The sequence below is a fragment of the Lycorma delicatula genome, chromosome 12 (assembly GCF_047948215.1).
Source record: "Lycorma delicatula isolate Av1 chromosome 12, ASM4794821v1, whole genome shotgun sequence".
Taxonomy (NCBI): Eukaryota; Metazoa; Arthropoda; class Insecta; order Hemiptera; family Fulgoridae; genus Lycorma; species Lycorma delicatula.
Window position 1 is genome coordinate 69,419,094 of NC_134466.1, and position 288,358 is coordinate 69,707,451.

Sequence of the window (288,358 nt, forward strand, 5' to 3'; positions counted from 1 at the left end):
TAGTGTTACATATCAAGAAATGCCAGTATCTGGTCAATGCCTAATTTGTCTCTGATAAATATTTTATTTGAAATATAAACCACCAAAACACAGTAATTAGATAAGTTACACTTGCCATATTAATTTCCACAGACTGTTTTTTTGCAGTACCCTGCATCTCCAGTATGTATTAAATTCTATTTTTATTACATTAAAACTTATTTGTTTTAATGATATCTATTTTTTATGATAAATTATGTTATCTTTTGTGAAATTTTAAATGATATTACAAACATAATTAGGGTATACAACATACCCTATTGTACAGGTACAACATATACCAAAATGAAACGACTAGCACTAAATAGGGAATCTTAAAGAGCCGCATCAAAAACCAGTCAAATGACCTAAGACAAAAAAATGAACATAAATGTACTTGTGAAAATTTATAATTTATAATTATTTAATTAAATAAAATATTTATAATTTACACAAAAATAATACAAATAAATTAAAAAGAATAAGATAGAATATAATAGCAAGTGAAGGTGTAAGATACTGCACAAACCGGTTATTGGAACATAAGTATAAATAATCTAATTACTGTGTTTAGGTGATTTAAATTTCATATAATGTTAAATTTTATATATATATATATATATATATATATATGTATATACAAATTTTTATGAATTTTGTTACAGCAATGAAACTTAATAACTTATTATGTACATTTCTTGGCTTACAATATTTCAAGAATATTTTGAGTATTTATCAGTTAACAACTGTACATCATTTGATTTTTTTTCATCATTGTTAATAAAATTGAAATGCAACATGTACTTATAATTTAACTCGATTATTCTTTTTGTAGAAGACAATTATTCTATTATAATGTAAAGAATAGCCATGAAAAGCAACTGATTTTGTTTGATTTCATGTGTAAAATAAATGAAATAAGAATCAAATTATTGTCGTGACAGTCTTTTCACTTAGATACCTCCTTAATTATAATAAAAATGAATTTTATATATGTTTACAGATAGAGAATGGGTTTTGATAGATGAAACAAAGCAATATCTTCATTTAACGTATTATTTTAATAGAAAATATACTGTGTAAAAATTTAGAAGTGATTTCACAAGTTTTTTTGTTTTTGATAATGGAAATTCTGTTTAGTCCTTTATTGTTTTAATTGCTTTGACAATGAATCTCTTGACAAGAGATTCATTGTCAAAATATTACATAAATATTTCATGAATTTTAAATACCAGAGCAATCAAAGCAAGTGGAAACCTATATAAAATTGTAAAAAATAATAAGAAAATAAATGATGCATTTCATTCTATAAAAATATTAAATATGATTTAAAAAAAATAATATAAAAATTAGTAAAAGGATCAGGTGGTATACCGATATCCTGTATCGATTTTTGTTACTATTAAACATTATTCTTAGCTGAAAATTTTAGCTCGGCCAAGTAGGTTCATATAACACACATTCCTGGATGCGATATAGATTTGTTACCATCTACATCAGTGAACCTTAATTCAGAATAATTTTTTTGCATTTATTCTTGGTAAAGCGCTCTGATCTTGTACGAGAGGAATCCTTGCTGCCTTAAAAGGGGCTTAGAATTTTTTTGAGCGAGTTGTCTTGTTTAGCAATCTTCCTTTCTCACCTTCTAACTTCAACTTTTTTCCTTTATTTTCTTCTACCTTGATCTATTAAAAGGGTGTTTTTCAATGATTTCTCAATGGATATCTACCCGATGCGGGGTCCGTAAAAAATTCAGTGTTCTTTGTATCTATCTAGTCTGGAAGAAGGTATAGCTTTTCTTGTGTACTTACCTAGCTAGTGATTCTATTTCTGTAAAAAATGTCTATATAAATACTTGTACCTCAGGTTAAATATTTAAGAAGTAAAAATGGACCACCTAATCATTCCTAATAAATATTTTTGTTAGAAAAAGTTAAGTGCTATCATACATGAAATGAATTAAATAACTAAAACAAAACTATTTAATTTCACAACCGCTAATTGAATTTGTCTTATTTTCTTTTGTTTCAGGTAACTCAACGGTTCATTTAATATTCTAAGGGAGCGCTGCCATGTAAGTGGCCCTCCTTACATTGTGGTACTCCCTTTTATTGTAGGATAATTTTCTACTAAAGGTACTTACTTTTGTTATTATTGTTTAATATTATAAATTTTCATGTTAAAAATAAGTTGTGTAGTTTTTAAGTTGATAGTATAATATTCTTATAAAATCGCGGTAGGTGCCTAGTCCCAGTAGGGTCCCCTGATAGGAACTTTCCTTTAGGAAATTTTTATGTCTATTTTTGTGTATGTTCTGTTTCAGGTTCAACGTAAATTTTACATTAAAATTACTTAGATAAGCAGTGTAAATTAAGTTTTATGAAAATAGATATAAATTTTGTATATGCTGTGTATGTTTTTTCAGGTACAATATAGATATTATTTTATTATTAGTTAAGTCGCGTCCGCGATCCCAATGCCAAGTCCCAGTAGGGTCCCCTGATAGGAACTTTCCTGTAGGAAATTTTTATGTCTATTTTTGTGTATGTTTCTGTTTCAGGTTCAACGTAAATTTTACATTAAAATTACTTAGATAAGCAGTGTAAATTAAGTTTTATGAAAATAGATTTAAATTTTGTATATGCTGTGTATTTTTTTTCAGGTACAACGTAGATATTATTTTATTATTAGTTAGTTAAGTCGCGTCCACGATCCCAATCCCTAATAGGGTCCTCGTCCCTAAGGGGGAGGTTTTTAGTCGGTGAGAGCCCGACACTACCGTCTGTTGCGGGCGCAGACGGTGGCTGGTAGAGCTTTTCCTCCTCCTACGCAAAACAAAAAAAAAAAAAAAAAAAATTAACAGTTCATATTAAATGCATTACTAATCTTTTTGCCAAGTGATTTTGAGTTGTAGGTGCTGTACTGGGAGTACTTTTAAATTCATGGAAGCTGCGACAAAAAAAAAATGGTTACTGATTCTCAAATATAATATTGAAAGCGGAAAATGGTTATGGAAGATAAAAGAAAATTTTAGTTAAAGTGACTATCAACCGTAGTTTCAAATCTGGATTGAATAAAACGTAAGTACTGTAAATGTCTAATAGAATTTTTAAAACGCAGCAAAATATAAAAATCACATCTAGAATTGGGCATGGTATTTTAACAAATATTGGGTGCTGAATTCAAAACTTAAAAAAATTTGTGTAATACATTGCATTTTTAGATACATACGATTTATTTACCAATAAATGCATAATCAGTGTCATACCAATATTTCAAAAAAGTTATTATTTTTATGTATTCATTTATAATTTGTTCAAATCAGCTAAGTTTTTGTTATTCAAATACAGATGAATTGAAATATATTCAATAGAGTTTTTAAACGATTAAATCATTGGAACTAACTTTTTAAAATAAGTTTACAAATGTTTTCTCGCTTATACGATGTTTTATCAGTTTCTCTAAATAAAAACCAACAGCAGTCATCAATCATTCTAGCGTCCCATCTTCCTTGGTAGTGATGCTGACGGAAACGGTCTCCTTGCTCATCACTGACAGAGCACAAATTTTCAGGAAAAAAGTCTAGGTGAGACTGTAGGAAATGAATTTTTAATGACATCCTACGTACTAAATATTTGTAGTTTTTTAACAGCTTATTAACCATAAATATAGTTTTCATCTTTTCTGTTGCCTAAAAAACACCAACAATGTCTCTGAAGGACTTCCATGCAGCTAATGCATGATAAATAACAGGGCTCGTCGTTTCCTGTTGAACTGAGCATCATATAAAAATAACACCTTTACTAGGACTTGAACGCTGGAACTCTCGACTTCCAAATCAGCTGGTTTTGCGAAGACGCGTTCACCACTAGATCAACCTGGTGGGTTTAGCTACTCCGGTCCATCTACCCTAAAGCGAAATTTGTTCTAACATTAGTTTAGTTAGTGCCGACCGTCGCCGCTAGTACCGCCACACCCGCGCGAATTAAATATGTTTTGCGTACTTTTTTTGTTTCCCCTACTTTTTTTGTTTCTTGACTTATGTTGCAATTAGTGTATACTGAATATTTATTTAATTCTGTTAGCTATTTTACCTAATTTACATTTGTAGCTGTTAACTGATACGGGTTTCTATATTAACTGCATTTGACAAAGACTGTGATCTTATTATTTCTAATATGTGTTAGTTTGATATGCTGTAATTGTATCAATAACAGTGGATTTTCTGATTTTAAAGTGTATTTATGGATTACTTTAGATATATTAAGATCTATATTACTTTGTATATATTTGAACTTTGGAGATTACTATGAACTTGGGGAATTCATTAGTTGAATTGTATGAGTTTTGCTTAAGAATGTGATATTCCAACATTGTGGTGCTGATGTAAACTTAATCTCTTTTAAATGGACTGGTTTTGATAATTACTTTTTATGAGTAGAGGCAACTACCTCTACAATGTATGAGAGGAACTCTGTGTCCTTTGTAATTTTTTCCAGATTAAGTGTAGGATTTTTAAATGAAAAATTACATTGTCTACATAGATTATTTGAAGATATTTTCCATTTTTTCATCATCTTCATTGCTTAAAATTAGATTATTAGAGATTAATGAGGAGCATTCAGATATCAAATATTTTCAAACAGAAATTCAGGAAAACTAATCAGTAAATTTATAGTATAAAAATAATGCATACCTGCTTATTCCAAGGTGTCTTAGCTCACTCTAAATTGTTTTTCTACATTTATTCACATTTCTTTTTATCAAAGATCCAGATTACTTTCTTTTAGAAGTGTTTTTTTCACACGGGGAACATTTATAGGCTTATTTAATTAAAATAAAATAACTAAAAATTTCAAATCTGATAAACATAAAAAAACATCATCACATCATCATAAAAAATGCACTAAAAATATATATCTGTTAAATTTTTCATTAAATTTAAAATTTTGCAAGTCAGCTTTAAACAAGGAGTTAGTAGTAAGTTTTTATGATTATTTATTTTTAATTTAGTGTGAGCTTATCAAAAGAAGAAATTAAAAAAAAATTGAAATAGGAATAGTTTTATTGTTTTTGTGCACAGTACAACTTCTGCATAAAAGTTTTATTTTATCATTTATTTTGAATTATAGCCCTTATTTTTTATTGCTATTTTACCTTTTAGTAATCTCACCACAACTGATCCAGTTTTTTTAAAGCTTTCCTTTTTGAATATGTAATATATTATTATACTTTTGAACATAAACATATAATGGTTGTAAACTGCTAAAAATCCAGTACAAAAAAAAATATATATATATTTTTTCTTTTTGTATAAAATGATGCATTATTTACATATATGTGAATTAAAATATTGGTTCACTGATCTCCATGGAGAAGTTGTAGCATCTCAGTCTTTCATTCAGAAGGTCCTAGGTTTGAATCCCCTGGTCAGGCGTGGTATTTTTCATACACTAAAAAATTTCTATTCCATACTCTCACGTACAAAGTTTGAGGTTTAGTGGTGAATTATTTTTTTTTACAATATTTTTAACCACGTAAATTAGATGAAAAAAAGATTAAACAGCAGTTATAGTATTTTAAATTGACTAATATCAGTAGTTTTTTTTTTAATATTAACCTTTTGAACTATCAGTATGATAATAATATATAATTATAAATGTATAAAATAACAGTAGTTATGTTACAAATATTTGAGTACTAGTTCTAATTTAATTATTGTAATTCAGGTTTGCTTTATTACTAGTTATTATTTGATTATATTTTACTTAATATTCGTTTTAATTTTCTGAATTAAATATTATCTAATTTAATAAAGTGGGTGATTTTTATTTAAAAAAATGCTAAACAATATGACAAACAAAATAAATTTTAAACAATTACGATTACATTCTGTTTTATATAATAAAAATGTAATTAATAGGAGTGTATTATTTAAAAGTCTTGGCATTAATAGAACATTTTCTAATTGTATGAAATTTTATAGTAGATCGAAACTTGATGAATTGATACCAAAATCTGAAGGATTTCCATCTAGACATATTGGACCAAGAGAACAAGATCAGACTTCTATGCTTGATTCATTAGGTTTTAGAGTAAGTTGATTATTTTCTTGTATTGTTATTTTACATACTGGATAATTATATTACATAAAAATTTAATCTTCTTATATGTAACTCATAATTTAAATTTTCTTATATGCAACTCATAATTTAAATCTTATTTTATCTAACAGAAGAAAACAGTTTTCAAATTTCTCCTCATACGTAACATTCACTGTAGTTTCTAATCTTTCTTTTTATAATTTCTCTATTGTTAGTATTAATTGTCATAATATAGTATACAATAAATATATTTAAGAATTTCTTTCTAATAACAGTATTTGTATTTTGATGCTGGAAAATTTCTTCTTTTGTGTTTAAGCTCTCCTAATATATTCCAGGCTGCTTTTGATATTTTATTTGTTATCCAACCTTACATCTGAAAAAAAGATTGTGTTCCCCTATCTTAATATTTGATTTCTCATTGTTTTAGTTACTTTTAATGATAGTTTAATAAAACTTATTTTTCATTTGCCTTTCTCTAATGATTTCGAGTCATTCATTTCTTTTAACTCATTCTAAACTTCAGACAAAGTGACTTAGTACAGTGAATTTTTAGTCTCTGTCTATTGATAAGAGTTAAGGGTCTGTCTCCAAGAAAAATTCTTTTAATGGTTCTTCCATATAAAAATTAAAAAGTAAATAAAATAGGGTTCATTTATGACTCATTCCTTACTTTACCTTTTCTACTTTTATTATAATTATTGGATTCTTATACAACTTATATAACTGTTTATATTTCATATTTTAATCCCATCATTCTTGAACATTCTATTTCATTTTAAATAATTTTTTTTAAGATTATAAATGTCACATTCAGATTTATACAAGCTAACCTTCTAAAATTAATCGGTAGACTAAATTTGCATTTTGTTCCCGTGCTTTTCCAGAAACCAATTCGGGTTCATCTTTCTTTTGTTCTAATCTTCTATAAATTAAAAAGTTTACTGCAGAGATATTAAACTTACATTCAGATTGTTTACCTGTTTCTGCTTACTTTGGTATCTTAAAAAATAGATCATTTGTTAAAATCTGAGAGAACTTCTCAAATCTAATAAATTGCACTTTTTATACTTTTTGCTTACACACTTATTACGTATAAAAACAATTTGTTTGGTTTGTTGGAAAGATTAATATTTTGTTAGAAATTAATAAAAGTTATTTTTAAAATACTGAAAATATTTCTTCGAAAGGTCCTTTCAGAGCAAAATAGTAGCATCATCTTCACTGGAGATAATGCTGATGTTTATAATGTTGCTCATTTAAAAACTCAGGATACTTCTTAAGTTCATAGTTAAGTCTAAAGAAGTATGAGTACCAGTGCACATTCATATTTATCAGATGACTTGGCAGCTTTTATAAGATCTGGTTGATTTTTCCCATAATTATAACATTCAACACAGGTTTTGTTGAAGTAATACAGACAAATTAGCAAGTTTTAAACTGTTTCACTGAAAGGCCGTTGGCTCATTAGTCCACTGAGATGACATCACTGAAAAAATTCTCTCCACGTTTGCATGTGAGCTGGTATTAAAAATAAGTATTGGAACATTTTCAACAAGTGAGAATACTGATGCTTATCCATACTCTCAAAGCACCTAATCTACTTTTCACTTGAGTTTAAATTTTCCCATTTAGGCTCTCCTTCGTCGTGCTGTTTGTCCATTAAAACTGTAACCGTGCTCTTTAGGCAAAGAAACTGATCATAAACCTCACTTTTTGGGAAAGAAATGTTTTTGAGGTAAAATATGTCTGATTTTTTTCTATTTGATCCCAATTAGGGATTGGCTTTAGCATTATCCAGTTAAAGGTGGATAAGTGCTGAAGGGACTCACTCCACTTATCCAATTAACCATAAGCTGTCTGGAAAAATTCCTTACATTCCCTATTAAACATCTTATCACTTTCTTTCTCTTTAACAATTATTTGCTTAATTTTAAACGCAATAAAGAGAGATTCTTTTTGTTCTTTAAGAGCCTTCAAAGTTTTGTCGAGAATTGATTTAACCTCAATAATTGAATATTTGAAGATTCAATTGTTTTTATTTTTTTTTATGAAATAAAGACAGCTGCTTGTAGAGAAATCACATATAAGCCTCGCTTAGTGTGGTTGAGAAAAAGTCCATGCGTATTTTAGGGGATTTTTCCTGATTGAGGAACTACACCTTCAAAGCTTCCTGTAAACTTAAAATTCATTCAACTGCAGGCGTAAGAGATACCCATCTTGTTCTTGAGTGGTAAAGCAACTGTTTGTAAGTTATATCAACAAACTCACAGAAACTTCAGTTCTGCTTGTGTAGAGAAGTAGTTGAACAGTTTGACAGCTACTTTGTCAAAATCCATTGCAAGGACATCAGCTGCACAAGAAACTGTATTGTGCAATGTGTGTGCAGGGCACCCAATCCCCTCTATGTCTTTCCGCAAATTACCTTGCAGTTTGTGGAAAATGTTGTTTACCCCTTTGTGGTTCGCACCTCCAAAATTAGCCTTTGTGTTATCACCACAAAATGACGAATATTTATCTAAAGGGAGGTTTACTTCAGCTAGGCTTGCTTGTTAAGCAGTAGATGGTTATGGTATCTGAACTGTTATCTTTCAGTGATGAAACCTTTATTATTTTACTGGTAATATAATCATCTTCTTTAAAATATTGAACAACAACAGGAAATATTTTTCTGCTTTATGGTCACTAGCATCAGTTGAAACTTCATACTATGGAATTTCTTCTAATTCTGAAACCCAAGTACTAACTGAATGTGAAGAAAGCATGTAACTGATAAATGAGTAGCTTTAGTGCGTGCTGTTTATTGTTTTACTGCAACCTTAGAGTCGGGATAAATATTCGGATTTAACTTATTTGTATAATCAACTGATTTAAAAGAGCGATGCTATTTTACAACATGGTACCTGCTGTAAGATCAGCAGTAGCTATGATTATTTTTTCTTTCCAATCCTTTTTCACAAAAAAATTCGCCAATCATCTTAGAAGAATTCACACCGTGCATGCTATTTTTATGTTTGTTTTTAAATGGTTTAACAGATCAGCTCTAATGCGGTGACTTACTGAGATGAACTTGTTGCAGAAAAAACAATATGCTTCTTCTTCATTCTTCTCCTTTTTAATAAAAGTTCACCTTAGAATATTGTTCTCTGAAATGACATTTTCATTTTGGCATTGTACATGCAAACGCTACACTAACATGCAGCAACTTAAATATGTGCACAAAGAAATAGCCTAAACTCCAAAATAACAGTAATGACACAGACTGTCTATGAGCAGTGAAGTGACTAACCTTGATTTGGCTTTTGTTTTGGTTTGACATCTGCTGTCTGCAGGCAGGCGCGCAGGTCAGAAGTTGTCAACCCTCAACGCATAAAATTTCCCTAAATTAGAGTGAAATTTGTCTTCCGAAAAATAATGTTTACATTATTTACCAAACCGGGATAATTTAATATCCTGAAAATCCTTCTCGGGACACCAGGACGTTGAGGATAAAACAAGTGACAGTCTCAAAAAATCAGGACGTACAGCAACTCTATTCATGCAGTATGGAGCCAGACCACTCACAGCTAATGTTGGTTTAGACTTTTTGCATGAAACTTTTAACACAAATGTCATTTCAAACCGATTTCGTAATCGTTTTGTGTGCGAATAGAACTGCCCCCGAACAGTCCTGATTTGAATCCGTGTGATTATTTTCTTTGGGGATTAAAGAAGGAAAAAAATTTTCCTAAACATCCTTGTACAGTGATGGAACTATGGGTCCCGATCATCGAGGCGTGCAATGAGATAACTGAGGATATTTGTCGTCGAGTTACTAACAATGTAGGAGTTCATGTTGATGAATTTGCTAGATGTGATGGTGGTCATATTGAACATATGATAAGCAGAACAGAATCTCCAGGTATATACTAAACACATTGTATTTTACTTTTCTGTATCGCGATTCAAATAAATATTTTTTAACAAAACCAAATGTTAGATAATTTCGTGCACCACTCTGTATACATACTCGTATATATTAAAAATAACGGCAAAATATTAAAAAAAAAAAAAAAAAAAATAGATTAACAAAAATTATTAGGTAATGACTGCAAATAGAGTTTCTCAGTATTAAAGTCATATTCTTAATGTCTGTCTATTTTGTCTGTATAGTAATATATGGCTAAAATATGACTGTTTCATTAACTGATAAACATTTTATCCAAATTCATCCTTGCAAAAAGATGAATTAAATTAACTTAAAATCACATATTTGGTCATTTCTTTTATCTTTTTATTTATGTTAGGGCTTTTATTGTATGTACTACTTTTCAATAGCATACTAATATAATGGTGTTCATTACTTTGGTAATGATGTTTTCTTGATCATGTTGTTGCATTCTCCTGGTGGTTTTCTGTAAATTCCTAACTGAAGTTTCTTTTCAATTTTTTTTTGATGTTCATATCCAAAATTATTTTCTATTTCCTTTGTGTGTACTAAATTTTTATGACAGATATTGAGTCTATATCAGTCTGAATTAATTTAGTTTATAATTTAAACTTTATGAATAAATTGCACTATGAAATAGAATATATTGATTTGTGGTTTATTATTTTTTAGTCATTGGATGAATTAAGCAGTAAGGCGGTTCCTGATAATATAAATCTGAGAAGACCATTACATTTGGATGAGCCTTTAAGTAACACATTTTTAATGGCTTTATGTATTTTTTAAGAATTTTATTTAAATCCTTTTGACAACACAAATGTTTTCAGCAAAAGTGCTGCTGTCATTGTTGCACTATGATTTCAATTAAAATTATTAGTGGTAATTTTTTTTTAAAACCACGTAAATAAGATGTCATCACACACACACACACACACACACACACACACACACACACACACACACACACACACACACACACACACACACACGCACGCATGCATGCATGCATGCATACATTCAATCATACATATATATATATATAATAATGTTATTTTTAAACAAATAACATTAATTTAGTTGACAAACAGATCTGGTTCAAAGATAATTTGGATGACAACTTATTTTCATATCATTTTCATGTCATATATATATATATATATATATATATAAAAGAGATATTCCAATTAACATTTTATTGTAAAATGTATCTGTTTCATTTTTAGTTAATCATAAAATGATATGAAAATTCTTTATTGGGCTTTATGTTTTAGAGACCTAACAAAATATAATAAGCATTAGTATTGCAATTAGTCAAAATTTTGGGGATCTAACTTCTTTAATTTCTGATTGTTTTGAGGTAAAAAAAAAAAAGGGTAAAATTCTGTAGGTGTGTATTTATTTGGGTGTTGGCATTTATCTACCATAATGTGTCTAACATACATTCATGAAATTTCATATGATAACCTGCATATACGTAATATCGATGATGTTAAATTTTAATGAAAATTGAACAAGGTGGTGGAATTAATTACAGCTAAGAAAGTTTTGTAACCGTACTTTCAATTAAAAAGAATTGTAAAACAAAATATAAAAGCACAAACAAACAAAACCAAATAAAAATTTCACCAACACCGATCAGGACTTTTAACATAAATGTGCAGAGCTGATTTAGTGTAAAAGATTTCAAGCCATCAGTTACTGCTATTACTTTGCTTTGTGATCTTGCTACTACTATAGATATTATTAAAATATTTTAAAGTTATAAAATTGTGAAAATCTTGCAGTTTATTTGAATTTTATCCCATCGTATTTTTGTTTGTTTTTTGATGAATCAAATATTTTTTATACTTCTGTTGATGCAACACATAATGTCTCTGGAACTCAAAACTTGTTCCACTAGTGCAATGTGTGAATTGAGATATACAGAATGTTGAGGGGATATCTTGAGATATAGCAGGTTGCAGTTCATATCTGAATAATGTCTTAAATTTTGTGACATAAATGAAATGCCTCACTAAAATCCTACATCCTCCCAGGATAAGTAGGGTATCCTGAGAATGTCTTAAAATTCAAGTAAATATAGAAAATCCCTGAACATTTTTAAATTTATCTTTTTAATTTATCAATAATAAAATGAATATTATGAAATTTAAGTTTACAGAATCCCTTTGATTCTTTGAACTCCCATTCTCACAGAATTTATGTAGCATAATTTAATTATAGGGAACAGAACTGGTTAACGGGCTATCAATGTTATTATATTGTTATATGCGACTAACCTTGAATATGTTGTCATCTAACAAACAGAATAACATAAATTTTACCCTTGATCGTGTAAATTTGAGGTGACCATTACTATTTTCTACCCAGCACATTAAATCGAAAATTCCTAATCCAAATTGAAAACAGTTTGTTGGTCTTTTCTTATAGTTAAGGACTCTTTGTAATACTTGAATAACTCCCAAATAAAAGTTCATAATGCTTAAACAGTTAGTTTAATTCTTTTCTTTGTAGAGAGGGGCAATTCCTGCAATACCCTGATTGCAGTATCAGGATGTTGGAAAGTTTTGTAGATTACTTCTTGATTGACACTTAGTACTGATGAACTAATTCTTGTTTTAAATGTGTGATTTATTTTATCTATTTGTATATCTTATGTATTGTGGCATTTGCAATGTGAAATATATATTACGCGATGAATTGAAATAATTGTTTATAAAGTATTGTAAAAGAATAATTAATAAAGTGCAACTTTCAAATATATAAAATACTTGTTAGAAAACAACTGACCTTGAAATGGTTCTGACCAATCAGCAGAGATGGATTGGATGCATATAGGTGGTTTATATCTTAAAAATTAATTATATTTAATCTGCAAATGAATTAATTCATTTGCAGATTAATTCGATTTAGGGAGGTGCACAAAGAGCATTTATTGGGGATGGATATAAAGTGCTTTGTACTTAACTTTATGGGATTAATTTAAAAATTATTATTCATATTTAAATTTACAGGTGAATATGAACTTATAAAAAAAAAAATTGCAGAACTTAACCAAGTATGGTGGTCATATATTGGTATGGGATACCATAATTGTTGCGTCCCGCATACTATAATGAGAAATATTTTTGAAAATCCAGGCTGGTAAGTCAATTTATCTCTGTATTAAATGTTCATGGTTTTCTTATTTTTTTAATCACTACTTGTTATTTTTCTTTTATTACAAACCTATATAATGTAACATTATAGTAGAAATCTTTTTTCAACGTATAGAACAAAAATAACTTCTTACAAAAAATATGGCCGTAAAATAATTTCCTGAAACATATAAGTCAATGATCCCTAAGATAACACGAAGCATTGTGAATTACTATTAAAATACTTTAAGAAAATGCCACAAATTAAACTTTAAAGATAATAAAAAATAATTTTGACCTTACCTAACAAAAGAATAAACAAAAACATACTTTCAGAATACACCAAGAACAATAGATAATTAACATGCTCATTCACAACATCTTAAGTAATCAGCCTCATAAACTATCTGCTTAAGTATAATCTACTCATGTCCCCTAAAGAGCACATGAGGACTCTTCACTACAGAATGTCTAACACCCAGATTCTCATTCTGTGTAACAGCACACTCATCGATAGTCTTATACAAAATTAATAAAAATACTAAAAAAGGTAAGCGAAACAAAAAATACATCATATTAATATATATAAAACATAAAGAATCGGAGAAAATAGCTTATAAATTAAAAAAATCTGGATGCAGTGTGGCTTTTCAAACATTGATCAGACAAAATAAACAATTTTACACAGAAAAGAAACAACCTGGAATATTTCACTATTCTGTAGTATGTAAACTGAATTGTTCAAACCACACAATTTTCTACATCAGTCAAACAGGGTACAATTTCATTCTAAGATATAATGAATATTATAAAAGCTTTCCACATCAACGTAGAACCAATATTTGCCAGTAATCTTGTTGACACAATAAGCATGTCGACCAACATTAATAATAAACTTGATATTCTTAATTTTCAGAAAAGAATTGCTTATTAACATACTCAAACGTTATGAAATAGAAGAAAATTTCATTCATAACTGCATTGCTGGGACTTGAAGATTAAAATGTTTTATTTTAAATAATGAAAAAGACAAACAAATGTTTTAAGACTGAGAGGTGTTTCTATCATCAACCATATCACATATAAAAATGTAATAATTTTAAGAAGTGAAATAAACAAAGGTCAGGGATAGGGGCAATTACTTTTATACGGAGATTTTGAATACTAGATTTTGGATATCGGTACTCTTTGGGAGTTAGGTTTCATCTCAGAAATGGTTGATCTGAGATTGTACAAGACTACATTTCATTTACATTCATACATATCATCCTCATTCATCTTCTGAAGTAATACCTTGTGGTGATTCCGGAGACTAAACAGAAAAGAAAAAAGGGATAATGGCGGCAATAATGATCAGATGAGGAAGCGGTTATAATGTTACCAGTTGTAAATAATTACAACCATTGAACACAGTAAGACAGGTAAACAAAAAGAGAAGAGACTTAAGAAGCAAGAAATTCATTTCCTGAAACCAGAGTTAATGAAGCCCAGTACACTGGAAAAAGATGAAGAAGAAACATTGATAAAATCCAGTTTCTCTTCTTCATCTCAGTCTGTATACAAGAAAGGTGACTGCCTCAGCATTTCTTTGCAACTCACTTAAAGAGAGTGTGTTATCCCCTTCATAAACTAAGGCCCCATCAGGTGCATCCCTGCTAGACCAAAAGATACTGCCAAGGCCTTCAGAGAACAGAGGAAGAAAGGATGCAAAAATTTAGCAATTCTCCCAAGGATAACCGTAGTCAAAATTTTCAAAGTTACACAATCTAATAAGATCAGAACGCAATACAAAATTCCATCCAGTTTAAAAACAAATAATTTTTATATATACCTGTTATTAAAATTAACTACATGCCAACTAATTAGAAAGAAACAGCAGCAAGGGATAGAAGTCCAGGGCCTGCAACAAATATGAGGGTAAAACATCTTCCGACATACTTGTGCTCCGTTCCATATTACCTTACAAAAACAGAAAACCAAGGGGTTAGTATTGCTGTTATATTAGTGATTCAGATGTAGTTGCTTTTACTGTAGTGGTTTCTTTTAACTATGAAAAAGTTAAAAGACATGATTATTGTTGAACAGGATAGTTGTAGGAGAAGTAAGAGTAGAGAGTTTTGAAATTCATGATCTGAAGTAGTTTAACCAAAATATATTTTACTAGATAGATCTAGGAAGAGGTTTCTCCAACATCTTCACCCTTGACTGGAAAAATGCTATTTTCAGCATAAGTTTTCTGATATAGATGTTACTAATCAATATTCCTACATTGTATTCATTTTTTTTTATTTGTAAAGATAAAGAAGAAAAAAATGTACGCGAATTCTGTATGTTTTTGAAATGTATGAAATTAAATTATTATATGAAAATCTTTTTATTTATCCCAGTGACTAATTTATTCAAGTCTTATTATTTACTCTGATAAGAGTTTTAAATTTGACTGACTTAAATCCTGTCAGTTTTATAATAGAATTATTTCAAAAAACAATGTAGTACACTTTATTTAAAAATTTAAGACTTGCTGCCTCTTAAAACAGGTAAAAAATAAAGATATTATGTTTATTAGCTAAATTTAAAAAACCTAGATTGATCAAACTTCTCACAAAACCAGTTTTCAGTTGAATCAACAATTATGAAATAGGAATTGCATTGTGTAGTTCAGTAACAAATTAACCACACATGCAATAACCATTAACACATTAACCACAATAACCACATTAACTGCGTGTTAGTAATGACTGATTAAATATTTAAAAAATTATTGGGACTACATCACATTATGCCACTTGATGTCAGTCATCTCAAAAAAAACCTACATTAGAGCTTGAAAATTTTGTTCATTTTATCATTAAAAAAGAAAATCATTAATTTAAAAAAAAACTTTAAGAAAATAGAATGAAAAATGTTTTTCTGAATGCAGAAACAAACCTACTTTTTGATCCTTTATTCTTATGTCTTTTATTTCACGATAGTTATTAATATTATGATATTTTCAAGTTCACTGAAAGTGAAAGTTACTTTAGAGAATTTCAGATAATTGAAGAGTTACTGTAGGTTGCTGTTGAGCCAAAATGAAATTCTTTGTTATTTTATTTGAACTATCTGTAATATGTGTAATATTTTATTTGAAATATCTGTAAGGTGTTTAATAGTTTTTTTTTTTTAGGACAACACAGTATACACCATATCAACCAGAAGTTGCACAAGGAAGATTAGAAGGTCTTTTGAATTATCAAACAATGGTTTGTGAGTTAACTGGTATGGAAGTAGCTAATGCTTCTTTGTTAGATGAAAGTACAGCTGCTGCAGAAGCTATGGGATTATCTCATAGGTAATAATTTTATTAAACATAAATTTTAAGAAGTAAAACAATATACCCATAATGTAAGCAATAATTTAATATACCTTTGTGCAAATCAATTGAAAGAAGTACAACATTTTTATATTTCACGGTTAGTCAACCTGTTTTCAATGGTTTTCCACCAAATATTAGCTGAGTAATATTTACAAAGTTATGAGTCTCAAAACTTTGTTCAGTAAATACTCTGTTCTTTCTTTCTTGTTTCTTTATCATATTGTTAGTTTTTTCTATATTTTTTAATATTTATTATGCGAGTAGAAGATTTATAATATTGGATGAAATATTTATAAAAAGGGATGCTATAATTATTTTGTATAAACATGCTCTTCCTTTTTTTTAAGAGGTGGAGGAACCCCATTTGCAGGTGCCTAGGCAGTGTCGGGCTCGCTAACAGGTTCCGCAAGGTGTTATTAGGTGTATATGTATACTTGCACACTACCATTAAACCTCCACTCCTGGCTACCCACCTCCTGGTATTGCTAATGAAGCATTTCATCAGGAGGGAAGTAATATGCCCTCACAGACAGTCATACACCAGTTATGCACAGAGAACAGGAACACAGTAGATCATACAAATCTCACCACATACACCGCACAACATCACATCCGATCAATCATTTCTCACACACACATGCACACAAATCATACACACTACTTACCCGAGGCCGCCATTGAGTACACAGGTGAAACACACTTCCTTTACTCAATGAGATATATCTGCCAGATATAAAGTTGAGTTTAAATATAGTTGAAAAAATAATTGAAATGAATAATTAAACTGGTCTATCCAGTTTCCCAGCAGTATCCCTTCATGAGATACTGCTTTTTTGATTAAAAAAAAAAAATTTACCTTTAAAAAGATCTTGTAGAAGCTGGAGTCAAAGTATATTTCTCAGTGATTCTGTCATGTTTTGGAAAGATCAAATTTTTTCAGGACAAAGAGATAAAGTACTTGTTAGCCTAGGAATTCACCAGATATGACTTGATTGAAAACCTGCGGTCCATTTGTAAAACTAAACTCAGGAAAATGGGCTGCACAATAAAAGAGCATATGATTTTATTACTTATAGTTTCATAAACCAAAAGATTTGTAACCAAAAGTGTAAATTTTTGGTAAAATCAATGTTTAATAGGATTAAAATGTTAATTAAACATAAAGGAGATTGTACTAACTATAAAAATAACTTTAATACAAGTTATTTTATTTGCTTTGTCACTAAAAATAAATAAAGTCATTATATTACAAAATTAATTTTGTTTTAATTAATTTGCACGAGTGTAATTATAGATATTAAAAATATAAATTAATAATTTTTTTTTGTTTTGGATTAACAAAGATGTTTTGCTCACATATTGAGCTTTTTCATTGTTCTACTAATTGTAAACTTAGTTTTAAAATGGCTGCAGTCAGATGGGAGTACTCTAGATGAAAATAGAATATTGTAATTAGTGAAAAAACATTCAAATTTTTTGATTCAATAATAGCCAATGAGAATTTGAGATTTGAAGAATGTGGTCACTAAAAATATCACTTGGCTCCGTACAGATATCTTTTGTGTATTTCAAATCATTCTTAAGTTTTAAATTATTAAATATTAAAGTCCAGTGAGGTCGTGTTTGTTTAAATATTTTTGTGCGTTAACAGATTTTTTAATTGTGGATTTTAAATACAAATGTATACATTTTTCCTGATGTAACAGTTTTGGTTACTGTTCTCATTGCAGTTTTTGTTTTTTCTTATGTTTGAATTATTTGAGCATAAAATTATGGTAATTTCAATGTGTAATGTAATTTAATGTGTTAAACTCACTTCTGAAGTAATTCTTGGTCACAGAATGGTAATTAAACAATGTAGAAAATAAATGAAAAGTGATAATTTTGTATGATGTAAGATGATTTGATGCATTACAACATATTTTGTAGTATACATCTGATATATTTAAAAAATTTGTGTTCTATTTTTGTGGTTGTTTATCAAAGGAAGTTTAGTTTATTGTTTTTATTTAGTTTCTATATGAACTGTAGTCAAGAATGAACATTTTAGTTGAAGTATGCAGTATTAAAATAACTGTGATTACTTTAACAAAATGCAAATGCAAAAAATAAAAAGCTATGTCATTGGCACATGTGATAGTCATCCCATTTGTCCAGTATATGTCCCAAGGAATCAAGGAGGGTATTCTTAAAATGAAATTGCTTTTTATGAAGTAAGCAGAGATGTATATGAAATATTTTTTTATCTCACATCATTAGTTATGGAGGGTCAGTTAAATCGGTGGGTCATTTACAGAAGTTGATTAATGGGAGGCTTCTGTAGTAAAGTAGGAAGTTATGACTATTACTAGGATAATATGAATATTATATTAAACTTGTTTAATTTTATTTTCAGACACAATAAACGACGTAAACTAGTTTTGTCAAAAACATTACATCCCCAAACAATAAGTGTAGTAAAAACAAGAGCTGATTCATTAGGTTTAACTGTTGAGGCCGGAAATATACATGAAGTTGATTTTTCAAATCGTGATATTGCTGGAGCATTATTTCAATATCCTGATACTGAAGGAAATATTGAAGATATAACAAAAGTTATAGAACACGCTCATTCTCATGGTGTAAGTATTTACATTCTTATTTCTAGAATTTAAGTTATTTTTTAAACAATTTAATATAAAAAATTAATGACAGCTTCTCTCAAATTACATGAAAATTATTCTCCAGAAGATCTTTTTAGGAGCTAACCTTTTAGCTCCATTGTCAGTGGAGTTAACGGCAGAATCAGATCATTTTGTCATTATTATAGGTTGTCTATCTGCTTGGAAGTTCTGTTGGTTAGTGTTGAAGGAACCCTGCTCTTCACCTCTCACTGGTTCAGTGCAACCTGTTTGCCCAACTCTACTAATTGCACTACTAACTCATTTATACTGACAGAATATAGTAAACTCACATTACCTTTATACATTCATTAATTATTGATTTATTTATTGTTTTACTAATTTTATATTTCTTATCACCACACCTATATAATATTTATGGCCTGACTGCTTTTTTCATTTGTTTCATTGGTGAAGCCATGGTTATTTTTGTAAAATTACAAGAGCAAATCAATCTTTTGTTTGTTGTTTTATTAAGTTTTATGAAATTATGTGTCTAAATTATTGAAAATATTTCTTAAATGTAGCATTTTTAAATATAATAATTTTTATTATTTGTTAGTGGACCTCATAGGTCGATGCTTAAAATTATTTTATTAGTTATTTGTATAGATCGATTTTAGGGAGGGATATGCGTAGTACATAATTAACAAATGCTTTATCATACTTTTTACTGAACAGTTATTGTGCAAATAAAACTTTCTTTCATAGTATTCTGAAAAAAAATGTCTAACTAGGGAAAAGTATCACTGAGCAGGCAGCCTAAGGAATTGATGAAAAATGTAATCGGTTATGACCGAGGAAGCAAGGAATGGGATATCTCTGATAAATACAAAAAAGTCTTAGAATTTGTTTCAAAAGTCACAAAAGTGTTAGAAAAGAATAGCGATGTGAAAAAAACAAGGCAACTCATCTTAATTTAGTTAAAACTTAACTTATCAAAAAAAGGAATTTTTGTAGATTATTTTTAAAAGGAGCTATTAGACAGATGGTTCTCAGGTTTTACATAACTGAAGGATGAATTCCTATACTTTGGTAGTGTTTTTGAGACTTAAGAAGAAAAAATTACTTTCAATTGGAAACGACAACTTAATCAAAATTTTAAGATTTGAAGGATTTAAGTGGCAAAAATGTAAACAGGTTGGTTCTTGTAGAAGAGTATCACATACAGCAGGTGTCTGCAACATGGCGCCTGCAGGTGCCATGGCGCTCTCGATGGGATATTTATATACCCTCACTATATTACACACCTACTAAGCCCAGTAACTGTATCGGTGTCATGTGTATGTAAGACAATATATTGCACAAGCTCAGTGTCAGAAAATAGCAATTAAGGTCATACACTGACATACTTGCTACTTAGCACGTAGGAATATTCTCGCTTCTGATAAATTTGGTAGTATGTTACCGTTACCGTATTCTGATACTATGTATTTTAAGTGTTATTGATTATATTTTATTTTAACAAAACTTGTATTCACAGCCGCCATACTCAGTATAAGTTGATCGTATAAAGTAAGCAGTTTGGAAGAAATTAAATTTCTTTATTAAAAAAAGTAGATTTGAAATACTTCATGCAGGAGGTATGTAACCTTACCCTGCTGCAATCACCGTACATAGCAGACAATGAATCATTAGTTTGCTAGTGAGTGACTAATGATGAAGACCTGACCCTTAGCCTTGGACCACTAGCTACACAGATTAGTATCCGGTTCTGGTCAAGGAAGAAGTAAAACAGATGCTATCATCCATGTAGTCGGATTGAAACATGACCCAGGGATGCAATCTTCCTCCATGCCCTAAGCTCTAGTGGCCACCATTGCCTCCATAAGTTTAACTCCTGTTGCTTAACACAATGAATGTTTTAACAACACCAATCACTGGGGGCTAGCAACCACCTGGTACCAGAAATTTATCAGTTTTTATACACAGGTTAAAAGCTGAGTAGTGTACTCAATTTCAGTCTCAAATGTAGGACTAGGCTTTGGGTAGATCCAGTATCATGTAAGACATACATCTATAACTCAATTATAACATAAAGTACATTACAGCTAGGCTTACTATATTTTGTTTGGGTCCAACCCAGGACTTTTTTTGAAAATTAATGATCAAAAATGTTTAGAAAAGTTACTTCACACATGAAATCAACATAAACACATTGCCCCTGTTGTGTTGTCAAATAACTAAGTAAAAAGTTGTGGCAAGATCGGTAGCCACGCCTCTGTCAAAATCGATGTCAGCACTTGCTCCAAGGTCGGCTGAGAGATGCACGGTGGTCGTAAGAAACTGTTTAAAAACTTGATGTCAAACATATAGGTCTAAAATTAAAAAAACCCTCCCAATCATATAATTCTCAAACCCCAGACATTACCCCTGACAGCACTAAAAAACCAGGACTGTCCTGGACATATGGTAAACCTAATTACAGCAACATTGTTATTTACAGCTGTTCCATGTCAGCTCCAACCAAATTAGTTATAATGATGAAATATTTTGATTAAAAGTACATTTATACTGTTTTTCCTTCATTTTTTTTAGAATTAGCAAGTTAATGGAAACTTGATGAAATCTGAATTTCTGCTTATATGTTTTTCTGTAAAAACAATCGTTATTAGAAATTTAAAAAAACTGCATTTACACTCCTGCAAGAGAATTCACAAATTTTTTTTGAAAATGGTGCTCTGTTATACTATTTGTCACCTATTATAATAACTCCAAAAACTTTAATTTAGTAAAATTCCCATTCTTAATTTTTATGAACTGCAATGTAAACTACTTAATTTTTTTAATTGTAAATGAAATTATTTACATATTATTATTATTATTTTATAGACACTAATGGTTTGTGCAACTGATCTTCTTGCACTATGTCTCATTCGTCCACCAAGTGAATTGGAATTTGACATCGTTGTCGGAAGTTCACAAAGATTTGGGGTACCATTAGGGTATGGTGGTCCACATGCTGGTTTTTTTGCTTCTCGTCAATCATTAGTACGTCTTATGCCTGGAAGAATGATTGGTATTACACGGTAATATAGTTTGTTATTTCTTTTATAAAAAATGAATTCGATTGAGATAAAAATAAATTATAAAATTTGTTATGTGCTATTTATTCAGTAACTATAGAGTAATACCAATTACAACTACTCATTGTTTTTGCGATTACAGAAAGAAATTACTTTTTGTAACATCTGATCCATGAACATTCAAATGAAAGACATAAATACTACTATGGCCGGACTAGACCGATTAATGCCTTAACATATAATGATTATACATAACATATAAACGATTAATGCAATTATCATATAAACAGCTTTTGGAATAAGATTTGAAGAATTAATTGATCATCCAAAAAATCTGTCTCATCCAATGCTTTTTGAAGCTTGCTTGTTAAAAAAATCTTTCTAGCTCCTGGTATCACTGACTATTGCATAGAATAAGTCGATCGTAGGGCTGTTATCTTCCTGCTTCAAAACCTGCAAGTTTTCTTCACATATGTGAGTTGTGATGTAATGAAGAAGGAAGATATGGAGGTAGTCTGTAGGGTAAGCATTTGCCCAGGGGTTTATGGTTTTGAAAATAAGATCTTTTAGAAAAAGTTTTAGAGTGTATGTTGTTCAGAATGTATGACATGATGGCAATTAACTTTTGTTATGTACATTGCTTCGGTGACGTTTAGTAAAAATAATCATCAGTAAAATTGAATATTGTTTTAGGACTCCTAATCTATACTAACCATATAAAGAGGAAGAGGGTTTTTGCTTGTTTATGATAAACAAAAAAACTACTCGATCAATTGCAACCAAATTTTTACCTACGTTTCTTGGCATAAGTGAGAAGGTTTTGTAGTAGTGGAAATTTGCCAGTTGAAGCACAAAACTTAATGAACTGTGAACTGTGAGTCTGTATCACTGTGTGAGCTAGGTTTGAACTGAATGATCTGACTCAATCACTGTATATTATAAAAATAATAGAATTAAATTTATGGTAAAAAAAATTAAAAAAATTCTGTTTAACAATAATGTGCTTCCCATGGGGCCTGTGTTTGAAGCTAGAGTGGTGAGGTACACAAGGACTTCATGGGAAACTATAACAATCATCACCATCAACTGGTAACAAACACGTTGCCCCTGGGGCACTGGAGTGTTCTTAATATAATATCTCTACAAACAATTATCCAATTTTCAAAATTCAAATTAGGCGTTTGTTAGTAGGATAAAGGCCAACGTCTTCATACATCAGGTACACTACTCTAGATATAACAGATGCTTATTTGGAAATATTTATCTGTTTGTTTATTATCGCATCACGCAAGAACCAATCGACCGATTATGTTCAAATTTGCAGAATACATTCGTGTTATCCCAGGAAAGCTATTAAGCCATCGACAGGGACCTTGCTCCCTTGAAGGTTAAGCTAGTAAAAATATTCATTGTTTCTTCGCCCCAAGGAGGATGAAGTTGTGAATTAAAAATATTCATTAAGGAAAAGATAGATTAATCCTTTTACTTTATTATTATATTTCTGCCAGCATAGCAAAGAAATAAGTTATGGATTTTTTGTGTCAAAGGTGTGTGCACTTTAGTTACCTTAGTTACTATTATTCTAACCCACCGGGTTGGTCTAGTGGTGAAGGCGTCTTCCCAAATCAGCTGATTTGGAAGTCGAGAGTTTAAGGATTCAAGTTCTAGTAAAGGCAGTTACTTTTATATGGATTGAATACTAGATTGTAGATACCGGTGTTCTTTGGTAGTTGGGTTTCAATTAATCACACATCTTTGGAATGGTCGATCTGAGACTGTACAAGACTACACTTCATTTATACTCATACATACCATCCTCATTCATCCTCTGAAGTAATAATACCTGAATAAGTCCTGGCTAAACAGGAAAAAAAGAAAGAAAAGCTACTATTATTCTATCTTTTGTAATTTAGTTTCTTTTTTAGGTTTGTGTAAAACCTTAATACTATAGTTATAATTTATCAATATTATTCTCACAACCATGAGGCTAACGTACAGCATGAGAGTCCAGAGATTGGAGCCCCCTGGTAGATGGGAATGGCGACCAAAGCAAGTTCTGGAGGTGAAGCAACCACTACTGGTCCCCCTGGAAAATTGGGAATGATGAGTAAAGTGAGCTCTGCAGCCATGGGGTAGGCCCCAGGAGGCCTCGAGGAGCCTCTGAGTTGGTCCCGGGATTTGCCTGAGCTGATCTGAGTGCTGAGTAGGTTCTGGATAGACAGGCCGTCTAGTAGATATATATATATATATATATTTACATGACAAATGAGTAAAAAATTTTCTCGTTAAGATTAAAAACGTAATTTGTTTATGTTGCATTTGAAAAATATTATCTATATTTTAAAAAAATCTCATTTTTGTAAAAATAATAGAACACTAAGTTATACGTTAGGAAAATATTTTCAAATATATTAATTTTTATTTTAATTATATTTTTATGGATATCATTTTATAGTGATGCTAACGGACATGATGCTTATCGTTTAGCCCTCCAGACTCGTGAACAACATATCAGAAGAGATAAAGCAACAAGTAACATTTGTACAGCACAAGCATTACTTGCAAATATGTCTGCTATGTTTGCTGTTTATCATGGACCTAAAGGATTAAAAGATATTGCCACAAAAGTTCATAATTTTGCATTATTACTTTCACAAGGTATATGTTAATTATTAATTAAGGTATATGTTTTTTATAAGATTTTATTACAAGTTAGGTCTCTTTTTTTGTCAAATTTTAAAAAGCCTTCTAAACTTTTACTACTCTTTTGGTTTACATTTTAAATACACTATTCTTTGCATTTCTGATTTTAGTATTGTCATATTTTGTTGTTGAATAAAGCACAGTTAAAGTTTATGAAGCGAACTTAGGCGGAACAACTTGGATAGAAAAAATTGGATACAGAGCATATATAACACCTGATGAATGAATGTAAAACGTATAAGAATGCTAGTGATGAAGATGGTAAAAGGAACTATCGACAATTAAGAAATACTATAAACAGGAAGTGCAAATTAGTGAATGAAAAGTGGATTAAAGAAAAGTGTTCAGAAGTGGAAAGACAAATGATCATTGGTAAAATAGGTGGGGGCATACAGGAAAGTTAAGGAGAATTTTGTGATACATAAGTTAAAATCTAACAGTGTGTTAAATAAAGATGGTAAACAGATTTATAATATGAAAGAAAAGGCTGATGAGTGGGTGGAATATATTGAAGAGTTATACGGAGCAAATTTAACTGGTGTTATAGAGGAAGAAGAAGAAGTTGAAGAGGATTAAAAGGGAGATACAGTACTAAGATCTGAATTTAATAGAGCATTAAAGGATTTGATTGGCAGAAAGGTTCCTCGAATAGATGGGATACCTGTAGAATAAATACATTTTAAAATAATAATTTAATTAAGTATGTTAGAAATGATACTGTATGCCTGATTTTGGACATCTCATAAAATTTTTGTTTTCCATAGAAAAATATTAGTAAGAATCCTTTAGGTATTATTGACCTATTGATTTTTATTTGCACTGTTTTTTCAGGTTTAAAAGATTCAGGGAATATTATCTGTCATAAACATTTCTTTGATACACTGCATGTTAAACCATTAATGGATCTGAATGATATTCTTGAAAGAGCTTCATCAAAAAAAATTAATCTTCGATATTTCAATGACGGTTCTGTAAGTAAACTGTAACTCTAATTGTTTTTCATAGTTTATAACACACGGGTCGATGTAGTTTTATGTACTTATCCTACCTAATTCTTTTTGCTTTTGGTCTTAATATTTCAGATAAAACATGTCAACTCTGAATACACAAGCTTTCAGATATGTAGAGATAAACTAAGAACTCAATTAGGTTGATGAAGAATAAATGGCATCCCCTGCATTCAATACAAATATCAACCGATTTCTCTTTCATCTCTTTTTTTAAGTTTCTGTTGACAATTGTTAATAATGTAGGTTTTACAATCTAAAAACTATATGTATGGATCTAAAAGAAAAAACCTTTTAATAATTCCAGCATTTTGTAAAGCGGTTAAAATTCATTGGTTTGACTAAATTATGTTGGATTGGATAATTTGATAAGATATTTGTACTATGCAATTTTGTTTGATTTTTAATTTTTCATGAAATTACCAAAAGATTAATATTACACCTGCAAGTTTGAAACAAACTTCATTGTTTACTCACAAAAATTTTGTGACTAATTTGTCATTGTCATTAATAGTAAGTCATTTTTTTTAGTAAAAGTAATTCACTTTGCTTAAAGGAATAACTAATAATTTAATAATTTCCAAATATAATATTTTATAACTTTATATGTACAACATATTTATGTTGTTGGATTATGCTGTTGTTTTATTTATTTATTTTTTATTTTGACTTTATTACCATTTCCATTATATTCTACAATAAGTTTTGTTTATATACCAGCTCAAATATAATACTGAATTTTACTAAAAACAATCAGCAATTAGTAAAAATATGGAAAAAAACTATTACAAATTTTAAAACTACGAGTAATGAAATAAAACATCCAAATAATGATTTTTATAATTTGTTTAATTTAAATTGTTTGAAAATTATTGATGTACAATATATTTGACATGCTAAGAAAAGTTCTATGAGTTTAAGGTACCACCCAAGAAAAAAATTTGTAAACAATATTACTTGTAGGCTGAATTATTAAGAGAGCTAGTCTGAGCATGTGCACTTCTTACTACTACACATCTACATGTTTGTAAATGTTTACAAAAAAATAATACTTACAAATTATTGTAGAATAATGCAGTTCTAAGATGCAAAACCAATCCATTTTAGGTAAATTTCTTAGAAATCTACTTGTTGTAACGAATACCATGATTCAATTTCCAGAAAATTTCATTATTTGTATATATATATATATATATTTCACTTTCTTGTGGACACGATAACTGCCATAATCTTGTGCCAGTCACTTTCAAATTGACACAAAGTATAATGACACAAAATTTTGGTCGAGTTCCTAAATGGATAAAATCAAACCATGGGGGGGAAGCTTTTTCAAAAAAACAAAATATCTCTGTAACTTTCTTATTAAGTAAAATATCAAATTAATTTAAAGTTCCTACTATTCTTTGGATAAGGGCCTAAACCTTATCTAAGTAAAGTTTTTTGATATCACCAACCATTGGCCCAGGGGGTGGGAAGAATGGAGTTTCGAAGACAAAAAAAAATCATACCTCCCTTAGTAGATACAGTATCAAATCGGTTGAAAGTGGTCTTCAGTCCTCTAAACATTACTTAAAATATTTGTCTGAAACAATGACCAACCCTTATGACAAGGGATGACCAAAATTTTGCTGGAATTGTAAGATGACGAGGGGGGCTTGTCATATGCTAAACATGTGAAACCTTTTTCACGTGCAACCATTGTCATATTGAGTAAATTTGTAGTTTTTCTTAACTTTAAGGTGGAAATCGTTTTTATCTCTTACTTAGCACCGGTGAAATATACCTCCGCCTTTCAGCATGTCGAAAGGAATTTTTTATAACCGACTCAGCGTAATCTTGACAGATTTTTGATATGTTTATTTCAGTTGTTAATAGTTATGAAGTACGTATAACTTATTTATTTTTTCCTATCGATATAAATTTGATAGAATACAGAAAAAAATTAGTTTTTATTTAAAAGTGATCTAATCGCATTGCTACAAGCCTTGTAGCAATATGTTTAATCTGCTCAGAAGACCAGTTTTCTCATTATGTAATTAAGATGTAAAAGCTGTAAAAATATACCTTTCAAATAGTGTTGGTGGTTTTCAGTAAGGTTTATAAATACAGATGGTTAATGGCTAAATGCAGATGGTGGGAATAAGTTAATAATGAGTTAATGAAGAAGTTGATGAATGACGTATCATGAACTGGTTTGAACCGTCAAGAGTATTTACATTATAAATGGTTAAATGTGTTTGTCTCCTACCATAGCAGTTCATAATATTAATAATAATAATCAAATTTTATATCAATTTTGCCATAATATTGATCATCTTAAAATATATTTTTTGATACATTGTTTATATATAACTTTTTAAATAAAAAGTTTATCCTATAAAAGTTTTGTTTTATTTTGAGTTAATATTGCTTAAAATGACTTTTTATCTGTGTTTTTTAGGTTGGTATTTCACTTGATGAAACTGTATCGCATGATGATGTAAGCGATTTGCTTTGGATCTTTGGATGTGAAACATCGTTAGAAGAGGTATAGTATATATTTTTAAACTACATAAACAATATTTGAATTCATTTACTATTATTTTGAAAAAGTGTAAATTTTAATGTAATTTCATAAACATTTTAGTACATTTTATGAATATTTTTTAATGCATTAATCTATAATTCTTATGTTCACACTGAAATTGTTAATGAGTTAACACTTTCAGCCGTACATCTTGCTCTAGTAATATGTTAAAGTAAATATGAATGACAAATTTAGTTCTAAAACTGTGTCAGTGACCATATTTCTTTCTTTCCAGCCAGGAGGGCTGGCTTTACCATTAGTTTGGCTTGTTGTGCAATCCCTTCATAGGAAACAAGAGTCCTTGAATAATTCTTCAGGCAAGGTCTTACTGATACCAATCTGTAGATAGCATAGTACATAGCATGGAACATAGTACATAGCATGTAGCATAGTACATAGATGGAACCAGGGCAGCTGACCGTAATACTTACCTAAGTTCCTAAGTAAGAAGGATAAGGATAACAAAAGGGTAGGGAACAGGCAAGGAACAATCAACCGATTGGTCCTGATTTGGTTAGTTTACTGTCTTCTCAGGAATGATAGTTTCTTTTTTTACTATTATAATAAAAATCTTGCAGTAGGGGGCTGCATATGTTGAGAATTTTAAGTGAAGGGGATTTACACAAAATCAGATAGCAAATACGATTGTCATTTTGTGTACGATGTGTGTGCATACGTTAGTACTGTTTAAGATATAAATAAATATTGTTACAAGAAATGTCAAGCAATTTACCTGTTTGTTTCCTTGCTCTACCTTCAATTAATGCTTTTTCCTTCTGGTATACTCTGATCATCCTCTCTATTCCGTACTCTACCCATTAAATAATAATCTATTCAAAAGCATTCAAAATCGTGTTTTATGAAACATAAATAAAGTTCAGACATTGTATAGATAATGTTATGTTTTACTTGTTAAATCTTTGTAGGGTTGTATTTTTAAATAGGTGTTCCAATTTTTTGTTTCTTTTATATAGAAAGAGAGATTGTAAGATTTGTAGATCGTTACCTAACCCAAAATTTAGTTATATTTAACACCTATCTAAATAATTTTTTTCATGACTGAACACTAGGAATTGTAATAAATATTTAAAAATTTTTCAGTATTTGGAACCTTCTAAAAAGAATCCATTCCTCACAAAAGCACTATTTCCTCTTCATGCTTGGACCACAAAAAAATGTAAGATTTTATTTGTTAACAGGAAAATAAATTGATTATTGAGATAACCTATGTCTGAAATTTTTTCAAATCGCCAGAAAAATTATATACACTTAACCTAATTCTTGTAGGGATTAGAATCCTACAATTTTTAAGAAAACCTTTTTTTAGAAAATTCCTTTTATTATTCATTAGTGTTATTTAGAGAAATAAGGGGACATTCATTATGAAAGTACTTTTTTTTAAATTTTAATATGCTCAAAAGAAATTAGAATAGGAAATTTTAAAAAACTTGATTTTTTAACATAAAGGTTGAAATATTCAAAATTAATAAAATATGCAAATTACTTTAATTAGGTTTCTTAAAAATGTAGTGAAATCCATAGAAGAAATTGGTTACAAAAAAGTAAAAACTGATTGTTGCAATTTTAAACATTATATAATAAGAACATATAATAAACAAGAACTTACTGATCCCTGTCTTTAACCAAATGTGATACACTCCTATTTTGTGGAGCCACATGATCTGACAAATATGTGCTATTAAGTAAACATCAAAATCCTTTTGTAACATATTTTTTATTTAATTGTAGGAATTGTTTATATTAAATAGCGTGTAAATAAAACTATACAAAGTATTCTAAAAAGTTAAAAATATCTTTGAAAATAATTTATTAGGTGTAACAGAGAAGAATCTTTAAAACACAAAGTCTGGTTATATTAAACATATAACCATAAACAAGAAGTAAGATAAACAGTTTCATTTCTAATTATCAAATAAAATTATAAACTAGGTGAAATTAATAAAAAAAAAATTTAATTGCAGTTAAATAAACTATTTTAAAATTCATCTCGTAAATATTACATAATGTTATGAATGATTTGAATAGTATAGTGTACTGCCTAGAAAATCAGGTATATAAAGGAACATATTTACCAACAATATAGGCTATAAGAAAAACTAAAGATTTCTTTCTATAAAGGTTCAGTGTAATTAAAGAAACACATCTGTAACTGAGTAGAGCTGCCCTGGAATTACACCAATCATTCATATTAAACAACATTTTTCTAATTTCCATTTGTTTTTTTTTTTTTTACAAAGATATAGTTATTATGCCATACTCTATGTGCTTAGTAAAGGATGTTTTTTTATCTTGTATGTAAAAAGAATTTTCCTTTTATTTCTTGATACCTGAAGTTTTTTCTGAATATCAGATCATTTTGGTAAAATGCCTCGTTCTTTAAGACAAGTCAGATCAAAGATTAGATACATGCTAAATACAATAAACAGTTTCAATTTGAAACCAAACTCTTTGTATATGGTGTGTGTGTGTGTGTGTGTGTGTTTTGGTGAAATCTGTTCAAAAAGTATCATACCTATCTTTTTCTTGAAAATTACTTGAATGTGATCAGTAAAGTTTGGTAAAAGTTCAGGACTATGTTCCACGTGTATTTTTTGTAATTGCATAGAGGATGTCATTTGTTATTCAGCAGCTATTGCATGCATGAGTTTTGCAGGGCTTGTTGCAGTTTTATTTTGTGCATAATGATGATATACACTAAACATTATTATATCAAGTTCTGCCAAAAGCTTAGTGAAACACAAAGAAAAACGATTAAGAAGATTAAGCAGACTTTTGGGAGTGAAGCTACAGGGGTAATAAATATTACAGAATGGAATAATAATTTTCAAAATAGTGACACTTCAGTTGAGAGTGAACACACCAATAGGATATTAACAAGCCGAACTCCAAATATCATTAACAATATATGCAATTTGACATGGAAAATCATCTGCTGACTAAGAAATTACAAAGGACATTGGGATTAGTGATGAGTTCACCTGATTTTAAAGGATGAATTGAGCTTGTAGACACAGACCATGAAATTTGTGCCAAAGTTGCTTTACTTGAGCAGAAAAAGATTTGTTTTGATGTTGCATAGTAGGATCACCAATGTGATCCTAAATCTCTTAAGACCATGTTGTCGATGAATCTTGGGTATATGGATATAACCCAGAAACGAAAGCTCAGTTGACAGTTATCAGGATTTCCATGCACACTGGAAAACCTGGAATTTGAAAAATCTTTAAGTTCTGGAAATTTCTTGGAATTTGAGCTTATTTGTCATAAAATATTTATTACTGATGTAGAAATTTTGCAAAATTTTACTTATTTTTCCATACTATTATTTTAACCAAGTTCATTTTTTAGTAGAATATATTCTGAAAATAAGGGAGGTTGAAAGATATCTAATTTTATTATTTCTATCATTAGTTTTATTATCTTTGTCAATCAAAAAAAAATAATTATGACAAATAAAAAAAGTATGAGTTTCATAAAATACCTTGAAATTTTTATCTATGTCTCCACATACAACAAACAATTTTTCCACATTCACTAAATGTGTTTCACTGACTCTACTAAATTGAAGTTGTAGAAAAAAATTGATGATCAATATCATTGATGCTTTTTTTATGCTTAACAGATGTTGTGTAGGATTTTGAGTGTAATTTTTTAGCTGTTACTGATCTTTTTAATGCCTAAATAAATCACCATCATTTCCAAGGCCAAAGAAAGCAAGACAAGTGAAAATGAAGCTGACTGTTTTTTTTTTTAATTTCCTCAGAGTTGTGCAACCCAAGTATGCCCCAGAATTCTAAACTATCAAGAAACAGAACTCTCTAAAGGATCTCCATTACCTTTGTCATGCAGTTTGGTGCAAGAGATTGGATCTATGGAAATTACATAAATGTCAGTTGCATCATAACACACACGCCTATTTGTCACATGTAATCCAGAACTTAAAATACAGAAAGTATTTATTCTGTATAGTCAAATACAGAAATCCTCAGTTCACTAGAACCTAAGACATTTTTTTGAAATCACTACTCACCAGATATGGCTCCTTGTAATTTCTGGTAACTTCAAATGCTTCTGAAAGTGTTCTGATGTCACAGCTGGGAGATATAATGATGAATGTGATAGCACAACTTGTAGAAATATCAAAAGAGATGTACAAAAAATATTTTCAGTATTATGATAAGAGGCTATTTTGTAGGAAACGAAGATTTATAGCCACTTGGTCAATGGTCAGACAGATTTTGAACAAACCTTGTATTTATGTTTTATTTTATAAAGTTTAGTAATAATTATTAATTTTCTGTTTTTAGATTGCTGAAAACAGTGATATATTAAGCAACAGTATTTTGAAGACAGAATTCAAAAGAATGTCACAGTATGACTCATCCTATTTTTAACACTTATCATTCTGAAACAAGAATTGTAAGATATATGAAGTCACTAGAAAACAAAGATATTTCTTTAGTTCATTCTATGATTCCACTGGTTTGTATTTTCTGATTTGTTTAAATAAACTTAGAATAGTTAAAAAATTGTTCTATGCAGTTAGGCTCTAGGAAGTGTTTTTTTCATTTTTTCCAGGAATAAAAATATTAACCCACCGGCTTGGTCTAGTGGTGAACGCGTATTCCCAAATCGGCTGATTTGTAAGTCGAGAGTTCGAGCAAACTCGAGAGCCCTAGTAAAGTCTAGAGTCCTAGTAATGTCAGTTATTTTTACACGGATTTGAATAATAGATTGTGGATACCAGTGTTCTTTGGTGGTTGGTTTCAATTAACCACTCATCTCAGGAATAGTTGAACTGAGATTGTACAAGACTACACTTCATTTACCCTCATACATATCATCCTCATTCATCCTCTGAAGTATTATCTGAAAGGTAATTACCGGAAGCTAAACAGGAAAAGAAAGGAATAAAAATTTAAAAAAAGTGAACAGAATTAAAATAAAGTTTAGTGCTGTCTCTAACATTATTTTTATCCTCTGTTCAAGATTTTATCTATGTTGGGTCATCTGAAATACTTCTAATTTTTGTCCTGCACTATCTTTCACCTGCTGCTGCACATTTGCAGTGTTCTTTTTTGCAAGTTCTTACATCTTCCACTGCTATCATAAACCATCTTATTGCTCTAACTGTACTTCTCATTGCTTACAGTCTCATTTTTACTCCATCCTTTTTCTCTTCTCTTAAACTGATTTGGCAACCTCTGCATTACTTTTCTTTTCATTATTCAATATCAATTACTTTTATTATATTTCATTCTAGCCCTGCTAAATGAACCTGTTAGGTTTTCACAATATTTTGTATTTCCTCTAGATTATCATAATTGATTTGGCTGTTATTTTCTGCTTTTCCTAGCATTGTTATTCTACCCGTTCGTATTTGGCAAATAACAAAGTATCGCCATTCTCAAAACTACTTTTAGCAATCACTTAATGCCAAAAGTAGTTTTTAGAATGGAGGTACTCCATAACGCATCGACTACAAATGTTAGAGTGACAGTGCTAGAAAGGGCAAAAAACAATATTCAAATTGACCTGTCAGGTTCATTTTACCTTGTATTTTCTCCGCATAAAAGGACTAATTCTAGCTGAGATTTGTCACCAATAAATTAGTGATTACGGTACGGTAAAGATATTACGAGTAGACAAAGCATGGAAGATCAGTTCATTTAAAGAAAGAACAATGGATGTTAATGATGAACAAAATTCACTGATGAGCTAATAAAGACAATTTCAGTGATAGACATTCAGTAATTAATCGGTATACTTCTTGAGCAGGGCTTGGTAGAATTAAGAACTGTTCTTTATTAGATCTCGACTAAAATTGTAGGCTATTAGAAATATTATGTAGAGTGTACCCAAAAATTTTGCTGACATTTATCTACAAGTTTTTTGTTTTTGTTTTTTTTTTGCTACGGAAAACAAAGAAAGCTTTCTAAACTTTACAGTAATAGCAGATGAAACAAAGACTATTTTACCTATAAATAAACTATTTAAACATCTTGGCAATTTGACACTTCCTGGCAATTTTTAAACAAATATATTAGGGAATTTGATAAATGTTACAGCTTACAATGAACTAAATAATTTTGATGTATGATTAAAAACATGTAGTAAGGAATTTTGGTTTAAGGTTAGCCTCCAATTTCATACTCTTATTTACTATACAAAGTTGTTGGAGACCATCAAGTGAGAAATTTTAGACAATTCCTCTAATAGATGTAATCTTATACAAATAACTGTATGTATATACGTGACATAATCTTAGTGTCAAGGTGCAAAAATGAGATATCCAGTCTAAAAAATACTAGGAAGATTAACAGTATATTATGAAAAACAAATCACTTAGATTCAAATCCTGGGAACACCTCATTTTGACCTACATTTTTGTAACAGAGAACACGTCTTAATATAAGTAGATAAATGACATTTAAACACCAAAGTATACGGGTGTTATGATGGACTTGACCCTATTTGTTATGCATCATTGTCTAAGTCCAAGGTAAATTAGTGGGAAAAATTGAATTATTTGTTAAATTAATAGAGGGGAAGTATAATCAGAAGTCCTTTGCTTGATGACCTTAGTGCTTTGTTTTGCAGCAGGTGGTTATCCAACATCCAAACAGCAAGTGTCTGCATATATCATGCATTTGTTTGGTACTGAATAAATACATTTGAATAATTAGTAGGTGCTTGAGATTGATACAAATTCAGAAAAAATTATTTTTTGGTCAGGGTAGCACTTCTATACTTCAATTACCAATTACAGAATTACTAGCAAAGAATAAGATGAGAGATTTAAGACTTGCATTCTACAATCATTTCATTTCTACCGCTCCTTGTTGGCTGGCCTAAGAGTGATTTTTTTCTTTGAATGAATATCATTCATCGGATCAATGAGGCTCATGGTTCTGAAAGGCTTATCGTATTAAGGCTCTCATGTTGTTATATGGAGAAACTGTTCTGTAGGGTTTGAACTGATGGTTGTAGGGTTATGAATGGATAATGGTACCTTTTATAAAACTCTTCTTTTTTACCTATTACTATTCCTTGGGCAGTAGTGGGCTCCAAGAGAAAATCAGAGTGAATTCCTCCCTGTATTTCTTCTGCCATCTTTGTGTGGATAATTCTGACCGACATCTTTGACATCAAAGCTGTTGGTCTGTAGCATAGTTATCATGATGCCAAGTTCTCTCGGGCATGCTTTACTGTGCTGCAAGAACTGGACACTTGAAAACCATGTGTTCTGTGTTATCCTCTCTTCTGCAATAATTACACTTGGCTGAGGGATTCAATGCTTGTGTAAACAAGTATGCTTTAAAGTAACTGACCGATCAGGAACTGAGTTTTCCATGCTTTGTGGTCCAGCCATCTCCGTAGATCCAGTATTAGTCTCTGTCTATCTTTTTTTCTTTTTTATTTGCTTCCAGGACTGTCGTTAGATATTGATGTCCAGCTATCTTTTTTGTCACCTTATCCTATACCGTAAACAATGTCTGGACAGCATTAATTAACTAAGAGCAGACAATTCTGAATGCAGAAACAATATGGTAGAGTGTGATTAAATCTTAAAAGGATGCTGAAGAAGATTACTGTACTACCTAAATGAACAAATGAAAGACTTCTTTGACTGAAGCATAGGTCTGGTAGAATAATTTCAAATCCTGATAGCAATTTTCCATGCTCTGCTTGAATAGTTCCATGTCTCATAATTCAGAGATAAGAAATGGTTTTCAGTATGGATGGGATGGAAAAGTAATTTTGTTGAGTGTATATTTGAACTTGATTTAATAAAATTGTTAAATAGTAGTAATATGCTACTCTCCTCTAGGAACAGTCTTTGATCTCCAGAGGGATTATGGGATTATGAGGAATGGGCATCTGTTGTACCTTCCTTAAGCTTGTGGGTACCAATTTTTTAGTGATTTATTTTCTTTTTATCTCTTCCTGGGTAAATTCCTATTTATTATCACTCCTTTTTATCATTGATCTTTCCATGTTCTGTGAGTTTAGGACAGGTCCACTTAAGTCTAATATAAAAAAGGTACAGTTCTAAAATTACTCCCTTTCATGTGATTCATGGATTTAACAAAGATGTCAACTTGTGTTTTAAATGCATGATTTATGTTAATAAAAGCATTTTTTAATCTTTTATACAGGGTTCATGCACAATGAAACTGAATAGTACTACTGAAATGATGCCTTGCAGTTTTAAGGAATTTACTGATTTACATCCATTTGTACCAAAAGCTCAAGGTTATCAGCTTATGTTTACTGAATTAGAAAAGGATCTTTGTGAAATAACTGGCTATGATAAAATATCCTTTCAACCTAACAGGTAAAATTTCTGTGTATAAATTAAGACTAAGACCAGTTTTCTCAGATTAGAATGCCTTGAATGTTCAATATGCAAATCATTGTTTTTAGTCTTATATTTTAATTTCAAATTAATTAATTTGTTAATTAATTCATATGTATTTTTCCTCTATACTTACTCTTATGTATTCCTATAGATTATTACATTAAAAAATTAATAAATTTAATAATCTAATCTAATAGACCTAATAAATAAAATCTATTTTACTAAAATAAAGCAAATCTAAAAACATAATTACTGAAGTGTTTAAAACTAAAAAAAATCTGACAACACAGGTTTCTGATACACGACTTACACTTACAGTTTAATTTCAAATATTTATTATTTTATTTAAATATAATATTTTTTTTATTTATTTAATTGAATGATTCTAACTAAAGTGCGCACGCAAAACGTATTTAATTTGCGCGGGTGTGGCGATACTAGCGGCGACGGTCGACACTAACTAAACTAATGTAATTTTACAACTTACATAGAGCAAATTTTGCTTGTATGTCGGCAGACTGGTGTAGCCAAAAGGCTTAACACAGCAGTTGTACGAACAGATGAAGTTCGGTGCTGATTTTAAATAATTAAAGTCATAAGTTGATGTTATTGTCAAATTCCATATTATATTTGAAAATACTTATGTATGAATAAATTAAATGTTTAATATATTTGAAATATTAAATGGATTATTTATATATTATTAAATGTTTATTGTAATTGAATTATGAACTGGAATTGCTATTTAATGCAATTATACAAGAATAATGCGATTGCCATTTGTAGGCGCCTGGAACTGAACAAGAGTGATGACTGAAGAATGAATAATGACCACAAGAATGACGATGGACTTGCTTAAATAATGTTGCTGGATCCGCTGCTTTGTCAGGAGTCGAGTGCATTCGAAAGGAGCCGAGTGATGTATAAGGAACTACTGAATTGTCAGCAGCCAAGTGCGTATGAAAGAAGCCGAGTGCTCTGTAAATATTCGAATGAATCTGACCGAAGCCGAAGATATTTAAATTAAAAAATCCTATTAAATACATTAAAGCTCCAACATTTAAACGATAATATCAAAATATGAATTTGTAAAGAATACTTAAAAATTAAAGAAACCTAAGTCTGAATACAAGGTACCGAGTCAACCGGGCGATCAAGTTCCGAGACCCGGCCAGATGAAGTTACTTTTTTACACTTAAATATTATTCATTTATTTAATTCTACCACTCACCTGTGACATCACAACATTGCAGACGACTACAATAGTGATGCTGCAAAAAATTTTTTTTTCAAATATTATTTTTAATTGTTAACAAAGTGTTAGAAAAATATGACCTTAATTAGGTGAAGTCTCGAGGTACTGAGGATGATCTTGTTCTGCAGCATCACCTCTTGACCGTTTAAGTTGAAATTTTGACCAAGTTTTGGTCAAAATCGGTCCAGTAGTACTGGAGATATAATGGTGATTTGGTGATTTAGAGGCCAACACCAAACATACAAAAATTAACGTCTGAAAAATTTCTATCTGGTTTTTTAGGTTCCCTAGATATCAAAATGTTAAGATCCAGTGAAAACTGCATATGCCCAAATTGGACTGATTACAGTACTTTACTTTCTAGAACTACAGCTCTGCTATAGCACTTTCTAGACAGGAAAGTAAAAGATAAAGGACTAAATGTTTTTTAGGGATATTTTTTAATCCTAATTTATTTTAATATAATTTTGGAATATTTAGCAGTTATTTTTATCTAAAAAATAATTGACTATTATTTATAATAATTGAATATTATTATGTATGTGTTGTTCATTTTTATTTAAGAAAACAAACACCAAACCATATTCAGGGTTGAATCTGATTATTTCCTTGCAAATTAAACCAGATGCAATGAAGAAATACTCTGAATAAAAGGAGCAGTATTGCTCTTTTGATAGTTGGATAAAATATTCAGAAATAATATTTTTAAGCAAGGATTCCAATGTTCAAAGATGTTTTGAGAGTTTTAGAAGCATACAATATGCTTTTCTGTTGGATGTAGTGTTCAGTGCTTAGGACAGTGCTGTAATGTAGAAGTTTTATGTTGTAGTGTTATATTTGACTTGTCAAATCTCAAATTCTTTTTAGTATTACTTGTAGGATAAATGTGTTACAGTTTATTGGAAAAAAGGAATATTAAGAAATAATTTTAACTGTTATTTTATTAGTTTTATAGAATTTGACAACTTTGTGAATTGAATGCTTCAGTATTTGTGTAACTCTTTTTTTTTCAAAGTATTACTTTTAATTCTATTGGTCTCCAATTACCTTTGAATATTTTTCATCAAAATTAATTCATTTCCTTTTCAAATTAAATATTGTACTCATATGGTAGATGAGAACTTCATTACAATCCTGCACTTTACAACATGATATTGTCTTTGACAAATGAGACTTGACATATATCTCTTATTACTTTCCTTTGTCAAATATCTTGTATCGTCATTGACAATACACAAACTGTATTTTTAATTAAAGTTTTTGAAATAATCTGAATAATTCTATTCTAATAGTAGGTTCAGGTAAAATTTTGGATGAAAGAGCAGAAAACTGAATTTTTTAATTTTTAAGAAAAGTTTTATTAACATTTTTTGTTGTTTGTAAAATCAATAATCTTTGAAATATTTGCAAAAAGATCTCATTTTACCTCCGTTTACTGCTCACTCTTTCAACTTCTTTGAACTACATATTGATTAGGAGTCTGCAGAGAATCTTAATAACCTCTAAATTCTTAATAAATATTAAAACTATACTTTTAAAAGAGAAAAGTCAATGTCTCCTAATTATTTCCGTACAATCTCTTTTTGGTCTATTTTTAATGTACTATAATGAATTAGGCAATGTTTAAAATTTCCCTTGTGTCACAAACAGAGAAAGAAAGCCTTATTTAATTTTTACCACACCTATGATGTTGTTTTTAATTTTAAAGGTCAAATGAATTATTTTAGTTTTCAAAGTATATTTAGATATATTTTGTTTTATAATTTTTGTTTACAGTGGTGCCCAGGGTGAATATGCTGGTCTTAGAGCTATTCAGACATATCTTGCATCACTTGGTGAAACTCAGCGTGATGTCTGTTTAATACCAGTTTCAGCTCACGGTACAAATCCTGCGTCTGCACAAATGGCTGGCATGACTGTTGAACCCATATCTGTTTCCAAAGATGGCAGTATTGAAATAGAACAATTAAAAGAAAAGGTTATATTTTTATTTATGTTATATCATTGTTACTTTAAATCATTGCCAGGTCCCTCATTCCTAATCTATTATTTTCAGAAGATTAATTTTTAATGGTGATCAAATTTCATAACTGAAATAATTTTAAATTTATTTTATAAACTTTAGCCCCCTATGAACATAAAAACAGTTCTTGTGTGTGTGTGTGTGTGTTGGCTAGGAGAGAAGAATACTCATCCCCTTCTATGTTATTCCTGAAATCTTCTCTCCTTTTGTCTGTTCTTTTGAGAAACTGTTTTTTGTCTGTGGTACTTCTATTACAAAATGAGACTTCCTGGTTTCCCTCTGGATAACAGATTTATTAAGTAGAAAAAACCTGCAGCTAAAATTCTAAAAAAAAATATTTGTGTGGAAATTGTTTCAGTTTTTAATCTTTTAATTCCTTGTCCCCAAAAAATGGTTACTTAAACATATACACAGCATGTAAATAACAAAAATACCTCCTGCAACATAGGGAAGAAATCCTCATTTAAAATTTAAAAGAGTACAGGTTTACTTTTTATCCTATTTAGAACAGTACATCTTGAGTGAGTAAATGGTAGAAATTCTATTTTTTTTTTTTTTGTTGAGATGAGTAGCCTGTGTTGGTAAATATTTTAAATGAAGAAATAGAAGATATTGTGAAACAGAGGATTTCAACCATGTACATTGTTAAGAATGCAAATACATTAACGAAGCCTTCAATATTCATCAGCTTATATGTCAAATAATGAATATTATTGAATTTGTTAATACAAGTAATGCCATTCATGTGGCACTTGTATAAATAATATAACTGACAAAAATTGAGGTAATGGGCATAAATCAAAATAAATTAAGCCATTACAGCAAAAGCCTTATTTCTTTTAGTTTTGTGTGGAATGTAAAGATAATATCGAATAAAATACACCTTAGAAAAATTATTAGTAGACATAACTTTAATTATACTTACAGTATGTAGATAGCACTCACTTCAATGAATTATTCATTCACCTACCTATGAAAATTGTGGTACAATATCATTTTTTATTATGTTGCTGATATCTTGAGAAAAGGTTACTTGATTTGAATAAACGAGATACCGAAATAAAATTTAGTCTCTTTTTTGAAGATTTTACTTGCTAATTATGGCTATGTTGTTACATAATGCGATTTAGTCAGCTTCTCAAAATTCTACTATATGAAAGTGTCATTAAAATGACATGCTCACTATTTATGATTTGCTCATTCCCCAGTTCTAGAGTTACCTGGATAAATTTATGCTTAGAATGATCCTTAAATCAATAATACCATTGATAAAAGGATCATTTAGCTTGGCCCATTGTTTCTTGAATTTTAAGCAAACATCATATTAAAAAATTTTAACACTTACTGTTGTTTGCTGCTTTGGTCTGCTGTACTGTTTCATATTATGCATAAATTGTAGATATATTGTCTCATTTGTAAGCTAATTTGTCATATAATTTCTTTTTAGAATGTAGTGTAATGATGATAAATGTGTCGTAAATGAGTTCATTAGTTTCATCATTAATTAGTACACTAATAAAATGGTTTTTTACAAGCCCGCCGAACTGTGAATGTGTCCAAACACAAGACATATTTTCTAGCAATGTAATCTCTTTGGAGATTTCACTGTACTCAAAAAATCTTAAAGAAAGCACTCTTTTTTTAATTACGTTTGATTCACTCATCACAGTTTGATGAATATTATCACATTTTTGGATTGCTTCTCTTTTAATGCAATTTATAAATGTGGAGATAACATTTTTAAAATAACATCACTGGGTGATTTGAATGATGAAATGATGTATTTCATAACTCTTTTCTTTTTAAAAAATCTCAGCTAATTTAAGAATGGATATTTTCTTGCAACAGAAACACCTATTTCATGAAATTCAGAACTAAGGTAATGAATTTAAGGAATCAATTTCTTTTCATCTGTTTATAAAATCTAGAAGCAGCAGAATTTAGGATACCCAAGGAACACCGCTATCGCTTTCAGGTCTCCACAAATGTTTCTAATACTGAATCATTACCGACACAAGTTTCATATTTTCTTATGACTTCTTCATATGAGCTAAAGAAATTGAGAGGATACTATTTCGAACATGAAGAAGGACTGTTTTCAAACTAGGCTTTGAGGAGTCTGTAAAAAGACGTCATTGATCAGAATGGCGCATATGTTCAAAAGCTTCAAGTAAAAATTCCACATCATTACAGTAAACTTTCTTGACAGCCTTTATATATAAAAGAATAATTCTTTATATTAAAGAAAATACTTGAATTTTTTTTTTATTCTACTTCAATATTTTGTCTAGGTGATGACAAACAATATAATCTAACGTAGTATTTATATAATTTAAATGGAAGGTATTTTAAATATTTATTTGTTACAGTTATGCAAAGATTAATATGAGTATTGTATGTATACACAAATATGAATGTGTAAATATATTTCCTAAACAACATTTTTTGATAAAACTAATTGATTTTCTAGAACTCTATTAACAATAATATTTTTTTAATTTTGAATAATCTAATTATTTTACAATTTTTCTTTTCATTTACAGCTGGAAAAATTTAGCAAACGAGTTTCCTGTATTATGATCACATATCCATCTACATTTGGTGTGTTTGAAGATAATGTAGCTGAAATTTGCGAAATGGTTCATAATTTCGGAGGACAGGTTAGGTTTTATATATATCATTTAATTAAAAGACTTACCGTTTACAAACTTTATCGAGTTGAGAATTAGATGTATAGAAAATTAAAGATATGTATAAAGGACATTAATTGTGAACACATAAAACAAATACATCTATTTATGAATAGTAATGAAGTTTTTATTAAATGGATAACTGGTTTTTGTCGGTCAGCATGAAGAAACAATATTTTTGTTTTTATTTTTTTTAAACAGATTAAAAATGCTTATTTTTTAAAAAATATATTGATTTTTCTCCAAATGATTTTTTTTAGGGCTATTATGTGAAACTTATTGCCATTTAATGCTGCAGATGGTACTACAATTAACAAATCCATATTGAAGCGGTTAGGACACAATTCTTAGAAGGCTGAGCTTTACTCAATAATACTATAACCATTGGGCTAAATTTTGGCTATCAGATAGGAAACAGAGTCATAGTTCCAGTACATCTACATAGTTGGTCCAAAGGTAAGGTTATAGCATCTTAACTAGGAGCTCAGACCTTCACCTAATGGACCATTAATGAAAAGGGTAAGGAAAAGGATGGTTTAAGGAAACCCACTTGCATATAATAAAATAATAATTTGCAAATATACTGGTAGTTCAGTTTACCATAAATAATTCTGTTTATAGTACAGTCATATTCTAGGTGTAGACCTTATATTTAACGGTACAGTTGTTTTGCTGAGCAGTACTATGAAACAATAATGTTTGTTATTCTCTGCCAGATGGCCAAGATTATCAGCAGTTTTATTTTAATTTATCTTTCTTTCACACCTTTTATTCACCCCATTGTTAACTGAAATTATGAAAGTAGTTATATACACAGTCATGTTAAAATAGATAATTCAGTTTAAAAATTAAACTAAACATTTTACAAAGTAAATTTATTAAGAAGTACTAAAATAGTAGTTTTTGTAATGGCACATTGAAATTGTTTACCAGAAAAAAATGTTAACACTTAAACAGTAGATAAATAAAAACTTTGTTCTTAAATATGCTTAAACAATAATTTGTTGCATAACCTCTTAATGAAATTTGAAATCACTTTACCTGGAAAAATAGCCAAAAAATTGGTACATTTTATGTTTAATTTGTACAAGTTTTATTCAAATAATTGAAACTCTCAATAATAATACAAAAAAGAACAAGGTTTAATATAATATAAAACTTAATTTATTCCACTGAGTGGTTTTTAAGATATATTTCTTTATAAACAACCTTTTTCTTTTGCAGTAATATATTAGGAAAGTATTTTCACATGCTGTTAAATGCAGGTTTTATTATAAGATATTATGATATTAGCCACTTCCTGATTCTATTTTATTGAATAATTTGTCTAATTAAATATTTACTGATCTGTTTTATAGGTATATCTAGATGGAGCTAATATGAATGCACAGGTAGGTCTTTGTAGACCAGGCGATTATGGATCGGATGTATCTCATCTTAATTAGCATAAAACATTTTGTATACCTCATGGTGGAGGAGGTCCTGGTATGGGACCTATTGCAGTGTAAGTGATTGAAATTGTAATTTACTAACAAATATGATTGTAATAGTGGGTTAGTAACTAAAATTTAATTCACTGTAGAATACATACTCATACCAACGCATGTAGTGCAGTAATAGTCCATGCATTACACAGATTTATTAAATAATTTTATGCAATTTTTTTTTTTTTAGTAAAGCTCATTTAGCCCCATTTCTACCCAATCATCCTGTTATTGATTTAACTGGGGAAGAGAAATCACAAAGTTTTGGTGCAGTAAGTGCTGCACCTTTCGGCTCATCTGCAATTTTACCAATATCATGGGCTTACATTAAGGTAATCAATTATTCATACTGTTAAAAAAAAAATATATATATATATATATAAAGAATTTAATAAAATAAATAAATTAACTTTAAAGTAATATAAAAATATTACTTTTATATTCATTTAAATTAAAACCAACACAACATAAATTTTTCAAAAAATTAACTAATTATATATGATTGCTTTAAAACAAAACATTAAAAAAGTAAAATAATTAATAATAAATCTAATTTTAATACTTATATAGGTAAACACCTGCTTTATAGTACAATGTGGAAAGAAAAAAATTCTATACAGAAATGAGAAATGGAAATTAAAAAAGCCCAATATTTTCAAAAACAATTAAAATTTTATAAATAATATAATTAAAAAAATCTAATTATGCTGATCACATTAGGGAAAATAGACAAATTTTCAAATATAGAAAACATGCAAACATTGATAACAAAATCTAAATCTGTTACTCTCCAAAAAATGTACATCACAAAATTATAATTGTTGTCAGGAGTATGAAACCTCATCATTTATATATGATCTATATATTAAAAAGAAAAAACAGCTAACCACATTTAAAATAAGCAGATAATTTTCTTCAGTTCAGAGGCAATTTGTATCTTACTCAAGATGCTTTATATCTATCTACCTACATACATAATTTACCTTATGCGCTTTAATCTCTATTCATATTTTTACTTTGAACTATTTTGCTATTACGGCTGTGTATGAATGTATCTTTCCAATATAAGTATTTGAAAAATACAATATGTAATTTCTTTGAAGTTTCATTTACGAATTTAAAGACGTTTTCAAATGGAATATTCCTTTTGTTAATTATATTTTCCAATTCAAAGAAAATAATAAACTTGAAGCTCTTTGTACCTGATTGTAATATATTAATTATTAAATGGAAAAAAATCAGACAAATTTTTAAATTAAAAAAAAAAAACATGTCTTTTTTGTTTTTACTTCATTCATAGTAATAATAATAATTCCCTGTTCAGAGTTGAAAGAGAGACAGTAACAATTCCTGTCTTTTTTTATGGTGGAGACATATGTAAAGCACTAGAGGTATAAAGGCACCCATAAGAGTTGTTTTCTCTGAAAATAATGTTAACTGTACACCAAGTTCATGTGGTAAACAGAGTGAAGGAGTCATTTGTAGGGTTGAATATCGGTAGCAGTTTGATGGGCTTAGTGTATCGATATGCCTTATTTATTTGGCTTTAAGAGAAGGCAGTGGAAAATCACTTCATTCCTCACTTTCCTTAGTAGTAAGCTATGTATGGTATTTTTTTTTGGAGAGTGACATTTTTGGGAGAAACTTGAAACTCATTTCAAGTTTTGCCTGCACCCATTTCATTTATGACACCTAAAATTTATGTATTTTAGCAAACAGCCTAATTATAATTACAGTTACAATACTAATGAAAGATGAATTTTGTAGCATATGAAAAATGTCAGGCCTGACTAGGATTAGAATGCAGGGCCTCTATGGTGATGAATGCAGGACTTTCATGGAGATCAGCATAGTGGTAATAATAATGATGATGATAATTATTTAAATCAAGACTGAAGATGCTGTAATTATTGAAATAATACCTTCATTTCATGAATTCTCTTATGTTATTGTATTATTTTTTCATTAATTTATATTGATTTATACATTTATATTATTTTTCACTACTTTTTTCAGATGATGGGTGCAAAAGGTCTTCGTAAAGCAACACAAGTTGCAATTTTAAATGCAAATTATATGAGTAATCAGTTAAAAGAATATTACAAAACTGTTTATCGCAGTCCTAAAAGTGGTTTAGTAGCACATGAATTCATTATTGATGTTAGAGAATTCAAAAAAACTGCCAACATTGAGGCTGTGGATATTGCTAAACGACTTATGGATTATGGTAAGGCATGAATGAAATATATTTTTTTCTGTATTAAAAATGGTCTGCAGCATTACAACTCATTTGTATCGAACACTTTTTAGAACATTTAAAATAGCATAAAATAAAACATATTACATTATAGCACTTAACTGTTAGGTGAAACAAAAAAATGATGATACAAGAATATGCTCTTCATGACATAGAGAGCTACTGAAGAAAACATATTTTTATAGTTTTTTCTTTTGTATTGTCAAAATTCAATAATAATGAAATAAGTATTAGTACAACTGAAACTATACAGGCTTTTAGATTTAAATCTGGTATGAGTGACTCAAGGAAGTTTGCTTTTTATTTTGAAAAGCCAGTCACTTTTTTTCATTTTTATCTTCTTATTTTATAATGATTGCCAATCTTTTTGTATTTCTATGTCTAGAAAGTACTGTTTTTATATTTTATTATTATAATAGGGCTATTGCATATTCTCTTAATCACAATGATCAAAAAATTTTTACCTACATTTTTAAGGACAGGCTGTGTGTTGGTGTAAGGCTTTTCTATCATCCGCTACGATCGATCTGGCTTAAATTGTATTATAAGTTTAGGAAATACAAATCGTGTAATATAGTTTTTGTTTGCAAATATTTAAAAAGGCAGGAATAAAAATTCTGAAGAACTAATGATTTAGTGAAAATTATTGTTATATTTAATGAATTGAAAATATTCGTTTGAAGCAACAATACTGATTTATGTTTGATTTCAACAGTTACATTATTTTTTATTACAGTATGGGAATAATTTGCTTTATATGAAAATAATTTTTAAATATTTTTTTCAAAAGAACATATTCTGTTAATGAAATTTATGAGTTGTAAGCTATTTACAAATGAAAAAAATATATATCATGCTGTTGCATGCTACCAGTTTGATAAAGATATTAGAGGATTACACATATTAAAATTCTTACAAATGCAATTTATTTACTCTTAAGTATCTTACTACTTACAAAATAGATAAATTATATTTCACAAACAATAATTCTGATTATCTATGAAATTTACAATAATTAATAAAAATGCATACAAAACTAAAAAGTGAGGTTGCAGCGAGATTACAGTTACAGACTCCAATAAACTTTATACAAAGATATTTCACTTTTACTATTTACATAAGAAAGTGACTTATTTTTATAAACAAATAATGTCTTCTGTACTTGGTGAACAGCTTCTTGTAATCGATTGCAAAACAGATTACTGTTACAATTTCGCTCATATGCTCAAATGTTACCGCACATATTCATTGAATGTTATTGCACACTCTCTGTAGCTGGCCTTCAGTAGTATCTATAATGTCAGGCCTAGGGCTTATTCTGATGTAACTGCAGCTGAATCGTATCCCTTGTTCATTCAAGGGTAATGGCTTCAAAACATCTATTGTCCAAACCTTACACGCTATTTTATAAGCTTTTTCCATTGTTCCTGTGTTGTTTCTGCATTTTTCTTGATATAAACTATTAAATAATAATAATTTATAAAAACCACTTATCAACAACTTTTAAAGGAAAGTTGTAGGTAAGAGGTTTTTATAAATTATTATTATTATTGTATAATCATACCAACAGGCCATGTTTAATAGAATTATTATATAAATTATTGTAGGTTTACATTCTTAAACATCTTAAATAATTATTAAAATTAACATTTAATGTTTTTTATTTTTAGGATTTCATGCACCGACTATGTCATGGCCAGTTCCTGGTACTCTTATGATTGAACCGACTGAATCTGAAGACAAAGAAGAATTGGACAGATTCTGTTGCGCACTCATCGGTAAATACAGCATTTCTGATAAATAATTTTTTTTCATATAAGAAATATTTGAATATCTTATATAAGATTTGATTTACAAAATTAAACCTTCCTTAATAGTACAAGTTTTAAGCGTGAAACCTGGATAGTAATTATATTACTTAAGTATGGTATAAGAGAAGTAGATCAAAAAATAAGTTACACCCTTGCTGTTCTTGAATTAAAGGGGTATATTAATGTCTTACGGTGGCAGCACTGGTTATGTTGTTGTCTTTACACTCCCCTAGCAGCAATTCTGTATGACATTCGGTATGTGTGTAGTATCATTGTCAATATGGCGTGTCCTCTAGAGGTTTCGTCCATTAGTATGATTTTTGTGGGCAAAAAATTACAGTTGTGAAATTCATTGCCAAATTGTCGAGGTATACGAAGAGAATGCACTGTCACACCCCATGATCACAAAATGGTGCCAAATGTTCAGAAATGTAAGAATAAATGTGAGTGACAAACTGTGTGCTGGGCGTCCTTCAACTGTAAGCACGATGGGTAACATGTGAATGCAATGATTTTGAGTAACCGGTGCATTAAAATTAGAGAGATTATAAGTGAACTTAACATCAGTTACGGTCCTGTGTTTGCAATTATTTAGCTTGGTTACCATAAGATGTGTGCATGATGGGTGCCACATCTGTTAGACCGACAACCACAAACATCAACATTCGATTCTGAGGGAGTTGTTTACAGTAAATTTATGTCTCGAGGAACAATGAATGCTGATCTTACTATGAGACTAAAAAAATTGTGTAAAGCCATTAAAGATCAAAGACCGGAAGATTGAGCGGTGGGGTAGGTTTTCTTCACGACAATATTACTTCTCATTCACCTTATGTAACGTAGAGTTACTGCAAAAATTCAAATGAGAAGTGTGGTTTTGGTGATTATGCCAAAAAATAGATAAAAATATGTAGTTTTTTGTTCAAAAAAAAAAGAAAAGTTTTATAAATATGTATTTGTTTCATAGAGGGGGTTGTAACTTACTTTCTGATTGTCCCTTGTATTATAAGAATCCGTTTCACTTTATGATATTTTGGTTTAATACCCCTAATTTAAAAAAGCCTCTCTATCTTTCTTTTTCAATCGTTCTTTATTCCTTCTCTTCTTCCTTGGATGAATGTTAAACACTGGTCACTACGTTGGTTCCTTCAAGTAGCTGTTTCTGTTTCAAGTTTCTTGTGGTGCCTTCTAGTAGCCTGGAGGCCAGCTATTTCTCTACTTGGGCTCAGTAGAGTAGCAAAGCTTTTGCGCCTGTTGATTGTGTTTATGTTGAGGTTACATGAAAAGCCAAATTAATTAGACCTAAAATACCCTTCAGTTCAATTTGCCCAGTCTTCTATTTCTCATAAAATCTATCTGATCACTTGGTAATAGTTTAATTACTGTTGCCTGATGAATAAAATTTTTATATGTTTTGTTGAAAATTATATCTCATAAAATAATGAAATTGATTTTCAGCCCAACAAATTGAAACCATAATGATTATCTTGGGCCTCTAGTGTAAGAACAAAATTACAGAAAATACATGACTATCAGATTGCTTGCTGGTACCCATATGTATAAACAAAAGGACCGATAATTAATAAATAAAAATATTAATTTTGATATATTTATGTTAATACTATCTTTGCTAAATAAAGAAGTCTTATTATTTCTAACAAAAATAACAATATCCATATCAACCAAACCAAACCAAACATTTTCCTCTATGCAGCACAGTACTTCAAGAAACAGAAATCAAAATATGCTTTCATTAATAACTCATTAATTATTTAAAAAAATTTCAATTGATGCCTTCTAAATTTTATTTTAATTTCCATTGATTTTTTTACTTTATTATTATCTCATATACACTTAATATTTTTATGTATTAATTGTTTCTAATTTAAAAATAAACAAAAATTACATATTTTTTGATGGGATACTACTTAATCAGACCCTTTATTTGTGAAAATGAGGGCCATTTATTGATCTGTAGCTGCTTTTCATTCATTATATAATAATCATTCAAACTCTAGCTTACAAATTACAAGCTGTTCAATCTGTTGTTAATGTACTGTTGTCAAACTTCAAAACAGTGACTGCAATGCTAGGCATTCAGATGTCAGTGGGAGTACAGTATACCTACGTGCCTGCACAAGTGCCACTCATTCTTCACCAAGTAGCCGACTGTGCAACTCTCCCACCACAGCAGTCCCATCACTCGCAGGCACCTATAAAAGAACAAATTTTCAATTCATCATCAACCACCGCCTGGAGAAGAAGAAAGAAGTTTGCTGGCTGTCGGACCCAGCATGGGATTGCTCTGGGAGAACCGCCTCAGTGGAAGATGACCGACACTTTGAGGCTGTGTGGGGCCGGGGGGCCATCACTGCTGCTGAGGGAAGAGCTCGGGCAAGCTGCAATTCTCCGACTACATTTGAGCCGAAATTGCTGGAGACCAGCTTTTCCTCAGGCTATCTCACAAAAGACCCCTATCAGGGCCATCATTCCAAAAATCTCAAATGGCACTTTTCAGGACTACCACAAGATTTTAAGGTACCATGCATTGTTGAAGCCATTTGGCGACAGAATATAGCCTTTAAATTTTTAATAGGATAAAAATGGTTATCCAACCATCCATCTAAGCAACCATTTTGTTGCTTATCAAAAGTAAAAAACTCATCTTTTACAGTTTCTCAATATATCAGAAGTGTTTCTTAACTGAGTGGATAATTAAAAAAATAAAATATATTTATTATTTTGTCTTTTACTATTATTAAAGCTATCATGCAACTATAATCAAATAATTTTTTTTTTTTTAAATGAATGAGTAGAAATTTACATTCTTTTTTTGCCCTGCATTGTGATCTAATTATATATACACGTTTGCACACACATCATATTTAATGTTAACATTAATTTATAAAAAATAAATGTAATCTTACATTGATTTAAACTGCAATAATAACATGTTGACATTATTGGTATGCATTCCTCAGTTCACATTTATTAGCAAACATGTCATGGGAGTTGATTTCAATTATCATTTATAATTTTGTGGTTTTTTTTTTAATATTATATATTCCCACAAATTTTTAAGTAAAGTTGTACCAGATTTAATACTAGAGAATATAGTTGTTCAAAGTAGTAGCACAGTAATACTTTGCAATTTACACTAATGGATTTTCTAAGTTGTTTAAATAAGATGTTTGTTTTAATAGGTATCAGAGAAGAAATTGCTGCAATAGAAAATAAACAAATGGATATAAATCTAAATCTTTTAAAACTATCACCGCACACACAAGAACAAGTTATGGTTGATGAATGGAATCGACCTTATAGCAGGATACAAGCAGCATTTCCAATGGTATATTTTTACTTACTCATAGGAAAAAAAATATTTTAATTTAAAAATTATTGTAATTAAACATTCACAACACTTACTGTACGATTAGATAACGAAATTCTTATTAATATTTTAGCTAGCTGTGTTTTATATATATATATATGCATGTCGGTGTAATAAAAATGTAATTTTAAATACAACTACCTTTTTATATAGTTACTGAAAATAAATAACATTTATGTTTGAAAATATCGCTAGATGACAAAGCCAACAGACAAACAGGCTGCTGTTTGATGAACTAAAATTCTTCAAATATATAATCAAACTTCTCATGGAAAATACACAACTTTCTCATAGAAAATAGAGCACCGTAAATTTCTTTTTGTAATGTCTTTCAATAATACAAAGTAATTACAAATTTAATTATGAGGAGTGTTAAAATTTAAATTATAAATTGAATCTGGTGCGAAATATAAGAAATAAAAGCTGAAGTAGTAGCACATCTGATGGCTGGAAACAAGCATTAACCTATTCCAACAGTTCAGCACTTAGCTGTTATATGTTATTTCGTTGTAAGTGGAAAAGTTTATTATTACAAAATTTCTTACAAAACAAAATATGAAGCTGTCAGAAATTTACATAAGACTTAAAAGATATTACAGTGAAGGAAATGTTGACAAATGTAAGCATTTATAAATGGAGTAACTCTTTTAAGACTGTCGAAACATATAGAGAATAAACCTCACTCTTGTTGTTTGAAAACATCGGCAACACAGGAAATGACTGACAGGGTTAACACAATTATTCAAAATGACTGTCGAATTACAATGAATATTGCTTCTACATTTGATATCAGTGTTGTCAGTCTGGATAGCTCTATCAAAAATCAACTCGATTATCAGAAAATAGGCACATTGCATTTTACAAATTCTAATGGACAAACACAAACAGATATGCCTGTTCATTGTTGGTAGCAGTCTACTTACATTATCATTCCTCTTTTTACTTCCTTGGACGAAGTAAGAAAAGTACTGTGATCGCAAAAAATTTCGGTTTTTAGATTTCAACGGAATTATCCATTTTGATCATCCCTAAATCCATTTTAACTAGTTTCGGCGAGACGTCTGTATGTAAAAAAGCATGAATGTATCTTGATAACTCAAAAATAATTAGCCTTTTGATTGCAATCGACTGAACCAAAAGTGTAAAAAAAAAGCCAAAAATCCAAATGTTTTGTATTTTGGACTCCTTCTTAACTGGAGTATTATAAGCCCTCAGAATTTTTCAACGATATATTGTAGGTAGTACTTAATTTTATTGGTTCCACAGTTATAGCCAAATAAAATTTAATTAATGAAATATTTGGATCTTACAAGGGAAGGCACATCGGTTAAAATCTGAATTCATATACATTTATTCTTTTTTAACTTTTTTTTTTAATTTAAATATATTGATTTATTAATAATTGTTAACCTCTGAGTGTAAAAACAAATTGCAATAAAAATTCAATAACAAAAAAAAAAACATTAAAAGTAAATTGGAAGTTATTAGTGAAATAAAACTTTACATTCTTTTCATTTTAATTCAAAAATTTTTACACAGGCTAATAATTATTATTAGCAAATCAATATAATTAAATAAAAAAAAAAATGTAAATGAAGTCAAGATTCCAACCGATGTGTCCATGGTTACAGATCTGACACGTTCTCACTTACACTACACAACTACTTGAGTGGAGTGTAACAAAATTAATATATAAACTGAAATAAAGTGCTGATATGTACATCACAAAAAAATGTGATCAGTGTGGTGTCCACCACAATGCAATTCTGTAACTGTCCACTTTATATAAAGTATTGGGGGATTGTATCTACATTCAAATGAAATAAGTTTAAATGAAATGCAGCAAAAAATGTGTAGATATAATTTAATAGGCTTACAAGGAAGTCATGTGGTCTCCACTTCAGATTTCTTTTTTTTTATCGAGATGAAGTTTCTTACTTTTATATTTCTTGCAAATCGTTTATTTTTTCATATAGCTACATTGTTTACAGGTTTAATTTTTAAAAAAAGTAAAGCTAACTTTAAAAATCATACTACAAACCAAAATGACTTTTTGACTTGTTCAAATTTCAGTTTTTGAAGTCGTTATTAAATTATTCTTAATTTGGTACAAAACCTAAGTCATTCTTTAAGGAGTTACAATAATGATTTTTTATTTAATTTTTCACTGTTTCAACCTGTCTCCTTGAATATTTATTAGTTTTCTCTGCATTAGACATTAACAGAGGGGGAACAATTCTCTTACCTTATCAAAGAGTTACGAAATGATAAATTCCCTGATAAATGATAAATGCCATGCCTGAACCCAGGACCTCTGTATGAAAGGCTGAGATGCTACCACTCACACCATGGAGGCCGAGGCCGGCCATTTAGAGATGTAATTTTCAATGAATGTACAGTATGTTATTAGATTCAATTATGTATGTATGTGTGTGGACACATTTCTCTTGGATTTTGATTTTAGATTACTAAATTACACAAATGCAGCCATTCGTTACATGAATTAGCCATTGGGTTTACCTCAACATGGTCGCCAAAATATAAATTTTGTAATAATCATTACACAATAACGGGGTAAGGTATCAAGTTGGTTCAAACATGGTAATGTAAGGTTTACTAAAATGCATAAAATATATAAATATCAATTTTGTAGATCAAGTGTTTTGTTCCACCCCCAAAATGGTGGAAAAACTAACTTTTTAATAATTGAAAAAAAAGGTATGCCATAAAACCTCCAAAGCAAGAGATAAATAAATTACATTAACTTATTAACAAGTATGTTGTGGCAAAATTAAAAGTAAAGAGATTATAACTTTGTATATTTTGTATATTTGTATATTCATATTTCATTTTAAATTCTGTACAGGAATTTGTTTGACCCGATAATAAAATCTGGCCAACAGTTGGACGTATTGATGATATATATGGAGATAAACACCTTGTATGCACTTGCCCTCCAATATTACCAAGTTTTTAATATTGGGATACTATTCAAAAAGAAATAAGTGCTTGAGAATGGAATATCAAGATGGAAAAATTATAAAAGTGAGAAAAATTGTAAATATTCAATCAATTACCATTTATAACTTTTTACAACATAAATGTTAAAAAATGTTTCAAATTTCAGTGTACTTTATTTAAGGTTAAAATTATAAAAATGTTATCAGAGTCTAAGTTGTATTTTCTTGGTGGTAAAAGCTTCTACAGAGTCTGCCTCTGTCGATGCTGATTGCTGTAGTAATAATGATGTTTGAACTTAATTTTGTAACATTTTTTTTTATTAATTACATGCTCAAAAATTATGTAAGATATTAAGTTGTGTTTTTGTAAAACCTCTTTTATTATTATATATATTTTGGATTATTCACAAGTGTATTTAATTTGTGTCCTTTATTGTTTATTTAAGATCTTTTTAATTATGAATTCCTGTGCATTTTAGATTTGTTTCAACAAGCCAGTTTGTGAAAGTATACTCAATGGTGGAGTGAAATGTTTTAATGAGCTCTTATTATGAAATACTCCATCTGTTTTGTCAAATGTAAAACTTATTTCAGTCTCAGCAGTCGAAATTTGTACACCACAGGAGAACAAAATTGTTTGATAATTTGTATATTGTTTTATAGTTCTGAATGCGATGTTAACATAAATTATTTTAATGAATTTATCTTTTTTGTAATTTATTTTGTTTTTAATAATAAAATTTGTGTAGGAGTTTGTCTAATAGTGTACTGTAATGGTCATTTGCTTTAATTAAAAATTTTATTCATGTAATTTATCTCTGTTAAGTGGAATGAAGTGTATTAGTCTGAAAGTTAGAAGTTTATGATATTGAGATGACTAAATGTTATGTATGACAAATTTTTTCAGTTATAGTAAGTTTTCCATACATTTTAAATGTACGTTTGCATTCATTTTTTTTGACTGTATGTAAAGGTACATATGTATTGTCTTGCCGAGAGCGAATGAATGTGATGAAGTAAATGTCATGCGGTTAATTTAGAGCAATAGTTGTTAAAGTTGGGTGGTGGAGCCACTGTTGGCGGGGCTTGACTGTGCTACTGAGGGCATGGTAGTCCATGCAGCCATGAGGTGTGGCACTGTGTTGCCAAGGGGCGGTCTTCAGGTATGATGTTTATAATGGGCGATGGGATGTAATCTGAATTTTGTTATTACATGTAACACATTTTGAATGGTATGAGTTTAGCGTTGTAATGACTCATTACTTAGTTGATGGTTGAGGCATTTAGTCACAAGCATTGGTATTAAAATTGGAACTAGACACAGAGTTCGCGCTTCCACGGACTCACTTAGCAGTTCAGAGGGTGATATTGTAGGAAAAAGAGTGAAGCTGTCCGAAAGAAGCCTAAAGCGAAGGTGTTGGCTGATATAATTTTTACTGTTGTAAATGTCTGCCGAGGAATTTGCATCGGTGGCATCCCGACTGATGACTGTGAGATGTAAGAGGGTCTAAAGATGACCTCCGGTAAAGCCCCTCAGGGCTCAAAATGGAGAGGGTGGTGTGACGACTGGAATTGCCACAAAGTGGGTGTGTCTTCCCCAATGGGATTGGGATGCAGAAAATTATTCATAAATTACAAATCTTATAGCTTAGCTTGAAATAAAGAGCAAAAATATTGGTTACAGCAAGATGGATGCTCTGTGTCACACTTCCAATTTGGCTATGGAGTTTCATGAATTTTTTTATAACTGTAATTTCTTGTGGAATACGGTATCTGTGGTCTCAAAAAAATTTTTCTCACCACCAAATTTCTATTTTTGGTTCATTTGAAAGTTACTATAACAAGAACAACATACACACTTTGGTGAATTTAAAGAAAATATCAAAAGATAGCATTTCTGCTAGCTGAAGTCAGTGCTGCGGTAACTAAGAAAAATTGAACTCGGCATAAAAACAAGTTGATTTCTCCATCAGTGCTCAAGATGGATATTTTGAACATTTTTATGACATGTAAAAGGAAAAATACTAAAATTATACTATGCTTAGTTTTAAATATTAATAAATTACGCTTGTCATTAAAAAAATTATTTTCAAAACACATTCCTTTCACAAGTCTAAAATTACTAATAACATGGTCTTTGGAAGTTATTTTTATCCTCCTTAGTGCACCTTTGTTGTTCAATCACTTTTTTACAGTTAATTTTAGCTTGCTTAGGTTATAGTTTTGAATATAATTAATATTTTTAATGAAGCGCAGCATAATTTGTATGAAAATGACTATATCAAGGACATCCAGAAAGGTTTGGCTGATGGAAAATTACAGACTTTATTAATAAATAAAATAGAAGTAATTTAAATAAAATTAAATTAGTTTTACTTCCTTGTACGAAGTAAAGAAAGTATTGTGATCATGAAACATTTTGGTTTTCATATTTCAACAGAAATATCAATTTTGACCATCCCTGAATCCATTTTGACTAGTTGCGGCATGACATCTGTATGCACATATGTATTATGTATCACATATAATTAAAAAATGATTAGCCGTATGATGTTGAAATTTTGGATTTAGGACTGTTGTAACATCTAACTGTGCACCTCTCCTTTTGATTGCCTGAACCAAAAGTGTCAAAAAAAGCCCAAAATAAAAATAAAATTGGTGTTTGGACTTTTTCTTAATTGCAGTAATAAGCCCTCATTGATAGCTTTTTAACGATATATCAAAAGTGGTACTTATTTTCATTGGTTTCAGAGTTATAACCAAATAAAATTTTTATTAATGAAATATTTGGATCTTAGGTTCACATCGGTTCAAAACAGACTTCATCTCCTTTTTCTTTAACTTTTTTTTTAAAATTTAAACACATTGATTTATTAATAATTATGTTAACCTCTCACTGTAAAATTATTTTTATGATGAATAAAATTCAATAACAAAAAAAAGATAAAATATTAGAAGTTTTTTATGAAATAAAATTTTATGTACTTTTCATTTAAAAAAAAAAATGTGTAAATGTAATTTAATTTAATCTGTGTACAAGGAAGTCATGTGTTGTCCACATCAGATATTTCTGTTATGATAAAATACCGAACTATTGCTAGTAAAAAAATTCAAGGATTACTATTAAAATGTAGAATTCTATCTTTAACTTTATCGCACTTCTTAATTTTTTTCTTGGTTAAACACATCATTTGTTATTGTGTCGGTATTTTGAGTAATTACTGTTACTGTAAAATTAAACCACTTTCTGTGTAATTTGTCTTTAGGTGTTTGTTCTATTAAATTGAATTTTTTCTCTCTTAAAAATGTATGAAGAATTTTTTAAAAGAAAATAACATCGCATATATATTATATAAACTTAATTATAACAAAAGTAATAATTTGGGTTTTGTATGTTAGCAAAGATGATGGTCTGAATTATTACTTCAGAATGCATTTCTGTTGCTGAAGTAATTTCAGGATGGCAGTATGAACTTTTACATTGATAACAATATAGTAAAGGTACTGTAAGAATTTAGACTTTGATTAAAGTAACAACCCACCAGAAAGTAATGAACTTAGATTTTATTTTGCAGAAGTTATTGTTTCAACTAATATGCTACCATAATTTATTTTTACATTGAAAATAATCTGAAGTTTTAGGTAATTAAGCCACTGCTCTAGTACAAAATATAACAACACAATTTGATTTTAAAAATAAACTTTTGTTTCCACATATTTTTATATTTTAATTTTCCTGGCTTTAAAAAGTTTAATATTATATTTACTTTTTCTGTCATCTGTCACACTGGTTTGATGGTATTCTCCATTTTTTTCTGTACTGTGCAAATCTTTTAACTTTGACGTATTTATACATCCTTAATCGCTGTTTTATATTCAAATATATATTTTTCACAGCTTTTTATGTTCCATACATCTTTCTGTTACTAAATTAATTGAACGTGGATATCTTAATACACAGCCCATCAATCTCTTTAAAAAGTTTTGTCACAAATTTTAAATATGATTAACCTGAAAACCTAACTTTTCACTTTATAGAAGATAATTTTGATAATAATGAGATCTTTATCATGCTGATCTTTATGGGAGCATGAAAAAGTCTTTCTTCTGGAAGGTTCTTGTTTTTAATCCAAGTCAGGGTTGACTTTTTTCATACACAATAAAATTCATCTTTCATCCATAAAAAAGTATAGCAATTAAATTTGGCATCAGCCTGTAATTAAAAGCATAAATAAATTATTCCCTTAAATATAAAAAGAAAGGTGGTAAAAGGTATCTAATTTATTAAAGAAAAATTTACTTTTTTGTAACATTTCATCAAACTTATTTAAAAGAAGCATTTCTTTAAAAATAAACTTTTTTTTTTTTTATTAGTCAGAAGTAAGATAAAAAAACAAATTAATATATATCGATAACAAAATAGGAAATAAAACATTAAATTTTTGTTTACAAAATAATAAAACATTTTTTATTTTTTAATATTAAAATACCATTTGAATTTAATTTAAATGACTTCACACATAAATAAATGCATACACAACAATGTGTATTAAAATATGTGCACGTTTTAATAAATACTATCCAGAATTAAATATTTTTTCGTCACATTTTTTTGTAATAAATGCATTCATTATTATTTATAAAAAAATTACTTATCTCTGCAGTGTAACATTTGAAAATCTGTAACAAAGAAAAGTAATACATATATTTTAAGGATTTCATTATCTTTTTTAAACGTCCTTTTAAGGATGCTGCTCTTTGTGTGAAATAATCATTAGAACACAAAATGCATATATGTTGCAAAAAAAAACCAAACATGCACGGATACACCGGTCGAATTAAAAATCATTCATTCTAAACGAAGGATACATTGATAAAGAAGTACACACAATAATCAGTTTTTATTGTAATCTTATTGCTTTGTAGCTATTAAAAGTTAGCAAAAATGATTTAAAGGAATACAATGTTTATATGAACATCATCTTTTATAGTACATATGATTTTCAGAACCTTCAATCCGATTAGCAGTACAATCTCCCTGTAACACATGGAACAGTACTTTTCATGACATACTGGAACAGTACTCTCACTAACATTTGTTTGCATTTTCATTCATTTGGTTATGTGAACATAATTTATTTTGTTATATATTAAAAGGTAAAAAAAAAAAAAATTAAATCAAATTACTTGCATAGGAAATATATTTACCTTTAAAATATTTGATTATTAACATTGTTTTTATCAGTCAAAAGATGACCTAAAATCATGCCATGCTTGAACAACATATTTACGGTTCTGCCAAATGTAATAATTTCCATAATAATACCATCCTCTGAAAAAGAAGATTATATGCATTCAACACAATATACATAATAACAAATTTATACTAGAAATTACTTATGATTACATTAGTTATTGTTATCAAATCCTCTGCAATAAGTCTGCTAGGAAAAAATTGTATTATGTTAATTACTCTAATAATCAAACCAGCCTGTATATTATATTATTTGATGACACAATATATTACATAATTTGTAGATTTACTATCTTTTTATGCTTATATATATATATATTTATATATATATATATATATAAAGCATGTTACAACTGTACAGTTAACGCATAAAACAGACAGCTTCTTTCAACTCAGCACATTCCCAAATCAGTACCAAAAAACCCCTTCAACTTACTTGTTTTTACCAGTTATCAATGATTTGAATTTTCTGTTTTCTTTTTCCATCATAATGTTTTAATAAACCTTATGCCCCACAAGTATTACATGCTTATGTTATCATGCAATAACACAATGCTCTTTGTTAGGTGTCATTGATTGTATATTCTGGTGTGCAATTTCTATATCATTTGATAGAAGGCTAGCGCAGCATTTGTTATGTGCTTCCTTTTTGAAAGTCGATCAACAATGTACCGAATTGATCCCGAATAACTATGGTGATAAATATGCCTAAAAAGCAAATCCTGCTTATACTTTCAATTGTGACAACAGATGTACTATACAAAAATGATTGGCATTTCATTTCTAAAGTGATATGCAATACTCATTTTCATTACCATAAACAATCAAATTGAAAAATTCATCATTTCTTCTGTATACTATGACAAAAATGCCACTAGTTTATGGTCTTTTATTAACTAATATGAGTAGTAACATACATAAATTTTGTTATCATCCAACTCTTGATAAATGATTTTATAAAAAATTGCTCTAGAAAGAACTGGAAAAATCAATCCCAATCCAAGATATTGACATGAAAGCTTAAAAGATGTAACACTGTCCTTATTTCATGGTGACAATGATAATTATATCATATATACTTTAAAACTAGATTATTTAATTAAAATTCAATATAAATGACCACGTAAAATCATTTCAAGATGGTAAATTAAAATAAACATTGGGGAAAAAACAACCCAACCTTATACTGCAGAAGAAAGTAACATTACTAAATGGTCATTCAGTAAAAATTTTAAAGTGAGAAAGTACTATATTTAAATCCTACTCGTGATACTATTTATAGTATAAATTTAAATTTTGGTAAAAAGTACTCATGTGATAATCCACATAATATTACAACAGTTATGCATAAGCATATATTCTACGGATAAAAATCTTATTTAATATAATTAAGCTATATTAATATGATATTTAATAAACTAAACACAAAAATTAAGATGTTTTTCTCAAAAACACTCGATTGATTTTTATTTCCAATTAATGTACACTACCTTCAATCTTCTAAGAAGAGTACATTTTAATTGTGATGCAGTTTTAATCATTATAGTTTTCTGTGATAGCTCTAGTAATGTTTTAATAATAAGCTGCAATGATTGAAAGAAAACTAAAATATGTACTATGGACAAAACTTCAGTTTAATATATACTTTAGTGGAAATATTAAATGTATTGTTGCCAATATCCACAATATACAATGGAACGCCAATTTCCCAGATGTCCAACTATCTGGACTCCTTACATCTATCTGCACTAGGCAATTTTAAAAAAGTAACACGTTATTAAAAAAAAATCTAAAACATAAATTACAATCACATCCACATCTCATAAAGATTGATTCAATAGTTGTAGCATAAAACAGCAAAAAAAATAATAAATAATTTATTTTTTATCCCTTAAAATGTTAAAATTCAAAAAATCTAAAAATGGTTTTAAGATAATTATCTGAAGAGTATTTGTAAGCCCAAATCGAATGAATATCTCGTTTAGTATAATCGGAAATGGGGAAAATTTACAATCATTGTCAACATTTTTTTACCTCTCATCACTTTCAAGATAGAATTTTAAAAAAATCTAGAAACTGGTTTTTAAATACTTTGCTACCAAGAAATTGAAAAAAAAAAATAATTAATATTACCCCATTTTAACTCTTTAAACTCAGAATCTAAAAAAATACTTTCTTAATGTGCAGTTACATCATAAGAAAAATATGTATACAAATTTTCATTAATTTATCTTCTGTAGTTTTTGATTATCAGTAAGTAAGTAAGGACATATTTTATTTATATATATATATATATCGCATGTTTTCAGTTCATATAATAATCTGGTTTGATAATTAAGGATATTGAGAGACAGTACACGTAAAAATGTCTTATAAATACAATTTATAATAATGTAACTCTGGTGCTGTTAACATAAGTATCAATATTGTTAGGGATTGTTAATATCATGTCTGCAACAAAACAATTGTTTTATCAATTACAGAAAAAAGAGAGATCTTAGAAAAATTGGATAATGGTAATCAGATGAATATGGTTCAGGAACATCCACTCTTTCAGATATTTAGATAAGTGGAGAAACCATTATGATTAATGTTTTGCAACTCAAAAAAGAATAAAGTATTTCCAGTAAGACAATGAAGAAAGCATCAAATGATGAGGGGAATTGAGCTCTTTTGGTGATTTGTTCAAAAGTGATCTCTTGATAAACCAATTAGTGGATCAATTCCAGTAGAGAAAGCAATTACTTTAATAAGAATCTAAATGGGAATGAAAATATTATTGCAAATACAGGTGGCTTCAAAATTTTAATCAGCATGATGGAATTTGGGAACTTTAAATTCATGGAGAATCATCAGCAAACATCCCAGTAGCAAATGAATTTATTCAACAATTTTCTGATTCTTTTAAAATATTATGATGAATACTTTGCTTATAAAGTACTTTGTAATTAGAAATTAGATTTTTATTTCTTGTACATATATCTTTTGTTATGTTCTTGTATGTTATGTAAATCTTTGTAATTTTTATATCCAGGTCTGAGCACAGGAGGTAACTCTCGGCTGAACTGATTCATTCTATTTATAGAGGTCTATCATGTTACATTTGAGTACCTGAATAAATTGAATTTAATTGAAAATTGTGACAATATGTCCTTGAATGGAAAGCTCTTCCTAAGATAACTTTATTTCCCAGCAAAGAAGAATCAGCTCCAGGCTACAAAATATTTGACACTGTTGGTTGGTAGTAGTAACACAACTTGAGATCATCGATTAAATCTTATACTGATTGAATTAGTCAAAAAGATCATAGAGATGACCACAAGAAAAATTTTTTTTTTTCTAGCAAATTTTTTCAGATTGATATGATTATTTCTATTTAATCCTGGACAGACAACTAAATGTCTTTATCAACACCTGGACACTATATTACTAGAATGAACAATTAGTTAAAAATACCAAACTTAAAAATTAAATTACAGAGTTATAAAAGAAATAAAATCAGCAATTAAAATGCTCAATATCAAAACAAAAATATTTTTTATACAGTACAGCATAATGTGAAGTGCCTATGTCATATGTTAAAGGCGAAATAAAATCACAATGACACAATATTAAAAATATAAATTTGTTTTGTCTTCACTCATTTGACTGGTTTGAAGCAGCTTGCCAAGATTCCCTATCTAGTGCCCGTCATTTAATATTGGTAAATCCCCTACATCCTACGTCCCTAACAATTTGTTTTACATATTCAAAGCATTGCCTGCCTGCACAATTTTTTCCCTTCTACTTGTCCCTCCAATATAAAAGCAACTATGCCAGGATGCCTTAAGATGTGGCCTATAAGCCTGTCTCTTCTTTTAACTATATTTTTCAAATGATTCTTTCTTCAATTTGCCGCAACACCTCTCCATTTGTCACTTTATCCAATCATCTGATTTCTAACATTCTCCTATTACACCGCATTTCAAAATCTTTTAATCTTTTCTTCTCAGGTACTCTGATCGTCCAAGTTTCACTTCAATATAAAGCTACACTCCAAACATATACTTTCAAAAATGTTTTCCTGATGTTTAAATTAATTTTTGATGTAAGCAGATTATATTTTTGACTGAAGCTTTTTTCACCTGTGCTATTCGGCATTTTATATCGCTCCACCTATAGTAATTCTACTTCCCAAGTAACAAAATTCTTCTATCTTCATAATCTTTTTCTTGCCCTATTTTTATATTCAGTGGTCCATCAACATTATTTCTACTACATTTCATTACTTTCATTTTGTTCTTGTTTATTTTCATGCGGTAGTTCTTGTGTAGGACTTAATCCATGCCATTCATTGCTTCTTCTAAATCTTTTTTACTCTCAGATATAATTACTATGTCATCAGCAAATCGTAGTATCTTTATCATTTAACCTTGTACTGTTACTCCGGATCAGACTTTTTCTTTAACATCATTAACTGCTAGTTCTATGTAAAGATAAAAGTAACGGGGATAGGGAACATCTTTTTTTCAGACTCCCTTTTTTATTACGGTTTCTTTCTTATGCTCTCAACACTAAATTTTTTTAAAATGCAGAACATTTTATTCCAGTCTACATTATCAAATGACTTTTCTATGTCTATAAATGCCATGACAATACAAATATAAATGCCATATAAGCGACAAGTTGGTGGGTCACACTATACGACTCCTGTTGTATTGCCCAAAGGAATTCTTGCATCCAATCTTTCCCAACTATCCATCTGCTTGGCTGACTCTGAGGCAAATCACAATTAACAACTGAGGTAAAAACTGGTCTATAACTGCTTCTAAAGTTTTAGGACATGTAGTGGGTAAGACATGAAAGTAGGGATGTTGAACACAAAGGCAGATCAACAAATGAAAATGTACCAGATGAAGATGACATAAATGTGTATGACCCATTGTTCAATATGCAGAGATAAAAGTTATGCGTCATTCAATCAACTATAGTACCTAAAGAAGAACATAATGATGAATAGTAAAGGTGTTGAAATCACCAATTATTAGGCAGGACAAAGGTATTTGGGAAAGCAGATTGGAAAGATCGTCTTCACTGATACTGGAATTTGGGGAAAAGTATAAGTTGCAGATATTCATTTTAAATGATGCCAATACTTTCACTGAGCTGCAGGGATGTTTATAGCCAGGGGAATCTGTGCGGCTAATCAACCTCCTTCAGGAAAACAGCCACACCTTCATGTCCTCTACCTACACTTAGCCGCATCTCTTATAGACCTAGCTGCGAGAAGACACTTCATTATGGGGAAGGAGGTGAATTTCCTGCAGACAATGTACCACAGAATTTTCTTCCTTTAGTAAAAAAAATATATAAACCCTGCATGTAGATTATAAAATACGATCCAGTTTTTCTTTTTGGTGTTTATAACCTTTAGGAAGTAATTTGCTTCTTCAGGCACTTCATTTATCACCATATCTGTAAAGAGACCTCGAGATGTGGTGGGGACCTGGAAACCTTGGAGGGCAGAGATACCATACCAGGCAACAATTTTTTTTTTTTTTAATACATCCCTTCATAGGGATTTTGATAGTTTGCTGCATATTTGGTACAGCAGGAATTTTATTTGGTGATGTACTGATTGAGTGATTTTCAATAAACTGCTCACTATCAGTCTTTCCACCAAAAATATCCTCCTTTTTCTTGCCTAAAAAGAATTCAGTGACGAAAAAGCAGACGTAAGGAATTTTATCTGGTCTGACAAATCCTAGACCAATTTGGTCGGTTCTTTCCATGATGGACATGCATTCTCCTTTTGCACATTATTAGAAAGAGCCTGGACAAAACTTAACAGTGCGTTGTATAGGATTCCTCATGTTGAGGGATTTTCTATATTCCTGACAAGCTACACAAAAGGACACTTTCTGCTTGGTACAAATTTTTAATAAAGCCTGTTCCTCCTTGGAAAGGGGGCAACCTCGAAACAATCTTGAAGTTTTGCCAAATGCGAACCTTTACAATTAATACATTTTTCAGCTTCAAAGCATGCACTATCATCATGTCCTGTACGGCTGCAATGCAGACAAATCTGTTCCCTCGTGCAACCAATTTTGTTGTGATCAAAACCCTGATACTGTAAGCAGCATCTTGGGTTTGGTATGAATGGTCACACACAGACAGAGAGGTAGCCAAGTCTTATTCGCTTAGGAACAGTTGGAGTAAAAAAGGTTAGGATAAGTGAAAATGTTGACACAACCATTTTACTTATTCATAATCCTCTGCACAGAAGTGACTGACTGCGATGATAGATCTTCTGATATTTCAGATAATTCAATACCAGCCAACTCATGGTAAAAGATCACTCTTAGAAAGATACACTCTCCTGCTGGAATTTAGTGTATTATTGGGCTCCACTATCACTTTGTCCTTCCCCATGCACCTAAGGGCTAGGAGTTTCCGACTCTTGTTATCATTACTTACCTGGGCACCATTACTAAGTTTTTTAATAAATTTCGAAGCCAGAGCTGTTATTATGCACTTACTTATTACAAAGAGAGAAACCTTAGAAAAGGATTTAACTTCCTTGTTACACTTTACTAAAAGAAACCATACATTAAATAATTTAGCACCCTCTGTTACATTACTTGTTTCTTTATCGTTCGATACCTCTTCAGCTGAAAAGGTTGGTCGAAGTCTTTTCAAACTCCCAGTTTGTTAGTTTTTTCAAGAGGACCAACAAGTACTGAAATATTATTAACTAAAACCGAAATTTTGTTCCCAAAGGACCAGCGATTCAACAGAAGACTCCAGCACAGCGTTCGCATACTGGAGAAGGTAGGGTTATGTACAGTTGGGTTCACCCTGGTTTCAGAGGACATGAAAAGAACTCTTTTGGCTGATAATGAAGATGTACGTGGCATAATTAAGATAATCAAAGACATTAATCTAAAAGATTGCTGTTTTATGTGGCCTATGCATGGAACTCTGACAGAAAGGTGATATTAGCAAAGAATGTGGAATGAAATTTTAAATAAAACAATGCCAACAATACTGATGTAATGCATCGTGAAGATTTTATAACGTAAGGAATTTTACACAAGAGATTTCATATCGGGCAATACAGACTGTGATTTCAAGAATGTTGATGAATGGATCATTAGTGATGACAATAACCCAGGGTACCAAATTTTGTGCAATGATGAGATTGTAGTTACCATATATGATCAGCCAACAGCTCAAAAGAAGGCAATGACTTACATCCAGGGCTGTCTCACACAAACTTAATTTTTGTCCATCATTATTGAACAGTTAAAGCATGATTCTATACAGATTCTTTGTTAAAATGATTATGTGATCTCGTACAGTTGCCGCCAAATAACGGTGAGCTTGGAGTGGCGACAATTACTACCCAACGTATCATACATCATGTTTATGCTACTAAGAATTAACTAATCATGGTGTGCCAATGTTTTAGAGAACAATAGTATAGCAGATGTGCGGGCTGATCATCCAAGCGCACTGTTACATGTTGGCTACTGTAGCTCCTAAATGAAGATCAACATACAAGCAAATATACATTCTTGATTTTTTAAAAAAAGAAATAGTATTTTTAAAGGTATGTTTAAATTATTAAATGTTAGTATTATTAAAGTTTTATTCTATGAAACGTACTGTAATTTTTTTTCTATTTTTTTAACAGTTTTAAAATAATATATTTTTATAATAAATGCAATTTCTCTTCAATATGTTTTTGTAAGTTTTTGTAATGACATTTTTTATAAAACAGTAAGGTAGTAGTAAATTTTAATTTATTTAAAATAGTTTTTATAAATTCAGATTCTTTTATTAGCAAATTTCTACCACATTCGATTTTTGTAACGGCTAATTGTATCTGTTTTTTATTATACTGTACTTACTTATGTTCTGAGTATCTTTTTACTATTATTTTTTATATTTTCATATTTTTATTAAGTATGATACCCATTATACATCGAAATGGTATGTCCACACTTATGATGCCTTTTTTAATTTTCCATTTACCTGGATTTGGCCTTGTAAATGGCAGTCTGGATAATCGGCATTCCATTGTATTTTACACATGTTATCTTAAAATATAAAATAACATTATTGTTGTATACAATGTTACTGTAGACAGAAAAACAGATTGTTGTAGAACTGATTATGTTATTTATTTCATAAAAGTTCATCAGCAATTAGTTATATTTTTATGATGATGTATAAATGAAGAAAAATATCATATAAAAGATTGTCAAAAATGATCAAATCTCCAAGGATCTGTTTATTTTTAGCTTATATTTAAGACATAAGTTTGCACTTATAATTTATTAACTATTAATCTCTATAACTGTTAATCTCTTAAAAGTAAAAGAATAAAATTTTTAATTTATATCTTACATTCCTATTATGGCACCACCAAGATGTGCTGCATGATCTAAAAATTGCCACTTAAATAAAATACCAGCAGCATCCAATGTCATTATTGCTTTTATAGCCTAAAAAAATAAAAATTATTAAATTTACTTCTTAATGCAAAACATACCTCTTAATACAGACTAGTTAAGGCCTGTCAAATAAAATAATTATTTCTAATAACAATTTTGAAGCAAATATAATGAATGAAAATATAAAAACAATTTCCATGTTTGTATTTTATATATATACGAGCATATCGCATTGTTATCACTTGTTTATCACATTGAATTCCTCTAAAATTTAACAACTTAAAATGATGAAAAATCGTGTTTTTTAATATTTAAAACATTATTGTTGTACACAATGTTACTGTAGATAGAAAAACAGATTGTTGTAGAACTGATTATTTTATTTATTTCATAAAAGATTAAATTTTGAATATGTAAGATGTAAAGATAAATTTAGAATTTTAAATAGACACTGATAAAAAAAATAGATAACTGATGGTCAAGTCTACCCTATATATTCGACTTGAATGTCAAGGGAATCTTTCTTAATCTTTTTATACACCTATATTTTTAATCTTCTAATTATGAATGACTTGTCTTACATCTAGAAGCTATGTTCTTCACAAATTTATATACTTAAAATGAGAAAAGTAGAAATGCAAACCGAGGTTTAGCTAATAAAGGAAACAAAAGTAAGTTAGATTACGTAGAAATTATATTAATTTGATTACATTATTATAAATTATGTAATATAAGAATTACATAATTTAATTCTTATGAATATAAATATTACATAATTTGGTTTAGAAATAAATATTTTTCAAGGAATAATTACAAAAACCATTTATTAACTAAATAATCCCTATTTAAGTTATCTGAAATTTTGGCATTGGTATATTGGGAGATTTCCTCCACTCCTTTTAAAGCGGGCAAGAAAGGACAGTTGGTGCACTTCATTAATAACTATTTTACACTTGTTTAGTAACCACAATATGTTACCAGGTATTGATAATGTTTTTGTCTAAAAATTCATCTTTTCTTTCCCATAAACATTCTTTTGACATACTTGGAAAGAAAATTATCTGGTACCCGCCTATAATATTCCAATCTCACCTTCTCATGTTCATTTTTTTGATTGTCAGAACCGCAAACCTATTTTTATGATGATTAAGATTTTATAAATCATTACACAATAGCAATATGCATGCTGTCTAAAATACTAAATAAAGAAATGGACTGAAAGATAATTCTGGTTAATCAAGATATTTAGTGATCTGATCACTAAAGTACTATTTTAAATCACGATTACTAGGTTTCTACTGTATTACTGTACAGTAATCACAAAGTGTAAAACACATTTAAATTTACATAAGCATAGACTAAATATCATTAAAAAAAAAGAAAAAAAAGAACTTGCAAGTAAGTAGTGTTTTAGTCAAATTAACCATTTAGCTTTTCATCATTAAAATTATTCATAAACAAATTGGATGTTAAGTATTATTCTTTTTGACTAGGATGGTAGAAACGGGGATTTACTAAACCTTCCCTTGCTATGGAGCAGACAAAAATAAACTAAGTATTTTTCAACCACATAGGCAATTAGATTACAGTGCATTCAGAAAATTGCTGTGCACAAGAAAAAAAGTAATGAAATTTTCTTAGTATTACTTTATAAAAATGGATATTGTAATTACTAGAATAGTTTATAAAAAGTGTTGAAAATGACCTCCTCCAACATCAGAACAAAACTGCACACATTTCAATTTGTTTTCAAACACTTTAACCAGCTGGTGTACTGGAATGTCTCTTACGTATGTCGTTAATGAGGATTTTAGTTCATCAATTGTGTGTGATCTGTTGTGATACACTTCTTGTTTCACTCCTGTAGAAAGTAAGATAGTCAGAATGGGTGATTGTGCAGGCTACGAACCCCTTCAAATGATTCAAAGACATTGATCCGAAGACATTTCATAAAAACATAATTGACCTGTTAGTTGTGTACACTGTGGCACAATCTTGTTTGAACAAACCGTGATAATTTCCATTTCTGTTAACTGACTAATGAAGTTTGTTAAAACAGCACAATAACAGTCACTATTAACTGTATTTTTAAAAAAGTTTGGACGCACAATGCGTATTTGACCCAGACTCCAATTTTTGTAAGATTGTTTGTGTAATTCATTGGGGTTGGGGTTCTGTCAGGAACAAGACATAGAGAGACAACAGGACTCTAAGGCACGCAGATTCACGATGGATGAGGTGACCTGGGCAATTGGTAGATTGGGTGACAAACGGAGTCCTGGATCTGATGGGATTCCTGCACTGATTCTCAAAAGCCTTGTGAGATGGATCTTTTGGGAGATCATGGTTAATAGTGGTCTGGAGAGTGGCTTCTTCCTGGTTTGCTGGAAGGAGGTATGGGTGGTCTTTCTCCCCAAGGGAGGGCCAGCAGAGTATCATCCTATTTGCCTGTTAAATACCACGGCTAAAGTGGTTAAAAGGATGCTGGCAGTAATTGATGAACTAAAAGCTGGGATGGATATTCACTTAAACCAATATGGCTTCTGAAAGGGAAAGTCGACTACCCAGGTGATCTCAAGAGTGATAAACTGGGCTGCGAGAGAAAGAGAGGGCACATGGAGAACGAGGAATATGCGGATGATGATTTTGTTAGATGTAAAGAATGCATTCGGCTCCATACTGTGGGGATCCATTATGGAGTCACTGAGAGAGAAAGGCATTACTAATTAACTGTGCAGGCAGGTTGGAGATTATCTAAAGGATAGATGGGCCACAGCTGATACACAACAAGGCAGTTATTGGTTTCGCTGTTTGGAGGTGTTCCACAGGGGTCAGTGCTGAGGCCCCTGCTTTGGAATGTGGTTTATGATGGCGTGTTGAACCTTTGTCTGCCAGCACAGACGGAGACCATTGCATATGCCGATGACCTTGTGGTCCTTGTCAGCGGAAGGACGGAAGAGGAAATACAGACAAGAGGCAATTCTGCATTATCTTTAACTGACAAGTGGATAAAACACATGGACTGAAACTGGTGGTTAACAAATGTAAGTTAATTTGTTAATCAGGGCCCAACATAATTGGGCCCCGATTATAGGCAGTATAAACCCCTCCCCTAGTAGTTATAGGCAGGCAAGAAAATGTACAGACTGAGTCACGGTCCTTGGAAGGGGGCTCAGGAATGACATAGTTGGGCCTGGTTAACCCCAAGATATGGCTTTCATGCTGAAATTTCCAGCAGCTTCTGTTCGTTTAGTTTTGGTGGTCTTCCACTTTGAGCAATTCAATTCAGAAAACTAGTGCTTTATTAAATCGATATACTTGTTACCTTCATGAAAAATGTGTTCAATGAGAAAAATGCCCTCCTCAACAGAAAGAAACATTATATTTCTTGCAACAATTGACTCTGATAAATGAAACAACATGAATTGAAGCATGTTCAATCACAGCTCAACAACTGACATCTCGGTTTATTACACCCAATGGTTGTCCACAGAGCAACTAACCTAACGTCGAAAGGAATGCACCACATAATTATAAAGCATCTGCACAGTGCATAAACACTGAAATAAAGCCTACCTGTAAACTCAAAAAAGAAAAAAAAACACTATTATACTATAATAAAATTTTTAAAATAAATTTTAATTAATAAAATATTATATGTAATTAAACTTACATGATGAGCTTTAAAATGTACAAATGGTAAAAATATTAGTGACATCTCAGTATCTGGGTAGGCAGTACAAACATAACCAATGATGGCCATTATAGCACCAGACTATAACACAAAAATTTATTCCAAAAATACAAAATTACAGCGTTAATCAAAACTAATATAACCTAAATAAATTAAATACTAAGTTAAAATTAACTTAATTGAGTTTATTACTTATTTAAATTTATTTTGATAGGGATAAGTCAACAACTGTTATGCTAGTGCTTACTCAGTATTTAGTAAACCAAGTAGGGAAGAGGGACCCCACCTTTTTCTTTACTGCAAGGCTTTTGATTACTTGGATCATGTACTAGTAAGTGAGAAGTGTGTAGTGTCAATGAATATGCTCGGAGCATGCCTGCAGAAAGTTGAAGTATAGATGCTAATCGATAATGTTAGCTAAAAGTGTTTTTCAGTGTTACTGGATAATTAAATTAATTAATTATAAGTGTTTCACTTGTTCTATTTTGGATCTCACAGTCTTGAAAACATTTTTTTCTTGGCAACCACTTACCAGAACAACCTGTTTTAATTTTTACATATCACTTAATACGGCTTACTGGTATTAAAAGCAACAATACTGGTAAGAAATACATGCAAAACCAGAAAGGTCAACTTTAGAAGAAAATTGTTACATAATATGAGCAAGAGAAGACATGTCTGACACAGGATATCAAAATTTTGCTTGAAAAATCTGCTTCTTGTGCTAAAGAAAACTACTATGGAGCAGATGAATTTTACCTGAAAACAAAAGGAATAAGGAATAGATGAGATTTTCATGAAATGTTCAGATCGTACAACAGCCAAAAGATATTAATGAAGTTACCAGAGTATTATGAAATAAATAGAATGAAATAAGACATTTCATAGTCTAATTTTGGTCTGATGTGAATGAATAATGAACAAATAAGCAATTAAATTCTGGAATAATTTTTTTTCTTTCCATTAGTCTTTTATTTTAATTTTATGTATTCTTTTAGTGTGCTTGTAACAAGTTTACATTTTCAAAATCATTTACATGCTATACTTTTATATTCTGTATAACACATTGGAATGTTTTTTTATGGTGATTTCATATTTCCTGAAAAATTATAATTTCACTATAATATTAAAATTTGAATTTTTTTCTAATTACGTGAGCTTTTCATAACTACAACACAAAGAATGCTTCACTAAAAATCTAAACAATTAAAACTAAAAAAACAATGTAAACCATTTTATGGTTCATCACTGCTCTCTTTTCTAAAAAATAATGTCGCATAGAAAGGAAACTTGTTAACTGCTACAGGCAGATAAAAGCAGTGACACTAAAGAAAACTTCCTAAAGATATTATTAAGAGAAAGATTTGTATAAAAATAGAATACATAGCAACCTATTTTAACAGTTTCTATATTAATATAGTAAATCGATGACTAGGTGAATGATTTGATAAAATTGTATTTAAATTAAACAGTTATAAAAATAAAATTAATTGTCAAAGATAATATTATAGTTAAAGATAACATTATAATATTATACTTAGCACTTATACTAGCGCACAAAAACCATTACAATTTTATCACAATAATTGACATTGTATTAAATACATATAGAGAATACTCATATTAAGAGTTAAATTAACTAAAAGTTAAGTTAAAATACAGAATGCATAATTTTTTGTCACTTATAAAATGATTCAGCTTAAAAATTTTGATGAAAAAATTTGTTTAAATCACTGGGGGCCAGATAAGGGCAGTATGGAATAAAATATTTAAAAAATCCCCAACTTCTTTCTTATACCAGTGAAGAAATATCAAAAGCCGCTTCCATGCATTGTTTATTGCTTTCTTCAGACAGCAGGTCAATGAACTCATCGGTACAAATTTTTTTGTACTTTAGAGGTTCACTAACATATTTCTTACAACAGACTTTGAAAATCTGTGTATAATAAATAATCTGTCAATAATGAATGAGTTGCCGATTTTTATGAATCTCAATTAATATCAATTTTCTGATTCAGTTTTTCAGTCATAAGAGAAAAATAACCAGAACAATTTTTCTTGTAAAATATTGTATGAATGATGAGCTGATCGTTTTTTATTAAATATGATTCCCATTTTCTCATACTTAATTTACAACCTCATATACACTTTTCTAATTTGACTATCGATTTCTTTCTACAGGATGAGCTTTTTTAGTAGAAAAAACTGGATCATCCTTTGAATTGCAAATTTCAGAGAAATTCAGTGTTTTACATGTATTTCATACAGGACACAATAGTAATGTATTTAGTCATGAAATTTGGCTTAGAATGAGTTAATGTAATGGAATGGTTTTTATTTTCTGGATGACCTTTACAGTTATTATTTTCAGTTATTTTTTAAAATATTAAATTTTAAAAAAGTATTTTAATTATTAAAAAACTATATATACTTATATAAAGTAAAACAAAAAAAAAAAAAAAACATACTGCTCCCAATGAAAGCCCAGATACTCCAAAAGCAATTTATATAATAAACTAGTTAATGAGAATATGCAACCAGCCGCCATGTACAATCCAACAAATTGTTCTTTGCCCAGGGCAGCGACAGTTCCTAAAAAGAACAAAAACATTATAAACAATGTAAACGATACCATAATTTCTTTTATTAATATATTTTTAAAGATAATGCAAATTATGTCCATAAATTTGATTACCACAGCAGAATGATTCCAAAACTATTTAACACCAAGTATAAAGAAAAATAAAATTTGAAAAAACCCACAGTGAAGTCAATATTTTGTAAATCCAAAAATACCATCTTTTATTTACAGTTTTATTTATTTATTGAATATAGATTTGCATAAATCATATAATTACTGCATTCAATAACGTAAATTCATTTTTAAAAAAAGCGGCGGATGTGAATGGATAATTTTGAATTATTCAGAGTAAATTCAAAGTTTATGACACCATTTAGTTTTCTAGTCATTGCCATTTAGTTACATGTCATATTGATTGGTCAGAAGTGTAGAATACATTAATATTAAACACATTTAAAAAACAAAATGGTGACTGCTGTGCTGTGAAAAAATAAATATAACAATTATGGTGGCAGAGAGGCTATTGTGACTTCAGAACAAATTAATGACATGATTCAAATGTCTTTTGGCTATAAACAGTAAAATTATATTATGAATTAAAATGTATGGATTTAGGAGAAGAGGACTGACTACTTAGTACCTACAATCCAAGAATATCAATTACTGCACAACAAGATCTTTTTAGAAGCTGCAAACATGTCCTGGAACAGCAGCAGAGAAATTATTGGATCTTTAATTTATTTTGAAGTCAGTCAATTGCCTGGTTTCATGCTATTTATTCACAAATCCTTTCTTCTGTTCTATCCTAATCGTTCAACATTAGCATATTTATTACATCATTCATCCTCCATTGTCCGTTTCACACATTTTATAATCATCAACTCCTCTACAGTTTTTACCGTAACTACTTATCTCTCCATCACCAAACTATTGATCTCCATCAGCTATAAATTTATTCACCCCCAACCAACTTTGACTGTTAAGATTCTGCCAAAACTTTCTTTTCTCTCATGTTTCTGTTAAGATCTTTTCTTTAGCGATTTATTAAACTACCAACTTTCAACATCCTCTTGTAACATGATGTTTCAAAAATCTCTATTTACACTTTCCCTTTCTGGTTTTCCTATTATCCATAATTTACAACCATAAAACACTAATCCTACATTAATATTATAAAAAATTGGGGTATGTGCTCCTTTATCTTGCTTCTAATACATATACACAAAAATATCTTCCTCTTTTAAAGGTATTCTGATATTTGATACTCCAACGATTACCATAGGGTATTTAAGACAGTCAGTCATTAACCTACCTTTAAATTATTTTTAATTTTTTTTAGCTAATTCTCTAATGGTAATAGAATAAAAGTTCAGTAGTTAATTTTCCAAAATAAAAAAAGGAAAAATTATTCTGATATGGGTTTTTTAAAACCAATATGCAAAGCATTGTTTCAAAATTGAAAATGTGGTTTAAATTTTGTAAAATAAAACAAATGGTGCTTAAATTTTTAATTCAATTTAAATGCACAAAGCAATTAAGAAGACTACCTCAGTTACCACTTGAAAATTGGTGATAGAACAAAATAACTGTAAGACCTGGTAAGATCATAACATTGAACATTTTTTTCTAAATAAAATCAATAGTTTGTTTCTAGCTTTGATTCAATTGTTTTTATTTTTTTTATGAAACAAAGACAGCTGCTTGTAGAGAAATCACATATAAGCCTCACTTAGTGTGGTTGAGAAAAAGTCCATGCGTATTTTAGGAGATTTTTCCTGATTGAGGAACTACACCTTCAAAGCTTCCTGTAAACTTAAAATTCATTCAACTGCAGGCGTAAGAGATACCCATCTTGTTCTTGAGTGGTAAAGCAACTGTTTGTAAGTTATATCAACAAACTCACAGAAACTTCAGTTCTGCTTGTGTAGAGAAGTAGTTGAACAGTTTGACAGCTACTGTGTCAAAATCCATTGCAAGGACATCAGCTGCACAAGAAACTGTATTGTTTAAATACACATGGAACACTGTATACTTAAAATCACATATTTGGTAATTTCTTTTATCTTTTTATTTATGTTAGGGCTTTTATTGTATGTACTACTTTTCAATAGCATACTAATATAATGGTGTTCATTACTTTGCTAATAATGTTTTCTTCATCATGTTGTTGCATTCTCCTGGTGGTTTTCTGTAAATTCCTAACTGAAGTTTCTTTTCAATTTTTTTTTGATGTTCATATCCAAAATTATTTTCTATTTCCTTTGTGTGTACTAAATTTTTATGACAGATATTGAGTCTATATCAGTCTGAATTAATTTAGTTTGTAATTTAAACTTTATGAATAAATTGCACTATGAAATAGAATATATTGATTTGTGGTTTATTATTTTTTAGTCATTGGATGAATTAAGCAGTAAGGCGGTTCCTGATAATATAAATCTGAGAAGACCATTACATTTGGATGAGCCTTTAGGTAATACATTTTTAATGGTTTTATGTATTTTTTAAGAATTTTATTTAAATCCTTTTGACAACACAAATGTTTTCAGCAAAAGTGCTGCTGTCATTGTTGCACTATGATTTCAATTAAAATTATTAGTGGTAATTTTTTTTTAAAACCAAGTAAATAAGATGTCATCACACACACACACACACATACACACACACATACATGCATACATTCAATCATACATATATATAATAATGTTATTTTTTAACAAATAACATTAATTTAGTTGACAAACAGATCTGGTTCAAAGATAATTTGGATGACAACTTATTTTCATATCATTTTCATGTCATATATATATATATATATATATATAAAAGAGATATTCCAATTAACATTTTATTGTAAAATGTATCTGTTTCATTTTTAGTTAATCATAAAATGATATGAAAATTCTTTATTGGGCTTTATGTTTTAGAGACCTAACAAAATATAATAAGCATTAGTATTGCAATTAGTCAAAATTTTGGGGATCTAACTTTTTTAATTTCTGATTGTTTTGAGTTAAAAAAAAAAAGGGTAAAATTCTGTAGGTGTGTATTTGTTTGGGTGTTGGCATTTATCTACCATAATGTGTCTAACATACATTCATGAAATTTCATATGATAACCTGCATATACGTAATATCGATGATGTTAAATTTTAATGAAAATTGAACAAGGTGGTGGAATTAATTACAGCTAAGAAAGTTTTGTAACCGTACTTTCAATTAAAAAGAATTGTAAAACAAAATATAAAAGCGCAAACAAACAAAACCAAATAAAAATTTCACCAACACCGATCAGGACTTTTAACATAAATGTGCAGAGCTGATTTAGTGTAAAAGATTTCAAGCCATCAGTTACTGCTATTACTTTGCTTTGTGATCTTGCTACTACTATAGATATTATTAAAATATTTTAAAGTTATAAAATTGTGAAAATCTTGCAGTTTATTTGAATTTTATCCCATCATATTTTTGTTTGTTTTTTGATGAATCAAATATTTTTTATACTTCTGTTGATGCAACACATAATGTCTCTGGAACTCAAAACTTGTTCCACAAGTGCAATGTGTGAATTGAGATATACAGAATGTTGAGGGGATATCTTGAGATATAGCAGGTTGCAGTTCATATCTGAATAATGTCTTAAATTTTGTGACATAAATGAAATGCCTCACTAAAATCCTACATCCTCCCAGGATAAGTAGGGTATCCTGAGAATGTCTTAAAATTCAAGTAAATATAGAAAATCCCTGAAAATTTTTAAATTTATCTTTTTAATTTATCAATAATAAAATTAATATTATTAAATTTAAGTTTACAGAATCCCTTTGATTCTTTGAACTCCCATTCTCACAGAATTTATGTAGCATAATTTAATTATAGGGAACAGAACTGGTTAACGGGCTATCAATGTTATTATATTGTTATATGCGACTAACCTTGAATATGTTGTCATCTAACAAACAGAATAACATAAATTTTACCCTTGATCGTGTAAATTTGAGGTGACCATTACTATTTTCTACCCAGCACATTAAATCGAAAATTCCTAATCCAAATTGAAAACAGTTTGTTGGTCTTTTCTTATAGTTAAGGACTCTTTGTAATACTTGAATAACTCCCAAATAAAAGTTCATAATGCTTAAACAGTTAGTTTAATTCTTTTCTTTGTAGAGAGGGGCAATTCCTGCAATACCCTGATTGCAGTATCAGGATATTGGAAAGTTTTGTAGATTACTTCTTGATTGACACTTAGTACTGATGAACTAATTCTTGTTTTAAATGTGTGATTTATTTTATCTATTTGTATATCTTATGTATTGTGGCATTTGCAATGTGAAATATATATTACGCGATGAATTGAAATAATTGTTTATAAAGTATTGTGAAAGAATAATTAATAAAGTGCAACTTTCAAATATATAAAATACTTGTTAGAAAACAACTGACCTTGAAATGGTTCTGACCAATCAGCAGAGATGGATTGGATGCATATAGGTGGTTTATATCTTAAAAATTAATTATATTTAATCTGCAAATGAATTAATTCATTTGCAGATTAATTCGATTTAGGGAGGTGCACAAAGAACATTTATTGGGGATGGATATAAAGTGCTTTGTACTTAACTTTATGGGATTAATTTAAAAATTATTATTCATATTTAAATTTACAGGTGAATATGAACTTATAAAAAAAATTAGAAAAATTGCAGAACTTAACCAAGTATGGCGGTCATATATTGGTATGGGATACCATAATTGTTGCGTCCCGCATACTATAATGAGAAATATTTTTGAAAATCCAGGCTGGTAAGTCAATTTATCTCTGTATTAAATGTTCATGGTTTTCTTATTTTTTTAATCAGTACTTGTTATTTTTCTTTTATTACAAACCTATATAATGCAGCATTATAGTAGAAATCTTTTTTCAAAGTATAGAACAAAAATAACTTCTTACAAAAAATATGGCCGTAAAATAATTTCCTGAAACATATAAGTCAATGATCCCTAAGATAACACGAAGCATTGTGAATTACTATTAAAATACTTTAAGAAAATGCCACAAATTAAACTTTAAAGATAAAAAATAATTTTGACCTTACCTAACAAAAGAATAAACAAAAACATACTTTCAGAATACACCAAGAACAATAGATAATTAACATGCTCATCCACAACATCTTAAGTAATCAGCCTCATAAACTATCTGCTTAAGTATAATCTACTCATGTTCCCTAAAGAGCATATGAGGACTCTTCACTACAGAATGTCTAACACCCAGATTCTCATTCTGTGTAACAGCACACTCATCGATAGTCTTATACAAAATTAATAAAAATACTAAAAAAGGTAAGTGAAACAAAAAATACATCATATTAATATATATAAAACATAAAACAATCGGAGAAAATAGCTTATAAATTAAAAAAATCTGGATGCAGTGTGGCTTTTCAAACATTGATCAGACAAAATAAACAATTTTACACAGAAAAGAAACAACCTGGAATATTTCACTATTCTGTAGTATGTAAACTGAATTGTTCAAACCACACAATTTTCTACATCAGTCAAACAGGGTACAATTTCATTCTAAGATATAATGAATATTATAAAAGCTTTCCACATCAACGTAGAACCAATATTTGCCAGTAATCTTGTTGACACAATAAGCATGTCGACCAACATTAATAATAAACTTGATATTCTTAATTTTCAGAAAAGAATTGCTTATTAACTTACTCAAACGTTATGAAATAGAAGAAAATTTCATTCATAACTGCATTGCTGGGACTTGAAGATTAAAATGTTTTATTTTAAATAATGAAAAAGACAAACAAATGTTTTAAGACTGAGAGGTGTTTCTATCATCAACCATATCACATATAAAAATGTAATAATTTTAAGAAGTGAAATAAACAAAGGTCAGGGATAGGGGCAATTACTTTTATACCGAGATTTTGAATACTAGATTTTGGATATCGGTACTCTTTGGGAGTTAGGTTTCATCTCAGAAATGGTTGATCTGAGATTGTACAAGACTACATTTCATTTACATTCATACATATCATCCTCATTCATCTTCTGAAGTAATACCTTGTGGTGATTGCGGAGACTAAACAGAAAAGAAAAAAGGGATAATGGCGGCAATAATGATCAGATGAGGAAGCGGTTATAATGTTGCCAGTTGTATATAATTACAACCATTGAACACAGTAAGTCAGGTAAACAAAAAAAGAAGCGACTTAAGAAGCAAGAAATTCATCTCCTGAAACCAGAGTTAATGGAAAAAGATGAAGAAGAAACATTGATAAAATCCAGTTTCTCTTCTTCATCTCAGTCTGTATACAAGAAAGGTGACTGAGTGTGTTATCCCCTTCATAAACTAAGGCCCCGTCAGGTGCATCCCTGCTAGACCAAAAGATACTGCCAAGGCCTTCAGAGAACAGAGGAAGAAAGGATGCAAAAATTTAGCAATTCTCCCAAGGATAACCGTAGTCAAAATTTTCAAAGTTACACAATCTAATAAGATCAGAACGCAATACAAAATTCCATCCAGTTTAAAAACAAATAATTTTTATATATACCTGTTATTAAAATTAACTACATGCCAACTAATTAGAAAGAAACAGCAGCAAGGGATAGAAGTCCAGGGTCTGCAACAAATATGAGGGTAAAACATCTTCCGACATACTTGTGCTCCGTTCCATATTACCTTACAAAAACAGAAAACCAAGGGGTTAGTATTGCTGTTATATTAGTGATTCAGATGTAGTTGCTTTTACTGTAGTGGTTTCTTTTAACTATGAAAAAGTTAAAAGACATGATTATTGTTGAACAGGATAGTTGTAGGAGAAGTAAGAGTAGAGAGTTTTGAAATTCATGATCTGAAGTAGTTTAACCAAAATATATTTTACTAGATAGATCTAGGAAGAGGTTTCTCCAACATCTTCACCCTTGACTGGAAAAATGCTATTTTCAGCATAAATTTTCTGATATAGATGTTACTAATCAATATTCCTACATTGTATTCATTTTTTTTTTTTTTTTAAATATAAAGAAGAAAAAAATGTACGCGAATTCTGTATGTTTTTGAAATGTATGAAATTAAATTATTATATGAAAATCTTTTTATTTATCCCAGTGACTAATTTATTCAAGTCTTATTATTTACTCTGATAAGAGTTTTAAATTTGACTGACTTAAATCCTGTCAGTTTTATAATAGAATTATTTCAAAAAACAATGTAGTACACTTAATTTAAAAATTTAAGACTTGCTGCCTCTTAAAACAGGTAAAAAATAAAGATATTATGTTTATTAGCTAAATTTAAAAAACCTAGATTGATCAAACTTCTCACAAAACCAGTTTTCAGTTGAATCAACAATTATGAAATAGGAATTGCATTGTGTAGTTCAGTACCAAATTAACCACACATGCAATAACCATTAACACATTAACCACAATAACCACATTAACTGCGTGTTAGTAATGACTGATTAAATATTTAAAAAATTATTGGGACTACATCACATTATGCCACTTGATGTCAGTCATCTCAAAAAAAACCTACATTAGAGCTTGAAAATTTTGTTAATTTTATCATTAAAAAGAAAATCATGAATTTAAAAAAAACTTTAAGAAAATAGAATGAAAAATGTTTTTCTGAATGCAGAAACAAACCTACTTTTTGATCCTTTATTCTTATGTCTTTTATTTCACGATAGTTATTAATATTATGATATTTTCAAGTTCACTGAAAGTGAAAGTTACTAGAGAATTTCAGATAATTGAAGAGTTACTGCAGGTTGCTGTTGAGCCAAAATGAAATTCTTTGTTATTTTATTTGAACTATCTGTAATATGTGTAATATTTTATTTGAAATATCTGTAAGGTGTTTAATAGTTTTTTTTTTTTAGGACAACACAGTATACACCATATCAACCAGAAGTTGCACAAGGAAGATTAGAAGGTCTTTTGAATTATCAAACAATGGTTTGTGAGTTAACTGGTATGGAAGTAGCTAATGCTTCTTTGTTAGATGAAAGTACAGCTGCTGCAGAAGCTATGGGATTATCTCATAGGTAATAATTTTATTAAACATAAATTTTAAGAAGTAAAACAATATACCCATAATGTAAGCAATAATTTAATATACCTTTGTGCAAATCAATTGAAAGAAGTACAACATTTTTATATTTCACGGTTAGTCAACCTGTTTTCAATGGTTTTCCACCAAATATATTAGCTGAGTAATATTTATAAAGTTATGAGTCTCAAAACTTTGTTCAGTAAATACTCAGTTCTTTCTTTCTTGTTTCTTTATCATATTGTTAGTTTTTTCTATATTTTTTAATATTTATTATGCGAGTAGAAGATTTATAATATTGGATGAAATATTTATAAAAAGGGATGCTATAATTATTTTGTATAAACATGCTCTTCCTTTTTTTTTAAGAGGTGGAGGAACCCCATTTGCAGGTGCCTAGGCAGTGTCGGGCTCGCTAACAGGTTCCACAAGGTGTTATTAGGTGTATATGTATACTTGCACACTACCATTAAACCTCCACTCCTGGCTACCCACCTCCTGGTATTGCTAATGAAGCATTTCATCAGGAGGGAAGTAATATGCCCTTACAGACAGTCATACACCAGTTATGCACAGAGAACAGGAACACAGTAGATCATACAAATCTCACCACATACACCGCACAACATCACATCCGATCAATCATTTCTCACACACACATCAGACAGTTCATGCACACAAATCATACACATTATGATTTGTGTATTTCTGTGTACTCAATGGCGGCCTCGGGTAAGTACCCGAGGCCACCATTGAGTACACAGGTGAAACACACTTCCTTTACTCAATGAGATATATCTGCCAGATGTAAGTTGAGTTTAAATATAGAAAAAAAAATAATTGAAATGAATAATTAAACTGGTCTATCCAGTTTCCCAGCAGTATCCCTTCATGAGATACTGCTTTTTTGATTAAAAAAAAAAAAATTGACCTTTAAAAAGATCTTGTAGAAGCTGGAGTCAAAGTATATTTCTCAGTGGTTCTGTCATGTTTTGGAAAGATCAAATTTTTTCAGGACAAAGAGATAAAGTACTTGTTAGCCTAGGAATTCACCAGATATGACTTGATTGAAAACCTGCGGTCCATTTGTAAAACTAAACTCAGGAAAATGGGCTGCACAATAAAAGAGCATATGATTTTATTACTTATAGTTTCATAAACCAAAAGATTTGTAACCAAAAGTGTAAATTTTTGGTTAAATCAATGTTTAATAGGATTAAAATGTTAATTAAACCTAAAGGAGATTGTACTAACTATAAAAATAACTTTAATACAAGTTATTTTATTTGCTTTGTCACTAAAAATAAATAAAGTCATTATATTACAAAATTAATTTTGTTTTAATTAATTTGCATGAGTGTAATTGTAGATATTAAAAATATAAATTAATAATTTTTTTTTGTTTTGGATTGACAGAGATGTTTTGCTCACATATTGAGCTTTTTCATTGTTCTACTAATTGTAAACTTAGTTTTAAAATGGCTGCAGTCAGATGGGAGTACTCTAGATGAAAATAGAATATTGTAATTAGTGAAAAACGTTCAAATTTTTTGATTCAATAATAGCCAATGAGAATTTGAGATTTGAAGAATGTGGTCACTAAAAATATCACTTGGCTCCGGACAGATATATTTGTGTATTTCAAATCATTCTTAAGTTTTAAATTATTAAATATTAAAGTCCAGTGAGGTCGTGTTTGTTTAAATATTTTTGTGCGTTAACAGATTTTTTAATTGTGGATTTTAAATACAAATGTATACATTTATCCTGATGTAACAGTTTTGGTTACTGTTCTCATTGCAGTTTTTGTTTTTTCTTATGTTTGAATTATTTGAGCATAAAATTATGGTAATTTCAATGTGTAATGTAATTTAATGTGTTAAACTCACTTCTGAAGTAATTCTTGGTCACAGAATGGTAATTAAACAATGTAGAAAATAAATGAAAAGTGATAATTTTGTATGATGTAAGATGATTTGATGCATTACAACATATTTTGTAGTATATGTCTGATATATTTTAAAAATTTGTGTTCTCGTTTTGTGGTTGTTTATCAAAGGAAGTTTAGTTTATTGTTTTTATTTAGTTTCTATATGAACTGTAGTCAAGAATGAACATTTTAGTTGAAGTATGCAGTATTAAAATAACTGTGATAACTTTAACAAAATGCAAATGCAAAAAATAAAAAGCGATGTCATTGGCACATGTGATACTCATCCCATTTGTCCAGTATATATCCCAAGGAATCAAGGAGGGTATTTTTAAAATGAAATTGTTTTTTATGAAGTAAGCAGAGATGTATATGAAATATTTTTTTATCTCACATCATTAGTTATGGAGGGTCAGTTAAATCGGTGGGTCATTTACAGAAGTTGATTAATGGGAGGCTTCTGTAGTAAAGTAGGAAGTTATGACTATTACTAGGATAATATGAATATTATATTGAACTTGTTTAATTTTATTTTCAGACACAATAAACGACGTAAACTAGTTTTTTCAAAAACATTACATCCCCAAACAATAAGTGTAGTAAAAACAAGAGCTGATTCATTAGGTTTAACTGTTGAGGCCGGAAATATACATGAAGTTGATTTTTCAAATCGTGATATTGCTGGAGCATTATTTCAATATCCTGATACTGAAGGAAATATTGAAGATATAACAAAAGTTATAGAACACGCTCATTCTCATGGTGTAAGTATTTACATTCTTATTTCTAGAATTTAAATTATTTTTTAAACAATATAATATAAAAAATTAATGACAGCTTCTTTCAAATTACATGAAAATTATTCTCCAGAAGATCTTTTTAGGAGCTAACCTTTTAGCTCCATTGTCAGTGGAGTTAACGGCAGAATCAGATCATTTTGTCATTATTATAGGTTGTCTATCTGCTTGGAAGTTCTGTTGGTTAGTGTTGAAGGAACCCTGGCTCTTCACCTCTCACTGGTTCAGTGCAACCTGTTTGCCCAACTCTACTAATCGCACTACTAATTCATTTATACTGACAGAATATAGTAAACTCACATTACCTTTATACATTCATTAATTATTGATTTATTTATTGTTTTACTAATTTTATATTTCTTATCACCACACCTATATAATATTTATGGCCTGACTGCTTACTTTATTTGTTTAATTGGTGAAGCCATGGTTATTTTTGTAAAATTTCAAGAGCAAATCAATCTTTTGTTCGTTGTTTTATTAAGTTTTATGAAATTATGTATCTAAATTATTGAAAATATTTCTTTAATGTAGCATTTTTAAATATAATAATTTTTATTATTTGTTAGTGGACCTCATAGTTCGATGCTTAAAATTATTTTATTAGTTATTTGTATAGATCGATTTTAGGGAGGGATATGCATAGTACATAATTTACAAATGCTTTATCATACTTTTTACTGAACAGTTAATGTGCAAATAAAACTTTCTCTCATAGTATTCTGAAAAAAAATGTCTAACTAGGGAAAAGTATCACTGAGCAGGCAGCCTAAGGAATTGATGAAAAATGTAATCGGTTATGACCGAGGAAGCAAGGAATGGGATATGTCTGATAAATACAAAAAAGTCTTAGAATTTGTTTCAAAAGTCACAAAAGTGTTAGAAAAGAATAGCGATGTGAAAAAAACAAGGCAACTCATCTTAATTTAGTTAAAACTTAACTTATCAAAAAAAGGAATTTTTGTAGATTATTTTTAAAAGGAGCTATTAGACAGATGGTTCTCAGGTTTTACATAACTGAAGGATGAATTCCTATACTTTGGTAGTGTTTTTGAAACTTAAGAAGAAAAAATTACTTTCAATTGGAAAAGACAACTTAATGAAAATTTTAAGATTTGAAGGATTTAAGTGGCAAAAATGTAAACAGGTTGGTTCTTGTAGAAGAGTATTACATACAGCAGGTGTCTGCAACATGGCGCCTGCAGGTGCCATGGCGCTCTCGATGGGATTTTTATATATCCTCACTATATTACACACCTACTAAGCCCAGTAACTGTATCGGTGCCATGTGTATGTAAGACAATATATTGCACAAGCTCAGTGTCAGAAAATAGCAATTAAGGTCATACACTGACACACTTGCTACTTAGCACGTAGGAATATTCTCGCTTCTGATAAATTTGGTAGTATGTTACCGTTACCGTATTCTGATACTATGTATTTTAAGTGTTATTGATTATATTTTATTATTTACGCTTTATTAGTAACCATATCACGCAAGATAGAAACGCTTTTCACTATCAAATACGTATCATACTGGTTAAACAAATTTTATAAATAACCCATCATGAATAATTGTAAAAGAAAAAGAATTTATTCTCTTAATATTGACTGGGAAGAACAATTTTGTTTTATTGACTTTAAAGGCAAATGTATCTCTTATTGTGTAATAATAGTGTGGCACCCCTGATAACTTGTCATGTTCCCCCCCAATAACTTTTGAATTTATTTTGTGCCCTTATTGACAAAAAGGTTGCCGACCTCTGACGTACAGTAAAAAACATTCTACTTCTTTTACAGATTCAGAAATTTAGGGAAGAAAGTTGTCCACTTATCTACACTGACAAAACTTGTATTCACAGCCGCCATACTCAGTATAAGTTGATCATATAAAGTAAGCAGTTTGGAAGAAATTAAATTTCTTTATTAAAAAAAATAGATTTGAAATACTTCATGCAGGAGGTATGTAACCTTACCCTGCTGCAATCACCGTACATAGCAGACAATGAATCATTAGTTTGCTAGTGAGTGACTAATGATGAAGACCTGACCCTTAGCCTTGGACCACTAGCTACACAGATTAGTACCCGGTTCTGGTCAAGGAAGAAGTAAAACAGATGCTATCATCCATGTAGTCGGGTTGAAACATGACCCAGGGATGCAATCTTCCTCCATGCCCTAAGCTCTAGTGGCCACCATTGCCTCCATAAGTTTAACTCCTGTTGGTTAACACAATGAATGTTTTAACAACACCAATCACTGGGGGCTAGCAACCACCTGGTACCAGAAATTTATCAGTTTTTATACACAGGTTAAAAGCTGAGTAGTGTACTCAATTTCAGTCTCAAATGTAGGACTAGGCTTTGGGTAGATCCAGTATCATGTAAGACATACATCTATAACTCAATTATAACATAAAGTACATTACAGCTAGGCTTACTATATTTTTTTGGGTCCAACCCAGGACTTTTTTTGAAAATTAATGATCAAAAATGTTTAGAAAAGTTACTTCACACATGAAATCAACATAAACACATTGCCCCTGTTGTGTTGTCAAATAACTAAGTAAAAAGTTGTGGCAAGATCGGTAGCCACCCCTCTGTCAAAATCGATGTCAGCACTTGCTCCAAGGTCGGCTGAGAGATGCACGGTGGTCGTAAGAAACTGTTTAAAAACTTGATGTCAAACATATAGGTCTAAAATTAAAAAAACCCTCCCTATCATATAATTCTCAAACCCCAGACATTACCCCTGACAGCACTAAAAAACCAAGACTGTCCTGGACATATGGTAAACCTAATTACAGCAACATTGTTATTTACAGCTGTTCCATGTCAGCTCCAACCAAATTAGTTATAATGATGAAATATTTTGATTAAAAGTACATTTATACTGTTTTTCCTTCATTTTTTTTAGAATTAGCAAGTTAATGGAAACTTGATGAAATCTGAATTTCTGCTTATATGTTTTTCTGTAAAAACAATTGTTATTAGAAATTTTAAAAAACTGCATTTACACTCCTGCAAGAGAATTCACAAATTTTTTTTGAAAATGGTGCTCTGTTATACTATTTGTCACCTATTATAATAACTCCAAAAACTTTAATTTAGTACAATTCCCATTCTTAATTTTTATGAACTGCAATGTAAACTACTTAATTTTTTTAATTGTAAATGAAATTATTTACATATTATTATTATTATTTTATAGACACTAATGGTTTGTGCAACTGATCTTCTTGCACTATGTCTCATTCGTCCACCAAGTGAATTGGAATTTGACATTGTTGTCGGAAGTTCACAAAGATTTGGGGTACCATTAGGGTATGGTGGTCCACATGCTGGTTTTTTTGCTTCTCGTCAATCATTAGTACGTCTTATGCCTGGAAGAATGATTGGTATTACACGGTAATATAGTTTGTTATTCCTTTTATAAAAAATGAATTCAATTGAGATAAAAATAAATTATAAAATTTGTTATGTGCTATTTATTCAGTAACTATAGAGTAATACCAATTACAACTACTCATTGTTTTTGCGATTACAGAAAGAAATTACTTTTTGTAACATCTGATCCATGAACATTCAAATGAAAGACATAAATACTACTATGGCCGGACTAGACCGATTAATGCTTTAACATATAATGATTATACAATTGTTATTATTTGACTAAAAACATGTGCCATAAAGTTATAGTCCCTGTTTTTAATGTTTTTGTTTAGCTTTAGATTAAAAAAATAAGATTTTAATTGTTTTCATTTGATGTGTGATAAAGTGATTTTTTTATTTAATTTTAAAATTAGCATATTGGTAACTTATTTGAAATCACTTAATAAAATTAAATTTTTTTCTTTTTCTTCTTTTTTTATTAATGAAGAGCTTGTAAATGCTGTATACTTGCTATTATCCTCTGTAAGGATGGTGTATACCACAGATAGTCTGATGTTAATACTGTATTAAAAATTTTTTTAAATTATATTATTACAAAATTAATTAAAATCTTACAATTTTAACTTTTTATTTTGTTACTGATTTTTTTTTGCTTCTTTAATTTGTTTGGTACTAATGGGAGTGAGTGAATTTTCATTAAAAACATTTTATATTAAATAAACATATTCTTAACGACTATATATTATCTAATTGGTTGACATAGTGAGGATTTTCAACAAGTAGTATTGTCTTGTTTAAAAAAAAAACTTCTACATTTGTTATACTGTTATATTTATTTATTTTTTAAATTAAAAATGGGTGCATTGATTAAAATAGGCCATCATGTAGCATTTAAAAATTAAAATATGATTTACCCTAAATTACTTGTATGTATGTATGTATGCCATTATTTTATACAATGTGTTTTAAAACTATACAATAATTAGTTTTAATGTAATGACTGTATGATGCATAATAGTAAAAGTTAAAACTTGAAAAAGTTTTTTCTTTGTCATTCTATGAAAGTTATTATGTATAAAAAAAGTAAATCTTTGAAAAATGACTGAAATTTCTTTTTAGTTTTAAGTTAAATTGTGATTATTCTGACATTTTTTGATATACTTTTATGATTTATTGTTTAGAATCATAAAATTTATTAGTCATGGTTTGTGATTTTTTGAAAAAAGTTTTTTCCGTTGTAAAATAAAATGTGTGCCTAATTTTTATTACTTTTTAGTATAATTTGTACAATTGTTATAATGTGATAAAATTTAAGGGATTTATCCTCATTTTTAGATAGTAGTAATATTTAAAATTATTCTTTTAATCATAAAAGATAATTAATTTAATTAATCCTTTCAAGAGCCAGTTTTAGATTTTAGGACAAAGAAGTTTTTCTGAATTCTTTAATAATAAAAAAATATTACTTTAAAAAATGTCTACCGTTTGATTCTTGGAAAAACTATTGTTCATATATATATATATATATATATATATATATATAATCTGTTCTTGTCTGCAAAAAATTTCATTTTTTTCTTATATTTTGTATTAAATTTAATTATTTTGAAAAATATTGATGTGACTGTAAAGACAACTTTAGAGTATACCCAATAAACTTGTTTTGTTATTTATAAAAATAAAATAATTATTAAGGTTTATAGTGCCATACGTATTTGTTAAAATTAACTAATTCTAATAACACTCACCTTAAACAAAAATAATGTTGACCTGGCCAACTAAAACTGCTTTATGCTTGTTTAATTTAAGAAACAAACTTAAAAAACTTTTTTAAACATTTATTCAGAATTTTAACAAAAATTATTTGTAAAATGTGTCAAATATAGTCCTTACTTTTATTTTCTACAAACTAATATGTAATATTACTCGTTTCTAATAGTAAAGACTTATCTTACTGCAAACAGTACAGTGTTTCTTACATTTTACCAGAAAATTTCTCCAAAATTTCTTTGGGAATATGGGAATAACTGTGTGTTCTGTAAAGCTGAATTGCCAATCATCAATTATGTTCTTGATTATAGAAACGATGGATTGATCCCCAGCCAATGGTTTATAATATGTTATTGATAATTTTTTTCCACTCTTGTAATAGTAAATAATTATATTTTTTTTATTCTTGGTTTATTAAGTATTATTTATTTCTAATTCTATTCAGTATATATTTGCCTTGGAAGTCATCAGACCATGAAGTGACCACAGATTTCTCATGTCATCTAGATAATTGCTGCATAAATGTTTGTTACATACTACTTACTTGTGTGCATTATGCAGTCGTAGAGTTAAATTAGCTCATAGGCTTGGCATTGTTTTTGGCAGAAATTGAAAAAATTTCAATCGCTTGTAATTAGTTGAGAGTTATAATTTATTTTCATTTTATTTTTTCAGGGAGCTCTTCACATTCTCTCCTTACATACTGGTTATGCATGTATGTAACTTATTTACTTTTTAATTAATATATTTATTTTTACAACTTTATCCTGTGCAGGGATGGATCTTCATTTGTGTTCTGCTTTCAAAATTTTCTGTTTAGTAGGCGCATCCTTTTATAACTTCTGTTGTAAAGCTTGTGTACAACATTGCAAGCAGTACATGCAATGCAGTTCATGCATTACATTGCAAAATTTTAATAAAAATTTTAAATATTCCTTAAAACTTATTGAAAGTTTTCAAAGTTTGAAGAATGCAGCATTCATATACAATGAAAGAGGCACGCCATGCTGTACCACTGTACACCCTTCAAGATAGCCTTTAAGCATCTAATCAGTTTGCATTGAACCTTCCATAAATTAATTACCATTTTTAATTATCTTAGGCTTTATTTTGTAATTACTTTTTTAATATTTAATTATTCTATGTTTAAAATCATTTGCTTCGGTAAAAAAAGCACAAATGTTGTAGTTGTAATTACAATCAACTACAATCCCTGTCTAATTGTAATTCTATTTCATGCTGTTTTATTTTGATAAGATACAGAAAATTCACTAAAGATATCAGCATGAAAGTTTCTGTGACCAAATGAAAGCCTTTATTCATAATTACAATTAAAAAATCTTTATAACGACTGTATAAGTCAGGCCTATGGTTTTTCTTTCTTCTTTACATATTTTTGATTTAGCACTCTGGTAAAAAAAAAAAAAATGTAAAAACAACAATGAATAATAAAAGTGTAAAACATTCACAGTTTGATTCCCCATATGGTGGTGCTTAGTAGGTAATTATTCTGATGTAACTATTTTGGTTGAAGTTAATGAGTTCTGAATTTCTACTCTTTAGGGTCAGACAATATAGGTCATTAATTTACCTAAACAATTATTGCCAAAACAAATGTTGGATCATTTCACGCGCCACTCTGTATATTCAAAACACACTGAACAAAAAATGCAAAAGTACAATTTTGTATTAAAAAATGAAATAGTTTTTCACAAAACACTATTTATAATATGAAAATTGCTAAGTAACCAAAGAAAAATAACTTTATATTTCACAGATAATTAAAGAATGGATGCAGTGTAGCCACAACTTAAAAATATACAAAAAATTCCCTGTTTGAATTAATTTGCACACAACTGTAAATATATGCATAATTTGACTATATTTTAATAAAATCTTTTAAAAAGAAATTTTTACAATATTATCTTCCAATTATAAGTTGTAATTTTTATTTCATTGACAGAGTAATTAAAATCATACTCCACTGAAGTTAAAAAACAATTTTGGCCATACTTTTATACGGTTATTCAAATTGTTTGTAATTATAACTTCCTGTTACCTTGAAAAGGAACAGGCTTTTATGATTTTTTTTCATTTGAGGCATTAATTAATAATATTTATAATATTACAGGTATATAAATTATTTTGCAACGAAAGCAAGTCCAACAGAACACATTCTTGATTTATGGGAAGCAAGACATCGTGAAGCAACGATGCAGCAAGTTTAATGGAAAAAGAACTCGGCCCTTGGCTGTGAATTGTTTACTAATAATAATAATATATATTTTTGTTTAATTTATTATTATTATACATGCCTTGCTAATATTATGGCAAAGGCGTAATAATAATAATAATGGATATTTATAAATTGTAATATAATACTATACAATATGTCATTATGTTATTAATTATTTAATATTTAGTTATATGTTATTTATTAGATTACAAAATAGAAAATCTTGTTTGAAATGGAAAAAAAAATTACTAATATTGTTATTATCTATTTAAAGAGATGAAATTTTATTATAAATAAACTTATTTAATAGCTAATTTTTATAAGTGAAAATATTTTTATGAAAATTTAGATTTTGTTTAGTTTTTTAATGTTTAAAAAATATATTTATAAAAACCTATTGCAAAATTTTAAGTGCTGTATATCTTGGACAGATTGTTGTATCTTCTTTAAATTCTTCAGATCAGATATAACGTGTAGCATCCTATCCTTGTTTTCTGAAATATAACTACTCTCCATAATACTATTTATTTTTAGTAAATTGTAATGTATAGCTGATGTAATTTATTTGAAATTCTATAATTATTTTTTTCACCTTTGTAACCATATAATTTTTAGATATTTATTAAAAATCATTGCAATTTTAAACTAAATAAAATAAATCATTGATGTATTGAAATTTTAATATCTGATAAATTTTTCACCTTGTCACAATGTTTCTGCAAATGAAATTAGAGGAAATTCAAAATTAAAATTATGATTTTGAATTTGTAAAATTGGACTGAAAAAATCAGTACTTTTAAAGCATATTTGGATATATGGTTATCACGTGTAACTATTAATTTTTAACAGTAGAACAATAAATAATTTATTCTAAAATAATGTTATGTTTAAAACCTTAACACGAAAACATGTTAAGGTTTGTGGAAATTTGTCTGTAAGCATGACATAGAGTTTTTAAAAGTGTTATATTAACTATGAATTGTTTAATATAATTTGCAGTGACATGAAGAAAAACATTGCAATTTTTATGTTTATTGTGAATTAAAAAAGTTTTTTTTTATTGTGTGTGTGTATACATTACAGCAACAGTATCACTAAGTGGTGTAATAAAATGAAATGCATTCTCTTAATAGTCTTCTTTCCTTTTAGAAAAATCAATTAAATTTTTAATCTTAGCAACTGTATTGGCTTATTTCAGGAATCAAACTTAGGATTTGCTCCACATCAATCCATAACTATTAATAACTGAGCCATACCAATTTATTTAGAGGAGTTTAATATCCACTCTGTATTAATTATAGATTAATACAGAGTGGATAGGGTATATGTCAAGAGATCTTGACATATACCCTTCGCATTTAAAATTGTAATGTGATAAATAATTTTCTACTCAACCTCTGATGATTTCAAGCAAGGGACGTAAAATTTTAATTGGCAGCTAATGCAATGAAGGAACTGTTGCTTGCCATAGAAGATTTCCTCAAATGAGGAACATCTCTGCTGCCTGCCATGGCCAAGCTCAATGTTATTCCAGTTATTTCGTCAAAGAGTGACAAATGTTCTTAAATAATAATAATTATAATAAAATATAAAAATAAAAAAGTAAAAAATAATAAAACTACCAGTAATAATAGTAATGTCAAAAAAATAATTTCCACTAAAGAAATGTCACTTAATTACATTTGACAGGCAGCTGTGATCTGTTTGTACCACAAGAACTGGTCTGCCTGACCAACCTCAACACATAGCTCCTGCCAGCTGATCAGACTAACCTCAAAGCAAATTCCCATAGAGACCATTTGACCAAACTGATCTCTTCAACCGGCCGACTAGACTAATCTCCATACAATCAAAGATGACTGTATAGTTTATTTGTAAAAGTATTTTCTAAATTGTTGTTTAGATTCATATAAAATACTCCTAAACATACTGAATACGCTAAATACAAATAACCAAGTAAACAGACTTTGGTACAGTTTTAAATACACCACTGTAGATTATATAGAATTTTTTTTTTTCTTGTATATGACAACGTTAATTGTTAATAGCACTGATATTATATTAATAACTTATCAGAAGGTGCACGTATTACGTAAGTTAACCATGTAAGTTTTGTTTATATTCCACTACAACACTATATAATGAAAGCAGCTAATAATTATGTTATAAACATATATAAGTTTTGATCACATGCATTAATTAAGTGACATTTCTTTTGTCACATGCACTTATTTTGATGAATTGTGGTGCAAACTAGATGGACATACAAAAGATTCAGAGTAACGATCAGCTTCCTAATGGAATAATAATTACTTGGCACAAGGTCAAAGAAATGCAACAAATGACCAATTTATCCCATTTATAATAGTCAAGCAGTGTAAATGTATGACACGTGTTGTGTAAGATCAACTACTGTCGTGGAGCAGAGAGATACCATATTTCTGCATTCCCCTTTTTTCTTTTTTTTTGTAGCCTGCCAAAGATGTCTCAATAGGTCATATACATCAACAGATTACTGCATATTATGCAGATTACTGTTTTGATGCATATTATGTATCAACAATAGTTATGTTTCACCTTGAAGCATGAATTCTACCAGACGAACTCATCTTATCTCCTGCTTTCCAAAAAATTATACTTTTAGTATTTTTAGGTTGAAGTAATTGTTTTGAATTTCTTGATGTATTTTAATCATTGTTGCATCAATTCAGCTCTGTAGTGATAAAACCAGGTTTAATCGCAGCCTACTAGAAACCAGGACCTCTCCTTTTTCACTTATATAATGGTAGAAACATAACATGGTATCCATCAAACTTTACTCGTGTTCATCAGTTAACATTACTGGTATCCAAGAAGCACTCAGTTTTTTATAGTCTGATTTTTTCATCATAACTTCTGTACTGTAGATTTAGACACTTCAAGAATCTGTTCATTTAATTCTGTTATTATCAAACACTGATCTGTGCACATCCTGTCTTCAGTTGTTGAAGAAAATTATAATAGAGCAAACTTGGCTACCATTCCTTTGTTCATTGTTAAAATCAGGCCTTCCTTCTGAGAATTCATGGTCCTTTAAGATATTTTGTCAGTAATTAATCTCAAATATAATGACAGTGTTATCAGTACAACAATATATTATAAAATTATTTATTCCCGCAGTTTACGTGCAATGTATCCTTACTTTTTGGATACAGCTTGGTCTTTTTAATGCATTTTTGCTCAAATCTCTCACTAAATTTGAGGTGTTATATTTGTGCCATCTGTATCTTTAAATTGTTGTTTTAATCATTATTATCTAACAAAATAATGCTGACTCATATCAGATATTTTTTTTTTTTAATTTAAACAATATACATGAATGAGTTTAAAGAATATGTTAGCCATAACGCTTCATGATTTGATATATTAGCAGTATAATTATATTGAAATTCAACTATCGTTTATTGCAATTTGTAAAGAAAATACAGCCTCATCAAATGAAATCGTTCAACATTATTACAGAAAAAACATACATATGAAGCACTTTGAAGTATATTATCCTTAGCATACATGTTAATATAATTAATAATAAACAATTAAGGAGTTTGCTAAGCAAGATTTAAAATATTAAAACTGATGTATAAAATATAAATATTAAAATAGTAATATTTTAAAAATATTTAACACACTTAAAAAAAAAAATCAGTTCAAAGAAAAATTCAGATTTTTACTGAAAAGTAATATTATATATATATATATATATATATATATATATATATATATACATTTTTTTTTTTTAACATTGTTACTTGTTATAATTTATTTAATATATATATGGTATTGATGTCTGAAATGGACTGCTTAATAAAGGAAAAGGAAGAAAAATAATACTAGTAATAAAGTATTTTTGATACAGTATTTAATTCTACATGTGAAAATTTATTATATTATTGTAAAAAAAATTATATTTGTAAATAAAATAATATTTATTGTTACTATCAAGTAATATGTAGATTATGTGTATATAAATATAAAATTCAGTATTAGTTATCTTAAAACAAAAATGATCAATTTCAAGTTATCCTTGTAATATTTTTTTCATAAAATAATGTCAATGCAATTGATTGCCAGAGAATAAAAAATGTGAGTAATTGATTTTATTTTTATAAATATATATTATTGATGAAATATACTTCAGAATCAGGTGCTTGTAATGTTCCTAATTCCATTTTTAACTGTACTATAATGGTATTAATTTTAAATTTATATATAATTTTCAGTTATCTGTGCATAATTATACTCAGTGATTTTATGTGTATTATTTTTTTTTGGAACTTTACTCCATAAGAACATACATTTTGTGAAAAATTTTTTGAAATATTTTAGTCAAAATATTCAGTTTCTTCTTGAGTGATTGGTATTCCAATTTTATATTATTAGCAGTCTATTATTTTTTTCTTTGTAGATAGGCCAGCAAGGACCATGCAAGTATCAATTTTTTCGTTTCTTCTCTTTCTTCCAGAAGTTTATCTCTCGGACAGTTTAGCTCCTCTTCAATTCATTTTTTAGAAATGTTTCTTTTCATCTACAGGAATAATTTAAAAGACTTCCTTCTATATTCCTTTTGAATCAAACAGTCTTTTTTTTTAATTATTGAACTTTTTGAGTTCTTCATTCATCTGTTAAACATCATCCTTGATCCTTGTAGCTCCACAGTTTATTAAAAATCTGTTTGTTTAGATTTGATTGGTTTTTTCAGATTATTTGTCCGTAGAATTTTAGTCATCTTTTTCTTTTTGTTACTTCCAGGTTTTTCATTCTGTCATATATCTCTCTGTTTGATCTCAATCTATTCTTGTGTTTTTCATGGAGTATAGGTCCTTCTTAAAATTCTTCTTTGTGTCTTGAAGATTTCCCATTCTAGTTATTTTTATTGTAAGTTTATTTGTGTTCTAATTTGTTCTTTTTTTCAAGCACTAGTTATCTGTTCTGTTTATACTAATTATTTTTCAAAGATATATGAAATGGTTTTTAATAATAATTTTTTCTTATTCTGTTTCCATTGTCCTTTTGGGATATTTTACTGGCACTTGTCATCACTTCTGTCTGAAAAGGAGAAATGCAAGCCAGGTTTTTTTTTTGCTATTTTTCTTAACAGGTTAATTAAGTTGATTTGGCTGTAATTTTCATGTATATATATATATATATATATATATATATATATATATATATATATATATATATATATATGAAAATTATTAAATTAAATCTATATATTAATTTATGTTTATAAACTTCACAAAATAAGTTACACCATATAATTTTATCTGTAGATTTTCTGTTAAAAATTTTCCAAAAATTATAAGCATATTTTTTTAAACATTAAAATTTATTTTTTGCACTACAGATTTTAATGATTTCATACTTTTAATAATATAATTTATCCAAAGGTAAATAATAATAGTTTGGTAAAGAATAATATGGCATTATTCTTTACCAACAGTGAAAAGCTTTAATTGCAGTTATTCAGTATTTCTTGATAGCATGTTGAATTTTTTGTTTTAAGGAAAGGAAAGTAAGAATTTTTTAGGTAACAAAATTAATTTATTTAGGTAAAAAAATCTACTTTCTCTTTGCTTTAGTATTTTAAGAATAGAAATTTGAATTTATATTTTTTCCACTAACATAGACTTTTATTGGCTTTATAATCTCCAATGATAGTAATAACGGGTTGATCACAAAACTACATAGAATAACAGTTTTTCTATGAGCTGAAATGGCATTATTTAAAATTCAGCAATTGACAGTTGTACAGTTTGGAGAATAACATGCGGTTTAGTAAAAGCATTCTTGCATAGTAATGATAGTGTTACCTGCTATTGATATTTACATAAATTATTATTTAACAGTGAATAAATATAAAATCATCATCTATCTGCATGAACACTTACGGTGTATGTTTATTATTTGTAACTTAGCTTTACATAATATTTGCAATATTTTTTGGATGGCAAAGAAAGATGTATAAAAAATAACATTGTTTCCAAATTTGTGAACCTAATCTGTAATTACTGAAGATAATAAAAACTAATGTTCAATTTTGTGTAATTTCAAACAGATAACTTAAATTGAAAATAGCCGATAAACTAACAATAATAGTAGTATTCTATATGAAAACAAAGAATAGTCATAATAAATAATTCTTTTTACAAAACAATATTTTTAAAATGTTGTGTAAAGTTAATTTTTTGGGACATTTTATTTCAGCATATAAAAAATGTATTTTCTTTTTGTATTAACATTTTAAGAGTAGGTGTAAATTTGAACAATATAAATGACAATAACATAGAATTTTATCATTTCATCTACCTCCAATATGTTTGGAAGTGGTTTTAGATATAAAAAATCTTCAGCTGAAAAAAAAAAATTGGTCAGTATTTTAGTGAATTTTAAGAATAACAAAACTTGTCACTGTATTCTACAAATTTCATAAGAAATCATCTACTAATTTCAACATTAAAACATTTTTTATGAAATTTTTTGCTACAAAATAGAAGGATGAGTTAAATTACTAAATTTCATTAACTACCTACGTCATTTTTTTTGGACATTATAACACTTAAACAAAAAAAAATATAAAGCTTATTGGCTCCCAAAAATCATTTCTTTCAAATGACATTTCAATCTAATAGTGTGGCACTCAGTATTCAATTGAGCAGCCTTAACCTTAGGGTAATAGTGAATAATATAACTTAACCTTATTTATTAAATGAAAATAAGGTTAAGGCTGAAGCTAATGAAAATTAATTAGTTTCTAAAAAATAGTTTCTGTAATACTAACTCACAAATTACTACAGTAAATTGAAAAAATATAAATTAAAGATTTGTAAATATTTAATTTTTTTCATGACTGCCCAAAAAGGAGATTAATGTATTTAGGATGTACGTTTATTTCACTGTAACAGCTCAAGAGCTGACCGATTTAGATGTATCACCCCACGTTCAAATCCTTATGTTACCAGGAGTGTATATGTATTTATATATATGTTTAAATAAATTTAAAAAAATTATACTATATAGAAAATTGTCACCCGCACACTCTTTAATTATACTATATTAAAGAGCAGTATTTGTCAACAGTGTTTTTATTTGGCAGTCATGTTCTTTAATTTTTTATATTTATCTCTAGTGTGATCACTTGGATAATAGAAGTTAAAGGATTACTGTTAAATTTAATTATTTATTATTAGAAGAAAATTAAGGGAAACATGCATATTTGTCTGAAAAGTAATCTAATATTTTTTCATAAATGATTTTGTATTAAAAAGAACATTTTGGAATATTTTTATGTAATTATGTATAGATTTTATGTTTTGTTTTTAATATTACATCTAATAATCAAAATAATAGAGAAATTAAAAAAAATTAATAATGTTGTGCCAATAAGTATTGCCTAAAAAGAAAATGTTTTTTTTAAACAAAATGTTAACTAATGTTTTCATACAGTGACTTGAAATAAGCACACTTTTTAGGAGAGGATTTAATTGTCTTTAAAAAAACAACCCATATATTTAATACTAGAAAACCATGTCTGTAAATCAAAAAAGCATATTTTAATTATGATCATATGGCGATGCAAGGGTGGGTGCATTTTTCACAAATAAATGGTAGCCAGCTTATTCATTGATATATCAGTGTGAAATGAGTTAATATTTCCTGTTTGTTATTTATTGTTACTTTGAATGAAATAATTACTTTTTAAATTCTTATATTATTTTTTTTAAAAAGAAGAAAAGAATCCATATTTAAGCAAATGCATGTCTTATTTTATCTGTTAATCCAATGAAGATCATCTTAGAAAGAAAGAACCACTTTGTTGTGACTATTGAAATCTATGTGAAGTATTATGAAGCAGTCCATACGTTTTTGTAGACCTGCTTTAGAAATAAAAACAATTTTTCTTTTAATAAATATTCAAATGTAAACCTAATAAGCAAAAGTAAGTTATTATTATTAATTTATGTAATATTTTTAACGTGCCAATTTAATGTTTTTTTATTTAAGAGAGATAGGTGCTCCACATCCTTTAACTTATCCTAAAGAAAAATTGTGTCAATAGTCAATAAGCATTGGATTATCATCTGATCTATTAAAGAATAAAAAACATTATTGTATATTGTTTAATATGTATATTATTTCCTGAAAAATTATTTGTAAATTAATTAGTGTGTTAGTTAAATATATTAAAATTATACAAAAATGTTTATATTTATAAATAGTATCATAAAAATATTGTTATTGTTTATACATGTATAAAAAACCTTTAGAAATGATTTTTAAAAAAGAACAGGATCAACTTATACGTAAATATATATATATTATAATATTGGATATGTAATATGTAACTATAAAAAAATTGTATAAAGAGCAAAATGGCTCCGCATTCGACAATCAGTCGAAAAAAGAAACAGTTTTAAGACATTGGAAAAAATAAATGTATAGTTTTATGATTAGAATATATTAAAATTATTTCTAACCATTATAATTCAAAACATAAAAATATATATTATACTTTAATTCACTAATTTTAGAAATTAGTAATTTATTACTAAAAAGAAAAAATAGAATATGTGAATTATTTTATAATAATAATAATTTAAAGAATAAAATTATAATTGTGTTTAAAAAATTATAAATATTGTAAATATTCATAATTAGAATAATATAAAAATACAGTTAATGTATGGGTATTGTTCTAGATGTTGCTTTTTGTTATACTTTGTTCCTTTGTTTATTTTTTTTTATTTTTGTATAAATAATATAGTTAATCATTTTTATAGGTAGAACAAAATGTGTAATTTGCTTATGCAAGCAAAAAATACATTACTAATTTATATTTTTAATTAATTTTTTGTTTTTGTTAATTTGTATTTAGATAGTTAGTAATAATTAGTAAAATATGTATGTAAATATACTACTACCTACATATATATTGTAATATCTATAGTTTGACAAGTAAACAATTTTTTATATTTTTTTAAACATCCTTTTATTAATCTGAGTCATTATTTTATATTGCAGTAAAAATCATCACACATTACAGAATAATTTTGTGAAACATCTATAACCTCTCTTTTTCTGTTTAGCCTCTGGGTCTAAACAGTTCCTGAGGTGTGTAGTTGTGGTTAATTGAAAACTGAACCACCAAAAAACACTGCTATCCACAATCTAGTATTCAAATCTGTATAATAGTAACTATTATACAGATAACTATTATACAGCCTTTACTAGGATTTGAACCGTAGAACTCTCGACTTCAAAATCAGCTCATTTTTTGCTATGATGAGTTCACTACTAGATCAACCCAGTGGGGTAAACATCCATAGCCTATATGTATTTAGATGTGATTTCTAATCAGAAATTACTCAATTGTACACTTAACATTGCCCTCCCTCAATGATTACTAAATACAATCAGAATACGAGCCCCGATAAAAAATAAGACATTCACAAATCACAATTCAATTTTACACTTAACACTGCCCTCCCTCAATGATTACTAAATAAAATCAGAATACGAACTCAAAGTTTGCACTGAACGTTGCTCGTCCTTAATGATTACTAAATCTAATCAGAATAGGAGAGCTGAAAAAATGTAAACAAATGACACACACATTTAACTATCAATATCAAAGATTACACTTAATGTTCCCCGCCCTCAATTATTATTAAATCCAATAAGAATAGGTAAGCCGTTAAAATATAAACCAAACACACATTCACCAATCACTATTCAATTTTACACTTAATGATTACTAATCCAATCACAATAGTAAAGTGGATAAAATGTAAACCAATGCCAACACATGGTCATCTACCAGTATCAAAGTTGTCACTTAAAGTTGACCGCCCACAATGATTACTAAATCCAATCAGAAAATAAAAGTCGATTAAATGTAAACCAATGACAACACACGTTCTCCTATCAGTATCGAATTTTACACTTAATCTTGCCCGCTCTCAATGATTACTAAATTCAGTCAGTATAGGAAAGCCAACAAAGTGTAAACAAACGACAACACACATTCGTCTATCAGTATCGAATTTTACACTTAATGTTGACCGCCCTCAATGATTACTAAATCCAATCAGAATAGGAAAGCCGATAAAATGTAAATTAATGAAAACACACATTCAACTATCAGTATCAAAGTTTACACTAAATCTTAAATTTTAGTTACCATACCAATTTCACAATTCTATAATGTCTACAAATTCTGTAGATTTTTATTTTAAAAAATGGGGAAGTTAAATGAAATTGTGTAACTATTGACAAACTAATACTCAACTAGTGTCAGATCCATAAACATGTCATCTCTTTTAAAGTTTATAACAATATATACCTGACTGACCCCAGCCTTAACTAAATTTAATTCTTCAATTTCATTGTCACGGTTCAGTTAGTAGACAAAACTGGTTGGCTTGAGTCTTTATGCTGTAAGCTATTGAGAGGCACAATAATTACAAACCTCAACTTTTCTTCTTAATACGTAGTAAAAAAACAGTTTTTTTACTTAGCTATAGCCAAGAATAAAGGGAAATGTATTATTACAATTTCCTCTATTTCTCTGTTCTTAGTTACATTGAAAAAAGATTCAGTGAAAACAGCTCATACATTTAAAAAGAGGCAGTTAGTAGCTTAAAAAACATAACATCTGATCCAGAACATCCTATCAAATAAAATACAGTTATCTAGGAATAATGTACAAAATCACTATTGTGAAGAATCTACAATGATTAGGGTGCACAAATGAAAAAATACAATGAAAATGTATTTTTTTTTCTTTTTGAAAATTCAAATAATCCATTTAACATATTGACCACTATGCTAAAAAAATTAAATATAAACCACCAAAACAAAGATAATTTGAACAATAGATAAGTTAAACTTACTACATTAATTTCAAGAATCAATTTTCACAGGATCCGCATCTTCAGTTATTAAATTTTATAATTATTATAAAAATATAAATAATATTTATGATTTGTTAATGTGTCAAAATTGTTTTTTGAAAATATTTAAATTTATTATGGATGATAAATTAATTTTGGACAGCAAAATTTACCTTTTCTCAGTTTTCTATGAATCTCTCAATCACTTCTGCACCTGTTCGGTGAAAGCTGAATATTTATCCTTCTTTCTTGCTTTCAGGATCATTAATCAGCTGTTGATTTGTAAATTATGCCATCAGCAGCAATCTAATCTACTGTTTATCCTAAAAAATTTATCCCTAAAATTTGATTTTAAAAACTTTTCCATATCATATCAGAACTTAAATTTAATAAAATTAAATATAACATACTGCTAATTTGTTTGTTCAATCTATTTATTTTTAATTTTATAATTAGCTACTAAAATTAACTGAATAGCATGTTTTTATAGTAAATTCATAATTTAATATCCCAAACATAATCCATTTTTCTTATTTTTAACTGAAATGTTTGCAATAAATTACTATAGTGTGCAAAATAATCCACACATAGATGTTATTTAATAAAAAGTAACTTTATTTAGAAAAAAAGATCATACCTGTACAATTTGTGATATCTAATAATTAATATATCTTCCTTTAATTATTTCACGTACATGATTTGGCATAGCATATTTTTTTTATTCATCATGAACCATACTGATGTTATTACTTTAATGAGGTCAATTGTTGTTGTATTTTTAGAGTCTTTTTTAACTATTGCCCAAACACTGTCAATTTGGTTTAAATTTGGGGAGTTATCTAGCCAAAGATTTTTCCAGTTTTTTGGTAGTATAGCATGGCACCAAATCTTGTTGGAACACTCAGTTACCTGATGGTAATTTGTTTTGAATTGTGTCACATCCCTTTGCTTCAGAATCTTAATGTATCCATCGGTTTTCAAATACCATCAACTGGAAGTAATGAACAAAGCTGCTTTTTAGCTGGCCAACAAACTTTCCATCCAGCTGCAAGAAGTCAACGTCTAACAATCGTCACATGTAAATCTGTTCCACTAGCTGCTAATTCTCAATTTAAGTCGACAGTATATTATTTTGGACCAAGTTTAACTGATCCTGTGTTGAGGATTTTTTTTTATGGACTCATTTACCTTTTCTTTAATCTGAAAAGGAACAATTTCTTTAATTTGTTTTAAAATAGCATTCACAATCCCCAGTCCAATACCACACTTAGAAGCTATTTGTCATTGTGTCATACTGGCATGCTCAGAAAGAGAAACACATCAGAAAACAATACCTCACATTACACAGACAACTTAAAGAATGGTCTTAAAGATCAAACAGTGTTGCCATAATAAACAAAAAATTCCCTGTGTTTGGTCTAATTTGTACATTACTGTAAATCTTAGAAAATCAAATCTGTTCCTTAAAGAGCTATTAAAAATTAATCTTTTATAGGCATTTCATTAGCTATTAAATTAACAGGGTTTCTGCAAATAAAAAAAAAATTACTTAATTTTAATACAAATTTTTTTTCTAAATCCTCGTTTGTTTTTGTGAACTTAACCAAATTTTCAGCAAACCTGTTAGACAATGGATTAGATTTGGTTCAATAAAGTCACTCCACACAACGTAAGAGTTTTTACATCATAAAAGTCTTTATTTGTAACTATGGTATTAAATATTAGGTATGTGGTACCCAATATTTCCAGACATGTACCACTATATTCAGGATGATGTTGTTTCTCCGTAACACAAGATAAACAATTATTTGCAAGGTTTTCAATATCCAAATTTATTACTATCCATCAAATAAATAATCTTGGAACTAATTCTGTGTTCCTAATTTCTGTGTTGTCTCTAATATTGCTGATCATCAATTTGAGTATGGGGATAATTTTTTTTGAGTTTTTTGATAATCAGGTTTGAGTTTCATTTTAATTGTGTTAATGGCTAAATGAAAAGAATTGAAAATCTACTATCAGTAAGTTCCTTCACAAGATTAACTAGATTCTAATTACTTAAGCATACATACCATATGGGTATGTATGATGAAACATTGCAGGTACCAGTGCAATCTGGCTTAACATTTAAAACTTAAAATTTGAATTTCAAACTCAACTTCATAAAAATAAAGCATATTGTCAAACTAATAGAAAAGCTGAAAAATCTTTTTTTGAACCAAAAATACTTAACAGAGGTTTACAATCTTAAATTATAATAAATTTTATATCATACATACTTTGATTAATTTTTTTAATATTGTAAACTAAAGCTCTTTACTTATCAATCTGTAATTACTTACAAAGTTTTTCAATATAATCTTTATAGATAAAAGAAGACTGTTATATTTGAACTTCACAAAAAGTTCAAATACAACACACATCATTCCTTTACAAAGTATTACTGATTTCTTTTGAATCAGGTTCTCATTAAAACATACCATATTTTGTAAACTTAAAATTTTATAAAATAATGTTCAATATATTAATTTTATACTCTTAATAAAATTTCAAGTGCTAAATATAAAAAATAAAATTAAATTATACACTTAAGTAACTAATATACAGTATTACAGTAAAATAAGGAAAATTAGGTGATTATAAAGTTGCAAACAGATTTTTAGATGGACTAAAGGTAATAACAATTGGTAACAAATTCTTATAACAAAGGTGAAAAAAAAAGCTATGCATTAAAACCATCATTGTTATTTAGTTTTGCATTACCTGTTCTACAACTACAGCACAAATTACAAGGTTTAATAAGCGATTAAATAAAGCCAATAATCAAGGATGTTGCAATATATGCAGGTTAAAATCATTATTGAACTATGGAAGGAAAGGAATAAAATACATTAATTCAGATTTATTTTTGTATTTTTATGATTTTACATTCATATATATATAATATATATATATATTATATATATATATATATATATGATTTTTTCTTTAAATCTGCCATTAATTCAAAGAGGAATCAAGTGGATGGGCAATGGAGTAATCTACCAATTCAGATGGACAAATTTTTGTCTCGCTCTTACCATACTGTTTTCACTCCCTGTCTCTCGCTCAGCTTTCTCTTTCTCAAGTTGCATGAATTTACAGAATTCAAGGCCCTTCACAAATACAAAAAGATCATGTACTATTCTTTAAAAAAATACATATTCTTATATGCATTTTTGGCATTAAATATGCCATTTTTAAACTCTGACTCCCCTCTGGAGGAACCCCTGATGTTACAATAGAAATTTCCTGAAAGAGTCCCTCTTAATTTTTGCTGGAGAACCCAAATCAGGTGTCGAAACCTGGAGGGTGAATAGTCTGAATTCACTTGAACTGAATTGGTAAATTACTCAGCATCAAAGATACAAATTATTAATTATTGATAAACTAATTTTTCATGTAACAATGAGAAATCATCAGTTAGAAAGTGCTGTTTTTTTTATTCAGGGCCTATGGCCAGTTATTTGCCTAGTTTGTGTAATGAACTTGTTGCATTCATAGATTGCTAGGTCAGGATGTGTGGTTAAAAAGAAGCAACAAGAGAGTGATGATTAGAAGCTGTACTAAGTATCTGTCAGTGAAAAAATATAAAGATTTATCCTGGCCTCAAACTATCAATCTCCTTCATAACAGGGCTAGCACTAACCATCTGTAGTGCTGGAATATATTCACTCCAGTAACTTTATAATACTTTACTGTTACAATAAATCGTCAATAATATCAGCTAAAGTTGGTAAGAATATGTTTAATTCTTTGAGATTCTTGTTAAAATAACTAATCCATCAGTGTTATAAAAAAAAATCAATAAACATATTCTTTCATCATTTTTCTGCTGTATTTTCACCATTTTTGTTTAATTCTTAATTCTATTTTCTCAATTACTAATGTTGGAAATGAATGTATTATCTTTCCTCTAATCTAATATTGTTATCAACATCAAAAATTTCTTCAGTCAGGCTTTATAGGATTGCCATGAGACAGTATTAATGAACTAAAAATAAACATTAATGCTAACTGATCATTAACAAGAAAATAACATTATTAATTTGTTTAAGATTGCTTCTTTTTTTTGTTGAAGGTAGAGACAGTATTAGCACACTATAAAATAGGTACATACAGGTTAGTTATAAGTTTCATAAATTTTGGTTTGTCCGTTTTAAAGCAGTACAGTCCGTTAAAATGTTATATATCAGTTCTTGTAAATTCACTAACGATATTAGTTTTAAGTTAGTATAAGTTTAATTCCACCTAGAGTACGTGGTATATAAAGTGCAGTGCTCCTAGCGGAGAGAGGACCACTTAGTTACGTATTTTTCTTAAAATAATTTTATTTTAATTTTTATTTATATCTCGTTGCCAGCAAGGGCAGGCAATTTTTAAGACAAAAATTAGGACTTAGGATATATTTTTAATTTTAATTTGCGAGTCGTTCTTGGTGGAACGACTCAGTACATCAAATTTTTCAAGTCTTCTCGTCATTAGTAGGAAAATTTACTTTTCCTAATATCTAAGCCTAGGGGCCTCCTAACACCAAACCCTGCTGGGTTTCGGCCGGACCTCCCTACCTCCACCTAAAGTTTCATAGGGAACCCCCCCTCGGACCAAAAATAATTTTCTTCCCCCTCCCACAAAATTATTCTCCTTCTTCCCCAACTGACTTGTTTCATCAAATCTTCAAAATGAACTGAGTTATAGTCTCCGGAAGTTCAGGAGCACCTGTAACAAAACCAGTTAGACCAGAAATGAACAGTGCAAAGGAATCAGCAGCAAAAACTTGTGAAGAAATGATATCGGATTTGTATTTTCAGTTGGAAAATAAAGGACACGTACAAAAATCAGATGTTTTTCTCCTTGCAACAGATTTTCTATTCCGCTCAAATTTAGTCATCATTGAGATAAGGCGACGTAATTTGTAACATTTGATATTGAAAGATGAACATGTGTTGTCATTGGTTTACATTTTAACGACTGTTATTTTCTAATACGATTAATAATCATTGAGGGCAAGCAAGGTTAAATGTAAACTATGATACTGATAGTTGAACGTGTGTTCTCATTGGATTACATTATTTTACTTTCCTAATCTGACTTGATTTAGCAATCATAGAGAGGGGCAACGGTAAGTATAAAATTTGATACTCATAGGTGAATGTGTTATCATTTGTTTCATTTTATCTACTTTCCTATTGATTGGGTTTAGTAATCATTGAGGGCGGGCAAAGTTAAGTGTAAACGTTGATACTAAAAGTTGAATGTGTGTAGTTATTGGTTTATTTTTATCGGGGGGTCGTATTCTGATTGTATTTAGTAATCATTGAGGGAGGGCAATGGTAAGTGTAAAATTCGATACTGATAGGTTAACGTGTGTGTTCATTGTTTTACATTTTATCAACTTTATCTTCTAATTGGATTTAGCAATATTTGAGAGCGGGGAACATTAAGTGTAATCTTAGATACTGACAGCTAAATGTGTGTTGTCATTGTTTTACATTTTATCAACTTTTTTCTTCTGATTGAATTTAGTAATTATTTAGGGCTTGCAAGATTTAGTGTAAACTTGGAAATTGAAAGTTGAATGTGCGTAGTTATTGGTTTATTTTTTATCGGGGGGCATATTCTGATTGTATTTAGTAATCATTGAGAGAGGGCAATGGAAAGTGTACAACTGAATAGTGACTTTTGAATATATGTTGTCGCTTTAAATTTTACTGGCTTTCCTATTCCTATTGGATTTAGTAATCATTGAGAGAGGGCAACGTTGAGTGTATAATGCGAATCTGATAGGTGAATGTGTTGTCATTCACCACCTAATGACAAAATCATTATTGTTGGAATGCTTAACAGGTGAAATACAGCAGAAAGTCATCATTTCTTACCTTCTAGGCGAGTCAAATTTTGAATATTGTGTAGTTAAGAATGCAGAAAGTATTAAATTGTTTGAAATTATAAATGCCTGTCTCTCGGAAACCTTGCATGATGGGAAAAAACCAATATCAAATTTGAATTCGGAAGAAAAAATACTATCAGAATCACAATTTTTCTTTCCGAGAAAAAAAAAATTTTATTTTGTTCTTCAGTGTTTGTTAATTGTAAACATCTTACAGACAAGACGTTACATTTTTATTAATGTATAACTTATTTTATTAATTGCCAATTGACTATTATGAACGTCCAATTTTACCTCCAATTTAATTATAATTATACATAAAAAATTATATACATGAATATTAAATTAATAACTTCAAATAATCCCTGATGATGGAGAAGTGACTCCAAAGGCGCTCACATACTTAGATTAAACATTGTTGGTAAGTGGAAATATTACTTTATATATAAAAAAATATTGTTAGATTTTTATGTTTTCCAAAATATTGGTTTCAGAAAAAACCGTGAATAAAATTCATGGTTTTTTTTTCAGTATAAATTTTTTTCTCAGACTTTTCTCATATTTTGTATTCAAATGAGAACAGGTAAGTCATATATAGAAATACAATGTGTTGCTATAAGTTTCATTTTTTAGTTGAATAAAAAGATTATTATAAAATTTGTAAGAAAATGAATTTCCTTACATAATACCACAGGTAAAAAAAATATCAATTTTTTTTTTTTAATGTAATATGTAATGTTTATTACATCCAAAATTATAAATAAAAAAGGAGGATTGGATTTTTTAATTTTTTCACAAGAATTGGTTGATGTTTAGTTCATTGTTTTTTTTTTTACAGTAGACCTTAATATTATAAAACATGCATTATATATACTATATAATATATATTATTGAAAGTATTTTTGGGAAAGGTAAACAAATTATTTAAATACACATTTTATGTAAACCATTATTTATTATAAATACTATAAACTTTCACATTATTCAATAAATTATCGAACAGTTTTTTAAGATATATTTTTATAAACATATTCCTTTATTCCTTGTATTGTTTTTCAGATGTTACAATCTGGTGATATTCCATTATAAGGATCACCAGCCATATTTCCTTTTATAATACGCACTATATTAGCTCCATGTAAAATCATTAATGGTATTTGATTCAGTTTACTTTGATATGGTAATGTAATGGTAATTAAATTTTCTGATGCCATGCAATATGATAAAATGTTTAAAAATTCAATATTTTCATCTGAAAAAGAAGACATTTTTCTTACCATTAAATATTTTAAACGATGGAAAACACATGACTGATTAGAATACTATTGTAAGAAACAACGTAAAATCATTTTACAAATTATTTTACGTTGTTTTAGAGAAAATCATTTCTCTAAAGAAATCCTTAATTCATTGCTTTACAACATAATCTTCATGCTCCCTCAAACAGATTTTATTGGTTAAAAGAAATCTACACAGAATGTAGATTATTATACAAAATATAAATTTTTGTACATTTTTATAACCGATTTTTATGCAGACACAATTTTAAAAAAAATTAGCTTCAAAATTTTTTCTCAGTGTGTTTGTACATTGGCAAGAATTTAGGAAATCTTAAAATTCCTATTACACAGTTACTTTTACAATATCTATTTCTTTTTTTTTTTATCTAATAAGATATTTCATATCATAAGCGTTTAGCATTTTATATACCTCTTACCTCAATATTCAGCTCTATTGATTGTTACACAATTTAGTACAATTCTTTTCCATATAATGAATATAAATTACTTAATAATGTAATTTGAGCAAAATATTCTGACGCACAATACAGCTTTATGCAAAAACACATTATGGAGATACATACAGAATGAGCAACATAAAACCAAGCCCATAACGTAACCGACTAATCATATTGAGAGTCGTCTGATGCAAAACATTCTTGTCAATCGTGTTGATTTTTCATTGAATGTTCACCTTCAGTTCATCAATATTGTGGGGATTAAATGCATAAACTCTCTCTTTTTTAAGTAACCCCAAAGGAAGTAGATAACTCTGTTTTTGGTGGGTCTATCTGTCTACCAACAATGTTTTCGAGAAGCCAATTACAATAATTAAGTCGCTTCAGTTTGTCTGTCTCATTCAGTTGTTGCACAGTTGTAACGCAGTACGGTTTCAATTTTAATTCATGAAGAATTTTACGACAAGATGTGTATTTAACAGTAGACTGTTGGGATAACTTGCAAAGTGATATTTTTGGACCGGCAATAATTATTCTTTCAAAATCGGCAATGGCCTATGAAGTCCTAACGGAACATTGCCTATTCGTTTTGCATTTAAAACCAAACTTGTAAACCATTTTTTAACTAAACCGTGCACAATACTCTTTGTTGAGATACAGGCATTTGAAAATTTTTCAATGACTACTTGACGTGATTCTTCAAACAATCCAGAACGAATATAAACCTTAACTATAGCTATCCTCTCCTGGATTGAATAAGGCATTTTACACAAACACAACTGCACTCACTATACTGCACTGTAACAAGACATATACTGCACCGACATGTAACCACCTGACAAATGGCAGCAACAATCAGTAGTAACACATACATCCACTAGTCGTGTTAGTTGTGTGAGTCTTTCATAAATAGTGTTGGGTAGTGGTTTCATTATGGGTTTGGATTTATGTTGCTCATGCTGTACGATATTTACAATAAAAATAATAAAATAAATATTTACACAATATGCTCGTATATAACAAAGTAATTAGCAATATTCAAAGTAAACTTAAGTTATTTTGACAGTCCCAGAAAAATTTTATGCTTGACTAAAATAATTAGTCAAGCATTAAATATTATAAAATAATTAGTTTAATGGTGGCATTTTGATTTGACGTAAATGTTTTCAATTTTATTTTTAATATTTATGATTTGTTTTAGAAAATCTTTTATTGTGTCATGAAATTAGATCAAATTGGCCAAATAGCCCCTAAAATTTATTTATTTGATGGTGGCATATATGTGATTCAATTTCTGTGTCTTGTTCACTCCTTTATTCTCAAGAAAACACTTTTGATAATAATATTGTTAACAAAAGCTACCATAGAAGCTGGAGTATGCAATTTTGGACTGGCAATAATTCTTTCAATATCGTCAATGGCCTGCAGAGTCCTACTGGAATGTTATGTAGGGTTATTGACCGCTACATAAAAATTCTAATCAATTTCCTGAGATGACTACACAAATATTCAACTGTTTGATTTACCCGCTTACAAAAAAGTTATCTTTTTCATCCAGGTAGTTTTCATTTCTGGATTTAGAACAAGGCCAGTGTGTCAAAATTATTTTTTTACAGTTGTAGTTGTATTTCACATGTTTTGCAGTAGGCTTACTGCATTGTAAAAAAAATCTTTTGGAAGGGAAAATTCAGCAAGTCAAAACACTTTCTTTTGATAATAATCTTGAATACATTTTATATGGTACATTGGCTGTAGAATATATGTGTTATTGGTTGGGAAGAAACAATTTTAACTTTTTTAATTAACTGATATCAATGTGCCCTGTTCAATCTACCAGTTACAAAATTTTCTGATTAACCTTTCTAAATTCATTATTCCATGAATGGATAGATTTCTTCTTCAAAAATCTCAGAACTCATTCTTGTTGATTTGTTACTTTAATACTTAACTGATAGGTTTTTAATATTTTTCAAAACAACTCAAATTCATCAATTAATAATAATGGACATTTTTCTATTTCTGATATATGCTGCAGCAACTTCTTTAATTAATATTTTTTTGCTGACATATTTTTCACATTAAAATTTAATATTTTTTTCTGGAAGCAATTACAAAATAAACCTATTTCATCACCACTGAATGTAGTAATAGTTTTTAACCAAGTATTTACAGAATTTAAATCAACATCCTTAGCTTTAAAATTTATTTTTACAAAATATTATAATATTATGGCTTGAATTTTGCCAGCCTTCTGATTGGGTAAGGTACCATCAAAATCTTTAAAATTTGGAAAACCAAGGAATTCTGCCAAGTTATTAAAGGGCTGTTTACTGGAATATTTAAAATCCTTATTTGTCAAAACTATTGCACAACTGCTTGATCAATTTGGTCGAATTCTAGTTTACAAACCTTTTTGAAGCATCTTCTTCCATTATTTTTTTCCATGGTTTTCCACAATACATTTGAATCAGGTAAATTATTTTTTTTTGTAAACATCAGTCTGCTGAAAACCCTTTCTAATCGGTGAATTACATTACTTTTTGGTCCAAAGACACTTCCAAAAAAAATTTTGATTAAATAATTAATGAAAACAATAGGTAAAAACAACAATTTGAAATCATTAAAAATATAGAAGACTATGTGACATGTAAAAAATTTGTTAATCACAACCCTATTTAATTTCATGTAATCTTTTTTTATTCAACTACAAGGAAGGTGAAGAAAAGCTTCCTAGCTTTAGCTGAAAGAAATTCTGATTTCTGAAGAGTAGGCAGTTAGTGAAGAAGAAAATTAGTGGTCATATAATCAAAGCTTAACATTTCTTGTGACTAAAAGATCAGAAAATATCCATAATAATACTGATGACAGAATATCATGTAGTTTTCTTGATGAATTAATTCAACACAGAAGCTTGTATATGGGAATATGGAAATGGAGAATTTTGTAGCATATGAGAAATGCCATACTTGACTGAGATTTGAACCTAGGACCCCCCAGCTGAAAGACTGAAATGCTACTACTCCACCACAAAGATCAGAAAAATAGCAAAATATAAATATGTCTGCTTGTATTTATAAAAATAAACAAAATTCCTGTATTGGATTACTGAACTGTCATTTCAAAAGAACTGAAACAATATAGTAAGTTTAACATAAGGGTTATTGAAAATAACCTTGCATTTTACAATCTCAAAATCAAGCCAGTAAATCAGTTACATTTAGTTATTAAAAAATTACTCATAAGATTTTTACTTGAAGATTACTTAATCTTTTTCAATATAATCTCCACTGATATTGATTACACTTTATCAGTCCTCTATATTATCTTGCATAAATTAATCATTGAATTGCTGTTGCAGTGTTAAATTTGTACCTTATGTTTAACATCATAATCCACTACAAAACATTTACCACCGAGTGAATTTTATCAGATTAAACAAATGAAATTTCTTGTTGCTGTGCTGGGTCTGTAAGTTAAATAATAAAGAAGTTGTACCCATAACTAGTCAATTCTCTCTTTAGTTAGTTGAGCCATGTGATGTCTTGATTACCAAGGTGGAGTAATATTCTTCTAGTCTTTGAATTAAAATCCAAAGCATCAACTTAACAGTATAATGGCCAGTGTTACTAGCTCAATGTGTTGTTATTGTTTTTTTTCAATTTACGATAAATGTATTTATTCTGTAGAATGTAAAAAATCGATTGAAAATGGGTGAATTATTTTGTTGATCTTATATAAAAATATTCAATGTGAATAAGGAAATAAAAATTAGAAATTGAAAAAACACAACTTACCTTTTTGCTGATAAACTTGAAGTGTGGTTCTATTTTCAATGAAAGATATCCAATACTGTCCAGGAATATCTAACCAATTCAGTGCATGAGGTTTTAACGTCAAAATTTTATTTTGCAATTTACCATCAAGTTTATAAATCTACAAAAAAATTAAGGTTTTTTTTTAATTATGTTTATTTTCTATTAGCAAAACTTATAAAATTCATACTTCTTATTATCAAACAAGAATGGAGATGTGGCAGGAGTGTAATTGAGCATTAGCATATTGTTAATAAAAAGAATAAATAAATATTTATTTATTTATCCAGCTTCACAGTTTGGTAAAACTAAAGGCTTTCAAAATAAATTTATTATTTAAAAAATTATACTGCCTTCATATTATCAACATTTTTAGTGGTATAGAGGCTTCTTTTTCTTTCACTGAAGACTGTGGGCCCTTTTTTATGAGATGGTAGTATAAAATATTTTATTTTACGATTTAAAAAAAATTAAGGGAAATATAGTTAAAATCTGTAAAATTTATAATTTTTGCATCGTCATACCTGTGTTAAAACGATTTCACTAATGCTTTTCTTTTATAAATGGCCTTAGGCACGTGCCGAATTAATGTCCAACAGTAATCGGCTAGCATGTTAGTATTCCATTTCCCTATGCGGCTTTCCATCACTGAAATGTCTTGGTGGAAACATTCACCGAGTTCGTCATTTATGTCTCCGAGGTTGTCCGGGATAAAATCCAGATATGAGTGGAGGAAGTGTATTTTCAAAGACATATTACATCCCATAGCTCTGTGTGAATTAAGAAGTTGATTAATAATATCGTGGTAATTGTTTATTTAAACATCTTTAAATAAAGCCCAAGCTGCACTTTGTACATTATTTAACATCGATTTTAATATATCATCTTTGACCAACTCTCTTATTTGAGGATCAACAATATTCCTTCTTTAATTTTTCCTTCACTTACATTCGGAAATTTCTGCCTGATGTACAAAAATCCGGGACTATCCTTTTTCATAGCTTTTACAAAATTTTTCATTACTCCTAGCTTTATATGGAGAGGGGATAAAAATATTTTTTTGGGTCAACTAAGGGCTCACGAATAATATTTTTCCCATTTGGAGTTAAGTTGTCTCATTTCTTCCACTCTTTGGTAACATTATGTTTATCCCAAGCTCGGCTGTCCCATTCGCAAAGAAAACACATGTACTTAGTATAGCCTTACTACATGCCTAACAAAATAGCTATAACTTTATATGTTTTTTTTGTTCATTTAATTTTTTGATAAATTTAAATCCCTAACCAAATCATTTAATTCACCTTGTGTTATAAGATGTGGCTTATTGGAAGATAATTCGAAATCAAAATCATTGTTGTCTTCTTCAATACTGCCTCATTCTTCATTGCTGCTTTTGAAACATACATTCACAGGTGGCTCAGGAACTGGAATAATTTCACTGTGAGGTATAGGCCTGATTGCAGATTGCAATGAAGGATAATTTACAGTATGTTTAGATTTTTTAGAAATTCCAGACACACTTGTTAAACAAAGGTAACAATCCTTTGTTCACATGATCCTTTGGTTCAGCTAAACCATAGGTACACCAAATGGCAAAGCCTTCCGTGCACCTTTCAGCCATCCTCTTAAATGTACAGAACAATTACTGCATACTATATGAGGAGCCCACATCTTGTCCTGATCACCAATTTTAGACTGAAAGTACAAATGATATGCTTTTTTTAATTAAAGGTGTCATGTTTTTTCTATTTGATTTTACAGTAAACTCACCACATATATAACAAAAGGCATCCACATCATTTACACAATTTCAAGGCATTATGACTGCACTATTAACAAACTTACAGCAATAAGACTAAACAAAATTAATTCATTGCATTAAGCACTGGATTTAGGAATGAACACAGCTGTGTTTTCAGCTACATGTTTTGACCTGCACAGACATGATTAATCTTGTCCATGAAGGCTCACTCTTCAGTATTAGATATGATGTCATAATATGTGATATGATTTAATTCTTTGTCTAGTATTGTTTACGAATTATGTTAACAAAGTTAAACAATAAAAAAATGAGCTAAAAAAATACAATATAGGAGCTTAAAATGCTAACTATACGTTGAAAATAATCCTTTAATTAAAATTTAAAAAATTTTCAAAAATGATGGGTGATAGAAAGATTGAGTTCATATTGGTTTTCAGCATAAAAAAACTGATTACAATCATGTATCGCACATTAGGAAACAAAAATTATCTTTATTAGTGTTATTTGTGTTCAGTTTAGCTGATAGTAAAATAAACTTATTATATTAGTAGTAACATAAGCACAGTTTCCTATGACCTGGATATAATTGACTAATGATAAGGATTATATTTAAAGATCACTTTTACAACCAAACACTAAAATAAGTGCTTTCTGTCATAGACAGTCAGAATTAGAACATTTTTTCTCTCAATACAAAATCTTAGTATACTGTAATGATGTGGATTCTGGAAGCTTTGGGACGTATGCACCATCCTGACGAATGGCGACTTTTTATCGACTCGTCAAAGCTTAGTTTTTTGAAAGCAGATTTACATTACATTGGAAATAAATACCCATCAATTTCATTAGTATACACTGTTCACATGAAGGAGTCTTATGAAAATATGAAACTTGTTCTGAGCAGGATTCAGTATGAGAAATATTTATGCATATTTGTGGAAATCTAAAAGTAATAGCAGATACACTATGTTCTGTTGCTTTTTGTGCAAGTGGGACAGCAGGGATAGGAAAATTCATTACATAACAGGGCAGTAGCCAAAGAGAGAGGTACTGACTGTAGAAGAGAATAACAAGCAACCGCTTGTTATAAATTGGTTAAGTGGACTGTATAATAAATGACACATTTTGAAAGTAACTGTCACTGATTGACATTATTATTATTATATAGATTGACAATCCATGGTAATTGTATACCACTAAACTAAACAAACTTTGTGATTAAAACCTAACAAATAAGTGGATATTACGTCCACATCATCAACTCAACTCCGAGAGCAACACACACGAACAAAGGAGTGGTAGAACTCCCCACCCCACAACACACAGACACGTACACAGATAAATATCCAACATGCCCCCCACCTTGAAGGAGCACCTTCAAAAAATAAAATTAATTTACATGAATGTCAATAATACACGAGACTACATAATAAAAAAAAGTAGAACATGCACATAATATACAAGAAAATCATAATGTAACAATAAACTTATTGTTTTGGTAATGGACATATTTTTGAAATTTGTCTTTTTAATGTTCCGGTTGAAATTTTACATGTCACCACACGCACTTTTCCATTGTTTCCAGGATGTATATTGATGACATGAGCCATTTTCCATTGGAATGGAGGGAGATTGTCCTCGCTGATGACGACCAAATTGTTTTCTTGCAGTAGTTTTTCCATTGTGATCATTGCTGAAGATTGTTCAGATACTCATTGGACCAATGAGACCAGAAGTACTGCACTCGTTGCTGAATCTGTTGCCAGTGATTAAGTCTATTTACAGGAAAGGGTTGTAAATTTGGTTCTGGAAGGCTGCTAATGATATCACCTATTAGGAAATGTGCCGGTGTTAGAGGAAGAAGATCGAAAGGGTTGTTCGGTATTGGAGTTAAGGGTCGGGAATTTACACACGTCTTGATTTGAGTTAGTAGAGTGGTAAACTCTACTATTGTCAGACTGTTAGTACCGATTACTCTTTTCATGTGAATCTTAACAAGTTTGACTGATGATTTCCAGAGTCCGCTGAAGTGTGGAGCACTGGGAGATTGAAAGTGCCATTGAATACCTGCAATGGATAAAACTTCTGCAACACTTTACACTCCATGGAAAATTGTATACCATTACACTAAAGAAACTTTGGGATTTAAATATAAGATATCGACATTATGTGCATTTCATCAACCCGACTCAATTAACACCGAGAGCAACAAACACAAACAAGAAAGTGGGCGAACTCCCCATCACACACCACACAGAAAAATATCCAACAAGAATATTGTTAGTCAGACATTAGTAAAACCAGAAAAAGTTTATCTTCCACCACTTCACACTAAGCTAGGTTTATTCAAAAATTTTGTTAAAGCAATGGATCATAGTAGTGCAAGGTTTCTGTTTCTAAACAACAAATTCCCTAATATAAGCGATGCTAAAATAAAGGAAGGTATATTTGTTGGACCACAAATAAGAAAACTAATGAGTGATCCAGTATTTGAAGAATATTTGAATGACTTGGAGGTTGCTGCATGGAAATCATTTCAAAATGTGGTAAATAACTTCCTTGGAAACCATAAGAGCATTAACTACAGAGAATTTGTGAGTGAACTCCTTCAAAACTACAAAGAACTTGGGTGTAACATATCACCCAAAATCCATTTCTTACATTCACAGTTGGATTTTTTCCCTAACAATCTCAGCGCTGTTAGTGATGAATGCTTTTACAAGGAAATATCTACAATGTTAATACAATACAAGGGAAAGTAGAACCCAAAAATGTTAGCCAACTATTACTGGAATCTAAAGAGGGATCTACCTACAGCAAATTACAGCAGAAAATCCAAAAGAAATAGATTTTAGGCGAGTACAAAATGCATGTAATGTATTGTCATTTTACATTCATCATACATTTTTTGTTTCAAAAGAGATCTCAATTACAAAAAACTGAATCCATAGAAAAAATCTATTAACATATATGAAATCCGCATAAAAAATACTGTAAGAATCAGCCATTCACTCTCATTTAACAAACAAAAAATTAAATTTTGTTGACCAGTGTTATTAGTTTATAAGATCATTCGTTATGACTTATCTTTCAAATTATAAGAGTTACAACCAGCTGCCATTTACTAACAATCATTTTTAAATAGAATACCTTGTTCTGTCAAGCAGAAGTTTATTAATGCAAATTTCACAGAAATGGGAAAATGTGTTTGACTGCCTATGCATCAAAAACACAAACAGACAAAATATCAAAAGGCAGAGTTAAAACAGGATTTTTGTTCATTCAATAAAGAGATAAAATAATTTTTTTTTATTAAGTTAATCTTATTTTACAATTTTTATTTTTAATTTTATTTAAATTATGGAAAAACTGACAAAAAAACTGTCTAGCTAAAAAAGTAATTTATAAGAAGGCCAGAAAGCCAGTTACAAAAGCCACAAACCTTTGTCTTGATATAAATTTAAAAAAGAGAGAAGATGTAAAGAAATACTACTAAATACCATCTGTGCTGAGTACTGAGTATGAAACAGACATTACAACTAACTGAAGGAGTGTAAAGGATTTAAAAATAAACATAAACTGTGAATAAAAGAGATGTTAAAATCAAGTTGAATATGACATCATAATGTGCCAATTATCCAAACGGTCTAAGACTCCTTGAAATGAATATTCTATGCATTAACTGGTATATCTCTAACAAATATCAGCGTATATGCAACACACAACAGTTTCTGCTGGACTTCTAGCTCTTTCATAGGAATTCCAGGCAATGAAAGCTCTTACGTAGTTTCTACGGAAACCTGTGCTCAGCAAACTTTTATGGATCATGTTAACCACTGGTTGGTTAAATAAGGTGATATAATGGTTAAAAGCAACTTGGAAGAATGAATGTTGAAACTGTTAAAAATAAGATGCATAACATTAAGGCTAGAGTATTGCCATAGAAGTCATCTTGCAAGTCCAATCATCTGTAGTCATTAAGTTACCTATACCTGGTGTAAGATACTGTAGTTAACTTTGAAACCAAAATTATTTTCTAGCTTTGTTCTTTGTTAGTCATTATCCTGCAGTCTTTATATATTCACATTAAACATTTGCATCAAGTTTTGCTGAAAGCTTGATGATGTCCAAGCTGAAGTGAATGTGCTTGTTGGGAGGATCTAAAAGCCAGATATAACATAAAATAGATTACCCCGGAAACTACAACAAAGTATATGTTGAGAGGTACAGGGTGCCCCTGGCCTAAGCGGTTAGAGGCAGAGGCAAGATGAAAATAAGGAAAAGATCCTTCTTCTTTTTCCTGTTTAGCCTTCAGGAATTACTGTTCAGGTGTTACTTCAGAGGATGAATGATGATGATATGTATGAGTGTAAATGAAGTGTAGTCTTGTACAGTCTCAGTTCAACCATTCCTGAGACGTGTGGTTAATTGAAACCCAACCACCAAAGAACACCAGTATCCACAATATAGTATTCAAATCCATATAAAAGCCTTTACTAGGACTTGAACACTGGAACTCTCGACTTCCAAATCAGCTGATTTAGGAAGACACATTCACCACTAGACCAACCTGGTGGGTTAAGGAAAAGATCTGGAACCAGTGAGCTGACCTAATATGCCAGATGTACTGCCGGTAGGCGGGGAGGCTCATTAGAGTCACAAGGACACTCCCCTGAGCTGAGTAATACTTGATTGTTCAGCCACCCAGGAGAGCAGGAGAACAAAAAAGCTGAAGTGGCATGAATTTCAGTAATGCATTTAATGTACTGAATAAAATAAAATCAATACTAATTTCATTTTAAAAAAATAGTAATTTATGAAATATTACCTTTATAGAATCAGTCGTTGATTGCAGCTTTGGATAATCTATCTCAGCTATAGCCAAATAGTTCCGGCTTGGATGTAAACTATATTCTGTAATCCTTGTATCGTTATCAGTGGAATTTATTAATAATTTGAAATTTTGATTGTTATTGTTAACATTAGCAATAAGTTTCTGACTAGATGTCGCTCCTGTAAATTAAGAAGTCAATACATAAACTATTTATAGGAAGAAAAATTAGTAATAAAAACAAGTGCTTCTTTGCTTAAACTGAACAAAGTAAATTAGTCATTTGATATATTCAGTCACTAGAATTTAGTTCTGAAATTTATTCATTAGATCTGGTTCATTCTTTTATTCTCCTCACACATCATACTTATTAAATTTATAAGAATTTATTTTTTTTTGTTCTATGTATTGAATTACTTTATGCTTTGAAGCCAAGTGGGAGTTAATAGAAACTTAAGAAATTAAAAAATCCTTATTAAATTTGTAGTGATATCTAGAAAAAAAAAAGTTTTCTAGAATGTTTTTAGCTTATTTAAATTAAAAAAAAAAAAAACTGATCAGCTTTGATGACCATTACGCATTTCAAGGTGTCTCAGATGGTGAGAAGGTAACCATTCATGAAAAATTTCATTGTGAATGTTATTTCAATAAAAAAATGTAACTTAAGTTTACCAGAATTGCTACTAGTACTTATTTTTTAACTTCAGATTAGAATTTTTGAAAAATATTTATATAATATTATCATAATCATGAGGATGTTTAAAAAGTAATTTTTTTTTTCAAATCTATTGTTAAGGAATGGTTTAAGCTTTCTTGGATAAGTGATATGGAAAAATATGATTCTTCCTGGGTCAAATAACACTGTGCTGGCCTCAGTGAAAGTTTTCATTCTAGAGTGCTAACACATTAAGCATTATATACCCTTATTAATCAACATTCAAGAAGAGGGCATTATGTAATTAATTTTTTAAGAGGAATCTGGGTCCTCATAAATTCATGAAATGGGTGAAATGGTTATCAGGAATAAGTTGTTATGTGGCCAATCATTTACATGACAGAAGACAACTATTGCTCATAAGTAATAACATTCACGAAGATAATTCTAGATGACTTTTTAGTTCTAGAAATAACTACCAAAGTTTCAAAAAATTATAAATTAATAAACCTGACAGAATTAAATATTAGAAAATATTACACATATTAATACACACAAAATTTCAATTTGACATTTAACCATCAGACAGTGTTTGAGGGAGATGGTCTTATAAAAACTGCAACAAATAGTAGCACTCTTGTAAAGTAACATGCAATTTTCATTATTTTAGAATTAAATTTTTATTATGCAATAATGAAATTATTTCAATAATGACCTAGAATGCAGGATTCCTGTGAAAGTGCTATCATGAAAAATTAAGGTAAGTTACATCTTACCTCAATATTCTGTTGCAGCAGGTTATTTAATAGAACTTAAATATATACATACAAATATATGTGTGTGTAAACATACCATATACATAAAATATAAACATTTACAGCAAACCAAATCAGATTTTATAATATAAATTTACAAAAACTTACTAAACATTTTCAATCCTATTTGTGACCATTCTCAGTGACTCTGATTTTAGGTTTACTCTTTAGTTTTGTTTCTATCTTTTTTTAAAAATATTTTATACAATATCTTGACACTAAAACTACAATAAAACTTTATTTCAATTGCAATGAACATTTAGAACATAGTTTAGGTTTATGAATATAGGAAATTATTATTTATTTGGTTTGGTTTGTTTTTAAAAGATGAGGTGACTTATTTTTTGCTTTACTATTTTATTGAGTCAGTAAATAAATTTTCCAGTAAGAAACATAACAGCTAACAAATACGGTAGACTAGATATGGTGGAGGTGGTTGGGGCACTGCTGGTGCTGTTATGTGTAGTAACATCTTGCCTCTCAGGTTTACAGAAAAGATTTTAAAATTTATTTTTTGTGAGTAACAATATGTTTTTAGTCACACACGTACCGGTTGTAGCACAATCACGTCACAGGATGGGGTGCTTCGAGACAGTCTGTCTGCCTAGGTGCAGAGTCCCTGGTCGGGTGGAAGCGTAGATTTTACCCCCACTACTCCCCCCAGCATGTGACGTCATATGACTTGGATGGTAGCCGGTTCTAGCAATGACGTCACTGGTTGGGTGTGTCTCGAGCTTGTGACATCACAGGCGGGTTGCATCGAGACGGTCTATCTGCCTAGACAGTAGCGATAACGTGCGGAAATGGAAAAAAATCAGACTAGATATATGTCAACCTGCAATATTTAGTACTGTTGAAAATGCATTCGATCTCAATCTGGTAACATACTACTACAATAACAAACAAGGTGTAGTAAAGGACATATACATAATCATGCAAAGTTTAAAACAAAATATTGTAGAGCTCCTGACCCAACTGCTTCATCATGAAAAATCATTCAAATTCAATATATTTTTGGAATGCACACAAGAACGAATTCGGTTAATAACAGAAGTAGATAGAATATGTTCCTCATGGACTAACCTTGACCTTTGACCCCCCAAAATTAATAACCACAATTTCATTTACCAAAGATCATTGACCCTAAAATGTAAACAAAGCGGGCATTACACTGAAAATTGTAAAAGGTTGAAACGTACCGCAGTAGTATAGAAACCTTACATACAAGGCCAGGGAATACATTAAAAAGTGGCCTAAAATCGGCCCTGTATGTAAGGTTTTTTTCACGAGAGCGACCCTAGTTAAATTCTCACCATGAAAGCGTCTATTTACTAGAAAAAGCACAGAAAAACACGACTCTGTTTTCTTCAAATAAATCAATAAATTAAAGAAGATTGGCCCCGTATGTAAGTAAATAACTGTATACATTAAAGAAGATTGTGCAATACTCATTAATTACAAAAGAATAAAAATAACTGGAGAATCCCCACTCTTTTACATGTCTATATATATAGAGTGAATGTTAACATCAATAACACATCATTATTAAAATTATTTACATTATAATACGAATGCAAGAAACCATAAACTTTGAACGAATTGATAATGGTAGTAAATTAGTATTTTGTTATAAAAATCTGTCTGACAAGTATGATTTAATTATATTTTTAGATAATATAAAAGATGATATTAAACAGTTATATAAATAATACACTTCTACTTCATTTACTACGCAATTAATTTGTGAATATAATAAAGATTTATTTATTTCGTATGGAAAAAATCTTTATAAATCAAACAAATTGGAAGAAATAAAATTTTCCATGGAAAATAAATTGTCTATTGATAGCACTTTTGATGATTTAATTGAATATTATTCTGAATTGAAACAAACTAAATAAAAAAATATCTCTCTGAACTGATGTTGCATATTCAAATACCAGATACAAAAAAAACAAGGGAATGGGTGGTTCTTTAATAAAACACTCGTGGAATGTTAGTGAAAAAAATTTTGTAAATATTTATGAATTTTTAATGATTATGAAAGATATGTAATTGTACAACTTCATCAGTGATTCCATGGTAGAGTTAGACTATGTAATATCTATCTATATGGAGGGTTAACCTAAATTATAGTTTACACACTGCATATAATTTAGGATTGTGTTTTATTTGATTGTATATATGTTCATATGCACCCTGCCTCGAGCTACAGCTGCAGGCAACAACTGCTCTGACATCACATGCTCTCTGCATCTAGACAGATAGACAGTCTTGAGGCAACCTGCCTGTGACATCACCCACTCGAGATACACTCAGCCTGTGATGTCACTGTGCTAGAACTGGCTACCCATAAAAAAAATATCATTTTTTGTGCATTAGAATGCAGTATGGAAATTTGTTAGTTTTGTAGAATTCCAAGCCTGGCTGAAATATTCAATGCCAGGATCTTCTGGCTGAAACGCTGAGGGATAATTCTCTGCCATGAAGGTCAGTAGCATAGTTCTATTATACATTACAAACTCAAGGCCTCCGCCTTGACGTCATATGGTGAGTGTGTCTGTGACATCACTGTGCTAGAACCGGCTACTGCATCTCAAGGTACCCCAGCCTGGTTGTGCTACAAGCAGTTAAATATACCTACTATCTTTTGTTAACCAGAATTTATACAAATCCACATCCAAATAGCAGAGTGGATCTAGCATGCTGCAGATGCCAAGTTGCTAATTAAAAATTATATAAGAAAATTAAAAATGTTTACATTTTAATGTTATTGTACACATTAAAATGTAAACATTTTGTAAGTTTAAATTAATTTTATGTTACTTTAAAATGAAGGATGAAATAAAAAATAAATTTCATAATAGTTTAATAATAATAATAATCATTTTTTGTTTTATAAATTAATTTTATGAGAAAGCTAAAAAGTGGTGATATTTTATTTTCCTACACTATGATTTTATGTATGAATTATGATTACTGTTTAAATTTAATATTTACCTAAATTATCTTCCCTACATAAACCTGCTTTATAGTTTATGTTATTTCCAGATGTCGACCACTTACAGATGCAATTACCATTCACAGAATAAAAAGTTCCATTATAATATTCATTATCATTGTCATCAAGGAGTTCACCCAAATTAGTTAACTTTTGAACAAACTGTAACTAAAAAAAAAAAAATAGTATTCTAAAATAAAATTAAATACAATAATAAACTAACAATGTATTATGAGTATCTTAAAGTACAACCTATCACTTAAGTTTTAATAATAATTTGTCTTTTTAGGGAAAAGAAGCTTTCCCTATATATATATATATATATATATACACATATATATAGTGGGATTAACAAATTTGACTGAAACTTGATGATACACTTGTCGAATGAATTTACCAAAAATGTCTTTCTATCTACTGCCAATTTCTAGTCTTGGCACACATCTATTATATCCTACTTCCTTAATTATCTTCTGTTTTTGTATGCTTAATTCATCTATAATCTTGAAGCTTGTGCATTAAAATACAGTATGGAAATTTTTTAGTTTCGTAGAATTCCAAGCCTGACTGAAATTCAATGCCAGGATCTTCTGGCTGAAACGCTGAGGGATAATTCTCTGCCATGAAGGTCAGTAGCATAGTTCTATTATACATATTCTAATATTTAATTTCCTTCTATGAATCAAATTTATAATACTGCTGAATGGCTTAATTTACAGCCCACAAGCTTTGTTTTTATTTTTGTAAGATACTTCTATCATCTCTAATTTGCCTTAGAAACTTTTAAAATAAATCTACGATTACAAATAAGTATTTTTAAAAATATGTCTTTCCATTTTCTAAGTCTACATTTTATTCTAACATATATATTTTTCAGTCACATTTCACTGCTTTTATTTTATTCTTATCTTTAATTTCAAATTAAATACCTTTCCTATCAATGAATTTATGCTATTTATATGTATCTTTCTAACTCATTTTTAGTTTTAGCTAACAGAATAATATCATCAATGAATTTTAAAAACCTTTATTTTTTTTTTCTTAGATGGTCTTTTCAAAGTAATTAAAAATTGTAAGCTTATCTACTATGGTATATTAAAGTACGAAAACAATATTGAAGCTGATCAAGTAACTGTTCAGAAAAGAACTTCCATATATTATCTAAAATATTGTTTACCTGAAATCAGATCCATTCTTCATTCTAGTTAACAAAGATGGCAAAATAAATAGTTAACTCCCAACTTCATATCCTAACAATACAAGAATAAAATGTGATAATCTAAATTTTCTCATGTTTAACAATGAGAAAATTAGTATTAGTAACTAATTAGTATTAGTTAATACTAATAATATATACAAACAAAATAATACCTGTGTATCACCTTCTGAATATTTCCATAAAATATTATCAGTATCACTACCACAGTTATATAAATTAACATTAGATGCAGATTTTGTAATTAAAAGTGTTTCATTTTGGTGGTTTATGGCTTTTATTTTTCTCACTCCATTAATTCTATTTTGTTCAAACAGTAACTCAAATAAGCCGTTTTCTTTTTTCCATTTATACATTAATAATGTGCAGGTTTTACTAATACTAATAACCAAACAATCTTCTTCTTGAACCTGTAATAAATAATATTAAAGAAAAAAAAACAAAAGATTATCATAATTAATTTATAATCTATTTCTTAACGAAGACTAATAATATAAGAGATTATTCCATAAAAAAATTCAAAAGGTTTCTAGAAAGTGAAGAGATAAATGAGCAGTTTAACTCCATAATATGTATAAATTAAGTTTAACTTTTGTACAAGGAGCATGGAGAGTAGTTTTTATATTATTTTTATACAATGTAATGTTAAAAATAAATTAAAAAATGTTAAATAAGTTTAATTTTTAAAATAAGTTAAAAATAAATTTGACAATTTTTTCACCACAATGAAATTATTGTAAAAGTTAGATATGTTTTGTTGTTTAACATAAACAAATTAGCTGAAGAATATGAAAAATGTAATAAAGGCTGGAAATACTATAAAACTTCCAGGCTGATAATACATCCATGCATACATATCGCTCTTGTTCTGTCAGTTTCTGGTGAACATGGAATAATTTATCATCCCTCAGTCATGACTGAAATAATTCCGTTATTGCATAATAAAAATGTATAAATTTTTTTTCTTATTTATGCAATAACAGAATTATTTCAATCATGACTGAGGATGCGGTATCCCTTGAAAGTACTACAATGAAAAATTAAGGCAAGATATGTCTTATCTCAATATTCTGCACTAGGTGATCTATTTAATAGAATTTAAATAAAATTTAACAGTACAGTGAAATAATATGAATCTTTAAAAGATTAATTTCAGTAAAATAACTTAAAATAAATGTGTGTGAGACTATTCTAGCTTACTTTTAAAAACCAATTTAATAAAAACATAAATATGTATAAATAACATAAATATGTATAGTTAACTGTTCTCAAATTAGACAATGATAGTGATGCCTAGGTGCTAAAGAAAAGCAATCATAAACTTATAAAACAAGTGAAAATGTAATTATTAAACCCATTAAGGATTATTCTAGAACGAACAGAATAAATTATAAGCAACTTGATGGCTCTTTAAATTTAAGACATTAACAATAAAAGTGAATGGCAATGGAAAAGGTAATATAACCATTTAATGAGGATGCCTAATATGGCATACCTAAAAAAAAAGTTTGACTGCAAACTTTTGAAAAAAAAAATCTGACTGCAAGTAAAAAGGCTGGACAACTCATGAAAAGTTGGATGTAAAACTGCATATGATATGAGGAATTACTAAAACAGGCACTTTGCCTGAAATGTGGAATGTAGAAGATGTATGTAGGCATGCTTTATTGTCTAAATGGTTTCTAAGGTGGAAGAATATTTATTTAAAATGTTTGAGGTTTTACCAATCAAACCTAAATAAGAAATGTATATTAATTATTGATTCGATACCATCCATGTAAGAGGTATTAATTTCCACACAGGTAAGGTATGACACAGTTGTGTCATACAGTAGCAACTATATTTACTGCTTCAATTCTGAAGAAAAGCGATTAGTTTTGAGAGACTCTCAGATAATATGCCTTACCAAGGATATTGTATTAGTATACTTTGAATAATGATTCTGATATTTTAAAGCCATTAAACAGCACAATATAACATATACATAGTTGCAAAGAAATTAATGAAGAGATAACTATCTGAAACTGCACCGAAACTTATCACAAAATATAGCTATAGCCTTTTTTTTGACTACAGAATTATTATGACTTTATAATATCTACGTAATATAATCATCACTTCTTCCCTATTTGCTTCCTTTTAGGAATTACCGATGTCTTCAATAAATATCTTACCAAATATCACAAAGCTATAAAAGCAGTATAATGAGAAGCTGTTATTCATTTCATTACTAATTTATAAAAGTGTATGCTAGTTTCTATGTTTTTAATTATGTTTTGTAAACATTAACAATAAATAATTCTTGCATAAAATGAATTTTGATTTTGAGATGTATTTTATTTTTAAGATCATATCTTACTAAAATTTGATGTTAAGTAAATTACAGATTTGCAGATGTTAAAATATTATTAACATATATGATATAAATTAACATATCTGTTAAAATCATATATCACTTATTAATTTTGTATTAACAATTTTGTTTTTTTTTTTTTTTTTATTAAAAATTTTGTATTATTGTTATTTTTGTATTAGGTATATGGTAAAATCTGAATTCTATTTTGCTATTTGTAAGTGACTTATTTTGTATATTATAAATTATTTTAAGAGTAAATAAATTGTATTAAGAATTTTTAGTGTGCTATCTCTCAATATCCTTGTCGAACTACAAACACATGACAATATACTTGCATTAACCTGAAACAATTATTTCATCTACATGATTCATCATTATTATTATTAGTATTATAAAACAGCATAAACATTCATAGAATTTAAAATTACATTAAAACATGGAGGATTTAAATCATCAAAATTCTGGTACTGGCATGTATACTATATATTTACAGTAATGTTTAATAACATGTAGTTAATAATAATTAAAAAAAGGCGTTACGTTTCTCTTTATGAGACTTATGAAAAACTGAAAGTATATCCTTTTTAATGTTAACTATACTTAAGTTACAAAAAAATCACAATCTTTCATGAAAGAAATTGTCAAATCATTTTTGTTCAATTCCTGATCCCAGGTAGGAAGGTTGTAATTGAGAAAATTTAAAGGAACAAATAAAAATTGATACGATACAGCAGAATTTCAATTTTTAAACAACGGTGCAACTTGCAACTAAACTTGCAACTATATAAAACTTGAAAATGAAACTTGTGCTAATGAGAATTCCTGTGAAGATGACAAAATGCAACTATTATCAACACTGGCCTTAAGCTGAAGTTTACGTTGTGCTCAACCTTCATTAGCATTAACCTTAATTAAGAAATGTATTCATTACTTTATCACAATTAATTTTAATGTTTTACTTTTACATTACTGTAATAGTTTAAGCAAAACGTATGAAAAAATTCAACATTTTGTACTTAGGTTGCAAACAATTTTGAATTTTAATTCTCTACTGCAATTAATATTAAGTTAAATAAGAATTAAAATATTACTCGAAAAGAAAACACAAAATACATGAAATGTATTTTGTGACAGACAGAATTTAACAATGTATTAAATGAAATGTGTTAAACAATGATGGTACACCAATATATAATACCAAAGGTAAAGTCGATAGATGGGTGGAATATATTGAAGAGTTATACGGAGGAAATGAATTAGAAAATGGTTTTATAGAGGAAGAAGAGGTAGTTGAGGAGGATGAAATGGGTGAAACAATACTGAGATCTGAATTTAAGAGAGCATTAAAAGATTTGAATGGCAGAAAGGCTCCTGGAATAGATGGAATACCTGTTGAATTACTGAGCAGTGCAGGTGAGGAAGCGATTGATAGATTATGCAAACTGGTGTGTAATATTTATGAAAAAGGGGAAGTTCTTGTCAGACCCCCAAAATTTGGGACCGTTATAGTCACGATACCAAAGAAAGCAGGAGCAGATAAATGTGAAGAATACAGAACAACTAGCTTAACTAGCCATGCATAAAAAAATCTTAACTAGAATTCTATACAGAAGAATTGAGAGGAGAGTGGAAGAAATGTTAGGAGAAGACCAATTTGGTTTCAGAAAATGTATAGGGACAAGGGAAGCAGTTTTAGGCCTCAAATTAATAGTAGAAGGAAGATTAAAGAAAAACAAACCAATATACTTGGCATTTATAGACCTAGAAAAGGCATTTGATAATGTAGACTGGAATAAAATGTTCAACATTTAAAAAAAATTAGAGTTCAAATACAGAGATAGAAGAACGATTCACAGGAACCAAACAGCAACAGTAACAATTGAAGAACATAAGAAAGAAGCCGTAATAAGAAAGGGAGTCTGACAAGGATGTTCCCTATCCCCGTTACTTTTTAATCATTACATAGAACTAGCAGTTAATGATGTTAAAGAACAATTTAGATTCTGAGTAACAGTACAAGGTGAAAAGATAAAGATGCTACGATTTGCTGATGATATAGTAATTCTAGATGAGAGTAAAAATGATTTAGAATGAACAATGAACGGCATGGAAGAAGTCCTATGCAAGAACTACCCCATGAAAATAAACAAGAACAAAACGAATAGTAATGCAATGTAGTAGAAATAACCAAGATGGACCACTGAATGTGAAAATAGGAGGAGAAAAGATTATGGAGGTAGAAGAATTTTAAAAATTACTAAAGATTAGTAAAGATGGATGAAGCAGGAGTGATATAAAATGCCGAATAGCACAGGCAAAACGAGCCTTCAGTCAGATATATAATTTGCTTACAGCAAAAATTAATTTAAATGTCAGGAAAAGTTTTTAAAAGTATATGGAAGTGAAAGTTGGACAATCTGAGTATCTGAGAAGAAAAGATTAGAAGCTTTTGAAACATGGTGCTACAGGAGAATGTTAAAAATCAGATATCTGGATAAAGTGACAAATGAAGAGGTGTTGCGGCAAATCGATGAAGAAAGAAGCATTTGGAAAAATATAGTTAAAAGAGGAGACAGACTTATAGGACACATATTAAGGCATCCTGGAATAGTCGCTTTAATATTGGAAGGGGAGATAGAAGGAAACAATAGTGCAGCCAGGCAACGTTTCGAATATATAAAAAAAAAAAATTGTTAGGGATGTAGGATGTAGGGGGTATACTGAAATGAAATGACTAGCACTAGATAAGGAATATTGGAGAGCTGCATCAAACCAGTCAATTGACTGAAGACAAAAAAAAATTTCTCAATTTTATCACTCTAACACAGGCTTAATCGGTTAGAATCCTTTTTCATTCACTATAAGTGTCCCAGTGTACAAATTGCATTTCCAGGTTGCTAATAGGTTAAAGAGTAGTAGTAGTATAAAAACAATTAAAAGCACTCACCATAATCGTAGTTGTAATTTCATTTGTTCAGCCTTCCACCTCTCAAATTCATTATCCAATTGAAATACATTTAATTTATTAAAATCTCCTTCTCCATTTATTGATGAAAATGAAATATTCCCATCAACAATCCAACTACCTGATATGATTCGATTGTTATCGATAAGAACAGCTCTGTTTTCCCAGTCTTTTACATCAATTCCAGATAAAATATTTGAATCTATTTCCAAATCACTGTTTGAATAAACACAGTCGAACTCTAATGGACCTGTATTATTAAAATTATAAATAATTATATCTTTCATTATGCTCAATTTTACATTAAAAAACTGATAGTTATTAATTATTTTTTCAGATTATGGGATCACTTTACACACACATAAAAGTAACCTATATGCTACTTGACTGCATGCTGAAAGGGTTTCTAACCAGCTAAAGATGATTCTAAGGATAGCAGCAAAATAACTCTACTGAAGAAGTTGTCTGGTTATTAGCTCCACATTTTTTCCAAGTGAAAAATTTTCATGTATATTGAAAGCGAATTCTAAATTTATATCTTACCAGTATTTTTCAGTCAACTCGGTCAAGAATTTAAGAGAATAACTGAAAAAACTTAGTATATTATAATTTATTAATAGGCACATATTAAAATAGTACAGTTCAATCCAGTTCTATTACAATTTAAGAAATTTACCTGAAAATGTGTTGTTTCCACCTAATATAGCTACATCCTGTATCAGGATGTCATTAACAGTATCATTTGTAATAAGGTCTCCTTTGATAGAAACATTTCTATTAACAAAAAAATTGCCACCAATAACTTGATCACCTTCAGTCTGTAAATAGAAAATAAAATTAATACTTACAATTCAGAAAGTCCACAGACATACAAGCACAAATAAAAAAAAATATGCAGTGCACTATTTGGATGGGAAGTCCCTTTACACTGTAATAAATTCAGCTTAATCAGGCTCTATTGCTGCCCATTCTCACCGCTCATACTGCTCACTGTTGCTGGAAAAGACAGGGAGGATAAGCTGTAGTGGAGATCGTCCAGTGTGTTCATTCATGGTGGGATGACCATAGTCATAGAAGTGTGAAATGATGGCTGTTAAGAGTGTGTTCACTGTCAAAAAGCATTTGTTAGCTTGTGTGTAGGTTTACAAACATCCACACACTGGTAAAACAATGCAGAACATTGTGAATGACTTCTTTGTGCGTTTTGGGAAATCGTCACCATCATGGCAAACATTACTGACGTGGGAGAAGAAAGTTTTTGAAATGGGAAGTGTTCTTGATGCGAAACTCTGGACAAGGCTGAGCACTCGAGCTGAGATGTGTGCTGCTATTTGGAGGGATCAATTTAATGATCACCAATGAAATCAATGCACAAATGTTCTGCAGAGTTAAGTATTCCAAGCTAGCCCACATTTAACTTTCAAGTCGTTTGACTTGAAAGTTAAATGTTTTTGTCCAGCCACAGTTAATGAGTTAAGTGACAATGACCTTGATTGATGATTTTATGCATGTCAGATTACTCGAACGCTTTCTGAGAGCAAGTGACAATAAGAATGTCATGTTCTCAGATGAGTGTGCAATTTATCGAAGCTCTCATAACTGAAATATTTTTCTGAGCGAAAGACAATCCACACCATGAAGAAATGAAGTGAAATGGAGTGAAGAAATCGAACACCATCTGCCTCATGTTATGACCTGAACTGGGATGAGAGCTGAACATCTCCTTGCTCCTTATTTTTTTGATGGCACAGTTAATCAATCCATAATCGATGAGTGGTTGCTTCCAAAATTAACGGCAAAAGGGATCACTGACATCACTGCATTTGAGCAAGAAGATGCTCCAGCGCATTTTACTTTGAATGTCCGCATACACCTCAATGAAATTTTTCCAAATCTCTTGATCAGGTGTGGATCAGAAGTACCAGCACCATTGCCTTGGCCAGCAGAAAGTCCTGACCTCACCATATCTGACAATCCACTATGGGATTTTCCAAGAACGCAGATATGTCAACAATGAACAGCTCCAAGATGCTGTTCAATCAGCATTTGAAATGATCATTCCTGATACACTGTTGCAGATGATGAACAACTGGACGTGCAGGGCACACAGTTGTGATTTGCTTTGAACAAGGTAGAACTCATAAAGATGTTTTATATCCATAGAAGGTAAGCTGCACCTATCCTAATAATTTCATAACTAGCATAAAGGAACTTCCCGCCCACCCCTCATATATACAGTAAGAGACAAAGTGTTTATATATTTTTTTTTAATGTAGTAATAAACCTGTCTAAATTTAGTCAATTGTATTATATTATAACATTATTGGAATAATATTTATTAATAATCATTAATATTAATGTAATATTATAATATAATATATAAATTGTAATTATATTACAATATAATTATTATTATTAATATAATATTAACTACATTAATATTACTACGAAATATATATTTTTTGATGACTTTTGTAGGTCATTTATAATTCTGCCTGAATTCTTCAGTGCAGTATATACCTACGTATATTTCTGGATGCTCTGATTGATTTGTTAATTTTATTTCAGCGAGGGTCCTTTAAAACATTTCTTTATTTCCCTTCTACGTTACTCAAAGATTAACTCTTTGTATACGCTTTATAACATAGAAATTTCTTCTTTTTTATTTCTACTAGATTAAATGTGTTTCAGTTCATCTGAAAGTTCTCTCTTAGAGATCATTGATGACTATGCAAAGGACATAATACCAAAGTAATAATTTGCTTTAGTAAATAATTACCAATTCTGAAAAAAAAATCAAACTTTTAGAACTTCAGTTTTGTAATGAAAGACACATCTTTGCATGATACTGTTCTTTAGTTAAAAGGAGCCAAATAAGTTTAATTTCCAGCAAAGTAAAGATAAATAGGTCAATGTATAAAGTCTGTTCAAAAAGTAACAGCACTTTTTCTAAAAAAAAAAAACTTGTTGAATATTAACAGAATTTTACAAAATAATCTTGTTTCTGTTGTACACACTTTTCCTAGCATCCACTCCATTTCTAGAAGCAACACTGGAATCCACTTTTCAAAATAATTTTCAGGGTGTTCAGTGAATTTTCTTTTATGGAATTAATTTAGAAATAAACAAATGGTCTGCAGGGGGTAGTAGTTGACTACGTTGGCTAACCATGGTAGGAAGGGAGAAAACTGAGTAAATGTTTTGTGTAGAACTACAAATATGCAGCAATGCATGGGCTGATGATTTTCATGATAAAAGAACCACATAACCTATGATCAAGGACATATTTTCATGGAGACATCTGTTGACTTCCACAAATGATAAGCATCATTTGTGGTAGTCTCTACCCCTGTAACACCACTCAAAGCAGTATGTAGCGGCTCAGAGAATCCTCCCTATAAACCTCTTGAATCATTTTGTGTATTTTGGTAAAATTTTTTCAATCCTGACACAAAACTTCACTGTAATTCTTTGTTCATGTCAGTCATCACTAAATCCCCCAGCACCAAACACCTGTCTCTCTCTTTTTGTTTAGCCTCTGCTACCACCATAAAGTTTACTTCAGAGGATAAGTGAGGATGATAAGTTTGAATGTAAATGAAGTATAGTCTTGTACAGTTTCAGGACGACCATTCCTGAGATGTTGATTAAATGAAATCCAACCACCAAAGAACACCGGATCCATGATCTAGTATTCAAATCCATATAAAAGCAACTGCCTTTACTAGGATTTGAACCTTAGAACTCTCGACTTCGAAATCAGCTGATTTGTGATGACAAGTTTAGCACTAAACCAACCTGGTGGGTTTAGGACCAAACACCTAACTTACTTTCTCCTGTTTAGCCTCCGGGAATCACCATTCAGGTGTTACTTCAGAGGATGAATGAGGGTGTTATGTATGAGTGTAAATGAAATGTAGTATTGTACAGTCTCAGTTCGACTATTCCTAAGATGTATGGTTAATTGAAACCCAACCACCAAAGAACACCCGTATCCACGATCTAGTATTTAAATCCGTGTAAAATTAACTGACTTTACTACGACTTGAATGCTGAAACTCTCGATTTCCAAATCAGCTGATTTGGGAAGACGCGTTCACCACTAGACCAACCCGGTGGGTAGGACCAAACACCTTTCTTTCTTTTTCCTGTTTAGCCTCCGGTAACTACCGTTCAGATAATACTTCAGAGGATGAATGAGGATGATATGTATGAGTGTAAATGAAGTGTAGTCTTGTACATTCTCAGTTCGACCATTCCTGAGATGTGTGGTTAATTGAAACCCAACCACCAAAGAACACCGGTATCCGCGATCTAGTAAGTAGGACCAAACACCTACTTTGCATGAACTGTACACATAAACATCAATGATACATGCAAATAAGGGGGATTGTTCATTAGTTCCTATGCAATGCAACAGTGATACCGACTGTACATTTCAAAATATTTTTATAATCACCTGACAGAGAAAACATTAGGTTATTTTTTAACAGACCTTCTACTTCTTTTTACATTTTTGCACAATTAAGAAACACTGTCAACAAAAAAAAATCATATATATTAAATGATATTTACTGAATGTCTGTTTATCCTTTAATAATCTTAACAGACAGCCATTTTTTACAGACATTTATTTGAAAAATTTATGATTTATAAAATTTCTGTTGCAATTGAATTTTATTTTTAACAGTATAGTTTTTTTTTAAATATATTTTTACAAGTTAAATAATGTTCTCTGTCTTGTTCAGACCTTCCAGATTTGTACATGATATAAAGTATCTCCAAACTGTTTTTCAAAATTGGAAGTTCAATACTGTAATTATTATCCAAACCTTTCTCTTTGTCTGAGTTGAATTGAAGAAACTGATTTGACAACCAATCATAAGTCTAAAAGGGATATTTGATGACATTGGGCAAGATACTGTTAATGGATTTTAAGACTGCTGGAGGTATCTCAACGTACAAATTAAAAGATCTGATGAAGAAGGTATATCAATATTAAACTCCCGTCTATTAAGAACACTTAAAATACTATCAGTAAAGCAATTCAAGCATGATGGATTGTAACTGGCATAAAAATATACAAACATTAAAAAAACATTAAGGAAGATAATTAATAGGTGGTAAATCATTCCTGATATCTATCTATATTTATACCTCCACATACAATTTTCTCAAAGAAAGATAATTGAATTAATCAATTATAGTAAATGTATTTTCCAGAATATCAAATATATGAAGATTTCTATTTGGAGGGTGATAAACAGATACCGTAATATGTAATTCATGAAAATCAACTGCAGCTGCCTCACAATATCTTAAATGAGAAACACTGAATGTCGTTTTTTGAATAGTACATGTAGTTTAGCACTACCCTATGAATGGAATGCCTTTTCTTTCTTTTTCCTGTTTAGCCTCCGGTAACTACCGTTTAGATAATTCTTCAGAGGATGAATGAGGATGATATGTATGAGTGTAAATGAAGTGTAGTCTTGTACATTCTCAGTTCGACCGTTCCTGAGATGTGTGGTTAATTGAAACCCAACCACCAAAGAACACCGGTATCCACGATCTAGTATTCAAATCCATGTAAAAATATCTGGCTTTACTAGGACTTGAACGCTGTAACTCTCGACTTCCAAATCAGCTGATTTGGGAAGACGCGTTAACCACTAGACCAACCCGGTAGGTTGTGAATGGAATGCCTGCCCCTCCAATAAACTACACAACAAAGTTATTATTTTTACATACAAATAATTTATTATGAAATTCTTGATTTAAATATACACCATTAACCTGATTTCCAACATCAACGTCACTCAGCACTGTAATATTATTGAATGTCCTTGTTTCTAATATTGTTTGTTCTTTATTAAGGGCAAACACATGGTTTAGATCAATATTATCAATAAGTGATGTAGTAATGTTACCATTTACAATGGCATTCTGAAATGTCATGGATCCTAGAAAAAAAAAACCGATAAATTAAAAAGCTATAAAAATAACTTAACTATTCAGTTATAACATAATAGATATATAAACATATAAAAATCATATATTAAATGAATAAACACAATTTGCCTGGCCTTTGATGTTAAGTTTTCATGTTTGCAATCAGAAAGAACATGATATAATATTACATTTTCAGTATTTCTACTATTTTACTTTTGCTTCTATCGTAATTAACAAACAATTGTTATTCTTTTTAGTTTATTCATGTCTTTAAGAGTTGTGCTACTAGTTTCAAAGGCAACTAGTTTGTTGTTTGATTGACCACGGATACTTATAATTTGGTAGACTAGTGGCATTGGGCTTTTTTACATCTTTTATTTTTACCAGTCCATTGTTTTTTGTTAATTCCAACTTTTTACTCATTAATTTTTACATTTATTATTTATTATTACTATTAGTTATAATTTTTCATGTTTTTATTTTTTTAAATAAAATAAAATCACTGAAAGTCAAATTTTAAAAATTTATACTTTTTTAAAAATAAACAGTAATCTAGAAAATAGCCTGTTTTTATACTTAAACAAATAATGTTTAGAAATAGTGTAAATAACATGTTTTTTTTTAATGATAAATTCACTTAGTAAGGAATAATACATTCTTTTAACACATTTTAGCTATAATCTTCTTACTAAAAAAAAATCTCATCAAATAACTAACTGACAATACCAATATGGGGAACAGTAGCACTTATTGACAATGGTTACAAAAGTGAGATAAATCATCATGATGAGAGCTAAAGAAATCTATCTTAAATTTAGTTCAGTCTTTCATTAAAAATTAGAAGTACTTTTTGATAAGTATATTAAATCTCTCTATAGTAACAGGGAGTGGATTCATCTTCACTCTTTAGCACCACTAAGTGGTAAAATATTAAATTACAGTTTGTCCATTTCAAACTGGTAGATGATTTCATACAAATACATCATACTCCAATCCTCTCACCTATGTACAACAGTACAATAGTTAAAAAAACTGCATTGTATTAGTAATAATAAATGATTCATCGCTACTGTGCATTTATGTTTTATCAGCATATTATAATTTCCAGTCTTTTAATACTAAAGGAATTTTATTTAGACTTATTTTTTATTTACATACAGAAATAATATAAGGAGGCCCATAACCCCCTTAGATCCATCTGTGGTACTAATCTGATTTTATTACTTTGCCAATTATTATAATGACATTTATTTGTTTTATCTATAAATAATATAATATTTTTTTAAAAATGTATTATTTAAAAAAAATAAATTAATTATTTTTACTTTGACTTGTATTGAGGCTGGGCCCCTCTGAATTACAGGTCCTAGACATTTGTCTATTAGTAAATCCAGCCCTGACCATGTGGACACACACTAAGCATTGATTTTGTTATGTTTATAAGTGCTTTTATTAATACTTGTTTTTATTAACTTTTTTACAACAGCTGACCTTTTTTATTTATTTATCGTTTGGTTAACAACAGATATAAAAATATTATACTTGATGCTAATGTCAATATAGTTTTATTATAAAACCCAAAAATTTTAAGAACATTCTGCAAGTGCTAATATTATGTCTAAAAGAAAAGTTAAGAGAATAAAGGAGCCAAGTTTGAAATCACTAGTATCATATCGTTAACAGAAAAACACTACAAGGAAAGTGACTGACACAGACAGTTGATAACAATTCCCTTCATTGCATAGTAATTCATGTTCTTTCACCTGAAGGTTGCTTACATTCTTTGTGAAAGTTTTCTATCAAGTTAAACCCGTTGAATATTTGTTGGTGACAAAAGTAGTTTAACTATTCTGTTAGGACAAACTGATTCTAGGTGGAAAAGAATTCAAAATATCAGACCGATTCTTCAAATATCTGATATGCAATATAAAAGAAATTGCTCAATATTGTGTTGAAGAAAGATGCCTTGAACTTACTGATGAGACCTAAATTTTAAATTCCCAGTGCCAACAAAAATCATGTAAACAAAAAGGGGTGTCAATTTCAATCTTGAAAGGTGACAGAATAATAATTATCCATGCTGAAGAGGATAATGGCTTTCTTTTCTAACTAAATATGAATGGAGACGGAAATCATCTTCAAAAAAGGCTTTCCCTAATTCGCCCAAAAACAGAGTAGCAATAGTAGACACTGCAACATACCATAACACATAAGAAGATAAGATACCAAATTTGCATTAAACAAAATTTGTATGATAAACTGGCTAAAGAAAACAAAAAAGGAAAAGAAATAAAATTAGATGAACACCTCAAAAAAGGGCATGCTGGCTGGGTTATGATTACCACCTATCACCCTGACTTGAATTCTAAGGAATTAATATGGACACAAGTCAAAAAGTGGGTTCCATGTCAAAATATTTCAGACAGTAAATCAAATACAACTTCTTCAAGAAATTTATTAATATCATAATTATTAAAACTATTATTGATGATTATATTACCTAATACTGTAACCTGAAACACAAAATACAGTTTTTTTTTTTTTTTTCATTTTCATTAAAGCATAAATTTTTTTAAGGATCTACATAATATATTACTAACTTGAACATGAGAAATACAAATAACTTAATTTGAAATGTTATGTTTATAATATGTCGTTTTTAAAAGTACAACAGCCAGAAAATAGGATGTGTAAGATTCAAATCTGTAGCAAGTTTAATAAGTCCTGGCTGGATCAGTTGTATTAGTAAATTTCAGTAGCAATCCCACACTGGGCCAGCTCCTGCTGCTGAGTCAGCCAGCCAGGGCAATTGAAGCCCAGCGAGCTGGAGTGAGAAGAAAGCGTCTACGTCCAGCGGCTACCTTGGCAGGCCGGCCAGCCCTGCTGCTCCAACAGGGTTGTTGGCATCCACCGGGGAGGTCCCATGTTGAGGCAGCCATGGAACTTCTTCTTGGTCTTCTCCAGGTGGTGGTTGACGATGAATTAAAAATTCACTCTTGTGCACACTCTTTTATTGGAACCTGAGAGTGGTGGGGCTGCAGCACCGTTATTCTGGGAGAACTGCGTGATCATCTGCAGGGGGGAGTGGCACTTATACCAGCACGTACATGTGCTGACATCCGAGCTGCTACTGTTTCTGTCCACCGATATTAAGTTAAGCATATATGTGATAACATAATACTTCCACATAAATAAAGGCAAGCTAAGAAATTTTTGTCTGGAATAAACAAGGATACTGCCAATTACCAGCTATGAAAATGGAAGACTAAATGGTCAAGAAATATTTATGGCTAATCTAACAGTGTGGCTTGAAGTTCCATCCAGATGATACTGTTAACTGCTGAAATTTTGTCAAACTGTACATTTAAGTGTACAATAAATTTATCTTCATTAATTATACATATGTTGGTTTGCTTGGCATTTCTACCATCACCACCCCATTCGGTCGCCCTAAAGCATAAGATCGAATGTCTGTGCCACAAACGACTAGTGAGCCTCGAAACAGTTTAGCGACCAGTGTCCAAACTACCTCCTAGCCAACCTAAAAGCGTGAGCGGAATATGAGTGGTACCATACACCATTTGCTTGCGTGTCCAACCACCCACTTGTCACATATAACTAAAATGGGTAGACGCACCCCATCAACTACTAAAACATATATGACTATCAATAATTAATTTATCTTGTCAAAGACAGCAATTCGCTGCCACGCCTAGGCCACTGAATGCCAGCAAGTACCTGTCCACCATTAAAGCACTTGGAGTCTTAATCTGACTGGTATCCAGCCATATCTCTCAGTTAGCTTCCTACAGCAGCGTGGTAGGAGTCTTTTCCCTGAGGTCCACCTCTAAGTTCCAGGATGGCCTGAGTTCTGCCTCCCCCCCTCCAACCAGTAGCTGGGCAGTCGAACATTATGTGTTCATTCGACTGGACCTCTCCGCAGACGGACAACTCATCAGTTGCCAGGTGGAACCAAAAAAATACTGGTTTAAATTTACATGTTGGAGAGCATTCGGGCTCCCATTGAACTTAAAAATGAAGGAGAGGCATACATCCTCCCTAGATCCTGTATAAATCTATCCAGAAGATAGATTTATACAGCCCTTAGTCATGGCTTGCCATTCTTGCTGCCATGCTTTCATTGTGAGGCTGTAAAGACTCCTCCGCAGGCGGGAGAAGGGCAGCTGTTTGAAATTTAGAACTAGTGCATTGATATCACTGTTCTGCTTTGTTACAGGCCCGGCTCAAAACCCCATCCCAAATACCTCGGCTTCCCTGCCTCTTTGCAATTTCCATATGGCCGCCTGAACTTTCACCACTAAATCAACTGGGAAAGACTTTCCCAATACAGTGGTAGCCTCATAGGAGGTTGTTTTAAAAACAGCAGTGCATACAATTAAGGCTCTGCACTGCGCACTCCTTAAATTTTGAATAAGTGCTCGATTTCTTTCCAACCTATGCACCCAAACAGACGCCGCATAAGGGGTCATACTTTCGAAGACGCCTCAATACACCATGTACAAATGCCGGCTCAACAGTTCGTAATCCTTCCAAGCTTGTACATCACAGAGACAGCATCTGCTGTTACTTGCCTAATGTGGCTGCTACACAGCAATTTCTCATCAAACAAAACACCTATGTACTTATGAACTTGAACTTGGCTGATTACACAGCCTTTATACTTAATACGGGGGTTGTGACTATATGATAATTTGTCTGCACCCTTTAGAAGCATAAACTTCATCTTGTGCACAGAAATCTTTAAATTTTGAATGTCCATCCAGCCCTCTCAGGGCTACAGGAACATTGTGGCATTCCAACTCATAGAGGACAAAACTCCAACACAAAGAAGGAAATGCTGTCTCTATGTCTATAAAAATTGGCAAAACATATTTACAGTCAGCGCTTTTCACCTCAGCAAGAGCATTTAAGATGCAATCCTCAGTGCCAACCCATTTCATAAAAACATACTGGCCTTGACTTAAAAATGAGTTCATATCGATGCTTTCCCAGAGCCATTCTACAACCAGCCTTTCAACCAACTTTCCGATTACTGGCAAGAGGCTGATGGGTCGAAAACTGCTGACCTCACTTGAATCCTTTCCTGATTTTAGAGCACCCTCACCAAAGCCACCTTCCAACAAGTCGGAAAACAACCCCAGTTTAGGCACCCCGAGAACAATCTACCAAGGCGGCAGTCTGTTCATTATACATATAAATAACATTTTAATACCACCAGCATTGCTACTTTTTGTAAACGAAAAGGATTTGACAAGGGTTAGATTAGATTATTTGGCTATTTTAATAATACTAGAATTCTTGTTAATCATCCTGTTTAAAAACAGTGTTTAGAATAGCTTACTAAATAATTCAGAAGAGCATTAGAATAAAAAACAGGATATTTGCATGGCACAATTTTTAAGTTATAATAGATGATAATCTTCTAACTGTACCCTTTAAAAATATATGTACACATGTATTATATTTACTAAGTAGTCAAATATAGAAGTCATTTTTAAAAGATGCAGTTTTTTTATGAATTAGTTGTATAACAGCCAGAAAATTGGATGCACAAGATTCAAAACAGCAGCAAGGTTAATAAGTCATGACTGGATCAGTTAGTTGTATTAGTAAATTTTATAGTTAGCCTAAATTTTTTTTCATGACAGTTCATGACAGGAAACACTAAAGATATATTTATACTATATATTTATATTAAACAGTTTTTAAATTTTATGTTTTATAGTAAAAAATACAAGGTCTGTTCAGAAAATAACTGAACATTATTAATTAGGTGCCAACTGAGATATTTAGTGATGTGCAGTTGACAGCACTGTGTTCCGCATAACCTCCTCTATAACCATGTTCTTGGATTGTTGATATCTCATTTAGTTTTTATGTTATTGTTATTTGAGTGCAACTTGCTTAAGTGTTAGTAGTGATTTTTATAATGTGCGATTTCCAGTAGCAATGATACAATGTAAAATTTTGCGTGAAACTGGGAAACCTTTCACAGAAACGTTTCAACTTTTGAAATAAGCTCATGGAGATGATACTCTTGGTCGTACACATTGTTACAAATGGTTTTTGCAATCCAATCATCACAATGGATTAGCAAAAAATCTTCACACCCCCAAGAAAGCAGTCAGTCTCAATCCAATCTGTGATGCTCTCTGTTTTTTCAATTTTAATGGAATTGTGCATTTTGAATTCTTGCCTCAACGTGAAACAGTGAACCATATGTACTCAAAGCGTTTTATAATGGTTATGTGAAAAAATTCACAAAAAGAGACCAGAGTTGTAACGATACAACTCATGGTTCCTTCACCATGACAATGCACCTGCACACTCAGCTTTGTCAATTCATCAGTTTTGTGCTAAAAATCAGATGACTGTCCTCCCTCAGCCTACCTACTTGCCAGACTTGGTGCCTTGCGATTTTTTCTTATTTCCAAAATTTAAATTACTGATAAAAGAATGCCGTTTTGAGACTATTGATGACATTAAAGCAAATTTGTCATAAGTCTTAAAGGCCATTTCAAATGAAGCTATCCAGGACTGCTTCACAAAGTGGAAACACTGCTGGGAAAAGTGTGTGAAAGGTGAGGGGAGTAATTTGTACAAGGACCAATAATTTGTAAAACTAATAATAAAGATTAAAAAAATAAAGTTCCGTTATTTTCTGACCAGACCTTATAAATAGCAAGAACAACTAACTGTATTGCAAATTTCTAGTCCATTAGGGTAACTTAAAATAGTGACTTATTAAATCTGAACATCTTTTATATCAATAGAAGGTATTTCTATTGATACATTTCTACACAAACTGCAGCATCCGTTCCGAGCAAAACTCTCTGTTACTGTTTGAATCCTTCTGTCCACATAAGTCATCAGCAGAGAAAACATAAAGATAATCTAGATATTTATTAAATCATAAATTTAAATTATGATACAAAAAAATAACAGAGGCTAAAGTTAGTGTGGTCTTTCAAAGGTATGAAGCCATTTCTTCTGCCATTGCAAATAAACTTACTTTGTTTACAGACTGGCTGTAGAAAGTTGCTATTTCAGTCAAGAGTGAATGAAAGGATCATTTCAGGTCTTTATTGTATTACCAAAACGATTTCTGAGAACAGAACGCATAACAAACTGCTTAAAATCCATGTAAACAGAAACCAATCAATTTCAATTGTTTTATAACTTGCTCCTGCAGTCTAATTGATAAAGCACAACATGCTTACTGCTCTACTTAATATTCTTATCAGAATCCTCTGCTATTTAAAATAGATGTTAGATAGCTTCATGCTCAGGATGTACCCTAAGAAATTTATCAATAACAAAATAATGTTAAGTATCCTTACATTTTTATCAAATGATTGTGCTTCAGAAAATTCTACTTTCTCATCTGAATGTAGATAAATATTTGTAACAAATGAAGTAAAATCAACATCATTTACAAGTCCTTTTACATATAAATTGTCAATACTGACATCATTTTTAAATTTAGCATTTCCTGTAAAATATAAATTTTTAGATAAATATATTAATATGACATTAATTCAATAAACACAAAAAATTTACAAATAATCAACATATAGAAGAATTTTGGAACTGGCTTCATCCAATAGAAAAACATAATAAACATAAGATTTGAATTTACAAACGATCAGTTTTTATCAGTGCTTAAAAAGTTTTACATTATTTTCCAGTAAAAAATTGAACCGCTTTAAATTCTCATAATTGATGATGAACAGAATTATTCAGAAATTTTACTTTTAATTTTTAACTATAATAACTTAAAAGCTAAAAATAAAAATTTATGGTAGTCCATAAATTAAGAAGAAATAAAGTTATGGTTTTATGACTCATCTCTCCACAAAATATGATTCATCAGATTTTAAAATAACTCCATCTGTTCTTATGTAATATTTAGTTTAAGAATAAAATTTGAAAAATAAAAAGTAGAGAAAGTTTTTGAAATTTTTTAAAACATCATACTGTTTACAATTCAACAACTTGTAAACAAGCTATATTGTTTACAAGTCGACAACGTTACGTTCAAATTCGTAGAGGACTGCAGCACTGTTGTTTTGTTTGGCTATAGACAGAGATGGAGATATAACAGAACATTCCTACTGAACAAAGTAACATGCTTGTCAATCTGATCTAAACAAGAAATGTTGTTCGTTTAAAACAGGTTACTGTATTTTTTAGAACCTGTAATTTCTTTCTGATTACAGTAATAACACAATAAAAAAAGTTAATTTACATTACTGTATTAATAAATGAAATAAATTTAAGCTGCAATTAATTACAATAATTTAATTAAGTAAATGTTTTCACTAAAATGGTATCATAGTTTACAGCATTATATTCAAAATTGGTAGTAATAATTTGGACATGCAGGCTTATCGAATCGCTTATCGAATCACAAGTTGAATATAGTTGCAGATTAAAAAATAAAATGATATTTTATATTAATTTACTAAATTACACAATCAATACTACTACAATACAGTCCTTAATCAGTTTCGTCTGCAGTTTCTGTAGAACTATCTTCTGTGACAGACCAGCAACCCTCAATTTCTGAGATTGACTCATTTTCACCTCCACCAGAATTAATCTCAATTACCTAATGTCTCATAATTGTCCATCCCTGTATTTATAATTACGCTTTCAATGGCATCTTACATTAATGCATCTGTATTCCAGTAAGAATTCATTATCTACTGAACTTTCAACACTAATTTTTTCCAGTCTTTTATAATAATTAACAAAACTGCAACTAATATAATGGTTCTCAGTTCTGTTAATAAATATTTGTGGGGCATATTGCGGCCTCAAAAGTTTTTTAACTAGATTTCAAATAAATTCAACTGCGTTAAAATCAGTGTGGTAAGGTGTCAGTCGAAGTACAGTAATTCCTTTGTTATTTAGTATTTTGTCTAACTCATATTGTGGTTCTGAGCAATGTAGTTTAGCAATTTCTAAACTTTTTTTTTTTTAGATCTGGATCATAGTTACTTTATGTTTTTGGAGCCATTCTTGAATATCTTTTTTCAATGAATTGAATCACAGAGTTTTATTTTTTGTTTATTATGGTAAGGTGCATAATCTGTACTAAAATACAATTTGTTGAAGTACTGAGATAACTTGCTTTTCAATATACTTCAAAAAAGTATATATGCTGTTTATTAAAAAAGTGCCATCTATGAATCCCATGTTTACCCACATGTGCCACAATTAAACAATCATCAGCACTACTGTTAAAAAACATCTGGTATGTCATCACTTTGTCAGTACTTTTTTTACCATATAATGAGTGTGCACCCAAGTTTCATCTAAGTATATGACTGGTCTCTTCTGGTCAGAAGTTGCATCTATTCTCAGATAAGAAATATACATGTTTCACAAGTATATCATCTCATTCACACAAAATCAGTCTATTGTTTTTATACTTCCTGAATTGAAAACCCATACATTTTATAATTTTCCTTAGTGTTTCCCTACTAGCAGTAAAATTCTGTTCCTCACGACAAAAATTGTGTAATTTTCATATAGTAGGTAATTCGTAATTCCTAATATAATTCAAAACATTTAAGAAATTCTCATCCAATAACATACCTGTCAAAATCGTCTGTTTCATATTTATTATGAGTATATTTCTTTTTTTTCTTTGGCATTTGAATTTGAGACCCAGTAGTACCTCTTTTTCATATCCGATTTTCCTGATGTCAATAACTGTAGAACAGCTTAAATTCAGCAATCTACAAGCAAGTTCTGTCACTTTCCCAAGAGGTACCAATAATCCATTTTTTCTTTGTCTATGAACTTAGTATGTTTAACATAAGGTGATAGCGCATCGCCTCGCGTTTAACTTCTTCGCTGTCAAGCACTGACTGCGAAGAGATTTTCCGCGTTCACTTGACATCTTAACACAACTACTTTTAAGTAACAACTGTTGCAATTTCCAGTGCAAAACAGAGAATATTTGTTTTTATTAGAAATAACAAGTCTACACCAATTATATAATACTTACTATAACACGCTATTATAATACTTTTAATAACTACACGCCTATTTTAAACTTTTAACCCATAATTCTATGAATAATGTTTGTCATAATAACATTACTTAAACCAAAAAATTGATGTAAGAAATTTATACTTTATTTACGTTTTTTTTTTTTTAGTATATTTTCATCATGCTTGAGTTTTAAAGCAATATGACTAAGAAAACAATTCCTCTTATTACAAAATAACAGGCCAAAACATAAACTTCATTATTTATACAAAAATAGATATAATTAAGCAGAAGAAAAACTGATGTTTTATAATAAAAATTGGAATTAAAATGATGTCTATTAATCCATTAATATAAATATACCCTAATAAATAATATAATGTTATGTAACGCTATCAGGATATGCATCTGCATCCATACATACAGACAGTAATGTCATGGCAGAAGTTGCAATTACTTTCACTGAAACGTAACTGTACACAACAGTAGTTCATAAACTCTCTGAATATCTGCTTCGTCTTGTCGAATAGTAACATAAGTATTAGAAAAATATTTTAATTTCTTTCATCTACACAAATTTTCTAAAAATACTTCTATATATATTTTAGAAAAAATAATACAATGCTAAAACTTAATAAACAATTAAACTTAAACTAATCCACCACAGAAAACAATTTAACACAGAATAAAAATAAATTAAGTATTAAAAAATACATACCAAAGAATTTTAATAAAATATCTAATATGTCTTTTCTCATTTAAAAAATAATCTAACAGCAATATGGTTTTTATGTTTAGAATGTTATAATCTAAGTTATAAATCTCTAGTAGCAAATAAGTTAAGCTATCCACTTCCTTTTAGATAAAAATTAATTCAAAGGAAACAATTTTTAAAGAAATTTGTGTTATGACACATGTGAGTTATTCTGAGTCATCAGTGATGTCAGCTAAAAATTTTTCTGCGATGTTGCTGTTGTTCAATATTCAAAGTTTTCGAACAAATTTGCTATTTGTTTCATACCCAAAATGTCAAAATTGTTTCACACAAGCCATAAGAGATTTCCACCTCTTCAACAACTTCTCTAATAGTCATTTGACAATTATTGATCACAATATTCTTTATTTTGTAGGTATTTTCATAGGTAGTTGATGTGATAAGGCTTCAAATCCTTTTGTCATCTTCAATACCTTTTTAAATATTGTATCACTCATAAACTATTGGTGTCAACATAACGTCCTCTACAAAAACTTTCATAACATCTTCACCACTTCACTATATTTTATTTCATGTTTAACACAAGATTTAATGCAAATCCTTTATTTTTTGATTTTTAAACAAAATACATCCTAATTACTCTGCTGTCAAATTTAAACTACATGCCTAATATGGCTGAAAATATTAATATACATTAAAGGCAGTGCTGCCATTACGTGAGGAAAAATATAAACTTAGTTGAAAAGATGCACGCACAATTAAAAAATTGTTGTGCTGTTATTTTTGGGTCACAACTTACACATCTATTATATTATATTATTATTTTAACAAAATTAATGAAAAAACTATATAACTTTTGGAAGTATTCTTCAGGAGGGGTCTAGCCCTCAAGTGCCACCCAATATTTTCTATTAATTAAAATTTCTTATGTATTATTTTATAATAAAGATGACTCTTTATTACATAATTTCATGCAATTATGGTGATGGTTATTAAATGCACAGATTTGTTTCTTAGAACACTGTTATAGAACCATTTTTGCCCTAAAAATTAATAGAAGGCATTTAATTCTAGTAACCAAGCCATTAATAATTTACACTTCCTACTCATTAATAAATTTACCTATTACTAAATTTCATGGTGCCCTTTTCTTTAGATGAATAAACATTTCTTTTTTTAATATAATCAGAAATGTTCCCTTTGTTAATGTTCCCAGAAATGTTAATTGTAAAGTTTTACAATTAACTTGTGTGTGTATAAAATATACAAACACAAGAATAGCATTTTTTCAGTTATTATATCAACAATCTCATCATTCCTATTAAATAAGTGTAAAAATGCATACCTGAGGTAAAAAGAATTCAACTTATTTCTGTAATCTATTTTAAAATTTTAAGTAACTGTTACTTACTAAAATTAGTATAATACAAAAATATTTTAGACAAGACAATGGATATCACAATGAACCAATTCCTTATGAATTTATAATTAGTCATTCAATCTTCACTTTTTAATTAATTAAAAAAACAAAAATAAAAAATGACAAATATTAATAAAATTATTACCATCAATTTCTACATCTTCTATTTCACTAGACATAATTAGTTGATCACAATTTAGATTATTTAATTCTTTAATGTTAAAACCATTAGTAGTATTAAGTTTTAAATTTTCAAATGATGTTTTTTCTAATATTATATTATCTTCAATATTGGAATCATTAAAATTCAGTAAACTTCTAAACGATGTCAAATTTATTCCACCAAACTAAAGAACAAAATAAAAAAGCGTACTATAAAAAATACTAACTTAATGTCATTATAATTACTCTTTTTTATTTATAAATAAATTTCATATGAAAAATAAATCATACAGTAATAATAAGAATCATTAGTGGGAAATCAAAAAAGCTGCATACTAAGAGAATAGAAGTTTCTTAAAATTTAAATGTTTAACATATAGTGGGTAAGAAATTTTAAGGGAAGGCATAAAATAAATTAACATTTTTACAGGACAAAATGGGATTGAACTGTTGACAATTAATGTTAATATAAAATAAATTTATATTTGCTTGAATAGCATATATATGCATAAATGTGAACAAAAATTTATTTATAGGTTTACGCACGATAAATGTTTTGCAACATGCCTGAAGGAAGTTTATCATTTGAAGGGCAGATAAAGTTTGATAACCTTATTTTAAAAAAATCAAATTCTTTTAAATGTTGTGAAGTCAATATTCAAAATGTAATCAATAATTTTATTAATTTATTAAATACCTTAACCATAATGGTATTACGTGATTTGACATAAATCACAAGTTATTCTAAAAAATAACAATCATTTTCTAAAATAATAAGATCTTAGCTTGCTAATTAAGTGAAAATGAAGTAGTTTCTGTTTTCTTCAGAGTCAAACTCCTAATGAACTGCCCCACAAAATTCTTTCATTCTGTTTATTATAGGATCTGACTGGCTGTATAATGAACATCATTACTCTAAGAAAATTACTGAAGCCTTTTGTACGTATCTCAGGTACTTTATGTGTGTCTCAGCAATATGAAAACTGGGTCAGACAGTGCAAAACAGAAACTAGGGTATCTCTATCTGCTGAGAAACTAAGCATTATGTAAGTTGCTTTAATTCAGTAGAGGAATTCTTTTCACTACCAATTTTGATCAATTTCTTTGAAGAATTTTCAATGATTTAATAAAATACACATCTTTTTTTAAATTCATATTAATTTTTGTATTCTCTGATTTATTACATAATCTTCAATTTGATTTTTTAGTTATTTTTGTAAACTTATTATAAATATCTTTAAAAAAAAAAGTTTATAACTTTTAATACTATTTTTCATGCATAATATTTTTATGGAATTTTTTTATCACAAATATAGTACAGTTTTCAAGTACTTTTAAAAATCTGATATCTAATTTAATGAATTTCAACCTACTTTTTCTGTTAGCAGATGACAGTGTTTAGAGATTCCGTGTTCTTCAAATCAGTATCACAGACATAACTAAAACAGAAGTTTTATACCTATCTTACATAAAAAAAAATCAGTGGAATAATTTTAGAACTACAAGGGCAGATGCAAATGAAAAACAACCATATAAAACTGAACTCTCTTGTTGATACGCTCTAGTTAAAAATAATACTGTGTGAATTTCCTTAACAAGGGAAAACTTATACTAGTATCAAGCAGTGACCCACTTGTCTAATGAGGTAATCAAACAACATTATAATAAGAAGCTAAAACTGCTAAATCATAAGAAAATGATTTCTTATGAAATCAAAAAATTGACATACTTTCAGGATATATCAATTGATTTAAGATTAAATTGATAAACAATTATCATATATTGTTATAGTTATAATTTTTAACACGCACACAATCACAACAGATAATAAAATAAAATGTTATATAATACATACCAATCCATCCACAGTAATGTTCCCAAATATTTTCAGTTCAAAATCATTTATATGATCAAAATAAATAGTTTTCTCTTTAAAATTTTTATGACCAACATTACCATCATTATAATTATGTTTTGATACATTACTTTTAGAAGTCTGAGTCGAATTTAAACCATTAATTATTGGATTATTAGCTGGTTCTGCATCCATTAAAGAACGACTTTGTAATTGATAATGATGAAAATGATTGTTCAGAAATAACTCTGTTATATTAATATCATCCCAAGTACCATCAAGCATAATATTATTAAATTCAACTAGTTTATTAAATATTTTTAAACCTAAGAAAAATGTATTAATAGTTAAAAGTTTTACTCCTTGTGCTACTTATATCAAAAATCTTACAGTAAATAAAATAACCAAAATAACTGTTACACTACCTCCATGAAAATTGTATTAATACATTAGTGTTCACGATTTACATCTTTGACAGATCATAGAAAATGCAGTTCTAAGAATAAATAATGGACATGACTTATCTCAAGTGGCTATTACTTTCTAATCATATAGGGTTCTGCTTGGTGGCAGATCCCTTACGCCTATGCTGCCTCCATCTTTTTCTGTCCCAAACCTTCTCCTTCATCTCCTTGCAATTTCCAAACTTCACTTCAACTAGTAACATCCTCCTTTTTCTTCCTCCTTTCACTGACCACTCCATACAGTTGTCAAGATGCCGCTACCTATAACCACATCCTAATCAATTTTCTTTGTTTAATGTTTTCCCGCACAAGGGCCCTTTCTTCTTTAATCCTATTCATGACTTCCTTATTCCTTACTTTATCGGTCCATCTGACTTTATTCATCCTTCCATTAATTACATAACCTAAATGTTCAGGTTAACAATACATGCATTTCTTCAAACACATTCTTGATGAAAATCCAAGGCGACTCAGAAAGCTCTTCACTATACATGTTTGTTTTTACCATTCCCAAATATTTCAAAACAAAGAGAATCATTTCATATTTCCTTCAGTGACTATAGTAAAATAATGTAGACTGCAACTAGCTGGCATCACAAAAAAAATAGCAGGTAGATGTATTGAATATTAATTAGATTTACATATAATATCCAAGTAAAGGTAATTATAACTAATTTACACATGAGCAACCCACCGGGTTGGTCTAGTGGTGAATGCATCTTCCCAAATCAGCTGATTTGGAAGTCGAAAGTTCCAGCGTTCAAGTCCTAGTAAAGCCAGCTATTTTTACACGGACTTGAATACTAGATCGTGGATACCGGTGTTCTTTGGCGGTCGGGTTTCAATTAACCACACATCTCAGGTATTGTCGAACTGAGAATTTACAAGACTTACACTTCATTCACACTCATACATATCATCCTCATTCATTCTCTGAAGTATTATCTAAAACAGTAGTTACCGGAGGCTAAACAAGAAAAAGAAAGAGAATTCACACATGAGCAATAGATTATACAATTAACTAATTGTATCTTGAAATTTTCAAATGTGTGTATACAAAAAGTAAATGTTGATTTACTTTTTTGTAAAAACTTTGTTTTTACAAAACTACCAATTTTTAATCAAATACTAAACTAAATTTACTTTGTCCTAACACTTTCAATCCCTTTTCTTTTAATCCCATCATCTTCAATTACATTTGAACAGAAAACTTGACAAAAAATTTGATGAAAATTTTATGACATAATTCATAAAAATTTTATACGAGGTCTGCTCAGAAAATAAGCAAACATTTTTTTTTTAATCTTTATTATTAATTTTACAGATTATTGCCCCCTTCAAACTACTCTTCCCCTATTCACACTCTTTTCCTAGCAGTGTTTCCACTTTGCAAAGCAGTCCTGGATAGCTTCACTCCAAATTACCTTTAAGGTCCATGACAAATTTGCTTTAATGTCATCAATAATCTCAAAACGCCATCCTTTTATCACTGACTTTAATTTCAGAAATAAGAAAAAATCTCAAGGAGTCAAGTCTCACAAGTAGGGAGGTAGTCAACTGATGAATTGACAAAGCTGAGTGTGCAGGCACATTGTCATGGTAAAGGAATCATGATTTGTCTTGCCACAACTCCGGTCTCTTTTTGCAGATTTTTTCATGTAATATTGTAAAACACCTTGATAACATGCATAGTTCACTGTATTACCTTGAGACAAGAATTCAAAATGAAAAATTCTATTAAAATTGAAAAAACAGAGAGCATCACTTGGACATCAGATCAAGACTGACGTGCTTCCTTTGCCAATCCATTGTGATGATTGAACTTTTGTCTCGATATCGTAGCCGTAAACCCAGCTTTCACCTCTCGTTATGAACCTTTTCATGAATGTTTCATCGTCATTGGCTTGTTCAAGAAGTTGCCAACAAATGTCCACTCAATGTTTTTATCTGCTGTTTGGTCATCACATGAGGAACAAACTTTGCTGCAACTTGATGCATGTTCAACTATTCAGTCAAAATATCATGGCATGATCCAATTGAGATGCTAATCTCTGCTGCAAGTTCTATGACAGTAAATAGACAATTTGCACGCACCAGATCGTTGATTTTCTGAATCCAGGTGTCATCAGTTGAAGTAGAAGGCCTTCCTGGTCGAGGGTCATCTTTGATTGACTAACGACCACTTTTAAAACGTGAAAACCATTCATAACTTTGCGTATTGACCCATAGCATCGTCTTCATAAAATTGTTTCAAAAGTTGAAACATTTCTGTGAAAGTTTTCCCCAGTTTCATGCAAAATTTTACATTGCTCCTGAAAGTTGCATATTACAAAAATCGCTACTAAGCACTTAAACATGTTGCACTTAAATAACTATAACACGAAAACTAAATGAGATATCAATAATCCAAGAACATGTGGTTACAGAGGAGGTTATGCAGAACACATGCTGCAAATCACATGTCGCTAAATATCTCCACTGGCGCGTAATTAAAAATGTTCGGTTATTTTCTGAACAGACCTTATATATTCTGTACGATTTTACCATTAAAAACTAATAATTTATATAATTTTCATCACTGACAATATAAAACAAAATATCACAAATTTCAAAATTCATTTTTTGTTGATTAACTTTATTTAAAATAGGATATAAAATACTCTGCAAAAGAAAAATGAATTGTACAAAAAAATTCCGTAGAAAATCAAACAAGAAAATTTGAGCTTGCGTTTGCAGAACTGATGGTTCCACAATGTCTCAGGGAGTTGTGAGATTGGGACATCTTAGGGAATAGCACATTGCAAAGTGAAGGATATAAAGCAAAGTAGAATATTAATGGTCAAAGATATTCTTACTGATCCGGTTCATGTAAATCACTGAAATTAGGAAATACTGGATGTAATACTCTGTTTGTTATCAGAGTTTTTAATGGATAATGACTCTAGCAGTCAATGCTACTTAAAATATTAAATTAAATAAAATAACATTAAAAATGAACCTTCTGTTAAAAAAAGTGTTTAAAACTTGAAGGAGATATACACATGAAAAGCTAATGTAAGAAAAACACACACTGTCTGTTATTCAAAATTACTGTTCTTTAAGAAGAAACCTTTTCTTTAAGCCATATATGATAAACTTACCAAAATTAACTATTGCTACATGCTATTACTCAGCTAATAATATGATAGCCAAGCAAATTAATTACAAAAACATACTTCAACTTAAATATACAAGAATTTTTATAACAGTTTGTTTCACAATTATAACAGCTGAAACTCTATCATCTCCTTTCTTTCATTGTCAAATTACGGTTTTTCTTTTTATTAGAAACATTAGAAAATTTATCTATTCTTCAATTTGTTACGAAACCCTTTTTCACTTCATCAGTCCATCAAATCTTTACTACTGTCCTATAACTGCACTATATAAAAATCTAAATATTTTTCTTTTCTGGCTTCCTCATTATCTATGTTTTGTTCTCAAAACACCGCTACAAACATTTTTAACAGTGTCTAATTTCTAGGTCTGTATCTGTAATAGCACACTTCTTTCTATACAGGAATCCACTCCTTTCTGTCATATTTCCTTTTTTTATTCATAAAAAATACAAGATTAAATTTTTTAAATGTAAATAGCTAATGACATCTAAGGTACCATTAAAGAAAATGTCCAATATTATAAAAAAGGAATACATGATTGTTCTTACCTTCAAATACCTGGTCTGTATCAGTAGTAATGAAATCAGACATGTTATGACCATTGATAAGTCCTGTTGTAAATAACGTAGAATTAGTTTCAAGACCTTTTTCAAATTTTTTTGTTCCGTTTATGAATACAAGTTCATCATCTGTTTTACTCACAATATCAGTCAATATTTCTACCCACATTTCATTACTTTTTTTAATAGTTGAAAGTGAACCTCTAATCACAGCATTACTAACTACCACATCACCTTTTATTATCAATGGTTCGGGCTTTTCTAGTTTAAAAATCCTGTAAAAAAAAATCATAAATATATACGTTTAAATGATAAGCAGTAGTTAAATTACTTTGAATTATTTACAGGATCTGTACTTAGATTTTTAATATACCATTACATTTGCACCAGTATGTACCAGTACATATACAAACATTGCTGTGTTAATTAAACTGTACTATTAAAACTCTACCAAGACAAATTTAGACTACCAGCCTTCATTTGATATACCTTTTAACAACAGCTTATTCTAACGCATTCAACTCTAGAATAATGAAAACTGTTTCAAGAAGTTTCATGATTTATTATCAAAAAAGTTTAGAAATAGAAAATAAAAATTGTTGAAAATATGTTAAACTTAAAGATTAAAATTTTCTTTAAAAAACATGTAATGCCATTAAAGGTCACCATAACTTTATTTTTAAGACAGGATTATGCAGCATATTAAAAATGCTAAGCCTGTCCAGGATTCAAACCAAGAACCTTTCAGATAAAAGGGATATTATCATTCTGTCGTTGAGGTCAGTAATTAACGAGAGAAATAATAATTGTGTTAATTACATAAAATAAAATAGAAAATAATCATCAGTTTCCTTTATGAATAAAACAGGATTATAAAAATTAAAAATAACAAAAAAAAATTATGTTTTACAAAAAAAGTCTCACTTTTTATTATGATTAGAAGTAATGGAAATTTGCACAATGGCAATTATAGATACATGGCTAGCTAGATTACTAAACAAAAAATCAGGGTAAAATAAAACAAGGAAAGCCACATATTTTCTTACAATGATAACCAACCATTAGTTTTGCCACAAATGTCTACAAGTTATTTACTAAAGAATAACCCTCTTACACAAATTCTCAATTCTCCCTCAATCAATTTCACATCTGGACTGATTCAGCATCAGGATAATTTAAATATTAATTTTTTTTCATGAAAGTCCAGAACCCCTTTTCTTCTGTAATGTTGGTTTATTCCTTTCTAAATTTCAAGTTTGTACAATACTATACTACGAACTAGTAAAATTAATTTTATTTATTAATTTTTCACACTGGTAAACTTATATTTTGATATTTTTTCTTCAAAAATTTAATGTCTAGTAGATTGTAGACCACCAGGAACATAAATTGTTTAAATAAAAACATAAGCTATTGTAACTACAATAATGCAAGAATTCACTTATTCCACGTTTGAGGACTGCCAAACATACATTAAAATGATTTCAAACTTTCTATATTTAACACTGTAAACCTTTTATAACCACAAAAAGCTGTGACATTTCTAGATTTTTTAGACTTTTAGTTATCCAAACTAGGTCTGATCCTGCCTAATCCAAATGAACAGGATTATACTTTATTCATCACTTACAATATTCATTGTAAGTCTAGGAAACTTTCTGACCATCTAAATCTGATAGACACAGAAAATTTCATATTTTGCTCTTAACTTAAAATACTACTACTTTAATTACCTATTGTTTATTACAATGAACTAATTTAATTAAAATTTTCCTATGTGAGAATCTGTAGTACTATCTTCTAATGAATCGACATCTTCACTTATTCCAGTTCCATTATAACTATAAAATTCAGATGCTACATCATTATCATCCGGCCCCAACTTATGTCCGTAATATAAATCCCCATTAGTAGAAATTTTCTAAAATTAAAAAATTGACAAAAAGTGTTATAACTCGCAAAATTTGTATCTCAAAATATGTGATAAATTTAAATAACTTTTTAAAGAAAGTTAAAAAAACTTTACCTAAATATATTTGAAGATCTTTATCATCAACCACCATGTTTTTATGTCTGTACGTTAAAGAATAAAGAAAGCAATTTAATCTATTATTTAATAATAAATTTCTCTTTCTATATATAATATTCTCTAAAATAATATCTTATAAAATAATATTAATGCATAAAAATACAGGATGTAAAAAAAGAATATAGAGATTGTACAACTATTTAATCTCTTAATTATGAGCTACAATAATGAATCACAAATAAAATGAAAGAGTAACTGTTACAGTTTTAGTTGAATGTGAACATTCAACTAAAACTAAAAGGTGCTCACATTGAAATGTGAGCACCTTTCAGCGTGTGACACATATCCAACCATTAGGAAAGTACATCTGTACTTGAAGAGACAAGCCTGAAGTAATGGAAACAACAACAACTGCTTCAATCCTGTGCCTTAAATCGGGTAAATCAGTAGGTAGCAGAGGCACATACACAGAATCCTTTATAAAACCCCAAAGGAAAGAATCAAATGATGTCAGGTCGGGTGATATTGCAGGCTCCACAAACAAGCTCTGTTATTGAGTCCACGCTGACCAATTCAGCAGTTGGGGAAAGCAAATGGGATTTTTTGAACCCCAGATATATTATTAACTTTAACTTTTCCAAAAGATGAAATGTTGACTCATTATTAAATACAATATGATACGATCTAGAAAGTCATGATTTTTATGCTACAACATTTCAATTGGGAAATCAGCATGCACAAATTCAAAATTCTCTTCTACCACTCTTGGTCATTTCATACTCTTCTTTATGCACAGACATCTAATTGTTCCAAACTGATTATACCACCGACGAATGTTATTATCATTTGGAAGCTCACAATTAAACTTTCTATGGAATGCACATTGAACTGTAATGACAAATTCACAATTAGCAAATTGCAAAACATAGAAGGCTTTCTGTGCAGGAGTCCACCACCCTTTACTAGTCATGCTGTCAAGAAGGAAGATAGGGAATCAATCTATGGTCAGGCATGCAAATAAAACACTCCTTTCTGCTCTTTGATTCTAGCAACACTATACATCTCATCAATGAGATTAAAAAACTAAACTTCAATAATTTTTTTTTGTACACCTAGTATTATTTTATCTATTATCAAACATCTATTTTTATTTTTATTTATGCTTTTTCTTTTTATGTGATACTACCTTAAGATTATCTTTGACATTAAGCAAATTTTGTATGTGGACAATCCAGCTGTATAAAAGCCATTAATTAAATTAATTTCAGGATATGACCGACATAAAATTTACTACACACAAACTCTTATTTGCTTGGATTTCCTTACCTCACTAGAAAATTAAAGGCATTTCTTTAAAAAATTTTCAAAAAGATAGGTTAGTTTGGTACAACTTACAAAATTATTAAGTTTTTTATCATCGCATCATATTAAACTTGTTTTCTCTACATTGTTAATTTTGATTTAGTACCTTCTAATCTATGCTAATATTTTAAACCTATACGTAAGTGCTAAATCCTAACTTTCACACTGATGTAATCTAATCTCTATTTTTATTCAAAAACGTTTAACCCTTAACGATTTCTTCCACAACTAAAACTATAAATCTTACACATGCTAATATATACAAACAATCTGTAACAATCAGAAGAGATTAGATTTTGGAACACTTATTTTGAACTGCCATACTTTATTAAATATAAATAACTTTCTCACAAATAAAGAATATATCATTAAAAATAAGTGAAAAATAGTTTTAATATCTTCACTTTGTGATACAATTTAAATATGTTAAGTATCATAACCACAATAGTTGAAAGTGAAATAATGACACTATACACCTACCACTCAGGTATATGGCATAGACATTTAAAAAAAAAAAAAACAAGCATACTAGAGAAATGAAGTACTTTCTCTCCATCATGACTATGATTGATACAAAAGCAAAATATACTAATTATCAAACTGCACTATAAAAATTTGTTTTGTGTTTAAGAAATGAATTTTCACATACCAACTGTTATTAAAGATTCTAATACTGATAAAATTTTCAATTTAATTAATAATCTAATACATTATTTAAAATAAAAATCGGTAACTGAAAAAAATTCTGATATAAAATAAATATTGATTATTTGGATAGATATTCTATTTTTTAAATAATTTATTAATAGAAGTAATCTTTGATATTAACTGAAATTAGATTTAAAAATAACATACTCCTTTAACAATAGTTGTGCCATTAACAAAACTATCTTTATTTAGCCAAACAGCAGATTTAATCAAAGTTTTCCATTCTTTTCCATTAATATTTTTAACTGTTAAATTAGGACCAGTAAGTATATTCTTCCATGAAGTTGATGATACGAAATCATTTGATGGAAATAATGAAGATAAGTTCTTACCATTAATTTCCTCAACTATAACATCCTCTGCAGAGAGTGAATCAAAATTTAATTCTCCTAAAAAAATAAATTTATTTATAAAATATGGAAATCTAGCAACATCAACACAAAATTAATAAGAACATTTAAAATATACTAGCAAGTAAATTTACTTAAAAAGAAATACACCAGTAATATAATCACTTCTAATAAATTGATAAATCAGCAGTACTGTTATAAAAATACATTTTAAGTTTTGATGGCACATATTTTGGTGATTTTATGGTTTTAGGAGGTTTATTCCACTACATATGACATTCAAATAATATCTGTTATTTTATTTGTTTTTATTATTCTTGTCCAAGAACTAGAATTTTTTTAGAATTTTGTCTTTCTAACTACATTTGGTAATTTCTTAATTATAACTGACAAAACAGGCAGAAAACTTCAACCGTATAGTAACTTAATCACTGCACTATATATTTTACAAAAATCTTCTCTTAGGGCTCTACCCAAAAATGTAGTTTCCATGTCAGATTCAAAGCATCAAATTCAAACCAATTAATTGATTAAACAACACTATCACTTAACTTAAAAATGTGTCATATAATGTTGAAGTGACAAAAGAATGTGTTTTATCACATTTTAATAAAATCTCTTATCAAAAGACTTAGCTCACTGGGTATTGTAAAGTATTAGGAGTAAAGGGTAAATGACGAATAGGTGAATGTAGTAAGCAACTCTTATATCAATATCATGAAGATAAATTAATTTCCAATAACAAAGGTGAATGTAAGGTGTATAGAATAGCGATGATAAGTAATGCTAACCTTTCAATTCAGGAAGTTAATAGTTTGAGACCTAGCTGATAGTTATATTTTAATGCTGATTGCACTCAAAAATGTTCCCAGCCATCATTCTATAACCACATTAACAACACATTCTGACATAGTGATTAATGGGTGTAACAAGCTACAGGTATGTTTATTAGCTAATCAAGAGGCATAACTGCTACAGATTCCAAATCAAGAGAGTTATAATAGATAGGTATGTATTGCAGGCAAAATCTAGATACATGTAGTCTCCAGATGAGCATCCTGGAATATCATATAAATCAATAATAAATCAAATGTCAAGAGAAAAATGGTAGAATATGAAATGTAACCATAACTCTTCCTCTGTTAACCATAAAACACCCTAGTGCTGCTTTTGGATCAGATTTTTTTTTACTGATCATCTGGAGGTAGAAATTCTATGGCTCAGAGACCCATAGAAAAGACTGTATATTGGTGGACAGAGATCACCTTGTTAAGAAAATCAGCTTGGTGGTTATGAAGAATTATGCAATGAGCCAAATGGGGAAACACAAATGCAGAGGCTAAGACTGAAGAATGCCATATGGCCAGAAAGAGACTTGGAGCAACTATAAAGAAAGCAGAGACCAATGCTTGGGAAGAAGAACTCATTAATGAGTTTGATTATAACCCATGGAGTAAAGCCTACCAGATTATAACGAAGAAATTTGGTAGGCAACTCCCAAACCTGTCTAGGGGCCAGACACTAAGGGCTGTACTGTCCCTTTCTTCAGTGGAGGAAACAGAAAGAACAGAGATTCCTTGCACCCATGGTCAACGTGTTACAATAGATGACTTGAACAGCGCTGCTGCTAGAATCAATAAAAGAGCCCAGGACCAGGTGTTCCTGGTGCGATGATAAGCGGTCTAGTTGAAAGGTGCCCTTGAACAATTCTTGAAACCGTGAATGATGCATTAACAAACTGCAAAATCCCTGGATGCTGGAAGGAGGCCAAATTGGATAGGCATCTTTATGGCTGGGGTGGCTGACAACAGATAATACCACTGAATATATGCTGAGAGGATGCGCTCAGTGGGAGTAGGTGTCAGAGTTAACCACTGACAAACTAAAGGAACCACTGTCAAAGACCAAGGAAGATGAAGCTGGAATCTGGGTTAAAGATTGACACAAAATACAGATAAAAGAGAAAGGAGGAAGAGGGGGTCGGAACAGCCCTCCATATAGTTGTTGTTTGTCTGGATGGGCAGCAGCAATGAAGCAGTGGGACTACTTTTCCCGACCCCTTGAGTGGAAAAGACCAAGACCCAGCCATTGGTTGGGGCTGCAGGAAATGACATAGTCAGGCCTGGTGCGGCTCCTCCTTGGTGGTTAGAGGAACGCACCCCCGAAGCTGAGTGCTTAAATGCTGATCCAGCTGTGGTGTCTAGACGAGGCCTACTGCAAAGGGAAAAGCCAAATTATAAATCACTGATGCAAATGTCTACCAAGGAATTTACATTGGCGGTATTCCAATGAGGCCTGACTTATTACTATAAGATGTAAAAAGTTAGAGGCCGAAAGATGACTCCCATCAGGGCTAGAAACGGGAGGAATGGTGTGATGATCAGAAGTGTCACAAGGCAGGTGTCTTCCCCTATAGGGTTGGAATGATCTGGCACTGGGTGGGGGGTACAGTGAGATAGGAGTTTTAGTCAGTAGGGTGCAGGAACATATATGCTCTTAATAACATCTAGCCGAACCCGTGCAAGTCCAACACTCAGTCATTTATGGGAGGTACGTAAATGGTATTTCTCAGACTCATCAAGAACAAAAAAAGAGAAAAAAATACAAATCATAAATTCTACTTTAGACCTTGAATAACAAAAATAGACTTGTTGAAAAATCAAAATAACATAAAAATGCACGAAAGAAACAATACCGATGTTCTTCAGAAACTTTACTTTGACATTTTTTCATACCCTACATATAGCCCAGATGTGAAGCTCAACAACTTCCTTACCTTAAAAGTGTTATCAAGAAAACTTATTTTATTGCACACGATTAAATTAAGTAGATGTGTATAGTAATTGATCAAGAGTAATTTTCCTATTTAGAAAACCAGTCAGATGAATGAATTGAACTATCTGAATGGTAGTACTAGATTATGAAAGTACTCACAATAAAGGAAAAATGCAATAAGACAATAAAAAGAATTGTCATTTAAAATATATTTAATTAATCTTAGTAAGGAATAACCACATTGATGTTTTTACATTTTTCCACATATACTGGAAAAATGTGATCATTGTAACCATACATAAAAAGAAAAAATGCAAAACAGATGAGTAACTATAAATAATTTTACTATCTTTCCTTTTTTTTAAAGATATTCATGAAAAACTAATAAAAAAGAGAGACTGCTTTCCTTTTATTATACTAAAAAAGATTTATCTAACAATTTACAATTTTGCCAGTGAAAAACATTGAAGGTGGATTCTAGAAGGTAAACATACTTTAATTATCTTAATAACAATCACAGGGAAGCATCTATCTATTGATATCATAAAGAACTTAAGGAATTTAAACTTGATAGTCACTGTTATACCAATCATAACAACCTGCTATAATAATAGCATAGTAGCTGTAATAATAAAGTAATAAGGTTCTAAAAAATATCATGGACTGTGTAATGTGATTTACTAGCCATTTAATAGCAAATTATCAACGCATAAAGAAGTACATGTGATTATATTAATGAACATTTAAAATAATGTGTGGGATGCTGCAAAAGTGTCCTAGGAAGTATTCTAATACAATTTAAAAACAAATTTATACAACAGAACTCTAAATAGCAGTCTGGCTACTTTCATCAACAATACTAACTTATCTCACAGATGCCTGATGAACTAAGTATTTTACTCAACATAGAGTAGCATCAGATAAAATAAAAACTCCTTAATTTAATCAATTAAAATACCCATTTAAACTACATAAGAAGACATTCCTTAATTATCTAAATAAAAAATAAATATTACCTGAATATTTTTTACCAAATTGTAATACATCCTTTGACAGATCAATTCCATTAACTTTTCCTATCGATGATAAAATAATGTCACCATGAACTACTAACTTATTTTTTAATGTTAAATTTCCATCAATCATAATTGGACCATCTTTAAAAATTAAATTTTCTGCCATAATATTATTAATTTTTTTGATATAAATATGATCGGCTTTTAAATGACTTATTACCTTATTTCCTCTAATTTTCTTGGGTCTATCTAATCTAAAGAAAATTAAAAATAATAAAAATTAATCTAATTTTGTGATAATCTCATATTTAACAACACAAAAACTGAATTGAACCTCCACAACCACTAATTTTTCTATAAAAAGCCTAGATAACTTGGGGAAGTGAATTATGTCCGAAGTGCTATGATAACTGTTCAAAAAGAAACCAAAAACGAGTAACCCAAGTTACAATGGTCCAAATCTACTATTACCCAAGTACTATGTATGGGTCATATGCCTAATAGAGTGTAGTCAAGTATTCTAGCAATTCTCACACTAGCTGCATTACGACATATTTGTTACAATCAAGTTTTGAGAAGAATTTACAAACTGTACACAGTTTTATATGTGGTTTATCATTCCAAATTAACTAGAATTATAGTCAAGGTTATTGAAGGCTGTTATCAAAAATCATGTCATCATATTAAAAAAAAATTTGGAAAAAATCATAGCTGACCACGTATGTATTTTGCCAATATAGGTTGTTTTGTGTACTTAACACATAAAGAATATTGTTAAACTCCCCTCCCAATCATAACCATGTTTCTACAAAAATGTTTTTGTTAAAAAAAAAAGTAAAATCCACCTTGGAAAGTTGAAGCCATGAAGGCTGCCATTATCAAATAACAGAAGAGATAAGAATCAGTACACAATTCCACAGAGATTCCAGAGTGCTCCAACAATTAAAAAATTCTGGAAGCAGTATAATGCATTACTCAATGTAGTACTTCCCTTTTTAAGGCAGAAAAACCAGAATATAATGTAAATTACCAAATAAATTATTTCCCAATGCAGCTCTGTTTCTTTATAACACAAAAACTGAATTGAACCTCCATAACACAACTTTAATTTTTTTTAATATAAATTTACTTTTTTTTACATAATTCTACTGTACTTGTAGAGTAGATTTTAATAATAGCTCATGATAATAAAAAATAAATATTTATTATGAAATTTTTATCTTTAAATAAATATATTTTATAATTGAAATGAAATAAAAGCTTACAGTAGGTATAAAAAACTTTTTCCTGAGGAATGACAGCAGATATATATAACTGTAAACTAAAACTAATATTAAACCCTATGCTTAGCTAGGTGACAGTTTTTAAATACTTTTACCTCATTAATTAACCACTATCCCTCAGATTACACAGTTACATATGACTGAAATACTCAATTTTTACCAACTAGATTTTTTACTGACTGAAGTATTAATACATAAAAAATAAATTGGTCATAATTCCTAAAAAAATAGCATCAACAAACCAACATTAATTGAGTTCATTCCTGGAAAGTAATTGAGAGAAATGTGAAATCATCAATGTGTAATGTTTGTAAGCACAAAACCCTACGAAAGAAATTTGAGGAATAATTTACCCATCTTGACAACTGCATGAAATGATAATTCCAAATAGTATAAATATCCAGCAGGGCTAAATATTCCTTACAGAGTATTTACAGGATTATTTGTTAATTTTTCCATTTGCAATATTGTTAATATTACATTTCATACTTTTCATGAAACTATATTCTACATATTTGAAGGATAGTGCAATGTCAAACCACAATCATATCTCTATATTCTCTATGCTGATGTATGCAAAATTCTCATTCAGCCCAATTATTGCATAACCAATTAAACAAAAATACAGTAAATAGTAATAAGGTAAAAATAGTTTAGAGAAAGTAAAAATTCATTAAAAGATAAGTGAACTAGTCAATTTACAGTCCTTTTTTTTACATAAATCCTGATATCAATTTACAGTCAGTAAATTGACATGCATTCTAAAAAAACCATCACATTAGAAGTCAAAAGATAATAGATGAAGTGAAACTGCATTAACTCAATTATGAAAAATTTTGAGAAAATTGTTTTTTGGCAAAAGAAAAAAAAGGATGCAAAAAATTTGCATTTCCCAGCTTGGCCGGTCAAGTCAAACAATGCAATTTTCTGTATTTTAGGTCTGGGGACTATAATTTAAAAAAATTGTACATATTTCTTGATAGCTCTATATATGTTGTATAAACTTTAAAAAAAGATTTTTTTGTTTATATATCATTACAGGTAACAATTTTGCTTTAATAAAGTTTTCTCTAAAATTCCTCTGAAGAAAATCAAAATTGTTTTTTTACAATATCTCCAAACCCTGGTGACAAGTTAAAAAAAACAAAAAAACATTAATATGATCAAAGCCCCATGTATAGAAATATCTGAGTCAAATTAAAGAAAATTGGTTTGGTCAATTCTGAAATATAAGGCCAAAAGCAGATATAACTTGTTATTCTAGCTATACTTGCCGGGAAAGTAAAATTTAAATTTTCTTAAATCTAATTTATAACAAGATATGAGAAAAATACTTTAGTCAAATTTCTGTCAATACCAGTCACATCCAAACAACACAAATAATATCCTTCCTAAATTAACTGAAAACCATGGAGAAGAGAATTGAAAATAAAAAAAACTTTACAAATAAAACTCAATTTTATTTACTTAACAAAACTTTACAAATAGACCACACATTCAAATAAAATTTTGTCCTAAAAGTTTTTAATCATTATTATTAATTAAAAAAAAAAAAATTACGAAGGTATCATATAATAAATCAATGACGAACATTCCATTAATTTTTCCAGACACTTCAGCATTCTTTACAAATGTTTTCCCTTTCACAAGTACATTGCCTTTAACTTTTCCAAAATTGCGTAATAAATCACTGACAGAAACTTTGTTTTCTAATTCATACTTTATTTCACTCACTGTTGTATTTATTCGTTTAACCATATTCATACTATAAGAATCTTGTTCAAGATTATTTGTAACATTTTCATAACCAACATCTTTGCCAAAAAATATTTTTGATGTTACAATTTCATCAACTGTCCAGTTTCCAGTTACTACATTTGTTTCATTTCTTTTAAAAATAAAATTTGCTCTATTTTAAGCTTCAGTTATATTTCTTCTTTGTTGATTCCATAGTTCCTAGAAAAAAAAGTAGTATAGAATATGGTTTTGATTAATCAATAACCGAAAATAATGGCAGATTTGGCTCAGTTAGTTTAACTCTGCTCTTTTTAATGATAACATTATATTATTTTAATTAAAATACTCAAAGAATTAAGAAACTGTGAAATGAGATTTCACAATGAAATATAAACTGAAAAAACAAAACATACAGAAATTACAAAATGTTTCAATAATTTCAAATATCAAAATAAAAAATAAACATAAAGTGGAAAAATATAAATATAGTTTTTCCAAAAGAATTGCTATTTAAAAACAGGACTCGCTACCATAGGGTGAATTAAATGTGTACTTGAGAGGATATTCTTGATGAATTTCATGACAAATAACGGAAACAGCACCAATGTAACAAGAAAAAACCACTAAAATGCAGGATGAAGATCATGGTTGATGAGATCGTGGCTTTTATGTTTGAAAAAAGTAGATTTTACAAAACCCTCCTCGACCCACACTCTCTTAGGATTCGATGAGGTGGTCTTGGCTCCGTACGAGTGGCATGAGTTTGAGCGACCAGCCACTATTTTATCCGATGCCATTTGCATAACCTGCAACATCGTTCGTGGTTCGTACATGAACAGGGAAAGCCATAATTCACAAATTTTTTCTGAAGGTTGGACGAGGATATAAGATAAATGAAGTGCCTCACACCATCATTTACCTACAGCATTATTTACTGGTTAACACCAAGTCCATGCAGAATGTAACTGAGTGTGTAAGCAATCAAGAAGCAAACCCAATAAACCTCAGAGGCAAAGAGTTAACCATGAGGCTGCATTTGAGAAGCTGAAACGACGGGTTTGATTTTCATTGATAATTGAGAATATAAAAATTCCTCCCCCAGACCCTCCATCGGACAGTCGATACGAGAAGCTTAAATGGTTAACGCAATAAATCATGCGCTTTCTCAAATATTTAGATTTCAGTCTTAAAACAATGAACAGGCAGATAATAAATTTAGACTCTGTGAATGCAGTGTTCGACGAAACCATCACAGGTAAAAAATAACATACTCTTATCCGTATGTACTCTATAAGTACTCCATACTCATTACATAGTAGAGTTTGTATAACAGCCATAAGAAATCCCATTCAACAAGAACATGTACAGGCTGCCGTGTGAGAGCTACCTGTACATATACACACAAACTGTTTATATTCTTTCGGAGTCAGGCTCGGACCATTCAATATCCATTTTAAGTTTGCTCAGCACCCTACGCCATGTTAAGTCTTTCTAAAGAAAGTACAGTCTTCTTTCTTGAACTCATTAACTGGTTGAACAGTATTACAATACACAATTAACTACAATTACAATACATCAACAAATATAATTTAAAATTTAATTTTTATTACATCAATACATTTTTACAATTCATTTTTACATTACATAAATTTATACAAACATTTGCTCAATAACTCAGAGGCATTGTTAATCTGGTCACTACAGATTTTAAACAATAATTACATTTAATTAAATTTTATCATAAATGTTCAACTTTTTTAAATCATTCTGAAAGTAGCTGCTTCAATTTTAATGGAGTATTAACATAGGCCCATGGCAGGGTGTGAATTTTATTTACAGAAATGCATATATCATTGAAATTACGAAGGGCTAATTTATTCATTTGAATCGTTTCAATAAAATTTTTCTTGGATCTAATATTTTCATGGTTTTAATAATAACAGTAGCACTATTGAGTAAACACTTTTTAAAAAAATCTTTGAATTTTATAGTAGTATGTACTATTTTAGTATGTTTTATAGTAGTATTAAGTTGCAGCTAAATGCATTTTCAATAAGAATAAATCACCAGATTTGCTCGACCGCTGCAACACTTGCCCCTATTGTAACAGTTTTCTCCGGACAACATGTTTCTGAAAAAGTAATTCTAAATTAAAAATTGAACATTTGTGAATTGAAAATAAAGCTTCCATTTAACCTTGGAACTAATGGGGGACAGAATGGCGCAATATGTCTAATGACTTTTTTGAAGCCATTTGCCTTTGAAAATTTTTGTATATGCTGCTGAGATCATATCACTGAACATTTTGAATTGTTCTTCAAATACGATCTCAACCTTAGTTTTAATTTTTTTTAACAGTCTCTGAATGAAACACTTTCTATCTCCAGGTTTCATACCGTCTGAAACATAGTATTTACTGTTCAGTAAATATCTTCTTATACAGCATATACACCAGAAACTGTTTGTTTTATCGCTTTATATCCACTGACAGTGAGTGAGTATAAGATCACCTCTTCGTCGAAATATGATAAATCATTTGCTTATGAAACAGAGAAACTTTCATAAAGGTCCATAGTTCATCGATTTCAGTTCTTTTAAACTGTTTAGCATCTACTTAGTTGATTGGTCATGCTACGTCTAACATTTCACCACATGTTAACATAGTGCAGAGAGTGTTCTCTTGTGCCAACTGATTTCCTTCCACAGCTACCGGGTAGCAATATCCTTGTTGAAGGATATCGCTGACTGAAGATTTTTGAAATTTGAAACACTGCCTTCATTGTCAGTGAATGATGGGATAGAGCTTTTTCAGCCCCTCTTCCCAATGCCTCCTGCCCCAAGATTACAAACATTAGGCCGTATATGTAATATAATTATACAACAGCGAGTAAATTGACATTTACAGCAATGTCTTTGTTTACGGCCAGATGTTGAGGCAGGAAGAGAACACTGCCAGCTTTAACCAAGAATAACCGCTGTCCCTGAACTGATGAAGACCTGATGGACCTGGCTGCAGTTCATTGTGAACTTCCAGCGTGTTTTAAACATTTGGCTCTGCTGTTGCAGCTAATAACACAGCTCATCCAACTCAAAAAGAGGTCATCTCCTTCCATTTGTTAACCTGGAAGGAACCCAGTTGAAGTTTTTGAATGGCTTGCTCAAGATCAATGACCTCTCCATCATTGGAAAGGTTGCATCTTCCTGTGCGAGACATCTGCAGAAAAACTTCCCTTTTGAAATATGAATTCTTATTATGTTAATTACATTGGAATTAAATATCTGAAACTTCACTGAAAAATGCATCCGCATCAGAATGGTTTCTAAAACAAAGAAAAACATAATATCCATCTAAATAATACCATAATACAATTTCTTTCTGTACATATTTAAATAAATGAATACACTTAGGTTGATTTTATTGAAAATAACCTTAATGCTGATATAAATGGAAAGTGTTGAGTAAAGGTTTGTTGGAAAAAATCACAAAAATAAATCTTTACTGCAAACTCACATGATAAAAGATGGTTATTTAACAAATTATATTACTTAAAAGAAAGACTAAAATTAAATTGTTAGATACATAACGTACAAACAAAGAAATTTATCCTGATAATCAGAGATAATATATTTTGAATATATGGCTTTATTACCTTAAATGAAACAAAGGATCAGAAAACAAAACTATTCATCGAGGATAAATTAATCCTGAAAACAATTTATAGGCATTATGACAGTAAATTATTAAAAAAACAAAGTCTGCATTAATTTTATAAACATAAATATTATTTAAATCTAACAGCACTCAATCTTAATTTATTTTAATTGCATAATTAATGGTGTTCCCTTATAATTCTCACCTCATTCGATACTGTTGTTGTTGATTTACAAGTAGTTTTTTATTCAAGTTTAAAGCACTGTAACAAAACAAATTAATTTTTCTTTATTAGTATTTAAATGGACTAATTTTAACTTTAAAACAGCCTATCATTATTTTATTTTCAGCACTTAATTAGACGATTGGAAGCAAGCAAGTATATAAAGTGCATAATTATTATTTAGTAAGTAATACATACAAAGTGTTATAGTCATGATACAAAAGAAAGCAGGAGCAGATAAATGTGAAGAATGCAGAACAATTAACTTAACTGGTCATGCATCACAAATCTTAACTAGAATTCTGTACAGAAGAATTGAGAATAGAGTGAAAGAAGTGTTAGGAGAAGACCAATTTGGTTTCAGGAAAAGTATATGGACAAGGGAAGCAATTTTAGGCCTCAGATTAATAGTAGAAGGAAGATTAAAGAAAAACAAACCAACATATTTGGCATTTATAGACCTAGAAAAGGCATTCGATAACGTAGATTGGAATAAAATGATCAGAATTTTAAAAAAATTAGGATTCAAATACAGAGATAGAAGAACAATTGCTAACATTTACAGGAACCAAACAGCAACAGTAATAAATGAAGAACATAAGAAAGAAGCCGTAATAAGAAAGGGAGTCTGACAAGGATGTTCCCTATCCCCATTACTTTTTAATCTTTACATAGAACTAGCAGTTAATGATGTTAAAGAACAATTTAGATTATGAGTAACAGTACAAGGTGAAAAGATAAAGATGCTACGATTTGCTGATGATATAGTAATTCTAGCTGAGAGTAAAAAGGATTTAGAAGAAACAATGAATGGGATGGATGAAGTCCTGCGCAAGAACTACCGCATGAAAATAAACAAGAACAAAACAAAAGTAATGAAATGTAGTAGAAATAACAAAGATGGACCACTGAATGTGAAAATAGGAGGAGAAAAGATTATGGAGGTAGAGAATTTTGTTATTTGGGAAGTAGAATTACTAAAGATGGACGAAGCAGGAGCGATATAAAATGCCGAATAGCACAAGCTAAACGAGCCTTCAGTAAGAAATATAATTTGTTTACATCAAAAATTAATTTAATGGAAATATCGCCATATAAGCTTTATATGGAAGTGAAACTTGGATGATCGGAGTATCTGAGAAGAAAAGATTAGAAGCTTTTGAAATGTGGTGCTACAGGAGAATGTTGAAAATCAAATGGGTGGATAAAATGACAAATGAAGAGGTTTTGCGGCAAATAGATGAAGAAAGAAGCATTTGGAAAAATATAGCTAAAAGAAGAGACAGACTTATAGGCCACATATTAAGGCATCCTGGAATAGTCGCTTTAATATTGGAGGGACAGGTAGAAGGAGAAAAAATTGTTTAGGCAGGCAACTTTTGGAATATGTAAAAAAAATTGTTAGGGATATAGGTTGAAGGGGGTATACCGAAATGAAAGAACTAGCACTTGATAGGGAATCTTGGAGAGCTGCATCAAGCCAGTCAAATGACTTAAGACAAAAAAAAAAAAAAACAAAGTGTGTAATAATTATTTTGGAAGTAAAATATAAAAAGTGTGTAATTATTATGCTAATATCTTATTTTATAGAAACTAAACTCTTACATATAGAAATAAGTATTATTTGAAGTGCATAATTATTATTTGAAAAATGTAATATAAATTTGCACCACAGGCATGTAAATGGCTATTGATTTTATTACTTAAGAGAGGTTACTTAAATGTATTAATTTTAATCTAACAGTAACTATGAATATTAATTCTATTTCCAGTTTGCAATTCATATCTTATTTTTTAGAGAAACTGAACTAGGACATTTGCTTATAAATATTATTTTATGTGCACAATTAAACTAGAGAAACTAAAGTATATAAAGTGAGCAATTTTACAGAAATTATGCATTTACAGAAAATATCTTATTTTATAGAAATTAAAAATATACAACTGCCTATAAATATTATTTAAAATATGTAACAACAAAATAGTGCATTTGTATATGGATATAGACTAGTAACAAGAACGTTCCCTCATAATTTTCACCTTATTGGTGATTAAGATGCTGCTGTACTTGTTGGCATTATTGTACTGATAGTTGCTGCTGTACAATTAGCAATAATTTGGACTATCACTATAACAAAAGAAATTAATTTTTGTAATTAATATTTTAACTTAAACAATTTATTATTTAATTTTATTTTCAACACATACTTATATAACCAAAAAGTAAAAACATAAAGTGTATAATTTTTCAATAAATCTTATTTTATATAAACTAAACTCATAAATTTAAAGTATTATTTAAAGTGCATAATTCTTATTCAGAAAATAAAATATATAAATTCACACATCATACAAATGCAAACCAGTATTAATTTTGTTTCTATGCAGATATTTTTATTTAAACTGTCCAATTTTAACTCTAAGAACTACCAAATATTAATTTTACTTCTAGGGTACAATTAATATCTTATTTTATAGAAATTAAACAAATACATTTGCTTATAAATATTATTTAAAGTGCGTGATTATTTTTAATATTACTTTTAATATTTAAAGATCATAATTATTATTTAATTATTTTTAATATTTAAAGACCATAATTATTATTTAAGAGTTGTTTCACTCACCTGAATGAAAATGAAGATAGCGAAGATCGAAGATGATGTAAATAATAACAAAAAGTAAAATGACAATGTAGTATACACTGAAGACTAAAAGTGTTAGGTATGAACACAATGAAAATTTGGCGGGTATTTATCACTGACACAAATGCATTATCGTTTGATGACTTTGTAACAAAGAAGCAATCAAGTCTGAAGCAACACAGTGGAAATTATAGTAGAACACGTGAATTCACAGGATTTATCATTTGATAACTTTAAAATAAACAAATTAATTAGTAAACAAAATATTGCAATATCATCAAGCACATGCATTGTACACAAAGACTTTATCATTGACACAAATGCATTAACAATAGATGTCTGAAGTAAACAAACTTATTAGTAGATAAGGTTACTTTTTTTGGCAGTTTTTTGTACAACTATCAGTATAACTAGCGCTTCATACAATGTATGTTATATTTTACAGCAGAATGACATGGATAAAACAAAAATTACATTATAACAAATGACAAATAAATCATACCTGAATGAAATTTCTTTTCTCAACTAACTTATGAATTTCCCATGATAATGGGCTATCTAACTCTTGTAAGGTCGTATTAATATAATATAATTTTGAATTTCTATTTTTATATGGTATTAACAAACATGGCACTGATGAAGCAGTTGGTCCAAAAAGAAAAACAGTGCTTTTGCCATAAGAATAGTCCCAATAACATGATTCTTCGTTTTCTGAAGAAAAAAATGACAAAAATAAAAGCGTTACTGAAGATTATACAAAATGTCTAATAAAACTACATTACAAGGTATATTCAGAAAGTAAGTTTCTAATGGCATTACAATACTATGGTTGCAATTCTTCTCATGCTGAGTTTCACAATATAGGAAAAGGATTGACATAATTATTATTCAGCTGTCTACTATTATTTTAGAGAATGCTTCTTAGTGTGTATTTATAATTAATAATTACACACATGCTTCTTTCAATTCAAATCACATTTAATGCTGTGCATTTTCCAGAAATCTCATGTTCACTTTAACACTGAACTGTGTCAGAAATTGTCCAGATACTGGGTACCTAAGAAGTTTATGGAAAATCACAAAATGAAATGGATGGATGGGTTGAACGTTAGAATTTTTGACTTGGTACAGAGAACAAGGCAATGACTCGCCAAACCACATAGTCACTGTGGCAAAGCATGGGTGGCGCATTAATACCTGAAATGAAACAGCAACATATGGAATGGTGACACATTTCATTGGTTGCTCAGAAAAACAAAATGCAAGCCAATTTTTGCCACATGGAAGATCATGTGCGCAGTCTTTTGAAACAAAAATAGGAGTTTTGTTTATAAACTTCTTCACAATCAATAGTGATATCTAATGGAGATAATGAAAAAATTGGCTCATGCAATTCAGAGCATGGCTTGCTTACATAGGCTGTTCTGTTAATCACAATACTACAAACCCGCACTGCCACCACATTACAATGTCACATCTCAACCTTTGACTGGGAGGAGTTCGATGATCTTATTAAGCCTGGATCTTGTACCATACCAAATGACTTATTTCCTTTCTTATGTTTTAAAACCTTCCTTGCTGACAACGGATCCACATGATTATGAGGTCAAATAAGTTGTTAACATGTGGCTCATGCTGCAGGTGGCATCATTCTATGATGAAGGGATATCTGGTTGATAATTGCCTCAACAATGGTGGCAACTGTGTAGAAAAGTAGAGTAAGATTTGTGCTTCAACAAGATAACATTTTATATGAACATGTTGATTTTTATTTAATTGTCCTTCAGAACTTACTTTCTAGATAATCTCTTGCATTAAAAGCTTTATTATTTATTTGTGAAGAAATTGAATTAATTTAAATACTTAAATATCTTTATTTCTATTTTAAACATAATGTAGAAAGTATTCTAATAAATTAAATATTACTGGAGTGAAATATTCCATAAATACCACTGAATTTCACCACCCTTAAGAGCTTAAGCAGTAAAACCTTCTGCAACTCCTACTATTACAAACCTTTTTTTTTTTTTTCTGTTTAACCTCCGGGGCCACAGTTAAGCATTACTGTACAGAGGACGAGATGAATGATTTGTAGCGTGTGTGAAAAATGCCATGCCTGACTGGGATTCAAACCCGGGACCTCCGGGTGAAAGGCCGAGACGCTACCACTCACGCCACAGAGGCCGGCCTGATTACAAACCTAGCATTGCTAGTATTGGTTATGAAACCAAGTATTCATATCATTAAACAGTGGTAATGATGGAACCCTAACAGTAAAAGTTTATAAAATTAAGACTAAAGTTGGGGTAGTCATGGAATTAAATATATATAGTTTATCCCAAAGGTAAGTGAACTGATTTTTTATATAATTATCTATTGGACTTACCTGAAATTACAAGTTATCTTCTTTGAATTATGACCTGTGGTAAGTTACACAACAGCTCCAATGTTTCTTCCATTGTTCATAGTAGTACCAGAAGTCATTTTCCTTAAATGTGTATAGCTCATCAATTACAGTTTTTCATCATACCAAAATGATGACCCTTCAACTTCAATTTCAACTTAGGGAGAAGGGAGAAACTGCACGGAGCTAGATCTGGGCTGTAGGAAGGCTGTGGAAGTAAGGAAATGTTTTTCTTCACCAGAAATTCATGAACTGAAAGCAAAGTGTGAGCTGGCGTGTTATCATTGTGTAGCAACCAATCATGTGCAATGTCTATTTGTACTAACTGTACCCTTTTTCGAAGTTTATCCAAGATAAATTTGTAAAAGGCGCTATTAACTGTCTGTCCTGGAGGTACAGATTTTTTGTGCACAATGCACAGCTTGCACCAGTTTCACATTTTCATCATTTGTTGATGAGGCTGGTCTTTCAGAACAAGAGTTGTCTTCAATATTTTCTCGGCCTCTTTGAAAGCTTTATGCCACTTAAAAACCATACTTCTCAATAGAGTGGCATCTTCATAAGCTTTGGTTAAGGAATCAAATGTTTCTGTGGCAGACTTATAGAGTTTCACACAGAATTTGATAGTGTAACGTTGTTCAATATTTTCTTTCATCATAAACATAACAAGATTAAAACATAACCGTACACAAACAGCAGTAGTGTGGGACTGACTCAATTGAACCATTTGAAACAATTATGCAGGTGCAACCAAAATGACCTACTGTTATACATCAAGTACGTTTTACATTACCTGTTTGTCTGTAGGAATACACTTGCTTTTGGGACAAACCGCATATCTCCCAAATAGTGAATTTTGTTTTATTACACTATTAGGTAGTTCATTTGTTAATACTAATACATAACATATTAGTAGTAATATACAATAAAATGGTTCAAAATTACTTGGTAATACTTCAGGAACAGGCTTAGGATACTAATATAAAATATATGTTGGTTAACACTTCATTTTTTAGTTGCATCTAGCAAAATAATCATACTTAGTTATACGCTTTATAACACATGCAGCTATACTGGCATCCTCATGTGAATACATCATGCAAAATAAAAATGTGTATACTATCAATACAAATCATTAATATAGTAACATAATACAAATACTAGTTATTACATATCATGAACTCTCTGCCAATCACTAAAATTCTATGCTATCAATGATTATTTGTGCATTGACTGTCAATGATTATAAAAATATGTAAAATATCTGTCATTATTATATTCATTTGATAAAATTGATTATCTATTATAATTTTAATAATTTTCTTAATTGTATTCAACATTAAAATAAATAAACTCCTTCTTAACAGTACTGCAAAACATATAATAAAATATTTGAATGTTAATTGTTGGATGCAAATTATACTCAGTCTTCCACAACCCTTGAGTAGGCGTTAGCCCACATCATAACTTTATAATCTGTGAACTGCATTAGTTATGTACACAATTTCATTCCTTTTACCTTCCTAGTAATTAGTTTTATGTCTCAGTGTGATTTCAGCCACTGTGCCAAATTTTTATGGTAGTAATACCACAATAAATATACTAAACAATAAAAAATCTCTTAATGGGATATTTATTTCAAGTTGTAAGAGATTTTTATTTTTGTTAAAACATTTTGTATCAGATTTGAGGTAGATATTCAAGGTAGTACTACAAACTGACATATTTTCTTCATCTAAATCGTCTATCAATAAATCTATCAAAAACTGAAAATACAATTATAATGTTAGCAAGTTTGTGACAGTTAAAAAATTTTTGGAGACTGGCAAATTTTTATTCAATAGATGTGAAAACCAGCCAAATATAGCATAAAAACTCTATGTGACGTAAAAATCTATATTTCTAACATGGGAATATATAATTTGTCAAATAAACTGATTGCCTATACTCAATACCAAATAAATAGAAATAATATTCATAAACTAAATAAGTGTTTATGGGTCATAACAACATTTAATAATTGGTATCAAATATCAAAAATTATGATCTCTGTATTCTTTTTTTTTTTAAATCTTACTTTCAGGCAGTAAGAAATAATAAAAGAGATTAAACAGTAGAATTTCTACCAAAGAATAATACAAATGTTTGAGAAAGCCAAAGAATTAAACACATTCTGAATGTGATTATTTGAATGAAGCACGTTTTTAAAGTAAGATCCGTTTTGAATTTGCTGCTTATGCACACAATGTAAACAGATGGCACTTTTGCAGCTCAGTTATTTCAATCAACAGTAGCTGTACCCGCAATATTTTAAGTCATTTTGTTGTTAGTTGTTTATATTTACCCATTTATAATGAGCACTACAATTTGTAATGCTGCCAAGCGTAAAGTACAAGGATTAATCTGATTTTTGATGCCAAAAAACAATTCTGCAACTGAAATTCACACACAAATTTGTGATGTTCATTGGAATAATACAAGTTCATTTTTTTATTGGAAATGAACGTAAATGATGAAAAATATAGCGCTGACCATCAGTGATAACAGATAATTCAACTGAAAAAGTTGACAAGAAATTTGAGAAAATCTTCACTTCACCATGTCACATTTGTCTTTGATATTTCCTGTTATTTCACAATCTTTGATTTATGTAGTTTTGGCTGAAAAATTGGGCTGTAAAAAATTGTGTGCCACATGGGTGCCAAAGACGTTAACTGACGCACACAAGAAAAAATGTCTGGCCTCAGTGCATGAATTTTTACGACATATTTCATTGGGATTTCTTATTTAAATTTCGAGGTAAACCAGCAGTCCAATGTAATGACAGCATTCATTGTCTCCTAGACTGAATAATTTCACACAAGAACATTTGGCAAAGAAGCTTATGGCTACTGTTATTTGGGACAAAACGGAAGTCTTGCTTGTTGATTTTAGCGATTGCAAAACTATTCTGAATGAAGTCCGAAAAAGAACTCCATGTTTTTAAATTGAATTTACATTATTAAATTTACTTAGAATTACAAAAGTAGGTATTTTATTACATGAAAGTACAAAGTCTAAATTTTTTTTTTTACCTCAATGTAACTCATCATTTACTATCAGTGGTGTCATCAGTGTCTGGAGTTATTCATGCAAGGACACTTACTGTTATTCTTTGGCACAGGTGATCTCAAGTAACTAGAACTTTTTTTGGGATGTCTTCTACATAGTTCCAAAAGATGAAACCAGCATCAAATCAGGACTTTGCATTGGCCAAGCTACGGAAGCTTTTCTGCCATCTAGCCTTCTAGGAACCTGTCACTGAACACAGACCACACAACTTCTGCATAATGTAGAGGGGCTCCATCTTGTCGGAAAAGAAGGCTGTTTGTAGTTTATGGCCATGGGATAAAAATGGCCCAAAAATTTGATTATGCATGAAACCAGACATTCACTTGACAACTATGGATGAATTCCACCAATTCCTGGGGATTTTCAGTGCCCCATACTTGACAATTATGGCAATTCGTGGCTCTAGAAACATGAAAGTTGCTTCATCAGAAAATAAAATACACCACAGGTAGTTTTCATCAGCAGAAAATAATGAGTCTAACATGGTCATTACAAATTGAATTCTTTGTGACTTATTGTTAGGTTTAATTTCACGAAAAAGTTTTTGTTTGTATATAAAAAGTTTTAATCACTTGTGAACATCATGGGGAGTGCTTTTAAGAATGTTCAGTTGATTAACACTATGAACTGAATGTTTTGAATTTCAATGGAAAGACAGTAGAAGTCGAATTCTTTCTCTGATTTAAGTACTTCTTTTGGGCCTATCTGGTAAGTGTCCTTTCAATATATTTCTAGTTTCCAAAAACTGTTCATACCACTTACATATGGCTTTATCATTTGGACAATTACTATAATAGATTTGCATATAATTTCTTTGTACAAGTCACTGGTTTTGTTTCTGAGAAATCAGTATACTACTACTGTGCTTTCTTTTATAGTGATGCCATGGTACTGAAGCCTGGGCTCATAACAGTTTGGTCTATGTAACAGTAGACTATATGTAACACAGCTGCTATCTGATGGAGAATGTGTAAACTAAAACTTAATAGTTATCATTACAAGATATACATAAAACACTACTGAGAGCTAAAAAATAAAAATTATATTTGTTCTTGAAACCCATTCTTTTTCAGACAACTGGTATTGTCATGCAATTTGAATCGCTGTGTATAATACATCATTTTGAAAACAAATATGACAATATGTGAGTCAATGAGTCCTTATATAATTCAGAATAAATTTCAAAATAATATAATGCTTACCTTCAGTTATGTTACTTTGATGATCATAGAAACTAAATGGATAATCTGAAAGTGGTATAAATCCTCCAAGAGTACCACTCCATTTAAAAAATTTAATTGATGAAGAATTTTGCTCATGGGCTAGTAACAGAGTATCATCACGATATGTGTCAAGTTTAATCGGCACCCATTTATCAATTAGACCTTATGAAATTAAAATAATACAATTAATTAAACTTTGATAAAACGTAGCTAATTTATTTTCATGTAGATGCATATATAATATAAGAAATGAAGTAAAAAAAAAATTTTAAGATAAACATTCATAGAAATATAAACATTTTATAAGCAGTAGGATCAATATATCTGAAGTTGTGTACGTGATAATTTGATGAAGATTGGTTAAAGTTTTTCTGAGTTACACTTAATTTAACGTTGACAACAGATAACATAACCTCAATTGGAGTATTTTTTCAGTTGCATGGTACTGAAGGATAAAAATTGATTTTCCTTACATACTGAGGTATGAAGATTATGAAAATTCCATTTATATATAAAATTTTTTGGCTCAAAAATCTCCAAAACTACTAGTTAAATTTCATTGAAATTTAGATTTTCTGTAACATTTTATCTAAGTTGTGGACATCACAATTTGACATGGATTGGTTTAGTGGTTCTTGAATTCCATTCAATTGTTCCAAAAAATTTGAAAATTTTGTTGCTGGAAAATCTCCAAAATTATTAAATTAATTTCATTGAAATTTAGTTATGTTGTTTGTAGTAGTTTATCTGAAGTTATGTATGTGAGAATTTGATGAAGATTGGTTGAGTCGTTCTTCACTTGTGCTCAATTTAATTTGACAACAGACAACATAACTTAAATGGAGTTATCTGAATGTATTTTTCATACACGTTTATGCAGTGAGTTTATAGTGGTGAGCGAGTTTAAACTTAATGCTTGTGAGTAGGGTTTATTCATTACTTTTATTATGTCATCAAATTTGATTATAATTTAATCTTCTTATAAACAGAAAATATATTTTAATATAAAATAAATACACCTCTTTTAGCTTCCTCATTTATGTTTTGTATATTTTTTGTGCAAAAATTTATATAATAATTATATAAAATAAAACAACAAGAAGTGGTCTTACGCAAAACTGTGCAAGAATGTTTTTTCAACCAAGAAAGCAAAAAAAAAGACATTTTTTTTTGTTTAAACCATTTGTTTTTTAAACCATTTTACGTTTTATGCAAAATCATATATCTTTCATTATCCTCTGATGTATTCTAAGGATGATTTTATAGTATACAATGTGTTCAATATTTTTGTGGATTTACCGTCACATCCTGTGATAGTAACCTGTCAAACTAACCACAGTGACACAAATTACCTAATCAGTGATTAGGATAAGACATGGGCTCCTCATATAATAAGTAATAACTATGCAATTAACTTGAAAGGATGGCTAAAAGGCACATGAAAGGCTTTACCGCTAGGTATCCCTATGGTTTGGTTGAAAAGACACTTAAATGATTGTTATTTTTGTTTAACTAATGTGTTTGGAATTTCAAAGAAATCTTAACACACTTTACTATATACTTCATCGTCATTGGCACTCAGACCTATACCTCACAATGAATCCAATCCAAGTTCCTGAAAACTTGTTTTACAAAAACAGTGATGAAGAAACAAGAACAGTGACACAGTGGAAGAAGATAATCAAGATTCAAACTTTGAATTACAATCCAGTGAGCCACATCTTACATTACAAGAAGAGCTAAATGACTTTGTAAGATTTAAAATTATCAAAAAATCTAACTGAACTTTTAGCCTCAAGATTACATGATTGGAATTTACCTATATATATATATATATAAAAATATTGGGCTATCAAAGCTGATTGAAAAGTTTAAAAAAAATTCATACAGAGCTATGGGATGTAATATGCCACAAAGAGTCCATTTTCTGCATTCAAATCTGGATTTCTTCCAGCCAAACCTTAGGGCAGTAAGTGATGAACATGAAAATATAGTGTAAACATTTACACAAAAATATTTCAGTGTCGGAAAACTGTTACAAAGACAAATGTTATTATGTTAACTGATTCCTGTTGAATTCAAGATGTACCTGAAGTTACCCACAAAAGGAGGGCATCTGCTATAATAAGTTTTAATGTAAGTATATGACATTCCACAACAGTATTTGTATTAACTGTTATAGATCTTTAATATGCCATTTCTGTTTAACTGTGGGCTACAGATCTGTAAATAGAATAGTCTATTTACAAATCTGTAACCTACACAAAAAAAAACAATGCAAGGAAAGGTATCACACTTAGAGAAACATTAAAAAAAAATTATTTTGTATACCAGTGTTATTAATATATGATACAATCATTTACTAGAAAATGAAACTCACAATTTTCTTGAAAGTAATCATTTTTTTAAAACTGGCATCCTTTAACACAGAAGCTGCTACATCAAAATATATATCCAAATATAGGTGAGACAATCAAACAAGTAGGTACCCCAAAAATTCAATTAAACATGTTAGTTAAGAACAAGGTCACACTGCAGAAATATCAACATGATGTTCATAATTTATGTAATATAGATTACAAATGATATTTGTTTACAGTGACTGACAGAATGAAGGCTAGAAAAATATCCTTTATAAGATTACATTTAGTCATGAAACTGCTTTTTTATCTAAGTTATAAGATGAATCATCAACATTAAGATAATGGATACAGACAATCCAGATGGTACAGTGGAATATCTTTGAGATTCACCAAACATAAATGTTTCTGGGTCTCATAAGTTCTTTTAAAATTGATATCTTTTTTAATCCAGCCCACTATAACTGCGATTAGTTACTTTGGACGTGGTTTGAGAGAATTTAACTTGAGGGATAATGAATTATTGCAATAATTGTTTTATATGAAAATACACAGGGAGTAATGAAACAATAGCCTGACCATCATAATTGCCTAATTCATTACTATAATTGTTACTATCATAGACATGGCAGACAGGATTTGAGATGAAATAGTTAATAAGTGAAATATCTTCCACATTTAAGGAAACCAAATTAAACATTCATAAAGAGCTGCATATTAAACATGAAAATACACTTGCACTCAAGCCTGCAATAAAAAAGTCAGTAAATTCTTTACTTTCTTAATAATTAAATGTTACGTTGGTAGAAATTAATTTACAAATAGTTTCTTCAATGCTGTAGTACACAGTAATGAACAATGTACTTCAGTTGTGCAAATACATATACAAAAGAATTTAATTTACTTACCTAATTCACCTTTTAAATCATGAATAAGGGTACCATCTGGTTTTATTTTAAAAACAGCTGATTTTTCCCCAGTTACAGCTAAATAATTCTGATGAGCAGTAACAAATGTTATATTTTTTACTCCAACATAAGAAAAATTACTGTATGGTTTAAAATGGTTAATTACTTCATTATTTAATGAAATTTCTGTTCGATATGCAAGAATAGTATTCAATTCATTTTGAGCTACGAATAAATACATTAAATCTCCTATGTAACTTAGAGCTAAAGACCAACTTGGACAAAGTAATGGTAATTTTTGTGATAATCTGGAAAAAATTAAACTGAGTTTTTAGTAAATATTTATCACTAATTAATCACTATTTGATAAAATATTTATATAATTCTTTGCTAAATACAGCTAGCTATCCAATGTTACATAGTCTCTAAATAACAGCAGCTGGTAGCACAGTAATCATAATACCAGACACCCAGAAAATAACATTATAAGTCAGATTTGATTGAGTCAGATTGAGATCTTTATACACAACAATTGAGAAATAACTGTTCTTTTCTAGAAAAATCCTCTTGTAACTCATATCCATGTTACAAAATATTCTTGTGAAATATTAGTGAAATTGAGTAATGTATTTCATTTTGCATTTCAACTGGATTTTTCTTTAAACAGTCATTTTAGACTTACAACACTATTTTACTGGGTGTGTGATATACAAAACAATCTTTAGGCTTGTATACACATGGATAATACAGTGTACATAAATTAAGTTCCTCTTTTTTCCTATTATTGTTAATTTAGAGAATCTTGACCAATGGCATATCTATTTCAGACATAAATACCTTTTTAACATAATCTAAAATTTCATCTGCCATATTGGATTCAACTTAACTTTTTAAAGGGTATTGTGGTAATTTATCTGTTTTTTATCATTTCAGTGTAAAATTTGATGAAAAGATGAATGGCAAAAGCTATGCACTGATATCTCTATCCATTTTCAAGAAATTAGCTATTAAAGAACATATTGACTACTTTGGACAACCAAAAATAGAACACATTTTAAACCTAAAATAGAACAATATTCAAAAACAATTAGAATTGTGAAAATTTGTTGATTCATTTTACATTTATTGATTTTCTCTTAAAATCCTTCGTACTATTGGTCAGCAAATACCTATAAACAAAATCATCAACATTCATTTAATACCTGATATTTTAAATATCATTTTAGACTATTTCAAACAATACTGTTATTTATAATAGAAGTTACAATTTGAATTAAGAATTTAATTGTTTATTTTGTTTTGTTAAGAAAGTGATACAATTACTATGTTACAATTAAAAGTAATACTGAAACATGTAGTGCTGCTTATAACGTTTTTTCTGCTTTATAAGTTAACTGCTTTATACGTTTTTCTTTAGTACCTCTTTTCATTTTTGCCTATTATTCAGTTTTTTCAGCAGTAGGTGCTGAAAAATGATTCTCTACTGGATTCTCAGGATTACTGATTCAGTGATTCTCTACTGGATCTATGTCACAGTGGTAATATAAATTTTTGAAAAAATTTAACAATATTTATTTTTTTAAGTAGGCAGTATAAATTATCACAAAACAAAATGACACTTCAACAGTCTTCTTCCTGATCATCCTGTTTCAATTAGCTACCTTAGAAAGTTGGTAGCTAGTGGAAGTGTTAACAAAAACAAGAAAATATCTCAATTTCCTCTAGTTTATTACAAAAAAAATTATACTCTGTGTTTTTTTGGACAATAATGAACAGTCTACTAGTTGTATTGGCAGTAAGTATGAAATAGATCATATATCTTAACAGACCTTTAAAAAAAATAATAAATTCTATTCTTACAAAATGCAGCTACATCAAAAACTCAATAAAGATAGTTCTCATCACCAAATTCAATTTTGTAAGGAAATGGGCAATATTTTAACAAATAATTCATAATTTGTCAACAATACTTCCATCAGTGATAAATGCACTTTCCATAATAATTGGTTTGTTAATAGACACAATCGTAGGAACTGGGATACCAATTACTTGAAACACTTATTACTTTGAAGTAACATCCAGTACCATTTGGGTTGCCATTCTAGACAACTGGACCTTTACTCATTGATAGCAATCTTACAGAAGCTATGTAACTGCAATGTTAGGAAAGGAAATCACATCAGTAAGTAGAAACATTATGACTGAATTCTGGGAAAAATTACTGCAAGGTAAACTCTGTTTTCTAGAAAAATGGTGTATTACCCCAGTTCAACAGAGAAGTATGCAAATTAATTCTTAAATACTGAATTTCCAGAAAAATGGATGGGTTGAAGAGGATCAGTAGACAGGCCATCATGTTCTTCAGATCTTATACTGGAATTTCTCTTGCAGGGATGTGTGAAGTCCACCATTTACAAAAATCCTGAAGCAGATATTGAAGACCTGAAGAACAAGCTAGCTGATGTGAGTCAATCCCTTATCTTTGAAATGCTTTCAAATGTAAAGATAGCATTTCATGATAGAAGGTGCGATTGGAAAGTTTTAAGGCAGCTGCTGCTACTACTCAATAGGAGGATTATTGATTTTGCAAAATGGGTGAATAAACTGAATGAGTTTTGGTCAAATTTTGTTTAAAAACCAGGAAATCAACTTTGAAGACTTATGAACTCTTAAAAATAGATTTGGAATAAATGTTTGAGCTGATCAAACGTTTTTATCTGGTTAACAGATTCAGAGATGGTTACGAATCAAAATATTGTGAAAGTTCACGATTTAGTGTGCTCTGACTGTAGACTTACAATTAGAAAGGTGGTTGATGAACTGAAAAAGGTTATGTTACGTGACAAAGTTTACAACTGTTTGGAGAATTTTGTAAAGCAATTTTGTATCTGAGTAACTTATAAAGCTTAGATCAAGGCAGTAAACTAAGATTGCATTTAAATTACCAAAATATTATATTAACAACAAAAATTTACTTTTTGTTACTTTTCAAACTCTAAAGATCGATTCGTATTGTCAAGGTTTTCATTCTGACCATGTACGGGTAAATAAAGATAATTTTACTATTTTAACCTTAAATAAGTTGATCTAAAATTCTTTGAGTTACACATTTTCATGCAAAAAATGCCTAATTTTACAGTAATTATTTACCGCTTAGCAGCATCAGATAAACAAATTAATAACAAAAATAAATAACTTTACCAGCATCTCATTGTGAAACCTGTACCATGAAAGATTGGTTATTGGTGTATTTAATGCAACTACACAAAGTATTTCTGTTGTTTTTGAGGTAACATTTCACCATTCAAACATTGATGCAGATACTGGTTTTGAAGGAACATCTGAAACATACAAAGAACTACCAGTAAACATTTATAAAATTAATAATAGAAACGTTAACAATTTTTTTATACAAACAAACAAAAACTGTTCTGGTACATTAACACATCAGAAGAAGGCAATATAGAAATAAGTTTAAATTACTAAAAAACAAATAAATTTAAGAAAGTTCATAAGTACCTCTTTCAGTCTGTGTCAATTTCAATTTTTTATCATGTGGTATCTGCTGCAAACCAGTAATACTAATCAACTTATTTTCAGCAAGACGTAACAAATATATATAATTAAATCTTGATAATGAGTACCAATGAAATACACCATCACCATAATTGAATACTATCTCTTTTACTGATGAAACACGCAAAGCTAAAAAAGAAAAGAACATTAAATTTATTAATCTATTCTAAACAAAAGTATTAAAAAATAGACTTTTTTTTAACTACCTAAATTTAAATTGATAACATACTGATCAAATACAAAAAGTCAGTACTGATAAGAAAAGATGATTGCTCAGTTGGCAGTAGCAGTTCAATTTGTTTTTAAATTAGTAAAAGTGAGTAGTTGTTGATTAAAAAAAGATGGTTGGTTGGATACATTATTTGAAAGTTGGTCAGATGTAATAAAACAGTGATATATGAGTACAAGATGTATAAAATACAAAGCTATGATTCTCTATTCTGCCCAAGTATAACAAAATAACTCTTAGTATAACTTAATGATCTTGACAACTACGTAGATCCACAAGTCAAGCTACTAAAGGTAGTTCAACAATGGCTACTGTATTCCCAGTGTGGACTCAGTAACAGGTAGTTGTTTTAATTGGAAAAATAGATAGCAAAAATTGAAATTCATCATCAATATCATTGGCATGATATTATAAATTTACTGATGATCAAATTAGTGTGACAATGAACAGAAAACCAGGTATTGTTCCACAAAAGGAGATACCATTAATAAAAGACGATAAAATTTGTATCATTTGTAATCACCATATGACTACCAAATATAAGAAATTTATTTTTTAACCTTTTACAATACAGTACAACTTGAAACATTGTTTACAATCATTAAATCCACCAAAGAATACGCAGCAGAAGAATCTCAAAGCATATGAGACACAAGACATACGAAAAATCTCATAGATGCATTCTTTGCTTAACTCCACCATTTTTATGAATAATTCTTTTAGTAAATAATAATGGAGGTGATACATGATATCATTGCAGTCTTCAGACAAAAGTCCAATCCATGACATGAATCATTCTACATTATCCACATTCTAAATTCTACATATCCACTACTAAAAATTCCATGTTAGAATCTTGTTGATTCTTGAGTTTTGATTCACGTATTTGCTAACTAGACAAACATATTTATGCTGTACTGGAAAACTGGCAAGTTTGTGCTGCACCAAAGACCAAGATGATTCATCACTACAAGGAAGTAACCAATTCATATAATATTTTAGCATCATCACAAAATAATATTGAAGTGCTGTATTTCTTATCCTTCTTTTCCATTTTTTTCAGCTAGGGTCAGAACAAAGAGAGAAGTATGTTGAACAATGATGTAAGGATGAATAATTTTTAAAAGTGTAAAACTGCAGTAAAAATAAATTACAAAGATAACACACATTCAACTTATTTTCTGTTTTCCCTCTAAAGTAGGCATCACATTTGAAATGGCTTAATCATTTTTAATTAAACCCACAGAGTTATTTAATTTTGTCCACAACTCAAACTTAGGCTATGTAGTTTTTTTTTTTTAATATTCCAAGGCAGCTCTTAATCAAAAATGATTGTTCGACATCTTTTTGCACAAATGTAATTTTAGTGAATAATAATATCGATTAATTCTGCTTAAAAATTTGAGCAATCTTTCACATTTAGAATTTTTTTTATTTCAGCATTCAATGTTCTGAAATTTAAAGAGTGTGAAAACAAGATTTAATGCCAACAACTAGTCACATTTTACTAATCACTTTTTGCATAAATACCATTAAATAATAATGGTAGTGCTGTTTCAATGAATAGTATTGACATGCATTAATGGCTAACTCATGGTAATATTTTAAAACTTAAAAATAAAACCATGATATTTTGTTTATCTAAACTGCACGACATATCACATACATTTTTCTTATTTTTACTAATAATAAAGTAGATAAAAAACTTATTCTTTTTTTTTCTTATTCAATACTTTCAATTACATTTGCAATTATTATCTATAACATAACTATAAAATAGGTAACAAACAGTAACAAAACAGTAAAGGTAACAAATTATTGTTTTTAATATTACCTTCTCTATTACCAGTTCCAGTGTTAAACACATAATCATTATAAACTTTTTTATCAGCTTCATCATTCAATACTTCTGTAAGTATGCTGTCAAGTCCATTACATACATCGATTAGCATCATATTTTCACTTTCCTACAAATATTATTTATAAAATTATTAAGTAAAATATAATAGCAGAAATTAACTTCTTAATAATAGTAACAGAATTAATAGCAAATAAAACTGAAAAGAAATAATGCCTAAAAAGTACATTTCACAGAAATTCTAATGACACAAAATTTCAATAATTTAACTAAAAATTACAGGATGTCACAATTTAGGAATTAAAAAAATGTTAAAGACTGAACTGGTAAAACAAAACTAATCCCAGTTAATTAACACTTAAATAAATTAACTACCAAATAACTGAAAATAAAAAATTAGATACAAAATATTTATATTCACATTATATATTTTATTATTAGCTGCTAAAGATCACAATATAGTCTGCATCTGTTTTAATTAGTATAAACAAAAGTAAGCTTTAGAAGCAGAGAAGGGTACCCATAGTACCTTCCTATCCTGTTAGACCGAGTAACTACAAAAATAATATTAAAAAAACTGATTACATAAAAAATAAATCAAGATTTTCAATAAAATAAGTATTTTGTGCAATTCATAACTAAAATATTAAATAAGTCAAAATAAATCAATGTAAAAAAATTACAGAGAAAAATAACATCTTTCTTACTCCAAATTTTGATCATCGGCATATTTAATTGTCTTTATTTTTTCTACCCCTACTGTCACATAATCATCCTCATCCACCAAATCTCATCCTAATCCACCTCATCTTCCAAAACTTCTTCGGTTAGTTGAGCTCCATAAATGTTAAAAAGGATTGGTGATATGCAGTATCCCTGCCTAATTCCTCTTCCCATTTTTAGTGCTTCTGTTTCTTCATCTATTCAAATCTGTTCCTTTGTCCTACATATAATTCATTTTTTTTGTGATGTCAGAGGGGGGATTTTTTTTGACGTCAGTGGGGGGAGGGTCAAAGGTCAAGGTTGTCCCAGACTCCCCATTTCTATATACTAATGGTTTTTCTGTACTGAAAAAAGATTTACCGCCTTTGGAAGATTTGATACAACTGATAACTGATAACAAAAATGAATTTTGCTCCAAACTTGAGCATTGCTCTAAGATTTTTACTAACTCTTCCAATATGTGTTGCAACCGGGGAACGTAGTTTTCCAAACTAAAAATAAACAAGAACCATTTGCGAACATCACAAATAAGATTGTCAGACCTCGCTATATTAGGAATTAAATATGAACTCAATAACAGTTAAGATGTTTCTGAATTAACTAGAGAATTCTCTGAACGAAAAAAGTTTGTAAAAAAATTTCTCTCACACTCCTGTTAACTGTTTTTTTAAAATTAAGTATTTTAAGTGAAAAGTTATTATAAGTATTTGTGTCAATTACCGAGTTGTTTTTGGACGTTCGCTAAAAAATGTAAAAAAGCCTGTATTCCTTTTTCTTTTAGAAAGCTTACATTGTAGTTACAGAGAGGCGCAATTTTTTTACTTTTGCACAGAGTGGTTTAAAGGCTAAATCCGACCCTGATATCAATACTCACATTTTAAACCTCAATGGGTATTCACTAAGTTTTTAAACTTTTAAAAAATTAAAAAAATGATGTTTTGTTGCCACGGATTACAGGAATGGAATGGGAAAAATTTTTTATAGTCATTTAAAGGTCCACTGATGTAAAAAATATTCATGTAAAAATATCCCATTAACTCCTTTTGTGAAGCAAGAAATAGCTAAAAAAGAAAAAATTGGACAATTTGTTATCTTGATAAAAAAGACTTCAACTTTAATACGAAAAATTTCTTGTTAATATGATCAATTTAAAGTTTTTAAACTTTATTTTGGCCAAAATACCCCACAACCATTTTTTCCAAATTTTGCAAAAATTTAATATAATAAATTCTTCTAAAGACGACATCTTCCTACAAGTTTGAAGAAAATTGGTTTAGAGATTTCATAGTTATTAAACTTCAAGTAAGCCAACATACAAACATGTATTAAAATTCACTTATAAAAACAGTCATATTGGGCTCAGGGATAACATCAAACAATTGTTTTGTAATTCATATAAAGTAAGGATTTTGTTTTTGGTGAAAATTTATTTTTTTTATAAAATGTCCCCTTGAGGCACAGTTTAAAAAAAAGTGATTTTTTGATAATTTTTTGAAATCAATTACTATACTTTCCCTTTAATAGCTAAATTAGTTGTATTAGCCAGGAAAACTGTATACACAAAAAAGCTGCAGTATAAAAAATGAATAAATACATTAGATATTTTTATAGTGAGAAAATAAAATAATGCATTATATATTTAACATGATTAACTAGAATGAACACATAAACAAGAAAAAGTCCAATATCAAATGAAAGCAAATTACCTACATTTCCACACAAATGTAAACAAGCTCATGCAGACTGGTAAGCTAAAAATAATAACTGGCGTAATGGACCAACACAAAATTCTCATCATGGGTCTGCAGGAAATAAGAAACACTGACCAGAATGCCATGAAATCTCAAGGAAATAGACTCTACAAAGGTGGTGTATAAATGGGATAAGAGTGATGAAAAATATCCCACAATTTGGAACAGGCTTTTTAGTCAGCCTCAAAATAATAAACTCTATACAAGAATTCAAGTTATAATCCCCAAGAATCTCAACACTCACCCTAAAAGCATCTAATAAAATCTACACTATAATAAACACCCGTGCACCCACTAACAATAAAATTAACTCTCCAAATGACCATAGAAACAAAAAAATTCTGGGATCTACTCAACCTGACTATAAATAACACCCCCAAAAACAATGTTAAATAAGACTTAAATGGTCAACTGGGCAAAGAAAGAAAATAGCGTGACATCATCAGAAAATGGTCCGCCCAAAAGAAAACAAACAAAAATGGATGACTCATCAATCTCTGCAGAAACCACAACCTAATCTTGAATCCATATATTTCAAGAGGAAACCTGAAAAACTCAAAACCTGGAAACACCCTGACTACACTAAAGGAGAATGGCAACTAGACCATGTCTTCATGGTCAGACACCATCACAAAGAGATCTACAATGTAAAAGTTTTCCAAGGAGTAGACACAGGCTCAGATTACTATGTAGTCAAAATTAAAATTAAATTTACTCCCCAAAGAAAGCAACAAAACTAAACCCCTAAAACTACAAAAAAAAAGGATCCTACCCAACTAATCAACAATGAAAATTACCAAAAAGCAACCGAAAAAATAACAATCAAGGATAAACTCGAAAACCTGGTCAACAACCTTAAACAAATCATAAAATAATTTGCCCCCAATAAATTCTCATAAAAAACATAAATGGTCGATCAGTGAAAGTGACAAAACAGTGGAAAAAGACTAAAGCATGGCTATTTCACCAATCCCAAAAATCAGAAACATCCTTCCAAAATCTTGTAAAACAAAGAAAAGGAATCAGCCAAACCTCACAGAGAATAAAAAGACAACACCATAAATACACACTGAAGCCAATAGAAGAGGAATTCACTAAAATGCAGCCAAGAGACTACTACAAAACTTTCAAAAATCAGTTCCAAAAATACGAACCCCGAACCCTACCAATAAAGAATGAAAATGGTGAACTGACCCATAACAATAAAGGCAAGGGGAAAAACAAGCTAAATATTTCAAAAATTCCTAAATTGCGAAGAACCGACAGAACTCCTGAACTTCAACACCAACACCCCAACAACAACACCACCAGAAAATATTAACCCTCCCATAATAAAAGAAGTCTACCAAGCACTGGGTGAGATGAAGAATTACAAAGCAGCAGGAGAAGATCAGACTTTTGTAGAGATCTGGAAACATGTAGGAAGGAGATAAATAAAATTGTCCTTCAACAGCTTGTCAACATCTGGATCAAAGAAAAACTAACAGAACACTGGACGACAGCTCTCATCCATCCGCTACACAAAAAAGGGGACAAAACAGACCCTAACAATTACAGGAGAATCTCACTCCTAGACAAAACATACAAAATTCTTTCAAGAATCATCCTCAACAGGATCGGTACACAACTTGTGAAAGAACTAGGAGAATACAAGGGAGGTTTCAGATCCTGGAGGAACTGTCCAGACCAGATCATAAATCTCAAGCTAATAAAGGATTACAACAGGAAAAGAAACAGACAAGGAGATAACATTTGTAAATTTCAAGAAATCTTATGACTGCATTCCCAGAGAATCCTAAAGGAAGCCAACTTTTAATGGTGGATTTACAGAAACTCTTGCCTATCCCGTTCCTTTATGACAAACAATCAATTTATCTCGGAGAGCTATGGACATTAATTTTCACAATGATGATCCAAAAACAACAGATTCATTTTGCACGATTATGATGAAACCACTGGAGGGTGTAGAGGAAATGAAATATCATCATGCTTCTTAAAATGAGCAGGGAAATATTTGCAAGATGATATGAACTTAATATCTGGTCTGATAAATAATTGTTCAAGCCAAAATAAAAAACACGATATGATTATAATGTACATGTAATTAATAGAAAAATTTACAAATTATCAACCACAAATAATTGTTGCCTGGGCACACTCGTGCAAAAGTGAATACAATCACAGCATAATTAAAAAGAAGAAAAAAACAATTAAAACCGAGGAAATAACATGCTCTGATTGGGGAAAATTTTTAAAGAAAGTGGAAAGAATATCTACATTGAAAGAATGGCTGTAGCTATTTTAAAGATTTTAATTCTTTATTACACTAGGATGAAAATTGTAATTTAATAAAAAAAATATAAAATACTGTATTTAAATAAAAAGTATTATACATTTTATTTTTAATAATTTAACTGAACAAGACGCTCGAATTACAGACATGATGTGGATCCAGGTAGCTAAGAGGAAACATGGTGTATATTTCTACAAGACTTCATTTGAAAAATATTTTCAAAAAGCTGACCTGAGAAGAAATACAAGGAAAAAATACAAGTAAACAAAAGTATGAAGATTTATGTACTGATCTAAAATGAATAGATGAAGATATCTATATTTCAGAAGTATACCAACAACTGAGAATATTAATCATGATTATTTAGATTGTGAATGGACATAATATTATTACTAAACACAGTATTATTATTTTGTTGTGGATATTGTTAAAATTAACGAGTTTACAATAAATCATATAGAAAATATTGTTCTTTTTTTTGATGTTATAACTTATTTCTTATTAGTGTAGGCTAAATTTTATTATTTCAATAGGACTGGTAGGCTACCTTTTTTAGGAAGATTCTCACAATGAAAATGATGCATTATTCAAAAAAAATATTTTCACATAGACTTACTTTCTAAAGAAAACCTGCATACTATAATTTAAATAATCATAACTTTCAATTACTCCATTAATTTTTGTTCCTGAATCTTTAAAAATATTAAATTTTATAACCAGCCCATGAAAGTTTATATTGAAATAGAAAATTCTAAAAAATAAAACTTTTTGATAGTTTGGTTTTACTCCCAAGTCCAAAAACAAATTGAAGTTAATTGAGCCAAACTATTTTAAGTCCATTATTAGTAAAAATATAATATTGTGATACAAATAATTACCAGAAAAACAAAAATATACATTTTTGTACATAAAATTGAAAAAAAATGTGGTAGTTTCATCAAGAGATTTAGTGGAATAAAAGTATTTTCCATTTGAAAATAGTTTCTAGCTTGAAGGGTGATATTTGCTTTTTGGACTTAAAATATTCCAGTTTCACCATTGAGTTTTTCTATCTTACCTTTATTATTAAGTATCCAGTTCCTAACGCCTGCGACTTGTACTTTCCTGGCTGATGCGCTCCTATTGTCAGTTCTAAGTTTCATTTATCTTTAGTATAAGGTACTTTTGGTTGAAAACCAAATGTGAGGAAATCATTGACAGATGATGATTTTATTTGGTGAAAATCCATAATAAAAAACTGGAAAATGAAAAGAAATATATTTTTAATTTTCTCTAGTTTTATTTAGACATAACAGTATTTAGATACACAGTACCTTCTTCAGATGTTACAGAATACTAAAGCTAAAATGTTAGATATAAAGAACAAGGTAAATATGCAATAAATCAGTAGCGATAAAGATTAAGTGCAAAAGTAAGGCGTGAACATACCTGTATGTATTAGTTACATAAATTTATCAGTTAATTTCAGAAAATGATCAGGATTTACATTTAGATTCAAATTTTATCTCTCCATTAAAAGTTCAACAAAATTTACCTTAATTGCCTTATCCCACATTGACTTGGAAAATCTATCAGGTTGTTGGATTCTTCTGGCAAAGTCAAAAATTAATTTTGTATTTTCCTCTCTCCCAAAATACATGAAGCAATTTTTTTTTACTAAATTGGTTCAAATCCTCTGAAACAGAATAATAATAATAATAATAATAATTATTGATAACAAACTTTGAATTCTACATGGATTATTTATTTATTATTGTAATTTATTAAAAAAAGATTCATAATGTACTGAGAAAATCTTTTTACTTTTTTTGCAGAATTTTAATTATCTGGATTATAATATTTTATATAATCAATTCTGTATTTCACAATGAAATTTATTTAAACTTATCATAGAATTCTTTTTGTAATTTGATAAGATATACTACTGATGGTAAAATGTAATACATTTACTGAAGAACAAAGATCACATGAGAAAAAAAAGAATACCGTAGACAAACAAAAACTTAGGAAGAAGCTGCCAAACAATATTTTTTGTTTAGTTAAAAATATATCTAAATAGATGTGTGTTCTCAGTTGCGGCAGGGTGGGATGTACTGGCCGGTTCATCGATGTGATCATGGTCGGTGGACGGTTCACGTGTGACCAGTGGGTATTTCACAGTGAAATTTTGCGGGGCGACAGCTTTAGGCCAAGTATGAGCCTGTCTCTGTGGTAGGCTGCAGAGGCTCCTGCTGAGCCATCCAGTTGAAGCTACATAGCCAGTGCCTCAGAGCAAGAAGGCGACTGCAAAGATTGTTAGGGGTGGTGACTGTCCAGGCATCCTCCAAGCTAGAGGGACACTTAATGAAGCCAGGTGTGCACATAGGACAGGTATTAGTCAAGCTAGAAGAGTTAAGTGGGCTGACCTGCTTTGAGATTTCCAAAATAAATTGTAGGATGTAAATTACATTCACGAAGAGACATTGATTCTTACCACAATATAGTTGTGTCTAAATGTGAAGTTGGGTACAGAAAATAAAGAAAAAATGGGATAATAAAGACAAAAAAAAGGACATGAAATAAAAATTGGGACAAACATAATATCATAACTATTATAAAAAAGACTTTGCAAAAAATGAATGGATAAAATTAACAGAGGAGAATTACATATTTTACATTCACGTTTGAAATTTTTTCCACTTAACTTTAATAATATAACTGATAAGTCCGATGAACTCTTTCCTCAAAATATGTCAAAGACTGAAACATGCTTCTAGGGAAAATGGTGCCTAAAGACGGTTGTCAATTGCTGCTGGAGAATGAAAAGGGATATTCCTGATGATGATTCAGAAGAAAACTAAAGAAAACAGATATTAGGTAAGGTAATATCATAGGCTATGTAATTTGATTAATATTACATATATTACATATTATTATTATATTATTATTACATATTGATTATTATTACATATTATATTATTACTTAGGCTATGTAATTTTTTGATTAGGCTATGTAATTTGTTAATCAGGTTTTCTTTAAATTTGCGTTACAAAATGCCCTGCCCACCAATTTAAATTTGGTTTGCAGATTTGAAATCACATAAAAAGTACTCACCTTATTATTATTATTAGGTAAAAGTATTCACCTTATTAAATGCATATAACTAGAATAACATTTTTTTTTAAAACGGTGGGAATCGACAAGTTGTTGATGTTTATTAAAGTTAAAATTTTTCTTTAAATTTAACAATACTGTGATTTTTAAAAATTTTATTTGAATTTTTTGATTATTTTATATAACCACTAGAAGAGGAGTGTATGTATTGATTTATAGAAGTAAATTTGATGTAAAATCAAGTCTGTAACACTTATATTGAATGCTACGATAAAAATTATTTGAATTGCACAAAAAACACTATATATTAAAAGCATTTCTCTATAGTGTAATTCATGGTAATATGTTTTAACAATACATAATTGAGAAGAGAGCAATTTGTTTTTATTTTAATGAGGAATGGTAAATATAATTCTCTATTTAAATCAAATGTGCGATTTATTTATTTTGTAATTATTATTGTCAGAAATAACGAAGTAAGGTGATCAATATCAATTATTAAATTTCACAATATTAACATATAATTTATTCTGATAAAAAAATTGTTAACTTTTGTCGGTGTTATGCTAACGGGTTTAATATACTTTTTTTCTTATTTACAGCCCTGTTTGCCATGATTACAGCTTTTCTTGTTCATTAACTTTAGCGGGAGGAATCTGAAACAATGAGCAAGAAATATTCACCAGATTACAGTTAAATTATTTAATATTGTAAGAGACAAATGTATCTTAGTGTAAACATAAGTACAATATTAGTTAAATTTAGGAAAAAAGTTTTTATTTTCAGTAAAACTTTTTAGTTGTATACAAAAGAGAAAGCTTCTCTTTGAAACCCTTCTCTGTCTCAGTCATCGGTTAAAAATAAATAGTCTCTCCATGTTTGTGTAGAATACTTGTACGCTAGCAACATTATGCTAATTAGTGCAAATCTTTTTTCTGCGTAGAATTATTAAGTGATGGCCAAGATTGCCAACAGTTGTAGTGGAAATTCTTGTTAGATTTACAGTCCTTTTTCATCTTTATTTTAATTGAACATTGTGCAGCTATGTAAGACTCTAAATGTTTAAATAATAATTATGAATTTGTAATTTTCAGAATTCCTAAAGATTCTCTTCAAACTTCAACAATAATAAATACGCACAAAAGAACAAGTATAAAGTATATTATATCACAAATTATTAGAAATATTCTTTAATTACAAATTATTAGAAGATTCTTTGTTGTAATCACACACTATAATTTATTTTCACCTGGCTGATGGTGTGGCTTAGACCCGGTTATTAACTTAGTTTCTTTGGCAGTACTACTTTAATAGAATACAAAATAAAATATTAAAATGATTTTTCATAATTTTGACAAAAAATCAATGAAATACACTATTTATATTTTTAATTGGTAGTCATTATTAGTTGTAAGAAATTAATAAACTTAATTGCGCTTATTATATTTATTGCTCAGGGTAATAATCGCTTAGAAAGCAAGTTAGAATTTTTTCTGAATCCTTTCAAATTTTAGTTCTTTTGCTCAATTATTTATACTACCCTTCTTTTTTTTTTTTTTACTAATGCATCACTTCTGCATAATTAATTATTTTTTATATTTGTAAACAGATTATGATTTTTAAATTCAAGAATTAACATTATCTTTTATTATAGCATTCATTATTTTCAATAATTTTATTTACAGTTTTTAATTTTATAGAAGACGTTATAAATCCAGCTGTAATTTGGTAATAAATGTAATTGATTCAACCTAATGCATAAATTAAAAAATGAATACATAATGCTTTCAAAAAAAAGGAAAAAGAAAAGAGACATTCACGTTTAATTAAAAACGTAAAAATTAAAAACATAGAAATTATGTTTAATTAAACATTAAAAATTCAAACAAATCAGGACGTAGATAATTTGAATTCTCAATACATTAAAATTTTTGAACATACAGTATATTATTATGAAATAAACATTATAATAGAACCCTAAAATTAATTATGAAACCAATAAATATACGAGTCATTTATATATTTTTACTGTGGGTAGAAGAAAGTTACAGCTTGAACAATATAAATTCATAAGTTGAATAAACTGCATACAAATATCTTACAGCAGAATATTTTTAGATGGCCAGAATCATAATTAATAGACTATTAATAAAAATATTTATTTTTAACAAGTGAAAAGTTATTTGAAATATCCACAAATTCTTGGACGCATCATTAATCTACATTCTATTACTGTAAGATTTTTAACTTTTTTATAACAAGAGTAGCCGCACAAGATCTTTAATAAGACTTGTAATGAGTCTTTAAGGCTGAATGTTGATGTCATATTTGTTAGAATCATTTTCACTAGCGTAAATTTATTTTATGGATTTTCCAATCGCATCATTTTTTTTTTCATTTTGATCATCATCTTATCTCAACCCAAGAATTGAATGACTGAGATTCATTCATCTCTTTAACCTTTTATAGGGTACAACTCTGGGGCCTAAAGAAAATATATTTTTTTACTTGGTCGGTAGACTTAAGAATTAATAATGTAAGTTCCATCAAAAGTGGACATCCATTACCAAATCTGTGGCAGTCAGGCCTTGGTACATACATATATGTACCACGGACCATTCACAGTCAGTGCACTTACCATGTGGGCAGTGATACATATGTATACCATATACATTTTTTGTAACATTCTTTTTTTATTTTAAAAATAAAATAAGAACAAGAAAACTGATAATACAAAATGTCTATTACCCATAAAAATATTATTAATTTATTTAGATTAGCCTTTTTAGAGTCCATTTTTTCTTTCTCTGTATGTAAATAGGAGGGTAAGTCAATTATTACCCGCAATTTAGTTATATTTTTGTTTATGTAGTACTGTCGTGTTGCGTAGATGATGCATGCGTGGTTTAAGTTTAGTATGTCTGGGCAGATTAGATGATGCAGATTAGTTCCATTATCACTGCCCTGCTATTAACCATGGCTGCTCCGCATTCTGTTAGCACCAAAGAGCAACATTCAGTGATCCGTTTTTTGAAGGTATATCAGGGGTTGAAATTAATCAGACTTTTGGTACAGTACAGGAACAGTGTGTTGCCGCAACAGAGTGTCTACGAATAGATTGAAAAATTCAAAAATGGTCGCACAAGTGTTACACATGACGAAGGAGCCGGATGTCTGTTTAACCCCACAAATGAGGAAAACATTGACTGTGCACGTGACATGGTTTTCTTAAACAGACAAGAAATTACTGATGAACTGGCACATCATCTGCAAATTAGTCACGGTTCTGCCTACGAAAACATCCACAACAGACTTGGGTTTCATACATTCTTGCAAGATGGGTCCCAAAACAACTCACACAGTCGCATAAACAAACGCCCTTGGACATCTGCCAAAAACATTTGGATCGCTATGGTAACGAACGGGACATCATCACCGGTGACAAAACATGGATCCATCATGGATCCAGAGAGTAAATGGCAGAGTATGGAATGGAAACACCCAAAAAATTTTCCCTGCAAAAAAATGTTCAATTCCCAACCATTCGCAGGAAAACTGATGCTTACGGTTTCTTGGGACTCACCAGTAAAGGCCCAGTACTGGAACATTATGAGAAAAGGGGCACGACAATAAACAGTGTGCGTTACAATGAGATGCTTACTGCCATTTAACACAGTGTTTGTCAGTCAGATCTTGTGATAACAGCCTTATAAGCGGTGTAACCGCTTCCTGTTAGCGCCTTAAAATATCGACTTTTTTGAAATATAAATTTTCCTTTGTTATTAATTAATTAACTTTTATCTCGATTAATTTTGAATTATTACTCTTCCATTTTATATGAGAATAAAGTTAACGCGTCAAATTAAAACAGATAAACACGCAGGGTCAGCCCTACCGTTTTTGCCGCCGTAGGCAAACCCTAAAAATTCCACCCCAAGCTTCAAAAAAATGTAAAAATTAAAAAAAAAAAACAGAATTATAAAAAACCATGTTAACCAGAAAAATGGCATATAACTAAATTAAGATAATAATAATAATACAGATTTACCGAAAATTATTTTATTGAGAAAAAAAATTACATTTTTAACGAGTTACCGACAACTAAAACTAGTACCTACTACTTTCAGATAAGATTTAAATACTCTATTTTCTAGATTCAAGTAATCGAAATATATTTTTATGACTTGTCGCCTACCTTGCCTACTGCCTTGGGCCGGCCCTGAAACGTGAAAAAATATTAATTTTACCGTTTATCGAAGAACAGAATGAATTTTTCAAACATAGTTTTTTTTTAGAATTTTGATACGTTTGCTAACTTAGTGGTATTACAGATATTTCCATTGAATATAACTCTCATTGTTTGAAAACCTACTTAGATTTACGGTGTCACTAATTTGAGTATAAATTAAATTGTAGTCCTGTTATACATTTCACTGTATCATCGACTTGGAAATGCATTAATCAACAAACAAAAACACAAAACAGAATAAACCTTTGTAAACCTTCTCGTGGAAACTAAATTCTTACATAAAGTTACCGAGCCGCCGTGCAAATCCTAACTTTAAACATGGATAAAGTTTGTGCGATCCACTTCTCAGTAAGAAATAACATTGCTAATTGCATAAATACTATTCTTATTAATAGTAACATTTCTGTTGTACATTATGTAAAATGTTTGGACCGTTTAATTAGGTAGCAAATTTTAACGAGACGACTAAACCGATTTCATTTACAGCGAGTCAAATCACACTGTGTTGCTTTCAAGCGTTTTAATAAAACGCTAACTTGCATCATCGTTATCATTTATTACGTTTACGTATACCCTGTCTAAAATATAATACTAAGTTTTGCAATTACGACTATATATTGTAAAAGTTCTTAAATTCTTAATTATTTTTAAGAACTTTTACAACAGTGAATACAGGGTAAATGTAGAAAGCGGATACAATTTGAAAGCGATGAGCTTTATTACAGATAGATATAATAATACTTACGGTAAACGATTAAAGAAGTATGTTGTTCCTGCATTACTTAATTCTTTAAATCACCTCAATAATGTAAAAATGAAAAAAATGATTTAAAAAAACTTCTCATCGAGTGGGCATTAACTATAACATAATAGGTACTAACAGGATTCATGTTGGATTTATACTGGCAGTCCAGACAATTATAACATGATTATAGTTATTTTTTTTTTAATGTTGATAATTATTGTAAATCAATAAATAATGTATTGTTGAATGGTTAAAGCTTAGTTATTTATTTTCTTTATGTAATTGTTGCAACAAGATATTGTGTAATTCGTTGTTGTAATTAAGTATAGTTTTGTTTCTTGAATATAGTTTTAGTTACTAAATCTAATACATTACAAATATTAAAGAAATAATTTGTTCATTAGTTTTTAAGTATATAGTTTAATTTTGTTAAATTAATTTTTATAATTGTACTACTATTATAACTATTACAAAAACTAATAATATCTTTAGTTGTTACATAAAATTGGTTATTGCATTAACCACTTAATAATGTAATAATAATTCTTTAGTATATCTGTCGACAGACTTAGGTCTGACGGATGATCATGTAAGTTTTAAATTGTAAATAAAATAAAAAATAAATAAATATCAGAACTTTGTTTTGTACCGGTAAACGTGATTCGTGTAAATTGTTTAGTAAATTGTGTACGAATGCGTAACATTTGCTAAGAAGTAAATGTTATTTATTATTTTAATTAAAATTAAATTAAAATTAAAAAGCAAAAATCTGGTAACAGATTTATCCCTTGTTTTGTTTAACCTCCGGAGCCGCAGTTAGGCATTAATGTACAGAGGATGAGATGAATGATTTGTAGCGTCTGTGAAAAATGCCATGCCTGACCGGGATTCAACGTCCGTGTGCACGTGTGTGTGAATTCTTTGATTACTGATGAACACATGTATGGAGTTCTATGTGTAATCAAATGTTCTATGTGTGTAATCAAATTAAATTTGATTAAATAAAAAGCTTCCCCTAGTGTACCATCGGTGTATCACTTTAGTTTTGAAGGTACTATATTTTTTCACTATATTTTTAAAAATTCAGATTACGTTTAAAACGATATGTTCAATAATAAATAAACTTAATAAAATATTTTTTTTATAGTAACAAATATTTTAATAAATATAAAAATTGTTCAATAGCCGATGATAAATATAATTTATAAAATTGTATCGGGGTCATACGCTGATGGAGGACTTTAGGAAAGAGTAATATTAGAGGTAGTTAGTTATTTTTTTGTTTAATTTTTATGGGATGACATCAAGTAAAAACAACAGTCAGTCTAGACTATGCGAGTGATGGTGTGACGGAGTGAGGGGGGTTGTTGAACAACGCAGGTGGCTACTTTCGCTCTGATTGGCTGCCGTCGGACAGTACTGATCACGTGATGGTACAATTAAAATACAACAAAATACATGTAAAGTTGCTTACATGTGAGTAACAACGTTAATAGCCTTTTTTCTTATATATACATCCGACATAATTAAATTAAATTATGATTGGTCGATTATTTTATATTTACATTTTATTAAAAATAATAATTAATCTTCTTTAATTTTAATAAATATATTAAAATTATTACGATAAAATTGATCGGTTTTGTACAGTAGTTTTCTAACTAAACAAAAACTTTAATGTTAAATAATAACAGATCAAATTTTTCCAGCTTTATTTACAGTACGACCTCGTAATATCCTACACTTGTATTTTAACGAGCGTGGAATAAGAGGTAGATGAAATTAGTGAGATATTTAAAAAAAAAACACAAAATTCTTGCCCAGAATCAAACCCGAGACCAGCAGATTTAGAAGCTAACAATTATAAAATGAAATAAAGCATTAAAGGATAAGAATAATCAGTAAAACTTGTAATTAACTCGATTAAATTTCAGGTTCTAATAAGATGGCCAGATAAATACAACAACGTTGCGTTAAGACTAAAAACAACCTACATTCCTACATTTATGTAATCCTTTTATGTTTATAAGTACAGAAAATGTAATGTTATTTAATACTTCTACAAGCATCAACTAAACATTTTGCCGACCGACCTCGTAGGTGGGGACACGGTTGGAATTTTTTAATCCAACCGTCTATAATGCATAATATAGACTTGTTTAATTATTTATCGAAATATGAGTTTATATTGCAGCGTGTAAGGCATGTGTTTATTGAAGGCTGTTTAACGCTCTACTATTAGTTTAGCGAGTCTCCGACAGAAGGGCGGTATTGTCTCCATAATAACGCGGCTACTAACGGTTATTAGTCATCTCATATTAAATTTATTAATGCTTCTTATATATATTAATATCAAATACGTGTTTTTATATATTTATTTGTATCGACAATATACAGACATCCAGTTCGTCATTTACTTTTATTTTTTAAATTTTAATAAAGCGGATAAAAAGCCAATTCTGACCGGAATTCGAACCCGGTAGTAAGTACTTAGTACTACTTTTTTACTACAGTAAACAAATTTTTTTTTTACCGTTTACTCTCGTAAATATAAGTAATAACATTATCATTCTGGTAACGTTTAAATATTTTAAAATTTGAGATTTAATATTTTACAAGCGAATAAAATGAAATACAAAATACTGTAAGAATTTATTATGAAAACGTATACTTTACTTAAGAGACCACAATTATAAAAGTAAGAGTCCCTCTTGGAAAGTAAAAGTAACATCACAGTTAGTATCATCACCCCCTTTCTTAAACATTAGTCTGCCTCAGACAGCGCGAGAATTTTCTCGCTCGCTCTCTCTCTCTCTCTCTCTTCGGTGCGTGTGGGCGCGCGCAAATTTTGAGTGGTCGAAAGATCATTTAATTCCTTACCAAAAATGCACTCCCAGCAATAATTTCGTTATCGGACCTCCAGCATATTTATGCCTAATCATAGTTCTGTTAAATATTATAAGGAATAAATATAGCCAAATCAAAGTTAATTTTAATCTGACATATTTTTTATGTATCGTGTACCGATTGTTTGAAATTAATTCGTAAAATAAAAAAAATTATATTACTCACTGTGACAGGAGAGCAATCCCATCTAGATATTTTTAAACGTTCAAGTTCATCGACGCATTAAATTTATAAACTTTATTCAAACTTTTAGTTAAGAAAATATCTTCCCGTAAATGATGTTTTTAAAAACAATAAAAAATATAAACTATAGATTTTATATTTTAATTTATGTAATTATATATACATATACCTACACAAAATGATATAGGAAGAAAGTGAAAAAACTTGGGAACAGATTCCAAAGCTTGAAGTTAAGAAGTTCTACAAACTTATGTCCGAAAACAATTTGTTATAGAGTTACGGCTGGCGAATTCGCTAAGGAAAATTAGGAAGAAGCAGTTTCACGTAACTACCCTTTTGAAAACGGAAATGAAGTTCAGTCGTACAAATGACAACTTTACTTCTTTCACCGCAGGGAAGGCTGTATATACCTGTACAGCAATTCCAGCCGCGGAGTAATTCGTTGGTTGTGTATAGATTAAATAACTGCCAAGTAATAAGTAACCAAGTATCTTAGTTGAAATTTACATTGAATTAATCATTCATTATATTGTTGCAATAGTTTCATACTTTTAATTAAGTTCACATTTTTAATTGTATATTAAATATGCTGCCTAGCTAGAACAGACGTAGAACATACTATTGTTATTTCTTTAACATTTTAAAGGAAATTAAAGATTCATACATTAATAATTTTAACAATAATTAAGTTCGTTCATTAACAATTAAGAAAAAAATGACAGATGTTTACATTTAAACAAGCGGACAAATGAATCGTACTTTATTTATGACACATATATGACTAATCATGTCTCTGATAAATATAACAATAAAAAATAATACAATTTATTATTTTTTAATTTCTGAAATTAAAAAAAAGATAATAATAAAAAATTTATAAAAGACAATTTTATAAGATGCCAAAAAAATCATATACACCGGGCCCCATAAAATATTATTGGTGGAGACAATCATTAATTTTTAAAGTTTAATTCACTTTTAATAAAATGCCTACAAAGATTTTATGACTTCCAAATTACTTTCCTATAATCTTTATTTTTATGAAGGAACAGCCTGAGAGTGTAAATGCAGAAAAACGATTTTGTGAGCGGAACAGTCGAGGAATCGATAATTATTTAAATTAACGGGTTGGCCAATTAGCTTTATTTTTGTTACGAGTTAATAATTAATAAATGAATAAAATACAATGAAAAAATTTCAGCCTATAACTAGCCCAAATATAAAACAGAATAATAGCATTTCCTGAATGATGCTGAGGAAACACGTACGACGGAGAGAGTAGTAGCGTCAATGGAAAGTTCTGGGTTTAATCCCAGCAAGATTTGGTATTTCTCATATCCTACAAATCTCGAATGAAGGAGAATGAAGGAGTGATAAGTTAAATGTTAGCGCATTACGCCATTATTTACTATCGGCTGTGAAATTACATAACTAATAACTTCGTTATAAATACAAACTTGTTTAAATCTGAGTCTTGGTTCAACAAGCGATTTTTTTCAGCATTTTAATAATTATTTTTCTCTCAGATTTCTCACCGCGTTTAAGTCACATAATGTTTGAGGTATGAAGATCCGAATATTAGACAATTTAATAAACATTAATCTCAGATTATGTTTAATTTGAACTATAATTAATTTCTGAATTTTGTTACAAGAAAATCTCTCTGATAATTCGAGTACTTAAATCAAGCAATGATTTATGTAAATTTTACGGATAAATAAAATATGTAGGTCCGGTTAATCAGGAGATCGGATGTATAAGATCAGTGATCATTTTACTAACTGTATTATACAAATAAAAAAATTACCATAAACAAAAAGGTTATTTAAGATTTGTCAAAGTTCTCTTAGATTTGTCATCGCTTTTAAGTCGTAAAATGTTTGAGATATGGAGGTCCGAATAATCAACGTTTTAATAAACATTAATCTCAGATTATATTTAATTTGAATCACAAATTATTTCTGAATTTTGTTACAAGAAAATCTCTCTGATAATTCGAGTACTTAAATCAAGCAATGATTTATGTAAATTTTACGGATAAATAAAATATGTAGGTCCGGTTAATCAGGAGATCGGATGTATAAGATCAGTGATCATTTTACTAACTGTATTATACAAATAAAAAAATTACCATAAACAAAAAGGTTATTTAAGATTTGTCAAAGTTCTCTTACATTTGTCATCGCTTTTAAGTCGTAAAATGTTTGAGATATGGAGGTCCGAATAATCGACGTTTTAATAAACATTAATCTCAGATTATATTTAATTTGAATCACAAATTATTTCTGAATTTTGTTACAAGAAAATCTCTCTGATAATTCGAGTACTTAAATCAAGCAATGATTTATGTAAATTTTACGGATAAATAAAATATGTAGGTCCGGTTAATCAGGAGATCGGATGTATAAGATCAGTGATCATTTTACTAACTGTATTATACAAATAAAAAAATTACCATAAACAAAAAGGTTATTTAAGATTTGTCAAAGTTCTCTTAGATTTGTCATCGCTTTTAAGTCGTAAAATGTTTGAGATATGGAGGTCCGAATAATCAACGTTTTAATAAACATTAATCTCAGATTATATTTAATTTGAATCACAAATTATTTCTGAATTTTGTTACAAGAAAATCTCTCTGATAATTCGAGTACTTAAATCAAGCAATGATTTATGTAAATTTTACGGATAAATAAAATATGTAGGTCCGGTTAATCAGGAGATCGGATGTATATGATCAGTGATCATTTTACTAACTGTATTATACAAATAAAAAAATTACCATAAACAAAAAGGTTATTTAAAGATTTGTCAAAGTTCTCTTAGATTTGTCATCGCTTTTAAGTCGTAAAATGTTTGAGATATGGAGGTCCGAATAATCAACGTTTTAATAAACATTAATCTCAGATTATATTTAATTTGAATCACAAATTATTTCTGAATTTTGTTACAAGAAAATCTCTCTGATAATTCGAGTACTTAAATCAAGCAATGATTTATGTAAATTTTACGGATAAATAAAATATGTAGGTCCGGTTAATCAGGAGATCGGTTGTATAAGATCAGTGATCATTTTACTAACTGTATTATACAAATAAAAAAAATTAACATAAACAAAAAAGTTATTAAGTATGATTTTTTTAAACTTTTTAACACTACTACATAAACGACAAAATCATTAATAGTACAACCATATTCTTGAATGAGAATTTAAGACTGACTTTTTTTTTTTTTTTATTCATCTTCCTTACTGGTTGGAAAATTTATTATGTAAAAGTATTGAATAAGTTAAACGCAACGGGGTAAAATAAGAGATGCCTAACTTGGCGGGTAAAGAGTAAACGGTGAAGAAAAAAATCAGTATAAATGGCAACATAGCATTTGTCAATCACAAAATGTTAGAATTGTTTCATATACAAGCTCCCTCCCTATTAAGAATAGTATTCTCTGTATAGTAACCGAAGCGCGCGCGCACAATTTTAATTATATATAAATACTGAAATATACTGTTCTATATAAATATAATTTTTTTTTTCTCACTCAAAATTTGTTATAGCAAAACCTTTGTAATTACAAAAATTAAATCAGATAAAATTTTCAAATTTTTGAGAGAGAGCACTATTTAAAAAATACACTATTAAAAAATATCACTATTTACAAATATTCACTATTTCCTTCGCTATTTAAAAATATTTTCTTGAGTGACAGAACAATGATAAGTTCGTCAAACTACCTATCCTCTTAAATCTATTCATTTATGAATATTTAACGACACGAATGAGATCGGTGAACAAACGGTAAGCTACTTGGGAATCAAACTAAGGAGCTCCAGTAAATCAGAGTATATTTTTGATAACGATACCGATGCAAATTTTTTCTTGCGTAGCACGTTTCATTCTCGTTACCCGACTTAAAAATTGTTAATATATCTAAAATGAAATATTAAATTCGATACTTAAAAACTCTCTTTTTCCTCGTGAAATACATTTTGCTTATATGAGACAGTTAATTTGATACACAATATATTTTACTTTCCTTCTTAATTAATGGTCGAATAACCTAATATATATAACAAATATATAACGTGATTCGTTTTATTTATTTTTTCGACACAGTTTCACTGCTATTTAGATACATTATTAAGATAAATAATTATTAATTTATTTCGTAAAAATAAACAAGTGTAAACTGGATTCTAACATTTTTAATTATAAATATTTTTAAAATGGAATATTGAGTAGATACTAATTTAGTAAATACAATGACAGTAGTTGTGTGTAAATAACGAACAGAATAAAGACGGTTTATCGGGTGTTACATCGCACTCAATAATCTCAAAGGGGAGGTTTAATAAAATATTTTGTGTATGTGTTTATGTGAAATTTTATTTAAGGTGTATTTACATTATACTGAAGTGCTTTCTTGTTCAGTAATTCTAATCTTTATACGAAAGAATTTTTGTTAAAAATATTGCTTAATTTACTCGTATTTTATTTGAATAATACAAACAAAGAATAAGATAACTGCAAATAATTGTTTAAAAAATTCTAATATTAAAAAAGCAAATAAAACATACCTTAATCAGTAATACGGAATATACCAATAGAGATGTACAATGGATGCGTTGATTAAGTTAGGTTAAACAACACTGTTCGCTAGAGGCTTTAAATACGGTGAATTGAGTAATCTACGTCCGACAATTTCCCGCCAATAACTGCATGACTATTTTTCTTTAGTTTCAATCATGGCGTTTGTCTTCCTTCCCCCCTCCCGTACCTCAACGACCGTCGCCGATAGACACAACAACCACACTTTTAAACAACAAAATTATTCCATTTTAAATTTGGTTCGCAAACTGCTTCTTTCACCCTCAATTTTTTTTAACATCAGACCATCCATTATGCGTTGTCTAATACTAAATTACTGTTGTTATTTTTAAAATTTATTATCAATCTTGCGGAACTTATATTAATGAGAATAAATTTTCACTTACACTATAAATGTACGTATTACTCTAACAGCCAACCAGACACAAAGGGGTTATAACGAGATTTTCACTTATTATTTAATTACACCTAATAATCAGTTTATATAAGTAATCAAGCTAGTATAGTACATATAAATATAGTACATGTAAATACGGACCCTCACCCACGCGTACATTTTTTATTATTAACTATTACTGTGTTTGTCTAAATATGAAATCAGGGATTAAAAAAAAATAGTATTATTTTTTTTAGATGTAACGTGACCTCTACAATATTAGAGAGGTAGTTGCTTACCTGCTAGACTAAATGTTCCGGATTCGTTACTCGGTTTGGATCTGGAAAATTTATAATAGCGCATTCTCTAATTACTTTAATAGTTATCAGCTCAAAAAGAAAAATAACAAAGCCACATCTGTTATGACAGATTATAAAAACTACAAATGGTACGTAAAGAGGTAATGATTAGTATTATATCTAAATTTCAAAGTTATCATATCTAGCCGATTTCGGTACTTTACTGTTAAGCCCGTCTGCAATATCAAAATCAAATGGATATTGTACACCCACAGATCTATTTATTAATACAGTTTATTACACGTGTAAATCCTAATTTAATTTTATTTAGATCTTTTAAAATATATTTCGTCGTTCTTAAATAATACTTGGCTCTCGATGAATGAAACAATCCAAAAAATAAACTGAAAGTTCATTAAATAATATGGAATTAGATTTAGACGGATTTCGGATTTTGTTGGATTTTTTAATCTATTTTGTCATCTCCGTAACAGAAAAACCGAATGATATACTGAGGGTTTTGGGTCCGATTCTTGGCTTGAACGATAGCTGACATGTTTAATGTTTTTCTGGGTATTATCAATTAAAAAAAACGTTACCCTTAGGCTGAAAATCTAAGAGTATTTCTCAGCTTGGCAAAAGTTCGTAGCGTAATATGCTTATCCGGCTATCAGTTTTATTCATCACATTAAGACCGTGTAAATGAAAATAAAAAAAGTTAAAAAATTCAATAAAGTCGAATTCGAACCGATGTGCCTTCCCCTTGTAAGATCCAAATATTTCATTAATTAAAATTTATTTTGGCTATAATTCTGGAACCGATGAAAATAAATATCACTTATGACATATCGTTAAAAATCTCTCATCGAGGGCTTATTACTGCAGTTAAGAAAAATTTTTAAATTCAAATTTTTTTGGACTTTATTGGTTCAGTCGATTGCAATCAAAAGGAGAGGTGCACAACTAGATGTTACAACAGTCCTAAATCCAAAATTTCAACATTCTATGGCTAATCGTATTTGATTTATGCGAGATACATACATACGTACGTACAGACGTCACGCCGAACTAGTCAAAATGGATATTTCTGTTGAAATTTGAAAACAGGAATTTTTCGTGATCACAATACTTTCTTTATTTCGTACAAGGAAGTAAAAAAGCCTAACAATTTAAATAAAAAGATGGCTTCTTAACAAAGATAGAGTGAAAAAAAAAATTACTAACCGATAACTTTGCTCATAATTTTGATTGTGAGAGGGAGTGTACGCTTGTGTATTACACACAAGCCTCCAGTCTGTGTGGATTGTAGAGTAGTAATTAAAGACTATCAGACAGTTACTCTACCAAAATAATTATTTATTTCTTAAAAAGTACTTTTACAAAATTAAAAACAAAAGTTATCGTAATCTTTTTTTCCTAATCAACAATTTTGTACAATACAAAAATCAAAATTTTGTAACGTGTGAAATGCCTGACCGGGATTCGAACTCGGGACCTCCGTATAAAAGGCGCTAACTCTCGCGCCACGGAGGCCGGAAAACGTCACTTTCTACTCACGCATTTTTTTTACATTATTTTTTTTTGTTTTTTCATGTTATGAATTCTGATAATAATGTAAGATAATGTCCACCGTAACCGGAAATCGAACCCAGAATTATTTACTGTACAAAAAGAACGGAATTCATACGAACTTCAGATGCAATATTACCCTCACACTGTTTTAACAATATATACGAGTAAGAGTTAAATAAAAATATTGTGTGTACGCGCGCCCTTCAATATTCTTTAATTTCGCAACACTCAAAATTTAAAATATTTTTTGTAAATCACGGATCCATCCTTTTGCATTAGAAATTTCAGGTCAACTGACACACGCTTAACTAACACAGTCGACGTATAATACGTATTAAAATGGCAACAGGACAATTTTCTGGTTATTTTTTTACTACTACCGTTCTGGTTGACAAAAATGTACATTTTATTTTACTTTATCTGATTAAATGTATCACATAACTGACATGTCCGAAAGGTTCTAGATTCGAATCCCGTTAATTTTTTACGTACGAAAATATTTATCTACTTCACTGTCATATTTAAAAAAAAAAACAATTTTAAGTTTGAGCATGAGCCTGTAGGCGTTAACGATGAAATAAATATCGAACTTGCGTAAAATAAAAAAGAAATGCGTTAAACAGAGCTATGTACGTAATCCAGTCAGTTTTCCCTTTCTTATTGGAAGTAAACATATTCGCATAAGAATATGTTACGCGAATTAGCTGCATTCTTTCTTTACTGATTGTCTTTTTTTTCCAAAAATATTACTTCGCAGCTTACGGGAACGCATCGATTAACAAAAAAAAGATCAAACCGTTACATACAGGTAAAGTAAAACAAAAATACTAAATAATAATCGAAGTTGCCTAAATCTCCATCCGGTTGGTTCCATTCATATTTAAAAAAGGAAATATTAAATATTCAAACCGTTTATATTTAACACGACCTGCTCCTAAGAGATCGAATAAGATAACAAATGTCGAGGCTTACACAACCGCATTTCTCTACAACAAAAAAGGTCTGAAATTCTCCGAACCTGCGCGTGCGTTCCCACGCTCGGTATGGGGTAAAAGAGACAGCAATATTATTTTTCACTTAAGATGCAATTAGTACAATTAATTACCGTACCTAACTTCGCACGGGCGCTGCTCAATGGTCACTCAACCTTGCGGCACATTTATGCCTAATCATGTCTCGGATAAGTATAACAGTAAAAAAATAATACAATTTAAGTACAATATTTTTTTTTTTTTTTTTAATTTCAAAATTATAATAATAATAAAAAGCGTATAAAAGATAATTTTATAAGATGCCAAAAAATTATATGCACCAGGCCCCATAAAATTGTGTAGACGATCATTAATTTAGAAAGTTTAATACATTTTGAGTAAAATGCATAAAAATGTTACGACTTCCAAGTTGCTTTCCTATAATTTTTATTTTTACGCAGCCTGAGGGTGTAAATGCAGAAAAAACCTTTTGTGAATGGAACAGTCGAGGAATCGATTACTATTTAAATTAACGGGTTGGTTAATTAGCTTTATTTTTGTTACGATTTAATAATTAGTAAATGAATAAAAGATGATGAAAAAGTGTGAACATATACCTAGCGCAAATATAAAACAGAATAATATATTTCCCGAATGAAGCTGAGGAAATTCGCACGACGGAAAGAGTGATAGAATCAATGGAAAGTTCTGGGTTTAATCTCAGCAAGACTTGGTATTTTTCATACGCTACAAATCTATGATTGAGGAAGATAAAGTGAAATGCTAGCGCATTGCGTCACTGTTTATCATCGGCTGTGAAATTACATAACGAATACCTTCGTTATAAATACACATTTGCTTAAATTTGAATCTTGGTTCAACAAACGATATTATTTCAGTATTAAAAATCTTATTTTTCTCTTAGATTTGTCATCGCTTTTAAGTCGCAAAATGTTTGGGATATGGAGGTCCGAATAATCAACGTTTTAATAAACATTAATCTCAGATTATATATAATTTGGATCAGAATTAATTTTTGAATTTTGTTGCAAGAAAATCTCTCTGATAATTCGAGTACTTAAAACAAGCAATAATTTATGTAAATTTTACGGATAAATAAAATATGTATTCCGGTTCTGAGAGGTCGGATGTATAAGATCAGTGATTATTTTACTAACTAAAAATTAAAATAAAAAAGTTATTAAATACAACCTTATTGTCAAATGGAGAATTTAACACAATTTTATTAATTTTTTTTTTTTTTATAAATAACAAAAATTTCATTAAAAATGATTTTTTTGTATTCATCTTGCTTGGAAGCTTGGAGGTATTGAATAAGTCAAACGCAACGCAGCAAATTACCTGATGCCGAACTTGGCAGGTACACGGTCAAGGCGGAAGGAAAAGTCAGTTTAAATGGCAAAATAGCACCTGTCAATCGCTAAATGTTAGAGGTGCGTTTATGTACCACTCATTAAGAGTAGTATTCTCTGTATATTAACCGTAGCGAACGGGTATTTTAAATAATCTTAAGTAATTTTCAGTTTCAGTAAATCTTATTATCTCTTATAAATAACATTATATTATTTATTTATTTGTATACTCACACACGCACGCACAATTTTCAATTTTAATTATATATAAATACTGAAATATACTTTTCTAAATAAATATAATTTTTTTTCTCATTCAGAACGTGTTATATCAAAACCTTTGCTATAACAAATTTTACTAGACAATAAAAATGTATTTTTATGTTTTTATTCTATCTCGCCCTGTCTTTTACTCTCCATCACCTCCTCTCTCTCTTCCCTCTCCACTCCACCACCACACTCAACCACCTATCACCCGTCTCTCAATTCCTCTCCATCACCCTCACTCTCTCTCCCACCCATTCTCTCTCTCACGCCCATTCTCTCTCTCACTCACCCCTTCGCTCTCCCAATCCCTCTCTCACTCACCCTCTCCATCACTCTCTGTATGCGGTGGGCTACTTAAACTAAAACTACTAAAACTAAAATGTTTTGTTTTTTTATCAATTTTCTCACTCAAAGTGCATTTTTACAAAAACTTTGTAATAAAAAAATTGACTGTTAAGGTTTTCGACGCTTTTTAATTCGTTCGTGAAAAAGCATTAAAAAATTTCTCGTTGGAATTATAACAAAAAAAAACGGTAACGACAAATTAAAAGTTTACGTAAAATTTAACCTCTGATCCAAAGATTTTTCCCGACGAGATGAAAAATTACAACGTCGTTTGTAGTAATAAAAAATTACGCGTATAGAATTTTATTTCGAAAATACGAGTACATCGTTAAATTATGTTACTTCAATTTTTTTTTTTTAATTTCAGTGCTCCTTTGATCAGCCAAAGAAACATAGTTTTTTTGTAATTTCTTTACTTCGCGTCGTTTATAATTGTACGTAAAGAATTAGATGAACTGTAACCGATAAGGAATGCCAAACGATACCGAGATTCGAACCCAGAATTATCGGTATATCAGTCGCTTAATTTATCAACCGATCGATCTAAGGAGATTAAATGTTTCTTAAAAATAGTTTTCCTCTAAAAGAATGATCGACTATACATTTTCAACAATTTTGTGATTTTTTTTAAAATTTAGCTTTAAAATATAAATTAAACACGGGAAATGTTAAATATAAAAATTTGTAATGACTGTTTGTTGTATATATGTCGTACACTTTTTACGAATAATTTCTGCTTTAAATACTATGTACGCATAATTATTAAGATATATGACAATTACCCGGGGTCGAACTCAGAACCTCACATAAATTATAAATATCGGTCGCCTTCTACAAACTCGCTACCGATGTTTTTTTCTTTTCTTACGATTAATTATTGTTAAATATATATGTTAAATAAAAAATACGCCGATAGATTTCTAAAAATATTTTTACGAATTTATTAAAATGATTATTTGTAGCTTTCTTTCCTATCAAAAATTATTTTTTTCAAATTTTTGTGTTATTCCCGAGAATACATTCATTTATGAATATTTAACGACATTAACTGAGATCGGTGAAGAAACAAACGGTAAGCTATTTTGGGTGTCGAACCAAGGAGTTCCAGTAAATCAGTATATTCTTTATAACGATACAGATGCGAATTATTTTCTTGTTTAGCACGTCTCATTCTCGTTACCAGACTTAAAACTTAATATATCTAATATATCACTCACGAAATACCCTTTGCTTATATCAGTTTAGTTAAATATATACACCGTTAATGGCCAAATAACCTAAAATACAACCATATAACTTGTTTCTCTTTATTTATTTATTATTATTAAATTTGTTAATTTATTTTGTAAAAATCAATCGGCGTTAACTCGAATCTAACATTTTTAATCTAATAAATAATTTGAGTAATACATATACAGAATAAAACACCTGCCAATTATTGTTTAAAAAATTGTAATAATATTAACAAAATAAATAAAACTCACCTTAAATCAGTAATAAGGAATATCTCAATAAAAAGATGAAATTTGGATAACGTTACATGTGGATTAGGTTAGACTAAACACTGTTATGTGAAGGCATAACATTGCACTACGTATTCAGTCGCCTATCTACCGATAATTCCCGCAAACAACTAACTACAAGACAAAACATCTCAGTGAATTTCGTTAGTTTACACTCATGATGCTCTTCTCCATCTTCCCCCCACCCCATACGGAATCATCCGACATCGAAAGACACAACCATTTGTTTTAAACAACAACAAAATTAAAATGAAAAATTATTACATCTAAAATTCGGTTCGCAAGTTGTTTCTTTCACAGTCAATTTTTTTTACATTTGACCATCGGTTACACGTCCTCTAATATTTAATTGTTTTTAAAATTTACTATCAATCTTGCCGAACTTATAATTAGATAAAATATTAAAGAGAATTAATTTTCCCTTAAACTATAAGTGGACATATTACTACAACAGCCAACCATATACAAAGGGGTTATAACGAGATTTTTACTTATTATTTAATTGCATATAATATTTATTTTATATACGTAATCAAGCTCAAGACATAGTAGATGTAAATACGGACCTGCACGCGCGCGCACATACAATTTTGTTATTAAGTGTTACTATATTTTTTAAACATCAAATCAGGAATTTAAAAAAAATATATAGTATGTGTGTAAGCGCGTACATACACCCGTAGATCTATTTATTAATTCACTTTATTATACATGTAAAGCCTAATTTTATTTTATTTAGATATTTAAAAATACATTTCGTCGTTTTTAATCAATACTTGGCTCTAAATGAATAAAACAATTTAATCAAAAAATTTTTGAATTTATTTAATTGTTTTATAAGATAACACTCAATCCTGCTATTGCGTAAGAGATTTATAAAAGCACTAGACTCTGTGTTAACCTTGAACGTTCGTAGTTGGTGGAGTGAGGAATGTTTACAAAACAACGAAAGCCGGCTAGACACCGCAGCAAACAACTTTTTTTTATCTCTTCATCACGCATTATTAAAACAAATATTCTTATCTGTTTTAAATAATTTATTAATTTTAACTAGCAGACTATGCTTCACTACGCTAGATTTCAGTATATATTCAAATTTAACCTTTCCTTTTTACCCTTTCTCTCTTTAACTTTTCCCTTCCCGCTTCCCAATTTTAATTTTATCACGTTCCCTTTTCCTTTTCCCAGTTTCTCTTTCCTTTTATCTCCCTCCCTCTTCCTTTCCCGTTTTCTCCTTCTTCCCTTTTTTGATTTTTTACTTTTCCGATTATTCCCTGTATGTATCATCTTTATCTTTTCACCTTGTACTGTTACTCTGAATCTAAATTGTTCTTTAACATCATGAACTGCTAGTTCTATGTAAAGATTAGAAAGTAACGGCGATAGGGAAAATCCTTGTCGGACTGCCTTTCTGATTACGGCTTCTTTCTTATGTTTTTCAATTATTACTGTTGCTGTTTGGTTCCTGTAAATGTTAGCAATCGTTCTTCTACCTCTGTATTTCAACTCTAATTTTTTTAAAATGCTGAACATTTTATTCCAGTCTACGTTATCGAATGCCTTTTCTAGGTCTATAAATGCCAAGTATGTTGGTTTGTTTTTCTTTAATCTTCCTTCTACTATTAATCTGAGCCCTAAAATTGCTTCCCTTGTCCCTATACTTTTCTTAAAACCAATTGGTCTTCTCCTAACACTTCTTTCCACTCTCCTCTCAATTCTTCTGTATAGAATTCTAGTTAAGAGTTTTTTAAATTAAAAGCGAACCAAATCGAACTGTCAGTTACAAATCCTTGTTTTTTTTTTGTAAAAAAAATTATTAATTACACATTTAAAAAATACATTTTTAAATTTATTATATTGATAATAGTTTAAAAGTATTTTAATATAAAAACTATTAACTCGAACATTAAAACTAATTAATACAGATTAATAAGGAAATAATAGTAAAAAAGAAAATCTAACAGTATAAAATAAAATGGTGGCTTCTGAACGATATAGTGGGAAAAAATTAAAATTGTGGTAACTTTATAGTAGTGATGATTACGTAACTGCTAAGTGTATTCTTCACACGTCCATCCCGGGGTTGGCGCCTTATTCGTCAAAACAACTTGACAACAGTGTCAAAATATGAATGTGTTTTGTCAACAGTGTCAAAGTATGTGTTACATTGATGAAAAATTATATCACTTTATAATATTATTAGCTGCTTCCAATGTATAAAACGATGTAGTGAAAATAAACAAAACTGACATTGTAATATTTTCTTTCTGATAACTTATTAATCTAAGTATTATTAACGTTGTCAAATCAGTAAATAATATTTATTTCTTTGCGAACTGTAGTGGCGTTTTTAAAACAGTATCAAATTTCGTTTATAGATTATTTGTAATTACCGTATTCAGTATATATAGGAGTATTTTATATGAATATAAACAATAGTTTAGAAAAGAATTTTGGCATATAAACTAGGTAAGTTCTTTCAATAATAATATTTTATATTAACAAAAGTAGTACACAAAGGTATTAAATGGCCTTCATTTTAATCAGAGTTGTAGGATCATTTTTATATCAAAACTTTTGTTTTTCGATGCTCTTTAAAATGATGTGTCATAACCCTTTTCATTAAATATTTGTCAATTATCCCTAATGTGGGTAGAGATATGGTTTATGAAAAGTTATTTAAAGTTTGTTATAATTTAAGAACATATGTAATATATTTATTGCGTTTGTGTGTGTGTGTGTGTGCCCATGCATGTGCATTTTGAACACACAATACATTTTTGTGAGTGTATGTATGTAATTAAAAGCAGCCTATACATTCATATAAATATGTATCACATACATATTTAAATGTAATAAAAGCAAGTATTCTCTCCCCCCCACCAAAATAACACATCGTAATTGAAGCTGCACATTGATATAGTTGTTAGCTATTTTAAAATGAGATTGTCTATTAAACATTTCTACCAGTATAATTGTCTTCTATTACTAAATAGTTTTCTTCATGAAAATCTTTTTCTTTTCTTATTTTTTTGCTTGTGATTGACCTCCTAAAGATCACGCATCCTGTCCTGACTTCTTTCTTTTCTAAAATTCTTTCCTTTACCTTCTCTTTCCTTGTTAGGTTCATTCACTTTTCCTTTTCTATTTCTTTGAAAATTTAGATTCATCTACTAATTTTATTTGTCAAAAATTATTTCATTGTAAATATTTACTAATTTTAGATCTTTTCCAATTTCTTTGAACTAGCTTATTTTGTACTTTTCATAAAGTTATTTTTTTACTTTTACTAGATTTTTCCTAAGAAATTCTGTAGGCCTTCCAAACTGCATAAGACTTCAGGCAAAGCTATTGCTTTTTATTGTGTTAATTTTGATTTTTTGGATAAGGATGTTTTATTGTAACTGTTTCTTTAAAATGATAAGCAGCTTCCATTTTTTGTTTTAGCTTTTATTCCTTCTTTTTTAAAAAAAGTTTACATAGTCTTATAAAATTATCATACTTCTTTTTGTATGAGTGGCTTTTTGACATTGTGTCAAGAAATCACTAGAACAGTTTTCTTTTTAATTAATACACTTTTGAAATGCTGTTGTAAGTGGTAATTGAAATTTAGTGATGTTTTGTTACAGTTTTAGTCTTAAGTCATTCCCTAATAGTTTTAGACTAATTTAAGCAATAAGAAATGATGAATTATTTTAAAACATATTTAAATAATACTTTACTTTACCTAATTTGATTAAATCATATTTACTTAAAAAACAAAAAATTTTCTGTTATTTATGATATAAAAAACTCATGAAATTAATTATACAGAATTTTAATGGGAGAATTATAATAGTACTCCTGATAATAGTAGCGATGAAAAGGATAAGTTGAATTAAATAAAATAATATAGTAGAAACATTAGGTTGGATTTATATATTAATCATTTGTACTACATTTTTTAATGTTAATACTCAAATGGATTCGTCAACAGGATAAATAAACAAACCATTAACAATAAACAAACTGGAATTATTAATAAAACTATTAGCTCACTATTTTGATCGGTTTAAAAACCAAAGGTTGAGTGAATACGTCAATCAACTTGAACTATTTGGAGTAGTTGTATTAGAATTTTTTTTTTTTGTCTTCAGTCATTTGAATCTGATCTGAGTACCACATGACTTCCTTGTACGCTTACTAAATTACATATGCACATTTTTAAAAAAAAATAAAAGTACATAAATTTTTATTTCATTCATAACTGCTAATATCTTTTTTTTATTACTATTATTGAATTATTATTTATCGTAATTTTTTTACAATCAGAGGTTAATAATTATTATAAATCAAAATATTTAAATTAAAAAAAAGTTTAAATATATATGTATGTGTGTAAAGTGGGATTCGTCCCGATCTGCCTTCCCCTTGTAAGATCCAAATATGTCATTAATAAAAAAATTTATTTGACTATAACTGTAGAACCAATAAAAATAAGTACCACTTATGATATATCGTTGAAAGGCTCTCAATAAGGGCTTATTACTGGTTCAGTCGATTGCAATCAAAAGGAAAGGTGCACAACTAGATGTTACAACAGTCCTAAATCCAAAATTTCAACATCCTACGACTAATCGTTTTTGAGTTATGCGAGATACATACATACGTACAGACGTCACGCGGTAACTAGTCGAAATGGATTCAAGGATGATCAAAATAGATATTTCCGTTAAAATCTGAAAACCGAAATTTTTCGCGATCACAATACTACCTTTACTTTGTACAAGGAAATAAAAAAAGGAAAAATGTGGTACCCCCTTACCGAAAAAGGATCGATATTTCAACTTAACATACTACAAACTTAACGAACGCTCGCTTTGCACGCTAACCTTGACTAATTAACAGTAATGTTTTGATTATCATAAATAATTCCAATATTTACTGAATTTATTATTTAAATACACAAAACATTACTGTTAATTAGTCAAGGTTAGCAAGTGAAGCACGCGTAGGTTAACTTTGTTAGATTATATTTATAAAATAAATAGTTATATTGAGTTTTTTCTTCTACCAGGTTGTTAATATCAATATTTCCTTTTATTTTGAGTTATTTCCAGGTGAAAAATGTGGAAACTTTTTTTGGGGAGGGGGAGAAACGAAAAAGTACCCAAAAAAACGAATAATACTTCTTTTACTGGTGTTTCACATTTTTCTATCTCCGCCTTTGTTTTCTAAGATTTCTTCACGTTTTTAAAAAGTTATTTACAAGAATTTAGTAATTCGAAACCACATCTAAAAATCTTTGTTGACGTATCATTAACTTTTTAGCTGTCTGAATGAGATTTTAACTGTAAACTGCTTACCTTGGTACTGTTAATTCTTAAGCCTTCGCCTTTTTAAGGGAAGAATAGAATTTAGAAAAATAGAATAAATCCTGAAATTTCCGAACATTATCTTTACCAATAATCGTGCATTGAAAGGCATCGCTGCGATTACATGTAGGAAATCGTGGCAGTCCTTTCGCATCTGTAAAAGAAAAAATTAAACGGTCTTTAATATGATCAGTAACATTGTAAAGTATTACTAAAAGTAAGTATTTCGTTGTAACTTAAAAAATTACAAAAGTAAATTGGCACTTGCGCACTTTCGGTGGTACCGCAGTTTGAAAAAATTTTCAAATCTATAATTGATCGAATCTAGACCTATTTTAACATTTGAATGTATTTAAAATCTATTCAGATATTAAAAACCAATATAACCTATACTCTTTTTCTTTTTTTTTCCTGTTTAGCCTCCGGTAACTACCGTTTAGATAATTCTTCAGAGGATGATATGTATGAGTGTAAATGAAGTGTAGTCTTGTACGTTCTCAGTTCGACCATTCCTGAGATGTGTGGTTAATTGAAACCCAACCACTAAAGAACACCGGTATCCACGATCTAGTATTCAAATCCGTGTAAAAATAACCGGCTTTATTAGGACTTGAACGCTGGAACTCTCGACTTCCAAATCAGCTGATTTGGGAAGACGCGTTCACCACTAGACCAACCCGGTGGGTAATAATAACCTATACTATAATTTTTGTTTAAATACTCAAAACATTACTCTGTTAATTAGTCAAGTTTAGCGATCAAAGCGAGCGTAGGTTAAATTTGGTTAAATTATGAGTATATTTGTATAATAAATAAATCTAAATGGTAATATCGGGTGATATTAATAATAACAAAAACGTTTGCCGCTTATAATTATAAATATAAATTAACCAACTTACCCTACGCACTAACTCCACGACTAATTAATGATTAGTCGTGGAGGAACCCCATTTACGGACGCCTAAGCAGTGTCGGGCTCGCTAACAGGTTCCGCCAGTTATAACCAAGGGCGTATGTATACCTGCGCACTACCGACTAAACCTCCACTCCTGGCTTCCCCCTTCCTGGGACTGCTTATAGAAACATTTCAACAAAAGAAAGGGGAATAGTCCACAAACACAGTCGTAAGTAACAAATCGACAAATGTCACACACCACACAAACAACACTACTTGAAACAACACATACAGCACGTCAGCTACAAACACCGACAACATCACACAAGAACCCTGCAGAAAACAGGACAAAGCTTCTAACACCCACAGCAGTCAAGAGAAATATCTCAAAGAGTCACACCACTTATCATTGGCCACCATCAGACGCACGAGCAGAATGTGCCCGGCCTCATCCCACCCAGGCGACCCCCTAGGCACTCAGCCGAGAACTTTTCCGCCCCTGCGCCCTCCACCGCCATTCTCCTCTGCGGAACTCTTCATATAATTGCAGCTTCCTCATGACCGTCCTGACGAATCTTTCCACAGTCTTTCACTGTGCCTCACCTTCTAATAAGATTCGTAGGGTATCTTCAGGGCAGAACATGTGCTCACGTCTCAGGTTGCCGAGCATCTCTCTACGCTCTATGGCGAATCGTGGACAAAAAACAACAAATGTTGGGTGGTCTCTTCCACCTCGCACTCCGGACAATTTTCAGATAGATCGAGCAAAACAGAATAAAACTTTGTAAACCTCATCGTGGAAATTGAATTCTTACATAAAGTTACCGACCCGCCATGCAAATCCTAACTTTAGCTTTAAATAAGGTTAAAGTTTGTGCGATCCACTTCTCAGTAAGAAATAATATGCTAATTACATAAATATTATTCCTTTTAATAGTAACATTTTCTGTTGTACATTATGTAAAATGTTTGGACCGTCTAATTACGTAGCAAATTTTCATGAGATGACTAAACCGATTTCATTTACAATCGAGTCAAATGTATTGCTCTTTCACGTGTTTTAATAAAATGCTAATCTTGTATCATCGTTATCATTTATTACGTTTATGTATACCTTGTCTAAAATATAATACTACAGTATGTTTTGTGACTACTTGAAAAAGTAAAAAAAAATATACTAAAATGGGCTACCAGAACTTTGTTTTGTACCGGTAAATGAGATTCGTGTAAATTGTTTAGTAAATTAAATATTCTGATGTTTCCATGCATTTATTTATGAATATATAACATTTGTTAAGAAGTAAACGTTATTTTAATTTTTTTTTTGTCTTCAGTCATTTGACTGGTTTGATGCAGCTCTCCAAGATTCCCTATCTAGTGCTAGTCGTTTCATTTCAGTATACCCTCTACATCCTACATCCCCAACAATTTGTTTTACATACTCCAAACGTGGCCTGCCTACACAATTTTTTCCTTCTACCTGTCCTTCTAATATTAAAGCGACTATTCCAGGATGCCTTAGTATGTGGCCTATAAGTCTGTCTCTTCTTTTAACTATATTTTTCCAAAGGCTTCTTTCTTCATCTATTTGCCGCAATACCTCTTCATTTGTCACTTTATCCACCCGTCTGATTTTTAACATTCTCCTATAGCACCACATTTCAAAAGCTTCTAATCTTTTCTTCTCAGATACTCCGATTGTCCAAGTTTTACTTCCATATAAAGCTATGCGAACATATACATTCAAAAATCTTTTCCTGACATTTAAATTAATTTTTGATGCAAACAAATTATATTTCTTACTGAAGGCTAGTTTAGCTTGTGCTATTCGGCATTTTATATCGCTCCTGCTTCGTCCATCTTTAGTAATTTTACTTCCCAAGTTATTTTAATAAAAATTAAAAATTGTAATTATCTGGTAACAGATTTCTCCCTTTGCGCGTGCATGTACGTGTACGTGTGAATTCTTGGATTACTGATGAACACAGTACACGTATAGTTCTATCCAGATGAAACATTACATTTGATTAAAAAGCTTTATCACTCTTGTGTACCGTCGGTATATTAGTTTAATCTAGTTTTGAAGGTAGAATTTTATTTAATTTATTGAAAATACATTATTTGCGCTAATTTAAAAAAAATAATAAGATTGTGATTAAAACAAATTGTTTGATGATAAATAAATGTAATAAAATATTTTTTTATAGTAATAAATATTTTAATAAATACAAAAAAAAATAGTTCAATAGCCGATGATAAATATTATAATTTATAAAAGTGTATAGATCATACGCTGATGGGAGGAGTATTTTGTAAAGACGAATTTTAGAGGTAATTATTTTTTTTTTTTGTTTAATTTTTTGTGGAATGTCAAGTGAAAAGATTTGTCAGTCGATGACTAATGCGAAGATGGTGTGAGTCTAGAGAGGGGGGATGATGGTGAACAGAACGGCCAGCTGTCTTTCTTCGCATCTGGCTGGTGGCTAGCGTCGGACATCACGCGTGATACAATTCAAATATAACCCTAAACATAACGGTCATTATTGGTATGCGAGGTAAAAATTATAGTCCTTTTCTTATATATACATCTGACATAATTAAATTAAATAAAGATTAGTCCATTATTTTATACGAATTACATTTTATTAAAATACTATTTAATTTCAAGAGGTATAATAAAAATATTACGATAACGTTTATCCGTTTTGTAAAGTAATATATAAACAAACATAATATTAAATAATAACAGATCTATTTTTTCCAACGTTATTTACAATACGACCTCGTATTATCCTACACGTGTATTTTAACGAGCGAGAAATATGAGGTAGATAATATTAGTGAGATACTTTAAAAAAAAGCCAAATTCTTACCCAGAATCAAACCCGAGACCAGCAGATTTAGAAGCTAACAACTATATCAACTGATCGGCCAGTTTTTAATATGATAGAATGTTGTAAACTAATTTATATAAAATGAAATAAAGCAATAAGGATAAAAAAAATCTGAAAATTCGTAATTAATTCGATTACATTTAAGGTTCTAGTAAATAAAAGTATCAGACGCCAGATAAATACAAAATATTGCGTCGAAACGGAAATGAAGTTCAGTCGTACAAATGACACCACTTCTTTCACCGCAGCGAAGGCTGTATATCTACAGAAGCTGTAGTTCTATTCGTAATGAATATCCGAGTATCACTATTAAAAACAGCTTAAGTGGAAGATCCTGGGTTCGACTTTCATAACATGATCACATTTCAAAACACAATTGCATTTGTAATATTTATAAAATACTTCGTTTAGAATCAATTTGGTCTCCAAACAGTTAAATTTATTTAAACCTACTTAAAAAAAAAAAAAAACATTTAAGAACCAAGGTTCGATATTATCGGCTTCGACCCATCATCTTACATCCATGCTGCTTATACGTGTATTTAAAATATAAAATAAATAAAAAAATAAATAAATAAAAATTAATTAAAAACAAAAATAAATAAATAAATAAAAAGTCGGTGTATGAGAAAGAAATGAATCGAACGGTTTATTTTGTTCAGCGTTATAAACTCGTAAATAATTATTATAGTTAAAATGTGCTTTACGCAGTGGTGTAAGGGACGGCATTGTAGTTTAACCTTGAACTCAGTTTAACCTTGTACGTGTCATAACAAGGCGGGAATTGTAGCAGCGCGTCGGCGAGCAGTTCTGTCTATGATTGCAGTATGATTTAAAAAGTTATCTCACACTAAATTAAACGAATATTTACAACTAGTTTTTTTTTTTTTAATTAATTTATTTTACTCGTATTGACAACATACAAAGTATACATTTTTTTTTCGTTTACTCAGGGCATCCGTTATGTATTGCTTCACAGGATGAGATCAAATGGCAATTTTGTAGCGTGTGAAAATGACATGCCTAACCGGGATTCGAACCCGGGACCTCAGGATAAAAGGCCGAGACACGGTCACTACGGAGGCCGACAAACGTCAGTTACTATCACGCTTTTTTTACATTGTTTTTTTTTTATTTTTTCATGTTATGAATTTTGATAATAAATGCCAAGCGTAACCGGAAATCGAACCTAGAATTATTTACTGTATAAAAAGAACGGAATTCAGACGAACATCAGATGCAACGTCACCCATTTTAACAATAAATACGAGTAAGTGTTACATAAAAATATTGTGTGTGTGCGCGTGCGCACACACACAATATTTTTATTTAACTCCATTATTCCTTAATTACACAACAGACTCAAAACTTAACAAAATACTTGTTGTACATCACAGATCCATTCTTTGATTTCACCGACCCAAAAAATGTACGGGAAGAGTACTTTTTTTGGAGAAAATTTACTGCATTAGAAATTGTCAGGTCAATTGACATGCTTACCTAACAGTCAACGCATAATACATATTGAAATGGCTGCAGGACTCAATTTTCTGGGTTTTTTTATTACTACCGTTCTGGTTGACAAAACAATGTACATTTCATTTTACTTTATCAGCTTAAATGTATCACGAAATTGACTTATATCCAAAAGGTTCTGGATCCGAATCCAGTTAATTTTTACGTACGAAAATATTAAACCACCTCACTGTCAATTTAAAAAAGAAATCTGATGTGGACACAACATGACTTCCTTTCACGTCTATTAAATTACATATACACATTTTTTGCTGCACTTTATTTAAACTTATTTCATTTGAAAGTGACATACGATCCTCTAATTCTTTAATAAAGAATTTTTTGATATTTTTTCATATAAATATATATTTTGAAGTAGTTTTCAGTTTCAGTAAACTTATCTGTTAATAAATAATACATTAATTTATTTATCTATTTACTTGTATACACACGTGCGCACGCAAAATTTTATTATATATATACATTTTTTTTTTTCTCACTCGAAGTCTGTTTTAGCAAAACCTTTGTAATATAAAAATAAAGACTGATAAAATTTTCTCATTTTTTTTATAAACTTCCTTAAAATTTTATTGGTAGCTCTGCTCTTTTCTATATATATATATATATATATATATATATAAACTTATTTCTAGAAAATAGTTCATTATCTGATTCAGAAATGCAGTACCTTAAAATTTATTTATTATAGTATACCCTTCTTTAGTGATCCTACGCTTTCTACAGACTTTTTCATAATAACATAATGACTTTGAGTAGTTAATGAACACAAGCTGAATTCGAACCCAGGACCCGGTCTCTAATTTTCTTTTTGCGAAAAACATACCTTCTTTTTAATCGAAAATTATTCTTTAATTTATTATTTTTTTTAAATAAAGATAATCTATTTCTAATATCGGAATTTCAGTATTCTGCAAATATTATTTTTCTGTAAATCCCCATTTTAAAACGAAAATTCAATTAAAAAAATTATAGGTAAATATTTTTTAAATGTTACGAATAAAATTTAAAATATTTTAACGCTCGTTCCGAATATTTTCAAGGAAAAATTAATCTTCGTATAATTTACGAGTAATTTCTGTTTACTTATTGTCGGTGTATAAAATGGGTGAAATGATGTGTATAAAATAACTCAAAAACGATTAGTCGTAGAATGTTGAAATTTTGGATTTAGCACTGTTGTAACAACTAGTTGTGCACCTCCCTTTTTGATTGCCATCGAAATTAAAAATAAAATTTTAATTAATAAAATATTTTGATCTTAAAGGGAAGGCACATCGGTTTGAATCAGACTTCATCTCCATTTGTTTTTTTTTACCTTTTCTTTTTTTAAATTTAAATATATTGATTTAATATATAATTAACCCGTGATTGTAAAAAAAAATTACAATACATAATAATTCAGTGATAATAAAAAAAGTGACAAAAATTATTAGTGAAATAAATGTTATGTACTTTAAAAATGTGTAAATATAATTTAATAGGAATTACATACGATATATATACATGTATACGTATACGTACATATACACAATACTCGTATTTGTATATGAATAGATGTTGGTGAAACATCTGATTATTTAATATTAATTGAAAATATAATTTAAAATCGTATTATTTTTTGGATTTTCTAGTTTAATTTCTGTTTAATAATTCTGGAATTTTCTGTTTAATTTTATCCACATTAAAGTTAACTACAGAGTGACTGAAAAATAGTCCCTCACAAGAACAACATATACACTGAGGCATACATACCCGATCTTTAGTAGATTGCAAAAAATTCTTATCTCTTAGTTCATTGCTCCTCTGATATTATCGGACAATATTCTCCTAAGTCGGAGTTGATCATCATTTCGTTTAATTGTTTTTGTTGCCAATCATTTAATCGCTCTATCGTTTTATATAATTTTTCCGCTCTTAATTAGTTCTCTCTATATTCATCATCCCTCTTAATATTTTTATTCTTTCCTTGTCTTAACGTTTTCTTCCTCTTCATATTTACCATCTCTCAATATTTTTTATTTTTTTATTGTTTATTTGGTTTTAACATTTTCTTCCTCTTTATATCTTTCATCTTCTAATTTTTCTTATTCTTACCGTATTCTAAACATTTTCTTCCCCTTCATATTCATTTTCTTCCTCTTTTTTTGAAATATATTTCTTCATGTTATCTTTCTTTTTCCTGTATGATTATTTCTTTTTTATTTTTGATTATTCAGCAAATAATCCAATAATAAAATGTGAATAATTTACACAGCTAGGTCGAAATTAACATTTGTAACCAGTATACAGGAGTTCACTAAACGGAATAGTTTAATTATTATTAACTTTTGTTTATACGACACAACAGAAATCTAAAACTTTTGTTAATCAGCAACTCACGAAGATACGAATAATACTGATCTAGTTATACGAATAATAAAAGGAATTTTACTCTGTTCTATTATTTCATGTAAGACTGTTGAATTAATAATTGTATAAATATTTTATGTGAATAAAAACGAATATTTCAGCAATTGTGTAACACTTTATTAATAAATTAGAGGATCGTATTCACTTTCAAATGAAATAAGTTTATATGAAGTGCAGCAAAAAATATGTATATGTAATTTAATAGGCGTACAAGGAAATCATGTGGTGTCAACATCAGATTTTTTTAAATTTATTATTAATTTTGCACAAATTATATTATATATGCGCGCGCATATACAATTGTGTAATTATTACTCTATTTGTTTAAAGATCAAATCAGGGATTAAAAAGTTATATATTAATTTTTTTAGATGTAACATCACCTCCACGCTGTTACAGAGGTAGCTTCTTACCTGCCAGACTAAAAGTTTCGAATTCGCTACCCGGTTAGGATCTGGAAAATTTTGTAACAACGCAGTCCCTTATGACTTTAATAGTCATCAGTTGAAAAAGGTAAATAACAGAGCCACCCACATTTTTTATGATATAGATTATAGAAACCAGGAATGGTACGTAAGGAGGTAATGATTAGTATTATATCTAAATTTCAAAGTTATATCTAGTCGACCTCCATATTTTACGGTTAAGCCCGTCTATAATATTCAAATCAAATGTATGTTGTACGCGCGTACATACACTCACAGATCTATTTATTAATGCACTTTATTATACATGTAAAGCCTAATTTAACTTTATTTAGATCTTTTAAAATATATTTCGTTGTTTTTAAATAATACTTGGCTCTCAATGAATGAAACAATTTAATCCAAAAATTATATTGAAAGTCATTAAGTGACATGGAATTAAATTTTGTCGGATCTCGGATTTTGTTGGGGTTTTTTTAATCTATTTTGTCACCTCCGTAATAGAACAACCGAATCATATACTGAGAGTTTTGGGTTCGATTCTTGGCTTGGACGCTAGCTCATATGTTAAATGCTTATTTGGGTATTGTCAATTAAAAAACGTTAATCATAGTCTGAAGAGTTTTACTCAGCTTGGAGAAAGGTCGCAGCTTCGTAGGATAATATGGTTACGCGAGTATCATTTTAGAAAAAAAAAAACATTGTTCATAACGGTTGACTGCGTCAACTAAGAAATTGACGCACAGAATTACTTGCGTAATGCTTCTGTTTCAGATCGCTTATATTCATATAAATACTAGAAACGGACTCGATTTATTCCTCACATAAATTTACTCAGTTAAATTTTACTTACGTAAGAATCATCTGTAAATAATTTGATAATAAAAAAATTGTAAAAAGAACCACGCTGGAAGTCTGGGGCTCGTTTTTCAATTTAGACGTAATCTTATAAATCTACAGGTTAACCAGTCTGCCGGCCTCCGAGGCGCGAGTGGTAGCGTCTTGGCCTTTCACCCGGAGGTCCCGGGTTCGAATCCCGGTCAGGCATGGCATTTTTCACACACGCTACAAAAAAAAAAAGGTTAACCAGCCTCATTGTCGGCCTCCGTGGCGCGAGTGGTAGCGTCTCCGCCTTTCATCTGGAGGTCCCGGGTTCGAATCCCGGTCAGGCATGCCGTTTTAACACACGCTACACATAATTCGTTTCATCCTCTAAAGCAATACCTGACGGTAGCCCCGGAGGTTAAACAAAAAAAAATAAAAAGGTTAATCAGATTAAAAAAACTGAAGATACTGGGTTCCGCTTTGAATTATATGGTTTTTTTAATATTTCATTCTTAGTTTGCACATAAAAATAATTCTTAAGGCGACAACAAATTCAAAAATAAATAAAAACCATCAGACGGTTAAAAGTGAAAGTACAGTGTAAAGTTGCATGTTTTATTTTATATTTTTGACTTTATTTAATTTGTTTTATAAGATAACAGTCAATCCTGCTATTGCGTAAGGGATCTATAAAAGTGATAGACTCTGTTAACCTTGAACGTCGTAGTCCGTTGGAGTGAGGATGTTTACAAAATAACTGTGTCAGCAACGACACGCTGGCTAGACAACACGGCAACAACTTTTATTTTCATCACGTATTATTAAAACAAATATTGTTTATGTATTTTATCTTAAATAATTTAATAATTTGAACTAGCAGACTCGCATGCTTCACTATGCTAGATTTGAGTAAATATAGATTAAATTGAACACAATTGAAAGTTAGATTAAAGCATTAATAAAATGACCATTACGGAACTTCACAAAATTTAACCTTTCCATTTTATCCTTTTCCCCTTCCCTTCCCCATTTCCTTTTCCCCATTTTCATTTTATCACGTTCTTTTTCCATTTACCCCGTTTATCTTTCCCTTATTTCCCTCCCCTTCCTCTTTCTACTTTTCTTTTACTCCTTTCAATTTTCTTTTCCCGTTGTCCCCTTTTTTTGATTTTTTCCTTTTCCGATTTTTCCCTGTTTCCCTTTTCCTATTCTCTTTCTTCCTTTTTCCCCGCGCTTGAAATCGGTCCAGTAGCTTTTTTAGTCTATAGCGGACATACATATCGGAAACACTGAAATGGAATCGTAAAATACTTAGTACAGCGTAAACGATGGTAGATTGTCATTATTTAAGTAATCTTTTTACTACAGAATAAATTAAATATGGATAGGTTTTGTTTACTGAGAAATTAAACATTTTGTTTTCAATAAATTTTGAAGAAGTTTCAGAACCAATTAATTTTTTTTTTTTTTAGCTCCCGATTCATCGAGGATATTTACTTATTATGTGAAATTATATATTTTCAAATAAGGTTATAAAGAGTTCCTAGACTACAAAATCATTAAACGCTACTTAATTCCAGTCAAGGTGGCAGTTAACAGCTTGTAAACTTGTAAAGCAACAAAGTTAAGTATACGTGATTATTTTTTTAATAGTCATAATTTCTTTTCCTCAGAAAACCATTAAAATTTATTTAAGATAATCCAATTCTAATTGAAGATTAAAAGCGAACCAAATCGAACTGTTAGTTTTAAATCCTATTATTTTTTTGTTTTTGTGTGATAAAATTATTAATTACATTTAAAAAATACATTATATTAAAAATAGTTTTATTATAAAAACTATTAACTTGAAAATTAAAACTAATTAATTCAGATTAATAAGGAAATATTAGTAAAAAAAACCTAACAGTATAAAATAAAAAAATAGCTGAATGTGATAGTGATTGTGTACAGTGAATGGAACAGATAGCGTAGTTGCTGTATGTATTCGATTAACTCGTCCATCCACCTGGTTCGCGCCGAATTCGTCAAAACAACTACGTGTATCAAAATGTGTATTATATTGATGAAAAATTATACTTTTTATAATATTATTAGCTTATTCCATTATATAAAGCGATGTAATGAAAATAAACAAAACTTACATAGTAATATTTTTTTCTGGTAACTTAATCTAAGTATTATTAATCATTAACGTTGTCGAATCAGTAGTAATATTGTTACTTGATTATTTATAATTAGCGTTTTCAGAAGTATTTTATATGAATCTAAACAACCCTTTAGAAAAGAATTCTACATGTAAACTAGGTAAGTTCTTTCAATAATAATATTTTATATTAAGACAAGTAGTACGCAAGTAAATAATGTGATTTGCATGTATGTATTATTATTTTTAGCTTCAACTAATATTTTTTAATTCTTATTTTAATTTAAATAAAATAAAATTTATATAATTACTTTATAAAAATACACAATAAAAATAATTTGCTTTCAAGTAAGTACCAACCACTAGAAGAGGGATTGCTGATTCATTTGTAGATTTGAATTGCTGAATATTTGATTCTAATATTTTTTATAGTATTAAGTTAATATTTTATAGCAGTAGAGCTTAAAAAGACTTTCTAAGGTGAAAATATGTTTTCTATTCATAGCCTGAGTATAAATTCCCCCTTTTGGATATATTATTATGTATAATAATGTTTCATGTGTTTTTTCATTACATGTAATTTTTTTTTTTAAACTGAAAATTTTCATTATTACATCTATATATATATATATATATGTCAGCGATTTTTTCATGTGTCCTCTTCATATTCTTCTAAATGCAGTTCATTTAAAATTTTTCACATGACAGAATATATTCAACAAATATCCACTTCTCTTACAATCCTCACTCAAATAAGAATATTATATATTTCCATTTCCTTTACTCATGCTCTTTCTTCTGCGTCTTTCTTCTGCTCATTCTTTTCTTGGGTTTTTTTACAATTCTGTGTTATTATGAAATTTCTTTTAATTGGATACTGGATAAAACTTTTCTTATTGAGTATTTTAATCCCTCCTTCCATTTAAAGACCGAAATCACTTAATTTAAGAAAATTACACTTGTTATTGTAACTATTTAATTCTTTTTCTTTCCTTTTTTTGTTTTATAACATTTAGATATTAAAAACAAGTAAAATATCTTATGAATAAAATTTACACATTTAACTTGAAAAACTATGCAACCTAGAATACTGAATTTTGCATTCTTATCTAAAATGACAAATGATTGTATACAACTGTATATACACATTTATTTAGTGTTCACAAGTATGACAACTCTTAATTAAATTTTTACTCCTTAACCAGAGAAAAATAAGATTTAGTTATTGCTTTTCCTCAAAACAATTCATAATAATACCACCACACTTTGAACCACCCAAGGGGCATAGGATTTAATCAAAAAATTTTAATGGGAAGGGTAAGGTTATAAGGCCTCATTTTAAAGAGCATTAAAAAAATAATAAAAAAAATGGCCATAAAATCAAAAGGTTACAGCAATTCTAATCAAAATGGCAGCTGTTTAATGTTTTTCAAAAGTGGTCTACAGTATAATCTGTTTCTGTGGTATGAAAGAAATTCATACCGCAGAAACCCGCTTTTTATGTTTATAAGCTACTATTGAAACTAGCTGTGAAAGGTGTTAAATAGCCTCCATTTTGGTAAGAGTTGTATGATCATTTTTTATGTCAAAACTTTTGTTTTTTGATGATCTTTAAAATGGTATGTCATAACCCTTTTTCTTTACATTAAACTTTTTTCAATTATCCCCTTTGTGGGTAGAGATGTGGTTTATGAAAAGTTTTATTATAATTTATGAACATATGTAATATATTTATTGTGTTTGTTGTGTGTGCCCATACATTATGAACACACAATAAATGTTTCTGCGTGTGTCTGTATGTAATTAAAAGCAGCCTACATATTTATATGTAATAAAAGCAAGTATTCTATCCCCCCCACCCAAAAAACACATCATAATTGAAACTGCACTTTGATATAGTTGCTAGCCATTTTAAGATCAGAATGTATATTTAAACATTTCTACCAGTGTAACTACATTCTTTTACTAAATAATTTTCTTCATGAAAATCTTTTTCTTTTCTTTTTTTTTTGTTTGTGATTGGACCTCCTAAGGATCTCGCATCCTGTCATGACCTCTTTCTTTTATAAAATTCTTTTGTTCTTTCCTTTAACTTCTCTCTCCTTATGTTCATCCACTGTTTCCTTTTCTGTTTCTTTGAAAATTTAGATTTATCTACTAGTTTTATTTGTCAAAAATTATTTCATTGGAAATACTTAATAATTTTAGATCTTTTTCAATTTCTCTGAACTAGCTTATTTTGGATTTTTCATAAAGTAATTTTTTTCTTTTACTAGATTTTCCTAAAAATTTTGTAGGCCTTCTTAACTGCTTAAGACTTCGGGCAAAGCTATTGCTTTTTAGTGTCTTAATTTTTTATTTTTTTAGATAAGGATGTTTTATTGTAACTGTTTCTTTAAAATGATAAGCCGCTTCCATTTATTGTTTTGGCTTTTATTCCTTCTTTTTTAAAAAAGTCTCATAAAGTTAAAAAAGTTTACATAGTCTTATAAAATTATCAAACTTCTTCTTGTATGAATGGCTTTTTGACATTGTGTCAAGAAATCACTAGAACAATTTTCTTTTTACAAATACACTTTAAAATGCTATTGTAAGTGCTAATTGAAATTTAATCATGTTTTGTTACAGTTTGAGTCTTAAGTCATTTCCTAATAGTTTTAGATTAATTTAAACAATAAGGCTAATTTAAACAATTATTTTAAAACACACGTAAAACATATTGAAATAATACTTTCATCACCTACCTAACTTTACTTCAGCTAATTTGATTAGATCATATTTAATTAAAAAACAAAAAAAATTATTCTGTAATTTTTGATGATAAAAAAACTCATGAAAATAATTATACAGAATTTATTTGGCAGAATTATAATAGTACTTCTGATAATAATAGCAATAGAAGGATTAGTTTAATTACAAAAATAATATAGTAGAAACATCATGTTGAATTTATATAATGTAGTAAAAGGATTAATCTATTTTTTTCTTTAATGAATATCTTTAATTTACAACTTCATCCTCTTTGAGGGGGAAGAATTAATGAATATTTTTAATATTTTAACCTTCAAGGGAGCTAGGGCCCCAGTCTGGGGCTTAACTTAACATGGTATAATATTAATGCATCCTGAAAATTTGAAGGCAATTGATTGGTTGTTTCTTCAAAAATTTTTGAGATGAAATATATTTAAAAACCTTCACAGTTATGCTAAGAAATACAGATAAAAATTTGTTTGTGATTGATCGGAGTAGTTTTTTGTTTATCCCAAACAAACAAACAAAAACCTTCTTCCTCTTTATATAATAGTATAGATAGATGTAGATCATTTGTATAATACCTTAACAGATGGACCATTCTAGCTGGAGTGACCTTCAGGACTTTCTGAGTTTTTATTTAATTACACTATTGTAAAAATAATACTATTTTAACAGGTTATATTTCAAAGGCTTTTGTATATAAAAATACCTACAATTTAGAGCACATAATCTATCCTAAATAACATCTAGGACTAGAATCTAGTCCTAAATAACATCTAAGTATTAGTTCAAGATGTGATTTTATTTACAGTTTGTTTTGCAGACATTGTTTATAGTGTAAATGTTTTCCTTAATTCTTTTAATTTTATTTTTGATGGTAAGTTTAACAAAATATAAATCTATAACATCATTATAAATAAATGAAAACTATGTTGTGTGAATGAATGTTTGAAAACGTAATGTATATGTTAATGTTAAGTTAGATTAAACTTTTATTGATTTTATAACTGTACTTTTTTATTATTCTGAAATGTCATTCACTGAAAGATATATAGAAAATGGAAACTATTATCCTGGTTATAATTACTATTTTAATATTTGTGTTCATTGTTTTATTATTGTCACTTATTTGTGACTTATTGTCTGGTTGTAATTATGAATATTTTAAACCAATAACTGTAATTATATAAACATTTTTAATTTTCAACCTCTGAATATCCTGGTCGAGCCGCAAAACATGCGACAATATTTTTGATAAAATGGGTAAATACCCTCTTAAAAATCTTTTACCAAATATAAAACGATATAAATCTAAAACTATATGATGATTTTGATTGTTATATAATAACCATCAGGTAAGTAAGTTAAATTCATAAAAGTATAAATAAATCCAAAACAGAGCTTAAAATGAGGAAATTAACGTAAAGTAAATATAATTATAAAAATAAATAAATAAAAGATAAAAAATTATAATTACAGAATTATACATTATTTATTTGGCCAATCCAAGATTTGTGTTTCATTTTTCTATTTAATCCTGATGTAACAGTCATGTGATTTTTTAAAAATTAAACATGACAATTTTCATGACTGATTTTCTACAACTGTTAGGCAACCAACTAACATTTAACAAATAAAAGAGCAGAAAAAAGTTATTTACCTTTCCTTTAACAGCTTCCAAACGATTATTTATCTGATTAAATCGTGATGATATAGCCACAGACATTATCATAATAAATAAATCCATAAAATTTCAGCCACATGTAGCAATTAAATTGATAAATGACACTGGTATAGATTTCCAGGATGCAAAATTATTCACTGAGAATACCTGTTTAAAACTTGATTGATAGTAAGTTTCCACTAAATTTTCATTGTATTGGTATTCGACGCAAGGTAATGCATTTGCAATGTTTTTTTATTGTTGCAGATGTACGTTCAACTAAAAAATAATAAATAATAAGATATAAATCTAAAACTATATGATGATTTTGATTGTTATATAATAACCATCAGGTAAGTAAGTTAAATTCATAAAAGTATAAATAAATCCAAAACAGAGCTTAAAATGAGGAAATTAACGTAAAGTAAATATAATTATAAAAATAAATAAATAAAAGATAAAAAATTATAATTACAGAATTATACATTATTTATTTGGCCAATCCAAGATTTGTGTTTCATTTTTCTATTTAATCCTGATGTAACAGTCATGTGATTTTTTAAAAATTAAACATGACAATTTTCATGACTGATTTTCTACAACTGTTAGGCAACCAACTAACATTTAACAAATAAAAGAGCAGAAAAAAGTTATTTACCTTTCCTTTAACAGCTTCCAAACGATTATTTATCTGATTAAATCGTGATGATATAGCCACAGACATTATCATAATAAATAAATCCATAAAATTTCAGCCACATGTAGCAATTAAATTGATAAATGACACTGGTATAGATTTCCAGGATGCAAAATTATTCACTGAGAATACCTGTTTAAAACTTGATTGATAGTAAGTTTCCACTAAATTTTCATTGTATTGGTATTCGACGCAAGGTAATGCATTTGCAATGTTTTTTTATTGTTGCAGATGTACGTTCAACTAAAAAATAATCATAAAAAAATAACTGGTGAAAATTGTTTTTAAAATGTAATTTCTTAACAGCTAAAATAGATGCATGTTTAATAAATCTGGTCTGTATACCAGTCTGATGGGAACTTCTGTGCTTGCAATTTGTTCTGAATATTAAATATTCAATGTATTGAATCAGTTTCCATAATATTACATAAACATTTACAGAAAAATCTTTAAATTTATTTAATTTCTTTTGCAGCATTATTTATTCAATTACTGATATAATGATATTGTTTAATCCTAATAAGGAACATCACAATTATGATCATAGTGGCACATTGCATTTGCACCCTCAGTTGCTAGGTTTCATTCTATCAGTTCGTGTGTTCTAATCTGACTACATTTCCCATCAGTGCTTATTTCTGTGGGGTATGGTACATTTTAATTTCTCTTGAGCACTCGCATGATAATTTAAAAAAAAAATACTTTTCATGTAACATGATAATTTGGTTCAAAAAGATTCTTTCATGTCTTTGGAAAAAAATCAAAAAATCTATGTTCTGTAGATGGCTTGCTATCTACAAGTAAGTTCATTTTAGCATGTTTGAGTAATAATTTGGAATAATTATTGTACAATTTAATATTTTCAACTGATTTCTGACCATATTTTATGTAAAAGTGAGTAAAAGATTATTTATTGTTAATGATAACCAAAAATTTAGCATAATGCCACCCAAATAATTTAATCATACTAATATTAAATACATGTAATATTAAAATTTAGAATTTTATGTTTTATTTGATGATCAGAATGTATTAAAAACTTTTTTTTTGTGATTTTTAAACAGATTCTATATGACCCTAAAGCAAACTTGCCAATTATAGACGATACCATTGCCACTAATACAGTGCTTAAGTGTTGGAACAAAAATAAAAATATTGTTTTTAAAGAGACATAACAAAGGAATTTCTCCAATCAGAAGACAGAAATTTTATTGATATACTAAAAAATATCTCTTTGACAAAATAAATCTTTTATGTTTGGAAAAACAGCTGTAAAATGAAAATAGTAAAGACTTTAAGAGAAAAAATTCCTTTCTGGTAATTAAATATCTAAACAATAATTAAATATACAAAGTTTGATCAAAATCTGAGATCTGGATGTCAAAACTTTATTTTTGGATAAAATTATGTAGAATGTAATTCAACAGGTTGTTGAATAAGCTACGATTATTTTCATAAACTAAACATGCCACTACTTAATAAGTTATGCATAATAAATCAAAATAATTTTGAATTTTTTATAACATTCAGATATATGACGATGCAATATTTTCAGAAAGATGCATAAGTATGAGTGAATAAAACAGACAAATTACTTTTGCTTCATTGGTTATAGAACCAAAAAAAAATCACTTTTAATTATAATATATATATAAAACAATAATACTACACAAAATATCAACATAAATATCAATATATCAATATCAATTAAATTTAGAAACACTCCTACCTTGAAACAGTTTTTTTTTTGTTTGAGACCAACACACCTAAGCTCCTCAAATATTTGGGGAGGCAACTAAAATATTTTAAATTGAAAGGATAGGGTTGTGAAAAGGCATTTCAAAGGGCATTGAAATAAAAAAAATGTTGATGTAAAAGGCACATTTTGGGTTTTGCTAGATAAAACACTTTTCGAGCTACACACTATCAGATAAAACCTTAAAAATTGGCTTAATTTCAACCGTGATTATTTTACTGAAATGGAAGTGCTGGTTATGGTCGTAAGGTATTTTCCTTCTTTCAGCATCCCAGTACTTACGTCCTCGAGGTCGAATTTTAGTCTTGGCTAGAGACAACAGAAGAAATATTTTGGGTTGTTGGAGCTTGTAATTTTACCCACCTTTTCGTTTTTTAAAACCAAGTTTCAATCTAGGCATATTAGACTAAAAATACAACTATTTACACTATAAAGAACGATACATTAATAATAATTATACCAATCCAGTCTGATAAATAATATCCACAACGGATCACTTCTAACAAAACATAATCAAGTTAGCTTACAACAACGGAACGTTACACTCAACTCAATAAGGTTATGTTATAAAATATTGAAAAGTAATGCTACTAACTTTTAAAAAAATACAGTTGCAAAACATAAAAATAATCAAGAGAAAAAATAATAAAATGAACGAAACAACAGGAAGTCCACATTTTGTTATAAAATAAAAAACTTGTGTTAACAAAAAAAATCATACAAATTTTTATATACAACAGAAATAGGTGATTAAAACGGCATTGGAAAGAGGAAATTTTAAACATTTTAGAACAAAAAATTTGATGTGACTACATGACTTCCTTGCTCACCTATTAAATTACTTATATACATTTTTTTTTTTTTTAAATGAAAAGTACATAAAATTTTATTTTATTAACTTCTGATATTTTTTCATATATTTTTTTAATTGTTATTATTGATTTATTTTTATTTTTTTTACAATCAGAGGTTAATAATATTGATAAATCAACATATATATAAACTAAAAAAAAAAAAAAAAAAAAGTGAAAAAAGGAGATAAAATCAGATTCGAACCGATGTGCCTTTCCCCTTTTAGATCCAAATGTTACATTAATTAAAATTTTATTTGGCTAAAACTCTGGTTAATTTTCTAGGAAGGGGTGGACATTTTTTGTCAAGAAATACTTAAGAGAAAGGCTCTCAAAAAATTAAGTTTTTTTACATTTTAAATACAAACTTGCGAGATGGATTTAAATTTATTTTCAACTTAAATCTAGCTAACTTTGCAAGATTCTGCCACACACGTCTCTTTCTTCTGATACTTGTCTTAAGACCACGTATTATCCTCTTTAATATCCCATTTGACACTTCCATTTTTTTCATTTTGGTTTGCATATTGTCCATGTTATGTTATGTTATCATAAAGCGATACTCTGATAAATATATTCAACAAGTTTTTTCTTATTAACTCTTAGATCACTATTTAATATTAATAATTTTTTTTCAGATTAAAGTTCTTCTTGCTTATGCCAGTCTGCTTTTTGATATTTATTTTACTTCATACATCCTTCATTTCATAGACATAATAAATATTTTATAATGATTAGACAGCGTATGATTATATCATTTCAGAAAAAAATATATAATTTGATCTGTCTGCTCAAAATCCAAAAAACATTTATGCTATGACAATGATGATATTGAAGGACTATATAATCAAAGTTTAGAATTAATACTTCTGGTTGAAAATTGCAGTCATTTAAACCAGAACTCATCCGTTAGTCAAAAGTTTATACATGTTATATTTATATGAATAAAAAACAAATTTATGTTTTATATTAATAAATAAAATATAAGAAATAAAAAGAAACAGGTAATAAACTCTGTGTTTCTTTTTTATACAACACAATTAAATATCTACCATCTGTTCCCTTGGATCAATGAATAGACATGTTGACATCTGCAGTTGACTTGAAGGAGAGAAACCCCAACAGCAATTAACTCATCTACATTCCATTTTATTTAGGTTGCCACCCTGTAACATATTGCTGACTGATGATAATTATAAATGAATCTTTTTATGGTAGCATGTAAAAGAATGCGTTGCCTAATCCGAACTCCAACCCAGAACCTTTGGATGAAAGGCAGGGGCTCTTACATTCCACTATCGAGATCAGCAGATTATGATTAAATAATATTTTTAATACAAAAAAAGGTCAAATTAAACCTACGTGAATATATGAATTAAGATATAAAAATAAAGAAAAAAATAAAGATACATAAAAAATTAGAGACAGAATTTGGTTTACAATGTAGAATACATAATAAATTTCTAATTAGTAATATTTCAAATAACAACTGTGCACATAAAAAAACCATATTTACGCTTAATATTATTATTACTATTATTATAAAAAGAGGAAAACACCAGAACATTTGGTTGTCCTTGAATATTATATTTAATGAGGATAGCTCAATAAATTTAAAAGAAAAAAATTAACAATGTATTGAATTGAAGTCAATAAAATTAATCGGTCATAATTAGATAAAAACAATTAGCCAATAATTAATCAAAATTCATGTAAATAATCATAATTACTATTATATTATTCACTTTTATCATTAGAAATATATAAATAAATTTTATGTATATAAAAATTACACAAACCATTACTTTTACTTTATACAAATACAAATCATCACACGTATATAATTGAAATTTATATTAAATAAATCATCATTCAGTATTTTATATTAAGCCAATATACACTTATATATACACAAACACACTTCATAAATATGGGAATTCTTAACAAATGCTTCAAACTTGAAACAATAGGGTTGTGACAAGGCATTTCAAAGGACATTAAAATAAAAAAATGTTGATGTAAAAGGCACTGGACTGTAATAATCCTAACCGAAATAACAGTCATTTCATACTTTTCACAACTAATTTTAAAAATGGCTTACAGCCCAAAATGGGTTACACCCCAAGTAGTGGTTTCCTACTGAAAATTAGATCGTGTTGAAGTAGTAGCATTTACTAACTTATTTTTTCAGTGTTTTATTATTGAGCTGTTATGTAAGAGGTACTGTAGGCCAGTTTTCAAACATTAAATGGTTGCCATTTCGGTTAGGGTTGTTGTTGCTAAATGTCATTTACATCAATATTTCTGTTTTTTAATGCCCTTTAAAACAATAATACAAATATACCATTTTCATTTAAAATTTTTAAGTTGTCCCCCTATAAGAACTTGGAGGAGTGTGGTGGTGTAATACTGAAAAATATTGTTTCAAGTTTGAAGCATTTGTTAAGAATGTACTTTTCATTTAAAAAAAAAAAAAATGTATATATGTAATTTAATAGGTGAGCAAGGAAGTCATGTAGTCACATCATATTTTTTGTTCTAAAATGTTGTTTAAAATTTCCTCTTTCCAATGCCGTTTTAATCACCTATTTCTGTTGTATATAAAAATTTGTATGATTTTTTTTGTCAACACAAGTTTTTTATTTTATAACAAAATGTGGACTTCCTGTTGTTTCGTTCATTTTATTATTTTTTCTCTTGATTATTTTTATGTTTTGCAACTGTATTTTTTTTTAAAGTTAGTAGCATTGCTTTTCAATATTTTATAACATAACCTTATTGAGTTGAGTGTAACGTTCCGTTGTTGTAAGCTAATTTGATTATGTTTTGTTAGAAGTGATCCGTTGTGGATATTATTTATCAGACTGGATTGGTATAATTATTATTAATGTATCGTTCTTTATAGTGTAAATAGTTGTATTTTTAGTCTAATATGCCTAGATTGAAACTTGGTTTTAAAAAACGAAAAGGTGGGTAAAATTACAAGCTCCAACAACCCAAAATATTTCTTCTGTTGTCTCTAGCCAAGACTAAAATTCGACCTCGAGGACGTAAGTACTGGGATGCTGAAAGAAGGAAAATACCTTACGACCATAACCAGCACTTCCATTTCAGTAAAATAATCACGGTTGAAATTAAGCCAATTTTTAAGGTTTTATCTGATAGTGTGTAGCTCGAAAAGTGTTTTATCTAGTAAAACCCAAAATGTCAGTGAAAGTTTGAACAATACGATTTGGTCGACAATACCCAAAATAATTTTTGTTCGTATTAAAACTTCGTTTTGGAATATACCATTCCATTTGCAAGTTTATTGACTGAAATATATCAAAACTTTTGGCTTTAGAAGAAATGAAGTTAGATCCACGCAAATACACAGTTGATGCAATGAAAAAACTAGATGAGGATTGAGTGAAACAATCCAACTAGAGGAAAAGAATAGACAGAAGAGGAATCTCAGCAGAAGAAAAGAGGATAGTTATGAACACCAGGAAGTCCAAAAAACACCATCTTATAGCGGTAGACAGTACTAAAGGTATGTTTTCTGTTTATACAATTTTTTATAAAATTTGATTTTTTTTGTGTTTGGGTACACTTTTTTCAGCTACTAAATAAATAACCAAACGATAAGAAATTAATCCAAGACCATCTCAACCCAACAATAAACAAATGAAATCAGGCATTAAAATAAGAAAATTATAAGAAACTAGAAATCTTTTGTGAATGTACAACTCATTTTGCTCTTTCAACTGAATGTATAATTTTTAAAAATTTTAAACATTTTTTGAGGGGAAAAGTGAAAAATTTTAATGTAAAAAAGACTTTTTTAATTATCAAAATTTAATTTTTAGACCAAATGTAAAGTTGTACATTCAAAATCTGTAAAACATCGTTTAAAATTAAAAAAAAAAATTAGGTATATACCTTATTTGGTTCAAGAGGTAACTACCAACGTTAACATTGTGTTAGATAGGGATCCACGGTGCCCTTAAAGAAAATAAAAAGTAAATATTTTATTTAAATCAATCTAAACAAAACTTTTGTATTAAAAAACCTGAAATTTAAAAAAAAACAGAAAAGTGTCATAACTTTCCCAGAAAAGTTACTTAAGTCATGATGACCGTATCTCCCTGCGCCATTGATCAGTTGTAACCAGAATTAAATGGCCAATATTCAGAAATCATCATAGAACATTTTATAGCAGTCAGTTTATCCAGTCAAGAGATATCAACCAAAACAATTACTGGTAAAAAAAAGTTAAAATTGTTATCTTATTGCCCCTAACCCTTGAATGAAATTGGCTAAATACATAACAAAGTGACATAAAGTAAAAGAATCATCTAATTATTTCAAGAACTTGAATTTGAGTCCAGAAATGACAAGAAAGAAAAAAGGTTTCTTCTATCTTTTATCAGAGTTCCAATCAGACCAAACACCATCAGTATCTAAGATACTGATGGAGAATATTTTCCTTTTTTTCCCCCGTTTAGCCACCATATGTTATTACTTAAGAGGATATGTATGAATGTAAATGAAGTGTAGTCTGAGGTGAACACATTCGTGAGATGTGTGGTTAATTGAAACCCAACTACCAAAGAGCACCAGTATCCATGATCTAGTATTCAAATCCGTATAAAAGTAAAACAAGAGACAACCTTTAAAGTGCTTGTAGAAATAAAGTAAATTTTTTGATTTTTGACTGTAGTAGAGAAATGATGCTTTTTCTTTTTATGGCAGTCCTGTCACTAAAGGTTAAACTGCTGATTTACCAGTATCACCAAAACAGTTTATCTTCAAAAGTTAAAAATAAAAATAATGTCTGGTGTTTTTACAAGAACAATTGAATTTGTCTCTGAAGAATACACTTTCACTAGGTATTTTTATTTTGAATATTCTACTTGTTTTGAAAGAGGATTCACCATGTCCAGCTTGAATAGTTTGAAACTGATAGTCAGATTCTTTTTTTAAAAAAGTGCACTTTAATCTCTTTTTTTGTTATGTTTCTTTACTTTAGAAATGCAAAAAGAAAACTGTAATAATTTGGAGGTTTATGTTTAGTAGATAGTTCTGTCAATTCATAACTTTTACATCAAACCAGTGGTGTATGCCACATAATGTTCTAGTAATTTGTTAACTATATATACTTCGGTCACATAATTATGTTATCAATATTAACAAGCTTATATTTCAAAATGTCAGTTATATTCTAATTTACTTTCATTGCTGCTGTTTGAATAAAACAGTCTAATGACTGTAATGAATAAAAATAGTTTAATTTGATAAATATTTTAGTCTGGAAAATTTTGTAAAAGTTGGATTTTTATTATGTAATCTGGTAAATGTTGCTTTAGTTGTCAATTAACTTTAATTTCTATTGTTTGTATTAAAATTATAACATTATAGATCTTGTTAATATTTATTTCTTCATTTACAGATTGGAGTAAAAGTAAAATTTGTAAAAAAATTAGGTTTGAATTTGACATACCTCAATGTTTACACAATTATGCATTTTTAAAGATGTCATGTTTTACGTAAGCGGTTATGTTAGATCCGGCTGTCTGTAATGAAGTCATTTCTTATCTGGATAATAATGTAAAAAAGTGTTGTGCCAAGAAATGTTCAAAGTGTTTTTGAATTTTTTACAACTTCTAGTTCTCATTACATTTCTTCGTTTGTTACCAGAGATGCTTTCAGGTTAGCTTAATGTAGTCTTTTTTTAATCATTTTTGCTTAATTTCTTCCCTTAACAAATAACTGTTTGCTTCTCTCAGAAAAGCTCAATGCTTTAAATGGATCTTTCAAACATAATTTTATATTATTTAAGGTACTTTTAATTTATAATTTAAGACACCTTCCTTTGGTTATTAGTTTGAATAGTCGCTTTTTTTTTTAATGAAATTCTGCATATTCATTAAAAATGAGTAATGTATATGCAAAATTCCAAATTGATCAATTAATTACCATTAAATAAGTAATAATTATTTGAGAAAACTAGGTAATATCTTGCATACTTTTGTAAAAATTTCTTTTTTTACTCTTAAAACAAAAAACAAATGTCTAAATTTAAATTTATCACAACAGATCTAATAATATTTATTACAATTTTTTTTAATATTTACAATAAACCAGATTTTTGTAAAGTACATGGCGTACAGAAAAGAATATCATTTATGTCATATCAATTTTGTCATTATAAATGAAATAAAAGAGTAACTCATCGTTTTTCCTTACAAGAGTTCAATGTTAACATCTATCATCACATGGCACATATCCAGACGATAGGAGAGTTTGTTACATACTAACAAGCATGTCTGGAGTAATGGAAGTGACAGCCACTTCAATTCTGTCTCAAATCTCAGAAGGTAGCAGAGGCACATACACAAGATTCTTTACAAAACCCCAAAGGAAAAAATCACATAGGGTCAGATCAAGTGAACTTTGGAGGCCACCACAAACAGATTCTATCATCTGGAGTTAATGTTGATCAATCCAGCAGTCTTGGAGAATATCATTCAACCGATCCAGTACAGAGTTCCTGTGCTACTAAGAAGGCACATCATCTTGTCAAATAGAATTTTTTGGTCTATTTTACAGTTGAGTAAAGAGTGCTTTGTATATCCAAATTAGCAGTTCCTGTTATGTTTGCTTCAGCAAAAAAGAATAGCCTGTTACTTGCCACCAGGGTATTACACAGAAAACATATTTAATTTAATATTACAGAGGGGAGCACAAAATGATGAATCCATTCTACATTGGAATGACAAAACAGAAAGTGCTTTTAGGAGCAAATACAAATTTTTATTTAAATAATTTTTAATTGTGATGATTACGTCAGGGAAAACAATATTACGCATATAAAACATGAAAATATTAGAAATCAATGGCAATAAATAAAAATTTATTACACTTGTAAAAAATAGCAATTATCAACGAACAAGTGAAATTTGAATACAGTGATAATAACAGGTAAATACTTAATTTAAATTACGTTATTCCAAAATTGCTTATATTTTATATATTCAAATATGGTGTCAAGGTATTGGTTTTATTATCTACCAACTATAATAAAAATATATATCTAGTTTAGCAAATTACATGGTAACAGGAAAATATAATTATTCTTTTATAAAATGATGATTAATTAATTTTTCTAGTCATTGCTTAATTTTCTTCTTTTACATTTAATACTTTTTCATAGATATCTGCTTCATCAGAGGATTTTATGTGGAATTAAATAAAAAATATATAAATTAAAGAGAGGTACGCTCACTGACATATTAAATATACTTGTACCTGTGTAATCTTTATATGTGCTTTTAATTTAATTACATAAAAGATCGTGATGCAATGGATAACTTTGCTAAAAGTAATTATTAAAGATAATAAATAAAAGCAGTAAGTGATAAATTTTTTTTTTTTTTTAATAAAGTGGTATAGGTCTTGTTTTTGTTCTCAGAATATGTTGATGAATATGCATCCTGTTTGCCTGATATAATGTTTAAACAGTCACTAAGTTTTAATTTTTTTTACTACCTGATATCTATTTTTATCTGTTTTGTACTTTTTTATGTTGTATGATCTTTTATACTTTTGTTTGTGGTTTTGAAAGCTTAACTTTATTTCCTTTTGAAAACGTGAGCAATTTTGTTATAAATATTAGATGTATATTATTATTATTACATTCTTTTGTTTTTTTGTTAGAAGTCTTATAAGTCTGGTTGTTCAGCTATTATTAACATGTACTAGATATCTTCTTGTGTTGACTTTTTAATTATAAATTATGTAATTAATTTATTCATAAATAAGTTAACTGAAAGATAATAATTATAATATAAACCAACATTAAATCATCTAAAACTACATGCATACATATTACATTGTATATAATAACAGTTGAATATTAAGTCCATGATTTTAGTGGGTAGGACTGATGAAATAACTCGTTTAATAAATTTTGTATTATGTATTGTTCGCCTGGCCATGATCAGAACAAGTCTTATTGTTGACAATTGTTTTACAATAAGGTATTTTACTAATTAAGAACTTTTTTGATGATGTATGCATAAAAAAAATCTAAAAAATTAATAAATTAATTTTTCAATTCATTTTTGTGGTTCATTAAACTTGATAAATAAAAATTATTGTTAAATTTATAGAAAATTTGATCAATTTTTTTATGATTTCAGGTTTTCGTTTATTCAGTGCTGACATTTTTAGCTTTACAACAAAAAATTAAAATCTACGGAATCCAATTCTTGAATCATGGGCTAGTAATAATTTTTTTATTATAGATGTCAGCTTTTTCACATCCGAGTTCAGTTAACATACTAAACTGGACATATCAACAGAAATTGATCATTTAATGCGTAATAATCCTTTATTGCATGACGATATGAGAAATTTAGAATTTGTTTTTAAAAATTATAATAAAAAATTTGGTTTCATTAAGTTTTAGATACAGTATCTTTCATAAGTTTAAGGACAAGTTAAAAATAACCGAAAAATCAGTATTTCATGACAAAATCTTTATTTTATACAAGTAAAAATTAAAAATAAAAATAACAGAGATAATGCTACATCATTTTTTAAATGTTTAGTATTTTGTATGACCTCCATACAATTTTAACCATGCTGCTACTCTATCGGGGATTGATCCAATCCCAGATATTTTTCTTTCGTCACCTGTTGCCATAGACTTGTGATTTGAAGCAAAAGAAAAAACCTAAAAATAAGGCTGAGTAACTCAGCCTTATTTTTAGGTTTTCTTTTAGCAAGTTGCAGTGTCATCCAGTTCCATAAATCTTCAATTGGATTTAGGTCAGGACTACGAGCAGGCCAAAAGTTCCACATCATTTGTATCAAACCGTGCCTTGGTAACTTGTGATTTATGACAAGGTGCGTTGTCTTGCTGAAAGTTGAAATTCTCACCCAACAGGTTATGGACACTAGGAAGCATGAATTCTTCCGTTGTTTTTATGTACTATATACTGTTCATTGTCCCATCCATTATTCTAAGGTGTTCAGCGCCCTCTGAAGTTATGCAACCCCAGACCAAGACAGCATCTCCATCTTGCACAGCAGGAATGATGCAGGCTGGTAGAAACTTTTCAGCTTTTGTTCGCCTGGCTCTAATTTTTTTGTTTGAATACAACTGGAATCTGCTTTCATCAGAAAAGACAACCCTTCGCCAAGCTTCTTTCAACCAGTTCTTCGTTTGCTTGCAAAACTGACGACGTTTTGACTTGTGTACAGCGCTTAAAAGAGGCTTTGTTAATGCGAAATGCGATTCCATTCCAGATTCTTTTAAATGTCTAGAAAGAGTGGCAGTACTAACCTGAATTCCATGATTTTGTGCTACTTCTGCCACTATATCAGGCAAACTAGCAGCCCGATTAAGTTTTGATACCTTTATAATTGCTCTGTCTTGCCTCATTGACGTTTTTCGTGGTCGACCAGATTGTGGAAGATCAACGACAGTTTCTTGATCATGATATTTTTTAACGACATGCTGTACACATGTTTTTGATATTTTTAATCGTTCAGCAATGTCTCTGTATATTTTATTTGCTTTCCAGAGACCGATTACTTGCCATTTTACTTCTACACTAACACTTTTCTTACCCGTTGTTAATAAAAAACTTTTCACCAACCTAACCTCAAAGAAACAAATGCTAATTCATCACCGTTTTGGTGGGAAACAGCAGATAATAGTGCCAACTTGACATTTTTAATTACTGTTGGTATGCCTGAGACTCTTAAGTTGGTGTACCTGACACTTTAAAGTGATTTGTACATTTTTGAACATTACTCTATTAAAAACAAAAATTCCATGAAAATTTTAACATTACTTAGCCCTTTTAACTCAAAAAATAATTTTTTTAGAATTTTTCTTATTACTCTATCGAAAAACTCTAAAACACAGCTTTAAAATGATATCACATTCATTAGCCTAGGTTACATATTTTATGAGAGATAGTAATTTCTTTATAAAAAAAAGGCTAATTTTAGCTCATTTAGAATATTTAAATGAGTCCATAAAATTTGAAGCATCTAACTTAGAAGCTTCTGGTTTTCACCAAAAGATGTATTTTTTTAAAGCTGTTTCTCACAGACAAATAAGATTTGTATGTAGTTCATAAGTTTAAAGACAAACTGACATAAACAGTTTTTCTAAGGTGTCCTTAAACTTAGTGTAATTATCTTAAATTATGGGAAGAAAATGGATGAACAATTTTTTTTTGTAAATTTCTATTCTGAATTTATTAATTTTTATATTTTATATAATTTTCTTCAACATTTCTTTATATTTAATTTTATTATTATAGTAAAATTGTTCAAGTTTAACAAAATATTGAATAGGATTTAAATTTAAAATAACTAAAATACATTATACATATTATTATACAAATTCTTAGAAACAGTATAACTGAATATATTTCCTTTTTTTTTAATAAATGGCTGGCGGCTTACACCTAATTTACAATCATTTTAAAAGATTAATTTTATAGTGTATCAAAAATTCCAGATAGAAGTGAAATTCGAACTCAGAATCTTCTGGATGAAGGATAGATATATCTCTTCATCATGGAGGTCAGTGGAATATGATTATTATTCAATGACTTTTCATGACCAGATTTAGTAAGAATATGAAAATCAATAACTACATAATTTCTTTTTGAATTGAAATTTTGGACATTTAAAAAAATTAATTATATTTAAAAATATTTTTTTATTAGTTAAGATAATATATAATAAACAAGTATATAAAATGCTTTATTCAGATCACACTATTATATTGTATATAATAATTTATACAGATGAGGGTGGGCTCAGTTACTGGTTATGTAAATGGTATCAGGAATAAAAAAAAAATGTTACATTTATTTGTGAGGTTTAAGGAAAATAACACTGAACAATGTACTGTTGCGTTATAAATAAATTAAAATTTATTTAAGATAAATTTATTAAGATTTTTAGCTCCATATTAAAATACATGAAATTAATATACATTTACCGTAAAATAGTTATGAAACTATGTGAATATTGTAAATAAAATCTGTAGAGAGAGAATAAGAACAATTTTAAATATATGTTTTGAAAAATATTTGAACGTGTATTTAAGTACACATTAAATACATATCTAAAAAAGTTAAGGTTATTTAATTACCTCATACATTTTGTCATTGTCTTACTAGATTTGTGCACATATTCTTGACTTCATCATTGCGGAACCACACTTTTGTAGCATTAGTTATGATGCGTTGTTCTGTCGTACAGTCCGTCTTACCTAAACGACTCTTCAAAATATTCTACAAGTTCTCAGTGGGATTTAAGTGTGGTGAATTTTCTGGCCAATCAAGCACATTAATTTGATTTTCCAGTACGGCATGAAAGTCTTCACTGATTTTGAATTATGACAGGGCCAAGTCATGTTGAAATATCCCATCAAACGGTTTGCGTGAATGGAACAATACTATGTCATAATATTTGTATGTACTCGATTGAATTCATCATACCTTAAAGTGGAACTAAGCTTCCAGTGCCATTTGTTGTGAAAGAACCCTGAAACTTCTGTTTCAGAGGGTGTTTCATAGTTTGTCAGACATGCTCAGTTCTCAAAGGTTCACTGTCGCCTCATCTCCTGATATTTGTTTTGTAACCTTGCACAAATAAATGAGTTTCATTACTAAATTTACCTTCTTCCAGTCTGCAGTTCATGATTTATATTTTTGGGACCATGCTAAACATTTTAATCCGTGAAATTTGGAATTTCAAAAAACTCTAGAAATTGGTTTTTACATATTCACATGAAGATTACACATACAAAAAAATCAAGCTGATACCCTGATTTGTTACTGAGAAATTAAAAAAAGAAAAAGTAAATTTCATTGTTACTCTTTTTTACCAATTTAAACTTGGAATTTCAAAAAACCCTTTCTTAGCATGCAGTAACACCATAAGAAGAACACATATACAAATTTTCATCAATTTATCTTTAGAAGTTTTTGCTGGGTGTTGATTATGAATCACTCATAGTGTGTTTTCTTCAATAAGACCTCTACTGAAAAATATCCTGGGAGCAGCTAACTATAAGAAAGAAACTTGAGAATTTACTGGCTCACCACCTAGCGGCCCGAATAAGAAGTGCAACACCATAACAGATAATTTATTATTTACACGTTTTAATAAATAATTTTTCATTTGTAGATAAAATTTCCAAATAATATATAATAATAATATAATATATATAATAATAATATATAATAATAATAATATATATATATATATATAATAATATATAATAATATATAATAATATATATAATAATATATAATAATATATAATAATATATAATAATAATAATAATAGTTAGCCTTCAACTTATTATCAAATACTCCGTTTGAATTTTTAAAATCAGATGATTGTTTGCAGAGATATTATAAGAGCACCCCATTGCACCTCCCAAAACAGCACCCCAGGGGCAACCCATTTGTTATCAGTTGATGGTGATGATTGATCTAGCCTTCCACAAGGTGATTGCAAAAAAATACCTTATTTTTTTTAATTTGGATTTGGTTTTTTTTTTTGTAATAAAATTGAATTATGTTTTTTATTTTTGTTAATTTATTTTTACTTTACATTTTTTTCAGTTTTAATTATTTTTTTTAATATTATATTTATTTATTTGGATTAATTAAAAAGTATTTTAATAAGCGCTTTATTGAAAATGTTCGGAAAATAATACGTGGATGAATAAATGCCATCATTTTCAGACGTGTCCCTTGAGGGTTTATCAAATATTTTATTTCTCACAATGTGAACATTTATTAAAGGATTTAATTAATCTTCGATTAATAATAGGTTCCTTAATTCAATAAAAAAAGGATCAGGAAAGTGAACAAAATATTTTCTAAAATGAAAACAAGGTTATGCAATTACTAAAGTCACTTAACTGACTTTTGAGAATCGTTTAATTTATTTAGACTGTACATGATTTTGAAAATGGCTGAAGACGTATGACAGAATGAGTGGTTAATAATTATAAACAATAATTGGTTAATAATTATAAACAATAATTTGCCTAATACTTAAAGCTTGTGGGTTGTCATGGACATTATTAATCTCCAGAAAGAATTTATCATTTTCATTTGGCATACAGTAGATTAATAAATGGATAACTTTTATAATCTGGTTATGTAGTCTGTTGTTCAATATAACCCTTGGAAACTATTGACCGATAGATAGAATATCACATTCTCCTTGATTGTATACATTTTACAGAGTGCATTGGAAATTCATATTAAAAAATAAAACTGGTTGTCTTTAGATCATAGTGAGGCTAAAATAGAAAACATTTAAAATTACATTTTTTGTAAAATTTATTTCTTGGTGGAGTATTTATACTCCCTCCTCAATGTTTTTTGCGATTCATGTATGTAAATTATTATTTAATTATTTTAAAGATTATTTTTTCCTCTTATTTTATTGTTTTTGACAGTTTATTTACTAATTTATTTATCTTGAGTGATTGATTTTACACCCATCTCATTTTTGTAAATTCTTCAAATAACATTCCTCTGTATACAACGACTTTCAAAAGAGTTTTATGTTTTTTTGTAGCTATAATTTATTTAGCTTTATTTTAAAATTATGTGATTTTTAATTTGGTTTGTTGATAAATTGGCTGGCTGTATAAAAGTTATGGCTAGTAAATTACATTCGTGATCATTTAATATCAAAAACAAAAAATAAGCGCATAAATTCCACTTGTATCGGGAGCATTTTTAATTTTCAGCTCAGGGAATAACCAGAAACCACAGGGATCTATACCAAGAGTTAGGAACTTAACAGATGTGGCAAATCATATGATTTCTTTTATGTACAGATAAAATAAAAGTCAGATCTAGAATTTCTTGATTTACAGAAAATCATCGCTCAGTTGCTTATTTGATACAACCATATCTTATTATGTACACAGTACAGCTTTCTAAAATGGAAACCACTGGAATACAAAACATTTCCACTTGCATTGTTGTAGGTTAGAGTGAAAATAAAATAAACATTACTTGCGTAATCAATTTATTTAGTAGAAATCCATTATTGAAAATTTAAAAAATGTAATTAACATTACATTATAAAAAAGGAATTATATAATGTAATTATATACATTTCTAAAACATAGTAAATGGAACATTAAATAATTATCTAGTGCATTCATCAATATGTTAAGCTAAAAGTTTAAATAAATACCAATAATATAACAAATAACTCTGTTTCATTGCAATTGTGTATGTTTTTATATCATATTGTAGACAAGTTTGCTGTACCATCTTCCTTCATACGTGACAATGATGACATATTTGATACACCACAAATTAGGTTTCGTGTAATTTGTATAATTTTTTGGAGCATTCAACAATTTAGTATTCATTAGTTTTGAATTAATTTTTTAACATGCTTGCTATTTATTACAAAATAAATTACTTAACTAATAATTGGTTCTAAAATTAGCCAAGCAAGCCTTTCATGTACATATCGAGTAATCACTTGTAGATAATATTATGAACTCTGTCATTATAAGGAACTGTTCATTTAATTATCCTCCATTTTTCTGTTCAACCATTCATGGATTAATATAAGATCTTTATCTCTTACTATTTAACATACCTGATTTTCGGGGTTATTTTGAAAATATTTTATAAGAGAATAATTTTGTAATACATGACAATACATTTTTAATCAATTTTTTCTGTAATCCTCCACTGTTAGAATTTGCTTTTTTTTTTAATATTTAATTTTCTGGAACTTTATAGAAAAAAGAGAGATAATAACAAATAATAATAAAATTTGCACTTTGTGTTAATGGGGGACCGCTCAATTTTGAATTTTGTTGTTTTCTGTTGGCAATATTCTTATTTACAAAATAAATAACTTGGTTTAGGTGAAATTTAGTTAAGTTTATTTAGTAAGGTTAGTAATGTAACTAATGATTCCGTTTCCTGAACTTCATATGATATCAACATAATAACCTAATGCTCGCTTCACTCACAAGCTTCATCTAATTAACAATAATTATATACAATTAATTAATGACAAGTGATATTTAAACTAAATCTAATAATTAACATACAAAATACCAACAGAAAACAATGAAAATTGAGAAAATAAAAATAGTAAAATCAGTTTAAACATCTGCATTCGATGACTTATTAAAAAATGTTTTTATTAATGGAAATCTTGAATGATAAAATATTACATTTAAGTTTGTAGTAAATTAAATTTTTTATTCTGATCCATACGTAATAATACATTGTATTATTATATGCTACTAAATGGTTATAAAAAGGAACTGCCTCAGCATTTACTTGAGTGGATCAAGGAAAATGTGGTAAAAATGTTATTATAAAATAAAAAATAAATGTGATTAAATTCAATATTAATTATTTAAAACAAAATCTTGTGATTCACAATTCTCAGAAATATTTACAAGTTTATTTAAATTGTTTTAGTAAATATTTATGTATGTTAAAAATAAAAAAAATTTTATTTGTAACAAGTACTTGCATAGTTATGCTATTTCTCTACATAGTCGCCACTCTGATTTAGACATTTGTCGAAGCGTGGTACCAACTTTCCAATACCCTCGTCATAGAATGTTTTCAGCCATGTTTCTATGCTGGTCTGCAGCTCGTTGTCTGTGCCAAAATGTTGTCCTCCTAGCCAGCGTTTCATGTGAGCAAAGAGTTGAATGTCAGATGGAACCAACTCCGGGCTGTATGTTGGGTGATCAAACACTTCCCAACGAAAACGCTGCAGGAACTTCTTTGTTACAGCTGCAGTGTGTGGCTGAGTATTGTCATGGAGAAAGACAATGCCTGATGACAACATACCTCTCCGCTTATTCTAAATTGCCCTTTGTAGATGTTGAAGAGTCACGCAGTATGAGGCTGCAGTGATGGTCGTGCCACATTCCATGATTTCCACCAAGAGCTGCATACCAGCGTAGAAACATGGCTGAAAACACAGGCGGCTCTGTTCTATGATGAGAGTATTGGAAAGTTGGTACCATGCTACGACAAATGTCTAAATCAGAGTGGGTACTATGTAGAGAAATAGCGTAACTATGTAAGTACTTGTTACAAATAACAAATTTTTTATTTTCATTGGGGTTTTAATTTCGTGACCGATTGGACCTTCAAAAAAAAAATAACCCTCATATTAGAGATTTATCAATTGAATATTATCATTTCAATAAAATAAAATATTTTAGTTATATTTTAAATAAACCGGTAACAAGATTTTTTTAAAATGGTTCAATAATTTATTAAAAATGACAGTGGAAGCAATTCTTGTAAGCCAAAATATTGTTAAGTTATATGAAAATACTTAATGTTTTCCAGTTTGTTACAGATACGAGATATATATATCTTTTCAAGAATATGTAACAGTTGAATAAAATGTTTTTAATTTTCTAAATATTGGTTTACAAATTTATACTTATGATTGTGAAATAACGATCTAACAACCCATTTCCATATCCTAGAAACTTGTTTTGACTTTTTGAAGGAGCCTCAACAGATGACATATTTCAGATAAGAATATTCATGAACATAATATAGTAGTTTGTCATGATTACAAGCTTACCGTTTTATTAAGGTGTTTTAAAGAAAAAGAATAGGTTTGATTTTGTTTACAAAAAAATCAGTTTGATTCTTAGAGGATTTTCCATCTAATATAACAACCAGAAATTTCACTTTATGGGCGATAAATATTATCATTATCATTATCATTAATGGAAATTCTGCTCATTCAATTAACAATGTTACATCTACCTTAAGAGTATGCTCTACATGCAACGGTTTTATCCATACAGCAAAGTTTGAAAATAATTATGCCCCGTCAATGTGCCATTTAGTGTATCCTAACCACATAAAAATATTTTATTTCATTTCCACTTTATAAAGGTAAATACCATTAAAATTAAGTAAAATAAATAAATCTTTATTCTGATCAGAACAGAATAATACATTATATAGATCACATCAGTATAAGACAAATTATTAATATAAAAACCGATTATAAGAAATATTTGATTTAAGTACATGAAATAATATTAAGGTAAATACTTAAACAAAAAATTTCCACAAATTGGTTCACAATTCAGAAAAGTTGCTGTTGAAAATTAATTTATGTACATGCTGAACAAGATCAATTTTTTTTTAAATTATCTTTTAATTAGCATTATTTAAAAATGAATTGAATAATATTTATTTATATAAAAGAATCCTTCAGTTGCATCGTAAATATATTGATGGAAAGTTTTTTCTACTTTTGTAAAAAAAATCTAAAATGACAGTGGAAGCATAATATTTCTTGTAAACTGAAGTGTGTAGTAATAAGAAAACAGTTTTGTTGTATAGTTTGAAAGTAGAAGATTCGTTTTAGAATTAACTGATAAATCTGTATTAAAAAAATAAAATTCTATTTTATTAAGCCCCTACTTATTTGAGGGGTATAGAAGCAAAATTCACATTCTCCAATTTTTATAAAAATTGAGTGATTTGTTGGCAGTACTGAACTAAATATGTTATGATTAAAATTAATGCATAAATTACTAAATCATTGGTTTTTTAGAGATAAACTATAGATCTGGTTTTTGAAACTTAACATTATACATACATTATTTGGTTACAAAACTGACATTTTCATTCAGCCAATGGTAGATTACAATTTTAGTCATGTGACCATCCACGGTCTATCGAAGTATTCATTTTACATACTAGTGGGCTAGTTCTGAATTAGAGAATTGTATTTTCCTCAATTTTGATAGTATTAAATATTCCTAATCAATATGGTGGTATCAACTGTTAATGAAACAGCACGAAAACGTATTTTAATCGTAAATAATGGAAAACGGAAGCCCTAATAAAAATGAGGTATGTTCAAGTCTAACCTCAAAATTTTGCTGGCATGTGAATAGCATTTTAGCAAATAACAGTAAATTTCTTATTTACATCATAACAGTATTAATTTACTACTGTATTTTACAAATTGTTAGTTTCTATTTTAATAATGTAAAAACTTTTTTTCATGATTTAGTAACTAAGATTTCATTGGTATTACTACAGTTAATTGAAGTTACTGCCGTCTGTGATAGCGATCTTTGACTTTCATCCAGTAGGTTCTAGGTATGAATACTGAATACTGAACATCATTCATACACTAAAAAATTCATTTCTTATCATTAAAAAAAAGTCAGCTGTAATTCAGCCTAGTTCGTTTACGTTTACTAGTTCGTAAAGGATAAAAAAAAGTTAAGTAGCTTTTGTCATTCATTCATCCGTAATTCAGAGAATCTTTTCATTTTTTTTTTTAAACAATTTCGGTTCATGAAAACTTAGGCAAACAGAATTTTATGTAAATAAAACGTTTTTCCAAATTTCAGCTATGTGTTTCTTTTTATACACTTTTTTTTGTGATTTTTTAGCCGGGAATTGATTTTTGATAAAAGATTTCTACGACCAGTTGTTAAGCAAACAAAATGATTCGTAGAAAAAATGTTGACTGTAATTTGCCTTCCCACTAACAGTCAAGAGCTCTCACCCAAAATAATAATACTGAATAACACAAATTTTTTAGATACAGTTAGTATTCACTTGGAATTTGTCTTCAAGGAAAAATTATTATTTTCAAGTTTTAGGTGTTATTTAAAATCTGGGAGTGTATAAATTAATGTGACAACATGATGATTTTGTAATATCTAGAATGTTTCAGTAAGCACTGTACTGCAAAATAAAATGATGTGGAGTAAAGGAACAAAGCTGCATGTAGTAGATCGGTCCAACTAAGGTCATAATTTTAATTATTATTGGGCTTAGTTCCCTTTGGATATGTTGCATTCTTCTGTAATTTATATTTGCTAGTGAAATGAAACGACTAGCACTAGATAGGGAATCTTGGAGAGCTGCATAAAACCAGTCAAATGATTGAAGACAAAAAAAAAGTGATTCTAATTAACATACTTCTTAGAGGCAGTGCATTTAATAAACAGTTTCACAGCTGAAGGGACATTTAATCTGTTGTTTTGTGCTACCTCTCTATCTTTCTAATCACCCTGACAAATGAGATTTTAATGAAGTAAAACAGGCAGAGTCAGTTGTATTCTCTGAAAATAACAATGCTTGTTATACAGCCAATGTTTTTGGTGAACAGAGTGAAGGTGCCATTCATATAATTATTGCCCATAAAATGCCAATAATAAGTTTGACTCGGTTGATTAGACAGTGTAAAATGATTTTATTTATTTTCTCCAAAAACATTGACATGGAATACTTATTATTCTTGAGGATTGCTGTATCATTTTTTAACTAACTTAATATGTCTTGTAGATTGCCTATGATGATTCTTTTACAGCACATAGGACTTATGAAAGTTAATCCCATTAATAATTTATTATAGAATATGGAGATCGGTCAAGATTTTGACAGATGGAATTTTTCCAAATCTCGCTGTTTCATAACTTCCACTAATCAAAATATTAAAAAACCCAATTAAAGATTATAGAAGGATGTATGTGTACATATGTTGGCCTGCATTTTGATAAATAGCTCCAGAGTTGTACCGATAGTTGTCATCAAATTTTATTAGTACAGCTTCTGGTAACTCTCCTTCCTTGTATATAAAGCTGAGGCAGTAAGAATGTTGCTCTTGCGTTTCGTTTGACAAAAATTTATGTATTGTGTATTAAACTGACTCGATAGCATGATTATCTAGACTTTCATTCCGTAAGAATCGACTGTTGTACATTCTCATTTATGAGAGTCTACATTCTCATTGTTGAGAATTCTCTGTGGAAATATTCATGGCATTTCTTTCTCTATTTTTCTGAAATGATCATTCCTTTCTTGGTAACTTTTCTTTAAACATCGCCGGTTCATTTGAGCAGCACGTTTAGCAGGCCTACCTGTATTTTAATTATATAATATATAATTACAGTATATATGTATATAGATTATAAATAAAATAGGTGACAGATTGACAAATAAAATAATTTATAAAAAAAAATGAAAACAGACTTCAAAAAATAATATCCCTAAAATTTACAAATACTTATATTTTTATTTATTAACTAAAGTAAAGGGATTTACAAAAAAACTATTTTTGAAATCTGTTCTGCCAACATAAGTTAAAAAAAAAGTATGATCTATATAATACAAATCCTACTTTAAACAATGCAGAATTGGTAATACAACAATAAAATGCAACATATAAAAATGTAAGAATTCTTTATGGATGCTTATGTACATATATTATCATGAAGTGTATATGCTTTAGCAAACTTAAGGAGAGGTATGATCGTGAGATTCTTAAATGGTCTTGAGACCCCGCTTATGCATGGGAATCCTGTTTAGCTTTTACTTTGATTAAATAAAAATAAAATTATTTGTAACGTTTTAGTACTATTATTTGTTGAAATTGGTTTTAAAATAAAATAATGGTAATTAAGAAATTACTTTTTTCTGGGGGCCAAAAAACGCTTTCGCGTTTATCATTACACAGGTTAAATTAATAATAAAGGCTTCTTTTGGAATATTAAAATATAAGCGCAAAAATACAGTTTTAATATGATTAAAACTAAGATAATAATAGGAATAAAATTGAAACGGTAAAAGAAACGCAACAGTTAGGGTAATACATGAAATATGAATAATCTTATTAAGTATATATTAATATTTATGATAATACCTGGTCTAATACAGCCTTGTCATTTCCTAGGATTCATCGTATTTCCCTTGGTAATTTCAGTTTGTAACATAAGGTGGCTGCACAGTTCACAAAGTTGTAGTGGACAGTCAAGCAGCATTCGCATCAGACGCACAGTGGTGCATTCTTCGCTGACATCAGGTATCTGTGAGTAGCTTTGGTATGTCCTAATCGCAATCGACAGAGGACCACTTCCTCTTTGTGAGTTGTCCTGCATGAAGAGTCCCATGTTAACACTGTGTCTTTTATTTGTCGTCGTTTATTATCTACTGTAGCGATCCAGTCATCTTGCCGCCTTCTTCGAAGTGTATGTTGAATGCAATCGATTGAATCTGTAGTTGTAACTCAAGTGGAGAAAGGCGGTTGGCTACGTGCATCTTTAACAATGGAATCCATGTGTTTATTACCCAGGAATTGCACATGTCTAGGAATCCAGTAGAAATTCACCTGTGTGTTGTGATGACTTAATTCAGTGATTGTTTTATGTATTTCTGTGACAATAGGATGTCTGGAATACAAATCCTATAAAGCTTGGAGAGCACTATACGAATAGCTACAGATAAGCTATAGGATGTGATGGTATTTTGATGGCCAGTTCAGCATTATAGACACTTGTAATACGAGGTAGATCAAAGAAATAAGTTCTGTCATTTACAACAAAAGTGCAACCTACAGTATCATTTTGCTTCAAAATTAAATTATTTTAGAATTAAATTTACTTTATTTTTAATTAAACTTATATGTATTGTTTACATTAATTCCCGCAACAAAATAACCTTCAATTCTTACTTCAATAAAAAGCGAAAGAGTATGAGCATGATTAACCGTTATCTGGAGATACCTTATACAGCCTACTGTCTGATGACTCTGACCAATTAGATAACAGGCAAGAGAGTAAGTCTATAACTTAAAATGTGAATTACAATACAATACAAAAATAATATAATTTTACGCTTATTGAATATAAATAAATATTTAACTGCGGGTTAATATTATAAAGATTAATGGAATATTATAACTTAAATTTTTATTCGATTATAGTGTGAAATTTTTTTTAACAAAGCAAGTTTTTATATATTTTTTCTGGTTAAATCAGGTATGTTTTTTTGATATTCAAAATTCATTCATTCATTCACCACAAAAGCTTATATATGGAATTATACAAATATAGTTTTATAGCGTATGAAAAATGACTAAGATTCAAACCCAGGGACCCAAGATGAAAGGTTCAGACGCTACCACTCCATCATGGAGATCAGCGATTCCATTCTGATACAGCTCTATTATGTTTGATATCTTCAATGAATGAAGTAATTTTTGATGAAGCTTAATTATCATAATCTTTTATCTAAATTACTGAAAACTATTTTCATTTTTATGTCAAATGCCTTTTTTTCAGTACAATGTTCATAACCTATCCGTTTAATTCTTTTAATTTATTTTACAGATTTCTGAAAAAATTAACAAGTTTGTTTATTTGCTTCTAAGTAATCATTTAAAGTGATATAAATTAAGCTGCAGTATACAGTACTCGCAATTCTTTATGTAATTTACCATATTTGTATAAAATTTTATTTCATTTAAGAAATTCTATTTTATTAAGTTATTTTAATTCTAAATGAACATAAAGCGCTTTGATTTATAATATACTCAAAATGCATATACCGTTGAACAAGCACAAATATTCACTGCGGTAATTTGTTGCAGCTGGTCCTGCCCCTATTTTTGGCGATGTAATGTTCAATCAAATATAATTAAATACACTAATAAATATTACAAACGGTAAATATATTTTTTGAATTAATATTATTTACAATAAATATCGGTTTTACAAATCCAATGAATAATGATTTTACACTCGACGTAAACAACTTGAAGCTAACTGAAGTTTTAATTACTTAAATTTTGCTGAATATTTTAAAAAATATCCATAATGGAGCAAAACATTTGTGAATTATTCCAAATTGATCCTATGGAGCATAATTAACAAGTATAAGATGTTGGAAATTTATAATTAATTAAATACGGCAGCCCATGATATACACAAGAATTTTGGTCACCGACGTGTAACCGTAAATAAACTTCCAGCGTAATATGTAACTGAAAAATTTGTTTGCCGATTTCCTCACCACCTAGCAAGTGGCGCGCTTTTTTTATAGTGCTGTCCCCTATAGGTGTAATGCACTGCTTTTTATTTGTACAACAATTACATAGATAATTGATAACCGATGTTCTGTTTTAAGAAAAAAGAAAGAATAATTTTAAATCAACACATTATTAAACCTATTAATAAATACCGCTCATTGCCCGATTAAAAACAATACTGTTTTCCTTGAACACTGTATTCTTCCTTGAAAAATAAGTTTTATCGTAAAGTATTTTTCACTCGTGGCTCTGATATTCATTTAATGAAAATTTTTTATCCCTCAACACATGCAATTTCTTTACTACCTGCCTGAACTTTCCTTTCCGCTTAATTTTTTCATTCTGAAAAAAAAAATTATAAATATTTACGGATATTAACAGTATCTTAATTTTTTACTTATAAAAATTTCATTTTTTTTTACTTAAGAATCATAAGTGTGGAATTTGTATGAAATTGTTATTATCACAAATATCTGTACCATATCTATCAGATTAAAAAAAAACTTTATTTTATCTCATAAGATTTGAGCCTTAAGATAATATGAAATCAAAAACAGAAAAAAATTACAAAAAAAAATGTTCGTAACTTTGAGAAGTTTGTATACATTCATTGAAGGTAAACATTTTGTAATATTACTTACTATTGTCTTTACAAATAAATCTTTTTTAATTTCATGTTCTTATCGAACTCGGTTTTAATGTTTCCTAATATTACAACAGTCGAGTAAATTTTAATTATTTATTTAAGTTTTCATATTATAGCTTCACCAACCTCATGGTTTCCTACATTATTAATAATAATTATACTTATGATGGGATTGTATTACGAGGTAATTGTTCTTTTACCATCCGTACTTTGATACTTAATAATCCCTTTTAGAGGTACAGTTAAATACCATGTTTTCTCTTTTCACCTGGTAAAATGACAAAATCATTATCATTTTGTGTCAAAACGCTCTTTTGTGTGATGTTAAAAACTACCGTGATCCAGATGTAGTATCTTTTTAAGTTAGTGCCCCTCCTTTAACCTCGCCCTTTGTCCTAATCCGTTTCTGTATAGCGATAACTTTTCCAGTCTGAGGTAGCAGAAGTTTCCTGATATATTAAAAATTAAAAAGTATAAATGTCCGTGTCAAGTATATCGTTAAAGAAGTACATTTAGCTTCTAGTTGCAGTCGGCTAGTTAATTAGATATAAACCGGTTTTTATTATCGTATAATTAATTTTTTAATACGTTAAATTTATTTATAGTTACTACGGTTTCTTTACTTGTGTCTCGAGACAGGACAGTGAGGAGCCACGAACTCGCCTGAAATGAGCCGATCGCTTGCTAGAGTCTCCTCACAGTCGAGCCACGCGCGTCAAATTCAACATCTAATAAAGAAATGACTTGAACGTGAATTAAATTGACGGCTTTTTGTTTATAATTTCAACATTTAAATAATTATTAATTATTCGTAATTTTTAGTTATACTTTATGAAAAATTATTTACGAACAAACTATATACAATTATTTTTGAATAACAAATAAATATTTGATTAATTATAAATGTATTATTTGGATTATTTTTATTTACATTTCTTTATTAGAAGTTGAATTTGAAATACGCGTGTGGCTCGACTGTGAGAAGAACTCGAGCAAGTGATCGGCTCATTTTGGGCGAGTTCGTGGCTCCTCACCGTTTTGTCACGAGACACAAGAAGTGGTGGAGTCGTGATATATTAAAAAAAAAATTATTTATGGATCGTTTTGACTCGTATTCAGATTATATGTCGGTTACGTGAAACGAGATATTTAAGAAAAACATGGTCCTCCTAGGTGGCGGTGCGGTCGTAATATTTAAAAAAAAAAAATTATTTATAGTCCGGTTTGATTCATATTCAGAATATATATTACTTACGTGAAACGAGATGTATTTGAAAAACATGGACCTACTAAATGGTGGAAAGGTCGTGATATATCAAAAAAATTTACTTATGGTCCAATTTGTTTCATATTTTGAATATATTTACTTACGTGAAATGAGTTATTTTTGCAAAATGTGGACCTCCTAGGTGGTGGTGGAGTCGTGATATTTCAAAAAAAATTATTTACGGTCCGATTTGGCTCATCAGAATATATATTTGTTACGTGAAACGAGATATTTTTGTTTTTCAAAAATATCTCGTTTCGATATTAAAAAAAAAAAATTATCTAACAGTTCGATTTTGTTCATATTCAAAATATGCTTTAATTACGTGAAACGAAATATTTTTGCATAACATGGACCTCTTAGTTAGCGTTGGGGGGTCGTGATATTTAAAAAAAAAATTATTTATTGTCCGATTTGACTCGTATTCAGAATATATATTAATTACGTGAATAGAGATATTTTTCCAAATCGTGGACCTCCTAGGTAGTGGTGGAATAGTGATATTTCAAAAATTATTTTTCTACGGTCCGATTATTACGTGAAACGAGATATTTTTGCGTGGTGGTGGGGTATTGTTATTTCAAAAGTTTTTTATTGTCAGATTCGGTTCATGTTGAGAATATATATTAGTTACGTGAAGCGAGATATTTCTGCCAATCATGGACCTCTTAGGTGGTGGTGGAGTCGTAATATATAAAAAAAAAATTATTTATGATTTGGTTTGCATCATATTCAGAATATATATTACTTATGTGATACGAGAAATTTTTGTTGAAATACCACCACCACGGAAAAATATCTCGTTTCACGTATGTAATATATAATCTGATTATGAACAAAATCGGACCGTAAATAAATTTTGTTCGAAATATCACGATTCAACCATCATTTAGCAGGTCCGTGTTTTGCAAACATATTTTGTTTCACGTAACCAGTATATATTCTGAATAACGACCAAATCAGACCATAAATAATTTTTTTTAAAAATAACACCGTTCCACCACCACCTAGGAGGTCCACCTTTTGCAGTAATATCTCCTTTCTCTTTATCTATTATATATTCTGAATATGAGCGATGTCGGACCATAAATAATTTTTTTTTAAATAACACGACCCACCACCTCGTAAAAATATCTCCTTTCACGTAAGTAATATATATTCTGAATATGAACCAAATTCGACCGTAAGTAAATTTTTTTGATATATTACGACCTTACCACCATTTAGTAGGTCCATCCACGGCTTGCTTTAAAATCAACTTTATTCAGCGATTTGACGACCATATGATTGATATATTTCTTTCATGACAGCATAACCGCATTTCCTTTTTTTCGATACAGTCGTACAACTTTTTTTCTATGTCGGTGTATTTCTGTTTTAAGCCACGAAAACCCCTTTTATTATCAGTGCCTTTCACCAGAAGTGGTTTCTTCTTACGCCAGTCTAGAATGCAGCTTTCATCTACGTCAAATTTTCTTTCTGCCTCCCGATTTACAATTTTTTCAGCCTCTTCTATAACGCTTAGTTTTTCATTTACCCTAAAAGATCGTAGACGCTGTCCTTTTGTACTAATTTTAACGCCGTAATTAACATAAATTATCGTATTAAACTTTACAAGATATACTAAACAGATAAACTGCACATAACCGTTCACATATACAAACAGTACAACGGCTATGGCGAATAGGCAAGACGACGATGGGTAAGTGATACTGAAAGTAGAGTGTCATTAGAACCGGATGCAGCGTATATGGAATTGCTCATTTTTCGGCTATACGTCCTGCCGATTCTAACATAAGCTTTCCCGGCGTAGGGAGCTTTGTTGAACTCCACGCTTCAAAAAAAATTAGAAGCCGTCCAAAACATAGCGTTGCGGAAGATATTTGGAGCACCGTGGTTCGTCAGAAACGTCACTCTTCGCTACGATGCGGGATTATACACCGTATCCGACGTGGGGATGGCGCAGGCCCGCAGACTGTTCCGGAGAGCGGCCGTACTCCACAGGGTATAAGAAAACTGCCTCGTGCCGTATTAAACGAACCGTCGTGAAGAGGCGGTACGAGAGTCAAAAATGACAAACCGGGCTTAGAAGCCTCTATATCGCGTAACCTATAAATGGAAACCGCACGAAAATTCCGGCCGCGAAAGTTTGAAAAACCGTTTTCGCGATTAAATTTTGTTAAAACTATAAAAAGCTAACACCCCACACCGTCCTACGAAGAGACCGCAATTTCATTTAGTCAGCATATGCGACTCCCTCCGGAGAACGGGGTGCATTTCTTCCTCCAAATAACTAGGGCTCCGGTAGGGGCACTCCTGCTAGCCCATAGGTGCTGGTACCGAAAGGACTTCAGTGGATGGACTGAAGGGAAATCACGCCGGGATTACTAGACTCAAAAGCTTAGTGTCTCACGGTCAGAACCGGTAAATAAATTTCACGATGGTCCATACGGATAGGAACGAAAATTACCAAATCCGTCCGTAAATAAAACTTAAAATTTATAACCGCCACTAAATAACGATGAAATCCGCCCGACAATAGAAAGATACAGCAGCAAGGGACATTGTCCAGGCTCTGCGATCTGTAGGGAGAAATATTGAAACTCCCGCCATTCTTGCGTTCCCGTATCCAAGTGTAATTCATGAAGGAGAGTAAATGATGCAACACGCTATTTTAAGCCGCGTAAATTTCTTGTGTAAAGTTCGGAAAGATTTAATCTTCTTGTCAACAGCAATAAGAGAATCTCCTACACAACGTTTAATAATTTCAGTGTATTTCTATCAGAAAAAAATATATCCAACAGCCAGGAAAATACGCCGTTAGATTGGTATCGAAAAGAAATTTCTCCGTAAAAGTAATAATATCACGTACTGTTTCCACCGATGTAAAAAAACAGCGTTCGTTCGAAATCCTCTAACGTTTCGATATAAAACATCAACGTTATGTAACTAATTTGATGTCAGTTTTCAACGTCTACGTTATATATTTTGTGTTCCTTCAGCGCTCCATAAAATATAAGGGAAACATTTTCTTCGGCCAGAACTCTCGGTCAACACCCCTTCATTATGACACTGTAATACGACCGCATGAAAAGTCCTGTATCCTTTATCCTCGGTTTTGATCTTCGCACAACTTCGGTTTTTATATAAATTCATTTTTTAAATTTTAATAGATCGTTAAATTTAACAAATACTGACGTTTTATCTCCGGGATTTAAAGTTGAATTACAAGAACAAATAATCGGTTTACGTTCACCGTTCTGCAATCATCGCGTATGAATTTTGTCACACCGTTAAAAACTAGGAAGTCGTAATCTTGGTCCGTAATACCGATACATTTCAAATCCAATACCGTTGTTAAGCCGCAGAACGGCCTGAATGTATATAAGTCCATCTACCGACACTTCTTCGAGGTAGAATACAAAGACTGATAAATTTTATGTTGGCCTAAGTGCTAATGATGACCGAAAATAGAGGGCTGTGAAATTGAAAACTAGATTAGAACAAGTTATTTTTGTTATTATTATTACTCGTTACTATCGTTATCATTTACACTACACGATATTTTCGTTTGAAAATATCTTAGAAGAGATAGTCTGTACCTGGGGCTAGAAGACTAGAAGCGAATTTACGATGACTATAATTACTCCACTGAGACGTATTCTGATTTATCAAATCCGTTAGGATATTCCTATGTTACTGTGTTTCTATCGCAGCAAACGCGTTTTCATAATGTTAGTTTTACTTTTTGGAATGCAGTACGGCATATAAGAATGAACTTTCATAACATTTTGCTTCTTTGAGAACCAATCTGATATCTTTTTTTATTTTATATAGATTGAGGGCTTTAAAGGATAACTTGGCAATCGGTAAGATACTAAATACTTATGTACGGTCACCTCCGTGCCTTATTACGGGATTTTCTCCTGACGAACGTCATCGTTTTAACTGCTGTCGAAGACAGTATTATAATTTTGTTACGTAATGTATCCATTAAAGAGTACTTATGTTTTCCTAGCGTGTGTTTATTTCAATGTATACGCTGATATATAAACCCTCTTATTAAGCTTTTAATATAATTTGTAACCTTTTAGCACGTCATAGTCATCCTTGTGTTTATAAGAACGCATTACGTTGCTATAGATGAAACGAAATTAAAAAACGTTTGCGTAACAATGAATTCAACCGTTTTTGTCACTTTCTGAAGAAAAATAATGATAATAGAAGACTTCTTTTACAGAAAAACCGGTAATTTTGAATGTTTGAAAAATCTTGTTAAATTTGAAGCAGTTCAATAATGATAATAGTAATAATAAAGAGTTTTAATTTCTAATTTTATTATAACATTTTAAGAAATATTAATCCATTGATTTTCATTGTAAATGGCACAACTTTTTTAAATATCAAATTTTAAATATAACCCTGTAAAATATATGGTTTAACACATTTTTTATTTACCACCGACTTAATGTACAGGTGTCTCGAGAAGTGTTGGCCAAATTTACAGGACATCGAAGTAAAGAAAAATGTTAAAGTAGAGAAATTCCATATTTCGGTTATTTTCTCTCTCTATACTTGTTTGTTCAATAAAAATGTACATCTTAGAACAGATTGAAATATTTTAATGAAATTTGGTGCACATGTACCTTTCAAAAATTTGGATTTAAATTTTTCAATCAAATTATGTATTAAATAAAATGTTAAGCCTTTTATTATGAACAAAATCACATTTCATTTGTTCAAATCTGTTTATAAACGACTGATGTATGGATAAAATTGTTTAATATATTAAATCTTTCTATGTAATGCAAAAACACTAGTATCTTTAAAAAAAAAAAAAAACAACTTAAAATATTTTAAAATTTTAATTTATAACTTTATTTTAATTTGTAAATTAAAATAAAGGATTTTTAGACGAGCCTTATTTTAGATTCAGTGTCCATAATTTAAAATGTTGGAAAATATAATGTAATTATACACTGCTATCAACTGTTAGTCACTGTGTCTTAGAATTTATTTTCCATATTTCTCCAGATTTTTGGAAAACATGTAGTTTAACTACGGTTGGTGTGCATGTTTTAAAGTCAATGTTCACAACTTGAAGAAATCGATTTTGGATGGTGGTAACTAATTTTAAAATAATTTGTTTTTGAGATTGTCTCCGTAAATGTATAATTAGGATATAATAATGTATAGTTAGGATGGGCACGGTTATTGCATAAAGGATTACTTATATATGAGGTGTACAATTGCAGTAAGATGGATTTCATTTTTTTTTACTACAATTATTGATGTAAGAAATTTACATATAAATTTTTTAAATAAAAAAATTTGCAAATTATACAATACAAGTAGAATGTGCTTTTAAATGAATATAAAAATAAAAGATAGAAAATGTATATTGCTATTAATAAAAATCATATGTAATTAATTTACCATCACACCTGTATAATTAATTAATTAAATTTAATTATTATTACGTAATAATTATATATTCAGTCAGTATTGTTTGACAATCAGTCAAATTGATTGTTTTATTTTAAAAATGTTACTACATATGAGGGGCAAGTTATCTACCTACGGGTGTTGCGAATTTCATATTGAGATGAGTGATACCTATTTGTGGTTCATAATATGTATGTGCTACAATCTAATTGTGACTGAATTTCTTTTAGAAAATTTTTTTTACTCTGGCGTAATCTCTGTGCAGGCTAATGGAGCAAGTGTGTGGAAGTGCAAGGGATCTACACTGAAAAATAAAAATGACACTATATTTCCACCGCCATTCTTTTTAAGGTAGGTTGATAACTTTTTGAGTGTTCCTCGTATCTTGAGAAATGCAGTGAATGTTTAAAGTCATAGTGTGTTTTAAAATTGGTATTATTGTTCAAAAAAATTATTAAAAGATGAAAAATCATTAAACAGAAACATTTTTGAAATTATTTCTCTGATGAAGTATTAGATGGGACGATATGAGAATGTATGTAAGGGCTTTTTTATCCTGTTTGATGAATGGTTCCTGTAAATCATCAGAGTTAAGAACTCTGGGTACACTTCAATGTTGTTGGCATTATATTTTGGTGAGAAAATATAATAAACTGATGTGTTGGAATGGTAACACCTCCATCTTTCATCCATAAGGTTGTGGGTTTGATTCCTGATCATTTTTGTATTTTTTACAGCTTATAAATTTCTATATTTCATTTTCTTTAGAAGAATGTAGTTGTCAAACTACAAATAATCCTGTCTAATCCCAGAAATAAAATTAGGGAAATATATTATGAGAAATAATAGGGCTGTCCAGAGAGTAACTAGTTTATCTCTTAAACTACTTTTCTACATAATGTAGACATTTATCATATCTGTGGTAGAGTTTTTGTATCCCTTAATCAATGATTTTTGTCATCTCATTTTCAGCCATTCATTGACACTTTTTTGGAGCCCCAAGCTGCATTAAAGCACTTAGTTGCCAGCTGTTTTAAATAACCATTTATTTTGTGTTTTAAAAATGCTTGAATTTTGGAATAGGTCTCGTATTTAAAAAATTACTTCAATAGGAAGCTTTTTTCTTTTTTTTTTGTGAAACTAAAAAGAATTTGTAATCTGTAAGGATTTTATAATTTTTGGGTTGTAGCAAGCAGAATAATTCGTTTTTTATTTTTATTTTTTGTAATATATTCATTCCAAACTGTGATTGTAGTATGGCAATGTGCCAGGAAGGGGATTTACCTTACAAAGTTTAAAAATTAGAAAAATATGAAAAAAGTATGAACAGTTTTCTTTTAAAACATCTGTTGTTTTAATCTCAGTCAGTATGCTAAAGGTAACTGTTGGCACTCCATATGTTATTGGGTGAAATAAGCGAAACATGGGCAATTAACATATTTCTTTACTGGAATATTAAGTAACCAGTTATCCTTTGCTTCCAGATTCCAGATCTTAGTACATCCTAAAGGATGTACTAAGATCCTTTAGATTCCTTTAGTACATCCTTTAGATACATTCTTTAGTACATCCTTTAGATTCTTCTCTTAGTACATTTTTTTCAAGTGTCATAATTATTAAAGTATACTTGTAATTATATTCTCTATGATGTAACATGTTCATTTTATATTAGTGATTTTTCATTCTACAGTATGCTGCTGATATAATAGAAGAGCCTGCTGAAGGGGGAAAAATCCCCATCTAAAAAAAAATAAGGATTTTGTTTCAGAATTCAAAATACTGAATGGTAATGTTATTTACTTTAAGTGAATTTGTTATAAATTATTGAAATATGTAGCCCATTTGCTTACTTTTGATGAATATGGCTTGCTATGAATTCACAGGTCTCATTTCTTTGATGAGTCGCACATTAAATTCCTTAAACATTAAAATCATTTATATACTACTATTTAATAGATTTAAATTTAAAAAATACATAGTAAAATGGTTTGGGTTACCGGTTTCATTGCAATACATTTCAGTCAGTCATACTTAACGTATTTTATTGTTTCCTAGGACTTTTTGTATGATCATTTTTCTATTGTTTATTTATTGCTCATTTTATAACATTTTATCTTACTTTTGTTCATTTTCATGTAAAAAATGCTTGAATTTGTCACAAAGAGGAATTAGAAATTATTTTTTTAGGCAGAAAAAATGATCTTTTCAATCCAGAATCAATTAACATAAAAAACGTATTGATTTAAATATATTTAAAAAAAAGTTTTTTGTCATCGAAATATAAGTGAGATTATATATATATATTGGCAAGATTTTCAGGCGATTTTACCTTTCATTACTAACGCAGAACCACCACTCCACCGAATAAGTACTGAAATGTCCTTCCATGTTTATGGGATTTCGCGCAATAGCATATGCCAAGCAAGGTTAATGCAGTCGATTATGCCCCTCTTGTTAGTAACCGCAAAACCCCGATCCATTGACTAGGTATTGCAATCTCCTTCCATCTATATGGTATGGTAAGCTAATATTAGTTGTTAGTAATGGAGGAGGGGTTTTAGTCTGTGAAAGCCCGACACTGTCATCTTGTACGGGTAAGCGGCGACTAGCAGAGCTTTCCACTCCTCCAATGTAAAAGAAGAAAAAAAAAGGGTTTAGTATGGACAGGGAAGGGGAGGTTTTTGTCAGTAGAAATTTGGCAAATCCCATGCAGCATGGGATATGAGAATCTTCCTTATCCAGTAAACTTTTAATTTCAACAGTTTATTTATAAATCATTTACTGTATACAAGAAACTTAAATTATTTCTCATGAAAATAATACATACAGGGATAATTAACTATTTTCATCATAGAAAAAAATAATGCTTGCAGAAATAATCATGGTCTGCTGGGTAATTAGATTATGGTAATACTATATTAGCAGAGGTCAAGCAAGCCTTTCTTATTGTAAAATAAATATATTAAAAACTATATTATATATTAAAAAAAATCATAAAAGATAGTTTTGAAAAATGTACAGAATAGCCAGGAAGTCACCGTACCCCCTAAAATAAAAACTAAAAATTTCTAATAAGTTATAAATGAAAAATGCGATGCAATAATGAATTATTTATTGACTCGCTTGATAAATAGTATTAATTTTAATGGTTCAGTGGGTCTGTGTGCTTGCCCTCATTTTTGCACGCACGATTCTACACGTCACCACGTCCTGTGATATGCGACAGAGCATTTCTGGTGTTACGTTATGGAAGGCGTCCCTCACAGCGTCATGTAACTCTTCATTTGTGGTGTAGTGACATGCAGATACATGTGCCTCGATACTCCATAATTGAACTGAAAATTTATGATTTAGAAATGCTGATATTGATAGAGCAAAATGTGCAAGTGCTCCATCCTGCTGCAACCATGCTGTTCCATGAGATCCTTCTCTTGATGCTGTGGTATTACCCGCGCCTGCAACATCTCTAAATAAGTTTGTGCATTCACTGGCCCGTCAAAAAAATAAGGACCAAACAAATAACGAGTTGTCATTCCAACCCGTATCATGACGTGCGGTGAATTTCTTTCCTTTTGTGTCGCGTAATAAGGATCTTCTTTCACCCAAAATATCACATTTCTGGCACGCGAACTGCGGTAGATTGCACATTCGTCAGTAAAAAGCACCTTTCCATGGTGCACTGCAGCAGGGAATTTTTCTAATAAAGCCCGGCAGGATACAGCGCGACGCTCCATGTTGGCATCTGACAGTTCATTGATGTTTTTCTCAAGCCAACATTGTTGCTTTTCATGATGGTGACTGCTTATTAAAGCGTTGCCGAAACATATCCCTGATTAGATGTATTTGATTCGTATGTTGTCATTCATGAACTCATATACTTCGTTCTAAAAAACCGTTGCCACCTGATCCCAATGAAAATACCGTATGTTATAAACATATCCTAAAAAAAATTCATATTTTTCGTTAACTTTAGGGGTATGGCGACTTTTCGGCCACTCTGTATACACATTTATTTACGCTTAAAAAATAAGGTAATAAAAAAAATAAAAATCAGTGTAGTTAAATTTATCCCAAGTAATCTATAAATCTAAAAAAGAAGCGTAGTGCATCGATTTGTTATGAAACTGATACACCGTGCTTCGATTTCGTAACCGAAACATGTGCTCACTTTTTATTATGAAAACCAAATAGAAGGGACAAAGCAAATAGAAAGGAAGCAAATAGAAGGGACATGAGATTATTTGCAGGATATTGCTTATATATATATTTTTTTAACAAATAATTATTGTTTTGGTTAAACAAAAGGATTGTGTTGAATAAATGCTCTGGAATAATCGTATCAGCTTTCTTTAATTTTATATTTTACATTTATTAATATATTTAAATAAAAGCGATTAATATACCTTTAATAAATTTATTGATCTTTGGGGACAAAAAAGGAAAACAATGGGGTTAGAGCTGTGTTAAAAATCACAACCGAAGAAACTGCTATAAATGTTCAGAATTTTGAAACTTTTCATCGTAAAAGTTTTTTGTTGTTGATAGTATGCTAAATTCATGAAGTTATTTAGTTACAACTGGCAAAAACATTTAACAAAATCAGACGTTTCATTAACATTTACACGGTGGGCTATAGGCTCGTCTTTTTTCTAGTTTCATATCATAATGTGTTTACATTTATGAGCATATTTTCTAAAACTCTGAGATATTGGGAATCATTATCATAAAAACAATTAATAAAAGTATGTTGTGGAGTATTGACTTGTTTATTACAATATAATAAATTACCTCATACCAACATATTTTTTAAATTATGCCAGTTATTTTCTGACGAGTGTAGATAATTAATAAATTTAAGAACTTCACTTCATTTGTCTTGTTTATGTACAATGAGCTTTTTTCAGTGATTTATTGAATTCCTTATCACAAAGCTCACAAAAGAAACAGTGTTATAAACTTGGCACACTTGGCATTTATTTTCTTCTCATACTCTCTGCTATACAATGTTGATACTACAAAATGAAGTTCATATTGAAAATATTCATTCAAAAATTTTAAGAAGGCTTCAATTAATTTTTTGCCATTGTTTAATTGTTTTGCCATTGTTAATTGTTTTTTGGGTGAATAACCACATAGGTTTTTGTCACTCCCAAATCCATGACAACAAATTACATCACTACAAATGAGTATATAACAATATAACTTAAAAAAGTTTCAATAAAAGAGCCACACTCAGAGTTCAACCTTTAAGTATTTTTTCTGTGTCGGTTTAAATGTAATTCTGAAGATCCATTATCTTTTAGCAACGAAAGATTAGAATGTGAATGCTTTTTGAGAATTATGTGCTTACATGGAAAGAACACAATTTATATCTTTATATAATTTTCAGAGCTTTTTGGACAGAAACAAGGAATTTATACATAGTATTCTCAAATAGATCAGAGATTGTTAAAAATTGCTTCAGCAATGATGTTTTGTGAGGATTCTGTTTCAGATCTTGATAAAGTAAAATTTCTATAAGAAATTATTTCAAAAACCATACTATTGATAAAAATGTGATTACTGATTTTGTCAGTGTAAGTACGATTTAAAGATTTTTCAAGTTTTCTGGTTACGTAAAACTTTTGGCGTTTTTTTTATATGCTTTTATTTAACTCTTTTTTGTGTAAGTCTTTCTATCGACGATTGAACTTTCTGCCGTCGATTGAACTTGGACATCGATTTTTTACTTTCTTCCTATTAACTGAAGTAGGTCAAAATTTGCATACCGAATTATTGTAGATGACAATGCAATGTGAGAGTAATAAATTTTCTTCATTAGAAAATTAGTCGACTAAGAGAGACAGATAGAGGATGTTGTCTGATAACATGCTTCGCATGGTGTTATGTTGATTTGCTTGTTTGCACAAAGGTGTGCATTTAAGTCAGCTCCACAACGATGGAAAAGTTCCAATATATTATTTTTTGTGTCGGTGATGTGTTTCATGTCGTTATGCTAGGTAAGCTGCTAAGATCCATACATAATCTTAACCTGAGGTTGCTAAGTTCCTTTGTTTGTTGAAAAAGTTCTTCCCCAGAGAGTCTACCTTGAGTTGAATTTTACTTAATATTTGGTATATTTGCGAATGATGAAACCATCGCATTCCAGTGTAGTTTCAAGTTGTGATTTTTGCGCTAGTCTTGTGAGTGATTTTTCCGGTGTACTATATCATTATTCTGATGTTTCTGGTAGTTTTACTTCGAGTGACACAAACGATCACATTCTAATCTTTTGTTGCTAAAAGAAGGGTCTTCAGAATTACATTTAAACCGACACAGAAAAAATACTTAAGAGGTGTCCCTGTTAGAGGCATTGGCAAAAAGCCGAGTACCGGCTTCCGGAGCAGGGATGGCATAGCCGGGCTTGGTGGATTCTGGGGGGTTAGAGGCAGGCACAAAGTGAGATCTGACCGGTGGGCTGAGACATGGAGGCCCGTAAGCATAAGGATACTCCCCTGGGCTGTGTAATACTTAACTGCAGGATTTGGCCCAGAGGAAAAAAATTATTCATTTATTTAATTCTACTGCTCACTTGTGACATAACAACATAACAGGCTACTACAACAGCATTTTTTGGGGTAGGATGCGATATTTCTTTTTGCAAATATACTTTAAATAAGCGAAATCTCGAAATACTGAGGGTGACCTTGCTCTACAGCCTCATCCCGTTGACTATAAATTGAAAGTTTAATGGCAGTGCCTCATACATAGAAGTAGTTTGATCAAGTTTGGTCAAAATTGGTCCAGTAGTTTTGGAGATATAATGTGATTTATAGGCCAACAACAAACACACAGACGTACATACAAATATTAATATTCTGAAAATTTCCATCTGGATTTTTGGGTTCCTTAGATGACAAAATGTCAAGATTCAGGTAAAACCTCATGTACCCAAATTGGATGGATTACAATACCTTTAATACTTTTCCTTCTAGAACTATAGCTCTGCTATTAATGGGAAAGTAAAACTTTGATAGTTATAATGTCTCTTCATCTTAGCTATCCCAATCTAGATTATAAGCGCACCATCTAGCAGGTTAATTTTAAGAATCTTAAAAATAAAATAAAGCAGTTATCAATGGAAAGTCTACTAAGACTTTTACGGTAATATTATTATTACTGTTTTTTCAATCGTTAATTCATTTCTAACAAAGTTATTTTCACTAACGTTATTACATACGCTAAGTTAATGTAATTTATTTATTTAGTGTTTTGGTGGTTTTCTTTTTTTTCAGTTATTAAAAAGTTAATTTTTCCACCGTTTACACGTGATTTACAAAATTGATATTTATATATTTTATGCATCTTAGTAAACCGTACATTAGTGTATTTGAACAAACTTGGTAGCTTATACCGTTATTACATAATGATTATTATAAAATTTTAATTTTGGCAGCCATTTTGAGGTGAACCCGACGGCCGATTGCGGCCATTCGTGTTTGTATTTTTGTAATCCTGTGATAAAACAGTGTTTATACATATACAAACAATGTATGTTTTTATGAATTCATTATGTATTGAATTCAATAACGAACAGTTCGTTGCAATTAAAGCTTATCAATTTTTTACTATATCCTGTTAAAACAATTTTTATTTTTTACGTAACGTTGGAGGTATTAAATAAATAAAAAACCGTTTTTTTAACCGAGAGTTAACATTTTCCTCGCTGCATGAGAATTAACTACAGTTAATTAACTGGTTTGATCCAAAACAGTTTTTTATATAATAAATGCTATTATAGTCCATAATAATGTATTACTGGATAATAATTTTGACAGAGTTAAATATGTTATGTAGCGTACTGATTCAGGTGTGTGTAAATCTTTATTTTCATTTTTATTGGTATTGGCGAATAATAAATTGTTGAGTTGCGTGTAGTTTAGTGCAGGATAATAATTGTACATTTTATATTTTCATTATTATCGAGGGGCATCGCTAGTATGACAGAGACGGCGACAGTATCTCTACAACCTTTAAAATAGGGTTTTGCGACACCTTCTGTACCTTCGAATCTATCTTATTAAATAAATAAGAAGGATTTTGGAAGTATGTATTGCGTTTAAGGATACAGAACAAAAGTGTATTGTTATGTGCAAAACCGTTTTTTTATTAGCATTCTTGTTTTTTTATTTGAGCACTTCTAAATTCCACAGTAACTACTCTAAAAATTCAAACTTAAGAAGTCACCAACCCATCGGATTGGTCTAATGGTAATCTCGTCATTGCAAATCAACTACTTTCGAAGTCAAGATTTCTAAGGTTTAAATCCTAGTATACGCAGTTACTTTTATACGAATTTGAATACTAGATTGTGGATACCAGTGTTCTTTGACGGTTGTGTTTCAACCACATGTATATTATTAGTTTTTTCTAACCTTAACTTATATTTTCACTTGTAATCCTTTCTGTGAACTTTGCGCTTCTTTATTGTGTCAGTTTCCCACAACCAGAAAATAGTGGTCCTTCAGATTTGCATGAATTGTCAGAGGAATTATTATAATTCTGTAAAAATAAATATCTTATAAATAAATTAATAATAACAACAACTAGAGGAAAACACCATTATGCTTAAAGACCCAGTAACAATACATGTAGTTCATGTCAGGAATGGATAGTTATGCTATTTCATGGATGTAAAAGGAACTGTTCCAGCATTTATCCAGGTAAAACCTTGTTCAAAGCAGGATTACAAAATAAATAGTTAATTATAATATCAAAAATAGATTTGATTAAAGTTTATATTAATTATTAAATATAAAAAAAACATGAAATAATATTAAGATAAAATACATGATGATGACACTAAATATGAAAAAATAGCTACAATTGTGAGTTTCTGTTGAATCCCTAGCCACGCGGATTCAGCTACTAAAAATGCCTGTAGCCAACTAACTCTTTCATCGCTTGTGTTGAATACCTTTATCAGGCATGATGGGTAAACTTGCATATACTCGTATAATATAAATGTTGTTATAATTATACTGCAAACTAATAATCACTGTCTGCACAATTCAATGGTTACGACAGAGATAGCCAAACGTCGTCTGTATTTGTGTAGTTGTAAATTCCATTAAATAAAATAAATTATTACGTTAATTTTATGTAAATCTATCATTTATTTCATTGAGTGAATTATTCTATTATTATTATTATTATTATTATTTACTCTGAAGTAAATTCATTTGATAAATTTAACTGACTTTTGTTCTGCCAATGAAGGACATTTTCTGATTTTTTTCAATAGTAGTGGACTGTATAAGGTGTTTGTAAATCTATGCCTGTTGTGTATCACGTTAACTAAAAATAGTTAAATGAAAAAAAAAAAATTTATTGGCCGAGTTATCTCAAAAATCCAAACTGAACAAATTACTACAATACAAAAATAAAAATCCCTTAATCCAACTTTAGGATGAAGTAAATTTCATATTGTGTGTATTTAAAATAAAATAAACATGGTAAACGGATGACAACTGAATAGAGGAGAGTTTTAAACAATAGTGAAACTACATAAACAACAGACTCAAAATTTAAGAACACACAAGGAGACTTCATAAATCCTACATAGTTGGCAATCAATGTGTAAAGTGATTAAGCTATTTACTGTGGCAGTAAACAGCAACACCTACAGATTCTTACAAGATGAAGACCTTTAAAGGTATTATAATGTGGGTATTAACCGTTAAGGTATTATTAAACTATTACTAATTATATTTAATTTTTTCATTTGTAGATGGCTTGATTAAAAGAAGAAGGATTTGGAGGTAACATGGTTTGGTCTGCAGATATGGATGGTCAGAGGTTTTTTTTTTTGGAACAGGAAAATTGCCATTGCAATGCGACAAGAATTAGATGGTTACACAGTAAAATTGGAATATGATTGTCCTTATGAAACTTCTAAACCTGTGGGTGGTTATACAACTAAAGATCGTAAGTTCTTTACCAAAAATAAAATAATAAATTATACTGTATACATTCTGCATAACGATAACTAATTTTTAATTCACCAGTTTAATTTACTTAGTTGATGTAAGAATTATTTTACTGTTTCAAGCTGTATGAAATTAGTTTAACTTTGGAGTAGAATAGAAATATTATTTGATAGATTTTTTTTGTGAAATTTGAGTATCCAAATAACCTTTACTTTTTGTAACCAGGTTAAATAATTATTAAAGAAACCATATCCTCCTCAGTCTGTTTGTTTAGACTTGACACATTTTTAATAATGATCTCATTATCTAATATATAATATATAGAGAATAAATTAAAATTTATAATAATTCATTGTTATGAGTTATTAATGTCAGTTTATAAATGTCAACAGAATTTGTTTCCACTAAATTTCTGCTCATACATCTGTAGTTAAATAAATTATTCTTTACTGAGGATGCTCATTAGCTGCCATAACTTAAAACCCCTTTAATTTGCCAGAGTGGCTGTCACAGAATTTAAATTCCAGTAAGGCTTGGAATTTTTTATTCACTATAAAATTCAGTTATCACTAAGTGACTGCAAGTGAGTATAAAACTGTTGTTGCTTAAAGATAAATAAATGAATGACTTCAAGTGAGGAAAATGATGAATATAAAAAATATAAGCGCTATCTTTCATTATTCATTATTTACAATAAATTTCCCTCATACTTTGTTATTTATATGTGAAAACTTATTCATAGTAATTTTATTTATTTGTTTCATTCTCTCACTAACTTTTAATTTATGTTTGGTAGATGTAATTGTAAAGTCCCATTTGTTGTATTTCTCATAGACTTTTTTGGATTCTTAATCCCTTACTACTTTTCCTTCATCTTCTGGAATACAATAAATCTTTTTCATTCCCTTTTACAAATTATTTTAAGTACTGTTACTCTAACGCACTCTGTTAAAAGAAATCAACATTATTAAGTTCAGTTTTCCTACTACTACTGAGTTCTCAATGCATTCTTTATTCCTTGGTTGTATTTTTGACACTATACCGGTTAAATTAATCTAAAGTGTCCATATCCACAGCACAGACCCAGTTAGCAATCAGATATAACCCGCTAGACACTCCAGGGGAGGAATGGATCCAGGATCAATGAAGAGACTGAATAATTAAAAATCCAGTCCATCTGTCAGTAGAGGATCACATAATAAGAAAAACAGCCCATCAGTAGGAGTATTTCAAGCTTCCCTGTGGACACTTAGTTTCCACTTTCATTTCCTTGAGCAAGTGCATATTAACAGCTAATACTTTACGTATTAAACAGCTACCCTGTGAAATTATGTGACTGCATTATTCACCCAGACTCCTAATGGAGGGTTAAGTGGTGGTAATCCTTAACTTGAATGAGTAGATAATATTCCTGATATTGATTTGTGATGTTGCTACCTCAGGTTCAAGTAGTTAGCTAAAAGTAGAATTTTAATAGATTTGAATCCCCTACATGTTACTGTTTGTACTTTTTTCATAGAACTTTACTTTTTTCAAGATTACAGAACTTTCTCAGGAATTGTCACTGAATTGAATTGATGTAAGACCCTTAATGTAATTGTGCCTGTATCCCTAACGTAATGTAATTTTTAAGTAAATTGTATTTGAGATTTATAATAAGATGGGTATTTTAAGGCTTTTCATACAAAACAATAGAAAAATAAACAAAATAAAATATCAAACGCATCAAAATGATGTGCCATAAATTTTGTACAATTCTTCTATTTCTGTAAATTTGTATTATTTTATTTACTGAACATTTTTCTTGTTCTGTACATCCTTCTTTATTTCATTATAACTTCTTTATTCTTTAATCTTTATTGTAAGTCTCCTCTTCTTACTTTCATTTTTTCCCCTTTAATACTTTATAAAATGATACTTAATAGAATGTTACCTAACCAGATATATAATTTTCAGTACTTTTGTTATCCTTTTTTTAAATTATCTATTATTGTTTTAATTTTGTGTTAAAAACATAAAATATATTGTTCAAACGATAATTCAATAAGTTTTCAAAAATAAAATTATAATTAAATTAAAATTAAAATTATTAAACACTAATTATCGTTAATCAAGAGATAACTTTTGAAATCTATAAAATACTGTAGAGAGCTTTATCAATATTTATTTAAAACAAATGAAAGTGAATTTTCTATTATTTGTGATAAAAAAGTACAATAAATTTGAAATTTAAGATATTACTTTCTATAGTAGCTTTTTATATTCTTTACTAGCAGTAAAGATTACAGTTCTTTGAGACGTACTCAAATACTAAGTGAGGTTATTTACTTGTTTCTTTTAATTATAATTGTAAATATTATCTTAAAAGCAGCTGGATCTTCTTTATAAATCTTCCAAATGTAGACATACCAAAATAACATGACAGACATTCTACACATAATTATCACATACCTATATAAAATACAAAAATATTCATCCTTCCAAATCAATTATTGAGGTTTTCAAGACCTGTCAATCAATACCTTCATCAGGAAATGCTGCAAGGCCACGCACCTTTTGGATAATTGTTGTGAGATGGATGGAGTAATGCAACACACAAACCTATCCAAGTATAACAATTTCCTTTTATGTTTCTATTCACTGTTCTATAGCTGTTTAGCAACTATTATATTTTCTACCAGCCTGTTTCTTTTTCTATCTTAAGTGTATTTTTACTTATATTTTTTTTTAAGTGGTATCAACTGATGTGGTCAGTATCTACCGGATACCATGAGAATAGTTACATGCTCTAGAACAATCACATCAAAGCCAAAGTAGTAGTAGCATTTCTGTCTTTCAAATGTCTATCATAAAGGCACACAACCTTGTAATTTACGTTCGATGATTAATAGTTTTTAAACATATGTCGTTGTCAGTGTTAAAAACAATTAACATAGTAGGTCTTTGATCCTTATTTAACATAATTTTATTGTCAAAAATGTTTAAGATGACCCAGGAGTTATAGAACTATTACGTTGAAAGGAATGCAATTACTATAGTAACCAGGTATAAAATTTAGTTTGCATATACAGTTTTATAGGTTTTTCTTAGTTGAAAAATCATTTTTTTCATTACTTTTCAAGAGTTGGACCTTAGTTTAAATTTTAAAAAACATTTAGGTAAAACAATTATATTTCTACTAAATTCAAAAGCATTTTGTGATCTAGGAGTAACTATGGAATTTATGCATGTTAAGTATTGTACTGTAATAGGCTACTTAATATGTAATACAAGTCACTCACAAAATGACATAGCCATACTCAAAGATACCTACTACACGATGATCTTACTAGGGAAAGCTCTTTTCTAAGAGGAGTATTTTCCGGTGCCTTCACTGAAATGAATGTACTGCTGCATTTGTCGATAAAAAAACTGGTGTTCAGTACTACAAATTACATTTTCATTCTGTTCACTGTAGGGACTGGCCACTGTATATAGTGAAAATCATTGTTATCAGAGAAAGATATGCCTTCTTTATCTCAGTTGCTGTATGTGCATCATAATCATAAAAAATAATGGAAATGAATAGTGTACATCAGGAAAAATACAATATAATTTCCTTATTTTTCCTTCTTTTTTAAGTCGCAAAACTAGTAAAACCTCTAAAAATTTGAATATTTATGTTTAGAAAAGCAAGAGTATAATGAATATATTTTTTCCACAGAAAATGCAGTTTAGGTGAAGAGGAAGTTAGTCATACTTCATACCACCCAGATAAAGCAAATTGCACTATGTACTACATGTGTGAAGGTGAAAGAAAATATCACATGCCATGCCCATCAAATCTTGTGTTCAACCTGAATGAAAATGACTGTGATTGGCCAGAAAAAATAGAAGGCTGTGTGTACGCCAATGCAGTAGCTTCCATTCAACATATAAATATATGCTCAGCTGATTTTCATTTATGCCTTCTGTTTTGATTATTTATTAAGATTTAACTCTGTATTATTTCATGTGTTTATATCCTGAATGGTAATAACTTTTAATTGTGAACAAGAGGAAAAGAACATTTTGAGATTGTTGTATTGTTTTCTTTTCTTTTTTTTCATAATTACACAAGTTCATTTTTATTCTTTCAATTTTATGTATTTGACTCGACAATGTAAAAAAAACTCTCTTGATACATTCTTTCTCAAGTTGTTAAGCTGTCTTTGTGAACATTTCGTTTGTAATGTACATGTCATTTTTGTTTCGTACGTTTAAAAGTTTTTTAAGTTTTCTTGTTAAAAAAAAATTGTATCTTTCAAATTAACTATGAAAGTATCTTTGTTTATGTTATAATACTTATGAATCTTTTTTGTGTGAACTCTATGAATATTCTTTGTTTAATACTATGAATCTTAGTTGTATGGCAAAAAATCTTTTAAACATTGTTTGTGATTTTTCTTCTCTGTAATTGTATGATAAAATATTAAACACAAAGAAATTTATGTAGACATATATAAAATCCATGATTGTGAGATTATATTTTGTGCAAGTGAATATCAAGATATTGTGTTTCTTTGTACAGTAATCGTCTGTTAAACTTTCTGTTATGATAGTCCAGATTACATCCTGCGTAAGTGAATAGCAAGATATTAGTGTTTTTCATTGAACTGTAATTGCCTGCTAAATAATAGGGTAATCATCCGTTAAATAATAAGATATTATCATTATACTCTGTATTGTTATTATATACTTTGTGTATGTAAAAGAAACATTAAAGGTAACAAGTTTACCTATACTTTACTTAAGGATTGTTGTATATAAATATCGCACAAGGAGATTTTGTGCAAAGCATTTGTCTTAACAAAACAATAATTAGTAATAATGTATTTATGCATTTTTTCTTGTTTTTATATAATTTTATAATTTGTTTTTATAATTCTGATTTCATTCTGTAAAAAATAAAGTCCAGTTTTCTTTTGGCAAATACGAGCTATGTGTAATTTTATTTTTATAACTTTCCCTAACAGGCTGTTTGCATCATACTCAAGCACCACCAACTGCTAAGAGGAGATAAGTTTTCTTTTTTTTTTTACAATGAGCTCATTTTCTATTCAATTTACACTGGTGTAATTGTTTATTCTGTCTGTAATTTTGTAAATTTTATTTACAATTGGCCATTATTTTATTATCTTTAAAAATAGTATTAATACTTCAGATTTAATTATGCAGTTTTTTTATCATGTTTTGTATTTTATATCAAGTGACGTTATTTAGTTTAAAAAGTTATTGTGATTCCTTTTTTACTGTAATTCTTTCCCATGCATGTTTTTATTTCTGGGTCTGGGTTAATAATGACAATCTGTTGCTAGTCACTTTACTTGTATTACCTATTTATATAAAAATTTCTGTTTTATTTACAAAGTTTTTCTGTAAATTGACAGTTGATATTTTTATAAGGAAATCATCTGCAGGCTCATTGCCAACATTTCTTTTACCTATTACATTTTTGTGATCATAAACTTTAAATGTGTTTTAATTTTATTCAAAAGTTGGATTTGTTGAATGAAAAATCTTTTAATACGTTGAAGATCACATCACCAAAAGTAGAAGACGAGTAAATTATTATTTTATTTTTTAGAATACATGTCAATTAAAATTGATTTGGTGAAAGAATTACACAGGCCAGCTAGACGTAATTATCCTACTAGAAAGACCGAATTAAAGGGTCTAGACGACCTAGTTCAAGCAGATATAGTTGAAATAACTTATTCTCGATCCAATAAAGGACGATTTTACTAAAACCGGTATCACAAGAAAAGTTCATTGGTTTTATTTCAATAACGAGCTTCCTAGCTTAGAACAAAATATTAAATGCCGTGAATACAGATTCTGAACCGCCTAATTTTTCTAGAAGAATGTACTTCTAGAATGTACATTGTGTTTTAAAATCAATGAATTTTTGTTTTATGTCCAGGAAAA

At 29.4% G+C, this 288,358-nt stretch overlaps 5 protein-coding genes, 2 long non-coding RNA genes and 1 pseudogene across 28 annotated transcripts; 4 read left to right on the forward strand and 4 right to left on the reverse strand.

The window, feature by feature from the left end:
• The first annotated feature begins 5,699 nt into the window (after positions 1 to 5,699).
• LOC142332919 (glycine dehydrogenase (decarboxylating), mitochondrial-like) lies at positions 5,700 to 55,389 on the forward strand (annotated as a pseudogene).
• Positions 55,390 to 68,399: 13,010 nt separating this feature from the next.
• LOC142332797 (presenilins-associated rhomboid-like protein, mitochondrial) lies at positions 68,400 to 74,640 on the reverse strand. The gene is made up of 3 exons (XM_075379412.1): positions 74,613 to 74,640; positions 72,124 to 72,225; positions 68,400 to 68,501 (listed from the first exon to the last, which is right to left on the reverse strand). Exons 2-3 carry the CDS (start codon positions 72,211 to 72,213, stop codon positions 68,400 to 68,402), a joined length of 192 nt encoding a protein of 63 aa, XP_075235527.1. The 5' UTR covers positions 72,214 to 72,225; positions 74,613 to 74,640.
• Positions 74,641 to 75,421: 781 nt separating this feature from the next.
• On the forward strand, positions 75,422 to 92,924 carry LOC142332798 (glycine dehydrogenase (decarboxylating), mitochondrial-like). The gene is made up of 7 exons (XM_075379413.1): positions 75,422 to 75,472; positions 77,120 to 77,198; positions 79,395 to 79,530; positions 82,638 to 82,802; positions 85,276 to 85,501; positions 88,745 to 88,941; positions 92,828 to 92,924. The coding sequence occupies exons 1-7, from the start codon at positions 75,422 to 75,424 to the stop codon at positions 92,922 to 92,924; spliced, it is 951 nt and encodes a 316-aa protein (XP_075235528.1).
• Positions 92,925 to 110,727: 17,803 nt separating this feature from the next.
• LOC142332871 (uncharacterized) lies at positions 110,728 to 133,039 on the reverse strand. Its single transcript, XM_075379549.1, has 6 exons — positions 132,926 to 133,039; positions 127,778 to 128,032; positions 126,406 to 126,574; positions 121,933 to 122,117; positions 115,325 to 115,463; positions 110,728 to 111,044 (listed from the first exon to the last, which is right to left on the reverse strand). The coding sequence occupies exons 1-6, from the start codon at positions 132,926 to 132,928 to the stop codon at positions 110,848 to 110,850; spliced, it is 948 nt and encodes a 315-aa protein (XP_075235664.1). The 5' UTR covers positions 132,929 to 133,039; the 3' UTR covers positions 110,728 to 110,847.
• Positions 133,040 to 138,769: 5,730 nt separating this feature from the next.
• Positions 138,770 to 161,634, reverse strand: LOC142332870 (uncharacterized). The gene is made up of 6 exons (XM_075379548.1): positions 161,499 to 161,634; positions 157,241 to 157,527; positions 153,071 to 153,396; positions 151,199 to 151,400; positions 146,257 to 146,408; positions 138,770 to 138,906 (listed from the first exon to the last, which is right to left on the reverse strand). Exons 1-6 carry the CDS (start codon positions 161,519 to 161,521, stop codon positions 138,898 to 138,900), a joined length of 999 nt encoding a protein of 332 aa, XP_075235663.1. The 5' UTR covers positions 161,522 to 161,634; the 3' UTR covers positions 138,770 to 138,897.
• A 3,992-nt stretch (positions 161,635 to 165,626) lies between these two features.
• On the reverse strand, positions 165,627 to 241,901 carry LOC142332872 (uncharacterized). Of its 22 annotated transcripts, XR_012758422.1 has the most exons (11): positions 241,694 to 241,888; positions 239,536 to 239,817; positions 238,875 to 239,156; positions 223,419 to 223,484; positions 198,153 to 198,304; positions 197,003 to 197,143; positions 196,526 to 196,705; positions 190,678 to 190,810; positions 188,558 to 188,743; positions 188,240 to 188,379; positions 185,207 to 185,346 (listed from the first exon to the last, which is right to left on the reverse strand). XR_012758422.1 is itself a non-coding variant. In XM_075379553.1 (6 exons), the coding sequence occupies exons 2-5, from the start codon at positions 185,277 to 185,279 to the stop codon at positions 172,409 to 172,411; spliced, it is 651 nt and encodes a 216-aa protein (XP_075235668.1). In that variant the 5' UTR covers positions 185,280 to 185,346; positions 188,240 to 188,378; the 3' UTR covers positions 168,215 to 168,731; positions 172,370 to 172,408. The 22 variants fall into 22 exon arrangements, 7 of the variants coding, with proteins under 7 accessions (XP_075235672.1, XP_075235668.1, XP_075235667.1 ...); XR_012758421.1 differs by lacking the exon at positions 198,153 to 198,304 and having other exon boundaries at positions 223,322 to 223,484; positions 241,791 to 241,901; XR_012758423.1 differs by lacking the exon at positions 198,153 to 198,304.
• Positions 241,902 to 244,964: 3,063 nt separating this feature from the next.
• Positions 244,965 to 254,341, forward strand: LOC142333034 (uncharacterized). The gene is made up of 3 exons (XR_012758493.1): positions 244,965 to 245,713; positions 247,613 to 247,872; positions 250,365 to 254,341. It is a non-coding gene; the product is annotated as an uncharacterized LOC142333034 (long non-coding RNA).
• Positions 254,342 to 259,936: 5,595 nt separating this feature from the next.
• LOC142333000 (uncharacterized) lies at positions 259,937 to 286,615 on the forward strand. The gene is made up of 4 exons (XR_012758486.1): positions 259,937 to 260,114; positions 272,710 to 272,795; positions 282,214 to 282,410; positions 286,116 to 286,615. It is a non-coding gene; the product is annotated as an uncharacterized LOC142333000 (long non-coding RNA).
• Positions 286,616 to 288,358: the final 1,743 nt, after the last annotated feature.

What these genes read in the sequence shown, in the direction of transcription:
- LOC142332871 (XM_075379549.1), bottom strand. An exon ending in ATTCAGAAGGTGATACACAG is followed by an intron (nt 126,575 to 127,777) that starts GTATTATTTTGT and finishes TTTTTTTTTTAG; the next exon opens with TTACAGTTTGTTCAAAAGTT. An exon ending in CAACGACTGATTCTATAAAG is followed by an intron (nt 115,464 to 121,932) that starts GTAATATTTCAT and finishes ATTTTTTTGTAG; the next exon opens with ATTTATAAACTTGATGGTAA.
- LOC142332798 (XM_075379413.1), top strand. Translation starts at nt 75,422, where the DNA reads ATGTCCTGGAACAGCAGCAGAGAAATTATTGGATCTTTAATTTATTTT. An exon ending in ACATTTGGATGAGCCTTTAG is followed by an intron (nt 77,199 to 79,394) that starts GTAATACATTTT and finishes TTAAATTTACAG; the next exon opens with GTGAATATGAACTTATAAAA. An exon ending in AGAATGATTGGTATTACACG is followed by an intron (nt 88,942 to 92,827) that starts GTAATATAGTTT and finishes ATAATATTACAG; the next exon opens with GTATATAAATTATTTTGCAA.
- LOC142332872 (XM_075379551.1), bottom strand. Translation starts at nt 185,279, where the DNA reads ATGTATTTATTCGTAGCTCAAAATGAATTGAATACTATTCTTGCATAT. An exon ending in TCAAAGTAACATAACTGAAG is followed by an intron (nt 175,744 to 181,749) that starts GTAAGCATTATA and finishes TTTTTTCTTCAG; the next exon opens with AAAACGAAGAATCATGTTAT. An exon ending in AGAAAAGAAATTTCATTCAG is followed by an intron (nt 168,907 to 175,534) that starts GTATGATTTATT and finishes TTGTTTTTTCAG; the next exon opens with TTTATATTTCATTGTGAAAT.
- LOC142332870 (XM_075379548.1), bottom strand. Translation starts at nt 161,521, where the DNA reads ATGGCACAACTATTGTTAAAGGA. An exon ending in ACATTACTGTGGATGGATTG is followed by an intron (nt 151,401 to 153,070) that starts GTATGTATTATA and finishes TTTGTTCTTTAG; the next exon opens with TTTGGTGGAATAAATTTGAC. An exon ending in AGAAGATGTAGAAATTGATG is followed by an intron (nt 146,409 to 151,198) that starts GTAATAATTTTA and finishes TATATTTTACAG; the next exon opens with GAAATGCTAAATTTAAAAAT.
- LOC142332797 (XM_075379412.1), bottom strand. Translation starts at nt 72,213, where the DNA reads ATGGCCATCATTGGTTATGTTTGTACTGCCTACCCAGATACTGAGATG. An exon ending in TACATTTTAAAGCTCATCAT is followed by an intron (nt 68,502 to 72,123) that starts GTAAGTTTAATT and finishes TTATTTTTTTAG; the next exon opens with GCTATAAAAGCAATAATGAC.